This window comes from Acipenser ruthenus, chromosome 6 (assembly GCF_902713425.1).
Source record: "Acipenser ruthenus chromosome 6, fAciRut3.2 maternal haplotype, whole genome shotgun sequence".
Classification (NCBI taxonomy): domain Eukaryota; kingdom Metazoa; phylum Chordata; class Actinopteri; order Acipenseriformes; family Acipenseridae; genus Acipenser; species Acipenser ruthenus.
Window position 1 is genome coordinate 8,241,398 of NC_081194.1, and position 288,358 is coordinate 8,529,755.

The 288,358-nt window shown below is 39.5% G+C and overlaps 8 protein-coding genes across 20 annotated transcripts; 4 read left to right on the forward strand and 4 right to left on the reverse strand.

The window, feature by feature from the left end:
- The first annotated feature begins 2,028 nt into the window (after window positions 1-2,028).
- LOC117410419 (protein delta homolog 2-like) lies at window positions 2,029-28,026 on the forward strand. 4 transcript variants are annotated; one of them, XR_009328834.1, is made up of 7 exons: window positions 10,307-10,523; window positions 12,959-13,066; window positions 20,879-20,942; window positions 24,020-24,150; window positions 24,916-25,057; window positions 25,366-26,243; window positions 26,840-28,026. XR_009328834.1 is itself a non-coding variant. In XM_059024904.1 (6 exons), exons 2-6 carry the CDS (start codon window positions 12,988-12,990, stop codon window positions 26,138-26,140), a joined length of 1,191 nt encoding a protein of 396 aa, XP_058880887.1. In that variant the 5' UTR covers window positions 2,029-2,057; window positions 12,959-12,987; the 3' UTR covers window positions 26,141-26,834. The 4 variants fall into 4 exon arrangements, 3 of the variants coding, with proteins under 3 accessions (XP_058880887.1, XP_033872833.3, XP_058880886.1); XM_059024904.1 differs by lacking the exons at window positions 10,307-10,523; window positions 26,840-28,026 and adding an exon at window positions 2,029-2,057 and having other exon boundaries at window positions 25,366-26,834; XM_034016942.3 differs by lacking the exon at window positions 26,840-28,026 and having other exon boundaries at window positions 25,366-26,834.
- Window positions 28,027-29,033: 1,007 nt separating this feature from the next.
- On the reverse strand, window positions 29,034-58,824 carry abcc10 (ATP-binding cassette, sub-family C (CFTR/MRP), member 10). 3 transcript variants are annotated; one of them, XM_059024897.1, is made up of 22 exons: window positions 58,353-58,824; window positions 55,969-56,150; window positions 53,171-54,569; window positions 52,656-52,883; window positions 51,988-52,144; window positions 48,514-48,668; window positions 44,518-44,597; window positions 43,238-43,409; window positions 42,755-42,853; window positions 42,014-42,207; window positions 41,503-41,576; window positions 40,293-40,475; window positions 39,646-39,781; window positions 39,332-39,527; window positions 37,730-38,073; window positions 36,716-36,885; window positions 35,817-35,977; window positions 34,822-35,075; window positions 33,877-34,022; window positions 33,118-33,215; window positions 31,851-31,963; window positions 29,034-31,328 (listed from the first exon to the last, which is right to left on the reverse strand). In XM_059024897.1, the coding sequence occupies exons 2-22, from the start codon at window positions 56,127-56,129 to the stop codon at window positions 31,193-31,195; spliced, it is 4,656 nt and encodes a 1,551-aa protein (XP_058880880.1). In that variant the 5' UTR covers window positions 56,130-56,150; window positions 58,353-58,824; the 3' UTR covers window positions 29,034-31,192. The 3 variants fall into 3 exon arrangements, with proteins under 3 accessions (XP_058880880.1, XP_058880879.1, XP_058880881.1); XM_059024896.1 differs by lacking the exon at window positions 58,353-58,824 and adding an exon at window positions 57,190-57,391; XM_059024898.1 differs by lacking the exon at window positions 58,353-58,824 and adding an exon at window positions 56,337-56,857.
- Window positions 58,825-59,528: 704 nt separating this feature from the next.
- Window positions 59,529-106,027, forward strand: LOC117411239 (uncharacterized). 6 transcript variants are annotated; one of them, XR_009328832.1, is made up of 19 exons: window positions 59,529-59,910; window positions 64,028-64,105; window positions 64,871-64,935; window positions 65,319-65,373; window positions 65,468-65,596; window positions 66,124-66,219; window positions 66,468-66,680; window positions 67,562-67,705; window positions 69,730-69,879; window positions 70,380-70,487; window positions 70,613-70,743; window positions 76,987-77,466; window positions 78,005-78,506; window positions 82,337-83,632; window positions 84,048-84,147; window positions 102,503-102,600; window positions 103,162-103,358; window positions 104,358-104,621; window positions 105,141-105,951. XR_009328832.1 is itself a non-coding variant. In XM_059024901.1 (18 exons), the coding sequence occupies exons 1-18, from the start codon at window positions 59,839-59,841 to the stop codon at window positions 104,380-104,382; spliced, it is 3,939 nt and encodes a 1,312-aa protein (XP_058880884.1). In that variant the 5' UTR covers window positions 59,529-59,838; the 3' UTR covers window positions 104,383-106,026. The 6 variants fall into 6 exon arrangements, 4 of the variants coding, with proteins under 4 accessions (XP_058880884.1, XP_058880882.1, XP_058880883.1 ...); XR_009328833.1 differs by having other exon boundaries at window positions 102,503-102,634; window positions 104,358-106,027; XM_059024901.1 differs by having other exon boundaries at window positions 104,358-106,026.
- A 10,355-nt stretch (window positions 106,028-116,382) lies between these two features.
- znf318 (zinc finger protein 318) lies at window positions 116,383-131,696 on the forward strand. The gene is given in 11 exon segments (XM_034018020.3): window positions 116,383-116,903; window positions 118,767-118,900; window positions 119,734-120,379; window positions 120,486-122,270; window positions 122,702-122,801; window positions 122,986-123,296; window positions 125,675-125,866; window positions 126,506-126,547; window positions 126,550-126,607; window positions 127,227-127,345; window positions 127,817-131,696. Coding segments are annotated over 11 exon segments (6,057 nt in total). The 5' UTR covers window positions 116,383-116,609; the 3' UTR covers window positions 130,193-131,696.
- Window positions 131,697-138,214: 6,518 nt separating this feature from the next.
- On the forward strand, window positions 138,215-176,979 carry LOC117410921 (serine/threonine-protein phosphatase 2A 56 kDa regulatory subunit delta isoform-like). Its single transcript, XM_034017876.3, has 18 exons — window positions 138,215-138,231; window positions 138,549-138,714; window positions 140,023-140,100; window positions 154,508-154,688; window positions 162,129-162,328; window positions 163,819-163,929; window positions 164,160-164,252; window positions 167,116-167,246; window positions 167,975-168,034; window positions 168,187-168,295; window positions 168,571-168,624; window positions 170,048-170,218; window positions 171,074-171,201; window positions 171,701-171,802; window positions 172,350-172,422; window positions 172,604-172,669; window positions 172,827-172,943; window positions 173,466-176,979. Coding segments are annotated over exons 1-18 (1,980 nt in total). The 5' UTR covers window positions 138,215-138,229; the 3' UTR covers window positions 173,604-176,979.
- A 2,051-nt stretch (window positions 176,980-179,030) lies between these two features.
- mea1 (male-enhanced antigen 1) lies at window positions 179,031-183,608 on the reverse strand. Its single transcript, XM_034017877.3, has 4 exons — window positions 183,473-183,608; window positions 182,341-182,645; window positions 180,948-181,056; window positions 179,031-180,509 (listed from the first exon to the last, which is right to left on the reverse strand). The coding sequence occupies exons 2-4, from the start codon at window positions 182,623-182,625 to the stop codon at window positions 180,346-180,348; spliced, it is 558 nt and encodes a 185-aa protein (XP_033873768.3). The 5' UTR covers window positions 182,626-182,645; window positions 183,473-183,608; the 3' UTR covers window positions 179,031-180,345.
- Window positions 183,609-186,657: 3,049 nt separating this feature from the next.
- On the reverse strand, window positions 186,658-231,702 carry LOC117411117 (cullin-9-like). 2 transcript variants are annotated; one of them, XM_059024905.1, is made up of 42 exons: window positions 231,430-231,702; window positions 229,453-229,489; window positions 223,462-224,112; window positions 215,595-215,749; window positions 214,599-215,129; window positions 213,942-214,083; window positions 211,558-211,748; window positions 211,062-211,437; window positions 210,689-210,881; window positions 207,483-207,684; window positions 206,394-206,584; window positions 205,401-205,615; window positions 204,881-205,118; window positions 203,503-203,608; window positions 201,954-202,181; window positions 201,514-201,604; window positions 200,798-200,969; window positions 200,450-200,555; window positions 200,228-200,323; window positions 199,833-200,008; window positions 199,426-199,559; window positions 199,031-199,216; window positions 197,839-197,951; window positions 197,438-197,620; window positions 197,121-197,278; window positions 195,883-196,084; window positions 195,479-195,650; window positions 195,075-195,220; window positions 194,300-194,429; window positions 193,978-194,180; window positions 193,368-193,630; window positions 192,555-192,930; window positions 192,216-192,356; window positions 191,867-192,031; window positions 191,221-191,384; window positions 190,791-190,884; window positions 190,388-190,462; window positions 190,162-190,272; window positions 189,757-189,874; window positions 189,443-189,576; window positions 188,400-188,491; window positions 186,658-188,096 (listed from the first exon to the last, which is right to left on the reverse strand). In XM_059024905.1, exons 2-42 carry the CDS (start codon window positions 229,484-229,486, stop codon window positions 187,874-187,876), a joined length of 7,677 nt encoding a protein of 2,558 aa, XP_058880888.1. In that variant the 5' UTR covers window positions 229,487-229,489; window positions 231,430-231,702; the 3' UTR covers window positions 186,658-187,873. The 2 variants fall into 2 exon arrangements, with proteins under 2 accessions (XP_058880888.1, XP_033874170.1); XM_034018279.3 differs by lacking the exon at window positions 229,453-229,489 and having other exon boundaries at window positions 231,430-231,701.
- Window positions 231,703-245,192: 13,490 nt separating this feature from the next.
- srfb (serum response factor b) lies at window positions 245,193-280,205 on the reverse strand. Of its 2 annotated transcripts, none has more exons than XM_034017485.3 (8): window positions 279,258-280,205; window positions 266,024-266,290; window positions 250,872-251,121; window positions 249,879-250,028; window positions 248,587-248,700; window positions 247,841-248,032; window positions 247,168-247,269; window positions 245,193-245,434 (listed from the first exon to the last, which is right to left on the reverse strand). In XM_034017485.3, exons 1-8 carry the CDS (start codon window positions 279,912-279,914, stop codon window positions 245,409-245,411), a joined length of 1,758 nt encoding a protein of 585 aa, XP_033873376.2. In that variant the 5' UTR covers window positions 279,915-280,205; the 3' UTR covers window positions 245,193-245,408. The 2 variants fall into 2 exon arrangements, with proteins under 2 accessions (XP_033873376.2, XP_033873375.2); XM_034017484.3 differs by having other exon boundaries at window positions 247,193-247,269; window positions 279,258-280,204.
- Window positions 280,206-288,358: the final 8,153 nt, after the last annotated feature.

A 288,358-nucleotide genomic window follows, 5' to 3' on the forward strand; every position in this document is an offset into this window, starting at 1 on the left:
TACTGATAGTTCTGTCAGGTCTAGCTCTGTATTACAGTATTCTACTCTACTGATAGTTCTGTCAGGTCTAGCTCTGTATTACAGTATTCTACTCTACTGATAGTTCTGTCAGGTCTGTCACTCTGTATTACAGTATTCTACTCTACTGATAGTTCTGTCAGGTCTAGCTCTGTATTACAGTATTCTACTCTACTGATAGTTCTGTCAGGTCTGTCACTCTGTATTACAGTATTCTACTCTACTGATAGTTCTGTCAGGTCTAGCTCTGTATTACAGTATTCTACTCTACTGATAGTTCTGTCAGGTCTGTCGCTCTGTATTACAGTATTCTACTCTACTGATAGTTCTGTCAGGTCTAGCTCTGTATTACAGTATTCTACTCTACTGATAGTTCTGTCAGGTCTAGCTCTGTATTACAGTATTCTACTCTACTGATAGTTCTGTCAGGTCTAGCTCTGTATTACAGTATTCTACTCTACTGATAGTTCTGTCAGGTCTAGCTCTGTATTACAGTATTCTACTCTACTGATAGTTCTGTCAGGTCTAGCTCTGTATTACAGTATTCTACTCTACTGATAGTTATGTCAGGTCTAGCTCTGTATTACAGTATTCTACTCTACTGATAGTTCTGTCAGGTCTAGCTCTGTATTACAGTATTCTACTCTACTGATAGTTCTGTCAGGTCTAGCTCTGTATTACAGTATTCTACTCTACTGATAGTTCTGTCAGGTCTGTCGCTCTGTATTACAGTATTCTACTCTACTGATAGTTCTGTCAGGTCTAGCTCTGTATTACAGTATTCTACTCTACTGATAGTTCTGTCAGGTCTAGCTCTGTATTACAGTATTCTACTCTACTGATAGTTCTGTCAGGTCTAGCTCTGTATTACAGTATTCTACTCTACTGATAGTTATGTCAGGTCTAGCTCTGTATTACAGTATTCTACTCTACTGATAGTTCTGTCAGGTCTAGCTCTGTATTACAGTATTCTACTCTACTGATAGTTCTGTCAGGTCTAGCTCTGTATTACAGTATTCTACTCTACTGATAGTTCTGTCAGGTCTAGCTCTGTATTACAGTATTCTACTCTACTGATAGTTCTGTCAGGTCTGTCGCTCTGTATTACAGTATTCTACTCTACTGATAGTTCTGTCAGGTCTAGCTCTGTATTACAGTATTCTACTCTACTGATAGTTCTGTCAGGTCTAGCTCTGTATTACAGTATTGTACTCTACTGATAGTTCTGTCAGGTCTAGCTCTGTATTACAGTATTCTACTCTACTGATAGTTCTGTCAGGTCTAGCTCTGTATTACAGTATTCTACTCTACTGATAGTTCTGTCAGGTCTGTCACTCTGTATTACAGTATTCTACTCTACTGATAGTTCTGTCAGGTCTAGCTCTGTATTACAGTATTCTACTCTACTGATAGTTCTGTCAGGTCTGTCACTCTGTATTACAGTATTCTACTCTACTGATAGTTCTGTCAGGTCTAGCTCTGTATTACAGTATTCTACTCTACTGATAGTTCTGTCAGGTCTGTCGCTCTGTATTACAGTATTCTACTCTACTGATAGTTCTGTCAGGTCTAGCTCTGTATTACAGTATTCTACTCTACTGATAGTTCTGTCAGGTCTAGCTCTGTATTACAGTATTCTACTCTACTGATAGTTCTGTCAGGTCTAGCTCTGTATTACAGTATTCTACTCTACTGATAGTTCTGTCAGGTCTGTCGCTCTGTATTACAGTATTCTACTCTACTGATAGTTCTGTCAGGTCTAGCTCAGTATTACAGTATTCTACTCTACTGATAGTTCTGTCAGGTCTAGCTCAGTATTACAGTATTCTACTCTACTGATAGTTCCCTTTCAAGTCGAAGACGACCACCAACATTAAGTATGTGATATTCCCTGCCCTTGAGGTAGGTAATACTGAGCTCTCTATATCAAAGCTGCCGAAGGCCCCGTCCTGTGATGACGCACTCGGTCCCGCCTACCGAGGGTATAAAACCGTCACTCACCGGAAAATCTCCCTCTTTTTCCTTCTCAAGACGGTAAGGTAAAACTTCTGTGTCTAGAACTGAGCGTGTTGATAGGAAGAGCCCTCGAGTCCATTCGGGTCTGTTGTAGTTCCTAGCATTCGTGCTGAAAGCTGGCTTGCCGCTTTCCCGGAATCAACGACTCTTGAAAAAGACCGAGTTTTTTGTCTTTCTGTTTTTCAGCACTTGTGCCCACGGTACCTGGCGCAGGGTAGGCGATGTTAATGGCATTAGCTGTAGCGCTAGCAAAATTTACATTGTTAGTACCTGTGGGTCAAACGCAGTGAAAGCAGTGCTTAGTGGTATGCACAAGCCAGACGTCCTGTCTCGAATGCAGTACACAGTGCGCTTGGGACCCACGGGTTAGTAAGCACTGCTCAACCTGGCACATAGCTCATGGTTCTGCACAGTATCTGTGGAAACAGGATACTCGGTGCGCACGGGACTCAGCATACCTTGCTGTAACGCTAGTGAGTGGACACGCTACGTTAACACTTACCAGCGTTCAACGTAGTGCGAGCAGTGCCTCAGTGCTAATGCACAGCTAGCACCATATCGGGGTCCTTCCCTGTACGGCCTGCGACGCATCATACGCATCAGGACGTATGGTGCTCGGTAGGCAGGTGCTTAGTACAATAGGGCGCATAGCGCCTCGGGTGCTCGATGCACGAGGTGCCTCGTTGCCTTCTGCCTGTAGAAGTCGCTTCAGTCCGCGGTAAGCTACGCGCTGCCCCGGTCGTGTGATTGCACGTAGTCCAGGCTAGACACCCCTGTCCAGTTACTACGCTGTGTTTACTCTTTTTTCTGCTTAACTGCCTACATCGCTTTGCGATCACAGTCTGCTGAAAGCCTTACAGCGATCGCTGTTTTCTGCTTTCCTCTGATATTAAGTCGCCCAGGATAAGGGCTTCTGCTAAGGAATATAATGATAATAATGTTGCAGTTTAAAAGAAAAAAGAGGCACGTGTTCCTCCACCGGGCCCCGGCTCTGCAGTGCCCCGCTGTGGAATTGACTCTGCTGGACTGCCTCAGCCCACTCTCTCGGTGCGCTTAAAATATTCAGTTCACCCAAGTTGCCGTGGTGTCTGCTTATTACCCTCACAGCTTGCTGTTGTGGGCGTGTATGTGTGTTTTTATTTCACTGCCATGCGTTTTTAAAAATAATAAAAAACGATACAAGCGCGATTCCTCCATCGGGATCCAGCTATGCTGAGCCCCGCTGTCAAGATGCCTACGCCGGCTTGTTTCAGCCCGCCTACTCGGTGGGCTGGTAAAAACAAAACTAAATCAGTTACCCGCATTTCCGTGGTAACTATTTTTACCCGCACAGCTTGCGTGGAGGGTGTATTTTCGTTTCTTGACTGCCTTGCAGTTTAAAAAAAAAAAATAGCGTTATTTCCACCGGGACCCAGCGCTGCTGGCCCCGCTGTTGAGCGGCTTCTGCTGGCTTGTCTCAGCCCGCCTACTCAGAGCGCTGTTTAAAATCAGTCACACGCGCTGCCGTGGAGACCGCTATTTTACCCTCACAACCTTGCTGTTGTGTGTGTGTGTGTGATGTGTTTTTGCTTACTGCCTTGCAGTTTAGAAAAATAAATAAATAAAATGTAGTATGACATTAACCGGCAGCTCTGCTGCGCCCCGCTGTTGAGTTACATACGCAGGCTTGCTTCAGCACGCATACTTGGTGGGCTGGAAAAACAAAACAAAATCAGTTAACCGTGTTGCCGTGGTGACTGATATTTTTATCCACACAGCTTCTCTGGTGTGTGTGCGCATTTGTTTCTTACTAGCCGGCAGTTAGCAATAAATAATAAACTGATTCTTCCACGGGGACCCAGCTCTGCTGTGTCCCACGGTTGAGTTGAATCCACCGGCTTGTTTCAGCCCGCCTACTCGGCGCACTTGGTCACCCGCCTGGCATGGTGAATGTGTTTCTCCCATAGCTGAATGGCTGAGTTACTGCCTTTGCAGTTAGGAAATAACAGGTTGCAGCTCCTTGAGCCTGTGCTCCACCCTGGCATACGCTATGCGCTGCCACGTTATTATTATTATCCGCGTTGTGTGACTGCACGCGGTCCAGAACCAGGTTATCGCCGATCTGCACCATGGTGCAGCACCGTGCGCTCCCATGTACTGCTCTCCTGGTTGCCAACCGCAGCCACTCGAGTCTGGGTATCTACCCCGGTGTATGCTTTGCGCTACACCAGGTTGTGTTGACTTCACGCGGTTAAGGCTGGGCTCCCCCAGTCGGCGCCCTCGGTGTTTAGATGCTCCATGCCTCAGTGCTTAGCACCACAGCATGTGAATAACACCTGCACTTGGTGCCCCAATGCTTCGGTGCACCAGTACTGTATTGTACCTCACTCAGGGTCCTTGGTGCGTCTGCACCCTTGGTGCCTGAGTGCTTCAGCACATGGCTGAGCTGTACGCGGCGCTGGGCCTGGCCAGGCAGCAGGCTCAAGCCCTTGCTGTGGCCCTAGCTCAGCCAATAGCGCCGGCTCTGGAGCTGACCACACCTGCACCGGTGGTTACCCCGGATGTTACGCGCTGGCATCTGCCGTACTCGCCAGGCTGTCTGGCGGGGCGAATGGTTTATCACACTGGACTGAAAGAACGCAGATTCCACATTGCTATTCGTCTAGTGCACAGGAAGTATCTCCACTTCGCCTTACAGGGGAGCGTCCTGAGTTTCTGTGCTGTGGTTCAACCTCTCCTTAGCCCCTGCACGTTTCAAAGTGCATGGATGCCATCCTAGCTCCCTTGCGGCTGCAAGTGATCAGGGTGATGAATTAGCTGAACAACTGGTTGATCTGCCCAGTCGCAGGAAGGTGCGGTGGCCCACACAGTGCAAGCCTGCCTGTCGGACGACAGAGTGGCTGCCATTTGCAACTGTCTGGCCCTGTTCAGCAAGGGTTCACAGTATAATTGGTGTTGTGTTAAAAGCTATTGGGTTTGATGGCCTCGGCTTCATCACCCACCCAACTGGGGTTACTCCACAAGCGCCCAATCCAAGTGTGGCTCAGTGCCTTAGGCCGCACCCCAAGCGCTACAGACACCGTCAGCTGACCGTGTCTCGCCTAGGCTGGGAAGCCCTACGCTGGTGGAAGCAAGCCTCTCTTCTGAGCGAAGGCGCAAGCATAGGAATGATACACAACTGTCAATTGGTGATGACAGACGCACCCAACTCTGTTGGGGGGCCGGTCTGGGCAGGTGGAGGAGTTTGCGGACCCTGGTCGGATCGCTGGATATAATGCGTGGGAACTGAGAGCAGCCCACGAGTGGTCCAAAGCGTTTTTTTCTATGCTTTCCCGCCTATACCGCTGTTCCCGGCTTTTCTAGGAAAAGTGGGGTTAGAGAAAGCGTCAGTTCTCCAGGTGGCCAAGAGAATGTGGTTTTCGACCCTGTGCCAGCTGTTACATAGCCAACCCTGGGAGATTCCACTTCGTTGGATCTCCTCAGTCAGACGGAAGGCTCTCTTTGGCACCCGGAGCCACGCAGGTTCCAGCTATGGGTCTGGCCCCTGTAAGGGACTGCTGGCTAGCCCTAGGGCTATCAGACGCAGTTGTGGGTACCATGCAGAGCGCTAGGGCGGACTCCACTAGGTTTTTTGTATACCTATAAGTGGAAGTATTTTCAAGCTTGGCGTCTGGCTAGAAACCATGACCCCATCACTTGCCCTAGGCCAGTCATATAGCAGTTCCTGCAGGAACTGCTTGGTGTGGACGGTCAACTTCCACCTTGCAGGTGTATTTAGCGGCTATCTCTGCTTGCCATGCCTCCGTAGATTCTATGTCTCCGGGTGCGCATTTTTGGCTACCCATTTCCTTAAAGCCGCACGGTGATTACGCCCTCCTAGGAGGACTGTTCTCCCCAAATGGAGCCTTAATATTGTGCTAGAGGCTCTCATGAAGGCCCGTTTGAGCCCTTAAACTCCATTGAGCTGAAGTATCTGCCTATGAAGACAGCCTTCCTCTTAGTTATCACCTCCGTAAAGCGGATCATTGAGCTGCAGGGGCTGTCTGTTCACAGCTCCAGCATGCGTGTGTGGGAGGATGGAAGCGGAGTGTCACTGTGCACCAACCCCGCCTTCCTCCCCAAGGTGATTACAGCTTTCCACATTAATCAGTCTGTGGAACTGGAGTCTTTTCATCCACCTCCATTGCTTCAATGGAGGATGAGAGATTTAATTTTCTCTGCCCAGTATGGGCATTGAGATGTTACGTGCTAGGACAAGAGAGCTGCGTCAATCTGACCAGCTCTTTGTCTGTCATGGAACACTGACCCTAGGACAGCCCCTCTAAGCAGTGTCTGTCACACTGGATTGCAGACACGGTGTCGACTGAATATGATGGTGCTGGGTTAGCCCCACCTGGTAGAGTAGCTGCGCATTCGACTAGAGGGTTGGCTACATCGTGGGCCCTTTTAAGAGCGCTTCGATGTCTGAGATTTGTACTGTGGCTAGCTGGGCTACGTCGCATGCTTTCACCAGATTCTACCGCATTAATGTGGTAGATCCTGCTGTGCCATCTGTGGGCACAAGGGTCCTTGAGGGTGTAAGTTCACACCGCTAACCTCTAGGTTAGACAGCGCTTGTGCGTACCTCATATGCTGCCGTTCCTTCTCCCTCGCGACGGCTCTGGTAGACATTATCCCATACTTAATGTTGGTGGTCGTCTTCGACTTGAAAGGGAACGTTAGGTTACCTACCGTAACCCTGGTTCCCTGAAAGAGAAGACGACCACCAACCATTTGGTCGCTCCGGTCGCTCTCACGGGTTCGGCGGAAAAAGAGGGAGATCTTCCGGTGAGTGACGGTTTTATACCCTCGGTAGGCGGGACAGAGTGCGTCATCACAGGACGGGGCCTTCGGCAGCTCTGATATAGAGAGCTCAGTATTACCTACCTCAAGGGCAGGGAAAATCCCATACTTAATGTTGGTGGTCGTCTTCTCTTTCAGGGAACCAGGGTTACGGTAGGTAACCTAACGTTCTGTCAGGTCTAGCTCTGTATTACAGTATTCTACTCTACTGATAGTTCTGTCAGGACTAGCTCTGTATTACAGTATTCTACTCTACTGATAGTTCTGTCAGGTCTAGCTCTGTATTACAGTATTCTACTCTACTGATAGTTCTGTCAGGTCTAGCTCTGTATTATAGTATTCTACTCTACTGATAGTTCTGTCAGGTCTGTCGCTCTGTATTACAGTATTCTACTCTACTGATAGTTCTGTCAGGTCTAGCTCTGTATTATAGTATTCTACTCTACTGATAGTTCTGTCAGGTCTGTCGCTCTGTATTACAGTATTCTACTCTACTGATAGTTCTGTCAGGACTAGCTCTGTATTACAGTATTCTACTCTACTGATAGTTCTGTCAGGTCTAGCTCTGTATTACAGTATTCTACTCTACTGATAGTTCTGTCAGGACTAGCTCTGTATTACAGTATTCTACTCTACTGATAGTTCTGTCAGGTCTAGCTCTGTATTACAGTATTCTACTCTACTGATAGTTCTGTCAGGTCTGTCGCTCTGTATTACAGTATTCTACTCTACTGATAGTTCTGTCAGGTCTAGCTCTGTATTACAGTATTCTACTCTACTGATAGTTCTGTCAGGTCTGTCGCTCTGTATTATAGTATTCTACTCTACTGATAGTTCTGTCAGGTCTAGCTCTGTATTACAGTATTCTACTCTACTGATAGTTCTGTCAGGTCTGTCGCTCTGTATTACAGTATTCTACTCTACTGATAGTTCTGTCAGGTCTAGCTCTGTATTACAGTATTCTACTCTACTGATAGTTCTGTCAGGTCTAGCTCTGTATTACAGTATTCTACTCTACTGATAGTTCTGTCAGGTCTAGCTCAGTATTACAGAATTCTACTCTACTGATAGTTCTGTCAGGTCTGTCGCTCTGTATTACAGTATTCTACTCTACTGATAGTTCTGTCAGGTCTAGCTCTGTATTACAGTATTCTACTCTACTGATAGTTCTGTCAGGTCTAGCTCTGTATTACAGTATTCTACTCTACTGATAGTTCTGTCAGGTCTAGCTCTGTATTACAGTATTCTACTCTACTGATAGTTCTGTCAGGTCTGTCGCTCTGTATTACAGTATTCTACTCTACTGATAGTTCTGTCAGGTCTAGCTCTGTATTAAGATTCCATAAGCCATGTAGAATCTCAAATTGCAATGAATTGGATATAAATAAATCAATATATCCCTAGCCCTAATTTTGGATATCGCTCAGTGTTTTGGTAAATCAAAGGAGTGCTAACCATGTTTTTTTTCTTACTTTTAATTATCACTAGCAGTATTCTGAGTGTTTCTTTGCTTCTATTTTCTAATTCAGTTTGAAGTATGTATCAGGGCAGAGGCCGGCCATGAACCGTGAGAGATTTTCTTCCGTAGTGCTGTGAAAACAAAACGTTTTTACAATAACATTACAAATGCATCTGTTAAAAGAAAGACGGGGCTATCCTGAACCTGGGTGTATTTCCTTTGCCTTTCCCTGACAGAGATGAAATGTGTTGTTCCCTCGGGTTGAAGGATTTACAGCCCCGGGCTCACAGCCCACCTGTTGAACTGCGTGCTTTTTGCTGAACCACCGTTGTTGAATGATAAGAGAACTGATAGTGGAGGAAGTTAAATTATTTTCCTTGTACTGTTCAGAAATACCTTTTTGGTTGGTGTAGTTTTACAAATACCTGTCTTTAGCCACTGGAGGAGGTTTCATTGGCTCAATTAAAATATTTAGAACAAGGTTAGAACAAAGACCAGGACTGGAAGGGCCAACTTTGGCCACCCCTGGTTTAACCCTAAGTTAAAAAACAGCATTTGTAGAAGTACTTTCCTTAGATTCAGCTCTGCATCTGCTTAGCAATGTCATTTGGAACAGTGCGATTCGCCTGGCCATTCTGTTGTTGGATTTGAATGAATGTAAGATGGATGCCACAATGAGAGAAACATTCACGCAGGACCACCGAATCTGAAAACGTTATTTTGATGCTTGATAGCTCAACGTTTGTTCTATGAGCAAGATGAACAATATAATGTATATTTTTCATCTTAATTGGGAAAGTAATATTAATAATTTAATTGTATGAACATTTAATATAATTCAGTTTGAATAACAGAAGTGTTATGGTATCTATGCATACTTAGATCACAATTAATGACTTGGTGTAATAGCAAAAACTACTGCTAATCATTCCCCACCATTTCACAGCCAAAACTAGTTTAGGAATTATTATTACGTAATCCATATTGCACATAACCAAAAGCTTATAATTAAGACCAGACTACCATAACATTGCTCCACTAATACTGCATTCACATGCCCTAAAAGCATGTCCCATACGGGAATGTGAGGGAAATCAATTTTTTCTGCCTGTTTGGTCCAAGGTTTCTTTTCTGCTTTTAGTTAGTATCACATGTTAGATATGCAGAGATATTTAATGTGTTGCTGAGGAGGCCAGTAACAGTGTAGAACAGAGTCCAGAATTCTAGAATACCAAATCTTATTGTAGTCTTGAGTTCAGTCTTAAACCGTGCCTTTCTATCTTGAGCTTTCAGCCCAGTCTGGGATGGAAGCCAATCACTTTGCCATGAAATGATTAAGGGATCGTCTCAGCGACAAGTCTTATCAGGTGTAAGCTAGGTCCCGGTTTAGAACAGTTACGGAACTGAGGCCTCAGTCACCATGGTTACACACTGTAAAACATGTGACAGTTACACTGATTTTAAAATAATGTATTTATTATTTACGATTATTGGACATTCTTCAAAGACTTACTGGAAGCCCAGCCTGTTCTGGGTACCAGGGAAATATGTTTACTATGTAAACTAAACATTTCCGTTAGATGTATGTGTAACATTCCTCAGTCACTTTGGGTTTTGAAGCTTTTGTTATACAGTAGAATCTCATAGTTACAAACCGGCCTAGTCATCTGAACATGCCCTTTAACCCAGAAACGGGGCTTCTGGCTACTGGGAAAGACATGCAAACCCAATGCAGTTAAACACAGCTCTCCTGACTTACAGTTAGGGTTCTTTTCATATCACTCTTCGTGTTTGTTTAAATCACTTTTTAAATATGCTAGCTTCAAGCACCACAGAAAATCACAGTGTAGGATTTCTAAATGAAAGTCCCAAGAACCATTTCAATTAGACTGTGTTACTGAGTGGATGGTGTCTGACGGAGTGCCGTTATACTTTTGCTGCAGTCAACGATTAAATGATTACTGTCTCTTTAAGAGTAGCTCCTTGCTGTTTGGAGTCCTGGTGGAGTGGGAGGAGGATCACAATCTCCCTGTATTCTGTCACATTAGCTTCAGTAGGCTTTATATAAACAAAATCCAGGCGAAGGAAAGCCTACATCCAGCGTCTGTCTGTTGTTCCTGATATTGTCGCAATTTTATAAGATTAGTTTTCTTCTATTTTGTAGTTGGTTTGTTTTTTGCCAGCCTTCCTGGGGTCCTAGAAATTGCAGGTGGGTGTGTGTGTGTGTGGGGGGGGGGGGGGGCAGCAATATAAAACCAGGCAGGTATATTGAATATCTAGTTCTCAGGTAGTGGGCTTTAGCTTTAGATTAAATTGTCGTATGTGTTGTTTCATTCGTTTTTTGTGGTTTTCTCTACTTTAGCATAATTATTTTTCTATTGATAAGCATTATTAAATATATTTTTATTTCCAATTGTTTTATAAAAAAAAATAACTGTATTACAGTTTTTAACTTGTTTTTTTAAAATGTGTACATATTGGAACTGCAATTTAAATTCCATTCTCCAGGTATCTTTAAATCATTAATTGAACGCCTGTGAACTTCATTATTGTGATACACATTTTGAGATTTATTTGTCAGAAAATAAAAACAAAATCTATTAAAAAAAAAAAAAAAAAATCCTGTTCAGATATGAATATGCTGTCCTGCAAACTCAATTAGTGTTTTCTTTTATTGTGTTTACCAGAACAAGTCTATTTTAAAACCTACTGTTTGAGGAATGCAATGCTTTAAGTACTGTATGTTATCAGGATTAATGAAATTAAACAGCACAGCAGAGATATTTTAAAATGTAGGCCTTTTCAGAATAAAGGCACAAAGAGTTTCCCATTTATGGCTGTACAAGTAAAATACAGCGCTGTGAGTATAATTTTCTTTAATTCGAATGGATTTTGAAACAAAAAAAGCACTTGGTGTATAAAAATATTGAACTACTTTGAACTGGGCAAAAAAATGCATGCCAATAGCATAGCTTACAGGGCAAACAGGACAATTGCGCCAAAAGCTTTTAAATATGGAATTAACAACTCTCAGGTTACATGTTTAAAGCGTATTCTGACATCACTTTCATTATCAGACCTGTGTGCTCAATTAAGCTGTCGCGTGCTTGACACCTGCCTCTAACCCTTCAAGTCTGTTTCTTTAAAACCTGCACTGTAAGGAAAAGCTTTGAGAAAAATGGCCTGCAGCGAACACATTTGTTGTATCATGTCAAATAAATATAGTGGTGGGGTCTCTTGTACACACAGTATAGAAAATACACAAGAACTGCCACCAAAACAGCAGTTAATTTGTGTTGATTAAATTGTGTTCATTTCAATACATTTGAAGGTAAGTGTATAAACAACCCCAATTTGAGTTTCAGAGTGTGTTGCCAATCTAAACAGTTGCTATGGGTGCAGACACACAACAGAATGGTTATTTATTTATTTACATAAGAAAAATACTGCCAGTATATATGGGAAAGCTAAATTTACTTCAATATAGACTAGCTGTAAGTGTTGGCATAAAAAATGTATGTCTTTCTTTAATTATTAACACTGCCTCACCACCATGTTAGGTGATAGGGTTACAGTTGTTTTATTTGTTTTGAGTTGGGTTGTATAAGGGAGCGTATCCCTGGCTAGCCTGCAGCATTAGATCTTGCTTGTTGGATCTCTTAGAAGAGTAGGGTCCTCTTCTAGTGCTTCCTGCATTATTGAGGACCCAAGTAGCCTGTAAACTCACCTACAATAGGGGTTTCCTGCACCTGATTCAATAGCTAAAACCAGAGGCAGAACGTGTGCAGAGATAACATTCACTCCTTCTTTGGTGTTTCCTTAATGGCCCCTGTGTGGAGTATGTTTGGATAGGACCGGATTACTTGATTTACTTCATGGTTTTTTTTTTTTTGCTTCAGCAATTGTACACTTTTTATGTGCTTCATAAAAACCTTTTCTAATATGGGGTGGGGGTAGATTACAGTATATGTATTGCATTCCTTTATAACTTTAGAACATCTGGTGCAATGTATTTCACATATTGTCACGCAATCCACTTCTGTGTCGAGCTAGCTCTGATTGTGCCGCTGTCAGGGCCCCATGCGATTTGGAACACAGGTATCAAAACCTGGAATGCAAATTAGAATGCAGAAGCAGAATATTCACGCAATTTGAATACAAGAGGCGACTTCACTGCAGCAAGAGAATGGGCGCTAACGCATAAGCGTTTAATTGCTCTCAAGTTGCTTCATATACAGGAGGTTGACTTTAGACTTTTAGCCTTCACAATGCCAGCAGAGGGAATTGTTTTGCGTGTTTACTTCTTCTTAAGGTTTAACATCATAACAAGGCACAGGCCTTCCGTTGCTGCTTGGCTTGGCTTACATATTGTTGATTTGTCCTTGATTGTGTTAAGCAGGAATCTTCCAGAAATACTGAGGGAAAAAAATGGACCACGTCCCTCTTTTCTGATTTGCAATGACACATTTACTGTAAGAGAACACACATGCACAAGGATACCTTGGACTTCACAGCTGAGCCCTGGTGCTTTTGTAAGGGCCATGAAGAAATCTACCTGTAAGGCTGTATATCCCCATGAGACCCAGTGAAGGGTGTTCAATTCCAGTGCGTTTTATCTGATGGTGTGTTTCTGCTTTGTTTCAGCTGTTTCCTGAAGTGCTGCCTCTGCTAACATGATCATGCTCTCCAGACTCAACCTGCTCCTGCTGATCTCCAGCTGCTCATCAATGATCTCGTTTCGCTCCATCCCAGGTGAGATTATTCTTCACTGTCGGATGAGTGGTATAAATAGGGGTCTTACATATTTTTCGCGGGTAGGTTATGGAATAAAATTAGGATTTTGCAGACATTTCGTGGACCTTTTTAAACCTTAAATAAACCTAAGTAGACAGTATTTCAGAGCACTATAAAAGCCTAAAAATAGTGGTGCTTGCTTCTTTACTAAAACAGAGTGCTGTCATTTGCTAAAAGCAAACATGCAACATCCCCCAGCAGTTGACATTCTCTGTCTGGTGTGGACTTACCCATACATTGAGACTGCACATCTGCATCCACTGTATTGGTTGGAAGTGTAAGGCAAAGCTTTGCCAAGTTATACAGATGTGGAAATCGATTAGAAACAGCCCCAAAACTCAGTTACCCAAGGGCATCTGGCATACTTGCTGCCATATGGCCATATATGCAACACGTTGGTTGTCATGTTGTTTGTCCTATCCAATAATTTATTTCATTAGTACCAAGTCAAAAGAAAGAAAACGTGCCTATTTGGGTCTAAAATTCTAACTGTGTTTAAAAAGTAAGCAGCAGGTTGTTTGAAGCGAGGTGGCTGTGCTAGATCGTACCTGTATTACTGATTTAACTTGGCTACAACCGACAGGAATACTTTTTGTCTGCACTGATTTTCAAGTTTTCTGAAAGCTGTTATTTGTTTTACGTTCTGTTTAGCAACCTCTTTAATAGCCTTTAGTTTAATGTGTGATTCTAAATCTAGATAGCAACCGATCGTATTTTCTCCAAAGTCACAATACAAGATGTGCAAAACAATTTACCTCCATGTAAAACCTCCATCCTCAGCCGAAACATACTTTGCTTTTTTTGCTTTGTCGTCTATTTTTGGTATTTTAGCTCCAATGCTGAAAACTATTTAGCAACCTAAATCAAAACAACAATGCAACACTGACTTCAGTAGGGTAAAAGTAACAGATTGCATACACTACAAGTAACAGTAACGTTACCTATTATCAGTGCTTAATTTGTGCCGGGGCATAGCCCCGGAACCTCTGGTGCAGAGTCATATTCCGGGTACCTCTAGTAAAAAATCTCATAAAATGCTTTCTTTTTAAATTCACAACACAGTTGTATCAAGTCTGCTATATTATATTTAACCAAAACAAGCACTGCCTATTATAATAAATACAAATAAATAAAACCTGTGACTTCCTTGTTAGTCAGTCAGGCAGTGTACAACAGGGTACTTTCAGTTACTTTTTTCTGCTTGTTTTTCTTGTTCACACGGATGTTGGGACAAATGCTTTTATCCAGCCTCTCACAATTGATTCGCATTTGCCAGCTTTTAAATCACGAACATCATCCAGTGGTTTAGCCCCACTTTCGACTCGATCAATAGCTTTTAACTTTTCTTCTAAGACACTTTTATTTTAACTTTTTTAATGCAGTAATGGTGTACTGAGCAGTAACCATAGCGTTGAGCTCGAAAGAAAATTCAACCGCCAAATCAAATGTTTAACTTTCTAATAAGGCTAATTATATTAGTGTTATTTTATTTTTCGTCATATTTAATTTCAACTAGAAGTGAATCGTGTATTTTTTAATTGGTTGCATTTTGTCAGCTAGCCTTTGTACGTGTGGTTTTCATTGGTCGCACTTGGTCAGCTGTGTAAGTGGTTTCATTGGGTGAAAGTGCTTCTGTACAGTACATGTATACGACTGTATCATGAATTTGTAGTCGGTACTAATACAAAACATAAACACAATTGTAATCGCGTCTATTGCAGTAGTTCATTTAAATAAGGTTTCTTTTTTCTCTCTCTGTACTTCTCCGATATGCATTGGGTGAATTTCGCGGTGACCCTGCAATTTCCTAATTTCTGCGAAATACCTAATTAGATAGACCCCTAATTATGACCCTAAATCAGATGGGGTACGCGATAGACTACATTAACTACATTAACAGTAATCCCCTTGTTAGCCTGTGTACTTTACAATGTTAAACTACACTTTCGTTTTTTGCAGCAGTGTGCAGATATATGACTCTAAAGTATGTTTTATATATACTGTACCATACAGCAGAGGCGTCCAACCGCTTTGGTTAAAAGAGCCAATCTGTTAAACAGGGAGTTCTTTCAGAGCCATATAAATCAAAGCAGCCGTGCTATGAAGCTCAGTCATCCATGTATGGTTCAAAAGCCATTGGATGGATAGCCCTGCCATACAGGATACTGTATGTTTGTATGTTTTTAAGAACAAGCATAACTGAGAGTCACAGCCCCAATTGCACTTTAGGGATGGGTTTAGATGGTTTTGCCAACATTTTCTTTTTAACTTGGCAACTAACCAAATTTTTTATATATATATATATATATATATATATATATATATATATATATATATATATATAGTGACAGGGCAGAGGCTCATGAAAATATGTGTTTTCGTGGCTGCCAGCCATCTTGTCTCATGAGCGAGGGAAGAGCTTGGAGCCTGATGGCTGCTAGCCACAAAAACATACCTGTATTTTCATGTGCAGTGCCTCTGTCTTGTCACAAATAATGTATTATACTGGTTTACATATAAAATGTGAGGAGTGATGACTAATGTTTATGAGCTCTTGTAATATATATTATATATTATAAATAATAATAGATGGGCTTCAGTGAATTACAGGAAAATAATTTCATCTCGGGTTTTTGTGACATCATAAATTACGAGACTGAATGTGGCCCAACCCAATATTAGGTACAGGTCCTAATAATGTGTCCAGACAGTACATGTACTGTACCAGTGCCTCCTTCGTTTTCAAATAGAAATGCTGTAACACTGAATGACAGTGCCCATCTTTATCTTGTGAGATCCACAGTGATATATTGTACAGTAGCTGCAGACATACATGTGGGTGTTAGAATCCCATCTCAAGTGCACTTGGGTGAGCCCCTGGTCACACTTATCTACCCTAGCAGTAAAACTGGATACAGGCAACATCCTTGCTAATGGAAACAAGATGATGTACTGTGTATCAGCTGGGCCATCCTGGGTAAACATTTTGTTAAGTACCTAAGCAGCTGAGTGGATGCTGAAATTGAACGATACTTGATCTCACACTGTGATCTAATTACCACCCCACATCAGATCCAACTTCTCTCCCCCCTCCCCCCTCCCGGCACGTGCTGGGGCAGTCAGTGTACTCCTGCCAGGGATCAGCTCTTGGAAATTGAATCTACATTTGTGAACGGCACCAGCTCGCCTGGCAGGGCTAGCGGCTGGCCCGTGGAGATTGGGTTTCAACCGTCTAAGTCGAACATTGTTTTAGTGCCATGACGACAGTTGCCATGATGGGGCCCCATTTTCTGATACAAAAATCAACAGAACGCAAGTCATTAAACTTTGTGATTTGTGCTAGAGAAATCATTCTAATCCTGGTGTAATCGATACGTACCCTCGCCCTTCTCGCAGCTATATTTAACTAAAAGAATCACACAGACTCAGGAGCCGAGCAGCCTCTTTGTCGGTCTGATGCATTGGAATGCGAGGACCAGAATTTTCCAGCTTGTCTGATTGGAGAAATGGATTGTGAGGAGGCTGTCAATACTAAAGATAACAGACCACTAGCTTCTCTCTTGTTACTGTGACAAGCTGGTTGAGGTCTTTTGACAGATTTACTATATTAACAGTTTTGCTGTTGCCGATTCCTCCCAGTAGATGAATAGGATTGTGCCTGTTAAATGCACACATATAGAATATACAAATGTAATATAGTTAGCAAGAGCCTTTTACAAGTGTTGCAACCCTGTTCTTGTATTATGTCTTTGATTGGCTGGCTATTATATACCAATGTTAATATAAGTAATACTAATATAGGGCCTTAAGCAATACAGTGTAATAAACACCTTATTACTTTAAAAACGTAAAAAATAAAACTTCTCTGTTGTGTTGTGGTGTTTTGTTTCTTAAACTGTGCATTTTTATTAATTTGGATAATATGTGCCAAAGAAAAACAGGAAGTAGCTTGGAGTTGAATTTAGGATGGGAGTATGAATCACGCACATACAGCACATGCCCTCTAGGTAAGGAATTCCACCTTCGGGAACACCTGCATCCCTGTGGATTGCATCGGGAGTACGCAGCAACGAAGAGTAAGAAAATACCTTTGTGCAAGCTTGTTTTAGTTTTTTTAATCTGTGCATAACAAATAAACAGCATCTGTGTTTACATCTGAATTCCTTGGAGATGGTAAAGAGCTGACAGAAGTTACTGGCATAAGCACAGGGGTAGCTGAGGTGCTGGAAACATGACCCAGTAGATATGATCTTTGTGAAGTTAGTTAGTTTTGTTTTTATATCTGGTCTTGGACAGAACAGCACACACGTTAGTAAAATGCTGTTTAAGTTTTTTGCCCCTCTATTACAGCCTACAGTTCGGTGCCGTGTGAAAGGTGGAATATATTCTGAAGAGCAGGTACAGCACAGACAGTCCGTGGAATTAGAAGCTTTCTCGCAAGGTGCCCAATAAGCTGCTGAATGCCGTTCCACTCTTGGGTTTGTGCCTCTGAAAGTCCATGTGGATTTCTCCACAGATCAGGGATCCCTCAAGCAGGCTGTGTGGTCCAGTGGTTAAAGAAAAGGGCTTGTAACCAGGAGGTCCCCGGTTCAAAACCCAGCTCAATCACTGACTCACTGTGTGACCTTGAGCAAGTCACTTAAGCTCCTTGTGCTCCGTCTTTCGGGTGAGACGTTGTTGTAAGTGACTCTGCAGCTGATGCATAGTTCACACACCCTAGTCACCTTGGATAAAGATGCCTGCTAAACTAATAATAATAAGCAGTGGTTCATTCAATCCATTGATTCTCTTTTTGCAATGCTGCCATACTATGTCTTGATTTGTTTGACACCATCTGCCACAGCACCAGGTAGTCAAACTAATCCTAACAGTTTTTAATTACTATTTGTTTTTTTATCTTAAATAAGGAAGCAGTTGTAACTTGTACGTTTCTGAGAACAGCTTGCTTGCCAATTGCAACGAGACAAGTCACTTATTAACTATCCATGTGCAAACCCTCCAGCTATAACCACTGTAGTCTGTATCTAAGCGAGAAGAGAGGATTACATTGGAATGTGGCAGCCAGGTTTGGTATGGTTTGGTTTTCAAGGCCGGCGTATCCCATATACTTTGAGCAGCTGTGTATCTTCCCAAAACATGTAAGGGAAACTCTTCTCTAAACAAAATGTGAATTGGAGTTGTTAGGACACTTCACACATCCGTACAGCATGTGGTACATTTCCACAGAGACACTTCACACTATTGTCTGTTTAAAAGCCTAAGTGCTCTGCATTCCAACTGCAAGTGAACAAATGTAAGCTGTTCTGAGATGACAGCTGCCACACAGCACGCATTGCCAGCGCTGAGCAAAGCCACTCCCTCCACAAAAGGACAGTGCAATTGTTTTTTTTAATAGCCAGTAAAAAAAACAAATCGGAAATACTAATAATAGATCAGAACAATTTGTAGTAGAGCAGGGTGACTAACACGGGAAAGCATATAAAATCAGGGTTCAGTGTAGCTGTAAATACAAGATAATGAAATGACTTTAGTCTATAATGTTGTGCAATATATTATGTATGCATATAGATTTTATATGGGTTGTCAATCGATTACAATTTTTGATCGGTTAATTTATGGGCATTAGTTGATTAATCCGTGCACAGTTTTAATAAAGGTAACGATATTATAGCGGCTGTCCGGCATAGTAATACTAAAAAAATCAATAGAGTCTAAAACAAATAAAATCAGTCCAATGGGAAGTTGGTCTTTTTAAAATTTTAGTAAATGTAACATTTTCACAGAACAACCGTTCTTTTCGGGCCACTGTCAGTCACATACCTGAAAACACAAGACAGCTGATCTGTGTTTCCATCGTTGGTTCTTTAATCTACCGTTACAGCTTCGTACTTGGCTTCCTTCCTGTACTTCTGCATCTAGCAGAACCTGAGACACCGAAGAGATTAAGTCGTTCGGAATGTTGTTAGAGGTACCCGAGAATACTGTGGCTATTGACAAGTGATTGTTTAACATGCTGTCATAGTCAGAAATCAGAGAAAGTAATTCCACATAATTACCTCTATTTGAGGAATTGGTGCCTTCATCGTGCCCTCTGAAAGCCAGTTCTTGCTTGCTAAGGTAAACAACAGAATCAACCAGGCGTTTAAGAACCTCAGAATTTTTTCTTACTTAATCATTGTGATGTATTGTATCCCTACGCTTCTGCTCATCCAATTGACTTGAACATCAATCCGGATTTGTTCAAAAGTTTTGAGTGTAACACCAGTGGCTCACAAGTGACTTTGGGAACTTATGGTTTTGTGCTGGCTTCGTTACACAGCCTAGATTGCTGTAGCCAGTGCTGTTCCATTATGCCTTTTCTGTACTGAACAAAACACAGTTCCAGCAGTATAGTTTTTTTAATTGACAGCTATCGATAAGCCTCAGATACCTCATAATTTAAATTTTGGAAGTGGCGATTATATCCCTTCCATTGCTGTGTCAGTTCAGGTATGTCTTATGACTTTATTTTTTATTTGTAAAAAGCAAATTACTTCGAAGTTCTCAATATAATTCTCAATAACGCACAAAATTCAGCTATTCTTACACCCTTCCCTAGCATATTTATGTCCCGCCTCTGCTCACTAATGATTGGACAGCTGTAAAACCATGCAGATCTTTGACTTTCCCATTGGTTAAACTCTCAATTATGTCCCGCCTTTGCTCACTTATGATTGGACTGCTGCAGAGAAAATGCAGATCTTCTATTGGTTGATTTTATATACAAAAATAAAATAATACATGATTAAATTGTAAAATATATACACAGGCTAACTTCACTATAACGAACCCCCATGAGACCTGGAGAAATGTTCTTTATATCAAGGTGTTCACTATAATTGGGTTTGGCATGTTTCTGTATCAGAATAATGACAAAACGGCAAATTTGAATTGAACATCAATCTATAGTACATTTATGAAGATTCTTTCACATTGATCAATATTTAAATGGTATTGGACAAGGTACTTGTGTCACATGTGTGGGTAACCGCATTGCGAGACAGAGAGACATGGGAGTTGGAGTTGAAACGCAGGCACAGGCGCGCAGCATTAAACACAAAACAGAAAGTAAACAAATGGGTCATGTGACGCTACCAATGATGGTAACGCACAGAGGACTGATACAGGAGACTGTACAAAAGGCTAAATAAAACACAGTACAAAAACTACGAATAAAAGGTGCTACGAATTGAACAGCTTCATGAATATCTAGCTGTCTTCCCCGCTCCCTTCTGACAATAAACTGGCTTTGTCAGGTCCTGTTCTGACAGTGTCTTCATTTCCATATCCTCTCAATCCCAGCTTTCACTGCAGCTGTTCCTTTACAACAATGAATTAATTGTTTTCTGTTCCTCTCCCTGTTGCAGTTTGATAAGTCGTGTTTCACCGTTTAACTCCTCCAGTTTTTTTCAAAAAAGATTCATCCCTATTGGTAGGCAACTGAGTGCATTAAGTACCTGAGAGAAGCACTCTGACAGAACAGAGGAAACCTGGACCTGGGTAACCCGCCGCACACTGTGTTCAGCAATGACATCATTTCAAGGGTGCTTGCAAACACGACACAGTCAAATGCACAAGCCTTAACAGTGAACCCACTGGCCACCACGGACTCTACTAACAAGTGACGCATAGCTGGGGCCAGATTCAGAAATCAACCCTTGTACACTTCTGGTTGTTTGGGTCAAGTGGTTCACGTGGAATACTGAGAGCTATGCTTTTCTTGTCTTTCAGGAGCAGACTGCAAAGTAGGCTGTGACCTGGGCCGTGGGCACTGCGATGAGAACGGCATTTGCAGGTAAGAGTATAGTTAGGAAACTGAGCTGCTGACCTGATCCACCGATAAGATGGGTTTTATTAGAGCATTTTACAGCCCTGGATTGCATCAGCCACCAATCCTCGCTGTAGAATGCTCTAATAAATCCCAGCTGTGTCTTATCCCAGCAGGGTAGAACCTGAGTAAACCATTCCCCCGAGTCAATCAGAAAAAAAAAACAAAAAAGTGGATAGATGCTCAAGGGCTGACTCTAGTTATAATGACAGCTGTTCTTTGGAAAATGATAGCTAATGGGAAGTTATTGTCAAAAGATTCCTTTGTTTTGTTTAAAAAAAGTTCCGCTTTGTCCCTAAAATACATTTTCTAGCAATATTATGACTTGACCAGCTACTCGTTATTTAAATCCTGGTATTGTCACATTGTAAAAACAAAAAACTGGTCCGTATGGAAATGAAGTGCATTTAAAACTACGGTTATTGTGCTTTGTGAAATCAAACCCGTAGCCCTATTCAATTGAATTGGTTGCCTAATCACCAAAAACATCAATGCTTCTTAAAGGAAATGGGGGCCAATAAAATTATTCTGTAAGTCTTACCCAATATTTATTACCATAAATGCATTTTCTTCAATAACAGCTTCAAATATATTACCATTAAAAAAAACTACATTATTCACCATTACTAGGAGTCTACCTAAATCGCGATTTCTGGGAAATCGGGAAATTGAGGGGTCACCGCATACCGGACAAGTACGGAGAGAAAAAAAAGAAACCTCGTTTAAATGAACTACTGCACAACGCAAGCGACGCAAACTACGTATCTGTAGATAGTCTTTTTTACTGTTCAAATGACAACTGTGGTATATACAATTACATGCGTGTCTGTGTTAGATGAATTCTCTGCCACGGACATGCGTGTCCGTGTACAGACAAGTTGCTGACCCCCTGTTAATAACAGTGCTGCATTGTTTTGATTTAGGTTGCTAAAATCTAGTTTTCAACATTGGAGGTAAAATACCAGAAGTACCAAAACAAAAAAAAAGCAAAAGTATATTTCGCCTGATGATCGTGTCAAAATATTTCCCAAAGAAACTGTACATGCACTTGGAGGTAATTGTTTTGCACATCTTGTAATGTGTCTTTGGAGAAAATACGAACAATTGCTATTTAGCTTCAGAATCACACATTCAACTGCTGAACTGAACGTAAAATAAACAGCTTTCAGAAAACAAACTGGAATGTCACCGCAGACAAAAAGTGCTCCTGTCGGTTGTAGCTAAGTTAGGTCAGTACTACAGGTACGATCTAGCACAGCCACCTCGCTTCAAACAACCTGCTGCTTACTTTTTAAACGCAGTTAGAATTTTCGACCCGAATAGGCACGTTTTCTTTGTTTTGACTCGATACTAATAAAATAAATGATTGGATGGGACAAATAACATGAAAACGAACGTGATGCGTATATATCCTTTATTAAAGTATGCCAGATGCCCTTGAGGGTAAACGAGTTTTGGGACTGTTTCTAATTGATTTACACATCTGTATAATTTGGCAAAGGTTTGCCTTAGACTTCAACCAGTTCAGTGGAAGCAGAACGTGCAGCCTCAATGTATGGGCAAGTCCACACCAGACAGAGAATGTCGGCAGCAACTGCAGGGGGATGTTGCATGCTTGCCTTTGACAAACGATCGCACTCTGTTTTAGTCAGGAAGCAAGTACCACTAATTTTTAGGCTTTTTTATAGTGCTCTGAAATATGGTCTACTTTATTTAATGTCTAAACAGGTCCGCGAAATCCTAATTTTATTGCATAACCTACCCACGAAAAATTTGTAAATTTACCATGACTTAAGTAGACCCCTAACCATTACCATGTGTGCATGCTTCACATAAGAACATGTGAACTTTAAGAAATGAGGGCTATTCATATTAAGGAAGATTTATAGACTAAGAAATTGCACTGTCCACACACATCCGAGCTGCACATGGTGATCATTCGAAACAGCAGAGAACTGGGGAGACAGTGCTTGAAAGTGGAACCGTGTACTCCAGCTGCGTAGCTGCCTGCTAATAACCGCCATAACATTTACACCTACACAAGACAGCAATGCAGCAACAAGCTGAGCTTCCAGATCCCCTACACATAGACCTGCCTTTAGAGCTGAAAGAGAGGTATTTAGATCACCCCCAGGCTGTACTGCAGTTTGACAGTTATTCCTGCTGGCTCTCCCCAGTCCCAGTACAACCCTGTCTGTCGCCTCTAAATTGGTGTATTAGTCTAACTTTAATCATGTTAAACGTTGCCTAGGCTGCAGGTCTTCTTTAATGTGGAGCAAGTTTCGTAATCCCAAGAAGTGATCCGCTAGCCCCAGCAAGTCCTTTAAACCTTTGCTATACCCGGCAAGCATATGTTATTGTTATTCATTGATTTTTACCATGCTTTTAAACTGCTCATACTATGTATTTTAATATAGTGTACTGTGGTACACTGCAGTGATGGCAAAGTCATTTATGGCATAAAAAATAATAATAATAATAATAATAATAATAATAATAATAATAATACAAAATACATTTTTTATCCTCCACTTTGCCTCAATGACACTCAAGGGTTTAAGACTGCTTTCCTTGTCTTGCCAAACCGAATCACAGAACAGGTCACGCTATTGTTGTGTGGGCTCCCCCTGCTGTCAGTTCTGTGTCAATGCAGGAGGAAAGTAGTGACAAGACCAAATGTAACCACAAAAAGAAACCAATTGTTATTTAAATATCTCAGTATCCCTGAATTGGTAATCGTCCCCCTTCCAAAACAGGCAAAACCCTTCAATAAGCATGACGTCGCACAAATGCAGTGCTGGCCAAATTGTACCCAATTCAGAATGACTGGTGTCTTGTTATTTGTATTGGACGTTCTTGTGTTCCTTCTGATAAGGTAGTCCTCATATTAACCCTAATAAGTGCCTGTAGAAAGCAACAGTAATACATTACCTATATTAACTTATCAGTGATATACACAGGGTTATTTTTCAGCGGCAGTAAATCGATAATCTGTAAAACAGGATCTATTTTTTCACAGTGGTTGTTACTGTCTTCTGTTGCAGGTGTGACCCGGGCTGGGAGGGGGAGCGGTGTGATGACTGTGCCCGCATGCCTGGCTGTGTCCATGGAACATGTCAGCAGCCCTGGCAGTGCATCTGCGAAAGCAGCTGGACAGGGCGCTTCTGTGATAGAGGTGAGTCAGGAGAGCCCCACACTGCATTCAAATCACCTCTTCAGATTATCATGTTAAAAGGTACCCAGAAAATAACAGTAGCTTTGTAGTACATTCTGTAATAGCAGAGAGACCTCACAACGAAGAGCAAGAATACATGACACAAGTCCTAATGCACGTCAGAACATTGGAATTCTTACAGTTACCTCTGGATGTTGATTATCTGCAGCCATGCAAATAGAGACAGTCATGAAATTATGCCATCTCTAAATCGCTCCAGTACATTTCATATCTCACAAGCAAAACCATAGCGTTCACACAGGTTAGTTGAGCGATGTACAGGGATTGTGGGCAACCGCTGACCTCCAGGTCAAGGTGATGAAATTACAGGCCAAACCCATTTTCAGCGTTCTCACGACAGGAGTACAACCAGCAGCAATGATCCAATATGGATAAACGTTTGTGCCATTACAGAGGTAGGTACGAACTGGGATCTAAGTGCATTTGAATTGAAATTGGGGAGACAGAAAGCGGTCATGACAGTCATCAAAAATAAACCCACCTCCGTTGTCAACATTCTCAAAGTTGTTCATCCTAAACTATAAATAATTGAACGGTAGTATTTCCAAATATTGAGAAACTTGTCATTGAAACTATTGGTCTGAAATTTCACAAGATTTTTTAAGCCTTCAAGTATTTCAAAGTACAGCTGATGAGCCGGTAGTTATAAAGTGATCCATCTGAACTGTATTATTCAGTGGTTGTGTTGATTTACTTCTCCACCAGATATTAACGTGTGTGCCAATCAGCGCCCCTGTCAGAATGGTGCCACCTGTATTGCTAGTGATGGGGAGTATTCCTGTGTCTGTGCCAACGGTTTTCATGGCAAGTACTGTGAGCTGAAGTCAGGGCCCTGTCAGCATGCCAGGTGAGAGAGCATCCATAACTTTAAACTCCGTCAAGTAGAGAAATGTTTTATCTAACGCATTCATCGGTGTAATCATGGATTTTCAGTGATTCTCCTTGTTAAACAGGGAAGAACCACCTATTGGGGTTGGGGGGTATTTTCTTGTTGCTGGCCTGTGGAATTGAAGATTCTAATTAAACTTGCCAGTGCAAATTACTGAGTCACACGCCGTGCAAAGATAGCCTTGGGAACTTCAGAGCTGCACGACGAGTGTTGCTGGCCACTGTTTGTTACTGATCTTCTCAATGGGTGTTTGTTTTGGTCTCCAGGTCCCCCTGTAAGAACGGAGGCTCATGTGTGGATGACAACGGTTACGCTACAGAGCTGTCCTGCCGTTGCCTGGCAGGGTACATAGGCCCCCACTGTGAGGTCAACGTGGACGACTGCTTGATGCGCCCCTGTGCCAATGGCGCCACCTGTCACGACGGCATCAACCGCTTCTCCTGCGAGTGCCAGGCTGGCTTCGAGGGGCGCTTCTGCACAGTCAACATAGATGACTGCGCCAGCGGGCCCTGCCTCAACGGCGGCCGCTGCTTCGACCGTGTCAACCGATTCGACTGCGTCTGCCCTCCGGGCTACACGGGGAAAACGTGCTCTGACCCCGCTGTGAAACCCAAGCAGGAAAGAAGGTCCCAGAACTGGACCCCCAGGAGCTGGACCAGCAGCTCCTCGAGGGGCACCCTGCCCCAGCCTGACCACACTCTCCACGGCGCCAGGTGGAACGTATCGGCCCCGTCGCACAGGAACGAGTCGGGCAGCACACACCTGCTCAAGATCTCAGTGAAGGAAGTGGTGACCCAGCAGGGCTCGCTGCTGACCGAGGTCCAGCTGACACTGCTGGTGGTGTTCGGAGCGCTCACCCTAGCTCTGGTGGGCCTCACCGCGGCCATGGTGCTGAGGGGTCATTGGAGAGAGCGCTGCTCGAGGTGCCGCTGCGCCTCCCAAGCAGACAGGCAGGCGATGGCTGATGAGGAATTCAAGATCAGCATTTTACCCCAGCCTGTGCCTGACCTGAAGAAGAAACTCAACACGAAAATCATTTAACAAAAAAGAAATACTTTAAATTCAACATGCACCATCGATTTCTTGGAAAGAAAGTTGAAGATTTCAAAGACTGGCTGTGAGGAGTTAATGTACCTTTTGTATGGTAAGTTCTGCAAGGAGGAATTGTGGGGGCAACTGGATACGAACAGTGAAAATGGAATCCCCCCAAACCCCAATATGCAAGAACAGATCTTCATAGTCAAGGTTATTAGATCTAGGAACTGTAAAAGTAAACCGTTTCCCTAGTCATAACAAAGGTATGAAATACAGTGGAACTTTTCTTAGGTTCTCATGAAGATGTATATCAAGCTCAATCAGACTCTGGGGTAGACGCTGTCATAGCAGAGCCACCCTGGTCTATATGGGTGGGTTACGACTACACCAAAAGTTGTTATTATGGGTTGCAGTGTAGTGCCATCATCACATTGTCCAGTCATCATCCAAAGTCCCGACAAAAGAGCTTAAACCTGTGAATAATTATGTGGTCATGCACCTGATCACACTGAGACGATTATGCACAGTGGATAACAAGAAGCAGTTTTATTATCTGCAGAGAGAACGATATTCATTATTGTTTTATTACAACTGTAAAACGGTTTTGCTTTACTCATCAGAATGTGTTGGTGTAACCATGCACCATTTACAAAAAAAAAAAAAAGTATAAATGATTCTTTTTTTTTTTTTTTTTTTTATATATAGCTAAGCTTTGCCAAGAGAAGCTCCATTAAACAATCTTCATCTGCCTACAGCACAGGATGCTTTCTAAAAACAGATTTCCACAGAAACTCTTTCGTGAATGCAAGTCTGACACGTTTTGTACCCACCAGCAAATGAAAGCTAACTCTCAATGTTTCTTAATTTAGTTCTCAGATATGAATTTGTGATTCCAGTTGGCTGCTATTCAAGCGAAACTTTAAATCTTAAGAAAAACATTTTGTGCAGTAGACAATCTCCCTTTTCAAAAGTGCAATGGGCACAATTTGTGAATTCAAGAGAAGTCCCATTGTTAAAGTAACAGTAGAAGCAGAACATTGCGCCCTGGTAATGGGTTGGGAATGGTTATTTGAAATCATTTTTTGGGCTGTATACTGCATGTACAAGTTCGCACTGGTTTACTGGGTATGTCTGGAAATGGATCAAAAAGGACCTTTAAGTAAGAGAAATGGACAGTGAATTCAGTGATCCAGAAGCACTTATACCCTTACAGCAGATGTGGGGCTGTAGGGGTATTTAATTCCACAATGTCCGATTATTGTAGTTTATAGAACTGTCCTTAAAGCTAGAAAATCACAGATATATGAAAAGTCTCATTTTATTTGTATTTTTTGTTGTAGTGAAATGGTTTATTTATGTATAGTACAGTAGTTAAGCTTTATACCAAAAAAAACCAAAACACTGATCCATAGATGGTTTACTTTTCTAAATAATAATATTTTGTTGTCGGTTCTGAATTCAAGGGATTGCTTTAACGCCTTGCATCAATGCAATTATGTTTTTGACTTGTACATGTAATTTATTTCTATAATTTATATGTGAAACGTGGACATGACCTATTTTTGATACTTGTATTGTGTGCAATAAAAACTGTGAAACCTGTCTCTTTTTTTAGTTTTTGTGGGTGCTGTTTGGCAAGGAAATACAAAATTAATTCTCACCTTGAGGGCCCCCAAAGATTCTGTTTTTTTAATTTAGACATCTTTAATTTATACTTCTATTTGTAATGACGCTTGTTCATCATTTGATTCCGAATTACATTACATTGCTATTTGCCAAGCAGTGACTGGAGAATTGTCTGAAAATGCAAATTGTACATCCCCATCGTTAATTATTTTATTTGAAATATGTTCTAAAAATAATACCTTGGTAGATGGATCAAATAAAATGTCATCCCATGCAATAAAGACTTAAAGCAAGGTTCTTTTTTTTAGTAACATCAAACACTCTTCATTTACAAATGAGTATTCCTCACATGAATTAAAATCTGATAACAAAGTGACATTTCTTTCTGCATTACCATTATCACCTAAAAAAAAAGAACTCCAAGGAGAAACTATGGCAAAAAATGTGAACAAGGTACGTACCCAGAGGTCTTGAGGAAACACCCCCAAACTTGCAGGTTAGCTGGAGCAGTGTTAATGCAGGCAGCACTGGGGCACCTCTGCACTGTACTGTTACATATCAGTCCCCTGGCTCTCATCAGCAACCCTGTTTTAGTGTTAGCTTTTCACCTCCCGATACCCAATATAGCCGTGGGGAGCAATGCCAACACCAAGAATAACTAACAGGAATCCTTGCATTTTGCCGGAAGGTAACATTCCCATTTAATCACAAGGGAGATGGGGACACTTTGCTGGGGCTTCCAAGTTCACAAATATTTGTTGACCTGGCTGTTCTGCATATACAGAACTTTATATCGACAATGTGGTCCAAACAGCCAATCAAAGCACCAGTGTCTATCATCAATCCCATGTCAGCCACTGACTCACTGAGCATGACCCTTAGCAAGTCACTTAACCTCCTTGTATTCCAAACTTTGGATGAGCTGTAAAACCAAGGTCCTATTGCAAGTGACTCTGCAGCAGCAGTTGTGATGCATGGTTCACCCCCCAGTCTCTGTAAGTCACTTAGGATAAAATTGTCTGCTAAATGACTAATTGATAAGGTTTCAAGATCACTATTGTCTGCTTATTGCTGGATTTTTTTTGTTTCTTTAAGTGTTTTCCAACACCAGGAATCAAACCAACCTCTAAGTCAAGTAGACAAATGTTTCATCTTGACTCTATTTTATTACTTACTTTTGTTCAAAGTATAGAAACCTAAGTGTTAAGTGTTTATTTCGTTCCTAACCTGAAAACACTTATCGGTACATCACAATACTAATGAGATCTTGCACTTTCCCTGTGTAGTCTGTATTGGATCTTTAATGTTGCAGAATACAAAAAAGTTCACATTTATAAAACTTAACACTCAAACCTTTCAATTTTGATTACAAATGTACAGTACATGGAAAGGTGCACGTCTATGTTAATGGAAAAAAATGCAAACCATCGAAGTGTTTAAAAACATTAACAATAATGTTAGCAACTAACAAGCAAAACAGCCTTTAAGTAGTCTGAAATGTATTACTGGAATTACGACTATTTCGATTATTATTATTATTACTTGTTTATTTAGCGGACGCCTTTATCCAAGGCGACTTACAGAGACTAGGGTGTGTGAACTATGCATCAGCTGCAGAGTCACTTACAACTACGCCTCACCCGAAAGATGGAGCACAAGGAGGTTAAGTGACTTGCTCAGGGTCACACAATGAGTCAGTGGCTGAGGTGGGATTTGAACCGGGGACCTCCTGGTTCCAAGCCCTTTTCTTTAACCACTGGACCACACAGCCTCCTCATAGAAGAAGGGAAGGGCTTGCACTCAGCTTCATTGATTTATGTGCTACAGTGCAATTTTAATTGTTTTTATTTTACAAAATCTTATTAACAAATAAGATGATCAGAAATCCAAATGATTTTAATAATAGTTGTACTACCTTCACACAGAAAGAGTTTTTGAGGCTTGCCTTCATCATTAAATTGGTATTTCCCCACATTTCCCCACATCAGCTTCATTTACATGGAATAATGAGAGCATTATGAAAACAGATGGCTATTGCATATGGATGAAACGAGCACCATTATCATAGACATGCTCCAACAACAACTGACAGAGCAGGAATAGAAGTAAGACTCCCATTGCCTAGCAGTTGAATCAATTCCTGATTTTATTATGCGTTTAATAAGACACCTGAGTTTGTTACCTATATACTGTGGCTAATCCAGATCATAGTAAACCCTGGAATGGGTGAAACGGCTATGCAATAGGACTATTATTTCCATCTCTGCAGACACACAATCAATTGTTAGCTCTCTGCTTCAGGTCTCAGCTGCAGCAAAGATCAAATCAAAGACTGGCAGACAGAAAGAACAGAACTACAGAGTACTTGCATTTATTGATCTGTTAAATCTATTAAAATAACCAAACTGATACAACATATTCCCACTCTCCTGAGCTGCTAAAATGCTACAGCTAATACCCGTACCTTATTATATACAGATCTTATTACACGGATAATTACATTTTTGATATTATCTACAATATTACAAGAAGCAAGTAGCAGCAATTCCAAACAGAAGACATTTTCATGACATTTGTGAGAATGCAGTTTCGCTGATGTGAAGCACAAACAAGGGGCCAGACATTCAAAAGAGTGGTGGAGTAACGGGGGGGCAGTTGTGCTTGTGACTTAAGATTTTTCCTCAACACTGGAGGAGAGTTATAAATAAATTAGTCAAATCCACCTACAAGTGGCCAACCACCAGCAATTCCAGCTGCATTTGTCAACCCAGACTTAGTTTAAAAAAGTAATGTTGTTTTGCACAGTAATTCCAATGAAAACATGATTTAGACACGATTAACCAGTCCGATTATACTGTATATAATTATGAATTCAATTGGTACAGATTAAAAAACTTTAAGGAATTTTAAAACGGTAAAAAAAAAAAAATCATGATTAATGTATCTCATAATATGAATGAATTCACTCGCACAGCCCAGATCAATTTCACAGAGTGAATGCATCTCTACAAACTGAGGGTATATTCTTGGGCTTGATTAGACTGCAGATGATCCATGCTGCATACATCTGTTACTTAGGGCTCGATTTACTTCATCAACTGCATTTTATAATAATCTGTGTAAAAGCCCTTGGTTAACATGTAGTGCAAATGTGCGAGTGACAGTATTCTGTTATCCAAATGACTGAGATTATATTACAAGGGATTAAAATCCAATTAACAACAGAGTAATTAACCCAGAGGACCTCGAGTTCACAAGCTGGGTCAGCTTCCTTGGATGTGGAGCATGTCCTGCTTTATCCAATTATAACAACCTTACCACCCAGCAGTGAAGAGTACTGCCTGCCAGCACTGAACCGATCCTCCTCGGCTGGCTGGCCCACTCTTCACAGTTAGTGGGTTCTTGTGAAAGTCCCAGTCCTCTGTTGAGAGCTCACTCCACCCTGCTGTGGACCAGCTTGTAGAAGAAGGAATCCTCTCTCTGGCACAGAACCTTTGGGGTGTCAAACTCCACCACCTTCCCAGCATGCATCACCAGCACCTTGTCCGAATCCATGATAGTGTTCAATCTAGGAGGTTTTAAAAAAACACAACAGATACCAAATGAAAATTGGGACATGGAGAGAATCTGTGACATTTTTCTGTGCCCCCCAACCCCCCCCCCCCCCCTTCCTCTGCTTGTTTTTTATACTTATATTTCAAGATAGCAAGAGATTTCAAAAGACAACACTTTAGAATGTATTAAATAGCTTTAGCTTTCAGGTACCTATCCACATCCTGTGCTATCTGTCATTTTCTGGCCAGTCGGAAAACTGCAATCAGACCGTGTGACCTTTAGCACCGGAGGTGGTTAAATACCAGGAAGCAACAGTATATGCTTTGTTATATGTAAAATGTACATTTCTCCAATTATTAATAAAACAGATATTCACAAAGAAAAGAGGTCCGCTGATAAGGTTGCTCAAGCTAATAAGAACTCATTGAAGCATATCAGGGGTAAGATGAGGTACCCCATTGATCTTCTGTGTGCAGATGAAATATTCACCTCCTGTAGCCCCTGCCTGTGGAGGCTCAATCTTTGACAAGGTTACCTGTGAGCAATTGTGAGGACAGTCTTGTCTCTGAATTTCTCCCGGATGGTTTGCTGGAGGATTTTGTCCGTTTTCTGGTCCACGCTGGCTGTAGCTTCATCAATACACAAAACCTACACACAGAAAACAAAACAATAAATGAAAGGGAAGCATTTTCCAACACATTTAACGCACTTCTGATGACATGCTCAATATTATTTTGTCCTTGAGGCAATATAGTATCTACAGTACACAGTTTTAATATTACATCTAAAAATGCACTGCAATCTCAATGCCACCAGTTAATTGATGTACAGAAGAATAAGTTATACTGCAGATCTGAAGCCGAAAATGAAATAACTATAAAATTACCTGTAAAACAACTCAGTTGTAAGTCAATTCACCTTATTGTACTGCAGACCAATACAACCACCCTTATAAAAGTTTACCATGGTAAACGCATAGCAAAGTGTAATAAAGCACAGTGAAAGCATGGTAAAGCATTGTAAAGCCATTGTAAAAGAGGTATCACTATCGATATTTAAAAATCTTGATATTCTCTGTCTAGCAGAAACCTGGCACTCTGTAAATGATAAGCACTCACTACATCTATCCACCCCAAATGGCGACTCGCTCTTTGACAAGCCATGCCTCACTGGTAGAGGTGAGGGCACTACTGTACTTGCCACCTCAACTCTCTCTTTCCCAGCCTTCTCTTCGTTTGAGCATCTTGCTATCAAGCTCCCCTCTCTCATGTCCCTCACCCTTGCTGTTATCTATCGTCCACCAAAGAATAACTGCTTTTATTTTATCTCCCTAATCTGCATTTCAACTGACACATTTTACTCCTAGGTGACTTCAACATCCATGTCGATTTGCCTTCTTCCCCTCTAGTGACCGACTGGACTGTCTTGGCCTCTGTCAATCTGTCAACGTTCCCACTCATACCTGTGGACACACCCTGGATCTGCTCATTACCAGGGGTCTTGATTTCTCCAATCTCTCAGTCTCAGATATCTCTCTCTCTGACCATTTCTTAATCACTGCCAATATTAATCTTCCCGCACCTTCAGCTACTATTGATACTGTTATTTCCATCCGTCCCAAAAATCTGCTAAATCCTATAATACTCTCGGAATGTGTCTCTTCTTCCCCTCTGACTGGTACTCTCCTGTCTTTGGTTGAACAGGTAAAACAGCAAAAATACCATGAAAAATACAGTGGTAAACTTTTGGACAACAAGGAAAGTGATGCAGTATCTCTGGTGAAAATGATACAGTACAGGTACCTTGGCTTGTGTCAGCAGTGCTCTGGCCAGGCACACCAGCTGCCTCTGCCCCACAGAAAGACTCTTCCCTTTCTCCCCAACTTCCACTCCCAGCCCACCTGCAGAGGAGGTGAAGCCAGTTACAAAGCAGCACAAACGAGCAGGAGACACAGCTAATACCAGGGAAACAACAGCACTGAAATACTGTCTGACAGGGCCTCAACATAAACAGCTCAGTTCAGACTCTGAGAAAATAATTTAGGACAATCCTTATGCGGACCAATGTTTATTTTATGCGTTAGACGTGGCTTCCCTTCGGTGACACTGCAGACCTGGGGTCAATTACAATTGTAATTGTGTAATTTGTAATTGCAATGCAAATGGTAATTGAACATTGGCACACATGCGTAGTTGTAAATATACCATATAATTGACCAATTGCAGTTCAATTACACACCTTTCTAAGCTTAATCATTCGCAGTTCCACGTTGTGTTTCACATTGAACATTATTCTCATATTTTCAACCACTTCTAGTGACCCCATTTGTTTGAAAAATATAGTAATTTCTGTATTTGTAACTGTGATTACTGCTTGGTTATATAGAATAAATAGGAGTATACATGTGTGCAGCTATTTATATTTCAATTCAGTGCATTTGCATTATAATTGCAATTACTGCTGCTTATAAAAAATATCATTGTAATTGTAATTTGAACAAACAATGCAACAGTAAGTGTAATTGAGCCCAGGTGTGATTCAGAAGGGGTCTGTCCACTCACCCATGCGCGTGACGACCTCTCTCAGGTGGCACTGCTCCAGCACGTCCAGCAGCACAGCCTCCGAGTGCCGGCCCCAGGGGTCCAGGTTCTCCCGGACTGTTCCGCTGAACAGGAAGGGGTCCTGAGGGATGATCGCCAGCTTTGACCTGCAGGATCAGAAAGGAGGCACCCACAACAGACTCAACAAAACTGCATCACGCACCGCATATACCATTCAGGGCCCCTGCTCTTCTGCAAGTGCAAGGCAATGCAGTTGTAAAACAATTGCAACAGCATGAAACAGAGCTGCAGGAATCAGTCACATGATTGTTCAGAGTACTGTAATTTCCAGAACATGGCTAACCTTTGAGTGCCCAATGTTTGTCTGTCTGGTAACACCAAAATGAATGTATTCCCTTACAGAAACTAGCAGTAAAATAGATGGTAAATGAGAATGCTTGTTATGGTATTTTTTAAATGCTGGAAAGACTGAAAAGTACAAGCATAATGAAAAATATCTGAAATACATTTTTTCAGGCAATTTCTTCTAAAAAATATCCGACAGACATTTGATCACCTGAGCTCCTGCAGTCTGACCACATGGGTGACGATGCTATGGATGAGGAATCAGCCCCCCCTCACCTGAGCTCCTGCAGTCCGACCACATGGGTGACGATGCTATGGATGAGGAATCAGCACCCCTCACCTGAGCTCCTGCAGCCCGACCATGTGGGTGACGACGTTATCGATGAGGAATCAGACCCTTCTCACCTGAGCTCCTGCAGCCCGACCACGTGGGTGACGACGTTATCGATGAGGAATCAGACCCCTCTCACCTGAGCTCCTGCAGCCCGACCACTTGGGTGACGACATTATCGATGAGGAATCAGACCCTTCTCACCTGAGCTCTTGCAGCCCGACCACGTGGGTGACGACGTTATCAATGAGGAATCAGACCCTTCTCACCTGAGCTCCTGCAGCCCGACCATGTGGGTGGCGACGTTGTCGATGAGGATCTGCCCTTCGTTCAGCTCCATCATGCGGAACAGCGCCAGGAACATGGTGGACTTCCCCGAGCCTGTGCGCCCCACGATCCCCACCTTCTCCCCGGGCTGGATCAGCAGGTCCACCCCATCCAAGGCATTGGGGAGACCGGCCCGGTACACCAGCACTGCCCCCTGGAACTCAATAAGCCCCTGCTGAGGCCACGCAGGGGCCACCTAGATCACAAGCAGTGCTGCATTACTCTGTTGGCTGGGTTTCATCATTAGGCTGCATGAATTCTTTTGAATTTCCATCCAAGTTCATATAGGCTATTCTAATAGGGGCCTTTGTAGTGGTGACTGCAACTGAAGATACCTTGTGATAAGTAGCAGAAATATAACATGCTAGGAAATATATTGCTTTCAGACTGCTTGACATTATACTGCGTGAACCTCAGAATAGGCTAAACCAGGGGTGGCCAAAGTTGGCCCTTTGTTCCATCCCTGTTCTAAAATTGTTTAATTGAAACAATTAAACCTCCATCCAGACCCTGAAGTAGTTTATTAAAATCCAATACACACAGTGTGGGGCTAGTATATATCATAAGCTATAGTTGTAGATTGGTGGGGGGGGGGGGGGATCTAACAAAATATAGTCAGTGTTATACAGTCAATGTTCTAAACACGCCTCTTGGTCACTTCTGTATGGGATCAGGCAAGGTAATTACTACTGTCCTTGTTCTAGTGCAGGGGTGGCCAACCCTGGTTCTGGAGAGCCGCAGGTCTTCTGGTTTTCATTCTCAATTACTTAATTGAACCAATTATTTTCTGAATTGGTACACACTAAGAAATTGTCCAGGTCTTTAGCCATTGACGATATAAAAGATACCCAGAAAACCTGCAGGACTGTGGCTCTCCAGGACCAGGGTTGGCCACAGCACAGCGCATCACATGCAGCTCTGTCCCTTTGTGCTTTACCTGGATGAGCCCCTCCTGCGGCTCGATGGGGATGTCTGTGGAGTACTCCTCCGTCCGCTCCACACTCACCAGCTGAGTCTCGGTCTGCGTGAAGCTGAAGATGAGTCCTGAGAGCAGGGTAGTGACTGACAGGGCATACGACAGGGCCAGGCCAACCAGACCTGTCAACGAACATCAAGCAGGGAAGTCATGAAAACAAATAGCTCATGAAGAACCAGTTTAATGCTAAGTTTGAATATGCAACAAAGAGTGTGACCAGTTTTAGCGGTGATTAGCATCTTGATTATCTGGCATTGCATAATTAACACAAAAGAGAGACACTGAAGTTATAAAGCACAGACTTCACCTGTTATTTTTTTTCTTCCTGAATATTTCTCAATGTAACATAATATATAAAGGATTGGTAGGCCACTTTGCAATGATGGAGTGTAAAAACATTCACTGCAGAGCAATGGTAGGCAATTTGATTTTAGGATCACCATCACAGGTCATAAAGTTTAATAAATTTCAAGTGCATATATCAGTAGGATTAAAACATTACGACAGATAACAGCACAATGGACGCAGCATTTTCACAAGGATACACAATACACCTGGGCTGGGAGAATCATTCAAATAAGAACAGGGATGGAAAGAAGACTCCTATTGCATAGCAGTTTCACTCATTCCAGGTTTTACTACAAGCTTGATTACCCACAGTGTATCGGTAACAAGTTCAGGTGTGTCATATTAAACTGTAGTAAAACCTGGAATGGCTCAAACTGCTATGCAATGCGAGCATAACTTCCATCGCTGAAGAATCTTTATCCCGTAAAAGATGACCTTCTCATGTGTTTGTGCTTAGTGTTACAGTACCTCGTATCTAAATCTGAAAGGGTAAGTTCTGCGGTTCAGCTCACCTGGATCGACAGATTTCATCTGGTGCTGGATAACCGCAATCACAGCAATGGAGGTAACCACGGCAACTCCAATCATCTGCAGCCTCATGTCCAGCCACTGCATGGCAGAGTTGCTGGCGAACAGACATCGCTGGTTGCTCTCCAGACGATTCTCGTTCTCCAGTTCAAACCTGCAGGACGAGGTAAGAACACTGCAGCATTACAGGACCTGGGAAACCACCAGGAAAAACTGCCCCTGTTTGACTACCTGCTTGTATTGTGCACGCTCCCATCAGAGGCAGACAACCTTAACCCTTCCCCTTTGTTCCAGTCTAGCCCTTAATTATTTAATTGAACCAATTAAATAAACCCTACAGCTAAATTCCAACAGGCCCTGTCATAAAACTAGATCAACACATTACTCCCATTTAAAGCATTAATAGGTGTACAGAAGTGAATTTAAGAGGTTAAAAGTTAAGGTTTGATATTATTGCACAAATGTTCTCTGTTCTCAGTTTAGCTGTCAGCAAAATAACCTTGAGATAGCAATGCCAAGCAACCAGATCTACAGGAATGTAAGATAGCTAAAGGGGAAACCACTGTACCATAGCTCAGAAAAATGGATCACAGAAACTATCAACTAAGTTGTAAATTAAGTTGTAAGCTGAAAAATGAGTTTAGGTCATGAAGTCCTATGAAGTATTGAGAGAGTATATTAGAAGTGAGTTAGGAATAGGTTAGTGAGCAGAGGTAGAAGATCCATCGCTTCCAGTGTCCTCCACGTGGCTCCTCTCTCCCAGAGTAAAGGATCATTGATCACTGTCTTACCTCTGTACTAGATTGCTGATGCATTTATCTAATGGCATAAAATAAACTCATTGTGTTTTCTTTTAGTATACTACAGTTTGGATTAAATAAAAGTGTTTTAACTTTAGTGATTGGCTGTACTATTTTCTTCCCAGGAATTATAAGAATTACAAATTAAGGTAATTGATTTAACAAAACACAACCCCCCCCTCCCTCTGCTCCCCTGACCTGGGTGCGGCCCGGCTTGCCCGGATGGTGCTCAGCCCGGTCAGTGTCTCTGAGAACTGGGTGTAGATGGGGGAGAGCGTGAGGCTGTAGAGGCGCTTGAGTTCTCGGGAGGTGTGCCGGTAGTAGTGCTGGATGTAGTAGTAGAGGACGCCCAGTGGCACCAGGACCAGCAGGATCCAGGGCAGCCCGTAGCTCATCACCACCAGCATGCCCAGCAGCCCGAACAGGTTGGACAGCAGGATGTTGAGGATGAAGGGCAGCGTGTCGTCCACGCTGTACACGTCCGACGAGAAGCGGTTCATGATGCGGCCCAACGGTGTAGTGTCGAAGAACGTCACAGTCGCCTGGCAACGGCAAAAACGCAAGGGGCGTGAACTCCAAATCATCCGTGTGTTATGGTAACGGGCGGGGGGATAATTATACAATAACCAACAAACATTCTGAAAATCAGCCAAATATCTGAATTGCATTCCTACACCTCATCGGAACATTTGCAATTTTCCCCATGATTATACTATGCATTTACTATAGTTTGCCATATTTTTTAATATGCTTTACCATACTCATCTGGACTTTACAATAATAACCTATGCTTTACCATGCATTCGCTATGCTTTAACACACTGTACTATGCTTTTACTATGTTACACTTTTATAATGGAGACATTAAAGTATATGGATAAAAGGAAACCTTATCGGCTGGTTCCACAGATCCAGATTAGCAGTAATCTTGGATTAACTAATTTTACCGTAGGTAAAGCGGTCCAAGATTAATGATAATCTGAGTCTTAAACCAGTCATAAACATCTTTACTGGCTTAACTACGTTTCATCCTCCAAAACCGGCTAAATTCTATAAAAGTCTCTTCTCCTGTTTCTTATTGCCTATAAGAGCCCAAAGCAGTACATGACATTGACCAGTCCTCAGTTGTCCATGATCCTAGTCACATGCATGCATTCTCTGCATTTTAACTCACCTACACTTTTATCAGAAGTGACAAGCCCGTTCAAAGCAGGTCTAACTTGTTAACACAGTGGAATGGGCTACATTTTCAAAGCATTTCCTCCATTCTTTAATTATCTCCACTTTTTTGAAAGGACAAAAAAAATCATGTTCATGTTACAAAATGAATGTCAAAACACACTGAGAGTCCTTAAGAGGACCTGCATATATATAATTTAGTTGTTTGGTTCTGTGTGTAGGAAGCTGTGTGGTCCAGTGGTTAAAGAAAAGGGCTTGTAACCAGGAGGTCCCCGGCTCAAATCACTGACTCACTGTGTGAAACTGAGCAAGTCACTTAACGGAGCGTCTTTCAGGTGAGACGTTGTTGTAAGAGACTCTGCAGTTGATGCTTCACACACCCTAGTCTTTGTAAGTCACCTTGGATAAAGGTGTTTGCTAAATAAACAAATAATAATAATAATAATAATGATAATAATAATAATAATAATAATAATAATAATAATAATAATAATAATAATAATAATAGTGTTGTAAAATTAACAGGTGTTTTAAAAAGAAAAAGGAGTTAATTAAAGAATGGTGTAAACTCTTTGAAAATATGGTCCAGTGTTTGTAAAAGGTAAAGCCCTCATACAGTACCTTCAGAACTCGGTCCAACAGCCTGTTGTGAATGGCTGTTGCTGCACAGATGGCTCCGTAAGCGAAGAGAAATGCACGGACGGCTGTGAAGATGGAATTTGCCGCTGCGATGGAGCCATACACGGTGAGGTAGAATTTCAGGTCCGAGGTGCTGTTGTGTGTGAGGGTGTCTGTTTCTGACAGGGTAACGGGGTACCTTGTGCAAAAAAATAATAATAATAATACAAAAAATAATATGATTCTAAATATATTTATAAATTGCTAAGGACATGATAATCAGAATGAACCCCTCTTTAATTTCCAGAATCACTCACAATAGACCTCCGGGAGAGAAGAGCAGTAACCGGGGTGAAAGGTCAGCAGGCAAGAGGTCACTCTTGGAGGTGTTGTCCTGCTTCTTCAGATTTGATATCCAGTTGGAGAGCCACCAGTCTGAGATGTTCTTGGAGGCTGTATAATATAAACATTCACTACTATCAGTAACATTAACAATTAAATCACAATGACACACCATGTGCACAACATTTAAGTTAGAATTACAGATGGACTTTTCCAAAGATCTTGTTCAGATAAATTCCTGATCCAGCCTCAGGATATATGGAGGGTGTCTGTGTCTTTCCAACCGTCTGTCTGAATGTCAGACTTTTTACATACATATATGTGCAGAGAGAGAGAGAGAGAGAGAGAGAGAGAGAGAGAGAGAGAGAGAGAGAGATAACTGTAATTAAACATGCAAATGACATTCTTAAGTACAAGTTGTCCTTGTATCTAGGGAACTATTTTGACGAAACTTGGTTAGGACATTTTTTTAGCACAAATCACTGAGAGTATCAGTGGGTTTATGGAGGCATCTGTCAGACTGTAAATTATATTACGTTTTTGCACATGCTTTTTCATGTGAGGAGGGTGTATGTCACATCTGTGCTTGTCCTATTCCAAGCCCCTTCTAATCAATCCTTACATTGCATGAGCAATAGAGAGAAGAGGATGGAGAAAGCCAGGCAGCCGCCCACCGCCAGCCAGTATGCCTTGTAAACCCGCAGCGCCACGGCGCCTGTCTGCTTCTGCTCCTCCTCAATGAGGCTGTCCACTACGGGGGCCTGCTCTGGGGGCTGCTCCAGCTCCTGCTCACTCTGAACACTGTCTGGGGTGACAAGAAACGAGCAAGAACAAGATCAGTGCCAGACACAGGCATGCTACTCGGCATACTCAATCACCGCTGGCAAGGCAGTCTGGTGTCTGGTGTTTTCTGCCATTTTTGTCATTGGCTGCATGAAATTAACAACACAATGTGTAACGTACAGTACAATAGTCTCCGCGTATAGGAACACCTTCTAAGAGAACACTTCGGCTATAGAACGAGGGGTGTTCTCTTAGCCGGAGAGTACTGCACTTGTACAGAAGATACTACATATTTTATAGTATAATGAAAATAAAAAAACTATTATTACTCCACTATTATATAATACACCATTGTGCTGCCAGTTTTAGTTTGAAAAGAAATGGTGTTTGGTGGATATTTATATACCAATAGCCAGGGACAGACAAATTTACTGGCTATCCTTTAGGCCAGTTGTTTTCAACCTTTTCATCTCAAGTACCAGTGTTTCCAAGCAGGGACCACCAGGTGTACCAGTAACTAAGTGCAATCTTAAACGACTATTGTAAAACTGACACCTACCCCATTACAACCGGTTTTCTCACTGAAAATGTAACTGCGTCATCTAATTATTTTACAAGAGTTCACCACACTCAACAACACAGAGCTGCTTTGTTTCCCCATCAGTAACTTTGAAAGTTCACAACAAATACCTCTCATGATAATTTCTAATTTCTCTGTGATACATTACGGTGGTGTGATTGAGGGAGTATTGTGGGTGAGGAATCGTATCGTCATAAAGAACAATGCCGCTGTGTACCAGTTGCAAGCCTGTAACATCCCACTAGTGGTATGAGGCCCACAGGTTGAAAACCACAGCTTTAGGCTGCTTGGAGAGCACTCTTACAGAGCCGAAATATGAAAGACCTTTGAGTTTTGAGTTTTATTTTATATGAAACTACAAAATGGTAAAATGGAATTTACAAGAAACAAGTTTATTTAAAGAAACGGACAATGTGCCTAGTGCCCAACCAGAAGCTGGCTTTGACAAAAGGACACACACGTATGGTACCTTTTTCCTTTTTGTTCTCATTATTCTTCCTCTCTTTGGGAACTGCTTCAACCAGAGGGAGAATTTCGGCAGGGGTACCTGCAAAGTAAAAATGAATTATTTCAATAAATGTCTGATCTTGACAGCTTGGGTTAAAATCCCAGACCAGTCATCCTGGATAACACACACTCAGCGAGGTCTTTGCACAAAAGTACAATTTGCACCGTTTTTAAAAGAAAATCTAACTGTTACTGTTACTAGTAGCTAGCAGCATTTTGTTGCAAAGACCTTGATAAATCTGACCCTGTGTGTGTTTGTGCATCCGGCTTCAGTATTTAAAACCAGATGTAAACAGTAGAAAACATGCTGCAAAACTAGCAAATGCAACTGACTGGTCATGTAACAAATTTTCAGCACACTCCTAGAAATTAGATGTTGAATCTCGATTGGGAGATCTTAAGAACGTACTTTAAAAGAAATACACAGAGTGTAATGTATCTACTGTGTTTTGAAAACTTCTAAAGTTCTTAAGGTACCTGTTTTGACAATTTTCCCATCATCCATTAGAACGACGACATCTGCCTTTTCCAGGAACTCAATACGGTGGGTACAAAGGATTGTGGTCTTGTGCTTGAGGATTCCCAGAATGCACTTCTCCAGGAGGTGATTGGCTACATCGGCGTCAACAGCAGCCAGTGGATCATCTAGAAGGTAGATGTCTTTTTCCTGGAGGGACAGCTTCAGTAAACTTTTCACGTGTGGCTCTAGCAAATTCCAATAGTTGGCATCCAGTATCTGTCAATGACTGCCAAGGACTGTAAACACCCACAATTGACTTTCAGCATGATTTGTAAAAGCTGGATTTACATACATATGGTTACACCTTTCTTCATGTGATCTCCTGCAGAGCTTTCATCCATTCCTAGCAGCACAGGTTTATTACCACTGGCATGGAGTCCTGGTACTAGGAAATATTCATTACTGATAGGCGCTAGATGAGACGTGACTGCAACAGAGGCTACCTGTCAATGCCTTCACTGAATTCCACAGGTGCGCTGTTAAGGAGTGCACAATATATCATATTCCACCTTCATCCTGACTCCAGGAATACTACAGCACTCTCCCCTTCCTCAGCTTGAATTCCTGACCCAAGGAAGGATAGAGGTTTGAAGCATCAAGGCACATACTAAACGTGATGCGCTTCTATAGCTGACCATTATGGCTGAATGCATGTTCTCACTCAGTCCCAATCTCTGGGATGCAGATACACTACCATATAAACAGCTCTGGCCAGTGCCAGCCGAGCCTTCTGTCCCCCACTGAGAGTCACTCCATTTTCACCAACTTCAGTCTGGTCCCCTGATGGTAATATCTAAACAAAGAAGTGAAGTCAGGAGCATGAAAAACAGCTTATTGTCAAAACCCTTTTTTCTAAATTGCTACTATACATTTATACAGGCTTTTAGTGTATAAAGTTATGGATGAATAAGAAATAAACACATTGTACAATGCACAAGTCTTTCACTTCTGGAGAATCTGGGTTTGACTCTTGCTTCGCTCACAAATAATACAACGCAAATGGCCTCAATTCAGCCCTCTGTTGATAGTAATCTACAATTGGTAGAATGAACCTTTATAGAAGTCTTAAAAAAGGGGCAATTGAACATAATGTAATGCTCACTGGGAGATAAACATGACCACTGCTTGTGCTATCTAAGTCGGTTTGTTTATACAAGTTATGAGTATGAGTTCTCACGTTCAGGTCATCGGTGAGCGCACAGGCCTCAATGACAGCCTGGTAGAAGCGGGCGTTGTAGTCCTTGCCGAAGAGGATGTTTTCCTGGACAGTGGCGTGCTGGATCCAGGGCTCCTGCATGGCCAGGCCGAAGCCCTGGTCTCGCCCCTGTACATACACCACACCCTCACACCTGCAGCAATGGGAATGGGAGAAACAGCAGGGGAGGGGAGTCAGTCTAATTTGCTTTACTGTTTTTTTTTTCGTTTTTCTTTACCAGTTTTTACCGCTTCTTTACACTCTGCAGACTCACCGTGCAGCCGCCTCAGAGCTACAGCGTCGGAGGACAACGCAGCTCTGGGCAGCTTACAGGCAAGCCCGCAGGCGCCCGGCCAGACTACAGGGGTCGCTGGTGCGCGGTGAGCCGAGGACACCCTGGCCGACCTAACCCCCCCTCCCCCCGGACGACGCTCAGCCAATTGAGCGCCGCCCCCTGGGAGCTCCCGTCCACGGTCGGCTGTGGAATAGCCTGGACTCGAACCGGCGACATCCAGGCTATAGAGCGCATCCTGCACTCTAGCGAGTGCTTTTACTGGATGCGCCACTCGGAAGCCCCTACCAGTTAATTTTTTACTGCACCAGAAAAGACATTAACCTAAGGTTTCACTCACCCAGACAAACCATAATCCATCATTCCGTGACAAATCACCCAACAAGTTACACCCTAGCATCTCTGAATTACACCAGACTTGGTTCTTGGGGTTGTTTCAGGGAAACAAACTCGAATTTACATTTTTAGACTGATCAGGTAAAGGGGTCAAAAGTTATAGAGAGCTTAAAATGTGGATGATGAGTAACCCCTTGGTGTTGTTTTTTTGCCTGAAACAACACCAAGGACCAAGCTGGTGTAAATGGGAGATGGTGGGGTGCAACCAGTTTGGTGATTTGTCACAGAATTACCCTAATATTAACTTAAAATAGTGTTAATTAGGGGCTGTGAAATCACCCAATCTGTGATCAGCAATCACCAGTTCCCTTTAATAGTCATTTTTGTGCATTATTGGAATGCTCTAAAAAAAATAAAATAAAAGGCTATAACTTTAGACTATATCTCAAACACATTCAAGACATAAAATAATATATAAGGTTCTTCTCTGGTGAATTGGGGAAGGGGCATCTGTCTCTCAGTGTCTCCATAAATTTAAGCAACAAAGAAGTGTGTGAGATGGAAAATCCTACAGATTTTCTAATTTACTTGCTATTAGCCCTTACAAGAATATACAGCTTTTACATGGACTTACCTGTTGAGTTCTCCTGTGATTGCTGCCAGCAGGGAGCTCTTCCCACAACCCACCTTGCCAACAACAGCCACCAGCGCCCCCTGGCGGACACAAGAAACAGAACACTTCAAAAAAGATCCCCCACTTTAAAATGAATTACAAATATGTTTGCATAAGAGTAAAAAAGTATGCATGATATAGACTGAAAGTAACAGTGTATACTGTATGAAGTATACTGGAAGTGCCTTTTTACAGTAGATCAGTCCCTTTTACCCTGAGGAGACACACTGTGTGGGAGAAAGTCGCAGCTGTAAACTGAATGTACTTTATAAAATTATATTTCAAATTGTCACGAGTGACCCTAAAACCCGTCTTCCCTTGCACAAGGTGATTTAAGTTTTTTGCAGGTAGGCTTTTAAAGACTGTCACCCACACCTGTGATGGTTTTGACAGACTCACTGAGAACAGAAACTGACCCAAGACTGTCACCGCTACTGGAAGCAGGCTGATCTTTGGGATGCTAATTGAACATTTGTGAAACTGCGTGTGTGTTAAAATGTTGTAATAACTGTACTGTGTGTTAAAGAGTATAAAGCCAGCAGAAATACTAAACAAATTGTTAAAACACACTGTTCAGAAAAAAAAGTTATAATGTACTATGTATTAACCTATAGTTATGTTAGAGGATTCTATATTCCTGTTTATTCCGTTATAACAGTAAAAAAAATGTTATTGGATCTTTGTAAGTCTGAGTAAAAAGGGAGCTGGGTTGGGGTCACGCTGACCAAAAAACGCCTGTGAAATAAGCTAAGCTTGTCCTTGTCTGAGCTGCTGGTGCCAAGGTTTATAACCTTGAGGAGAAAAGCAGAAACGAGAATCTCATTTAATTAACTCAACTGTTCACAGTCAAGTCTCAAGTCTCTTATTTAGAAAAAAAAAGAAGTAAGCATGATCTGATGTCTTTAAGCTGAACATAGGTATTCTAGAATAATTCAAACAGAATATAAGTGTAAATGTTTTATTATAACAGAAGAACTGTAAGAGTTTGAAAATAAGAGAATATAGTGCAGAAAAGGGACTTAAAGTAAAAACTTCAGTCAAAGCACAACAGTACCAGTCTGTGTCAAGCATATAGTAGGTCTGCCAAACAGAATGTAATGAATTTGGTAACCTTGTCTTTACCTGAAGCGAATCAGTACCATGTAGAGGAGACTGGAAACACTCACTCTTGACAACTGAAGCTAGACTTACTGGTCAGCAGTTTAAAATCCAAGGTTTCCATGATGACTGATCTTTTTAAGAACTAACTTCTGGTACAGGAAAGGGAGTCATGGTGTCTATGGCTTCATTAAATTATAGAAATGAATAAAGAACTTGGTTAAACAAGCAAGGGGGGGGGCAATAGTGTGGGACCATGTTTAGATCTAGTAAGAATGCAGTACGTTTGGGAAAATGCTAACAGTAGAGTTTCCTATTAATAAAAACTGACCTTGACAGGAAAGCAGGTGGTCTGAAGCTTGCCTGAACAGGATTTTTGTAAAAACAAAGAGGGAGGTCACGTTTAGTTTAAAGCATTGAATAGCTATTATGGGACTGTTATATTTTGACTATGTTTTGATAGCCTGGATTTAAGAGAAAATAATTGGATCTATAACTGCAGACTTAGAAGTTTGCTATGAACCTTCCGACAGCCTTTATCCAGTATTACTTAGTTCATTTTTAAACCACATCTATACATGAAAAAAAAGCCAACCTACTGAAACAAGAGAAATATACTTTAACCTGAGTTAGAATAATTAAACCAAAGTTATATATTAAAAGACATTTCCCTATATATACCTGTATTCTATATATGCTTGTATTGTATTCACTTGTATGCTGGATTCAGGAACTCCCTGGTACCAAAAAAGAATAACATCAGTTCAAAAGTTCAAACATATTTTGGAAATGTAGGGGAGGTGGACTATGGGATGATGGCCAATTAATCTTATAGAAGGAGTTACCGGGTGTTTCTGAAAATATTATTCACTTGAAGGACAGGAGCAGGCAAGGCATATTAATGTTTAAGATTTAATTAAGACTTCTGACGTAAGAAGCGAAGCAAAAACTAGGTAAAATCCTAGTCAAGTATCGCTCGACTTGCTAAGTATAAGTTGTGTGGTCCATGCTCTGATTGCTGTTTGGGTATTCAGAAGTCTTTTGCCTTTGAAGACAATTCCTGTCTACATTATACTCTACACTTCCATATAAATTTTTTACAGCTCAGTAAAATAGTTAAGTTTTCCATAAGGAGAAAAGCTCTACACTAAAAAGATATAGGATGGAAGTTCCCTATAATACCTGCTAAACACATACCTGTAAGGAAAAAGGAAACTAATTTGAGTAAGATGACATGAGGGAACATAATTTTGAAAGCCAAGTTCATGTAATCAATTATAACCATTATAACTATAACTGCTATATTATGATACAACTGTTGGTGTTGCATATATTCAAACACCACTCTTTTTATGCACACAGTTATTGGTGCTGCATATATTTAAACACCACTCCTTTTTATAATGCACACATATTAAGTAGTGAATCAAGGTAGCAAGGATTTTGTGAACTCTGCTTCACCTAACTTTTTAGATGAAGGAGGGGGCCAAGAATGAGTGGATGAGATCATGGGCCAGTGTTGATTTGTTGGCATATGACTCCAAGTGAGTCTGAAGAGTTGGTTGAATTCTTTAGAGACTACTGTTTGCCAAAAGATAAGAACTGTCCATATAGATTAATGGGTGGATCTAATTGGGGCTTCCCATTGCTTTCAATGGGATGAAAATCCTATAAGAACCCAGGGCAGATCGCATTGAGACCACCACAATCAAGACTCAGCTCGACAGTCACGTGGTCCATCCTTTGCAGATCTCCACAAGACAAGTTCTTCTCTTTTGTTCACGCTACTCTTCCTTGTAATAGGAGGTAAGCATATTAATGATAATATTGTATCCTGCATGTATTGGTTGTTTTGCTATGAGGTTTTGAAACTATGTTTTGGTATTTGAGAGTGTTATATTGAATGTGCTAAAACATAGCAGTGGGTGCTTGTAAGCTTTGTGCTTAGCTGGCCCGAGGGCTGCACTAAATGCATATAATTGTATTATGTTATTGAAGTATTAATGCTGAGCTTGTAATAAACTTAGTTTTGCTAATTATTATTACATGTTTTGGGTTTTGGTGGTATGCGCAAACTACTAAACCAATATTAAAGGCATTTTAATAAACCGAAGGAGCGCTGATGTTGCTCCGATTCGTAAAACTTCAAATAAATGAGTCTGCGTGATTTTCTTGATTAAATAAAAGGTTTCAAGGACACACCGCTCGTCCAGTGCTCGAACATAAACTACTAGGCGTTTTAAACATCTCTGTCCTCCTCAACGTCTCCCCTGAGTTAAGAGTGTGTGCAGAGCAAATAATACAATAAAAAGAGAACATGAAACGTGAAAACGTGACAATATATATATATATATATGAACTTTTATTGTTAGTATATTGTCTTAGTTATTTGACTGGTTAACCTCTCTTGATATTGAAACTGGAAAGCGTATTTTTATAACTTGTAAATTGTAATAGAAACCCTGGAATCGAATACCTGTAAACTGTGTGTGTCTCCTTCCTTCATTTTCCACCGTACGCTACAATATTCATTTGGCTTGTAGGCATTGTAAATCATTTCAGGAACAAAAAAAAAACGGCAATAACGTTGGACTCCAACAACCGCATTATAACAGGGTAGCACTGCATTTGAAAAATCAACTAATGGAATTGTAAATAGTATTTTACAAGAAATATGACATTTGTGAAGGACTAAAACCCTAGTTTTATATTTAAATATGAATCACATAATGGAGGCGTCGTCCTGTATATTAAGAAACGAAAATGTTTGTATATTACCAACATAGTGGGGGGTGGCCTAGGATACTGAAGTACTAATGTTAAATATTATAGCTTCATAAATATGCACAACAACTGTACCTTCCTGATGCGGAGGTTCAGGCTGCAGAGCTGCAGACTCCCCTTCGCACGGCAGTCCCCTGCAAAGGTCTCCGGGGGGTCACTGGCCCCTTGAGCAGCCCAGGAGAAGGTGACTTTCTTCATCTCAATGGTTGTCTGCGGATCCTCAGGAGCCACTGGTAAAACATTTTACAAGAGAAGAAAAAGACCTGGGGTCAATTACAAGTGGAATTATGACATTTGTAATTAATTACAATTACATACTGTATTCCTTTGAATTTAAGACGCAGCCCAAATTTCCCACTCTCAATGAGGAAAAAATAAAACATCAAATAAATCTGCATTTACAAAGACACAACCTGAATTACGCATATGGAGGCAGTTTGCAGCCGTCTGCTGTCACACAGAGCATTCCAGTTATGTGCTGCTTCTCATTTCCAGTGGTGATTACTCACACCTGTTTTTCTCCCAATTTGTGAACTGATATTGCTTGGCATGTCATTCTGCCCAAGCTGGTACTGTTTGTTAGTACCAGCTTGGGCAGAATGAAATTGTAAAAGCTTCTCTTTGAATTCCTCAGGAAGCTAATGACGCTTCTTTGAAAATGGCTGCCTGTATGTCATGGATGATTCGAGATTGGGCAGTGAAGTCTTTGTCCGTCTTTTCTCGGCAGTCAGTCACATTGCTGTTTGTGTACTCGGGTAGTCACGTCTTCTGTTGGTGATTTTAATAATCTTAAATTCACCTTCCATGTTGTGTCTTACATTGAACGAACATTATTCTCATATTTTCAACCACTTTCAGTGACCCCATTTGTTTGAAAAAAATAAGTAATATGTTTCTGTATTTGTACCTGTGATGACTGCTAGGTAGAAACATGTCAATGTGTGTAGCTGTTTATGTAACTTTTTAGTATAATTGTAATTATATTGCAATTACTGCAGCATATTTGTAACTGTAATTGAACACTGTGTAGTAAGTGTTATTTCCTAATTGCTTATGCCTCAAAAGTATAGAAAATGGCTATTATTCCCCACAAACTTTGCTTTTGTGACCAGGACAGTGATATTTTGAAATTTACCTATTTTCCAGAACATTCCAGATAGATTCAGTGCTGAGTAAACTTGGAGTAACTTCTAGAACTTTCCAGTAATATAAATAGTAGTATAAATACAGGGGCCTTAAGCCCACCAGTTCAGTTTAGTTCCAAGTGGATACATATCTGCATTTTTCTGAGATGGCATCAAGAGGCTGCAAGCATCCGGCAGACGCATTTTGCTATGTCTGCGGCCAATTTATCAAGACAAGAGCGAAAAAGTACTCCGTGGAAGCATCTGCTAAGATGTGTGAGGCCTACAAGGCATATTTCGGCATGCCTGTCGGGGATCAAGACAAACCCTGGGCACCTAATTTCACCTGCGAGCACTGCAAAAAAACTCTGGAAGGTAAGTTGGACAATTGTTGCTCGGAATTTTATGTTATAAAATTTGTTAAAATTTTTAAAATTGTAAAAGTTTTTAATTTTAAAATGTTTTACAATTTTCAATGTTATTGAAAAAATATATCATATATGAAAATGTTGCGAGAATCTCTTACACATTAGTCATGGGTGAAATAAATGTATTTTTGTAGGATGGTACAGAGGGGAAAAGAGAGCCATGAAGTTCGCTATCCCAAGAATTTGGCGGGAACCCACTGACCACTCAAGCAACTGCTACTTCTGCATGGTGGACCCTTCCAAACGTCGGACTGGCAAGAATGCACCTGCTATCACGTATCCGGACCTTCCTTCATCCATCGCCCCGGTGCCACACTGCCATAAGCTCCCCGTACCCACTCCTCCGGAGAGAGAGCAGCTGTCTTTAGAATAGAGCAGCAAGTCAGAGAGCGAGGAAGACGTTGTAGATCCAGATGACAATTTCAGAGGTGGAGCTGAGGAGAGAAACCCATACTACCCCAACCAAAAAGACCTCAACGACTTGATTAGAGATCTTGGTCTCACCAAGTCCAATGCCGAGCTTTTGACGTCTAGGCTCAAGCAGTGGAACTTGTTGGATGAAAGTGTGCAAGTCGCAGATCAGAGGAAGCGTCACCAACCTTTTTCCAGCTTCTTCACCCGTCAAGATGGGCTCTGCTTCTGCCACAATGTGACCAGTCTGTTCGAGGCAATCGGAATCGCCTGTAACCAGAATGAGTGGCGCCTCTTCATTGACAGCTCATCCAGGAACCTCAAAGCCGTGCTGCTCCATAATGGTAACAAGTACCCGTCTCTTCCCCTGGCTCACACGGTGCACCTCAAAGAGGATTACAACAGCATCAAGACCTTGCTGGACGCCTTGAAGTATGATGAGTACAGCTGGGAGGTCATAGGAGACTTCAAAATGGTGGCATTCCTGATGGGTCTCCAAGGCGGTTTTACCAAGTTTCCCTGCTATCTTTGCCTTTGGGACAGCAGGGACACCAAGGCGCACTACCACAGGCGGGACTGGCCACAGCGGACCGAGTTCTCTGTGGGGAGGAACAACGTCAAGTGGGAGCCACTGGTGGACCCCCGGAAGGTGCTGATGCCACCACTGCACATCAAATTGGGCCTTATGAAACAATTTGTCAGAGCTCTAGATAAGGAGTCGGCAGCCTTCAAGTACCTTCAAGACTTCTTCCCTAAGCTGTCTGAGGCAAAGGTCAAAGCCGGTGTCTTCGTCGGACCACAGATAAAGAAGATCCTGGAGTGCAATGAATTCCCCAAGAAGCTCACTAGTAAGGAGAAAGCGGCTTGGAACAGCTTTGTCGCAGTGGTTCGGGGCTTCCTGGGCAATCACAAGGCCGAAAACTATGTGGAGCTGGTTGAGACTCTGGTGAAGAACTATGGCACAATGGGCTGTAGGATGTCCCTCAAAGTCCATATCCTTGATGCTCATCTTGATAAATTCAAGGAGAACATGGGAGCGCACTCGGAGGAGCAAGGCGAGCGCTTCCACCAGGATATACTGGACTTTGAACGCCGCTACCAAGGACAGTATAACGAGAACATGATGGGAGACTACATTTGGGGGCTGATTCGTGAAAGTGATTTACAGTATAATCGTAAATCTCGAAAAACTACTCACTTCTAAATCTTTTGTAGTCATTTTTGTATTACTTTAGTATAAATACATGTTAATTTGGATTCATATGTTGTTTTTTTCTGACTTTATGTGAACGAAAAGACACAAATTCACCCGTTTTCTCATTGGAAATAAGTAAATTTCAAAATATCACTGTCCTGGTCACAAAAGCAAAGTTTGTGGGGAATAATAGCCATTTTCTATACTTTTGAGGCATAAGCAATTAGGAAATAACACTTACTACCCAGGAACAAAAATTGTAGTGACTGTAATTGTAATTGTAAATTGTAATTGTAACTTAAGCAAACAGTGCTGCTGTAATTGTATAATTGACCGCAGGTCTGGTGCAGACTAAACAAGTGCTAAACGAGGTCAGCTATCAGCAGCATACCAAGGCTGTAATAGGAGTTTAAATCTTGGTCTGATAGCTGGAGGAAGCGCTGGATTCGATCCAGAGACACCTTGGCCTCTAATGTCCCGTTCACAACCCAGGGGAAATTATTGAGGGGCAGGATCAGCATGCCAACCAGTGCCAGGGCAGTGAAAACCTGTAAGAAATGAAAACGCACCTCAGAAACACAGGTACATGGCAGGGAAGCTCACAAGCTGGTTGGATAAAGACGGGTCTGTAATATCCCTGATGACCTCCCCGAGAACACAAGGAGAACTTATTTCTTACCAAGGATCTACTCCCTCCAGCATTAGAAAACAAAAAATAAAATGCATTCAAAATCTAAAGTAAAGCTGAAAATGCCCATTCCATAGTTTCACTGCCATATAATCGTATGTAAGAGCCTACAGCTCAGGAAGAGATTAAGAACTAGTCTAATTCAGTAGAAAAGTTGCTGCCAAAAACACAGGGAGTCCCTTCTGTGTCTGGGGTTAATTGTACAATTAAATGTAATGGAGTGGCGACTTTATGAGGAACAACAGCACTAAGGACGTCAGAACGTCTTTACTTTCTTCCCTAAGCAGTACTGCACTGATCAGGCAGTGCAGAATTAAACTGTTGTCTCCTTGTTGTGATAATTAGTTCACTAACGACACGCACACACACACCTTGGCTGCAGTCAACTCATGGCCAAGCAGTACATATGTGATGAAAGTGAGGATGGAGATGACTACAGGCAGCGCAGCCCAGGTGTACACGCAGACAGCATCCAGGTATTTCATGGTCTTCAGCCTCGCCAGCTCCTCCCTCCTGCAGGCAGAGATCTTCTCATGAAAGTGCTTCTCCCACGTGTAGAACTTTATCACACGCATGCCAAACAGGATCTCAGTCATCAGCTGAGGATTTAAAAAAAAAAAAAAAAATTACATCAAATCCATCTTCCCACCCAAAATCACTTCACTGGCCTTTATAGGATTATTAAGGGTAAAGACATTTTTGAAATCTTTCATAAAGAAACAAACTAGTATTAGAATGAATTGTTGTTCTTTGCGAAGTCGTAAAATATGAAACAGGAATCACTACAATTGGCTAATGCAAGGGGCTGTCACTTGGAGAGAGTGACAGCAGTAAAAGAGAATAGGAGGGTCATCTGAGCAGCAAGCAGGCAGGCAGGCCTGCATACCTTGGCACGGGCATCCTTGTGCCTGAGCATGTGCTTGTTGTTCTCCATGATGCGGCTGGCGATGACCTTGTTGAGAGGCACCAGTAGCAGTGCCAGGGCCAGCCCGCCCAGGAACGCCACGCCCACCTGCAGGTAGAGCAGGTACAGAGTGATGGCGAACTGGACAGGCAGGCTCCACAACTCGTGGAAGCTGGGGAAGAAGTTGATCAGGCGGTCGGTGTCCGTGCTCATGAAGTTGACCACCTCGCCCAGGCTGAAGCGTGCCAGGGTGGTGCTGCTGACCTGCAGGGCCTTGCGGTAGATGGCGGAGATGACGGCGGCACGGACCGACAGGGAGACCTTCAGAACTTCGAAGGTGAACCAGTTCCGGAGGACGGCCCCCATGAAGGTGCTGGCAAAGAGCCACAAGGCGCACCACACCCCGCGGCTAATGGGTGCGCTTCCGGACTCCATGAAACCCACGAGCTCGTTTAGCAAGAGCGGCCCGGTGAATCCCAGCATGCTCCCAGCCAGCTTCAGCAAACCCAGCAAATAGTACCTCAAACCAAACGCCTTGTGCAGGACCCACAGGAGCTGGACCTCCGGTTCTTCAATGTCTGTCCCGTGTTCTACCCACTCATCCTCCAGTTGGTCTGGCCTGCTCCACGACCCATTCTGGATGTTTCTCCCAGCAACATGCACCCTCTTGTTCAGAAGTGCTGCCTCACTCTCCGCTCTTTCCTGCCTGCACGTCTCCAAGCAGCGGTCGAAGTGGTCCCGGATGACTCTGGTACGGAGCTTCCTAGGGAGGAGGTAGACGTCGGAGGGCCTATTCAGCTCCTGCCGCTGGCCCCTTTTCATCAAGGGGTTCAACCACAAATAGAAGAGCTGAGAGACCCAACTGCTTCCATCCTCCGCGATGATCTGCCCATCCTGCCCCAAGAAGCTTGATCCCGGCAACAGCGGTGCGTTATCCGAGTCGTTGATGGAAAGAGAAAGGTCTTCTACACACCGTGGAAGTGCAAACGCAACCAGGTACATCAGCAGAAGAAACAGCTGGGCCGACAACAGAACCAGGCGCAGGAGCCGCAAAGGTTGCGTGGGATCAAGGTAGCTGCTATCCTGGCAGTACGATACTAAAGTGATGATCAGAGTAACGACAGGCAAGAGGGCTAGAACCAGCAGTGTGGACGGGCCCCTGGTCATTCCATAGACCGACCGTTGAAGGATCACCAGCGCCACCCCGTGGACGATCCACGCCAGCGCAGAAACTCCATCAGCCAACACGACCAGATAGAGGGAGGGGTCGCCAAGGAAGGGAAGCACAGCGACGTCTACAAGGAAGAGCAGCGCCAGAAGGAACGATGCAGCAGCCCTGCAGCTCCAGCCACACGATGCACAGCCCAAACGCCTGTTCCATCTTTAAAGAAATAAAGCAAAACATAACACGATTAGAACCTTTCGGGCACACAATGCAGTAAGGTACAATAAATTAAATTCTCTCTGCTCCCAATTCCTCCCTCTTTCTAGAACTGTTTAACCCATTAAGTGCCATTGTCCTGATTTGAGAACAGGCTGCTTTGTAATTTTTTAGAACATTTTTGTTACCAGTTATTTTAATTTTCTCTTTAACTATATTGTTATTACAACTTCCTCTAATTTTGTTCACTGCAAAAGTTTAAGCCTAAATAATTGTTGGAAAACATGGATCGAGAATTGATTAGCAGTTTGCTACGCATGTGGACTGGCAGAGCTATACTGGTGTTCTTTTCTGAAAAGAAACTAATATTGCAGATAGCAGACTGTTTGGTTCAAATTGCATGTACTGCTAACAATTGATAAGAGACCTTGCGTCTACAAGCTTCTTGTCCAACATTGACTGCGAGCTAACAAGATAACAGTGCTATGGACCAGAAGGGGCCAGGCTCTAAGACTTTTGGGAATACAAAGCATAAAGGAGCTAAAAGGCTCCCAGGGACTGCCGTTGGACCCAAAGGTTCACAGGGAGAATAAGAGATAATGCCACTGGACTCAAAGGGTCTCATGCAAAACGGAGAGATAGGAACAAGGAAGATGACAAAAACCAGATGTATGGACCTTTTTGGGGCACCAGGGGTCTGAAGAATGCACTGAGTTCAGAGGTCGTCACACTAGACTACACACACAGACACACACACATCACACACACACACTCACACTAAATGAAATATATGGTAACAGGATAATGTGTTGTACCTTTTCTATTGGTTAAGTGTCAGAGAAAGAGGAGGAGAGAGACACCTATGCAGAAGGGTATTTAATGTCATGCAACAATTGTAAGAACGAGTATTCTGTTTGTCCTGTACCTGGGACCAGACTCCCTGCATATTTCAATAAACCTAACAACTGATTAAAGAAAAGGACTCTGTGCAGTTTCTTGAATCTACTTACTCACCATCCTTTTTTTAAGTTACATCAATAATGTATCAAATTACATATAGAGGTTATGTTCTGATTTTTTCAAAGAAAAAGTAACTTGGTATCTAATAGGTTAATGTAGATCTTACTTACATTGGCAAAGAAAACACCAAAATACATAACATTCTGCTCCAATGCACAAGTGGATGATTCAGGGATGGAATAAGAATATTGCATAGCACTTCCCCCCCATTCCAGGTTTTGTTATGCGCTTGATTAGCCACAATGTATAGGTAATAAGACCAGTTGTGTCTTATTAAACTCATACTAAAACCAGGAATGGATCAAAATGCTATGCAATGGGAGTCTTATTTGGATCCCTGTGCTACAAACACAAGAAAGCAGCTAAAGGTTCGAACTACCTTGGGGCACTTAGGTACCACGCACTGGAGACAGCAAGCAGAGTGTGTGGCAATGCATTTAGAAACAGCTGGTTAAAGCACAGTCCAAAGGTGCCATTTTCCCAAACTGGCAAGGGGTCGAGTGGGTCTGTGTGGCAGAGGCCTGCCAGAAAATCAGCCATCTCTCAAAGCTTAACCATGATCTGCAGGGGAGAAGGGGAGAAAAGAAGCTGAAGAAAATTAACAGAACTGACAGCAACAGTGCAAACTGATTCTGAATCTGGTCTATCTAACAGGACATTACAATTAAATAATATTGTGCACTGTACAAATTGTAGTTCTCAGTAAATGCTTCAGAATCGGGTACAGCCTCACTTGTATAACTTAACTTTTTCGTAGGATAGGATAGCCTTGAGGCACCTGTCCCTGTTTTCCCTGGATCATCCCGGTTTTGAGGAAGGTGTCACGGGATTTCAATATTCTCCAGGACGCTAAAATATCCTTGTTTTTAATCTTATCCTGTGTTTAAATGTATGCTACCACGTCTGTGTAGATTATACAGCAACACCGCAATGCGAGTACCGTAAATTGAAACAATATTACTGCAATAGACGCACGCTGTCTCATTATATATGCTGTGTGTGATATTTATTTATTTATTTATTTTATTTGTTTAATAGTAGATGCTCAGTAATCGGATCCCGCTAAGCAGTGAATGGCAACATAACGCAGAATATATTTCAGTGTAGTTCTCAAATTTAACGGACCGATTAAAAAAAAAAAAAAACGTTTGCACAGTGAAATACCCAAACGGCAATGAACAGTGAGTAAGCAAGATTCGCAAGAACCGGACTTTTGATGTCCGGTCAGTGGTTCTGACCGTACACGGTACAAATTCCCTTAAAACCGGATGTCCGGTCCAAAACCTGACAGTTGTCAAGCCTATGTATGTATGTGTGTGTGTGTGTGTGTGTGTGTGTGTGTGTGTGTGTGTGTGTGTGTGTGTTTGTGTTTAGCTGGAACAAGTAAGATTAAGATCATACAGTGACTTGTCTAGAGTAGTACTAGCGCTATCTGAATAAACACAGCGTCTGTAAGAATCGAGTACCGCTGAGATGCATTTAAACGGTGTGTTTGTACTTCAAACAACACCTACAAAACCTCCAAGTAACTTATTGTTTTTTTAACAATGTGAGAGAGCCAAATTGTCAATATTGCTATTTGTATTTTAATCCGACTTACCACAGCAGTTATGGGCTACCGATTTCCATCAATAAATACGTTTTCTGAGGGATGTCAACAATGGTTTTGGTTCATCGCAGCACCTGTCTTACTGTTTTATATATTTTTTCCTAATCAGTTGACAGTTTAGGACGGGAACTGCAGCAACATTTTCATTGGGAGATCATTTCCATAGGGATTGAGAGAGCCCCACGACAATCAAGACGAGAACCAACGAATAAACGCAAAGGATATAGCGCCTCCTTAAGCGCGGAGGACTGTCAAGATACTGAACTACTGGACGTCAAAGCAACCTCGAAAAAAAATGAATTCATTACTGTATTCCGTGTTATATGTTGTGTAAGGACATTTATTTCCAGGTATATAGGCTACCTACTGCGGTAATATACAGTAAATCACATGTATTTCAAAGAAAACTACGTGCCCCGCACTCATAGTGAAAGTGATGTTGGTTTCTGAGGGGAAACTCATCTCTCACTCAGACAGTTAAAGTTATTGTTTTATCTGTGTGTTGATATGCAACCGAGGCCCCTTTCTGCGGACATACAAGAAACCAGAACAGAAGTAGTAGGAGGTTCGTTAACACCGGTTGCCAGGCTACATTCCAACTTTGTCGCTTTACATCCTGGGGTACTGACAGCTTAATTTACAGCGTCCAATTGCTGTAAGTGCTGTAGTAGCAGAAGCATACTTATATTTACCTAACAAACATATTGACAAAGTGACCAGACAGCTTCTATAGAAGAGGAAGCGTGTCCTTACCTTTGGGGAATGTAAAACAACTGGATATATTCAACAAGTATATTTTAATAAGTATAATAATCATCCTAATCGAAGTATATTTTGAGATGTAGTACAGTTCTTAACTAGACGTGTAACATGTAGACACCACGGAGTTAATTTAGTGCAGTCCGGTCCTGATTGTGGGACAGGCAGCTTTAAAGTCTTGTAGAACGATTCAGAAACAGCAGGAACGGGTCGTTATAGTTTACAAGACTATAAGACAACATTATATAGATTCATTGAACCGGTTGATTGTCCGATCTAAATCACAGTACATTAAACATTAAAAATAATAATAATGAAGTAAAACAACGTGAATCAAGCAGTATTTCTAAAATCATTAGCTGAAACCCATGATAAAAAAGGAAATGTACCACTACCTTTTATGAAAGACGATGTCTCTGCATTCCAGAACTTGAAGTGCACTTCACTTTATCAGCGGGGTTGATCTGCTGTTAGGGTACTTTGACCTTAATCTATGAATTACAATTTTTAAAGATATTGCCACACCTTTCGAACCTAAAACTTACAAATCAACAACACCGAAATTAAACCTATACTGAAATAACACCATAACGGCTCTGGACATAAAACATACTGGTATATAGTTTGTTACATTTATTAATACAGTAATACCAAAAATACTCTCTCAACCAATGTCTTTCCTGTTACTGGCAGATACTTCTCGTTTAAACGTGTCTCATTTTATTACTCGGATTCCTGTTTTACTGTTTAACTTATCATAAAGTATTTTATGGATGTGGATGACAAAGCTATATAGTTACAGTGCAAATGCTGTAGAAGCAATTGAGTTTAGTTACTTACTGACAAACTTGAAACAGCAATAATAATAATAATAATAATAATAATAATAATAATAATAATAATAGTTTGTGTATACACTGTACATCTTTTATTAATTATTTAGTAGTAATTAGCAAGAATGTCACCTGTCATGTATTGTTGTATACACTTGGTTAATCTAGTTGTGAATTTCTTTATCCATAACAGCATTAAAAAAGTAACGCCTCACGATTATACAAGTTCAATTAAAATGTGATCATTATTTGGTCCATGCAGAACTAACAATAATATTACACAGATATTATGCCTGGTAGAACGTTGGAAACTAAAACAAGCAATCTGATTCGTTACTGAAATAGTAGGTAGATGCTAGTAACTGATGACAACTGCTAAAATAAATAGTTAACTCTTGTACTAATAATAATCCTAATCGAAGTTAACAAGGGTGTTTCAAATTCCGGGTTTATTTTCTACTGGCCAGTATTTGTTTACGTCAGGTAAACCCAGTGCAGGTAACGTAAGGAAAAGTCGAAAACTGAAACTCAGTAGTTAAGATATCTTGTGAATAGTACTACTGATTCACCTTCAAAAATCACAATCAGTTTTTACATTTTGAAATTTACCGGTACCACGAAAGAAGTTTATTTTGTAATATTATCGTTAACTACTGTTTGTGTTTTAGATATTTATTTTTTTATTTTTTTCCCCATCAGTCAACATTTTAAATAAAACATCAAATTTAAAACCGCAGGTCCATGTTTTCCCTAATTGCTGGTCTCCACACTCGGTTGTCTGTAGGCGCTGGTATGGTTGCCATCTTCATATCGGTGCTTTTAAACTCCAGGTTTGGTTTAGTTGGCCAGCAGTGTTTCGCCATTTTCAATCGAGAAAAAACGAATAGCGGCGAGTTTGCATTCCCAAGCAAATGTATAAACATTATAACCAGACGAACTCCAACGCTGGACTTAAGTGACTGCTTATGAAGGGCAAAGAAAACCAGACAGCGGAAAGTAATTTGCACCATTGCTGTAGTTATTTTGCGTATTTTTCCTGCAGGCCGCAATGTTTCCCAGGGTGCCGTTTCGTAGCGGAGAGATCCATCAATTCGACGTGCCTTGTCCCGGCCAAGAACAGGTAGGCACCGGATCAAAAAGTGTTGAGGTTGGGCTTTGGAAATTACCATTTTAAAACAAAACAAAAAACAGAATATTGCATGTGTAGTAAACCGGTGAAGCGTTTCAGTCCAATAAATAAATACACGTAGACTAGGGACCAGACGTCCTGGTTTTCCAGCAAAGGTCCCGTTGTCCCGACACTTTGCTCAAATTAAAATGTCCCTGTTTTCAGCCACTTAATGTAACGCGACACACGCTAAACGGCTTTTGTTAAAATAACGTAAACCGCTTTTAGTTTATGGCAGCTGCAGTAAAAACAAAGTAAAATAAAATAAAAGGTACTAGTGTAATCAAGCACATTGTTTTTTATAAAGCGATTAACACAGGCGTACATGCTTAGTCCTTAGTGCTCCATGGGTTTTCATTTAGTTTATATTCAATATGAATCTAGAATTGTGTGTAACACGGTAATTTTGGAGCTGCTGAGTTGTGGCAGGTTTAGCCTACACGGCAGCGTTGCAATCATCCGAATCCACCAGGTTAAACCACATCAACAACGTCAATTAATAGAGTAAAAGAAAAATGCCAAAACGTTAATGTATTTTTGTGATTTAATTTATTGTTATTATTGAACTAAATATAAAAGTACGCAATACATATAACACAATATGGCTACTTAAACTAATTAAACACAAATTATATACCCGGGAGTGTACTGAAATTAGCTGCTTAAAAAAAAGATAATACTAAGAGTTAGAGGATGGCTATTTATTTTAAATAACCATTAAAATAGCCTATGTTTAACAGATTTAATCAATCGTATCAATTATTTAACAATGTTTTGAGCTTTGAAAATCTGGTCACCCTAACGTAGGCTTAAGTTACTGTATATGTAGCATTTTCACAACACGACCCTGGTGTTTTTGATCAGTGTGGCTGTTTTAGGAGGATTTTGGTTGCAGTGTCATGTAGCTTATTTTGTTAGTTTGAAGTCTACTATTACAAACGTATACCCGAAGTCCCTGACAATTCATTAGGAAGAACAAACTGTTTAAAAACTGCTTTTCATTTGACCACAATGCTGTAACATTTAGTTTTACGCTTGAAAAATGTGCAGTTTAACAAACATACAGTACATAAAATGTGTGTACATAACCTAAGCTGTTGCTATAGGCTAAATAAAACACGCCAAATAGTTACACATTTGGAAATGATTAAATATAGTGTTGCAATAATGTTTTGTATTACTAAAATATGATGCCTGCGTAACTGTAGTTTTTATTCTGCACACTTCACTTTGCCAGAGCCAGAACTCTGACTGTCCAGTTTCATTGGATTGCTAAAAGTATTTTTCAACTGCCTTGTCAGTCACTATACTTTATAACTAAACAGGAACCCTCCTGGCCATTGATGGGCACTATGATGAACGAACCTCAGATAAAAATATTTTTAAAAAGTTTGTGTATACACTGTACATCTTTTATTAGTTATTTTGTAGTAGCAAGAATGTCAAGTCCCGTCATGTATTGCTGTAAACGCTTGGTTAATCTAGTTGTGGATTCCTTTATCCATAACAGCTTTAAAAAAGAAACGCCTCACGATTATACAAGTTAAATGAAAATGTGATCATTTGGTATATTTTGAGCTGTAGTACAGTGCTTAACCAGACATGGAACACCACGGAGTTATAATTTAGTGCAGTCCGGTCCTGATTGTGGGACAGGGCAGCTTTAATACAGAAGTCTTAAACGATTCAGAAACAGCAGGAACCACTTAACAAGTGACCAGTAGAAATATTCACCAAAGTGTTTCAAATACCGGAATTTCATATGGGATATCTGATGATCAAATAAATAATTTTTGGAGCACTGTTTAACGGGCCGTTATAGTTTACAGGACTATCCCTGTCCACATACATATAACCGATCTCGAGAACCGTACTCAAAAAACGTTTTAATTAATCCAGCTCAAAGCGTCCATAAGCACCGTGTCATATTTAGTCGGGCTTAATGCGTACAAACACTATTAAAATAACCCGGTTACAGTTCCTAGCAGCAGCGCAATGGGCTGTGGGACCTAATTTGACATTATCCCACCATGCACTGTATTTTACAACCCGGCAAGTATGGAGCTCGTACCGACGGAAGACATAGCGCTTCTTAGCATGAACGTTATGTCTTTTTTTCTTAAAAGTACAAGGTGCATTTTATCATAATGGGTGCATTTCGTTTTGAGCTCGGAAGCTCTCCTCGACCGATTTGATCGCTCCAGATGTCAGTGTGCCTTGATTTCGGCATCTGATCACGTCGCTCCATGATCCACCATTTTACAACAAGCCTCACAAATTGTACAGGGTGCAGCAGTATTGATAGTCGTGCTCAGCTCCTTCAGGCACCGGTTCCGAGTACAGTACTGTATCTGTAATGTCCACGTGCCAGAACATATCAGAAATCATTTGGTTATACTGGAGGATACACAACAAAATGTAGTTCGGTATTACAGAGTCCACACTTCTGACAAACCGCATTAGCTGATGCGATCTAATCAGAACCGGACTCCAGACTGCCTCCTGAAGGGGTCTCGAGTGCTTCTCGAGAACGGTATTAAACGATGCGTAGTGTGGACGCAAACCGTATTTAGCACTTTTAAGCCGGTCTAGTAAAGGCAGAGTGTGGACAAGGTCTAATTGTAGATTCATTGAACCGGTTTATTGGCCTACCTAAATCACAGTACATTAAACATTAAAAATAATAATAATGAAGTAAAACAACGTGAATCAAGCAGTATTTCTAAAATAATGAGCTGAAACCCATGATAAAAAAGGAAATGTACCACTACCTTTTATAAAAGACGATGTTTCTGCGTTCCAGAACTTGAAGTGCACTTCACTTTATCAGCGGGGTTGATCTGCTGTTAGGGTACTTTGACCTTAATCTATGAATTACAATTTTTAAAGATATTGCCACACCTTTCGAACCTAAAACTTACAAATCAACAACACCGAAATTAAACCTATACTGAAATAACACCATAACGGCTCTGGACATAAAACATACTGGTATATAGTTTGTTACATTTATTAATACAGTAATACCAAAAATACTATCTCAACCAATGTCTTTCCTGTTATTGGCAGATACTTCTCGTTTAAACATGTGTCTCATTTTATTACTCGGATTCCTGTTTTACTGTTTAACTTATCATAAAGTATTTTATGGATGTGGATGACAAAGCTATATAGCTACAGTGCAAATGCTGTAGAAGCAATTGAGTTTAGTTACTTACTGACAAACTTGAAACAGCAATAATAATAATAATAATAATAATAATAATAATAATAATAATAATAATAATAAATAGTGTGTTGTGGTAATCTGTTAGTTAGCTGTCTGTTGCCTCACGATTATACAAGTTCAATTCAAATGTGATCATTATTTGGTCCATGCAGAACTAACACAATATTACAGATGTTATAAACCTGGTAGAACGTTGGAAACTAAAACAAGCAATCTGATTGGTTTCTGAAAAAGTAGGTAGATGCTAGTAACTGATGACAACTGCTAAAATAGTTAACTCTTTCATGTACTGCATAATCGTCAAATTCCGGGTTTAATTTCTACTGGCCAGTATTTGTTTACGTTAGGTAAATCCAGGATCAGTAACATAAGGAAGACAAGTCAAAAACTGAAACTCAGTAGAGTTGATATATCTTGTCAATAGTATTACGGATTCACCTTCAAAAATCAATAGCGGTTTTTACATTTTTAAAGTTACAGAGCTTTTTTTCCATCAGTCAACATTTTAAATAAAACATCAAATTTAAAACCGCAGGTCCATGTTTTCCCTAATTGCTGGTCTCCACACTCGGTTGTCTGTAGGCGCTGGTATGGTTGCCATCTTCATATCGGTGCTTTTAAACTCCAGGTTTGGTTTAGTTGGCCAGCAGTGTTTCGCCATTTTCAATCGAGAAAAAACGAATAGCGGCGAGTTTGCATTCCCAAGCAAATGTATAAACATTATAACCAGACGAACTCCAACGTTGGACTTAAGTGACTGCTTATGAAGGGCAAAGAAAACCAGACAGCGGAAAGTAATTTGCACCGTTGCTATAGTTATTTTGCCTATTTCTCCTGCAGGCCGCAATGTTTCCCAGGGTGCCGTTTCGTAGCGGAGAGATCCATCAATTCGACGTGCCTTGTCCCGGCCAAGAACAGGTAGGCACCGGATCAAAAAGTGTTGAGGTTGGGCTTTGGAAATTACCATTTTAAAACAAAACAAAAAACAGAATATTGCATGTGTAGTAAACCGGTGAAGCGTTTCAGTCTGATAAATAAATACACGTATGTTGTAGCATTTTCACAACACGACCCTATCCCTAGTATTTTACATCAGTGTATGGCTGTTTTAGGACGATTTTGATTGCAATGTCATGTTTGTTTTTTTTGTTTTTTTTTAAGTCTACTATTACAAACTTATACCCGATGTCCCTGTCATAATTAATTAGGTTTACGTTTGAAAAACTGGCAGTTTAACAAACGTACATACATAAAATGTGTGTACACAACCTACACAGTTGATAGGCTAAATAAAACACGCCAAATAGTTATACATTCGGAAATGATTAAATAGTGTTGCAATAATGTTTTGTATTACTAAAATATGATGCCTGCGTAACTGTAGTTTTTATTCTGCACACTTCACTTTGCCAGAGCCAGAACTCTGACTGTCCAGTTTCATTGGATTGCTAAAAGTATTTTTCAACTGCCTTGTCAGTCACTATACTTTATAACTAAACAGGCACTCTCCTGGCCATTGATGGGCACTATGATGAACGAACCTCAGATTGTTTGAACAGAATATTTAAATCTGATACAATATACAGAGAGTACAGGTTACTTTGCCTTTCTGTTATCTCCAGTTTCTTGTGCAGTGCTAGAATACACAGAAGATTATCTGCCCTTCTTTTTTTCTGCTTGCAGGGTCCCGATTATATCCCATATGACCATCCCGGGATAATGGATGTTCAAAATGAACCTCCACCCAGGTACAGCATATCAAAAATAGCTTGTAATGAGTCACAGGTAGCCTATAATTTAAAAGGGCTAACCAAGACATACTTAATGGGTGATCTTGAGAGTGGGTGTGTTTGTAGTGAATGTTTGTATTATTTACAATTGCTTTCTGCTGTGTTGTGCAGTACATATAGCAGAAATAACAGTGATGCATGACATGAGAGGGAAAAAAAAATATCATCACAGTCATTTAGATTCAAGACACGAACGGAAAGTGTTGTGTTTGTAGAAAACCCGAAGAGGTTGCATTTTTAAAGTCTGCTTTTTACAAATTGTATTACATTATTCATAATGTGCTTCCATTTCATAAAACACTTTCAAACCTTTATTGATGCACTAATGGATCTTTTCTCAGTGCTCCCAATATGGCAGGAGAAGTGTGGTATCGGGGAGTCATCTCTGGAGTCAAGGTGAGGTTCACATCAGAGTTGTGCATTTATATGGGATATGGTAGTGGCAAAAATATAACTTGGCTGGTCTTCCTGTGGATATTGTTTCCAATAGAAGTCTTTCGGGTTCATCGAAAGGGCGGATATAGCACAGGAGATCTTCTTTCACTACAATGAGTTTTGTGGGAACCCAGAGACCCTGGTGGTAGGAGAAAATGTGGAGTTCACGATCGCTGAGGTTAAAGTGAGTACTCTTTTATTGATTAGTATGAACGTAAAATAGATTTTTGTTGAGTTTTGTTTTGGGATCTGGCTTAGTTTGCTTGCATTTAAAACAACTGTAAGGTGGTACGCTTTTTTATGCTGCATGATACAGCTTTGATTTTTTACATTTAAAGTCATGGCCCGTATGGATTTGTTAAAATTCCAGTACACCTTATGTTATGACATTCATGGGAACATTAAAAAAAGAGCAACACTTTTTTTATGTTTAATAGCTATGCAATCTTTGTTTTTGTGATATTTAAAATAAGCCAGTACATTGTGTGTAGGGTCTCTTATTGTAAGAGAAGACGTATCGTGCACTTTGAGGTAATCTGTACAGTAAGACACCCTACATGCAACTTAGCACCTCTCAGCAACTCAAGAAATCAGTAGGCGCCAAATCAAATGAAAGGCTAGATTCATTTGAAAAAAACATCTTGAATAATGGAAATGGGTGTTTTCTTGTGCTGCTGCCGTTTTAGTAAATCCAGCGTTTTGTCTCTACAGGGAAGAGAGGTAGCCGTGGGTGTGCGGCTGCTGCCAATGGGAACAGTTATTTTACATGACATCAGTGTCAGATGGTTTGAAGGGACGGTCATCAGAGTGAGTCACTGAGAATTGTTCTAATGTAAAATATTTACTGAGCAGTACTTTTTGTTCTTTGTTAGAAATTGAAATCATTACAATAGCCACAGGCTGCCTAGTCAAGGTGGTCTTTTATAGAAGTAAATACAGTAGATATTTAATATAAATTAAACTGTATTTTTTGGGAGTTGCTTGTATACATTTTCTTTTTTTATTTTGCTGGAAGAGTAGTAATGTTCCCTTACTGTACCTCATTCTGCTCACAGATCAAATCTTTGCCAGGCTGTATCCGAGCGACGATTAACTGCACCAAGGAGCTGTCCTTCACAGTCAATGACATCAGGACGAAGGCAACACTGTTGGAGGGTGACCATGTGCAGTTTAACGTGTCTATTGACCGGCGTAACAAACTGGAGCGAGCTACAAACATTGAAATCCTGCCTGACACTTTCCAGCACACTAATGAAATCAGAGAAACGGTGAGTCATGCAGAGACAGCTTATATCAAATGTTCCCAATCCTCGTCTCCAGATACCTTCTAAGATTTGCTCTGCCTCGAGGGTAGAACAGGTCGGTGGTACCTCAAGATTTCCAGTTTCGATCACTTGAGAAGCCCAAACCAGACACCGATCCTCTGATCATAGTGACATCAAGTGGAAGTGCTTGATCATGCACTTTGCATGCTGTGAAAAAGTAAACCATGTAATGTTTTTCTCTCTTGTCACAAACACTGCAGGGATGGAAATAAGACTGTTATTGCAGAGTGGTTTCCCATTCCAGGTTTTAATACTTGCTTGATTAGCCACAGTGCAGAGGTAACAAGATCAGGTGTGTCTTGTTCAACTTGTAGTAAAACCAGGACAGAATCAAACTGCTTACCTTTGGGGAATGTAAACAAACTGGACTGCCAACAAGTATATTTTGAGATTTTGTACAGTGCTTCACCAGACATGGAAAAATGTAATTAAAACACCACAGAGTTATAATTTAGTGCAGTCCGGTCCTGATTGTGGGAAGACAGGGCAGCTTTAATTCAGAAGTCTTGTAAAAAACATTCAGAGACAGCAGGCACCACTTCAGTATAACTGCTGTGCAATGGGGGTCTATTTCCATCCCTCCACTGTCAAATTATGATCTTGGTGCCAGCTAATTCAGACATACTTGCTGTATGGCATGTATTGTACTTTTTGCAAAACAGAAAATATACCACACTTATAAAGTTATACAAACAATGGATGCTATTTAATGTGCCCTATCAATTTTTAAAATGCATGTGAAGTTCTCAGAATTGGAGTTGGGAAGTACTGGCCGCGTTGAGCAGGATGGTGACTGTTTGCTTTTTGTCCTCCTATCTCTCCAGGGCTTGGTAGTCGCAATGAATAGTGACTTTGGGTTCATCAAGTGTTGGGACCGCAATATTTCCAAGATGTTCTTCCCTTACAGCGAGATTCTGGGGGAGGTCCAGCTGAAACCTTCAGACATCGTGGAGTTCACAGAAATCCCTGTGAGTACAGCATAGTCTGTTTAGCAGAATATGATGTAGGCTGTTCGTAAAGTGCCTGTCGTCCATGCAATTACAACATTCTCTTAAACCAGGGCTTCTCAAAGTGGGGGGCTCTTTACAACTTCAAGATTTAGATTCATGTTTTAAAAAAAGTACTGTCAATCTCTTCATTAACTATATTTCTAAAAACCATTACATACTTTACTAACATGTACTTGGTAAGGATGGGAATTTTAAACGTATAAACTCCAAAGAAGTGGTTAAATGTTAAATAATATGCTCGACAGCTAATGTGCTAATCGGTCACGTGACAAATTTCATCAAACACATATTTTTTTAATGTATTAATTTTAGTAATTTATCATCATATACAGTCAGTCCGTTGCTTATCCTACTGCTGTGGTGCCACAGTAAGGGTGGATATTATAAAAAGGAAGGGGTTTGGCAATTGCCTCCAAGTAGCTTTTCTAATTGGTGCAACAGAAAGATTGACACAGGGGCGGGTTTTATTCTCGGTCAATCTGGCACTTCATTGGTGCACTCTGTTTGTCATGCTGTAGTACAGGGGTAAGCAACTCTGGTCCTGGAGTGCCACAATCCTGCAGGTTTTGTAGGTATCTCTTAATCATCAATTGCTAAATACCTGAAACACATGATAATTCTGACCAATTAAACCAATCATTGATAAAACAAAAACCAGAAGTGTCTGTGGCACTCCAGGACCTGGGTTGCCTACCACTGCTGTAGTAGGCATGGTATGGTATCCAGTCCACACAGGGTTAGAAAGTTAATGACAAGCATTTTTTTCTGACGTTGTATGTTTTTAATAAATTGGTATCTATAAACAAAGGAATGAGGCAAAGCTACGTTTGGAAGTATTTTGAGGAACCGGACGAGAGAGCCGTGATATGTAAATAATTATGCCAAACAAAATTGCCGTACCACAAAAACATGCTCACTGCTTCACCATTTGATGGCGACTGACATTTATTTAGCTCTTACATCCCTGTGAATACGTATAACACAATTTTAAAAATATATTTTTTTCAATATCAATTCGGGGAACGCATAAATGTAAATAAATTAATGTGTAGGCTTTAATTTACCAGTGCACTTTTACACAAATCGTTTGTTTAAAAAAAAAATTTGTCAACAGAAGGGAATATTAAAAAAAATATATACATATATATATATATATAAGTGTGGATTTCCCGTTTGTAGCATTAATATAACAATGTATTGGAATCTGTGCATTCGATAGATTTTGTAACATGTGCAGCTGTTTTTCTTTTTCTTTTATTTATTTTTATTTATTTATTATTATTATTATTATTATTATTATTATTATTATTATTATTATTATTGGTTTTGTTTTGTTCTTTGAATATAACATAATGTAAAAAAAAGTTTAGTTTATTTTATTCACTTTTGTGCCCACAGGGCCAGCACAGGTACATCTCAATAGTGCAGTACAAATACAAAGAGAAATTTACTAAGATAAAAATAATACAAATGCTTTTACAGCCGCTATAAGATCGTTACCTTTGAAAAAAAAAAAAAGTGCACGGATTAATCTACAAATTAATTTACTGCTTAATCAACTAATGCCCATAAATTAGGCTAACCAATCAAAAATGTGAATCGAGTGACAGCCCTAATTTCAATATATAGTTTGGGTACGTGTTTTATTTTATTTATTTATTTATTTATTTATTTATTTATTTATTATTTAAGCAAATATGTTAAAACATTATTTGCTTATTTAGGGTTTCTTTGCTTAGAAAATACTAACCAGAGCTGTCTGTATAAATGAGAATGTAATATAAAAAGTGTGTGAATGTAGATATGGTTTCAACGCTGACACTGTATAGCATTTAAACATTCATAAAAATGTACCAAAAGCACATCCCTAGTACTTGGACCAATATTTTTTCCTCATTTTCCTTTTTTGCATAGGTAATGTGTAGTCAGGTGAGATTTATTAAGAATTATTTATTATCCTACCTCCTGACTTCCCTTTTCAGGACAAGTTTTCAGAAAAGTGCTTTGCAGGAAGGATTAAGAAGCTGTCCACGCACCCCTCAGAAATATTGTCCATGGAGCGCTTTGTGGGTGTAGTGAAGGAGGAAGCTGTAGTGACCCCCCTTGAAGCCCACATCAAGGGCAAAGAAAAGGTTTGGAGAGTGTAATCATTCACTGCATGTCATTCTTTCAGTGTCTTGCAGCCAGCCCGTGTGCTCCTGGGGTCGGACACAGGGTTTAGTGCATTCCAGTACGGTTGTGAAAATAAAAAAGGTTTACTTTTGAATGTACAGTCTAACTTCATTACGAACCCTTCTTACAACGAACCCCCTTTAACGATCCAATCAGCAAGATCTGTTTTTTTTCAGTGGAAATTAGCCCTATTAGAACGATCACTTTTACAAAATACCCGTATGAAACGATCTCGGTAGTGACTGACACTGAACTTTCTCCAGTGTGAATGTGTTGCTTTCTCTCAGTTAAAACAAAGACCTTGGTAGGCTAATTCGAAGATAAGGCTGATTCATAGATAGCCTATTGCAGTGTACTTTTTTTTTTTTACTGTTTTCTTTTAAATATACAGTTTAAATGTTGATTGTGTTCAAGAGGGCTGCTGTAATTTTGAAAATGTGCTGTCTCCTTCTGCCCCTAGGATGTGGTGAATGGTTTTATTACATACGAAGAACAGGGCATGACATTGACTGTTCCGTACTACAAAAATGATTTAGAAGGGTCTGCCTGTCCACGGACAGGGGATAAGGTAAGAAATTCAACCACTTCAAATTCAAACATAGTGGGGCCCAGTTGCCAACAGATTATTATTAAGTGAATTTGCAGCAAACTTGAACTTGTAATTTGTTCCCCCCCCCCCCCCCCTGTTTCCAGGTTGAGTTCAATATCTGTAAGATGCTGAAAACGGACCAGCGGAAAGCGGTGCAGGTGACAATCTGTCAATGGAATGACAACGCTAGGCTCCATGGCAATGCTAGTCAAGATCAGGAGATGTTCCACTATAGGTGAGACATTATAGTAAACACAGACAGAATTTTATTTAGAGGTTTGGTATTTTGATACAGTTTTTGATGTCCTGTAGGTTTTTGGTTATACCTTAATGAAATTGAATATTCTGCTTTTCTGCATTTTAGAGGGGTTTCGGTATGCTTCAAATGGTTTCTGTATGCTAGCCCAGGGGTTTGCAAACTTTTTTTTACCCGAGGCCCACCTGTTCAGCTGCATTAGGCACTGCGGCCCACTATTAGCACTCCTTGGGAAAAACATTTTATATGTTTAAACCTGTAACATTATAAATAAACCTAATCTAAACTGTCCTTTATTCATTTGAAAAGAATATGCAAGAGTGAAAATAGAAAAAAAATTGAAACTTTAGTTTTAGTAAATAAAATAAATTGCAAAAACAAACTTAACCCTTAGCGGTCCATTTATTCAGCGCATCTCAGGCGCATCGGGTCCAATTTATTTTCACACGTGCAGTTTATTTTAGACGCACTGTTTAAGTGTTTTGTTTTTTTTTCACAGTGAAACAGGTTTAAAAGGCACTGTATATCAACAGGACACCCAGTACTGCATCTCCAGCCTCGCCCCTTGTTCGATTGTATTTTTCACGTACCTCTATATAGTAGTGCATACCGATAAATCATCTCCTGATCACTCGTTTTATCACCAAACTCCTCAATAATGCGATCCGAGTCATTATTTTATTACTATAACATCTAAAAAAAGCTCTGCAAGTATCTGTGATATTCTTTGAGCACTGGATGCAGAAGCAGCTATCTTGTTTGTTTATGTCCGTGTTATCTATGTGGTGTCATGAGATACGCCCCCCTTTTTTTTTTTTTTTCCCCGGCTCCTATTGGTCTCACTCGGCCATTGAATGGTTTTCTTGGCTTTTTCTGTAGAAAAAACGACTAGAGACCTGTTTTTTACGTCTTTTTAATGATGTCGGACAGGGTCCAACATAGGACCGCAAAGGGTTAAATTAGGCGTCTTTGTATAATTGAAAAATTTAGAAATTGCAAGTTATTTTTCTTGGTCATCAAACAAGAAGTGAATGTCTCTTATTATTCCCATTCATAAATACCTGAACAAGAATCACTTTGAGTAAAACCAGTACAATGTACACAAAAACATAACTTAAATCCTAATTTCTGAACACTGTGTAACTAAAACGTCCAGCCGTTACCTCACGCCGAACTGTCATGCACAAAAAAGACGAATGAGCACAATACAGAGGGAAACGAGAGCCTTGCACCAGTTACTTTTTTCGCCACTTTACTCTGTGCAACCAAATACAACTTGCAAAATCACATTCCGTTAGCTTGCAACTACCCCCCCCCCCCCCCCCCAAAAAAAAAAATCGGAGCGCAGCTGCGCCACTTAACCAAAAGAAAACTTATGAAAATAAATCCATCTGCAGCGAAATTAATCCGTCAGAAAATATTTATTATTATTATTATTATTATTATTATTATTATTATTATTTATTTTAAGACGACTGAACGAGCTAGTAATCAATAAAATAGCAGTATATCCAAACATTCAATTGCTGGTAGGTATGTAACAAGATTTATCAGTTAGTTTTAATAACTTGATTTAGTTAATATTGAAACATATATCAAAGTACTCAATATTTTAAATGTTAATAGCTAATTGGGCACAAAAACATATTTATCATAGGCATCAATTGAATTTTTAAATGAATGTTATCAAGTACAAAAGTTAATATGAAAACGTTTCTACAAAAGAAAAAAACCCATTCCAGCGCCTCAAAGCTGAGCCCGCGGTACAAATGCATTCAAACTCCTGTAGCTGCCTTTTTTGTTCTTTATACTTTGCAAAACGTATTCTTTGGTAGCAGATTTGACATACTGTAATTTTATAAAATACTGAACACGCTGTTTACATCTGCCAGCAGAGCGATCACATGACCTTAACACTGCCCTATTGTCAGAGCTCTCGCTCTGCATCCTGCCTACAGGTAGGCAATCTGTTAGCTCTGATTTGTGAAATTCTTCTTTGACAGTCTGCCAATACTCCCTCGCTACACTTTATTTTTCTACAGTTACAGCTGCCACCGGCGTCTGCTTTTCACTATTAATAGAAAAAAATACATAGAATGTTTTTGGTCCCACGGCCTACTTGGGACTGTGTCGCGGACCACAGTTTTGGAACCCCTGTGCTAGCCATCAGTGGCACACCCAGCATGATTTTTTTTTTTTGGGGGGGGGTGGAAAATAAATAAAATAAAATAAAATACCCCTACTCAGTTTTACAGACATGCGTGTTCTACGAAATGAACAAGGACGATGATGATGATAATAGTTGCTTTGGCTTACTTTTGCCTGTCTTGTCTTTTTCATCCATAATTAGCTTGTTTGAACAATGAATCTGAAAACGAAATTTGGGGGCGGGACTGCAATGCCTCGTTTGCTCATAAAACCGCACAGTCTTTCATTGGATTAATTGATCTTATGACAGTCACCTTAGTCAGGTGATAATAATACAGAAGTTTTTAGAGTGGTCCGCCGTCAATATTTATTTCTGATTCTTTAATTTCCCAAGATAAAGGAAAAAAAAATGACAGTTAAAACGCTACCTCCCCTTGCCTCCCGTTTTTTCTTTGTTCTGATTTTTTTTTTTGAGTCATTTTTTCATGGGCTATATTTTTCACTTTTCATGGGCTATAAACAGCAAAAGTTTGAAGGATAATTTCGCAAAAAACATTACGTTAAACAAATTATACAGCAAGACATTTTTGCATTGTACCATAATTAGGAGACACTAGTAGTGTAGTGCTAAATAGTGAGTAAACTCCCCTGTTTGATGGAGTTGAATATAATTGAATACAGAATAAAAACAAACTAAACAAACAACTACTTAGCCTATAACACTTTTTTGGTGCTGGTGATTCCACACCGATAGAGGACTTCTGGACTGCATGTCCTGCTGTGTGTCAGCAGAGTGTCTCGTGCCAACAGTCTCAAACATCCAGTGTTCCACTGCTGCATCCTCTTAGTTGCCATTTTTTTTTCATCCAATAAGAATACATCCAGTGCTTAATTTGTGCCGGGGCACAGCCCCGTTACCTCTGGGCAGGCAGAGTCATATTCCCGGTACCTCTAGTTAAAAATCTCATAAAATGATTTCTTTTAAAATTCTCAACACAGTTGTATCAAGTCTGCAAGTTCTTGCATGAGCGCTAAAGAGAGACAGTCCACTGCCACGTTTGTAGCCTACTTTAAATTACTTTACAATTTCAGCTGAGCGCCTTTAAGTAAGATGACACTGGCTGCAACTCTGTTGTCTTTTTAAATACACAAATCAGCTTACTTGATTTGAAAAACGTCATGAACGATACAAGCAACTTCTTACACTGCTTGGTTTGATTAAATGAGTAGTACACAACAAAATATCAACATGAACATTAATTTCAACAAAGAACAACAACTTTTTAATGAAAAAAATATATTGTAGCCTACTTCAATAGGAACATTAACCTGCTATATTATATTAAACCAAAACAATAAAAAATAACAATCTACTTCCCTCTTGCCTTTTTCAATTAATAAAATTTAATTACTAGAGAGAAAAAAACATACTAAGATAACAACTACCTAGTCTAAGTTTAATTAATCGTTTTTGTAATCTACCAGCGGCTTCTGTTGCATACACATCGCTGATAATAGTGCAGACTGTGGGTCAAACCAATGTTCATGTAGGGGTGCGTATTTTTTTAAATCAATGTCGTGCTTTTGGAGTCCTCCTGAATGTCTTTTCATTTGTTTGTTTTTTAAACCATTTAAATGCAAAACCATAACAAAACATATACAGGCTTTTTTAAAATGTATTTATTATTTGTCCTGTGGTTGCCTTAAATTCTTTTTTCTGCACTTAGACTACCGTATTACTTCGAATTAACACCGCGCTCGAATTAACACCTCACTCAGATATCAGCTTTTTAATAGACGCCGCCCTCGAATAAACGCCGCTCTCAATAAAGAAACGTAAAGGTATTTTTCTTCTACCCCTGCTCAAAAAATAAAGAAAGAAACGCGCAACTCTGCCTATGTACATGACACCCCCGAAGAGACTGCAACCTCAATCCAGCATGTAATACAAACTAATGTACACCCACCTTAGTAAGGAAATGTTATTTTATTGTACAGTCCCGACAGACAACCCAAGACGAACTACTTACAGCACAGCAGTCCTTCACGTCCCTTTTTTCCAGCAGAGTTCAGTGCCAACACAGGAGGGGATAAAACAAGGGCTGTCTGTTTCCTCGTCGTCAGCTTGGATGGTGAAAACTTAAACTCAGGAACTTAGAGCTTTGCCGGTCACTTTAAGCGCTATCCGAAAGCTGGAAGATATCTTCTTGTAGGGGGTTTAGTTGTTTTGTTTTGTATTCAATTGGAATTTTACTCAGTCCTGTACAATTTTATATAAAAAAAATAATAATTGCTTACTATCTATGAGAAGATTTAGTTTCGGTTTCTCTTACAGATTACAATTACAAACAAGCAGGTAAATTACAGTGAGAAAAATTTTTAGTTTTAACAGAAATCAAACCGATATTCAGAGGTAATGTTTTTCGTTAAGAAAAACAACTGCATCACACTCAACTACCGTTCTCTCTCCTCTTCTTGTCCCACCCCATAGCAACCAATACACACTCCTGATTTGCTGGTACAGTACTCTCCTGACCTCCCAACTCCCACCTAATAGGCTCTCGTTAACTGTCAGTAAATTGACTGTATTCAAGCCTCAAAAACGCACAAGAATATAGTGCTGTAGAGCCTCGGAGCCTCTCGTGCTGTTTTTAAATAAAGTATTGCAGCGTTTGTAAAGGGACACAGAGGGATGCAATACTAGAACACATGAGATGCTGGCTGGGAGTGATGTAGATTAAAAAAAAGAAAGTGATGTGGGAGCAAATATGGAAGTTTAAATCTGTAATAAAGTAATCGTTTGTTTTAGGGCATTGAAAAATTGTAGGTGCCCGACTCGGACATGTAAGCAATTTTTTTTACATGCCCCGAGCATGTCGGGCAATATAATTATCGAACACTGAACACTCATATTGTGTATCCCCCGAGATCCGCATTATAGCGAAGGAGCTCTGTATACTATATCATAAGAATGGACCTGGGTGAGGTCATTTTGACTTTCACCCATGCGTACTGTACATCCTCGTGTTGCCCTTTGCAAAGGTTAAGCAATGATGTATATTCCTTCGTTGCCAAGTTCATTACTTAGCATCCGTAAAAAAAATATATATATATATGGGGAAACGGACAGAGAGAACAAAACGGTAGTCTTTAACAACAAGGTACATTGTTATTGCCCCCGCCCAACTGTTATTTCCCCTCACAGACCCAACGATGAGCTTCACGTGAACAGTTCTGTGAGCGTTCTTTCGCAGCCTAGGATGAAGGCTACTAGCACCGTACTGCAGGTCCAGTGTGCCTAACAGAACATTAACAACCAATCACAGAACACTCACATAAACAAACAAAACACATAGTCCAGTGGCCATGCCCCCTGCTCGCAACACATGCGCTCACCATTAAAATATCTTTTGGTTATAAAATATGCATGCAGTAAGTCCTGGCTGGGTATTTATGATCCAGGTAAAACAGTGGATTTGAAGAGGGGAAAAAAAACCGTAAATCATGTTTTAAGGCCAAAAATTTAGTGTTTTTTTATTAAATATCTTTATGCCCAATAAAGTAGTCCCATGTATAACACTAACTTAAGATGAATAAATTTAATTCAATCAAAACATGTAAAAGAAAGTAAATAATTTTTGGGATAGTGTGCATATGGAAGGCCATCTGGGTCAAAAAAGCATTGTGTTGCTTTAGAGCGAGTCAGAATCTCATGGGACAAAAAACGTCATTCTGAAATGCCATGCTTAAACAGTGCCCAACTTACTGGAAATGTTGTGTAGTGATTTTTATATAGATCGTGTGTGTATGAGATTTTATATATATATATATATATATATTTCTTGTTGTTGTTATTTGTTCCAATCACGATTACGTTCTTAATACAGAATCATTTGTCAATCTATCAAAACTGATTCCCCATTTTTGTAAACCAGGCTGGAATGTGGATGAATTCTGGACGATTCAGTCCACCTTTCCATCACAGTTTTAATATTGTGTTGGGGGCTGCACAGGACACTGCCATACTAGTGTCCCATGTGAGTGTTACATGCCTTGGTTTCTTTTATAATGCAGTGAGGAAAATCAGGAGGACTATAGCAGAGGCCCGTCATCGCAAGTAGCATATCCCTCAAATGAACAGGGAGACATTGGCTACCCCTGGGGGGGGGGGCACTGCACCTCGTGGCATGAGGATGAGTCTGGCGGAAGCAGCAGGGAAAGGGACGAAGAGACCATGCAACACAGGGGCAACCTGTGGCCTGAAATGAGAGGATGCAGCTCTGAGAGGCCCCCAGAGCAGATTGAGAGGAGCAGGAGCTGCAGTCACACCCCACCCTCCCGACAGTTTAACAGTAACGCCAGCGTGGGTTTGTGGGAGCTGGAGCTGGCCCGCAAGAGGAAGCAAAAGGCAGAGCTGGAGCTGGAGATCGCTCAGCGGGAAATGGCTCTAACAGCAGAGTACGGAATTTCAAGGCAGGCTGTACAACTAACAGAGACTCCCAATCGTGAGCAGCTCCCACACAATGTAGATGCTCCGAAGGAGTCTACGGCTAGGTGAGGCAAACCGTATACAAAGCAAATACAGATTTATCTGTGTCCCAGTGGTTTAACCCTTCCAGGAGTGAAGGGTCTGCCACAACATTATTACTATTATTTTCTTAAGTTTTTTTTTTTTTTCTCATTGTAACAGTTAGGATATGTATCTATGCACTGTATCACAATAATATATGATCCCCCACTTGGTGGGAGGAGAGGGGACATGTTTAGTGTATTTACCTGTGTTTGTACCATGACAATTGTTTTCATAGTACCTGCTTATATCCTCTGAAGGGAATATGTGTGATAACTACTGTAGAGGTGCTGTCCTGCTTACATATTTGCAGTAGTCCTCCACCCAGTGCTGTTTTAAAACTACCTTTAATTTAGTATATAATTTCAGTGACCAGATCCAAAAAATTGTTCCTCCCATGTAGCTACATAGCTTATAGTAAAGTGAAAACTGCAGTCTCTTTAAAGCACATAATATGCCTAAATGTGAAGAGTTCTGAAACCCAGGAGTTTCTAACCTGGCCTGTTACCTTTTGTACACCAGGGGGAAACTTGAGGAGGACTACAGCGGAATCTCTTCATCTCAAGGCAGAAATCCTTTAAATCACAGGCGAGACATTGACTGGGGAAGCCCACGCAGGCAGTGTCAGCAAGAGGAAGGGTCCAGTGGAAGAAATCTGGAAATGGATATGGAGACCATGCACCCCACTGTCAACCAGGAACCCCAAAGCAGGGCTTATAGCTCCGAAAGCTTCCGGCAGCACGAGCCTAACAGGAGCCGCAGTCGTAGCCCGCCGTCCCGCCATTTCAACAGAACTGGCGAGGAATACCAGGAGCTGGAGCTGGCACACAAAATAAAAATGCTGGAAGAGCTGGAATGGGAGAGGGCTGGAACAACAAGGTATGACATTTCAGGTCTTCCCAGCCGGGCCACGGAAGATGTCAAATGTGGACCGGTCCGTACCGATGAAGGGCCGCCAATGCCCAAGAAGTCGATTTTGAAGAAACAGAGTGAGCCCATTATGGATACAGCCATTGGTATTGAGGTGAGAAATGCTGGTAAAGACCTTCAATGCTTTGTGCATGAAGATTGTTTCTCTATCTTTTTTTTATGATTGTTTTTATGTTTCTGTTAATTGTTGTAGTCTTGTTTTGAATGGTTTTTGTTTTGTTTTATTTTTTTCTATTGCTGCCTTTTCTTGCAGACCCCCTGGAGAAATGAGATGTATATCCAAGGCTCGAAGTTAATGTATATTTGGTAGAATTTTGTTTCCCAAAACTCTTAATTTGCTACTATTTTTTTTTTTTTCCACAATCGCATTTTTATAACTTATGCTGCAGTATATGACTGACCTGAGTGAACACATACATAATTACCGGTATTAGTTTTTTTAAGACGTACATTATTAGTATCTTTCAAAGCGGGAGACCGTTGCTAATAGAGCTATACCTATAGATGACTGAGGTTTGTACCGCCTCATGTAGATATGCGCGAGGCCCACAATGCAAGTCGTATTGGACAGTAGAGTAAAAATACCTACAATACTATAGAACAACATGGATACTAAGTTTATTCTGTGTCTATAAAATGCTAATTTAATCTGTCTCAGAGATTTATTTTGTTATAATGTTAACCCTGGTTTCACCCATGCTAAAAATGAATAATAGGTAGATAATTATTACTTCATCAAAATTCTGACTGAAAAAACAAAAACAAAACAGGAGCAAACAGCTAGCTATAACGTTACCATGATCCAAGTAACGTCTTCCTTATTTTATCAGTACGAATAATAGACTAAATACAATCTTGAGGTGCATTAATTTATCTATCTCTTCTTTTTTATAATAGATTATCACTACCTTGTGTACTTCTCCTGCTTAACTAGTGAAATGTGTGCTTTAACCCAAAATGTTATATATATATATATATATATATATATATATATATATATATATATATATATATATATATATATATATATATATAATATATAAATAAATATAATATAATATATAATTACACACATGGCTAACTAATGTCACTGTTTAATAAAACGGGCCCAGCGCATATATATACAGCTCTGGAAAAAATTAAGAGACCACTGCAAAATTATCAGTTTCTCTGGTTTTACTATTTATAGGTATGTGTTTGGGTAAAATGAACATTTTCGGTTTATTCTATAAACTACTGACAACATTTCTCCCAAATTCCAAATAAAAATATTGTAATTTAGAGCATTTATTTGCAGAAAATGACAACTGGTCAAAATAACAGAAAAGATGCAGTGTTGTCAGACCTCGAATAATGCAAAGAAAATAAGTTCATATTCATTTTTAAACAACATAATACTAATGTTTTAACTTAGGAAGAGTTCAGAAATCAATATTTGGTGGAATAACCCTGATTTTCAAGCACAGCTTTCATGCGTCTTGGCATGCTCTCCACCAGTCTTTCACATTGATGTTGGGTGACTATGCCACTCCTGGCGCAAAAATTCAAGCAGCTCGGCTTTGTTTGATGGCTTGTGACCATCCATCTTCCTCTTGATCACATTCCAGAGGTTTTCAATGGGGTTCAGGTCTGGAGATTGGGCTGGCCATGACAGGGTCTTGATCTGGTGGTCCTCCATCCACACCTTGATTGACCTGGCTGTGTGGCATGGAGCATTGTCCTGCTGGAAAAACCAATCCTCAGAGTTGGGGAACATTGTCAGAGCAGAAGGAAGCAAGTTTTCTTCCAGGACAACCTTGTATTTGGCTTGATTCATGCCAAAGCTGCCCGATTCCAGCCTTGCTGAAGCACCCCCAGATCATCACCGATCCTCCACCACATTTCACAGTGGGTGCGAGACACTGTGGCTTGTAGGCCTCTCCAGGTCTCCGTCTAACCATTAGACGACCAGGTGTTGGGCAAAGCTGAAAATTGGACTCATCTGGGGGTGCTTCAGCAAGGCTGTCCTGGAAGAAAACTTGCTTCCTTCTGCTCTGACAATGTTCCCCAACTCTGAGGATTGGTTTTTCCAGCATGCCAATGCTCCATGCCACACAGCCAGGTCAATCAAGGTGTGGATGGAGGACCACCAGATCAATACCCTGTCATGGCCAGCCCAATCTCCAGACCTGAACCCCATTGAAAACCTCTGGAATGTGATCAAGAGGAAGATGGATGGTCACAAGCCATCAAACAAAGCCGAGCTGCATGAATTTTTGCACCAGGAGTGGCATAAAGTCACTCAACATCAATGTGAAAGACTGGTGGAGAGCATGCCAAGACGCATGAAAGCTGTGCTTGAAAATCAGGGTTATTCTACCAAATATTGATTTCTGAACTCTTCCTAAGTTAAAACATTAGTATTGTGTTTAAAAATGAATATGAACTTATTTTCTTTGCATTATTCGAGGTCTTACAACACTGCATCTTTTTTGTTATTTTGACCAGTTGTCATTTTCTGCAAATAAATGCTCTAAATGACAATATTTTTATTTGGAATTTGGGAGAAATGTTGTCAGTAGTTTATAGAATAAAACAAAAATGTTCATTTTACCCAAACTCATACCTATAAATAGTAAAACCAGAGAAACTGATAATTTTGCAGTGGTCTCTTAATTTTTTCCAGAGCTGTATATACACACTTAAATATTTTTTTTAAACCTCGGTTGATATTCCTTATTCTGTTATTACTTCATAGTTAATTTCTTCAAAATTGTACAGCATTTAAAAATGCAGTGAAAAGGCAGGGTGGGAGCATACATATTTATAAACAAACCAGTTATTAGAACACATTGCATGAATCTTCTAAATATAGCAGTGCCGTGCTGGAATTAGCTTTCATTTTCAAAACAGCTTGGTTGTGGTTGTAACCTTAAATTTAAATCACTGTCTTTATAGGTGTGTATGATTTGTTAGTTACCGAAATCTCAGTCAACAACTAAAGACATAAGATAATTTCATACCACTTAATTTGCACTGATGAAACAACCTGGTTAACCGTACTGATGGCACAGCAAATGCTTAGAGGCCAGATATGGTTGCATTATTGTAGAACTTAAGGATAAAACAAAATACATTCTGACAAGGAATTGCGTTAGTTCCATTACTTAGTTGAGCACAAGGTGGTTTCAATAAATACTTTCTGATTTAAATATAGGCCTACTGTGATAGTTTTGGAAATTCAGTCTATTAAAAACAGTAGGTAGGTGTTTATTTTTTAAATTTTATTTTTATGTATAATTATTAGTTGAATAAAACTGAATAAGACAATTTTGTACCTACTTTCCGGGCAGGTAGAAAATCCTCACTCCTGCTTTAACTTCTTCTAGCCCTGATATCTCACGTGTTCCATCCTGGTTAAATAAATACATTTGAAATAAAACAATTAAACTGTTGGCAGAGGTAGCCAAATAAAGGTCTATTTTAGAGATTCCATTGGAATCTCCACTCTTCTGTACCAAGACCACTGCCCTGTTTGGTGTACACCCATTCATTGAACATTCATCTGAAAACCATGCTTTTATGATGATCTTACAATCAGTTGGAGATATATACTCTTCCACTTCACAACCACTACTTATTTTTTCACATATCCATTGAACTTCATGTTCACAACCATTCTGTCACAGTTGCCATTCCCCTTACATTATGCCTCAATGGACACTCTTTCTTTCTATGCGAAGAATATCATGGAAGGTCAGGATTATGAGTGCGCTAACAGCTCCCTAAATTCTTAAATGTCAGCAGGAGCAATTTCTTGTGAAGCTCAGGTGTTTATTTCATGGAGTTCAGTTATACTTTGAGATCTATCTTTATTTAAAATTGACTGGCTGTGTTACTAAATTATTTAACTTTTTTTTTTTTTTTTAAACCATGCATTTACAGAGCAGTGATGACTCCAGACAACCCCCGGTCTCTACACAGACTAAGCGCTTCCTCAGTGCACTCAACAGATGTCTTGGCTCTGGCCTCTTCTCCTCTCGGCTCAGAGAAGCAAGGGAAGAGACCCAGCGGCAGATCTCGGACGACTCTGTCCACTGTGAGCACCGCTCTAAAGATTCAACTGAGGCAGAAAATCCTGAGGAGAGCATTTGTGAATTCCTCCTCCCACATGAGAGGATCAGTCAGGACGACACTGGGTTTTCCAGAATTTTAGGAATAATGGGAGCTGATAACCCCATCCAACGTGAAAAGCAGTGGCATTCTCCCGATATTGAAGATGAGGAGAAATTTCTCTATGGAGAGGACAAAGAGGAGAAGTCAGTAGGTCAGGCGTCCACCCATCAACCTCAGTCTAAAGTAGTAGCCCAGCCTGAGATTGGCCATTGTTCGGTCGGTCGATCTGGAATTGCCCACCATCGGATGAGCCAGCCAGGGGTGGACCACCTGCTATGTAGAAAACCTGCAGTTGGCACGCAACAAAGAACGACTGGCATTGGTGGTCAGCGGAGCAAGATTGCACCAAGCCGCCATCAAGAAATACAGCCTGGGAATTTGAATCGGCCTCAAGAAATCAAGCCAGGGACTGGTCCACCTCAAAAGAGACAACCTGACAGTGTTGGAAGTCAACCGAGACAACCTGTGGTTGACCATAATCCACCAAAGCCTTCTGTAAAGGACCAGGATGCCCCTACTGTAGATGAGCCTCAGGATCCACAGGAGTTTGAGAGAATTCAAAATCTGCTTAAAACAATTGGTCTGGATATTGGAGAGGCTGAATTCAGCAAGATGGCAGCGCGGACTCAGGAGCGTCTGTATGGAAAGAAACCAACAGCAGGGTCTTCTCGTCGTTCCGAAAGAGAGAGAGAACTCAGGGGGGTGGCAAGGAGGAGCTGGGAGACACACAACAGTCCAACCAAGTCTCCGGTGTCAGATTACAACCGCTCCATCTCTCCATCCCCAACTAGACGGCCGTCTCATGAGTACTCCAGCAAAGAGGAGGGAAAAAAGTTGAAGCAGATTCAAAGATTGGGGGAAAACAAGCACACTCCAACACCACATTCTGAATTTCAACTTCAACAAGCTGGCTATGATCAGTATGGAAACAACATGGGCACCTCTCCATCACAGGAGCCTCATTCCAGTACTTCAGTTCACCAGTCCAACCTCCGAGTCATTGAAACAGTGTCTCTCAATGAGAACAGAGTTCAGCAGAAGTCATCCAACAGCATGAATCTAAAGGTATGTCTCTACATTCTAATCTGTTTTTTATTTAAGTAAAATTGCCATACCTTTATAATTATATGATTGCTTGTCATGCATCTAATTATAAAGGGTTATGCAATTTCACTTGAAGTCTTGAAACGTATAGTAGTTTTAAATGAGGCAATTACAGATGGACATAAATAAATACAGTATGGTAAGACAGCTTGTTTAATAGAAACAACATCTTTGAAAAAAGAAAACCCCATTGGTGGTATTCTAATTCAACTAAGGATGCTAAAAGACACTTGGTGACTGTCTGTTAGAGCTGAAGTTTTGTGTGTAGAAAACCTCAGATTGATTGAAACATGACAAGGGAATCCGTGTTCTGTTTTTTTAATGGCAATATAAAGTTTGGTTTTTAGCACTGAGGCTGACAATCTGGCACTTGTAGGTTTTTGGAGAAGCAGAGAGACTGACACAAGAAGAGGAAGCCCGTTTGAAAAAAAAGGAAAATATCATAATGGAACTGGAGAGACTGCAAAAGCTGCAAGGTACTGTTCATTTTCAGATTCACTTGGAAAACCAAGTGAAAGCCATTAATGTCAACTCTTAAAGCAGTAACCAACCTGGTAGCCAAAGGTATTGTAGTTTTGTGTATGGGCTTTAGAGAGAGAGAGAGAGAGATTCCATCCTTATATTTAAAAAAAAAAAAAAAAATGTTAGTCAGTGTTGCAGTAAAGTTATGATGTTTTTTTTTTCCATCCTGTTTATTAACACATTTCAAAATGGATTTGCCCATTGTTTTGTAATAAGCAATAATGGCACTCTAGTATCCTAGCTAGCATTTCGATAGACACGTGTTGATTTTAATAGGGGTTTGTTTTTTGTTTGCATTTTTTTTTTTTTTAACGTATTTGAGTACTCAAAAGTTTGAGTATTGTGCGTATATTGATTTAGTGTCCCGTGAGGGTAGCTTGTAGAAGTTTGCAAATCCATTGCTGCTTTATTGATTTTTGCTTGTTTTACAGTAGCCATGATAATACTTTACACAACTTCCAGCAGACTGCTCACATGTTTCCATGCATGGTAACACATAGGGTTGCCACAATATGAAAATAACCGTTTTAGATTATTGAACCATTTTAATTTTATGATTTATTGAAATAGTTATCTAAGATACGATATATAAATTGGTTTTACATCATTTTTAGCATTACAAATTGCAGTAAAAAACATTTTTATTTGATCATAACACATGTTTATTTTGTTAAGGCTCAACTGGTTAAAGATCATTTACTATAAATTGAAGTTACCAGATCAAAAACTCCCTTCGTTTTAAAGCATTTTAAATTTATTTTTTATTTAGTTAGAAACTTATTCAGCTACTGTTATTTTCTGTTGTGCAAGTGAATGATTGACAATCGTTTTTTCACAGACTATACAAATAGGTGTACCATCTTCAACTAGTTCACCATTTTCATTTTCTTTTTAAACAAAAATAATCTCAAATTTGGGATCGCCGTCTTTTTAATTTAGATGCGAGTCCAGTTACTTTATCCTGTGTGAAGTGTGTCAGTGGAAGTGCTGCCTTGGGCAGTCACTTCCCCCTTGGTTTAACCCACCTTAATTTATTTTTAATCTTTGACTCTAACGTGTTTGTTACTTCAAAGCGGATCGCTGCATCGTAATAAAACCACAAAATGGCAAATAAAATGACGTTTAACCCCGTTTTCAGCTGGAATCTTAAACATTTAAATGACCGTATTCTACGGTATTAAATATTAAAATTAATATGATAAGTAGTATCATAGCAATGCAATATCATAAATACCATAGTAAGCGCTGCAACTTTATTACTGCTGCTTGTGTAGGGTATAGTAGAGCTAGCGATGATTCACAGCCTTTCCCCTCTGTTAATTCTCCTAGCTGCAGCTAGTACAGTGGCAATGCTGGAAGATTAACAACACCCGATGGATTGTGGGATGTGTTGTATTATAGAATGCTATAGCTTAGCTAGCCTCTGCTCCAGTTCTGGTTTAAGACCCAACTACCAGGGCTGTGGCAACATTCTGGGCTCTGCTAGTGTGATAGGCAAGCTGTAAGTGAGGAATGCCAGTCCATGCAGTGCAAAGTCACTGGTCTTCATTGGGGATTCATTGGCTTGCCCCTACTGGCCATGGACCTGTTTAACTCAAAGCAGATGCCTCCAGAGTTGTCCCTTGTGCTCCAGGGGCCAGTAGCTATTTTTTAAATAAAACTTGTCTCTATGGATTGTGGGGGTGTATCCAGGAATGCTCTAGCTTTATTGGCTGTACTTGCCAGGTTACAAGTTAATGACATTTTAAAGGTATATTGGTGGCGGGTTTGATCTCTCACATTTTTTAAACATTATAAGCGGGTAATTTGTGTTTTGGCAACACAGAACTAGTTCCTGTAGTTTATTCAGTTCTTACCCACCTTGTTTTCTTGGTCTGCAGTGGGTCTATCTTATATATGATGATTGAAGATAAATACAAGAAAGTGCATTTACAAATATAGATGAAACCAATTTAGCAGCAAGGTGATTGTAGACGTGCCTATTGCTTTTTCCTTTGCCAGTATCAATGATACAGACCACAAGTTTTGAGATGGTGTCTTTTAAAGTTGGTACATGGCTTCTATTCTACTGTTCTCTCGATTTGACTTCTGTTACAGGTCTTCAACAGTGTTTGAAAACATAAATCATAAAATCATAGCAGTAAATATGCACTTATTGGAGCTATTTATTGTTTGGAGAAGAGTTTGTGGAGTGTTCAGATTGTCTGGGGGTGTGCTCATGCTCAGTGACGTTCTGTGCTGTATGAAATCCTGCGTTTTCAAGAGCAACGTTTGGAGAGGAATTATCAGATGCAATTAGGTGGCTATTAATAATAATAATAATAATAATAATAATAATAATAATAATAGTTTAGACATTTAGCAGACGCTTTTATCCAAAGCGACTTACACTAGGGGGTGAACTACGCAACACAACTGCTGCTGCTGCAGAGTCACTTACAATAGGACCTTGCATAGCCTGCGTATCTCTGCAGTTGACACTGATATCTAATGTCTATAATAATGACTGCTTTGGTAGAAATGTCAGAGAATGGGAACGAGATTTTGGGGTCAGATGCACCGTTTAACAATAAAAAAAAAAAATATATATATATATATATATATATATATATATATATATATATATATATATATATATATATATATATATATATAAATATAAATATAAATATTTATATACCATAGATTTAGATTTATTTTCATTTAACAGCAGCTTCAGGAAGCTTGGCGCAGCAGCACAGCCACACCGAATCTCCAGACCCCTCCCCAGGCAGTTGGACTCCACGTGGTGAATATTCCTCATCCTTGGTATCAGTGCATGCCAATAAACCGGAGGGAAAACAGTGGTGGGAGAAGCCTGGTCCTCCAGTGTTGTCATCTGCCCCTGTCGGCATCCCCTCACCTACTGTGTTTATAACCCCCAACCCTCCAGCTCCTCAACCTATTAACTTTGTACCCCCTCCTCAACATGTGAACTTCCTTCCTCCGTCCCATTCAGCTCCACAACATGTTGCTTTTATGCCCCATACAGTACCTCAACACCTTCCCTTCCCACCACACGCAGGTGCATACTCTCTGCCAGCGTACTCTCAGTACCCTCCTCCACCTGGCCATGGACAGTATGGAAACTACACCCCTGCCAATCCCATGCCCCAAGGCTGGCCCATGTACCCACCCCAATCGCAGGGGCCTTATCCAGGTCCCCACCACAGTCGTCCTTCGTTTTTCAAGCAGAAGAGATTTAACCCAATGGCTATGCGGAACCTCAGCGTCCTTAAAGCTGTGGCTGTCAATACAAACGAAGCAGAGACCAAGGAAAAAAACTAAAGTGGAAAATAAAACTGGCAATAAAAAAAGGTATGTTTTATGTTTGAATCTTAATTTGTCAATTAAGTCCATAAGCCTGACTATCTGTCTTTTTTATTTTTTTATTTCTACCTGTTCTAATAGATTTTGTTTATATATATATATAATATATATATAATATATATATATATATATATATATATATATATATATATATATATATATATATATATATATATATATATATATTCCGTTACTTTAAAAATGTTGTTTAATGTACCTTTCAAATTTACAGAACTTTAACCGTCTCTGGCCATAATGATATTATTTGAAGTAATTGTAGGTTATGTAATTATTTTTTTAACTTCTCTAAAATGTTACACTAACATCTACAGGAAGCACATGTGGTAGTGAAGGATGAAACCTAAAGCATTTATGTATTTTTTTGGATATAACAAAATTGTTGTTGAAAAGTCTGTATTCATCAAGACCGCTAAAGACAGTGAATTCTAAATGTCTTAATCATAGACTTCTGAGCTCAAGTTTTTCCTGATCACTTCAGTCATCATTTTGCGACTAGCCAAGACTTGAATTCCAGGACAATGTACGCCCCTGTGTACAGCAGCAAGGCCCGCCTTCTATGTAGGGTTGTTACAGCTTTGCCTGAGACTGAAGTGCTGCCATAGATTATGAATCAGATTGGGAGTCCTGGACTGGGCCATACCCCATCAGTGGCTTTCATTTCTTACTAGTAATTACAGTGTGTTTATATCGTCATCATGTGCTGGTCATTGTAATGATTCACAATGACTGCCAAGCATATTTTCTGGTCTTGCCTTCTCTTTTGTTGCTAGACCATGGGCGTCATTTACACAGGCGCTGAGGATGTCACGTGCCACCCACTTTTTTATTACTAAGGGATTGTTTTAGAATAACTCTTGCCTAAGGTATACCAGCCATCCTCTTTACCCCACACTTTTGAAACCGAATTTGCGCTCATGTGTTGGACCTTACTGTATGTTGTTGTTGACACGACCTGATGATCAGCAGGCGTATCTGAAAAGATGTAAACGAGGCACAACCTGTTGGCTACCATCTGAACTATTGTGCTGGTGGCTGACTGCGTGTGTTGTGAAATAGTGGATATGAAAATCCTTTGTTTTTATGATTTATCTGTTACACTGCTTGCAAGAAAATGTTTACATGATGGTGTATGTTGTGGCAAAACAGGACAGCCTACTGTAGAAAAAAAAAAAAAACATCTCTTAGGTTTATTCCTCTTGTTGTGTTAAGATCGATTTAGAAATTGTATAAGGAACTTCTCACAGTAAGGCATGGGGTTAGAATGTGAGAAGTTACAAAAATCGACTTGTTAAAACTCTAGAAAGAGCAGCCTATTGAGTTCAATCCTTCTCTGAAAGTAGAGTTGCTAGACTTTTGTTAACAGTGCCTAGGAAAAACAAATATTGGAAGAATATTTATGGGGGGTGTAAAGCATTTTTAATTTCATGATAATAGTAACACGTTTGACATGAATAGGACAGCTAAAAAGGGAGAGGGGGTTCTGTGCCTAGTACCATTTATGTTTTAATGTCCTCTGTAGGCTGTCCTCTTTACAGTGTGCAAACCTTGTAACGCAGTATTTATGTATTGTGCTTTACAATATTGTATTGATTTTTTTTTGTCTATAGCCTCCCATTATATAGTTTGTACGAAATATTTAGTTTTGTTATTCACAATATGTTAGTATGCTAGTTAACAAATATTGTAATTATTTTGTTTAATGTAAATGCACAGAAGGCTGTGTATAGTACCGATAGCTGAAATGGACCAACATTTGGGTGTTTAAAAAGAGAAACGTTAAGGCTACATTAAAACTGAGATGATGTCGGGTTCTTTTCAGGTGTATTCATGCACAGATTGTATTCAGGCCAGGTTTCAACTTTCATTTGGTTTAAAGTAACTAGAAATGGATTTGGTCCATGTAAAAGTCCTTAAGTCAGAGGCAAGAGAAAATGGACCCGATTAAAAACTCTTTAATTGAATATCCTGGGTTTTTTTTCTTTCTTAGTTTTGAAGAAAAAATATATATATTTTACTTTTAGAAAAACAAATGCAGGAGTTGCACAGGAGCAGAAACTTGGGATGATTCACGGCAGTGTCTTCACCTAGACACTACATACTTCCAAGCAAATTTGCCAAGTGCAGCATGTGTTTTTAATTTGGAATATTGAGTGCAACAATAAAAAATAAAGTATACTTTAATACTGTATACTGTCATATTTGGAAGACCCTGAGAATTAAAACATGTTTTGCAAATTACCTGTTTTTTTTTGTGTGGTTTTGATGAACGGTTGTGAAGAGACGCCAAAACCAGTGACTGAAATGAAAAGATGGGAATCCTGGAGGACACTTTGGATTCATTGGACTCCACTAATGACATCCACGAAATGTTTACCCAAAAACGTACTGTATTGTAAAGATCTCGCTCTGGCTTTGGCTTTTTTGTCATCATGGACAGGATCTTGAGACACCACTGTACTTCGTGAATATGAAATGTGAACTTTTAAATAAATAAGTCAGATGTATATATACAATTCAAATGAGTTTTTTTTGTTTGGTTGATTTGGTTCAGCATATATAAAATAGCTTAAACTGTAAAAACAAAGTATATATACAGCCTTACTTAGAATTGTACTTTTGTAAATGTATCCTATTGGATTTAACTTTGTTTAAAATCTGTATTGTAAGGATTACAATGCTGGAACTCTCCACTTGTATAAACCAGTTATTTGACATACTATTTTGTACTTGTTCACAATAATAACTCCTAATTGGTGAGCTGTTTAAAAGAAAGACCTGTGAAAAGGCAATTGTCATTGGATTAGATGTAGGTAAAACTGCTGTTATGTATTACTTCCACTGTGACTTGTTGGTTCTGTTTCAAGAGGAGGCTCAACAATCAAAAAATTAAAATAATAAATGACAAAATAATTGTTTATTTGCATAGAACGCAATAACCCAGTCGAATCTTTCCTGGATGTTTTTTGTAACTTGTTGTCAAAACCATCACCGTCATTTTTTAAGCAATATTTATTTTTAGCATGGTCATCATCTTGAGATTTTAAGTGTTTTGTAACATGTTGCATTGCAAACTTTTCAATATTGATCTATCGCTGGTGGAGAAAGACCACGCATGCAAGTTGTTCATATGCGGCATACTGCAAGTTCTTGTGAAGTGGCTCAATTTTGTAATTTTATTTTAAACTGCAGTTAAGGTTCCAACAACAGGAAACACAGAGTGGATCTAGAGATGACAAACCCAGAGCCGGCTGTCCCAGTCCGTGATCTGTGTACACCTCTCTGTCCCTGTTTTCGTTTAAGAACAGAAGAGAAAGATGCACCAGCAGCACCTGCTTGTCCCCACTAATACTTCAGCACACAGTCCTGCCAATTGCGTGAGGCAAAGCTAACCGCTCTGCAAGTGCAATATGATGAACCTCTTCAAAGAAGAAAATAGTTTTTGCTGTGTGTCCAGGATCACAGACCATGGAAACCTGTGTTAAGATTTGCTGAGGAGTCTGTTCTTTTGTTTTAATCTGGAGAAGGCAGTCCACACCTGTAGAAGGTGATGAACCCTTTTGGTACGGCGCCGCTAGAAATCATTCATATGTGAACTAAGATGTAATGGTGACGTTAGACACCTATTTTTAAGTCGTTTTAAACAACATTGGTTGCTTATCAAATTACTGACATCTCCAAAGGCTCAACAACCAATCAGGAATGGTTTTATATACTTTCAAAACGAAATTAAAGAAAGCTAGACGAGTGAGTTTTTTTTTTTGTTTTTTTCTGTCGTGTGATTTGGCAATCACAAGTACAAGCTTACCAGAAATCGTACAAATTGTCCAAAATGTTTATAAACCCAAACATAAATTAACAACATATTACCTGTAGTAAAATATTCATAAGATAAATATCACAGATGACTCTCCAGTCAAAATGAATTTCATTAAAGCTCCAGGCCAATAGAAATGCCTTTTATTATGAGTTGCAGCATTTCAGTATCTTAGGTTGTGATTTTGATTTACTTTTTTATACCATGATTTTAAAGCACAGTATTACTGGAGCGCATACTAAATTGCTTTACATAACCAAAAATGCTTACCGATTTCGAAATAAAAAAAATTTACAGAACATGTTGATGAGTTCACAGATCTATCTGATGACGAACTTCTTCACATTACACCCGTCAAACAATCTGGTGCAAAATGAAAACCAGACACGGTATTTATGCAATTCTTTCTGATCCTAGTTCCTGAGAGTTGAGGCTACCACTGACATTTTTACAATTTGTAGGTAGGAGAGCATTAAATTACACCTAGGTAATCAAACTAGGTAATCGTAAGGTATATTTCATCATACAGTGAAAATGTTATTCTCTTAATAATCTCCAGATTCTCAGCGGTTTAGAAAGGTATAATACGGTATACTTTTGGTGGATATTTGTACTGATACACAAGCCGAAAGTCACATTGTCAGTCAGACCTTAAACAGGTTGAATGTTCACCGGAGCAAAAGGGTTAAAGCCTAATGTTGTAGGTATGGATAAGCTACCACTGCACACATTTCATGTATGCCTAGCTGCAAGGTAAAAAGTAAAAGGATGGATAAAGTAGTCAAACGTTGTCTCTGCTTAATGAGTTCATGTTACGTGGTGGTGTTTGAAGAATGGGAGTGGAGGTCTGCCCCATCCTACAGCAAATTGCAGTGATAATTTGTTCCCATTGTTTGTGAAATGTATATATGATTGGCAGGGGGTTGTTAATTTTGCTGAAGGATTTCTGAAGGTGTGGTTTATTTAACACTAAGGGTCAAATGCACCAACGTGGATTAACCACTAATTCAGATTAAATCAAGGATTATATTTGAATCATGTTGCACAAAACTTGAAACCAGGTTTTATATGTAATCCTTGTTTAAAATTAATCCAAGGTTAAACATTTCTTAAACCTAAAAGATTAAAATATAATCGCATTGCACCGCTAATTTTAATCCATGTTAAAATGTGAAAGGTGGATTAAATGTAAATCTCCCTTGGAGGTGGTTTAAACTTGGACATGATGGCAGCATACGTCAGATGGATTGAGTTACAGGAAAGAGTTCCACAGAGAAATTAGAGAGACTAAATCCATTTGAATTTTACAGCGATGAGGAATATTGTATATTGAGTAAAGGCGAAAAGAAATTGAGACCAAAGTATATCATGTTTTACAATTGCAAGTGTAACATTTTTTTAAAACGATAAAAAATAGTATGCGGCATGTACGCAGGGTTCATTTGTGCCAGATCACAGTGGATCCTAGATCCTGTACCTTTTTGTCTGACAGATGAGAATTATACAGTTTGCAATGAACCGTTTCCTATTTCATGAATGACAAAAGAGTTCTGTAACGATATATCAATGGGTAAGAACGGTCCTATTTATTATTTATTTTTTTTACAACTCAAATGGCGAAACACCAAAAAACTAGAGTTTGTCGCTCCTGTTCATTAGTTTAGTCGGCCCGCTGCTGGTATTGTTCAAACCTGAAGGTTATAGTAAAACAGGGAAGGCAAGGTTGGCATGCAGCTGCCGACACCAGCAATACGGCATGAAAACCACAAGCCGGTGAGAACATATATGGAAGCTACTGTAAATCAAGGGCAGTGGAATATGGTAGAAGAAATGCGACCTCTCTTCCTTAATTGTACCTTTTTTGTTTACAAATGAACCCCTCTATGAACGGTTGTGGATAATGAACAAACTTTTGTGTAAATGAATGCTCATTCCAAATGTATCGTCTCCAATAAATTAATACTTTTTTTGCCTGAAACAACGTAATCAAGGATAATACAATAAATATATTATAATTTGCCACTTTAGGTAGCCTATAAACACTTCCGCACTGAAATTAAAATTTTACGCAAAGTAAAACAAAGCTATTCTTACAGTTACTTTATTCAGAATTAATGCAGGACAACCCAGTCGGCATAACAAGAGATGTGGTTCAGGGTTGTAGGAAAGCCGCAGGCTGCATGTGAAGCCTATGTTGTTGCTTTTTGATAATTTAAAACATCACCTTAGCAGAGGCATAGTATGTAATGAGTACAATTAATAAATGTAATGCTTTCACGCTTACATTTGCTAAATAGGGTGTATACAAATAATGACTGCTAATCAGAAATCTTTATCCTGCTTAAGCCAAGATTTACTAATCCTAGTTTACATTTGTGTGGTGCAAGGTAACTGTGATTAAAACATAACCCTAGATTAGCACTAAACTAAATTTTATTTAATCCACGTTGGTGCATTTGACCCAAAGATTCTTAACATGTATTATAAACTCTGTTATTTTTGTTTATTTCTGTATAGTTTATTATATTTCAAGTTTCTCTGTAATAATAAATGTAATGAAGACAGAAAAAATACCTTTTTGTCTGTATACATTTTCTGCATGACATCACTTACACTTGATTGCCAGACCTGTTCAACCTTTGGCCTAATTAGTTTCTCGTGAAACTGAAGTAGTTAACTACCGTAGGGCCTGAACGTAGGTTTAATTGGTTCAATTAAAAAGGTTTATATCAGAGTTGCAAATTAGACTTTGTCCTCCCCTGGTCTATGTGATCTTTGTGCAAAGCTGCTCACTAATCTATATACAAGGAGGTCCATCATTGTTAGGCAAGAGCAGGAGTTGTTTGCTGCTGCGCCCCTATTGCATCAGTGATGTTTCCTGTGACCTACCAGCCACGGTCCATGGATCAGAAGAAAGACGAACCTGCCTGTTCCACTAGGCATTCAAGACAGTGCAGATTGACGACACTTGTGAGAAATCGGGTTAGTTGTCAAGTTGATGATTAACTGTTCAAATGTATGTTTTTGTTTTTTTTGATTATTTATTTATTTATTTATATATATATATATATATATATATATATATATATATATATATATATATATATATATATATATATATATATATATATATATAAATAACTGATTCTGTTCAAATAAAGTGTTCTGTACAAATCTGATCTTTTCCATTGTTTTGAAGGTGCATTGCATCAAAGATAAATAAAAATCCACAAGTATTCAATTTCCCTTTTTTCATAGTACTGTATATAGTGAATGTTAACACAATACAGATGCTTACGATTTTGCTGAGTATCTTATAGGGCCAAATTAAATAAATGTTGTGTTTCTGGTAACAGGGCGAGGGGGGCGTTCTAAAAATATAATACAAAAACTGTAGCAAAAGTTTTGCTTTTGTGAATGAGGAAAAAAGTTACAAGAAATAGATTGTTTCTATTATCAAGAAGTACAAGACTTATGGTACTGTCGCAACGCTCCCTCTGTCTGGAAGAAAGGAGGTTCTTTCACCAAGAACAAGTAGAAGAATTGTGAGGAAGGTTAATAGCAATCCGAGATTGAGTGCCAAAGATATTCAAAGTGAAATGGCTGCAAGTGGGACTGGAGTTTCCATTTCAACCATAGGTCGAGTATTGCATGGTGAAGGTCTCAATGGTCGCAGGCCAAGGAAAAACCCATTCTTAGGACAAGGACAAATGCTTAGTCTGCAAAACGGCATTTGAATGATGGATATGAGTTCTGGTGAAAGGTTTTGTGGAGTGATGAAACAAAAATGGAGCTATTTGGTCACGCTGATAGTCGTTGCGTTTGGAGAAAGTCTGGTGAGGCGTACAAAGAAAAGAACACTACCTACTGTCAAGCATGGTGGTAATATCCTTCTATGGGGCTGTTTTTCCTCTAATGGCACAGGAAATTTTGTTCCAATACATGGTAAAATGGATTCCATAGCATCCATTGGCCAATCATCTGAAACCCTCCACTACAAAACGGTTTAAAGCGCAACTGGACATTCCAACATGACAGCGATCCAAAACGCACATCAAAATCTACTTCAGAATGGTTAAAAAAGAATAAAATCAAGGTTCTGGAATGGCCTAGTCAAAGTCCCAATCTAAATCCGATTGAGAATCTTTGGTAAGAGTTGAAGAAGGCTGTGGACAAGAGAAGTCTTTGGAATTTGAATGAACTGGAACAATTTTGTGTTGAAGAATGGTCAAAAATCACTAAAGAATCATGCCAAAAACACAATGACAAATAGCCTAATTGTTTAAAAGAGATTATTTCCAGGGGGCGGCGCACGATTGGCCGAGCCTAAGGCCAGCCAGGGTGTCCTTAGCTCACCGCGCACCAGCGACGCCCGTAGACTGCCTGGGCACCTGCGGGCTTTCCTGTAAGTTGCTCAGAGCTGCGTGGTCCTCCAACGCTGTTGCTCTGATGTGGCTGCATGGCGGGCCTGCAGAGTGAAAAGAAGACGGCTGACGGCACGTTTCGGAGGACGCGTGTGTCCATCTTCGTCTCTCCCAAGTCAGTGTGGGGGTGGCAGCGGTGAGCCGAGTTGAAAAAAAAAAAAAAAAAATTGGGCTTTCCAAATTGGAGAGAAAACGAAAAAAAAAAAATTCCCGATTTAAAAAAAAAAGAAGATTATTATTGCTAAAGGTGCCTCAACTAGCTATTAATTTAATTTTCCTTGTCAGGGTATGAATTAGCATTTTTGGAGTTTTGCTGAAATAAATAATTGTAGACATCTATTTCTTGTAACTTTTTTTTTTTTCTCCCTCATCCACAAAAGCAAAACTTTTGCTACAAAAGATAGATTTTTCCTATAATTTGTTTTCTAGAAATTTCCATTGGAGTAAACTTTTGATTACAGATGTGTGTGTGTGTGTATGTATATATGTGTATATATGTGTGTGTGTGTGTATATATATATATATATATATATATATATATATATATATATATATATACATACACAGTCCTGTGCAAAAGTTTTAGGCAGGTGTGAAAAAATGATGTAAAGTAAGAATGCTTTCAAAAATAGACATGTTAATAGTTTTATATTTATCAATTAACAAAATGCAAAGTTAGTGAACAGAAGAAAAATCTACATCAAATCAATATTTGGTGTGACCACCCTTTGCCTTCAAAACAGCACCAATTCTTCTAGGTACACTTGCACACAGTTTTTGAAGGAACTCGGCAGGTAGGTTGGCCCAAACATCTTGGAGAACTAACAACAGTTCTGTGGATTTAGGCAGCCTCAGTTGCTTCTCTCCCTTCATGTAATCCAAGACAGACTCGATGATGTTGAGATCATGGCTCTGTGGGGGCCATACCATCACTTCCAGGACTCCTTGTTCTTCTTTACGCTGAAGATAGTTCTAATGACTTTTGCTGTATGTTTGGGGTCGTTGTCATGCTGCAGAATAAATTTGGGGTCAATCAGATGCCTCTCTGATGGTATTCCATGATGGATAAGTATCTGCCTGTACTTCTCAGCATTGAGGAGACCATTAATTCTGACCAAATCCCCAACTCCATTTGCAGAAATGCAGCCCCAAACTTGCAAGGAATCTCCACCATGCTTCACTGTTGCCTGCAGACACTCATTCGTGTACCGCTCTCCAGCCCTTCGGCGAACAAACTGCCTTCTGCTACAGCCAAATATTTCAAATTTTGACTCATCAGTCCAGAGCACCTGCTGCCATTTTTCTGCACCCCAGTTCCTGTGTTTTCGTGCATAGTTGAGTCGCTTGGCCTTGTTTCCACGTCGGAGGTATGGCTTTTTGGCTGCAAGTCTTCCATGAAGGCCACTTCTGACCAGACTTCTCCGGACAGTAGATGGTTGTACCAGGGTCCCACTGTTTTCTGACAATTCTGAGTTTGGCTGTTCCTCACCCAGTTTTATTCCACCTACACAGCTGTTTCTGTTTCAGTTAATGATTGTGTTTCAGCCTACATATTGAATTGATAATCATTAGCACCTGTTTGGTATAATTGTTTAATCATACACCTGACTATATGCCTACAAAATCCCTGACTTTGTGCAAGTGTACCTAGAAGAATTGATGCTGTTTTGAAGGCAAAGGGTGGTCACACCAAATATGGATTTGATTTAGATTTTTCTTCTGTTCACTCACTTTGCATTTAGTTCATTGATAAATATAATCTATTAACATGTCTATTTTTGAAAGCATTCTTACTTTACAGCATTTTTTCACACCTGCCTAAAACTTTTGCACGGTACTATATATATATATATATATATATATATATATATATATATATATATATATATATATATATATATATATATAATATATTCATCTCAGTAGGATGGCGCAAGCTGACTGTTATTTGTTAACATGTAATATTTGCTGACAATAGTTGTAGAAAAATGTTCAAATATAGCTTTTAGCTCCAGTCTAACTTCCTCTTATTTTTGAGACAATTCTGTAATTAGAAGCCGCTCTTCTGGGCAGTCTCACTTGTAGTATTTGAACAGGATGCATTTATCGCAGTCTCACTTGTTGTATTTGAACAGGCTGCATTTATCACAGTCTCACTCGTAGTATTTGAACAGGCTGCATTTATCGGCATATTTTGTGGTTTTAGTGTGATGAATAGCCTCTAATCCCAAAAACTGCATTGCTTTTGGAAATGGTTTGTGAGGTGGGAGATATAAATTTGGGCTCGGTCTGAGAGCTCGTTGAGCTCATTCCGAAGTTACCTGTTGGGGTGCTGTCTTTGACATCTCGCTCCCAGATAACTTAGGTGAGAATCTTGAATTCTTACATTTATCTGTAATCTGTGCCAGCTCGAATAAACAAGACTTAACTGAACTAGTTGTCTCTGAAACCTTTCTTCATTATAAATGAATAATTGAAAATATTAAGCTGGCCTAATGGGCGATCCCTGTTATTTGTTTTATTTAGCAGACGCCTTTCTCCAAGGCGACTTACAGAGACTAGGGTGTGTGAACTATGCATCAGCTGCAGAGTCACTTGCAATTACATCTCACCCGAAAGACGGAACACAAGGAGGTTAAGTGACTTGCTCAGGGTCACACAATGAGTCAGTGGCTGAGGTGTGCTTTGAACCGGGGACCTCCTGGTTACAAGCCCTTTTCTTTAACCACTGGACCACATAGCCTCCTTATAAATGAGTAAGTGTAACTGGTACACAGTTAAGTGCAACTGGTACACAGAGGAATAAATAATTAAAATAAACTCATTTAAGCAACAGCTTCATCAAAACCAGACCAGTAGTTTGCATGAAATAGCTTTCAATCAGTTGTCAGTTATACCAGCAGTGTCAATCTCAATACAATTGAGCGTGAGGCTGCAGCTGGGGGGCGTGGGGTGGTCAAATTAAAATAATTGGGCAGTTATGATATGCGTACTGTGAAATGTTTTGGTCTGCATGGAGGTCAACATAATAATAATTAGACAGAAAAACCGGGTCATAGGACTACATGATCGACTAGTAATAGAGATTGGCTTTTATTTAAGGATACAAAAATGGTTTTGTGTTATACATTAACCAAACACGGAAGACAGCACCAATAACACCAAGTAAGCGCTATTTATTTAAAAATTGCTTGCAATAAACCACTTCAATGCTGCCAATGTGGCTGTGAATCATTTCTTTAACTGGTGGTGGGAAGGCATACACATTTTTCACTTTAATATTTGATGAACAGCAGCCTTTCACTGTGGATGTTAGAGTGCATATGATTTAAAATGATGAACAAACAATGTTATCTCTTTTTTTCTGACGGTGGTTTATTTAAAGTTTTAAACTCAGTTCCCTTTCCAAGTCCTTCAAAAGGAAATGTAATTGATTCATTAAAAGGGAATGGGAAATGTAATTGAAAAAACAAATGCGGTAACCGTTGATGTATGGTAGTGTCTCGGGTTATTATGGGATGTCATCACTGCAACATTCTTTTAGAACAGTTTAAATGTCAGTTTTGATAGAATATCAAATCAAAATATCCGTTTCCTTTTCTTAAGTTATGGTCTGCATTTGCACTCCCGATATGTGTTCAGTCCACATTTTTAAATTCAAGCAGACCACTTAATTGAAACTTTATATAATACATAAAACTGTCATAATACATAAAACTGTCTTACTACATGTGCTTTCCGAAGCCATTGCATTTGTTAAATCAATAAAAATGCTGCTCCCTTTACTTTAATGTAATTTTTTTTTTCTGTCTAGACCTTGCTGTCGTGTCCACCCCCCCATCCCCCCCCCCCCCACCCCCCCGATTCACAGTTCAGAGGGAAGGCAGGTTCTGATAAACCAGTATTTGTTTTGCTGCAATGATTGGCTGCATATTGAAAATTATTTGAACGTTGTTGGATTAAAAAATAAAAATTGTCCTTTTTGCAATAGGGGCCCATTCAGCTTAATTTTCCCCGGGTTTGCCTTTGCGGAGCAAGGTTGGAGGTGTGTTAATTAAGAAAATTAAGAAATAAATAATAAGAAGGGTAGGGTAGGGTTACCGGAAACACAAGATTGTATTTTATTTTATTTTATTTTATTTTATTTATTTATTTTTTTTTAAGTGCCCTGGGTTAAACCAAAATCTGTTTCCACGATTGTTCCAAATTGACTGCTTTTTGGAAAATACAAATAAATAAATAGGGTAGCTATAAAATCTATTGATGGTTAAACAGCTAGTGGTTGAGTGTAGTGTCATAGTAGGATCACCTGATGTGCTAAACAACTTCCACTGTGGTCCATGGGAACCATGTTTTCTCTCCTTGTTCATCATGGTAAAATAATGGCTATTCACACTGGATGCGATGCAATTTGACCTGTGATAAAAGGATACTTTCGCTGCAACACTACAGACCGCACACACCCGACATGATGCGAGGTTTCATCAGGCAACAAGATCCTTTAGCAAAGACATGACCACAGACACCTGATGCAACACAGACGCGATGCGATAGATTTTAAAACTGCCACAGCTATAAAACTCTTAGAAAACTGCTATTAACAAAACTATGATCCAGACTGGTACATATTCGTCAACACGTCTTTCTTACGGTATTTCAACACTATAAATCATACATACCAGGCATCCAATTCCTTTGAAATGGACCATATATTATCTTTCGTCGCTGTATCTTTATAACCTCTGAGTATTTTTCCACAGCAAGTATTATGTTTTCGTCCGTCATTTTGGATACTGCTTCTCCCTGGTGGGCAGTGTTGAACCTAATCTTTGACTGCTCAAGAAATCGCGTTGTCTGTGATGTGAAAGATACTTATCAAAAGTATAGGTTCTATTAATTTTTGTCCCGTCGCGTCTGGTGTGTAGTGGCCTAACCTTACACACCAGTGGCAACAGGCACGTGCAATGTGATTTTAGTCCTGTTATATAGCTAATAAAAATGTAAAATATGTAATATTTTTGCACAACACATTTCAGTAAATGTAAACTAATCATACACACTAGCTATATCCATTTCCCTGGAAATGGACTCCCAGATGTTCTCCCTTATCACAGTGTCTTTGTCATTTTTATTTCCTTTGTTATACAGCTCCAGGTATTGTGATACTGCAAAAATAAATTTTCCTTGCGCCATTGTTTCCTGAAAAAAGTTGCACAAGGAAAGCTGTTCCTCATTGGTCAGTCCCCTAGCTGCCATGCAACAAAATTGCAAAAATAGAGACCAATCCTATTTTTCTCGCATCGCGTCAATGGTTCGTATCAAAATAGTTTGTATCGTACCACACATTCGCTGGGCACATTGTGTCTGGTGTGAACAGTGTCCCCTGGCCTCTACGAGCCACAGTGGAAGTCGAAAACATTATGCAAACTTACCCATTACATTTGAGTGGTCCGTGGCGTATGAATGTTGTCCACCACAGCTGTTTAATCTCCACACAACTTTTGATCGCTCTGTAAGTAATTGCCGTCCAAATTAACGTCTGCTAATATTGCAAAATTCCTTATCTTGGTCTTTAACTTTTAAACACCAAATCATAATCGATTGGATAATTTAAAGAGTTAAAGCATGGCTAACCAAGGATTTAATGTACCATTCTTACTTTTTATTATCTGCGTTTCAGTCTGATTGATTTTATTTTTTGCTGTTATTTCGTAGAATTTGGTATATGCATATATCTCAAAGACTAGGCTATGGATTACACTAAATAATTCCTGTGTTGTAGTTTTTCACTCACTATAAGGGTCTAGTTGTAATCTTAGTTAATGTTACTAGGTCAATTAAATGGCAATTGTTTACCTTAATGGTTGTAAATTACAATACAAGAGTTTTACTGTTTTATCCTTTATCACTAAAACATAATGGGCCTATATGTTCCCCTGTGGACAAATTGCAGGCAAATTGTCTTCTCTATTATAGATGCAATAGTTAGGCAATTTTTTGTCATGTTTTTAAAAAAAATAATAAATAAAAAGTGTACTATTGTAACCTTTAAGGCACTACACATTAATAAATGGGTGTTTTGTGGCTGTTTTTACACAGCCACGTACATGTTTGTTTTATTGATTTCATTGTTTTATCAGAATCACCTGGCATTTACTCTGAAAGACAGTGTTAACTGTCTTTCAGAGTAAATGAAGCACTAAATGAAGCAAAACAGGGCAGTGCCTGTATATTTTATTTATTTATTTATTTATTTATGAACAAAACTCAAAATAAACAAAAACAAAAGCCTAACTCCATCAAGGAGTGCTTACTAAACTTTCCCAAGTTCTAAACTATGAACTGGATGGCTAAGCTGTTCACCAATATCCAAAACACTTTTTTAGCCTTAACGCAGACCACTAACAGAGACATTGACCTGCTAACTACAGTCAGGTGTACCTAATTAAATTAGTGCCAGGTGATTCTGAAAAAACAATGAATCAAGTAACCATGTGGCGGTGTAAAAACAGCCAGAAAACATCTATTTATCAGTGTGCAGGGCCTCTGTCCTGTCACACAGGATTTTGATTCTAATGCACAACACACAATTTAGAAAGAGACAGCTTTTTTTTTTGTGCTGCCTAGAAAAATCTAATTGATGGCCGCCTTGGTAAAAGCTATGGTTGTGCTTGGTTTCAGGTGTGAACCTGAGCGGGGTATGCATGATGTTGAAGGTACATTCCCTGGCAGAACAATGGCACCTGTCTGCTGGACTGCTCAGGAGAGTCGGCTCTCTTGTGAGTGAACCTCAACACTGCACACTGTATACAGGTATAAGAATAATAACTCAACACTGCACACCTGTATACAGGTATAAGAATGACAGCTCAACGCTGCACACTGTATACAGGTATAAGAATGACAGCTCAACACTGCACACTGTATCCAGGTATAAGAATGACAGCTCAACACTGCACACCTGTATCCAGGTATAAGAATGACAGCTCAACACTGTATAAAGGTATAAGAATGATAACTCAACACTGCACACCTTATATACAGGTATAAGAATGGCAGCTCAATACTGTATACAGGTATAAGAATGATAGCTCAACACTGCACACTGTATACAGGTATAAGAATGACAGCTCAACACTGTATACAGGTATAAGAATGATAACTCAACACTGTATACAGGTATAAGAATGATAACACTGCACACCTGTATACAGGTATAAGAATGTTAAAATTGCAGTCCACTAAACTAATTTTTTAAACATTTTGTAACTGTAACAAAAAACTACACGGGTTACTATTAACCCGTTCATTTTGCTTTTCTCAATTTTCTAACCATGCAGATTTGGATGATGGTGGGGCTCCTGTGTTTACTGGCTTCATCAGTTCACCCACGTCAATGGAAACTGAGAAAATCTTCCCCATGTCTTGATCCAGTGACTCGGATAAAGAGAAAAATGAGATGGCAACACCTCATGCCAGCAATGCAGGAAGCAAGGGGAAAGGATCTCATTCCTCATATTACAGTGATTCATTTGGGGTGAAGTTCTAATTACCAAAGCCTACATTCCTTCTACGCATATATATATATATATATATATATATATATATATATATATATATATATATATATATATTTTACGAATAAATAAAAAATTACAATTTTGGCGAAAATAGTTATTTACTTGTCAGGCACTTGGGATTAAAAGCAACTAGGTGGTAGCAACTACTACACTAGCCGGTATTTACAACAGTAGAAGTAAATATCTGTAGGTTAAGGATCACAAATAAATTGTGAAAATTTGCAGATCAGCTGTAGATGAAGCGTCAGAAATAAACTGCAGACTTTGATCTTGAGCTGGAAATAAAATATCAAAAGAGAGAAGCAGTTATATTTCGACTGATAACATTGTAAACAAATTAGCAACGCTTGCTGGAGCTGAAATGAAGGTCAGGGGGACACAGAGTTCAACAACCGCTGGAGCATATTGTTTTGCAGCACTCATGGGGCGCAACGGTGTTCAGTGTAAACAGGAATGAGACACAGGGCATGTAGCAGATAAGGACAGACCAGACCAGGTGTATCCAGACAGCGGGCTGAGCTGCTGCTTCCTGGGATAGGTGTGCTCATGCTGTGTCTTGTATAGGACTGCCGAACTATATCAGACTAGATATATGTGTTAATGGAACTGTGCATCTGGGGTCTCATAACCAAGCATTAAATAATGTTAAATGTAAAACCTATTAATTTGCATGCCATGAAATGTTGTGTGTGCTAATTGTGATGTGTGAATTGGTAAGGTAAGGTGTAGGAATGCAGGTTTCTTTATTTTGTTGTTGTTTTTATAGTAAGTAGTAATACAGGTTGTCACCCGGCAAAAAAATGGACAAATACTTGCTTACATTACAAATACAATTCTGACAAAATAATAATAATCTAGCACTATTTTGTGTTTCTACATGCAAAATGTTTTACTATAAAGTTATGTGTTTTTTTCACTGTTACTCATTTTTTTATTTTATTTTGTATCTGTTCCAGGACATGGTCCGTTGGCCTCTCATGAACAAAGACTTCAGGAGAAGTCTTGGGGGTCAAATCCAATTGCTTCATTCCAATTCCAGTTCCAAATCCTTCACATGAATTCCTTTGAAGGAATTGGAATTTAAATTGATAAAAAAAAACTGACCCTGAGCCTGACTGGCACCACAAAAACACATCATAGAAGATCTTCGAATCCCTGAAGAAAAAGGGTTTGATTAGGATGGAAAAAGCAACCAGCACAATAAACTAAGACATTAAGAGGTAAATATCCTGTTGTGTAGCACAGAAAGTATCCAGTCATAGTGAGTTGGCAACTATTTGGTTTTGTTTATTTTTTGTAGGAATGCAAAACTGGTAAAAGTTTGCCATGATACAACATGCAAAATGTTTTTATTTATTTATTTATTTATTTATTTATTTATTTATTTATTTATATATAATATATAGTTTTTCAAAACCACATTTTTCACAAAAAAAAAATGGTATTGTCTTTCTTCAACAATCTTCACGGGCAGGTCAGCCTAGCCTGTAACAAGCTGTAACAAGATATCCCTCCAGTGGATCCCTGTCCACTGCAAACACAAAACCTCATATGGGTACAAACCCTGAAAACAATCTTCATTATTGTACACACACTTGTTTGAGGCACACCAATGTGGTCTACAACTTTGTACACACTGCTGCTTCCCAGCTAAGTTGTAGCATGCTCCTCTCCATGGTGTGCTGTCGCTACCATTTTACTGTCATTTTACTGTGCATACTACCTCCCTGATGTATCAGGTCTGGTCCAGTGGCAGAGGAACAGTCGGTGCAGCCAAGGCAACTGCACAGGGGCCCACGCACTCAGAGGGCACTAGAGGGGTCTGAGAGTTCGGAGAGAAAAAACTTAAGTGATAATATCCTTCATGTTGTTATTATTTGCAGTATATTCATGTCATTGTAGCTACCTGTGCCAGTAATGAAGTTTGTATTCTCCCTCGTTTCATCAGGTACTGCTATTCTCTTAATTACGTTTTTAAAAAAATGGTTGAATTAAACTTCCTAACTTTGTATTTTTCTTCCCTCGTAACTGTCTTTTCATGGAGGCTGGTATGAGGCACTGTTTATGTTTCGTTGGTGTCTCTTTCAAATTCCGTGACCACTTGTAGTACAAGCTGTACTTTAGCCTCGTGGTCTCTCAATACTGCAAAACAGTTTCCTACTGTCTTCATGGAAGGTTTTGGGGTACTGTTCAGCAGTCTTTTGCAGTTATATTCTGTGTGCAGCACGATTCATCCTGTGGTTTAGGCTGTTAACGGGTGCTGCTTGTTACCAAAATAAACTAAAGCAAATTAACACGCTGCCTGTATTTCTGATTGAAAAAAAGATATAGAAATGCTATGTGAATTTCTGCGGAATCCTGGAGGGACTGGTGATTAAACTGGTTAGCTTGTGATTAAAGAGAGTGTGGTATTGGAAGAAAAGATGCGTGCAAAATGCAATTCAGGTAGGTGAGTAGAAAAGCTTCTTATTAAGTATATTCGTTTACTGTTTCATACATGCTAACATTCTGAGAATAAAATATTGTTAAACATTGAACACTTGACTTGCCATGTTTTATGTTTATAGTATTACATAAAGTTTGGGGCCCACAATAAGGTCCTGCACCGGGGCCCATCTTTCACAATGGTGCTTGCCATTGTTCTGAGTGGCTTGGGGTTCTGTCACTCCAATAATGACTTATTCTATTTTTTTTTCTCTAAATCTGCCTTTACTGGGCTTTGAGCTTGTCTGGAGAATGGAATGGCTGGTGATTAACAGCCATTCCATTCAACTCCTAACACAGTAGTCTCCGGCTAAGAGAACTCCCCTCGGGAAGCAAGCAAAGTGTTCTTATAGCCGAAGTGTTGTCTAATTCGGAGTTAGCCACCAGACACAATACGAATCAATAAATAAATATGTATAAATAAATATGTGTCATGACGCACGTGCATCAACATATGAAATGAACTGAATAAGTAAAAGCAAAACAATAGGCAAGTATATGTTAATAAACTATAATGATAAAGTAACAGACAAACTAACGTTAATAAAAATAAAGCAAAACAACACAGTCAAAAAGCTTAAATCGCTATGTACTATGAAATTAGCTGGCAGGTGTGTTTTGGGCTATCACAATGGCAGAGCCAAAAACAATGGGCGTTAGTTAAGGTTAACTTAACGTTAATAGACTAACTATCAAACTAAATTAACACAGCACCCCTACACATGTTACAAAATGCAGCAGCAATATTCAAGACATGCGCATTATTTAACAGAATGGTGATGCAACTCACCAGAACGGGAAACACCAAATTGTTCCGTGACTTGTATCTGATTCAGGTTTTTTTTCAAGAGCTTGAACCATTTTCAACATTTTCTAGCAAGAGAAACAGCAGCGCATTTTGCCGTTTGTTTACTTGCCATTTTGTAGCGATGAGGTGCACTCATGGAAATCAGAATACAAAACAATTCAATGATATGAGAGCAGTTCTGGAAAAAACTTTAATTAACCAATGAGTGTCCCTCAAGACACTCTCACGATGACTAGTCACTTTTTTACAAAACAGTACTGAATCAGTTGTGCACAAATCACTGTAGGTGGACACTATCAGGTTGATAAACATACTATAGAACTAAAATGTTATTTGGGGGTAGAGATTGATGTTCTGCAGTGCACTACCTGACTCATTGTCCACTTTGAGGAATTCTTGCAAGCCCCCCAGAATGATTCCACACTGTTGTCCATTCATTTGTGAACTAGTTTATTTTGTCATTACTCGCACAGCATATAGCATAGGGTACTGTGTGATTGAATTTGTCAGAAAAAATGCATTGTTATTGACATTGTGCTTTATTTTCTAGAGACAGTGAACACCTGTACCTTTATCAAATATATATATCTCAGTCCAAAACCACAAAAAGAATATACTATATACATTATATTTTTCCTAACATACAGTGTATATATATATATATATACACACAGTGCCTTGCAAAAGTATTCAGACCCCTGACCAATTCTCTCATATTACTGAATTACAAATGGTACATTGAAATTTCGGTCTGTTTGATATTTTATTTTAAAACACTGAAACTCAAAATCAATTATTGTAAGGTGACATTGGTTTTATGTTGGGAAATATTTTTAAGAAAAATAAAAAACTGAAATATCTTGCTTCCATAAGTATTCAACCCCTGTGCTGTGGAAGCTCCCAGTTTACACCGATGAAAGAAATTGCCCTAACGAGGACACAATTACCTTACCATTGGCCTCCACCTGTGAACCATTAAAGTTGCTGTCACATTTTCTGGATAAAAACCCCACTGTTGAAGGATCATTGGTCAGGCTGTGAATCTGAAGGAAAATGAAGACCAAAGAGCATTCTACAGAAGTTAGAGATAAAGTAATACAAATGCATAGATTAGGGAAAGGGTACAAAATAATATCCAAGTGTTTGGATATCCCAGTGAGCACAGTTGGATCAATAATCAGGAAGTGGAAGCTGCATCACACCACCCAGGCACTGCCAAGAAAAGGCCGTCCCTCAAAACTCAGCGCTCAAACAAGGAGACTTGTGAGAAGCCAACAATCACTTTGAAGGAGCTACAGAGTTCAGTGGCTGGGAGTGGAGTAATGGTGCACCAGTCAACCATATCAAGAGCTCTGCATAACACTGGCCTGTATTGGAGGGTGGCAAGAAAGAAGCCGTTACTCAAAAAGTACCATCTGAAAGCACGTCTGGAGTTTGCCAGAAAGCATGAGCGTGACCCAGGTTTTGAGAACATAAATAAATTAATACTCGCAGCGAGTAGTCTAAACCCGGTAAAAAAAACAATACAATACAGTATATTATTAATAGTGACAATACAACTGTAGTAATATCCGTATTGCAATTGTTTATGTGAAACTTGTCAAGACAGTACAGTAAAGTACAACTATACAGAATTCTATTTATTACATTTCGAGTAAACTTTTGGGCAATTCAATTTAGAAATGCATGTAACGTGTTATTGTTATTGTATCATTTTTAATAAATACTCTTAGTATATCACAGATTATTATATACATTTTCAGATATCCAAATCACTATACAGAATTCTATTTATTACATTTCAGAAACCTTTTTTTTCTTTGGTGGTTGGTCCAAATATCTCCTATCTAATTCAGGTAAGAACTGACAAGACTTGAAAGATGGGCCTGACAGATAGAAGAGAGAAGAAGCAAAGGCAAATCCAATATGGCATCACGACCTTAAATTGCACACAACGCATCCTTCTGCCTAAAAACCTGCAGGATTCTTACATGATCTTTCTAGAGAGAGTGGACAGAGCCACACAACATGAAGAATAACTGCTCCCCGGCAGTACAAATAATGTCACCAGCTCTTCAGCTTCAGGTACAGCCCTGGCTTTCCCCACCTTTCCAGCCTCAGATAGAGCAATTGCTGTCCCCACCTCTCCAACCTCAGATACAGTCCTTGCTGTCGTCATATCTGCAGCCTCTCTGGCAGCCATTGCTGTCCCGACCTCTCCAACCTCAGGTACAGCCGTTGCTGTCCCCACCTCTCCAGCCTCACGTACAGCTGTTGCTGCTTCCACCTCTTCAGCCTCCAAGGCAGCCATTACTGTCCCCACCTCTCCAGCCTCAGGTAGAGCCGTTGCTGTTGCCACATCTGCAGCCTCAGGTACAGATGTTACTGTCCCCACCTCTCCAGTCTCCAAGTCAGTCGTTGCTGTCCCCACCTCTCCATCTTCAGGTACAGCTGTTGCTGTCGCCACATCTCCAGCCTCAGGTAGAGCCGTTGCTGTTGCCACATCTGCAGCCTCAGGTACAGATGTTACTGTCCCCACCTCTCCAGCCTCCAAGGCAGCTGTTGCTGTTCCCACCTCTCCAGCCTCAGGTACAGAGCCGTTGCTTTCCCCACCTCTCCAGCCTCACGTACAGCCTTTGCTGCTTCCACCTCTTCAGCCTCCAAGGCAGCGGTTGCTGTCCCCACCACTCCAGCCTCAGGTACAGCCATTGCTTTCCCCACCTCTCCAGCCTCGGTACAACCATTGCTTCTTCCACGTCCTCAGCCTCAGGTACAGTCCTTGCTGTCCCCACCTCTGTAGCCTCCAGGGCAGCCGTTGCTGTCCCCACCTCTTCAGCCTCCAAGGCAGCCATTGCTGTCCCCACTTCTCCAGCCTCAGTTACAGCCCTTGCTATCCCCACCTCTCCAGCCACCAGGGCAGCCATTGCTGGGGACTCCAGGGACAGTCTTTGCTTTCCCCCCTCCTCTAGCCTCAGGGGCAGGGATTAACAACATTTGATTTTGCCTCAATAAACCTGGCTTTTAAAAAAAAAAATGTATATACTTCTTGTTTGTTTGATTTTCCAAGATACCTTCTGCAAAACTATGGAAATTCAATGGCAAAAACTTTGTTAAAGTAACGTTAAGGTTTGTTTGCAAATGTCCAAAAGGTTAGGAAATTGCAAGTTAAGGTAGCCACGCAACCTTAACCCTGCACCCTTATGTGTATGTTTCCTGTCACACTTGACATCACATATGACATCATCAATGACATGGGCAATGACATCACTAAGCACATGACAAATTCTCCCCGAAGACTGGCCATATGGAAGTCATTGTGATTGGTAACATGTTCAGTAACTGCATTCCCACAATCTTTGCTGTCAAGCTCGATATTTCACCAGTGTTCTAAATAAAACCAATTAACTCAGAATACAGTAAAGCTAATTAATTAGTTGGGACCTTCTACAAGCCATATTTCTCCAAACTCTAATATTGGAGTCCACAGCATTGGCTTTCTTGAATGAACTACACTGTTTCACATGGCAAAAGGAGTCACTGCATTTTCTACAGTATTATTATTCATTTTATTTTTGCACTGTTACCCATTCTTCTTTCAAACTTTACAGTTCAGTAAGAATTCTTGCTAACATAATCTTATGGCTGGAAGCCAATTATGACATTGAAATGTTTAGGTACAATTGCAGATTTCTGCAGTTCAATGAAGTATATAAAGCAGAAGTGGATTGTAATGTGTGGATTTTATGCTTCCAAGAAACATAAAACACTGCTTTGTGTCCCACATGGAGCAGCAGTATACCATACAGTACTACAGAACATTCCTTTTCTATTTCGCTGGCGTCTTCTGAGTGAAATTTAATGGAGAGTGTTATCTTACATGTAGGGTTTCACATATTGCATGTCCCATCCATTTTCAGGTACTCCTTTCCAAACATCAAATACTCATCACTACATACCTCAACATGAATTACACATTTCTGAGTACATGGAAATCTGTTGTTGGTTAAAGCACATTTCGACAGCAAAGTTAATGCAGTTACTGAACATGTTACCAATCACAATGACTTCCGTATGGCCAGTCTTCGGGGAGAATTTGTCATGTGCTTAGTGATGTCATATGTGATGTCAAGTGTGACAGGAAACATACACATAAGGGTGCAGAGTTAAGGTTGCGTGGCTACCTTAACTTGCAATTTCCTAACCTTTTGGACATTTGCAATCAAACCTTAACGTTACTTTAACGAAGTTTTTGCCATTGAATTATATATATATATATATATGTAATGTATGTGTGTTTGCATGTCTGTACATAACATAGTACATATAGCTAAGTCTCCTAATCCCATGGATATTTATCATTATTAAACAAATATATTAATGATAATAATAATTATAATATAGACCACAAATCAAACATTCAAATGTGAAACAGAACAAAAACTTAAAAATTGCATCATTTAAAATATGTAGCTGGAATATCCAGGGCCTGCATTCCTCAACTTTTGGAACAAAGAGCACAGACCCTGACTTTGTAAACAGTGTAAATAATTCATAAATAATCATTCTCCACGAAACATGGAATCGTGGAGATGTGTCTACACACTGTCCTAGCGGTTACAGGGAACTGGTAGTGCCCTCCCTGAAAAAAACCTACATTAAACATGGCAGAGATTCAGAGGGCATTATCATCTGGTACAAAGGGGAACTCGCAAACTATATCCTCCCAGTTAAGAGAGGGCAGACACACATTTGGATCCAAATAAAAAGAGAAATTATAAACACCAATCTAGACATTTATCTGTGTGCAATTTATATACCACTGTCAGACTCCTCATACCACAAAGAAGAGGGTTTTCAAAAACTTGAATCTGAAGTCATACATTTCCAGACACTGGGCTCTGTGCTGCTGTGTGGAGATCTCAACGCCAGGACTGGCAGAGAGATTGACTACATCAGCACAGAGGGGAACAGCCCCCTATTAGGAGACACCCCTTTGTACCACACACACGGCACCACACACAGGCAAAGCCACGACAGTGTGGTGAATAAGAGTGGGAAGCAAGTAGTACAACTCTGCAAAGGCCTGGGTCTGTACATCGTTAACAGCAGGACCAGAGGGGGCTCTATGGGTAGATTCACTTATAACTCAGTGTTAGGTAGTAGTGTGGTAGACTATGCCATCACAGACATGGACCCAGAATGTATAAATGCATTTATAGTCATGCCACAAACGCCCCTGTCGGACCACAGCCAAATAACACTGTACCTAAAGAACCCTCCAGCCAAACTTTTCAATCTTCAACCCACATACAAGTGGAGACAGACCAGCACTGCAGTCTACCAGGCAGTAATGAGGCGTGCTGAGATTGAAAGCATACTAAACAGCTTTCTATACACACAATACCAATACAATAAAGAAGGAATAATTCTGCCTGTACAAAATTTAAACAACATATTTGAAAAATTGGCTATAAAACCAATGGTTTGACAGCGAATGTGCATCAGCTAGAAAACACCTGAGGCAGCTGTCAAGCCGGAAACACAGGGAGCCCAGTCATAAAGCAATTCACCAAAACTCATTTTGGGAATTGTGGAAAAAAAATTAAACACCTAAAATAACAGAAAAAAATTGACAATCCAAAATGGCAATATTTGGAAAAATATTGAAGAACTCTACCAAAAAATAGAAAACAACAAACTAAATTCAAATCAGACTCAATATATAAACAATTAAAAGAATTAGAAACAACACTCAAAGATAACCAAAACCCACTGGACACCCTGATCACTCTGCTAGAGCTCAGAAAGAAACTGCAGATCCTCAAACCCAGGAGAGCCTGCACTGAGAGCCAGCCCTAAGCTGCAAGAAGCCCTCCTCAAACTCTTCATCCTAGTCCTGAGAGCTGGCTGTTTCCCTGGGATCTGGAATCAAGGCCTCATTACCCCAATATATAAAAGTGGAGACAAATTCGACACCAACAACTACCGAGGTATCTGTGTGACCAGTAACCTGGGGAAGGTGTTCTGCAGTATTATTAACGCCCGGATACTGGCCTTCCTTACAGAACACAGTGTCTTGAGTAAGAGTCAGATTGGCTTCCTACCAAACCACAGCACCTCTGACCATATGTACACCATACACACACTAATAAACAAGCACGTCCACCAAACTAATAAAGGAAAAATATTTGCCTGCTTTATAAATTTTAAAAAGGCATTTGATTTAATTTGGCACAAAGGACTATTTAATAAACTTCTTCAAAGTAGGGGGTAAAGTCTATGACATCATAAAATCGATGTACTCAGAAAGTAAATGCGGTGCTAAAATTCTTCACACAGGGGTGTGGAGTGAGACAGGGCTACAGTCTGAGCCCAACACTGTTCAACAGCTATATCAACGAGCTGGCCACAGTGCTGGAGCAGTCTTTCAGTCCCTGGCCTCACTCTCCACAACACACAAATTAAATTCATGCTTCATGCAGATGATCTGGTCCTGCTGTCGCCCACAGAGCAGGGTCTGCAGCAGAGCCTGTCACTGCTAGAGCAGTACTGTCAGACCTGGGCACTGACAGTAAATCTGGACAAAACCAGAGTTATGGTCTTTCAGAAAAAAAGCCAAGATCACAGGGAAACAGGAACCACTTCACTCTGGGAACCACCACCCTGGAACACACCACTTGCTACGTTTACCTGGGTCTGACCATCAGCACGTCAGGAAGCTACAATATGGCTAGAAACGCATTGAGGGAAAAAGCACGCAGAGCCTACTATGCCATAAAGAAAACACTTTACAAATATAACCGCCCAATAAAGATCTGGCTAAAAATCTCTGATAGTGTTATCCAACCAGCTGGAGCCGCAGATGCCTGTCGAGACAGATGCTCCAGGACCTGGGCCATAATGTCCCTGGCCTGTTTAGAACGCTTAACCCTTCTCGTCTGTGGGGATGGGGAACGACTACCGGGGCCTGTGCGCTGGGGATGTCCAGCAGGGGGTCCTGGGACAGTTCATGGAGGAGGGGCTCTGGTGCCCTTGTGGCCCTCTCCAACCTGTTCTCCTTCACTCCGGGGGTTAAAAGCTGCACAGATACTGCAGGCCGCCTCTGTCTCGAGGGCCAAGGTGGCATGCTGGATGCGCAGGCACTGCGCACAGCGGGTGTGCCTGTCCTCCTGATGGATGTTGGCCCTGCAGGACGTACAGGCGTGGAACCCGGTCTTGCTCGACATCATATTGGCATGTTCTGCACCGTCTGAACACAGCGTGCACCGAACACTGCTTGCACTTTGTACACTGCTTGTACACCGTGAGCTGTAATATACATAGCACCGTGCAATCAAGCAATGATTGCACTGTGTGCACCCAGGGCCGTATTAAGGAACCGCCCTACGGTGCCCAGGCCAAGGGCCCCCAGAAAACTAGGGGCCCCATAATTATGACCTTACATATTCAATTTTCCATGTGTTTTATTTATAGAGCCTTACCATGTGTATATCACTGTAAGAGCAGCAAATACTGTTCACAATTTAAAATTTTTATTTAAAAACACTTGACACACCCCTCCCTTGAAAATGGTTTGAGTGTTTTTGACACGAGACCTGGCTGTTTTTAGCGGAACGGCAGTGAGCTTGAACCACAGTATGTAAATGAATGTACTACCACTGTATGCTTGCGCACACTAGTGTTATTAAACTACTGCTGATATGCTAATAAGTAAATCATGGATTTGGCTTCCAACCGTCACCACTCAAGTGGGGGATGCTAAACGGAAACAAAAAAAAAAGAAATGTTTAAAAGCAGCAGCTTTAGTCCAAAAAATTACAAAGCTTAGCGTGTTTTTTTTTTTTTTAAAAAAAAAACAGACAAGTCCCTACAAGACAGCTGTGAAGTGGCTGGAATAAAATGACAAGGAGCAAGATGGCCTGTCTGGAGCTGGTAATGTTAAGAAATTGCAGGTAGAAGAAAATGTGGTAGAAATACACCAGCCTCTTCTACATCTACACTACATTCAAAGCTGCTCAACAAAAGGTGCATTGACACCACTGACCAAGTTCCTACAGATCCTGCACTGTGGAGAAAATGTAATGTTTTTTGTTGCTAAAGGTTCGGCTGTGTGTAGAAATGCGGATGTAGAAAACTTCATGGCTTCTGAGCGGATGATTGCAGAGAAGAGAAGAATGTTTTCTGAAGATCTTTTTTCATGTTGCCTGCACAACGGTGAAGTTGAAGTACTGCTTTGCGTGTAAGCTTTTCTCCTTTAGATCACATGCTTTTACAGAAGGATTTAGAGATTGGAAACATCCTGAGGGACTCTCTGAGCACAAGAAGGGTACATTTTAGCCGATTGATCATTCATTCTGTGGGGGAGGAATCGATATTGTGTGTTAACATGTATTTTATGTAACATTTGTGTTGAAATGCTTTGGCAACATTGGATCACTCCTGTCATGCTAATAAAGCAAGTTTGAATTTGAGCTTATAACGGTGGTCACGGGTAAGCCTGACATTATTGTGCCTTACAGATCCACACACGATTTAAATACAGTGTATCAATTCAGAGTTTAAGTGTGATTAAATGTATCGCGCACGTTAAGCTCACTACTTTACGTGCGCGCTAACTCCAATTTTAGCGCCCTTTCGTAAATAAGGCCCTTTGTGTGCTACGCCATAACGTGTTTTAAACTCTGTGTGTATTTCAACTGTCCAGCCACTGGCAGGGTTTTTACTGTAACTTAGTTAACATAATCAGTGTGTGTTTACTATTAAGAGCTCTTCAAATAACACACACACACAAATAAGCGGTGTGTGTGTGTGTGTGTGTATATATATGTATGTATATGTGTATATATATATATATATATATATATATATATATATATATATAAGCGCAAAGAGCCTATATATATTAGATCAAAGAGCTAGCTGCCCAACGTTGGATATGGGAGCCTGTGTTTGAATCAAAACATTGGAGGTATTTATAGGTTTTTGACGGCATGACAACTACTTGTTATTGTTTACATTCAAATCCATGATTTATTCTTACATGATGTAATGGTGTTCTATATATTCTGACATCATTTTTACTTCTATCTTAGAATCTGTATTAATTCTAATTAACATTACTTTATATAAACTTATATTTATATTATCATGCAATGCTGGCTCTGAGGATCAGTCTTGATTTGGCCTCCCCAGCGCACCAGTATGCACAGCTTTTGAATGAATTTTGTTTATTTATTGAAGTTAATTAGTTCATTCTTTTCTGTTAGCCCCGCTGGCATAATCGTGTTCAGTCTACTTATCCATTTACTTTCTTTTATTCTTCTATATGTCGCATTGTCTAATTTGAGCTGTTCTAATACTACAAACCATTCATAATTTATGTCATGTCCTTGACTGGTGAAGTGCTGTACTATTGGTTTATTCATTTTTTTTATTTCTAATTAATGAAAGGTGGTTCTGAATTATTTTATATAAAGTTGTTCAAGTCCCTCCAACATATTTGATTTCATCACATTTTTCACAGGCTATTCCATAAACAACATTGCTATTTTTACAGTCGGTATTAGTTTTTAGTGGATATGTGGTCTTATGTTTAATTATTTTTTACTTTTGTCCATGTATTTACACACTTTACTGGTGCACATGTTCGTAGAACCTATTTTGTCAATTATTATTTTATGTTTACTGTTGACCAACTCCTGGTTGGTTTTAGTTGTCCACTGTTAGTTACGCCATTTTCATTTTTTCAATGGAGTAAACAGGAGCGTGAATGAAGTGGTCGGCGTAATCAAACAGCTAACATATAATTACCAAACGTACACCAACATTTTCAACAAAACGGCAGTTTGTTAAGGATTTAAAAAAATATACAGTTTTCCAATTCAAATTATTTTGCCTCGTTTCACTGCAGGCCGCAATGTTCCGCGGACGGCCGCACCGGGGAGGCAAGGAGAGAGGAGGGGGGCATCCACGGCATTACACACCTCGGGGTCCGCCGGGCTCCTCGCCACCTCGACACTCGCCTCCGCCGGGGGGATACCGGGACGAGCGGGATGACAGGGAACGTCACCACTTCTCTGGGTACCGGGAAAAGCCTGATGGCTACCGACGCTCACCTGCAGAGAGGAGGTATCCCTCCCCGGGCAGGGGCAGTAACCGAGGACCGGTGATCGAGTACCGTGGGCCTCCACAAAGGGATCATCCAGATCGGGTAAATAGGATGTTTTTTAATTATCGATATTTGCACAGAATAAGATACGAGTTTATTATTACTGTTTAAACAGGTGATTTTATTGGGTTTTCAGAACAATATCCCCAACAACTTATTATGTACGTTCTAGAATACGAAAGAAAAGACAAACTAGAGCTAAATATTTAAAATATATAACCTAAACTTACAGTAAATGCACAGAATGCTAAAATCAACAATCATTTTAGTAAATAATCTTCCCCGTTTTTTGAGCATGATCTTCAGTTATACTGTTAATGAATGGTAGAAAGCACGCTTTCTGTAGGTTATCTGTCAATCTACGTGATTGTATTAAATATTAGATAAGGCTGACGGACGCTAATATGAAGATTTTTTCAAACACCTTAATTTACATAAATGCATTCCTATTAGTTAGGGCCTGGGCGTTTCTTAAGTTTTTTTCCCCTCATTTATTTATTTTTACTGGTGAATGTTGTCCTAGTTAAATTGAGATATTTCTCCAAGTGCAGTGCCAATGATACCTCCAATTTTAAAACTGCTTCTAAAGTCTCGCTACTGGTTCTAAAAATTCAGAGGGTGATTTGAGCTATTTCACATCCCTTTTTAAATGGTAGTCATGACTGTTTATACATACCAAATGTTATTCAAAATGTACATTAAAGAAGTGACCAAGGTTGCAAATAATCGCAAGTTTTAAATAAGAGAGGTAGGCATTTATTTTAGTATTTACCAAAAGGGGGCTATTCCACCCTGCTATAAATAAAGGCATGTATATTCCACCCAAAGAAGACTAATGCAAGACTATTCAATGTCTGACTGTTGTCCTCATGAAAACTTTTAAAATGTCATATTAAGAAATAAAAATAAGTCTGGTATACATCAGAAACCATAACAACAAATACTGTACATATTTACAACTATGCCAGTACAAGCATATTATTAGGAGACTGATTGGGCTCAAGGGTGGAATAGAGCAGGGGTTCCCAAACTTTCTCATCTCAAGGCCCCCCAAAACATTCTGAATAGTGTCTGAGACCCCCCACCCAATCAATCTGTATTATTATTATTATTATTATTATTATTATTATTTAGTCATTAGCAGACATCTTTATCATGATTATTAAGTAATTTAGCTGCAGACACCTTTATCCATTGCAACTTGCATTTGTTTTAAAACTTACATATAATGTACTACATATACATTACAAGGGTAACAACATCACTACAAAAAATACACTTAGCAACACATTGGCTCACTGCGTGAGAGAGACATGTGGTAACAGATGAATCAAATGAGACATGATGAGTGGCAGGATGCTGCTCGTGCTCGAAGATTTAAGTTCTTCATGTAAAAGTGGAAACATTTCTGTCACTCCTTCATTAAGTTTATTTTCACAGAGAGCAATTCTTTTTAGTGAATGCTTTAACTTTGTCTTGCATATTTAATACGGTAACGTAACAGCCTTAGATGCTTTGCTTCAGAGCATTTAACTGTCAAATATATCCGACAAGTACGCTAGTTTCAGAATCCATGTAGGATTTTCAAAACAACTTGCGAGTTATCTATTCTCTGTTGATAAGAACTGTTTCTGGCTCTTATCAGCCTTAAATAACCATTTGACTTATTATGCATTATACCAGCAGCCCATAAGGACCTTTATATGTATCGTGATATATAACATATTGTTACTGTTAACCCCTGTTTAAACATTAGTACTGTTACACCCCTGTTTCTCTGCAGAAATTGTTATAGTGTTATTTTTGTATATCTCCAGAAGTGATGGACAATGACTATGAAATATAGAAAACGTCGGCACACAAATTATTGCAGAGAAAATGAATTCCTGTTTATTCTACTTGCAGAGACTGTCTCCATCTCCACCGCATTCTGGCATCCCACTTGATCACAGTTTGATAATCACTGTTGGGAATGAACGGAGCCATAGTGTCTCACCAGACCACAGGAGAGTTGACCCTCCAATCAATCACAGATACAGGTAAAACAGATCAAAATGGTTTAAATTAATATCCTGTTGATACTAACAGAATTATTTACTCATTATGCAGTTATTCTTTGTCCTAAGATGCATGCATGAATAGATAATTCTAATGGTAACACACATAAGTAATGCAGTCAGCTGTACATGAGTTTTCAAACATTACCAACCAGACCTGGGGTCAATGACAATTGCAATTTGCAATTAATTGTAATTACAATGTCATTGTAGTTGAACCTTGGCATGCCTGTGGAATTGTAATTGTAATTATACCATATAATTGATCAATTGCAGTGCAAAAAAGTTATATAATCTGTTTCTGTATTTGCAACAGTGATTACTGCTTGGTTGTTCAGAATAAATAAAGTAAACATGGTAATGTGTAGCTATTTGTTACTTTTTAGTGTAATTGTAATTATAATTAATTATAATGTACCCCTGAGCAAGGTACTTTACCTAGATTTCTCCAGTAAAAACCCAACTGTATGAATGGGTAATTGTATGTAAAAAAAATAAAAAAAAATAATGTGATATCTTGTAACAATTGTAAGTCGCCCTGGATAAGGGCGTCTGCTAAGAAATAAATAATAATAATAATTGCAATTACTGCTGCTTAATTGTAACTGCAGTTGAATAAAATATTGTTGTAATTGTAATTTCAGCAAACAATGCAGCTGTAATTATAATTATACCCTGGTCTGTTCTCAACACTAGTGTATGTATAGTGAAGTAAATTCTTCCCATTTGCATGTGTGTTTTTTTTTTTTTTTTTACGGGAACTGTAAGGTTGGAATTTTCCTTGTAGTTCGGGTAGTGTCCTTTTGTTATTCCAGGGATGATCTAGAGGAAGACTACAGCAGAAATCCTCTACCCCAAAGAAAATTTTCTTCTTCGCATGACCGGGAAGAACATGACTTCCACGGGGGGAGCCCACATTACCCTCACAGGCGAGAGGAGGGACCTGGGGGAAGCAGCAGAGAAAGAGAAAAGTTCCATAAGCTCCACTACCTGCCCATGGAAGCCAAGAGACCCAAGTATGACATGGAGCCTGAGGGCAGGGGTTACAGCTCAGAGAGGTCCCGTCGGCCTGAGCGCACTGTGGAGAGGGGCCGCAGAAGCCGCAGCAGAGGCAAGAGCAGGGGCCGAAGCAGAAGTCGCAGCAGGGACAAGAGTAGGGGCCGGAGCCGCAGTGCCAGCCCACTCAAAGGCCGTTTAAAAAATGACACCAGCGAAGGTTTCCGGGAGCTGGCGCAGGCCCGCAAGAGAAAGGAGAAGGAGGAGCTGGAGAGGCTGGAGCGGGCGGTCGCTCAGCGGGAGATGGGTGGAACTAAAGGTTATGGAATCCCTGGGCTGCCTAGCCGGTCGACCGAGGCCGCTGAGTTCAGGCAGCAGCGAGTCGATGAAGTGCCACCAATGCCTAAAAAGTCTATTCTTAAGAAACGCGTTGAGCCTGAAATGGATCCTGCCGACAGCATTCAGGTGAGAAGCACTGCTTAAGAAGTTTTTTATATATAAAATATGCGTGCATAGCCTTTAGGTTTTGAAACTGTTTTTTTTTTTTGTTTTTTTTTTAATAATTTTATAGAGCAGTGACTACTCCAGCGGAGCCCCTGGAGTGCAGCGAAGCAGCAGTTTATCTGCAGAGGCTGAGCGTTTCCTCAACACTCTCAACAGAGGCATGGATTCTGAGCTATTTTCTTCTCTGCTAAGAGAAGCAAGAGAGGAGACTTATGCCAAAGAGACAAAAGGGAAGCTTACTGAAGGTTCATTCCTCTATGATGAGCATTATGAGGAATCCTTTAAGAAAGCAGAGCCAGAGAAGCCTGTGGAGAGCGCTGGTGAATTCCTCCTGCCACACGAGAGGGTCAGTCAGGATGGCAGTGGGTTTTCCAGAATTTTAGGAATGATGGGTGAGTTCCCCAGCCCACAGGAAAAGCCAAGAAGTTCTCCAGATATTGAAGATGAAGAAAAATTCCTCTATGGAGAAGAGGAAGATGAGAGGTCAGAGGCTCAGGTGCAAGCTGGACTGGCCCGGCAACAGAGCCAGCCAGGTCATTCTGGAATTGTCCACCGTCAGCAGAGCCATCCAGGGATGGACCACCAGCTACAGAACAAGTCTGTGGTCGGCAAGCAACACAGCAAGACAGCCATTAGTGAGCGTCAAGTGAGCCAGGCTGCAGCTAGCCGCCATCAAGAAAACCAGCCTGGGATTTTGCATCGCCAGAACCAATCTGGGATTGTCCAGCAGAAGGAGAACCAGTCTGAGATTAGTCACCAGCAATTGATTCATCCTAGGATTCCACGCCATCAGCTTAGCCAGCCTGGAATTGGACAGCATCAAGAAAGCAAGTCAGGGATTGGTCATCATCAACAGAGTCACACAATAACTGGCCATCCTCAAGAGAGTCAGCCACACAGTGTGCACAGTCAGCAGAGCCATCCTATGTCAGTCCATGGTCCATGTGGGACATCCCAAGAAGACCTGGATACCTCTCCAGTGGAAGCAGAAGAGATTCAGGATTCTCAAGAGTACGAAAAGATTCAAACTCTGCTAAAAACAATTGGTCTAGATATGGGGGTGGCTGAAATCGGCAAGCTGGCTGCACGGACTCAGGAGCGCTTGCATGGGAAGAAACCACCAGGAGGGTCTTCTTGTTACTCTGATGGAGAAAGAGGACGCAGGGTATCAGCAGGCAGAAACTGGGAGAACCAGCGCAGCCACAGCCATACCAAGTCTCCTGAGTCTGATTACAACCAGTCAATCTCTCCATCCCCTACTAGACGAGCCTCTCACAGTGAAAATCTTTCTTCCTTCACATCAGAGTACAGTGTTAAACAGCATGAAAAAAAGGGATGGGAAATCCCTGTTTTAGGGGAAAATGTCAAGCCGGCTCCAATATCATCTGCCTCTGTCCCCCCTACAACTGCCCAACCTAATGCCTCTTTACCTCACACACCTACTTACTCAATGCCATCATACTCTCACTACCAACCTCCACTAGCCACACCAAACTTTCCCCCGCCTGGCTATGATCAGTACGGAAATTACATGCCTTACATGTCCACGGGTTGGCCAATGTACGCTCCTCCATCACAGGAGCCTCAACCGGGACCCCAACAAGGTGTTCCGTCTGGCCACCTGCCCATCGAAGAACAGCATGTGACATCTTCGAGGCCCTATCTCAGAGTCATCGAAACGGTGTCCCTCAGTCAGACACAAGTAAAACCCAAGAAAGAAGAGTCTGCTCTTGTCCAAGTACCAATGACAGATAGACTGGAAAATAATTCATCCAACCGCATTGTGTTAACGGGACAAAAAAAACAACGGAGAGAATCTGAAGAGAAAAATAAGGCCAATGAGAAGCAAAAGGTATGCCTTCTTGAAGTACAGTGCGATAGTTTGTGTGTGAACAGAATTTTATATCCCTACATACATTATCTTTGCTAAAAGGGTGGGAAAGTGTGCCTACTACATGGCATGGTAGTATGAAGGCTTAAACTAATGTTTTACTGTGATGTGCTTTATAAACTATTGCACTTAGTTTGCCTTTAATTCAGGACACCAGTATCGGGAATTATATTAATGCATTGAATGGCTATTTTGACGAGACCACTCTGTTTAATAGAATGTCTTTTAATTCCCATTTTATATATTTTGTACCTTTTCAGTTAGACGTTTTGTTGGCTCTGAACTTCTGTGTTCAGACCAGGGAGTCCCTGTTTTTCTTTTCTTTTTTTTTTTTTTAAACTATAAATTAAAAGTTAGTTTTCTCATTGCGGCTGACAATCTGGCTCATGTAGGTTATAGAAGAAAGGGTGGCTTTGAAGAAAGAAAAAGAGGTCCGTTTGAAAAGAAAGGACCATCTCATGAAGGAACTGGAGAGATTGCGAAAGCAGCAAGGTAATGTTAATTTTTCATGAACACTTAAAGCCCAATCATTTAACAGTAGCATTTTTTTTTATCTGCTGGAAACTACATATTTCTGTTTTTTTTCGCGATATTATTTTTCTTTTCGCTAAAGTGCACAACCTTTATTTACCTGGTCCAGAGCTAACTGTCTCTCTCTTACTTAACGCGTTTCAAGGAGAGCTTCTGCGAAAGAAGCGCAGGGAGAAGGACGGTCACAAGGACCCTTTGCTGGTGGAGGTGAGCCGACTTCAGGAGGAAGTCATGCAGCAAATCTCTGTGATCCGTAAGGAGAACGAAGCAGCCGAGAAGAAGCAAGCAGAGCTGGACAAGGTGGCTCAGATCTTGGGCCTGTACATTTCTGACAAACAGAAAAAAACTCCCAAGGATATTAGAGAGACCCCTCCAGAGAAAAGAAACGAGAAACCAAAGAGCCCCGAAAAGTCCTTCCCCTCCTCCTCCTCCTCCTCCAACGCCTCCTTGTCTAAGGTATTAGTGTGGCATATGCCAGATTTGCGAGTAGGGTACTGGTAAAATTGTTTATTTTTTTTTGTTTGTACTGTTATATTTTTGTGGTAAGTTATTTTTAATACCATTTGCAGGACTATATATATATATATATATATATATATATATAATGATTTTTTTGTTTTGAATGCCAGGGTTCTATATTAGGATATGGATATTATTCATGCCTCTGCTTTATTAAAATACTTGTTCTGTTTATTTATATATAATAGTTTAAAAAATATATATTTAAAACTAAATTAGTGTTGTGTCCAGTTTTTCTATTTGAGTACCCACCTCAAACACTGCTGCGTACGAGCAATACTGATTTTTACTTGCCAACTTATTGAGCGTGTCGCTACAATAATCGGACACCATTAATCTAAGCAAACAGTCCTCCTTTTCCGTTACTATTTCAGAGTAGAACTGAAAACCAGTTTACATACAGTCACCTGACAAACCATAAGTTTTAAAATACATTGTTTTAATGATGCCTTCAAACAAGGCAGGTATAAAAAGCAGAATTTCCCAGCCCTGGCCACTGTCTGGTTCACAGTGGTATATTGTACATTACCATTAACCGCCTCTGTAAATAAATACATTTTAAAATATTAAAAGTAAAATATTAAAATGAGCAGTGACGTTTCAATACACCAGTCGAGAAAGCTTTTTTTTTGTTTGTTTTGGTTTTTGTGCAATGTGTTTATATAAGGGAGCGCACGCTTGCAGATATTGGCAGCGTGTTGTAGCTTTTAAATGCATTTTAATTAAACAAAGCAAGCTTCATAAACGCAATGCTTACCGGCTGTTTGTTTAAAATAGCAGAAGCAGTATTCAAACCAAGCTGCTTATCAGCTGTTGGCAATATCAAGAAAGAGCGCAAAGTACCGTGACACAGATGTTAAGAAAGCAGAACCAGGGAGGCAGGGACTTCTAGAGTTAAGAAAGAAGCCATCAGTTGCAGATTACTGTACATTTACCGTTTGTTTTGTATTAAAAATAAATAAATAAATAAAGCTTTGCGTGGAGATGGCTTATTTATAGCAAACAGCATAGCAACACTGTATTTGTAGTCTAATTAATCTCGTTTACGTTTGCTTACTTTTAAAGCAAAAACTGTGCCCATGTTTAAAGCAGTTTGTGTGTTTTTGTTCACTAACCTATTTATGGATGTCTACATGCTTTTTCTATAGATGTTTGCAAATCCAACTTTTTCACATATCCGCCTATACCCCAGTCCACAGGGGGTCGGATATGCGACATTGTACTGTAGAAAAATTAGAGCCCACACCACCCCTTTGCTGAAAAAAAGTGGAAAAGAATGATTTGAACTCAAAGTTTAGGCCTGCAAGAAGGGTTTATTGTGTACCCAATAGACTGTCTGTTGTCTAAAGAAGGAAATGCATTTGGTTTTATGATTTAAAAGTAAATCCGTGTCTCTCTAATTTTCTTTAACGCGTGCAGATATTTACGGCTGGTTTTACAGACCATGATTAGCACTATTCATGGACTACCTAATGTTAATTTAGGTAAGGTTGTCCAAGCTTTGTGCTAATTGAGATCTGTGAAACCATCTGGTAATTGATTAGGTGTTGACATCACCTGCTTCCAGCCACTGAAGGTTTTGGTACAACTACTGTGCTAATTGGGAGCGGTTCTGACTGTCAACTGTCTGGTTTTTATTGAATTTATGTGATTCAATATTCAATTTGATTGAATCATTAATATTTGATAATACAACTGAATCCAGAGATTTAAACTTGCTGGCCAAAATGTAAACTCGTTACTATTTTAAGTTCAGGATCTGTTGATCGTTGTTGTTTTTTGTTGTTTTTTCTCCCCCCCCCCCCCCCCCCCCCCCCCCAAAAAAAAAAAATCCATAAGAATAATAATTTTAAAAAAAAGATAGCCACAACTTAATAGCCTTTACCATGAATTGGTTAAAACTAAATTGTTTCTTTAAATATTATGCGACTGGTTACTGATATGACTGTTAGATACTGTAACTTTCAGTCAAATCTTCATGGCTCTGCTATGGGTATATTTTTCTCTTCCTGAAGCAAGAAAGGAAAAAAAAAAAAAAAAAAAAAACCTAAGTTCAAACACTGATATCACATTAAAATATCAGAAACTTCTTCAGCTGGAACAGAGACCTGCTAAAATGCAAGGTAAGACCATTTTGCAAAATATAATGATTGTGTCTGGGCTTTTTTTTTGTTTGATGAAAAACAAAAGTACATGTGAAAGTTTAACTTGAAAAGAACTTTAAGCCATGGCCCACGAAGGTATTGTTTTCTGATTACGGACGTAATATATCAAACAGATGTTTAACTCTTTGCATGTATTTATTTGTGGTTTAGGAAGGCCCCAGTTTGAAGTCGGCTCCTGGAAAACCCAAGTGTAAAAGCCCAAATCGTTCCCATCCTCCACTGAAGTCTGCAGACCAGTATGAATATTATGATGCTGGTAATCATTGGTGCAAAAACTGCAACACGCTCTGTGGGTCCATGTTTGATTTTTTCACACACATGCACAGCAAAGCGCATAGAAAGGTAGGAAACATTTGCACTTGGACTGTAAACATTAAAAAAGTCATTCAGATCGTTATGCTGTCCGTTTTGAATAATGTTCATTTTACTTTAACTAACTAGCCTTATTCCAGCTAACATTAAATTAACTCTTATTATAATAAGTAAAAGTATCCAGACACCATATTATCAGATGATTTAAATGGTTCTACATTTCAGTAGTGTTTAATACCCCCCCCACTGGTGAGCAAACAAATCCCTGATGTGTCAGCATTCATAACTTTATTTTTTTTTAAATTTATTTTTATTATTCTGCCAAAATGTAGCATTCAGTGATTTTGTTTCAGGTAACTGCTGCAGTTTTGATTGTTCCAGTACAATTTGATATATATTTGTTGTTGTTTTATACGCTGGACACAGGAAGTGGGGTATATTTTTACTTGATTACAAAAGTTAAACTTTACCTACAAACTTGGTAACTTCGGAAACAAATGCTTACATGTTTTATGCCTTTTTCTCAGGTTTACTTTTTACAATGTAGTGGGTTGTTGTGTTTTTTTTTTATTTATTTATTTATTTATTTTTTAAACCCTCTTATTTAATTGTTTTGTACCCTTAAATGTTATAATGTGAGCACATGTGGTCTTATCACTATAAACATAGACACAGGATCCTTATGACAGACCCTGGGCTTCAAAACCTCCCAAAAGGACAACAAACATCAGACTGGAAAAACTGGGGAGAAAATTGTTGTTCCTGCAAAAGGTACTTTTTTTTTTTTTTTTCTTTTGAAGTAAATCTAATATTTGAATTGTTCAAAGTAATGTTATAGGGAACAGATTAAGTTTAAAGTGTGCACATTGAAGGTGAACCTCAATGGATGCTTGTGGTCAGCTAAGCAAACCGTTTGATAGACTTTAAATAAACTTGTCAAGAGAGTGTGCAGTTTGTTATTTAGAACATATGAAAGTTTACGATGAGAGGTGGCCATTCAGCTCATCTAAGCTCATCCGGTTCCTAGTAGCTGCTTGATCTCAGAACTTTGTCAAGTTGGGTGTTATAGGGTCCAAGTGCATCTAGCTTGGCAACATTACTAGGAAGCCCGTTCCATACACTCACCACTCTCTCTGATGTTTGCTAAAATATGATTTATGGAGCTTTCCTGTGTTTCATTATGCATACAGGCGTGCATACGTAAAGTCTCTGTTTTCAATGTTTAGCTTCAGGTCAGTCATCTTGTTTCCTATTGCCTTTAATTATGCTTTGAATTAAAAGTTATTATTTATGTATTATATTGTGATTTGGTTTTATTTACCTTTTTATTTTTATTTATTTTGTTGACTAACTTTATAGATCCTCACTCCCTTTGTAAACTGTTTTACAGGTTCTGAGTTTTTGACCGCTGTCATAGGATTTTACTGCCAGCTATGTGAAGAGTTTTTTGGAGATCAGATCAGTGCTGAAGATCATGTTTCAAATTGTAGTCATAATGAAAAATATAAGGTAATCATAGGTAACGGTTTATCTTCCTTGATCAATGAATGTCGTCATAGGATTTACTTTACCAATGACAAGTTTTTCAAGCATCACGTTTTTTGGGTACAGTAGCAAAAGGAAGTGATTTAAGTTTGTATCTGTTTAATTCTTTTTTTTTTTTGTTTGATTTTATATTGCTCATTTAAAACAGCTTATTTGTACTATTTTACATTCAGTGTCTTAAAGGTGTTGAAATTGCATGTTCCATTGCTTAAAGTCTATAGCATTCCAAGGCTATCACAGACGGAAGACAGTTAGTTACCTCTTCGTTGGTTCTAATGTGAATCCCCTCCTATAATTTAAAAAAAAAAAAGTTGGCTCTGGTTGGTTTTCACAGGGTGTTTGGTAGAACTACATACAAATCAGTTTGTTTGCATTTTCTAAAAAAAAAAAAAAGAAAAAAGTGATTAAGACTTTTTAAATTTTCATCCCTTCTAGAAATACGTTAATGAAAACCCGCTGTATGAACAGAGGAGGAATCTGGACCGTCAAGCAGGTCTGGCGGTAATCATAGACAATAAAGAGCGAAGACAGACAGAGCTGAAAAGGAAAATGGAGGAGGAGCCCAAAGTTCTGAAAGAGGAAGAGAAGAAAGCAAAGTTAGCAGTTAAGAAGGAAAGTGAGGAGCCTGGGAGCCCCATGGAGCTGTGTGAAAAGGCACCCGCACCTCTGAAAGGGGACAGCAACCCAAAGCTTGCGGTGCAGCTTAGGCTGAAAAAAAAACCTGAGGAGTCAGCAAAGAATTCTGCAGACCCTGCCACTTTTGGAAAGTTCTGCTGGAAGAAATCGGACAAGGAAGAGGAGAAAGTGTCAGAACCGACAACAGAAAAGGAAGAACTTGGAGACGGGAGCAAAGATAAGGAGGATGGGAAGGCTCAGTTTGGGAAAACAAAAACCATTGCAATTAAGCTCTCGGGAAAGACGGTTATCCCCCACACCAGTGTATGGATGCCCTTTAGTACTGCCCCTGCTGTGGCAACCCAAGCAAAAATCCGTCCTAACTTGCCTGCCCCAGTTATGCAGCTCAGAAAGACTAGCGCCGCCGGAGTCAATAAACCTGCCCCTTTAAACGCCTTCCTGTCTATAAGACCCGCTGGTACCACTGCCAGCAAACCCCTACCTGTAGTCAAAAATGATCCAAAAAAGAATGTTATGTTGACACCTGATCTTATTTCCAAGGCATTTTGTGGTGAGGAAGTTGTACTTAAAACTCCTCCTGTGGTGGGAGTAAAAACTCCTGCCACCACCACAGTAACAGAAGCAAAAACTCCAGTGGGGGAAGTAAAAAGTCCCACGGAGGCAGAAGTAAAAACTCCAGTGACAAAAATCACTCCTTTAGCTGTGCCTGAAAAGAAAACCCCTTCCATTTCTCATCCAGTTATGCAGATAATGAGTTTTAAATCTGATGTGGCAGCACCTGGTGTGCCAGAAAGTGAACAAAACTTGACCGTACTCGTCCGCCCTCCTCCGCTACATAAGGATCGGGGGGAGTCAACAAAAAAAAACGAGAAACCCAAATCAAACTTGGCTGCGGCCAATGCACAAGATCTCTATGATATTTTTTATAGTAGCGGTGGGAAAGGTACCTCAGACGTCAAAAATGCAAGTAAAAATGAAATAAACGTGGGAAATACTGAGACGCGAGCAAATTGTGGGGAAAGCATTGTATCTTGTAGTACGGAATCGGAGAATAAAAGTAAAACGTCTGACATACTACTTTTTTCTGAAGTTGAAAAAAAGAATGAGAAGCAGGGTATCCAGAAAGAAGAAGATAGTAAAGTTGATCTCAGTAAAGAACTACCTGACAACAAAGCAGCTGGAATCCAAAATGATGTCTTGGCTGGTAATAAAACTGCGGAGACAGGTCTGAGTAAAGATGAAACTGGTAATGTGGATGCTGGCAAAACAAACCAAGAATCCGTGCCAGTAATCTACAGTCCTGGTCAGGATATTTCCAGTAATAACGTAACTGTGTGCAGTGGCATCCCCATTGATGATCCCATCTCTCTGATCACAGTACCCTGGAATAAGGAAATCCGTGGCCGGAAGATTTTGGACAGCCTTGAAACCAGAAATTTAATGTCCTCTAACACAGAGTCACATACCCTTAATACAGAGGAGAATCTCCCAAGTCACTCTTTTCTACACATTTCTAGCATTCCTGAATCTCTTGAGCTAAATACTCCAAGCGATGACCCAGAACCCCTAAAGTTAGAGATTACAGAGGGTGGCATTTCTGTAGATCTTGGCAGTTTTGAAACTCCTGCTTTGAATTTTGAAACCCCTGACTTAAACCTTGATACTTACGACTTTTGTTTTGAAACTGCAGATTTAAATATTCCTGAAACTGAGACGGAGACCGTGACTCAGGAGGTACAAAATGTAGTCGAAAATGCAGAGGCTTTAACTTTGGAGATGCCCAGTAAATGCAGTGATCTAAGCCCTGCAAGGCTGGAAGCCGAATTACATGTGCTGGAGTCTGTAGGTCAAAGTGAAATCAACAGAGAAGAGGAGATGCACAGTATTTCAGGTCATCTGATGTTGGAAGATATTGGCGAGGTGGTTGGGTCATTTGCCTTAGAAACGGATACCCCTGAAACTCCTGAAATAATCTCCTCTCAGGAAGCAGAGCGGCCTGAGGGAGAGATCACTCCTCATACAGCTTTGGAATCTCTTGAAGCCAGTCAGTCGGACAACGTTCTGGAGAAAGAGGCAAAGGAGCAGGTTGCAAGTCTTTCATCTCTGCCTAAAGATGAAGATCTGAAGGATCCAGGTCTCGTAGACAGCATTTCCGATACTGGAAATAATCCATAAAATGTTTTTGTTGTCACGGTTTACTGATATGACATGTATTTAACTTTCTCCACTCTTCTCCAGTTATATGTTTTGCTCAAGTTGTATTTTATCATTTTGTTATTGTTTGTTCTTAAGGCACGCATGTAGATGCATTTCTTTTTTTAAGTTTCTTATTTTCCATTACTATTACCATTCCTGACATCTGTATTTTAAAAGTGGAATTTACAAATAAATGTAAAGGTTACTTGTACTGTATGTCTGTCGGTTCTGAAAAAGTAATGTACATAAATTGCGCTTATTCATGAAAATGTGTGCTTTTTCTGTTAAAAGTAGTGATGGGCACCAATATCAATATTTTGATATATCGATAATTTCCGTATTGCAATATCATCAGATTTTAAATTTTTTTGCTGCATCAATAACTTTTTCGATTGAAAATTGAGCTTTAGGTGAAATAAACATGGTGTATCTAACTACTAAGCTAAACATCAGTTTTCTTGAAGTTTTAACAATAATATAAATTTGCTATGCTGTAATGGATTTATTTTTAAATAGAAAAACAGAATAATTTTTCACCGTAGCGAAACCGGAAATATCCGCCACACACACTCCTTAAATAGTATGGTAAGCTTTTATTGCTAATACTGCTAAAATACTTATGCAGTATAATCAAGTTTATTTTATATTGAGACACAATAAACCCTATACATACCAGTCATTGTCAGCCTCAAAGGCAAAGAAACACCACACACAAGTATTATTTAAGCATTTGATTTCATTGATTGGCATTTAGGTACAAAACGCTGTTTGCATGCTGTATTAAGTTTGGCACTATTGGTCCATCCGTAAGGTGTTAGTTACTTCACTGATATTATGAAGCAAAGGATCACCAAGTTGAATGTAACTATCTGTTAACATTTGTTTATAACATATATAGCGCGGTTGTGTTTCTGTTTCGGAAGAAGTCGATATTATCTATCAAAACATGCTCGGTGTCAATGCCAAATTTCCTATCATTGCCCACCACTAAAAAGGAGACTCAATTTGTGTCCACAAATTTATTTTATGAAAAACATGCTAAAACAGGAAGGACAACATTGGTAAGAAGTGAAAAAGAAAAGCTTGGCATGGAAGGAAGAAACAATTGGTAAGGAAGTGGACTGCGCCATGGACCAAAGGTGATTTTTAAAAAGCATTTAACATGTACATTGTCATGCTGCTGTGATTCAGTAATTGTTGTCTGTTACAGCGTACAATGAAAAGAACTGAAGATATGGGAAAGAAAAAGAAGAGTTTTGAACGACTGGACATTACAGACCAAGTCTTTGCCCATGTGACTTATACATGTGCTAGTTGGCTTGATCACTAGTGTTAAAATGTTGGTTATGCTTGTTTGAAACAACTATTTGTTGTACATTAAATCAAAGTATTAAAAAAATCCTTGATCAGTGTATTCATTATGCTTATTTTCAACGTTACTTTGCCTCTTTCAGGACTTAATATTGAGACATCTAAACTAGAGTTGGAGAACTAATTCCAAGTTGTATAATAGAAATATGTTTAACAGATTGGGTATGGTTAGAAGCATAATGCAGTAAATGAATAAAAACAATTTGCAAAAATGTTCAATTAAGAATTACATGTGTCTCTATTTAAGACCTACATAGACAATAGACCATGTGTTGCCTACACTTGATTTACGCCAGCAAGAGAGAAACAGCTGTAACTATTCAAGCATTTAGAGATGCATCTGGCCACTACTTGTATATCTTGATAATAACATAGTTGCACTTTTAGTCTAATAAATAAAAAGGGAGGGGTATTTTAAAAGAAGTAACCATTTAGATAGTGAAATATAAATAGAACTAGACAATGTCATTGCAGGGTTCAAATATATATGTAGACGTCTTGTTTGCTATATCTCGGGCATACACCCGTTTCTATATTGGAGTTACCACATAACTATAAGCCAGATCGCCCTAATAGAGGCAAATGGTTTGCGAAGAGGGAACAAGCCTCGATTGGCCAAACAGCCTCTTCTCATTCAAACCTTTCTTATATCGAAGTAGTGGCATTCTAGACAGTTTGCTCAGCATTCAAGGTAAGGGTTTTCAGAATGACGTTGGGGATTAGCTCATAGATTTCCAACCTGTGCTAATTACAACTGCATTTTGATAATACGTTTTAGACCCCATTCTCAGGCAGTAAATGTACAGACGTGCTCAAATTTGTTGGTACTCTTACAGTTCATTGAAATAATGCTTCACTTCATTCCTCCTGAAAAGTGATGAAATTAAAAGCTATTTTATCATGTATACTTGCATGCCTTTGGTATGTCATAGAATAAAGCAAAGAAGCTGTGAAAAGAGATGAATTATTGCTTATTCTACAAAGATATTCTAAAATGGCCTGGACACATTTGTTGGTACCCCTTAGAAAAGATAATAAATCATTGGATTATAGTGATATTTCAAACTAATTAGTTTCTTTAATTAGTATTACACATGTCTCCAATCTTGTAATCAGTCATTCAGCCTATTTAAAATAGAGAAAAGTAGTCACTGTGCTGTTTGGTATCATTGTGTGCACCACACTGAACATGGACCAGAGAAAGCAAAGGAGAGAGTTGTCTGAGGAGATCAGAAAGAAAATAATAGACAAGCATGGTAAAGGTAAAGGCTACAAGACCATCTCCAAGCAGCTTGATGTTCCTGTGACAACAGTTGCAAATATTATTAAGAAGTTTAAGGTCCATGGAACTAGCCAACCTCCCTGGGCGCGGCCGCAAGAGGAAAATCGACCCCAGATTGAACAGAAGCATAGTGCGAATGGTAGAAAAAGAACCAAGGATAACTGCCAAAGAGATACAAGCTGAACTTCAAGGTGAAGGTACGTCAGTTTCTGAACGCACCATCCGTCGCTTTTTGAGCGAAAGTGGGCTCCACTTTTGACAGAAAAACATAAAAAAGCCAAACTGGAATTTGCTAAAATGCATATTGACAAGCCACAATCCTTCTGGGAGAATGTCCTTTGGACAGATGAGTCAAAACTGGAGCTTTTTGGCAAGTCACATCAGCTCTATGTTCACAGACAAAAAAAATGAAGCTTTCAAAGAAAAGAACACCATACCTACAGTGAAACATGGAGGAGGCTCGGTTATGTTTTGGGGCTGCTTTGCTGCGCCTGGCACAGGGTGCCTTGAATCTGCAGGGCACAATGAAATCTCAAGACTATCAAGGCATTCTGGAGCGAAACGTACTGCCCAGTGTCAGAAAGCTCTGTCTCAGTCGCAGGTCATGGGTCCTCCAACAGGATAATGACCCAAAACACACAGCTAAAAGCACCAAAGAATGGATAAGAACAAAACATTGGACTATTCTGAAGTAGCCTTCTATGAGTCCTGATCTGAATCCTATCGAACATCTATGGAAAGAGCTGGAACTTGCAGTCTGGAGAAGGCACCCATCAAACCTGAGACAGCTGGAGCAGTTTGCTCAGGAAGAGTGGGCCAAACTACCTGTTAACAGGTGCAGAAGTCTCATTGAGAGCTACAGAAAACGTTTGATTACAGTGATTGCCTCTAAAGGTTGTGCAACAAAATATTAGGTTAGCGGTCCCATCATTTTTGTCCATGCCATTTTCATTTGTTTTTATTTACACTATTATGTTGAATAAAAAATCAAAAGCAAAGTCTGATTTCTATTAAATATGGAATAAACAATGGTGGATGCCAATTACTTTTGTCAGTTTCAGGTTATTTCAGAGAGAATTGTGCATTCTTCGTTTTTTGTGGAGGGGTACCAACAAATCTGAGCACGTCTGTATGTAGTACCTACTGTTTTAGCCAGTGCAACTTCTGCTTCCTTTTTTTTTTTGCCCAAGAAAAAATACCTCCTTACTCCATTGTAAACTACTCTGGTGGGGAAAAAAAGGAAAGTGTTGCCTTTTGTATCATCTGCTTGCTTTACGTTATGTATATTGTGAGCTATCAGTTGTAGTGCCACTTGCATTTTTATTTGTAGTAGGATTATATAGTGCATGTAAAGTACTGTGTTACGGTACAGTAAATAATTCAACAATAATGATCATTTAAAATGCCCTTTATATTTTCGTCATTTGTGTTCCTTGTCCTATTGTCATGGTTAAAGTCAAAGAAAAGCCAGTGTTTGCTGTTTAGAACCCTAGTATAATACCAAAAAATGAATTACAAAATAGTGCGCAGTATTTATAAAGCATTTCCACTCTGTCTGCAATCCATTTACTGGAATAATAAACTTTCTGAGTACAGTCTAGTGTATTAGCTGTGAAGAACAAATATCTCCCTTTTCCCCCTCCAAAAACAAGGCTTTTTTGTGGCCTATTGTGACTAGTGTGACATTTTATGTCACACATAGACTAGCTACCTACTTTACCTACCACCAAATATCCAGATTATGTAGAAACATTTTATGCACAAATTCTAGAAAATTCCCTTTGTTTTTTATAATAAAAATGATTTATTGGGAGATTTGATAGCTGGGGAATACACAAAACATTTTAAATAAAACAAGCTGGATGTAAGGTAAACCAAAGCTATACATTGCACCTAGTTTTATTTATTTTGTGACCTCTGGGTACCTTCCTATGTATTATGTGGCATGCATCCATTCCCTCCTTCCCTTTTCATTCAATTTAAATACAGTAGTTATATTTTGTTAGATTTTTATTCAGATGTTGTCATGCGCTCCCCCAAGTTGCAAAAGAGTGTGAACTTAAAATGTAAGTTTAAAATTAAGGACTCAGCCCCTCCCTTGCTTCATCTTATCTATTTTTCAAACCTAACTATCTTTGCTGATCAAATCCTTACAAGCCTGCATTCTCTATAAAATCTGCTAAAGTTTGCTGAATCTAGGTTGCCCGGAAGAAGCCTGGGAAGTGCCAGAAATACTTTGGATTTGAAGGCTCTGCAGCAATGGTGGTAAGATTTAATGTTTCTGCCTCAGCGTTAGCATTTGCTTGTGTCTGTTTTTGGAGAGGTTTTGCAACATTTCTTCATTCATGGCCTGCCAGTGCAAGTTCTAGTCCTGTACCCCAAACATGGGTTGAAGGTTGACTGGGTGCCCCAAAGACCGATGAAAGACCAATGCATTATGTTCAAATTGCAGACAATTCTACAAATACTAATTGTATTTTTATATTCTAAAATCTGTTTTATTAATGTACCAATCACTAAAACAGTAGTAAAGACATTGTCGTCTTACAGATTGTGTCACAAGACATCAAATTGTGTATGGTTTAGCTATAAATAAATCATAATAACAAAGACAAGGATACAAAGGGTTTTTTTTTTCTAAAGTGAAAGGGTTAAAATATAGTCTAATTTCATGAATATTCACATGTAATACTTCCAGTGATATGAGACCATTGTGTCCTTGACTTGTACTGTCTCCAAGGATTATTCTCAAGTGTAGCAAGCCGAGGATTCAGGTTTCTTCATGTACAACTGCCTTGTAGTGTTGGTGTATTCCTAGGTGTCCTTCCCTCAAGGATACTGTGACCGGCTGCATTTAACCAGATGGTAAAAACCACAAGAGAACAGATTACAGTTAAATGTGGACATGGTGAGTTTTAGCCAGTCGGGTGGGTTATTTTAATTCCACAGGGAGATCAGACAGGTTTTAATGTCTTATCTCAAAGAAGGATAGAAAACTTCAGGGTGAAAGACAGTCAAGGGTTGAGGTCAATTACTGTTTAAAATCAAAGGAAATTAAATTTATATTTTAGAGACATCATTGTTGTGATTGTTCAACTGCTTTCATTTAATTGTCTAACGGTGACTTCAATGTAAGCTCATTTTAACAGAATACTGCTAATTGCAATATTGATTAATTATGTGTTGAAATTGATTAAAAGGGAATTGGAATTGGAAAACAGGAATTGACCCCGACCCTGGAAACAGTTATTACAGCAACGTAGCCCTGATGTCGTGGTGCCTGAGTTGTTTCAAAAATAGGTTAGTCTGTCATCAGTGACTTTGCTATGGCCTTAAAGATATAGATTTTTCATGCTGTGTTAATCAGCTATCTGAAACAATCTGGTTAATTTCATCAAATGCATTAAGATAAACCAGAGCTGCCCAACCTTTTGGTCTAAAACAGCTTGGGCTTGCCAGTATTCAGATAGCAATGACCCATTCCATTTCGACAGAATGACCCTACAGCAAAAAAGGTCATATGACAATGTTTAGAAACCCATGGTTATTACTGGTACCCTTTTAAGGCTTAACAACTATTACATAAAATATCCAGAAGGAGAAGAGGGCTCTTTTGGAGTTTACTTAAACAACATCTTCTTTGTTCATCAGTAGATGGCCTGGAGATAACCCAGGTCATAAAACATGCTCACACACACGCTGCTCTAAAGACTGCAGGCAGCATGTGAATTCTCATTCAGCTGCTGCATATAACCCAGACTGTGCCACCAATTGTTCTTTGACAGATTTTTTTTCTACAGCAGCGATCTCATTGATCTCGAACAAGAGACCACAGGGCATCCTCGGGTCACATGAAGATACGATATCGGGGCTGTGCAATCGGATCCTTAACAGTGAATGGATGTACCAAAGTATCAAAAGAATGCAATTTAATTTAATATTAGAATGGTTTTGATGTTTTGGGGTTTTTTTGTGCAGAAATCCCATCAAAAGTTTGTAATTTGTAACATACACCTACTGGATTTGCAGATGCTATATAAAACCCCAGCACATGATTACAGCAACCAGATGCATTTAAGAATGTTCACAACACTCACTGAATTTTCAGTAAAGGAAATTTAAATATGACACATTAGCAGTGATCTGTGGCTGTGACGAAAGCCTGATGTGCAAAAAGTTTCTTATTTTTTACTAAATTGCAATATTATTAATAAAACGATGCAATAAAGTATTAGAAACAATGATCAACCTTTTTTTTAGGTAATCGCTTTTCCTTGTGTGTGTGTGTCAACTGAGCCCAGTGCACCTGCAGAATAGGCAAGAATGTCTCTCAACCAGCTAAAACCAATAGATAAACCAATTAACTGTCAACTAAAATGATTATTAATTTGAACACAACTTAGGTCGCTAGGTTTGTTAACATCCCAAATAAAGTTTTGAAAAGCAATTCTCTATGCAAGGTGCAGAAAAAAATAAAGGGTTACACAAAAAAAAAGCATTTGTAAAAATTCTTTTATAATAAAATAACCGTATTTGGCCACCAGGTGGTGCTATCCTCAATACCGTTATCAATACAACTTGATTTAGCCACAACATTTTTGTGCATCTGTATTGTTAAAGTCTGTTTTTTAAAGGTAGATTCACACATATAAATGCAAGAACAGTTTAGTAACCTTTAATAAGGTGATTCCCTGTGAAATATTTCAAGCAATTTGGCTTCTATTTATGAGACCCTTTTTTTTTTACACTGCAGTGATTAACCCTTTTTTGGTGAAAGGCAAATATTTTCAAACTAGTTATGTCAGGTCCCCCTACCCTCTGCTCGTATTGGTGTTTCTATTCCTGGAGTCTGTTTTACCTTAAAAAGGTAAAGGGTTTCATTTGCAAACCACTTGCTCTAAATTTCTATTCAGTTTGTCTCTGCACAAAAAGGTTGGCGACCCCTAGATAATAATCCACCATAATTGGAATATCAAACAGGCATTCTGATAGTGGGTTAATGGGAAGGCACATTTTTTATTTGTCATCTGTAGGGTTCAAACTACAGTTAAACACACAAGGTTCAAACTACCTACTTACCAGGTGCCCTGCTACATTACATTAACAGCCCAATACAGTGAATGTAGCCCTTTAAAATAAGGCACGTTAATTAATGTATGCACTTTATAATTGCGCAGAAATAAGCCGCAATGTTTTCATGCTGTTTGGTCCAGTGGTTAAAGAAAATGGCTTATAACCAGCAGCTCCCTGGTTCAAATCCTGGCGCTCAGCCACTGATTCACTGTGTGACCCTGAGCAAGTCACTTAACCTCCTTGTGCTCCGTCTTTCGGTGAGGTGATGCACAGTTCACACCCCCTAGGCTATGTAAGTCGCCTTGGATTAAAGGCGTCTGTTAAATAAACAAATAATAATAATTATAAGGATAAAGAGAGGGTTTTACGCTTATGGATAATTTATTTATTGATTTGTATTTTGTTTATATAAAAATCTTGTAGCCTCAGACCACACGCGCTGACCACGAATGAAACCCTCTGACACTTTTACTCTTGCAAGTTTTCAAGCCAATCATATTTTCCTGTCATATAGTTACCAGGCAGAGTTATTTCATACTGTCCTGCCTTAAAAAAAAAACGTAGAACAGCATTTGTCCTATGAAATAATTATTTAAGGCTTGTCACCAGGCAGAGTTTTTATCCACCGGCCAATCAAAATATTGTTGGCCTACAAGGGCGCAGGGAGCTGGAGGAAACCGAGGGAGAGCGACTGAGTTTCGGGGAAGCGAGTCACGGAGACACCGTGGAAAACATCAACAACAACAAAATGCCGAATAAAACTAAAAAAGAAAAGGTAATGCAGTTATACGTGGAACGAAATTATGACAAGTCAGTTACATGTTTCTAAATATCCTGGTTTGCAAAAGCAAATACCAAATTTCAATTTCAGTAGATTTTGATTTTCAACAAGGCCTATATTTAAGACCTGCAAAAAGCGCCATACCTTCCCATCTCTGTGGTGTTTAGTACTCAGAATAAAGATATTATTGAAATAAAAAAAGCGGTCTATTTTTTAAATTTGGAATAATAAATACTGTTATTGTTTTGTGATCAAAACATAGGCCACTTTTGTCATTTGTATTTTTTTTCTAAAATAAAATAACAGTTCCATGCATGTGGGAAACACAAATATATACATTTTTTTAAGGAAAAGTTTTTTTTTAAAATTTATTATTATTTTTAGTTTTTTTTATTTATTTCATGTAGTCATAGTCATTTACTATAGCCGTTGCCGTTTTACAAGTCAGTATATCGAACTGGATAGTACAGCATTGTTTAAATCAATACTGTCTTTGAATATTGGTGTAATGATAGTTGTTTGAAGATCATGATTTTTGTTTTGCCAGTTTCTTTTTTTATTTTTTATTATTGTGTGGAAAACGTCATGTTGAATTCATACGGGATCCGCTTGATAATTTTTCAGTAAGTTAGTTTGTTGCTGCAGTGCTGGTGGATGAAAGCTGCTTGTTCTTTTTCTAACAATTTTATAATTCAATTTCTTGAAATATATTAAGTTTAAATAAAACAAAAAAACTGGCAAAAGATTAAAACAGATAAGATTTTTTTTCTGTATATATATATATATATATATATATATATATATATATATATATATATATATATATATATATACTGTTAATATTACGTGACATATTTGAAATGCATAGCGTACCGGACAATACAGTAATTGCGTTTTGGCAGTTTTCTTGCGGTTTAATAATTATTAGTCATGCCAGTACTTTTTTGTATTGTCATCTATACCCACCTTCTGCAGAATCGAACAACGAGAATCTGGCGCTGTTTTTATATTCCATATTTAAAGATGGGTTTAAAATAAATGGGGGGGGGGGGGTGCAAAAGCATTACTCTCTGTGTGTGTATGTGTGTATATATATATATATATATATATATATATATATATATATATATATATATATATATATATATATATATATATATATATATACACACTTGGAACTTGACGTATGAATGAAACGTCTTTATCAAGGGGAATGAATGACAGTATGCTCCTGAGAGGACATGCTTAGTACACATTCCCGGGTAAAATGCCAGTGGATAAAATTTTACTTGTAATCTACAGGAGCCAACAAAATCTGCTAAAAGCAGCACTAAAAACAGCAGCGTAGGAAAGGATCCAGCTCCAGACAACTCGGAAGAGGTAAACCGTTTATTTATAAACATGTATTATTATTATTTTTTTTAAATACCATTTTAAAATATCTGGTTCTATAGGCAGTGCTATGTATGTTTGCTGATATATATATATATATATATATATATATATATATATATATAATTTCTCTAGAGAGACTTGATATCATTATGTTACAGAATGCAAATAATTTGATATATTGCTGTCCTTGTGATTTATACTGCATGGATTTATTTGTCTTTTTGCAAAATATACTGTCATGATTATCTTATCTGGAAATTCCTATTGTGACATCCCTATTTAGAGCTACAGTTGCTATGTGTCTCATATTAAACAGTCTCGATTATGGAATAGTTAGTTGCCTACTGGTAAACGTAGCATAGTTTTGAGTCCAGCATATGAGTATCTAATTTGATTTTGATTTAATCCACTGCAAGCTGATTTTGTAGAATTTGAGGTCCTTTAATGTAAAATTGCCTTTTGATTGTAAATTTAAATTTCTCTTTGGTTTACTTCTGTCCTGTTTCTTGTGCAGTACTTCAGCTCCCACATTATTGATGGTAGTAGTCATAGTGCCTGCAGTATTTATCTCTTTACAAAAGGGAAATATTATTGATTGAATCTATTTTAAGAATAATGACATGATGCACTTCCTATTACGCATGCTTGCCGAGGCACAATTTCTCCACCAGCTTGCAGCAGGAAAAGCTTATGCTTGTAATTGCCAAAAGTGAGTAATGAAAGACTGTCAGATTAGTCCTCAGCTCTTGGCTTTTTCTGGTATTGATCAGCACAAGAAAGGAGGGATTTCCTATTCAAGTATAAATGTGTTGAACATTTAAAATATTGGGAATACATTTATTATTATTATTATTATTATTATTATTATTTTCATTCAGTCTGTAAGTCAACAGTTAGTGCTGGTTAGGGTAGTACATTAGTTTTACTGGTGCCTAGAGATAAACTAATACAGTACCTACCTAAAATGTATTAAATGTAGGGTTGTGCAGCAGGAGTGTATTCACATTTCAATACATGTTGTGATACGAGAGTCATGAAATTAAGTGTGAAACATCAAAATTGCATTATTGTACCATTTGATAGTGCAAATGTTTGGAATAAAAACAGATTTGGGTCAAATAAGATTCACACAACCTGCCTTGCTTCTGATTAATCTTTAAAATAGTTATTTAAAAATTACAAATGCAGTAAAATAGTACAATAATAAAAAAAAAATTAATACTTTTGGTCAGTTTTAGAAAAAAAATGTTTTAGAAAAACAGTATTCTTTTTTTTTTTAATTTCGGAATCTGACAGGTTTAAAAGAAGAAAAAAAAAATCAGTTGGCTAAATAGAGATTCATTTTAAAACAAATACCGGTAAATTAATGCTACCCTCTGTGCCTTGGAAAGCTGTTTCCCGTCCTCTTGTTTTACATGCCGGTGTAATTCAGGAATAGCTGTTTCAGTGTTATAAGGATAGGTAAGAAGTGTGTAATCCAAAAGTATGTATATATTAGTTTTCCACAATACTGTAGAGGCACAGATTAAATATACCAGGGACTGTAATGCTTTTGGCACACAGATGTTTAAGATAGATTTGAACTATTTATTTCCAGTGTAGGTTGTGCATGTTGAGTAATAGGCATTATCATACCTGCATTGGCTGACAGACTGACCTTGTTGTCTTCAGTTGTGACTATAATTATTATGATCCTAAACGTGACTCTTAGCAAGAATTTGGGGTAAGTCGTTGATGCAAAAAAAAAAAAAAAAAAAAAAAAGCCACACTGTTGATTTTAAACATGCCGGCACACAGGTCGGATTTTGCCATGTTGCCTTACATCATTAAATTAACTGTCATGATCAACAGTTAACCCGCCTCCGCTTAGCTCTCTGGCTCACTTTTGGCTGGTTTGACAAACGTTCTTTACACACAGTGATTGAAAATTTGGTGTGAGGACATACTAATAAGTATTCTAACTATAAACACTCAAATTAAATCAGTGCATAAACATCACTGTTTGCAGACCACAGTGTTTTTTGCATGCAGTCTCACATTTAAGTCTACCGGTACAGTGGTCACTGTATCGATAATCGTGTCCTCAAGAAAAATATCACAGTTCACTGTGCAAATCGATGAATTGGCACACCACTAATTAAATTTATTCAAACAAAAGGTCCACTCCACTGATGCTCTGAAAGGTGTGTTTTTGTAAGGTTTCAGAATGCAGAGATTTTCTGTCCTTAAATGGAAAAGTGATATTAAGAATCCGTCGGAGGTCTCTACAGTATCTACCTCAGTCACAGTTTTCAGACAGTCCAGTTTGTTTTTATGACCTTCTGTAAGCAGCCTGTTGGAATGTTGAAAAAAATGATGCAGCAACAACTCGCTTTGATCCATCTTCTTTTGCTGTGTACTTCTTTTGTATTACAATTTCAATGAAGTGTTTTAGGCTCATGAAATTGCCGCTTCTTTGTACTATAAATATGTATCATGTGCAGTAGTTCTTTTGTCAAAACAACAGCTTTTAGACAGACTGTATTGTGCAACACTACGTTTAAGAGGCACTTAGAAATACCAGATGATTTCTATGCCTAGTTAAAGATGCCGTACGCAGATGAAAGTATCCTAAATCTTGATATTCTTACAGAATTAAGTATGCTTGTTCACCATATTAAGATAACAAACTGGTAGACCTGGGAGGAACATGAATGTTTTCCATCTGAATTGTCTTTCATTTAACTAAAATTCAAATAAATATTAGATTTGTCTTGTATTGTTAATTAGCTGAATAAGAACTTGCTTTCTATGCAGGTAATAACAGCAGGTTAACTTGTGCACAGTGATGTATATGCTGGTCAACAAGGAGGCCACTAATTCCCAGTTTGATGTTTTATAAATTTGTTTGCAACCGGTAGCATTTAACTTTTAAAGTACTCCTGAATTTCGCTTTATTAACACTATTATACCCAGCTCTACAGCCCCCGCCAAAGATACCCTGAACCAGACATGGGCCAGGTCCTTATACCTGCAGGGATTCAGTTGCATCGAGACTCAACATTATGTAATGTAATGCAGGAAAGGCTGTAGTCTGCTCTAAGCAACACTACTCAGGAGGCGGTGAGCCGGGTACTTTGTTGTTTGGACTAGTATTAGCTGGAAATAATCAAATATGTAGAGCTTAGACAAGCACGGTCCAAGCTGTCCCAATTTAGTGATTCAGCACTAAAAACCTCATTTTTTATTGGTATCCCCATTATGTGTAGACACACTAATGAGTTCTGTTTGGGTTCCATGAAAAACACATAATTTTCTTTCAGAATTTTCAGTCAAGAGTTCAATCGCTTAATACCCACATAATACATTAAGTTCCCCAAACCGGGGTGACCACTTATCATTCGAGAGAGGGGTGCGAAACCACATGAAGCCAGTTGGATTGAACGTCAATAAGTAGAGGCTCACCCAATAGCCAAATTTTGCCTACTGTAAAGGATTTGATTCCTGCAAAGCAGTAAAAATATAAAATAAACTGATTCAGGGCTTAACACCGACTGGATTCAAGAGAAATAAACTACATTAGACTAAATAAGCTTGTTTGACTTAGTCACAGGTCAAAAAACAACACAGGTGAAAATAAAGCCTCTTTGCTGGCTTTCCTAAGCAGTCTTCCTGGTTTTTATTGCACTGTAGCATTGCTTTTTTTCGTCCATCACGAGATCTCAGGGGTACCGGAATCTGTACCTGCATTACAGCAGATGCACGCAAATAGGTGCAACAAGTGCAGGCAAGCACAGATTTTACTTTCGATATGTTGTACACGCAACGATTTTTAAAACTCCCCAAAATGAGACTTCCCCTTTTAAGAATGATTAAATGTAAGCACATGCAATGAAATATTCATGGGCACAAATGTAATGTTCTGTCAGTTAACTCATTTTAATAACCAATCAATTTTATGTTTCCTGTTTTAAAACTATAAATGTTGAATACAGTTCTGCATACAGTACATTGTGTGTCTGGTCTTGTGAGAAGATTTACATAGTTTTCACAGAGATAAATTAGAAATTCACAACAGTGAGAATTTCTTATCAGCCTATGAAGGCTAAAATGTGTGTGCGGGGTGATGTCTTTTTTAATTTATTTGAATGTTTTTTGAGTTTTAGGTATGAAGCAGATTGGTCTCAGATAAGCAAATCTATGTGATACACTATATGACAACAGACACACCCTCAGTTGTATGTGTGGTTCTCTCTCTCTCTCTCCTCTCTCTCCTCTCTCTCCTCTCTCTCCTCTCTCTCCTCTCTCTCTCTCTCTCTCTCTCTCTCTCTCTCTCTCTCTCTCTCTCTCTCTCTCTCTCTCTCATATATATATATATACACACACACAGACGTGCTCAAATTTGTTGGTACCCTTACAACTCATTGAAATAATGCTTCATTCCTCCTGAAAAGTGATGAAATTAAAAGCTATTTTATCATGTACACTTGCATGCCTTTGGTATGTCATAGAATAAAGCAAAGAAGCTGTGAAAAGAGATGAATTTTTGCTTATTCTACAAAGATATTCTAAAATGGCCTGGACACATTTGTTGGTACCCCTTAGAAAAGATAATAAATAATTGGATTATAGGGATATTTCAAACGAATTAGTTTCTTTAATAAGTATCACACATGTCTCCAATCTTGTAATCAGTCATTCAGCCTATTTAAATGGAGAAAAGTAGTCACTGTGCTGTTTGGTATCATTGTGTGCACCACACTGAACATGGACCAGAGAAAGCAAAGGAGAGAGTTGTCTGAGGAGATCAGAAAGAAAATAATAGACAAGCATGGTAAAGGTAAAGGCTACAAGACCATCTCCAAGCAGCTTGATGTTCCTGTGACAACACTTGCAAATATTATTAAGGAGTTTAAGGTCCATGGAAAATCGACCCCAGATTGAACAGAAGGATAGTGCGAATGGTAGAAAAAGAACCAAGGATAACTGCCAAAGAGATACAAGCTGAACTCCAAGGTGAAGGTACGTCAGTTTCTGATCGCACCATCCATCGCTTTTTGAGAGAAAGTGTGCTCCATGGAAGAAGACCCAGGAGGACTCCACTTTTGACAGAAAAACATAAAAAAGCCAAACTGGAATTTGCTAAAATGCATATTGACAAGCCACAATCCTTCTGGGAGAATGTCCTTTGGACAGATGAGTCAAAACTGGAGCTTTTTGGCAAGTCACATCAGCTCTATGTTCACAGACGAAAAAATGAAGCTTTCAAAGAAAAGAACACCATACCTACAGTGAAACATGGAGGAGGCTCGGTTATGTTTTGGGGCTGCTTTGCTGCGCCTGGCACAGGGTGCCTTGAATCTGTGCAGGGCACAATGAAATCTCAAGACTATCAAGGCATTCTGGAGTGAAATGTACTGCCCAGTGTCAGAAAGCTCTGTCTCAGTCACAGGTCATGGGTCCTCCAACAGGATAATCACCCAAAACACACAGCTAAAAGCACCCAAGAATGGATAAGAACAAAACATTGGACTATTCTGAAGTGGCCTTCTATGAGTCCTGATCTGAATCCTATCGAACATCTATGGAAAGAGCTGGAACTTGCAGTCTGGAGAAGGCACCCATCAAACCTGAGACAGCTGGAGCAGTTTGCTCAGGAAGAGTGGGCCAAACTACCTGTTAACAGGTGCAGAAGTCTCATTGAGAGCTACAGAAAACGTTTGATTGCAGTGATTGCCTCTAAAGGTTGTGCAAAAAAATATTAGGTTAGCGGTCCCATCATTTTTGGCCATGCCATTTTCATTTGTTTTATTTACAATATTATGTTGAATAAAAAATCAAAAGCAAAGTCTGATTTCTATTAAATATGGAATAAACAATGGTGGATGCCAATTACTTTTGTCAGTTTCAAGTTATTTCAGAGAAAATTGTGCATTCTTCGTTTTTTGTGGAGGGGTACCAACAAATTTGAGCACGTCTGTATATATATATATACAAAAAATAATATATTACACTACTGTGAAAAAGTACTTGCCCCCTGTCTGATTTTCTGCATTTTTGCATATTTGACACTGAATGTTATCAGATCTTCAACCAAAACCTAATATTAGATAAGGGACCCTGAGTGAACAAATAACACAAAAATTTGATACATATTTAGTTATTAAAGAAAGTTATGCAACACCCTATGCCCCCGTGTGAAAAAGTATTCTCCCCCTTAGACTCAGTAACTGGTTCCGCCACCTTTAGCAGCAATAACTGCAACCAAACGCTTCCTGTAGTTATTGATTAGTCGCTCACAGCGCCGTGGAGGAATTTTGGCCCACTCCTCCATGCAGAACTGCTTCAACTCAGTGACATTTGTGGGTTTTCGAGCATGAACTGCTCGTTTCAGGTCCGGCCACAACATCTCAATGGGGTTTAGGTCTGGACTTTGACTAGGCCATTCCAAAACTTTAAATTTCTTGTTCTTCAACCATTCTGATGTAGACTTGCATGTGTGTTTCGGATCATTGTCTTGCTGCATGACCCAGCTGCGCTTCAGCTTCAGCTCACGGACGGATGGCCTGACATTCTCCTGTAGAATTCTGATACAGAGCAGAATTCATGGTTCCTTCAATGATGGCAAGGCATCCAGGTCCTGATGCAGCAAAGCATCCCCAAACCATGACACTACCACCACCATGCTTGACCGTTAGTATGAGGTTCTTACTGTGGAATGCAATGTTTGGTTTTCGGCAGACATAATGGGGCCCACGTCGGCCAAAAAGTTCCACTTTTGATTCATCTGTCCATAGAACATATTGTTCCAGAACTCTTGAGGATCATCCAGGTGCTTTTTGGCAAACTTGAGATGAGCATTCATGTTCTTCTTAGTGAGCAATGGTTTCTGCCTTGCTACTCTGCCATGAATCCCATTTTTGCCCAGTGTCTTTCTGATGGTGGAGTCATGAACACTGACCTTAGCAGGGGCGAGAGAGGCCTGCAGATCCCTGGAGTTAGTTTGATTTATATTGGGCAGGGCTGGCCCAAATCGGGCCTGGTTGTTAACCAAAGTACTCAAACAGCTGACCCTAATTATCCCTTTAATTGGGTTGAGTTAACTAATCAAATGAAAGAAGCACCAAACTTTGGTGTCATTTTTTCTCTTACTCCCTCTATATATATTACTACAACCCACAAAAAAATCTGACCAAATACAATGTGAAAAATGTGCAAAAATGCAGAAAATCAAACGGTGCAAATACTTTTTCACGGCACTGTATATATATATAATATACTGCTGTGCAAAAGACTTAGACACATTCAGGATTTACAATGTATATCGATGTTGTGAACATCAGCTGTTTACTCCCGACCTCCACCGGTGTTTTCTTTTGTGGTAGCTTTGACTGCTGTTGATGCAGCTTGGTTTGGGTGGGGGTGTTGGTTTGCTTTGATCAGGATCTTCAAGAACTTTTGATCACGACAACTCCGGGTGAAGTGTGCGTGGGTAGCTGGTTTGAGGTGTTGTGGTGGCTAGTCCATCACATTTAGCCAGTGGTTCTCACAAGGGTGGGGGGTGGGGGGTGGGGGGTGGGGGGTGGGGGGGGGATCATGGCAGGATCAGTTAAACAATGCATGATTGAGACGCGAAAAATGCAAAGAGTAGAAACATGCAAAAATGTCTGACTTTTGCACAGCAGTGTGTGTAATATATATATATATATATATATATATATATATATATATATATATATATATATATATATATATATATATATATATATATATATATATAATTTTACACATGTAAAATTAATCGATTCATTTAACGCTTATTTAGCTATTTTCAAGTTTTATGTAAATCGTTTTTTTTCAGTGCTTTCGCTTTTTATATACTGTTCCAAAATGCTTTGACCTTCTTTCTGTCAAAATATGTATAGTACAGTAGTAAATCGACAGTACTTGCACAATTAAGTTGTACCTTCTTTCTTTTGCTGTCTTCCACAACAAAATTCTTATGGTCACTGGCACATTCTTCTGGGGTTTTTTGTTTTGTAGGCATTTTTTTACATTTCGCCAAAATCAGTGTTGTACTGTGTGGGCTATAAAATTGTAAATTATCAGCAAGTTAAGGAAGGCTCTGTATCAGAAAAACAGATGACACTTTAATTGCAGGGATGGAAATAAGACTTCTATCGCATAGCATTTTAAGGCGTTACAGGTTTTCTTTAGAGCTTGAGTAGCCACAGCGTATAGGTAACAAGCTGAGGTGTTTCTTATTAAACTCAATAAAACCAGGACTGGATCAAAGTGCTATGCAATGATAGTCTTATTTGCATCCCTGAATTTTTCTTGGCTGAAAAGGATTGTGGAGAAAAATTATGTTTTATATAACTAGACACAGATTCCTGTATTTAGCAAAAATAACAGAGTAACAAACAATGTATCACTCGGGCAAAAAAATACTTTTTCTTTATTTATTTTTTTACATTGGCTTCCGAGCACAGTATTTAGCAGGGGTATTGTGCAACTTAGTCTGAAGGTCACAGACGGGACACCATTGTGATTTACATAAAGTTTATCCAGGTGGCCTTCTACTTGTTCACGCTATGCATATTAACAGAATAATAAAATCTTGTCTTGGTACATTGAGGCAATTGGTGAAAATGATGACAGTCTAAAATTCTGATTGCATATAGTGACTGATATTCAAATAGGAGCTGTGGTAAAATTATTTCCTCTGTCCCAGATTTTGTTGGATAACTGCTGTGCTTCGTGTTTCCTCTCCCTTACCCAGCCTGGATTATGTATTCGAAGCTGTGTAATCTGATCAGCATGATATATATAATATTTAGTTTTAAGTACAATATTACAGTTGTGTGTGTATTGCTAGATATTTTAAACATGTTAATCATGATATTTTAGATGTTCAGGACAATATACGATATTTAACAATCTGATCCAGGTTTTAAAAAAAAAAATCAATACGTATTTTGCCAAAAACACAAGTTTGTCAACAGTATTATGTTTGTCTTGTACGTGTACATGTAATCGGCGCTCTAGATAAGGTTTTGAGTCATTGAGTAATTTAGATACTATGTGAGTAAAATGCAACATTACCTTGAAGTCGTGAGTACTTTTGTAAATACTGTACATACTTTAATGCTGACTTATGGGGTATGCATTAACTACAGCCTTTTATTTTAACTGTAGTGTTTACTTTGAACTACTGTACAAAAACTTGATCTTACAATAAAAACTTTCCTTTCCTTATTATCCACCTGAAAAAAACCCAGTAATGTCTTTTTCGCAGCCATTTAGTCCTGCGTTAATAATATTTAGTGTTCCGCATTTCCAGTTTATTCCGAAAATTACAGGGTTTTTTTTAAACTGGATGTCAGTTTTTACTGATTTTATACCTGATTTTTGTGTACTATTCAATATTTTCCCAGTACTATTTTATAGGAAATACACAATATTTTGATCAAAATGCTGATTTATTTTGACTCCGACATTTGTATTTTATTATTATTATTTTTTTATATAAATTTAAGTCATCGCCAATGGTTTTTACCCCGGTTTTCTCCCCAATTTGGAATTCTCAGTTATTATTTTTATCCCGGTTCACCGCTGCAATCCCCCCGGTGTCAACTTTATGTACTGTTTGTTTCGGGAATAAACAAAACAACGTTTAACTTGAACTGTTATTTGACATCCTTATTTTTGTAGTTAATTCACTGGGGTAAAGTAAGGCCTACACAGCTTATTCGTTACTCCTGGGATATTTTTCTACTTTTAACGCGTTACACATTTAAACATCTTGCTGTAAAACAAAGGCACACACACACACACACAGGGGCCACATCGCTGCTGCTATGCTGTCTCTGCCTGTGTTCTGAGCAATGTAATGGCTTTTATTACTTATTGAAAACGAGCAAATATCCGAACATGAAAATCCCATGTTTGTCCCAGCACTAATGTATGTATGTATGTATGTATGTATATGTGTGTGTGTGATATATATATACAGACGTGCTCAAATTTGCTGGTACCCCTCCACAAAAAACGAAGAATGCACAATTTTCTCTGAAATAACTTGAAACTGACAAAAGTAATTGACATCCACCATTGTTTATTCCATATTTAATAGAAATCAGACTTTGCTTTTGATTTTTTATTCAACATAATATTGTAAATAAAACCAATGAAAATGGCATGGACAAAAATGATGGGACCGCTAACCTAATATTTTTTTGCACAACCTTTAGAGGCAATCGCTGCAATCAAACGTTTTCTGTAGCTCTCAATGAGACTTGTGCACTTTGGCCCACTCTTCCTGAGCAAACTGCTCCAGCTGTCTCAGGTTTGATGGGTGCCTTCTCCAGACTACAAGTTTCAGCTCTTTCCATAGGATTCAGATCAGGACTCGTAGAAGGCCACTTCAGAATAGTCCAATGTTTTGTTCTTATCCATTCTTGGGTGCTTTTAGCTGTGTGTTTTGGGTCATTATCCTGTTGGAGGACCCATGACCTGCGACTGAGACAGAGCTTTCTGACACTGGGCAGTACGTTTCGTTCCAGAATGCCTTGATAGTCTTGATTTCATTGTGCCCTGCACAGATTCAAGGCACCCTGTGCCAGGCGCAGCAAAGCAGCCCCAAAACATAACCGAGCCTCCTCCATGTTTCACTGTAGGTATGGTGTTCTTTTCTTTGAAAGCTTCATTTTTTTGTCTGTGAACATAGAGCTGATGTGACTTGCCAAAAAGCTCCAGTTTTGACTCATCTGTCCAAAGGACATTCTCCCAGAAGGATTGTGGCTTGTCAATATGCATTTTAGCAAATTCCAGTCTGGCTTTTTGGTTCTTTCAAAAGTGGAGTCCTCCTGGGTCATCTTCCATGGAGCCCACTTTCGCTCAAAAAGCGACGGATGGTGCAATCAGAAACTGACGTACCTTCGCCTTGGAGTTCAACTTGTATCTCTTTGGCAGTTATCCTTGGTTCTTTTTCTACCATTCGCACTATCCTTCTGTTCAATTTGGGGTCGATTTTGGCCTTGCGGCCGCGCCCAGGGTGGTTGGCTACAGTTCCATGGACCTTAAACTTCTTTATAATATTTGCAACTGTTGTCACAGGAACATCAAGCTGCTTGGAGATGGTCTTGTAGCCTTTACGTTTACCATGCTTGTCTATTATTTCCTTTCTGATCTCCTCAGACAACTCTCTCCTTTGCTTTCTCTGGTCCATGTTCAGTGTGGTGCACACAATGATACCAAACAGCACAGTGACTGCTTTTCTCCATTTAAATAGGCTGAATGACTGATTACAAGATTGGAGACATGTGTGATACTAATTAAAGAAACTAATTAGTTTGAAATATCCCTATAATCCAAGTATTTATTATCTTTTCTAAGGGGTACCAACAAATGTGTCCAGGCCATTTTAGAATATCTTTGTAGAATAAGCAATAATTCATCTCTTTTCACAGCTTCTTTGCTTTATTGTATGACATACCAAAGGCATACAAGTATACATGATAAAATAGCTTTTAATTTCATCACTTTTCAGGAGGAATGAAGCATTATTTCAATGAGCTGTAAGGGTACCAACAAATTTGAGCACGTCTGTATATAAATTATAGTCACAATACATTTTATTTGTGACAATATTTTTATCTTCATTAAATGCTGGTATATCGCCCAACCCCATGTAAACCACAAATAATACTATTCAATTTATTTCTTATTCTTAAGTTAATGTAGCCTTTTATTTAAGATGCGCTGACTGTTCTGGACTATCAGAGACCTCACTGGACCCTCTTATCCATTCTGTATTAAATCACAATATTTACAGTATATTCATATAAAATAGCAGCCCTTTTAAACATAATCCCTCCCTCCTTCCTGATTTAGAATGTTGTTGCCGTTATTATTATTATTTGTTTATTTAGCAGACGCCTTTATCCAAGGCGACTTACAGAGACTAGGGTGTGAGAACTATGCATCAGCTGCAGAGTCACTTACAATTACGTCTCACCGAAAGACGGAGCACAAGGAGGTTAAGTGACTTGCTTAGGGACACACAATGAGTCAGTGGTTGAGGTGGGATTTGAACCGGGGACCTCCTGGTTACAAGCCCTTTTCTTTAACTACTGGAACACACAGCCATTAGGGGTAGAAGATAACCAAAACACAATTACACTCTGGCTTTACAAAGTTGTACATGTAGCCTGCCTTTCAAATTGTGGTGCTGTTATGCAACTGTGAACGGATGGGGATGGGGATGGGGATGGGGATGGGGATGGGGATGGGGATGGGGGATGGGGGTTGGGAGTCAAAGAAAAGAAAGCCTTAAGACATTTTACAAAGGATGTATTTTAACACTCTTAAAACCTTGGTTGTGAGGGGGTGCCTCAATGTGTTGTGCAAAGGAACTTGTGGAGTAGTGGTTAGGTCTCTGGACTCTTGACCAGAGGGTTGTGGGTTCAATCCCTGGTGGGTGACACTGCTGCTGTACCCTTGAGCAAGGTACTTTACCTAGATTGCTCCAGTAAAAACCCAACTGTATAAATGGGTAATTGTATATAAAAAATAATGTAATTGTATGTAAAAATAATGTGATATCTTGTAACAATTGTAAGTCAACCTGGATAAGGGCGTCTGCTAAGAAATAAAAAAATGAAATTGAGGTAATTAGGGTACATGTAAGTAACAGGGATCCATGGTTATCTGTAATAAAACAATTCATTTCTCTTGGAAGGGGAGGAATATTTTTTCTGTTTCAAAACTTTGCCATATTCTCTTTTTTCCCCTAGATTTTCTTTTAATAAAATCATCTTTGTTTCAGAACAAAGGTCAAATAGATTTTTCATTATTGCAGAAAAGTGGTCTGCTCTATTGAGAGCTTTGCAACATGTAGGAGGAGAGTGATTCATCTAGAGCAGTGGTTCTCAAACTTCGCTGCACTGCGACACCCTTCTAGCATTAAAAATGACTACGCGACCCCACTGCCCTTTGTTATTGCAGAATAGTTAGTATTGATAAGTAAAACATGCAAAAATAAAAAATAAATTACATTAACTTAATGGGAGGGGTGATCTTACATGAATGAACACGGAAAAGGCATGAATGCTTTCAGAGCTGTAGATGATAGCTCTTGGTTTTCTTGTTGCACAGAAATCCAAAAGTAAGCAAGAGGTTGAGAAAATATGAGCTTCAGTGTCTTGTCACAAGAAAGGTCCATTTAATTCTTCTTCTGCTGCAAGTGACAAATTAGTGCTTGCAGTTGCTTCTGCAATAAAGGGGTTTCTAATTCGCCCCCCTGCTTTCCGATTTCTTTTCAGGGTAGATCTCTCGAAACTGAACCTGAAGGCTGTCCAGGTGGCTGGTGATAAACAGTTCTAACTCACTCTTTGACAAGGCACTCTCATCCAAAAAGATATTTAGTTTAAAAAAAAAAAAAAAAAAAAAGCCTCCAGGCTGCCACGGTTTACGCGATTGTACCACAAGGACAGTTTCTTGATCCAGCTTTTGATTTAGTCAGTGAGAAAGGACAGATGTACCTAGTCCTTGGAATGACATGTTAAGAATATTTAAGCGATCAGAAATATCTGCCAGGTAAGCTAGCAGAGCAAGCCATTTAGCATCTACAACCTTTTCGGGTTCTTATTTTTTTCTGCTGATCGTCCTTGTCGACACTTCTTTTGCTGCAGTGCCACTCAATTCCCCATTCATTACTCACGTTTCCAATACTTCAGAAAACTGTCAGTTTTTTTTTATATTTATAAAGCAACTTTTTGAACCAACTTAACAACAAAAATCAGAGGCTGGACTAAACACTACAGAAGTGCATTCTGCTGATTTGGCAGACTTGACAAGTTCAGAATGTTCAGACAGTCGGGTAGAGTGAGGGACTCATTGGGAGTAAAAAGTGCCAATGATAATAATAAATTAATGTACCTGTTTCTTAAACTAAAATCGTTTTTTTAATTAAATTGCACAGGTATTCGTGATCCCATTAAAAGGCCACAGTTTGAGAACCGCTGAGCTAGAGAATATAGGGATGGATGTACGTACTGTAGTTACTTTATATAACTGTGATACAGATGTCTGCCAGAATACTTTGAACATCTCACTTTGAAGATTTTTATTGTGGCTGCCGAGGGACTAGATGACGTGCACTTGCCCTCAGCCACTGTCTGACAACACTGTCTCACAAAGTTTTTAGCCTGTGTTGCCCCTATTGATTCTAGTTTTGTCTGGTATTGAGGATATTCTTAAATTTCTGTAGGTTGCACGATGGAGTTGCACGCTAAAGCTTCAGCTATAGGTTCAAAGTTTACTAACAGATATTAAATCTGATCGACATAATGCTTGGTCAAAAACAAGGGTTTCCCAGACTACGTTGCTGACTTTAATTCATTTTTTTTAGGCACAACTGCAGCAACAGACTGCAAGCAAACGACCCAGCAACAGCACCCCGCCTCCTACCCAGCTGAATAAAATCAAATACTCCGGGGGACCACAGATTGTAAAAAAGGAAAGGCGCCAGAGCTCGTCCCGCTTCAACCTGAGCAAAAACCGGGAACTGCAAAAACTACCTGCTCTCAAAGGTAGGCAACACTGTTTTATTTGTATGCTTATGAAAAGTGTTTTTTGTTTTGTGGACTGATGTCCACATTTCACTTACATGAGCTGTAGAGAGGAAAGCCATAAAAGCTAGTCAATAACATCCCTTTTTAAAAAAAATATATATTTTGTAACTTTTTTTCCGAGACCCTACAATCCCTATGAATTCTCTAATCTTCCAAAAGCCCTGCAGTCTTTTCCCAAACTTAAAAAATATTACTTAATATTAGAGCATGGGATCTACCTGACCCCAGTAGATGTTACAATAAAATGATGCAAACATTTAATAAAATTCATTTGTTGTGCTTGAAACCAAATCCTACTTTATTTTGAAAATCCTTCCCAAATTCTTAAATCCCTCCTATAGTCTCATCCGTATCTCATATTTCTGTCTATACTGTAAGGTTGAATCACATGCATTTTATATATTTGTTTTCGGTTACTTTTGATTTTTTTCTGTCACAATATGTATAGTAACTTGACAGTACTCGCACACTTTTTCAATTGTGCCTTATTTCCTTTGCTGTCTTCCACAACGAAAACCTTGTGGTCAAATTGCCTAGCGGCAAGGCAATTATTTTGCACTGCGCCCTATGTAAGCTTAAGAGCAATGCAAATTACTCAACACGCACAAATAATGATCCGCAATTATGATGAGGGTCTCAATGAGCGCATCGGTCTATTTAGCGGCCGCACTTGCAAAGTTAGGAGTACAGAGAGCAGTAGTCGCTGTATGACATTTGTGGAGCACGAAAATACAAACCAAAAAAAAATGTCAGAGGAAGGGCAGCAAAGTCCTCTTGGCGCACGGAAAATAAATTTTCTGAGAAGGAGCTGAGAATCCTTTTTGCTGAGGTCACTCAGCATGAAACAGAGTTCTTTGGAAAAGCCTCAGCCAACATCAGTTGTGCCAGTATCCTTAGGAAATGATATGTATTGGCCTGCCCTTTTTAGCATGAAATCCAGAAATTTGCCTAGCATTCCAACTGTGGTCTGAAAGGAACCAGAGGCTGAATAGTGCAGAGAATACAGCACTTTCACATGTGCAGGGATAGCGTTCTGAGATTGACGCAGGGGTCTAGCTCATCCCTCAATTCAGCTGTTTGGTCTAGGATGGCCTGCGGAGTGAGACTGATGCTTAAGCACCGTATCCTCCCGCATGACAAGCAAAGTGACCGTGGAATTGAATATGCAGGGTCTTCTTTGTCTTGCCCTTCTCCTCCGAACGTGTTCCTGCCTCTCCTCAACAAGAGCCAAGTTTTGCCACATCAGGAAGTATACCACAGCAGCCAATGACATGTCTCTGCAGGTGTGTGTTTTTATACAGCTCTTAGTTACTTGCTTCTACAATGGTTTGCACCTTGTATAGTGGTGTAAAGTTTTTGGAGGATCAGCAATTGCATAAGTGCAAGGCAAAATCCTTACATCACATTATAATGTTTGCGCCCGCTTAGTATCCAGATCCCACCCAATCCCATGCTTTTTTATTTATTTGAATGCATTTGAATATAATTGTATTGGATTAATGATGGCAAAGTTAGAATTTGATAGCAGAATTTGAAATTGTGCAGAACACCATTCTTTACGTACACTACATTTTTAGCGGCCAGTAAAATCAAACTTTATGGCAGCTAAACATGATTTACGGCAGCATTGTGGGGGTTTTGCACCCGCAAATCACTTTGCATGTATCCTTACATCTACCCCTAAATGCAAGTCTACCTTTGTTTTGGAGACAGTTGTATAGGATATTCACAGCCCATTTAGAAACCTTATGGTGTGTTTTTTTGTTTCGGTCAAGTTTGAGTTGATTCAGTTCTGGATCTGTTATTTCACTGTGCTGTTTTTCTTTAGATTTTTTTTTTAATTTCTGGTACTTTTTTATCCTGTTCAGAAAATTCATCTTCATACCATTCAACAGTTTTTTCATTAAAGATTATAATTTGATTCTGGGTCGGACATAAAGTTAGAGGTTACGTATAGATATTAAATTATTTAATTAGGATAGATAAGTGGTGAAGGAATTTAAATCAAAGGTTGTGTGGAATTAACGTATGGCTGATAGAACGTAGCTAACCAATCGGAGAGCAGACTTTTTCCGAGCAGGTTTATAATCTTCCTTAACCCTCATTATTAGTATTTTGTTGGTATGGTATTAATAGCTTTTGAATAGATTTCAAAGCGAGTCAAACGCAGCTACAAGTCACAACAAAGAAGATAATCCTTGGTGTAACTGACCCTGTGTCAAGCAAGCAAGGAAGGAATTATTTGGCATCTGCATGCTGGGTTCCTCTGTGTGACTGCAGACGTGATAAAAGGATCTTGCGACGTATCAAACAAGCGAGAACACTGCTTAATCAGCTGACGCCTCCCTAATCACCTCCTTCTTTAGTGCAGGAAATACCGGTATATTTACCTTCTAATAGGTTATTTGGGAAAGGGTTACAGACGAGTACACTGAAAGGACCAAACGGCTTGTGTTACCAAGCTGAATGATACTTGACTAGTCTTGCCTCGACTTTCATAGAACTTTTCCTCTGCTTTGTGCGTCAGAAGACTTAATTAAATGTAAACATTTTGGAAAATGTCTATTTTGGCAGCTCTTATCTTTAAATGAATAGTATATTTAAAAAGCCCCGGCAACTGCTTTCCTACCTTTCTAATCTCTAAAATATGTCGTAATCCTCCTTCTGATATTGATGCTGACATATTTTCTGGTACCATAAAGTTCTTATATAGAGAGACAGAGAGAGAGAGAGATTTTTAATATATAACATCAGCTTGGTTTTAATTATTCCAGCCTTGGTCTGAAATATAGTTCATTCCTAACAGTAAAAACCCACTTCTCAGTATGTTTTAATAAGCCTGTTTCTTTTCATTTACAAGTGTGTTTAACAAACTTGGCTTCTCGCTACCTAAAAATCCCCTGCATCAACAGACCTTGACAACCAATAGATAAGAATTCGAAGAGACCCACTTTCTAACTGTAGATACTTTAATTAATAAGAAACTTCGACTGTAAGCACTATATATATATATATATATATATATATATATATATATATATATATATATATATATATATATATATAATATTATTATTATTATTTTTTTTAAATCTAAAAAATATGTAAATCTGGTAAATGGCAAACTAGGTTGGCAACATTGAAACATCCCTTCAAGTACACGCTTGACCACAAAGTAGACTCGGAAGTTACACATCACGATTCTAATCCACTAGTACCTTAGCGACTATGATGGGTTTTTTTTGTAACTTCACTAGATTGCTGCATTTAAATGTCAGGTTCATGTTTTATGAAAGCAGCATGACTTATTTTCTAATTTACAAATAACTTAAATAATCCTTAATCTTAAAAGTTTAGTCTGTGCCTTGCAGGAGGCTCTCTTGGCAGCCAATCCTGGGTTTCTTTGTAACCAATAGAAGATCCTCTTTTTCCACAGCTGGCCAATCAGAAGTGATGTGGGTGGGACGTAAACACTTTTTAAAATGTTTGTGTGTAGGTGCTAGACTGCCACAATTCAGTTTTCAGAAACTTGCTTGGCTCTCTAGAAATATACCGAACATAGGAAAAAATAAATAACTATTTTGCCCAACGAGCAAAGTATGCCAGCACAACTTGTTGTTCGTCACGCAAATCTTGTTGTCCCGGGCGTCGGGCGATATGAATTGCACACCCCTGCAAGGGTTTCAAATGTCTTCTCATTCTCTTTGATAATCTTATGATAACCTGACCAACATTCAGAGACAAAGTACAGTAATAGCCTTCTCGACAAAATCCTAGTGTCAGAAGTGGCACTGATGTATTCAATCCAGTAAGTGGATCAGCTGTACAAGTGAAGTGCTTTCTCTAAGTAGGACAGCAAACGTCATTGTAGCATTCCCTGTTGATTTGGATAAGGCTTTCCTTGGTGTCAAAAACATGGGGGGATAAAAGGGAGCTAGGGTCTCTAAAATGTAGCTGCTGTAGCAAAACATTTCTTTACAAATTGGTATTTATATTCTTCAACATGAAAATCCCATACCAGTTTATACAGTATAACTTTGTACTCTTTTTCACATCTTCTCTCTCTCTTTTCTGTTCTAGTGCAGCATTTGTGTGTGAAGATTGTTTAGTGAAGTTAAAAACAATTTTCCTAAGCTTAAGCCTCGGTATCCTTCTCGCTGTTTTTAAGGTACTTTTTTAGTGTAAAACATATACATTTAGAAGGCTTTATAGGTCTTATCTAGGTCCCTAGTTGAGGATTTGTCGGGTGGTTTGTTGAAAAAAACATCATTTGAGGTATCCCGCCTGGGGGTAATACATTGCCGAGCTTTTACTGCTCTTTAGAACATAAAGTTTGTAAACGAGAGGAGGCCATTCAGCCCATCTTGCTCGTTTGGTTGTTAGTCGCTTATTGATCCCAGAATCTGAAGCAGCTTCTTGATGGATCCCAGGGTGTCCGCTTCAACAACATGAGCTCAATCAATAACACAGTCGGTAGTCTTGCAGGTGATTTTTATTTTTTTAGCATACAAATTAAGCCAATTCCCAAAAGGTGTTGGCTACACGAGTTTAATAATTGATTAAAAGTTTCCAGTTGAGAATTCATTGCTTGGGGAGCACACAACTGGAAGTGGGATGTTTTATTTTTAGACTCCAAACCTGCATCATACCACACTGCCTGTTATTAGCTGCATTGCGTTAATCTGTCGGTTACATTTTCTGCACCTCCCTCATTTAAAGCCCGGAACACACTTCCCGATGTGACCGTCGCATCTCAATGGAGGAGGTTGTGTCGCAAAAAATTTTTGTGAGCGGGCATCACATGCTGCCTGATGAAATCACAGGCAGGGACGCAAAATTAGTGAGTTTTTTTTAATGGTGTTTGACCTGCCCTGGGTGCATAATACATAACACACATACATACATACACACAACGTGTTCCATTGATTTGTACAATGTCCATGCCTATATCTTATAAAAAATAAAACCTGACAGCCCCATAAGCATTAACGATTAGATTAAATATTTACAGAATACTGCCGCTATAACCTTGATTCATAAATGATTAAGAGTTATAATTAAATTATACTGAATCGTCATGTTTTTATTTACAATGAAAACATATACTGTGTCGCCCAAATGCTTATAATGTCAGCAAAAACATGCATTATTTTTTCCCTACATTGTAAATAAAAACGTGATTTGGTATAATTTAATTATAATGCTATTAATGTAGTCATGCAGCATGGTTCTAACATGAGTTTTTAAGTTGTAAATATTTAGTCCAATAGCTAAAAAGTACTTATGGGGGTCAGGGCTTGTTTTCAGAAGATATCGGCATGGAAATGATTGTATACAATGGAATACCTTGTATGTACTAGATGTACGTGTGTGTAAGTATGTGCTTGGAAATTCTGGCCTGTGATTGGTTAAAACCTCATCATAGGAGCAAAAATAGATTTAACTATTGCCCTCACATCCTTGCACCACCGGGCAGTATTCTTCGTCTGTCACGTGATTGGTTCACATTCACTGGCTGTCCTGCCTCTCTTCAAAGGAACGCTCTCCACCTCCACTCCAAAATAACAAGATAAAATGTCTGAATGAAAAAACTGCTGAATGGCGGTTCTGTGACCTAACAGAAAATGAATTGCAAAACATACTACAAAAGAAAAAAAAAAACTTGCGGTACGAGCTTCAAAAACATTGTTATTTATTTATGTTATTTAGTTATTTTACTTCTGCTGTATCGGCTATATGTAGTATTATTTGTTTATTTAGCAGACACCTTTATCCAAGGCGACTTATAGAGATTAGGGTGTGTGAACTATGCATCAGCTGCAGAGTCACTTACAATTACGTCTCACCCGAAAGACGGAGGTAAAGTGACTTGCTCAGGGTCACACAATGAGTTAGTGGCTGAGGTGGGATTTGAACCAGGGACCTCCTGGTTACAAGCCCTTTTCTTTAACCACTGGACCACACAGCCTCCACAACTATAATAGCCACTCAAAAAGGAATCTGCAGAAGTCCTTTTTTTACCACAACTAAACCAAAATGGTAGGAAATACTATTCGAAATTGTATTACAGTGTTTTATTATCATTATTTGTCCATCTTATGATCAATATAAGTTTTTTTGTTTTTTCAGTTCATCCATTAATGTAACATCTACTTGGCTTTTTGTACAGGCGGGAACAAGGTTTTTGAGTGAAGAATAAATGTTATTAAATGGTCCCTCCAGAAAAACTCGATTCTGAGATCATGGAACCCCCCCCCCCATTCAGTGGTACCTACTGTTACTAGCATAGTGAGAAGTGTGACGGGATTCAGTTCGAGCATCAGCGTGAAGCAACTTAGTATATTTCTACATTTCTGATTGGCAGTTGAAGGGTTCCGTAGTAGTTATCCTGCAGCGTGGACGCTCTGCTCCTTGATGTAAACAAAGCAAGCTTTCGCTCAGCGCTCAGTGTCTGTGTAGCTATGCAATAGCCTTGAACTGGCACTGCTGCATTAAGAAGCAGGTGTAGGCTCCCCGGGCACGCCCCCCAGCCAATCAGGACCTACCGATCGGCTCATCTCCGGGCAGCCTTCCTGTTTACCACAGCAGCAGTGTTTCATTATTAGGACCCCTGTATTTTTCTACTGCCAACCAATACCACAGTTCACAAAAAGGGAGAAAAACGTGCGAGTAATCACAATTGAAAATGAGAAGCAGCGCATAACTGTAGTGCTCTGTGTGACAGCAGACGGCTTATTTGATTTTTGATTTTTTACCTCAAAGTGAGGGTGGGAAATTTGGGTTGCATCTTAAATATGAAGGAATAAGGTACTTGCATTTTGTAAATGTATGTGCACTGCACACTTGCTCAGCAAACTATGTTTTTAAAGCAACGTATATTTTATTTTACTGGCTGGCTAATTTCATATTCACTTCTGAATCTTAATAGCCTCTCAGGGACCCAGCAGATGGCTTGAATCCTACTGAATAGTCTGCTTACAGTTTAAGTTTTAAACATATTTTCAAACATTTGTTGTTTTTTTTGTTTTAACCGAAATGCAAGTTCTAGCCCATGGCAAAGCTTTCTTGAACAATGCTGTCTTTAGGACTGGATGTTGGTTACACCTTATAGCTAAAGAGAATTTTATCACATGATGAGCAGCACCTTCAAAGTTCTTGCTAACAATTCCCAGTATTCAAACAGCAGTTGTTGTAAAGCTTTGGGCAACTTCTTCAGAACAGTTATTTTGCCAAAACAGTGCTGTGAGTTGCATGCTGTTGAGAACTCATTTTGATAAATGTAGTCTTTCTTCTTGTCAATGTACCATTTTAGAAAAGGTAGGAAATACATTTCTAAAGACTAAACCTTGGCAATCAGTTGGTCTGTTTATTTAAAAAATGGCAATTTCTTTTTTGTAGATGCGCCTTCTCACGAGAGGGAAGATCTCTTCATCCAGAAGCTGCGGCAGTGCTGCGTGCTCTTCGACTTTGTCACAGACCCCCTCAGTGACTTGAAGTACAAGGAGGTGAAGCGAGCTGGTCTCAATGAGATGGTGGAGTACATCACACATAATCGGGATATCATCACTGAGTCTATCTACCCAGAGGGGGTCATCATGGTAAGCAAGAGACTGCATGATGTCAGCCCTGCACTGCTGACTTAATTTAAGAATAATCATATATACCAAGATGCAACTTGTGGATGCTAGCAATGTTTACTGGCTGACTAATTTCATATTCACTTCTGAATCTTAATAGCCTCTCAGGGACCCAGCAGATGGTTTGAATCCTACTGAATAGTCTGCTTACAGTTTAAGTTTTAAACATATTTTCAAACATTTGTTGTTTTTTTTGTTTTAACTGAAATGCAAGTTCTAGCCCATGGCAAAGCTTTCTTGAACAATGCTGTCTTTAGGACTGGATGTTGGTTGCACCTTATTGCTAAAGAGAATTTTATCACATGATGAGCAGCACCTTCAGAGTTCTTGCTAACAATTCCCAGTATTCAAACAGCAGTTGTTGTAAAGCTTTGGGCAACTTCTTCAGAACAGTTATTTTACCAAAACGGTGCTGTGAGTTGCATGCTGTTGAGAACTCATTTTGGTAAATGTAGTCTTTCTTCTTGTCAATGTACCATTTTAGAAAAGGTAGGAAATAAATATTCTACAAGATGTTGCTTATCATTTCATCTAACAAAACCTCATCTGACAAGATAGTGCAAGGGAGGTGGACACCACCTTCAGAAATAAGAAAGTGAAAACACTTAAGTGTAGCAAGGATTCATTTGAAAATGTCTTATTGAAACCTTAACATGTGGGCTACTTCCATGAAGTCAAATTTGCCGGTGGAATTGCAGTCCCATGCCTGGCTCACCCCAGCTGGTGTCTCTGCAGAAGTATTTAAGGAGTCTCTGTAGGAAAGGTAAGATGAGAAAAAAGTCACCTATAGCCCATAATTCCAGAATGATCATGCTTGTTATTGCCAAGGATCAGTCCGAGTGCTTGGTAAAATCTCATATCAAATCTGTCAATGTCAGCCTCAGGTTGCCATACAAATGTATTAGACCCCTCTGCTAGATTCTTAATAAAGAGGTTTGGATTTAATTAGGGATGCACCAAATCCAGGATTTGGTTTCGGATTTGGCCCGAATACCTACTTTTTGAGCAGGTAAACCGAATCCTATATTCACCCAGATGCACATCCATTTTAATACATCCCTCCAATGTGTGCAGTTCTTATTTGAGTAAAAGACACAAATCTAGTATTGAACGTAACTGTTGTGGGGGGAAGGGGGCTAACAGTAAATTGTGTACGTTTCAAACTAAAATCTTATTCAGGGATATATTTCCGTTCGGTAATAAAAATACTATTAACTAAAAGGCTCAAAACTATAGATTTTGCGCGTCCCATGCAAGTAGCTGCCAGTCAGTTTTTCATTCATCAGTTTCCTTCAGTTTTCTTGACAGATTTTGTAGATTCGGTATTCGGTTCGGTATTCGGTTCGGTATTCGGTTCGGTATTCGGTCAAATCCCCAAAACTTGGATTCGGTGCATCCCTAGATTTAATGTTCTGTTTGTAAGTTTGCCTTTACTTTACATTTTTTGACAGTTTTCAGTGAACCTATTCAGGACCCTGCCTCCTTCATCTAACCCAACGGGGGCAGAATTTGATCCAGAAGAGGATGAACCAACATTGGAAGCAGCCTGGCCTCACCTACAGGTAGGAGTAATAGTACTATGTCTATACCCCTGAAACAGCTGTATACACATATTTCAGCTTTCATTATGATAGAGTGATCATGCATATTGGTTTTCGTGTAGTATTTCTGTTAATTAATTTTATCTAGATTAGTCTTGGGGGAGGGTGGGGTGGGAAGATGTGTTCAGTAATTACTGTAAGCCTTGTGTTTGTTTTAATAAGTCCCAAACTTGTTCCTCCTTTATTTTCAGCTTGTATATGAGTTTTTCCTAAGATTCTTGGAATCTCCAGATTTTCAACCAAATATAGCCAAGAAATACATTGACCAGAAGTTTGTAATGTCCGTAAGTATTTGCAAAAAAAAAAAGTTAGATATCGATATATAATTCTACCTACACTAGTAATTGTCAAGGCTTTGAGCATTTCCTCATAGCGTTGGCAAAGCAACATTTTCTTTAGCTCCCTTATCATTCTGTACTTGGAAAAATGTTTCCTAAAACATTGGTTGTTGCCCCTTTTTAAGATCTCGTACATCATACATACATGGCACATACTAGTTGTGCTGCATGTGTGGGCTGAATGGAGTTGGTATAAAACTGGCAAGAATGTAAGGTAACACTGTTTGAAAAACTGAGCACAAAAGAAATCATGCTTCATTGCATATTCAGACTCTAGGGTGTCATGTTTTTTATATGAGGCTGAATAACTCCCGTCTAAATGGATTATACAGTAGCTGTGGCATACATAAACATAAAAGAATGTCTTGTTTTGTCTCACTTAATTTGTTCTGCATTATCATTGTGAGGGTCACAGTTTGGAAGAATTTACAAAACAATGTAAAGATAAATAAAAACTTCCTGTGCCCTTTCTCTGTAGATATTTTAAGGTGGTGTATGCCCGCTGTTTGCATTGTAAAGCTGAAATATGCATTTAGTTGCCATCTGACATATCTTGAGACACATTAACATAATCAGTATTTTATTCACTTTATCAGCATGATACTGAGGCCTGCTCCAACCCTATCTTGAGTAAGCAGAAGAAACCTGGAATACCACACAGGCCTAGCAAGTCATTTAATTAAGCATATATGTAGGTGTTCAAATAAAAATTGGCCATTTCTTAACATTCAAATAATGTTCAGTATCAGCAAACCATAGTATTGACCAGGTGTCATTCCTGAATGAATAGCTATATCACACATCAAGTAAACAAATTAGTGTGCTTATGAAAGTTAACACCGACAAATCCCAAGTTAACACATTTATTTCAACACTACCATGCCTCCATTAAACAGCTCCAGCGCTAATGTGTTCATATCATTAATTTGTTTTGTACTGTTGTTGGCAAAGCATACACAGAATTTCTCACTTGAAAAGCTTTTGATGTACCATAGCGTTTTATAAGGGAAACGGTGAGATTGTGTTTGAAAATACTAATAAACAAATAATAAGTTAACTAGGGCTGTGGTCAAAGGTTCGAAGGTTTGTTCGCTAGCCTGGAATTCGAAGGTAGTGATGAGAGTGAGCTTGTGTTTTGAAAATGCTTATAAACAAATAACCAGTTAACTAGTGTTATGACTGCCATATTGTGGTCATGTGACTGTTTGTTTTCCAAATAACATCCAGTAATTTTAGATATTGGCTTCATTTTTCGTATACCTCCTGTGTTGTATCAGTCGTACTTGATGTCAAATTGATTGTCCAATAAAAAATGACCCCTTAAAAAGCTGCCACTGCTATACTGTCAAGGCCTCATCTCATTAGACTTCCACATTGGCAAGGTTGTCACTATGTAACACAATTTTTGTTCCTGGGTAGTAAGTGTTATTTCCTAATTGCTTATGCCTCAAAAGTATAGAAAATGGCTATTATTCCCCACAAACTTTGCTTTTGTGACCAGACAGTGATATTTTGAAATTTACCTATTTCCAATGAGAAAACGGGTGAATTTGTGTCTTTTCGTTCACATAAAGTCAGAAAAAAACAACCTATGAATCCAAATTAACATGTATTTATACTAAAGTAATACAAAAATGACTACAAAAGATTTAGAAGTGAGTAGTTTTTCGAGATTTACGATTATACTGTAAATCACTTTCATGAATCAGCCCCCAAATGTAGTCTCCCATCATGTTCTCGTTATACTGTCCTTGGTAGCGGCGTTCAAAGTCCAGTATATCCTCCCATGTTCTCCTTGAATTTATCAAGATGAGCATCAAGGATATGGACTTTGAGGGACATCCTACAGCCCATTGTGCCGTAGTTCTTCACCAGAGTCTCAACCAGCTCCACATAGTTTTCGGCCTTGTGATTGCCCAGGAAGCCCCGAACCACTGCTTCAAAGCTGTTCCAAGCCGCTTTCTCCTTACTAGTGAGCTTCTTGGGGAATTCATTGCACTCCAGGATCTTCTTTATCTGTGGTCCGACGAAGACATCGGCTTTGACCTTTGCCTCAGACAGCTTAGGGAAGAAGTCTTGAAGGTACTTGAAGGCTGCCGACTCCTTATCTAGAGCTCTGACAAATTGTTTCATAAGGCCCAATTTGATGTGCAGTGGTGGCATCAGCACCTTCCAGGGGTCCACCAGTGGCTCCCACTTGACGTTGTTCCTCCCCACAGAGAACTCGGTCCGCTGTGGCCAGTCCCGCCTGTGGTAGTGCGCCTTGGTGTCCCTGCTGTCCCAAAGGCAAAGATAGCAGGGAAACTTGGTAAAACCGCCTTGGAGACCCATCAGGAATGCCACCATTGCAGCCTCTTGATGCCATCTCAGAAAAATGCAGATATGTATCCACTTAGGCAGCTGGAACTAAACTGAACTGGTGGGCTTAAGGCCCCTGTATTTATACTACTATTTATATTACTGGAAAGTTCTAGAAAGTTCTAGAAGTTACTCCAAGTTTACTCAGCACTGAAGCTATCTGGAATGTTCTGGAAAATAGGTAAATTTCAAAATATCACTGTCCTGGTCACAAAAGCAAAGTTTGTGGGGAATAATAGCCATTTTCTATACTTTTGAGGCATAAGCAATTAGGAAATAACACTTACTACCCAGGAACCAAAAAAAAAATAAAAAATTGTTACACGGTGTAATCACTGCATGGTAAAGGTATCACTTTCTCCCAGTTGAAACTAGTTAGTAGTGTTTTTACAGTGCAGACGGGAGGTTGGACCAGATATTTAAAATGTTTACAAAAACTGTTTTCTTTAAGCTGCTGGAATTATTTGATAGTGAAGACCCCAGGGAAAGGGACTTCCTAAAGACCATTCTACACAGGATCTATGGCAAGTTCCTGGGCCTGAGAGCTTATATACGACGGCAGATCAATAATATATTTTACAGGTAGGGAAGCGGCAACAGTTTTCACAACTGACAGAAGGTACACAAGTTAGTTGTTGGCAGTTTACAAAAGTGGCTTTTTTCTCCACATTGCCCCACAATGAGCATGTCTTGTAAGGGTTGAGGGAGCAGTTCGGTCTCTGTGCTCATTCAAAAGGCCTATGTATATTTAATTGTAGCCTTTTGTGTGCCAAATGACATGGCAGTCCTTGTTCTATTATGCTCCCAGCATATCTTAAGACGAGAGACCTTAGCATGCATTATATTGATAAAAGTTAAGGATGTAACAGAGTGTAATCAACAACAAAAAAATTATAATTCTGCGCCGTTTTTAATTCTACATTATATCACTATAGATTTATAGAACCCTGAGGCATGCTGGCTCTTAGTTCTTCATTGATTGTCTTGGCTGCTACTTGGTCTTCCAGCCACAAGGGCATGACTGTGAAAAACCACAGGCTTTCCTGAACCCAGCCACGTACCCAGCATACAACTATTAAGGGGTAATTCAGGCCAGAGTCCTGTGTTGTACCATCTGCTGTTGTATATTTAAAAGGAACTGAAACATTGACAACACATTTGCAATATAGAAATGCTGGTATTGATAGTATGTATTGCTTTATTATGTGTGTATGTCTAACATATTTTGGTTGTCTACTACTATCCAAAATTCAGACATGTATATGCAATACATTTATGGCTTTAGGACTAACACTTTTTTTTTTTTCCAGGTTTATATATGAAACAGAACACCATAATGGAATTGCAGAACTTTTAGAAATATTGGGAAGGTAAGAGCTATTAATAAAAATATATAGCACTATTATCTGACAATGTGGTGTATACTGGCATTAAAGTTTATTTAATTCCAATTTCATTTTATTTTTCAGTTTATTTCTTGTGCTTCTATTTTAATTGTGTTTTTCTGTCTTCTTCCCAACAGTATAATCAACGGCTTTGCATTACCACTGAAAGAAGAACATAAAATGTTTCTAATCCGAGTATTACTCCCGTTACACAAAGTGAAGTCGCTTAGTGTCTATCACCCACAGGTAAGAACTTTATTGAAGCACAGATGGGAGCCACGAAGTACATTTCTTACCAAACAAATAATGGAATGCTTTCCCCCTGATCTCATTCAGTATAATGCAAAAGTGTAAAAATAACACAATTAAATTGCGTGAATCCTCTTTGCTGTCAACCAACGTCTTTGAGCAGGGACATCATTTGATGTAGAATGGGACTATAAAGTTGTATTTCATCTGTTTTCTTTATCTTCCTTCAAAAAGTGATTTATGTCTCTGACCAATTGTTTTTTTTTCTTTAGCTGGCCTATTGTGTGGTGCAGTTCTTAGAAAAGGACAGCAGCCTTACAGAACCAGTAAGTACAGCACTACATTTGTATCTGTGTCTTTCATAAACAAAAATCTCCAAACTAGATAGCTTTTCAATATACAAACAGGATCAGCCTATTTAGTGGGTGTTGCTGATCCCATGACACTTTCCTAGAGATCACAAAGACCCCCAGATCTATAAATAGTCTCTAGAACAGTGGTGGCCAATACACCAAACACTGTGATCCATTTTGGTGGATCTCAACGGGCTCCGCGATTTTCAGCTTTGACCAACAATTATTGGCGGGATTTAATATAATAGTGTCCAATACGTAATAGCAATAATAAAACAAAACAACCACAACAACAAAAACGTAACAAACGCTCTACCCTAACTTGTTTAGGCACATGTGTGCCTAAGTTTAAAAAAAAATAAAATAATAATAATACAATTTTTGCTCAAATGTGTTGTTGAATATCTACAGATCTTTTTTTTCCTTCCTTTCTTACATAACACTTGTGCAGTTCAATACTTTTGGATCAACAAAATTAAAAAGGGACAGTTTTGAAGCACTGTGTTTAATAGATTTCCATGTTTGAACTTCTTGTGGCTCCCTGTTAAAAATGCAGTCTTGCCTGCCATCAGTTCCCCTGCATCCTGATAAAATGTGCAAAACATGGATTTTTTTTTAACATTGTCAAACTTAAGCCAGGGGAAATCTTTTAGCCACTGTTGGTTGAACTTGTGTTTTACAACTGTGGACACGCTGTAACTAACTCAAAGCTCCCTGTTCGCTTTCATCTTCTGACACACCTGCATTGCTCTTTTCTTGTAAAGACGCCGACTTATATGAATTTGTTATTTTCCATATCTTGGTTTAACAAACTGTCTGGAAACGAGTAGCCATCTCACTGATAAATCAGTGAAATTGTCAGGGTATGGGATTTGTAGTTTTTAATGTGCGATTAACAGTGGGCAGTGGATACCAATAAACTACATTCCCAGAGTACATTACGATTGAGCTATGAGTTATGAGCTATGAGATCCGACCTGTGAGGTTTTTTTTTCTTTTGTTTTTTATTTTTTTCAGCTGAAAAAATAAGTCACGTTTATTGTTTATAGTCAACCTTTAGGAATTTCTAGTCGCATACGTGCGCCTAAATTAAAATGTACATTTGCACAAGCATTTTGTTAGTATGACACAGAAGGCTCTGCCCATCAGCCGAAACAAAAACTGTTGCATGCTTATATGCTAGAGCTTGTTCTGATTTGTCCCGAGATCCACCGAAATTATTTTGCGATCCACGTATTGGCCACCGCTGCTCTAGAAAATGTCTGTACTTTTTTGTATGTTGTTATTCTTGTCAAATTGCAATAGCAGTGTTGCCTTTGTTTTAAAATAGCATTTCAATATAAAGGCTTATGCCATGCATGCTTTAAACTTAATAAGGCCCCCTTGTGATTGCCAGGTGATTATGGGTTTGTTGAAGTTCTGGCCAAAGACTCACAGTCCGAAGGAGGTGATGTTTTTGAATGAACTGGAGGAGATACTGGATGTCATCGAGCCATCAGAGTTTGTAAAAGTCATGGAGCCACTTTTCAGACAGCTGGCAAAATGTGTGTCCAGCCCGCACTTTCAGGTGAGAACTGAAGACTTCTGAAACAGCACATCTATAATAGAGCACCTGGTTGTAAATGGTCTTCTACAACAGTTTTAAATGACTGGAATTGTTAATCTCAACCTGGTGATATACTTTAGTGACTTCTTTCTTTAGAAAAATGGCTTAATGGGCTTAGGGATGTCACGGTTTCAAATTTTGATGGTAAGAGAAGCAAAGTGTTACCTAGCAATAGACAGTCATGCAGTGCCCGCCCACTGATCTCGCAGCAGAGTGCAAAACTTAATGATGAGAAGACGGACGGCGCCTGCACATTTTTTTTTTTTTTTTTTTTTTTGCACTGCATGTTAACAGCAACGAACACAAAGGAAAGAAGAAAGTTAAGGTGGATATGACACCGTTGCAAAGTTAAGCGACATCTAGGGGACTTGTTAGCGATCATTGTTTAGTAGGGCGGTTTATATTAATTATGACGTCACTTATTTAATAGCCACGCGGATAATCTCATGCGTGACATTTTTCAGAACTTGAGATGTCCGTGTTCTTTAGAACTAACTAATGGCTCACAGATGGACAAACAGTGAATAAAAAAAGGTGCCCATATCACCTTAAACCGTGTGAACTCGGTAATCATGGTATAAAAAAAGGTTGCGGTTTCAAAACCGTGGCAGTTTATACCGCGGTTTACCGTAAAATCGGTATACCGTGACATCCCTAAATGGGCTAATGGTTTTTCTTGCTAAGCTTTTTTTCTTTTCTATTTTTTTTTGCTTTGTTTGTTTTGTTACGAGTTAAGCGAAATAACTAATGTTATGTGCTCACATGTGTTATTCTTCAGGATATCCCTGTTAATTTGCTGAACACTTTTTGTTTTAGGTGGCAGAGAGAGCATTGTATTACTGGAACAATGAATATATCATGAGTTTGATCAGCGATAATGCAGCAAAAATCCTCCCCATCATGTTCCCTGCCCTATACAAGAATTCTAAAAGCCACTGGAACAAGTATGTTTTTCCACACTGTCTTGTGATGGCTCATGTGTCTCATTTGTTAAGGAGATGGTGTGTGTTTATATACGGTAGCTGTGATGAAGTGTTTTGTTAACCCAAAGTAAACATCACATGGCGTTTTGAGGTGGAAGGGAGGGATGGAAAATATTGTTAATGCAGCACATGGATTGTAGATAAAACAATCGTTACAATCTCCAAATGCTTCAGTAACCTACTTTATATATAAAAATGATATAAAGTGACAAACGTTATGTCTTGCCCCTCATTATTGCAATGAAATATGTTGGTTGTTGCATTTTTTTATTACTTAAATTACAAAATATGTGAAGCTATAGATGAAAAGATGAACTTGATGTTTCACTTTGTATTGCATAGTAAAATGCTATACACGATGACTACTTCTAAGCTTTTTATTTTGTTTTGTTTCCACCACAAAAGTAACAAGCTTGCAAATCGGGTATTAATGTTGTCTTCTGTTCCATTCCCTCTTAAGGACAATCCATGGGCTGATCTACAATGCACTGAAGCTGTTTATGGAAATGAACCAGAAGCTGTTTGATGATTGCACTCAGCAGTACAAAGCAGAAAAACAAAAGTGAGTTACCAGTACACTCTGCGAAACTGAAAATATAATATATTGTTGAGAACAGGCTCTTGAAGTGATAATCAAGGATTCAAAAACACATATTTCTTAACATTTACCATGCAACCACACTTTGGGGATGACCAGGGCTACATGACAGAAGTAGCACTCATGTCCATGAAATGCAAGACAGATACAAACTGGTTGCAGGGTACTTTTTTATTTATTTTGTAAATCACTTCTCTCCATGTGAGGAGTTCATATAACTTCACTTTTGATTTGAGGCATTTGGTAACAATTGCTTTAAAATGTTTCATTCACCAGGAATCACTTGCACTCCACAATTATCTTAACGCGCTAGAAAGTGTCCTACCCAGTTTCATCACAATGGAATATACACTTCTCGAACAAAATATGTGCAGTTTCACTCGGCACAAATTATACATTTGGTAGGAATAGGTCAGGATGTGTGTTTGTTTTTCAAATTAAAGATGCTTATATTAGCCTCACCACAGTGTCAACATTGTCTCACTTCTTACCCTCCACCTATTTATTTCAGGGAGAAATATAAACTGAAAGAGCGAGAAGAGATGTGGTACAAGATTGAAGAGCTGGCTCAACAAAATCCTCAGGTAGAAGATTGCTGCGATGCCTGTTACAAGGATTTGTTTTCTTATCTGATCTTGGGTGAATTGGTCATCTTGAGATATCTTGTGTTTCTTGTGTTTTCTGTTGCCACTTTTTTATACACTAATCCATGTATTACTTAACTATTTCATATCATACATTCAGCCTGCTCTGTATCTTTGATAGATTGCAAAGGTTTACCCGACTGTCACTCCAAGACTCCCCACTGGTGTGCTTCATCCTTCAGAAGAGGTCTGTTCTTTTTTTTTAAGGAAAAAAACATTTTTGTTTTATACAGGACACACATTGCATAGCTGTGCTTTGTTGTAGACGGTCGTCTTTTTATTTTTTTTATTATTGAAGCACCTTCTGATTCTCTCTGAAGATGTGCTGTTGCTTTGATTTTCAGTTTATGGTGTACAATGAGACCCCTGCTGTGATGCCTTTATATTCCATGGAGACAGAGACCCCGACAGCTGAGGATATTCAGTTGCTGAAGAAAACTGTTGAAACTGAGGCCACACAGGTGAGGCTGCTTTTCAATAACGGTTTCTAGCTAGACATACATTACATTGTACATGTGAAGACAGTGTTTTACTACTGTATTTAAATAAAGAACCCTACCCAAGTAATTAAAGGATTTTAAAGCTTTAGAGTAAATATTTACTGATATATCTGGATGGTTACAGAAAAGCCTCTTGTGTCTACAGCCAATGTATTACTTTACCTTGTATCCTCTCATGTGCGTACCATACTGAGCATTTCTTTTGTTGCAGAAGCGAACATTTATTCAGAAGTCAGCTTCTGCGTCTCCTGATGAAAGCTTGATATTCCTCAGCTGAGTTGACTCGGGATGTGCGATTTAAAAAAAATAAAAAAATAAAAATCCAATTAATCATGATTACTATTGAACAGTAAATCATTGCTACCCTGGAGTACTTGTTACATATATACATTTCATGTACGCTATAAGGGATGTTTTTTCCTTCTAACTTTGAAAGGAAACTCCATTTTCATTTTTGTACTTTCTCCCCCCTCCTTGTTAAAGGTGATCAAGGAAATAAAGAAGGATAAGGTGTTGATGCGTCGGAAGTCGGAGCTGCCTCAGGATGTGTACACTATAAAAGCCCTGGAGTCCCACAAGCGGGCAGAGGAGTACCTGACTGCCAACCAGGAGGCACTCTGATGTGGGACCAGCCCTGCCCTGTCCTGCCCTCTAGGGAAAGCACCCACCCTCCCACACCACCTGCTTTCCTCTCTTCAGCCGGAGAACCCTATCTGTAAACATGTTTACACAGCACCACACACACACACACACAAACACACACACACACAGAGATGCTCACACAGGCACCTGCAAGGAAATTCGTTGAGCAGTGTTTTCGTTGCCCTATCCTATTGTCTTTAACCTTGTCATTCACACTGTTTTGGTTTTAAAATGTTAGTGTCCAGTACGACAGCTATGAAAGTATCATTTAATTAGATCTTGCATCTTGTCATTTTTTAGCAAACACAAAAATCTTGAAAAAGTTGCCCCCCCCCCCCAGTTTTATTTTTGATTACAAAGTTTAAACGCTGCTTGTAAATCTCCTTTCCAAACAAGTCTTTATTTATTCTTGGAGATTTACAATAAGGCCTACTATTCCAGTGTTTTGGGTTATGTGTTGTTCAATTTGTGTTTAACACCTGATATAAAAACAATAAAAATAAATAAATAGAATATATTCTATAACTGTTAAAAAAAATCCAACAACAGGCTGTGTCATCGCCGTTAGTTCCCCACTTGTGGCTTTCATCACAAAATATTGTTTTACTGAGCCCAGTGTGATCATTTACTGGTTGGAACTGAAATTCTGGACCAGTTTGATGTCTTTCACTTGGCATGGAATAGTGTGGTACTACTGCTTTGTCATGATTCATCTAATCTTAACCAACTCGTATTTAATCGCACTTAAACACAATATATGATAACATTATTCAGTCACTCATTTCCGTAATAAAGAATTTGAGATTTGAATTAAAAAAAAAAAAAAAAAAAAAAAAAAAGATAGCTCTGCTTTTAAAAGCAATTTATCTGGAGTATTTACTAGATATTTAATTTGAATGATCTGTAATCACATATTTTAATTGATCACAGTTATTGTATGAGGACTCAAGTTCACTTTCTGTTTTCTGGATTTAGACTTTTGAAAAGTAGAATATATAAACTTTGTAATAACCTGTTCTTTTCTTTCGAGTTTGTGTGTGTCTAAAGATCAGGCTTTTCTACACATTTTAATTTTGAAGTTATGTTCACGTGAGGTCCCATATTTACTTATTGCACTTATGTTCTGTTTATTTCAAAAAGCCTTGTCATTTTTTGTAATGCTGGTATGTTGTAAATAAGCCCAGGTATTGTGTATAGTTTGATTTTAATCCTACATCTCCTGTTCTGCTGAAATGTGACGATTCGATAGGATTAGTCAGTCAGTACGTTTCAGACTGTTGAACAGTCAAACTGCAGACCACCTGCCTGGAAAAAAAAACATTTTCAATGCATGGAAGTGTTTGGGTCGGATCTAGAGGTTAGGGGTATGTTACTGGGAGCTGTGGTTTAAGGGTAATGTGCTTGAGTATGGAACGTATGGGCAAAAGCACAATGAACGTCCCCCCAATATTACTATCCCTATAGCTTGTAAATACTGTAGAACTCCCTATAGCTTGTACATTTTGTGGGGTGTACTTTCTCCCTAAGGTGTTATAGAATGTTACACAAAGCATTCAGCATTCATTGCATTTCTTAGTATTGACATAAATTACATTCAATTCTCTGGGACCTTTACTGTGATATCACCCATATGGGATTTAACTGGTTTGTAGAGATCAATGACATCTCGTCCATCAATTTAAAACCATGAACTTGCATTTCCAGCACCCATGGCATTGTACTGCATATTTTTCTATTTTGTCCTACATCTTGTTTAGCTCTATTCAGGAGTAAACTGCCTTCCATTATACTTTTTTTAATTCCTTGTGCAATGCAAAACTAGAACGTAGTGTGTGTTTTTTAGACCGCAGTCTCTTCAACGGCTGGATTTGTAATCATGTGTAGGAGAGCTTTTAAAAAAAAAAAAAAAAGAAAAAAAAAAAGAAGATATATTGCAGATAGAAAATCCTTTTTTTTCTGTATATTTGCTTGTTTTTATTTAGTCTCTGCCCTAGATTATATCGTGTATAGATAATAAACAAACTAAAAAAAGCGCCTAAGCAATGTTAAAAAAATCTAACAAAAAAACAACCACCATGCATCAGGTGTATGGGACAGTGCTCTACAATCCTTATGCGGGGACGGGGAGGGGGTAAGAAACTATGAGACTTGCTTATTATTCAGGCTGTTATAGGGGAGGGGAGGGGGTCTGCAGTAAAGTGTTGCAAATATTTGTGTATTGTATATTGTAATGTATGTTGCTTAGGGTTGCAAACCTGTCCCCGATCCTCCCTTTCTCCTGGCTTTGTCAAGACCACCTCTGCCCTGCTGCACGATTTCAGTTTTCAGTTACAAGGTGTGCTACTTGACCTTCTCTATCATTCAGTTTCTAATCATTCCAAAGGTGGGATCCACTTCTCCCAAAATGAGGCTGCTGGTTAAGTGATTCTCATAGACAAGCCAGGGCAACAGCACTGCTGCGGGTAGTGCTAGTTTAGCGTTTTAAGAGGCAAGAGCAGTTAATGCAAAGGTGTAGATGTTCACATTTAAGCTATTGCATAGACCCATTAAGTGGAGACGTATTTAGATTGTTATTGTATTCATTCCTTATGGACCAAGCCACACTAAATACTGTACTTCAGAATGTGAGAATTGCTGTTAGCTAAAATGTACTTTTATTGTACTAGTTTTTGCTTTTGTAAATCTAGTGGGCCCCTTGACTCCATGGCATAATGAAAAACACAAGCTTTTTTGTTGTCCAAATATGTCAAACTACACGAGTCAACAATTTAACAATAGTCTAGGCAGCTTATATGAAATCTAAAGCCCTCTTCTAAAACACCAAATAAATACTTTCACTAAATACTGTACTTCCATAGCTTATGCAGACAGTGTTCTTTTTAAGTTCATGTTTTTATAAATGGTAGTGTATAATGTGGCTTTCAAATTTGTTTTTATTAATAAAAGATTTTTCCTGCCTGATAGTCAGCAGATACCCTGAGTCAATAAAAATAAAATGTTTATTTGCGTGCCTTCCCATAGGGCCCTGTTTAAATAGTTTGAACATACCTGCAAGGCTGAGAAACCCTAGCTCTCAGCGTGAGGTATACAGAGCGCTGTGAGTGTACTGGGTGTTCATTTTCTCCAGCAGCTTTAGATGAATTAGAGGCTTATAGAGAAGAAATGGTCTTTTCCCCATCTCCCTCCTCACCCTTTCCCTTCAATTCTGACACTAATGTTCAGCAACTTTCCAGCTCTCATATGTACATATATTGTACTTTATTTAGGTAGAGCATTACATAGTATGAAAATGTCATTTTGTACAGATGTTCATGTATGTACAGAACAAAATAAAATGGGTCTCCTTGAAAAAGAATGATGTGAAGTTGGCTTAATATGTTATTTGTATTTTAAGTAAAAATAAGTGCTGCAGCTGGCACTTTCAACATATGCAAGTTTTAGACGCATATTCCGTTTAATTCTAATATACTGTTTGTTAAATGTTTTGATGTCTGTGTCTATATTACTCTTGATAGGCTTATAACTTATAAAAATGTGTAAAGTGCTTCATAATGGTGGGATAATGAAACGGGCACGGTTACAAGTTTTTATAATAAACTTGACATTTCCTGGCCAATTTCTCCACACAACAGAAAGAGCACAAGAAATTGAGCACAGTGGTTTCTCATTGTTACAGGATTTCAGGGTGACAACATTCTGTCTATTTGAAGCATAATTTTCTTACCAGGAAAGAAACAACTTGTAACTCCTTTCCCATAATTAATCACCATTAGATTAGCTTGAATTGATTTGCAATTTCACTGCCACAGCTACATCTGGCAGTATTTCATAACCTGTTTCAGCATGGTACTTTGTATTTTCAGTGGTAGGGAAACTCCACACACATAATGTACCTGCACCCTTAACTTTGACCTGTGACCTACTGTAAAATGGCTGCCAAATTGTGGTCATGTGACTTTGGTGTCCAGATTATGCAAGATGGGCTGAAAGGCCTCCTCTTGTTTGTAAACTTTCTTATTATAAAGAGCTAATGCTTTGAGATAGTGGCTTTACAGTTGGTACTCTGCTGCATTCTACAATCCTCTTAATAAAGTTCTGGTCCAGGTAGTGTCCACTAGAACTATTTCACTGCCACATGTTTTTAACCTCTGTCCATGTTTATTTTCGTGCTGGTCTTTGGGTAAAATATATGAAAGCAACAAAGTCTCAAATTAGATGTAGTATATTCTGCCATAAAAATTGTGTTTCGTGGTGTATACATTTGTTAAATTCTTTGACCCATTCACCATTTAAATGACTTTCAAAAAACAAGTTTGATACAGAGAGGTGCAGAATGTAGATTCCTGAGCCTGAATTTCCTGGTTTGAATTTGAAACCAAACTTTAGGTTGGTAACCAACTATTGTACAGTTATGTTCATATATAATTAGGGCTTCTGATTTTTGGGTTTTAACCGATAAAACACCCCCGATACAAAAAAAAAATGAAATCGGTGGATAGTCAATAAACACCGGAAATACTGTGGAAATGCTTAAGCAATTCACATTGACTTTACCCTTTTCCCATTAAAAAATAAAATCTACAAAAATAATAAGAAATACATTTCCCAGTGCTGTTGGGCAATGTCCCATCTTCCTGAATTGCATCCATCATTGATTCGTTCTGAATACTTTAAATATGCCCCAACTACTGAGTGACAGCACATTCCAACATTTCTATTGGAGACTCCGCTTGCAAGATTTAAAACGAGATTACAATCAGGATGGAGGCTTGTTAGCAGGATTTAAAGCTGTATTAGTTAAGATACTGAGGATTTAAAACAGAATTGTGGCAAAATGTACAAAAATGACTACACACAAAAACCCCAGAAGAATATGCCCGCGACCATTTCGTTGTGGAAGACAGCAAAGGAAAGAAGGTATAACTTAAGTGTGCAAGTACTGTCGAGTTACTACTATACATATTTTGACAGAAAAAAAAGCGCTCAAGTATTTTGGAAAGTAAACGAAAACACTAATTTCATACAGTACATCAAAAACGATTAACATAAAGCTCAGAATAATCACTGAAAAATACAATTAATAAAACCCGAAAAACAGAAGCCCTATATATAATGCACACGCTTGTCAGCCAGGGGGAACTTCTAAAAAAAATATTGAGTGGATAGCAATGAATACAGTGTGGAAATGGCCTTTTTGAGCCCCAGTCATTTGGAATTATTTATCTTAGCCAATAGTGTGACTTGTGCAGTAGAATGTCAACTAACTAGACTACTAGGGGTTGAGTGCTTTTATGATAATAGACTCACACTCTAAACATAACAAAGATGTACTGCAAGGCATTCATGGTACAGTGATGCAAGTTATGAACCCTTATAGCCTGTAAAAACCCAAATTAACATGCAACATCTGCTTAAAAAAGAACATGTTTTATGGGTATGTGTTATTGATCCGGTTAACAGACTTCCACATTTCTGTGGAGCATTTTCTATTTCCACATAAAATACATGAGTTTGATTTATATTGGTTATTCTGAATTGGTATGTACCAAGCTGATGGGGGAAAAAAAAAAAGAATTCTCTTCACAAGAGTCAGCAATTTAACTATAACCAACATGGAAATCAATATTGATTTCCACTGCCTCCCAAGAACAAACCAAGGTCAAAACGTCTATACATTGAGACTATCTGTAAAATAAAAATTGCAAAGAGAACATATTAACATTGGGAAGCTGACCGAAAATGCAATTCCTTGGCCATTAAACTTCACAACACACCGTACAAATAATCTTTAGATGTCTAAAAAAAAATCCATTACTTGAAAAATGAACCATTCAATATTGTGAGAAGTTAAAAGCTTAGAATAGGTCCATTTTTAAGCATTGAATTTGTTAGCATGGTCCAACATCAGTTACCATATATAGTTTCACTCACTTTTTTTAGAACAAGCGTGGAGATAGCCAGCATCAAAAAATGTTTTCATATTCGGCGGTCCCGAGTGAATATTTCTTACCTGACCTCATTTTAGAAATTCAGACTTAAACATACTTTCTTTTCAAACACTGTCCTTATATAAGCAGAATGCACCATGAACGTTCATTGAGTAAATAACCCACATGACCCCTCTGGGGGCCCGTCCCAGTTGTCTGGCTATCCTCATTCACAAAATAACTACAGTACTCTATGAACATTCATGATGTATGGTCCATTTGCAAGCCATTGGATGTGCAATCAACACCCGATAACAAGGCAATGAAAACAAGAAGCATGGATAATCAATCTTTTTTACAAACTTATTTTTTAGTTTGTATTCATTCAGTTATTTTAACTCTTTATGCATTAAAATAATGAATTCTAAACAAAGAAAAACATCCTGTGGCGTTATGATTAGAAGCTATAGTGTAATCTACATTCTTTTACTGGAATATGAAAAGGATGCGGCCAGAAATTAGGATTCGGCTATTACATTAATCCTAGACAAACATACATTTACATCAAAAATACATTTTACAACCACGAGGAGAGGAATACGAAAAACAAAACAGCAATGGCTTTTGTTCTGTTTCACTGTAATACACCATCACATTACAACTGTGATTCAAAACCAGAATAAGAGAGGCTGGCCCAAATCAGGAATCTGACATCAGATTCTTTCTTATTATGAACTGCAGTATGCCCCAGGACCCCTTTTGAATGGCTGTTTACTGTGCACCCACACTGGCCCTCACTTTCTCTCCAGCTTCAAGGCTGACGCAGGTTGCCGGGATTCGATTGTCTGCTGCACCATGTCCTTCCACTGGTCGTCAGAGATCTCTCTGGCCCAGGATGGGATGCCCAGCGAGGGAAGATTAATCGCAGACATTGTCCTCTTCACCAGCTCCACATGGTCTGTTTGAACAGATACCAAGCATTCTTACTTAACTGATTAGTTTGGTATATTACTGTTTACACTGTTGCTGTGTACACCAAGGGTGGGTAACTGTGGCCCAGTTCAGATCTTTGTTCCAACCATGTTCTTAAAACTACTGTAACTGAACCAACTATTACCTGTTAAACCTGGAGAATAATGGGCCTCCAGGACACAGTTGCCAATCACTGCTGTACAGTATATATTTCAAATGTTTACATCTACACTTAGCAGTGTTGTTTATGGATATTGTAGGTATGCAACTTATTTTCTTTCACTGTAGGAGGCACAAGATTAAAACTATTCTTCTATGCTCACTGTACAAAACCACCTACCATACAACTACTTTCTTGCTCCCCCATATCATGTTTGGTCACTACAGCTACAAGTGTTCCACTGTGTGCTGTGGAAATGCTCACCGGGGTCCATAGGGATGGAGCTGCGACTGCTCTTAGCGACAGCTTCCTCGGGGTCCTCCTCTTCATCGCTGTCTGGAGGAGGAGGCTGGGGGAGGTGCAACCCCATCGCCTGAGACACACCCACAGAGAGAGAGCGTTTACACCTAGCACCTTCCAAACAACAATACATACTCACATAATATCACTCAACTCCTGGAGGAAAACTCCAGTGTTTACCACGGCAAGCTTCAACCCAAAATATTTTGAAGGGCAGACAAAAACTAAAGTGGACAGTGTGAAAGAAATGCAGATTTAATATTCGTAGCTGTCTGTCCAGAACAAAGCAACAATGAAGAGCAATTAATCCTCCTGTGGCAACTGCATCCAGTTCTTAATATTGGGAGACGAATAGGTTACCCGATTCTATTCTCCATGAATATCTGTGTGACGCTGGTGAAGTAAACCTGTATAAGTACTACAGTATGTTAACCAGATAGCCTTGTATTTTACTGAAATACAGAGTTCCGCATAACAGGTAAAGAGATACAAATAGTTCACTGAGACTAGGTGATGCAGCAGGCATACCCTGCAACAAGTTCTTTCACACCTGGAGACCAGGGGCCTGTTTCACAAAGCGATTTGATGCATTTCGCAGGCTTCTAACTAGTCATGACGCTTCTTAAAATGTTTTCTCCAAAAGAAAAATGTCCCAGCGCAAGTGCAAACGACTTTTGAGAAATGTTTACTTCCCATAATTGTAACTAGTTCTCCTAAAGAAAACATTACCTTGATGTGTGACATGACAATTAAATATTTTTTTTTATAAATGTAACCTGTTTCACTGATATAAAACTCTACCGTTTCTACTTGAAAATTAATCACATTCTCAAGTCACATACCAGGAGAGACAGGTGGTAGTCTCAATCTCAACCCCCAGACCCGATTCTCAAATCTGTGCAGTCATAATCGTGAAGTGCAGCAAATTTAGCCCACAGTATGTAGTTATTTTTTATATATTTTGTTTGAATTTGCCTTGTTCGAAATTATTATTATTTATTTATTAGCAGACGCCCTTATCCAGGGCGACTTACAATTGTTATAAGTTAATCACATTATTTTTACATACAATTACCCATTTATACAGTAGGTTTTTTTTTTACTGGAGCAATCTAGGTAAAGTACCTTGCTCAAGGGTACAGCAGCAGTGTCCCCCACCTGGGATCGAATCCACAACCCTCCGGTCAAGAATCCAGAGCCCTAACCACTACTCCACACTGCTGCCCTCCACAAGTTATGTTCTTTTTTTTTTTTTTTAGAAACATGGCAAAAAAATACAGAACTATCTAAAATGTTTGTTTCCACTAAAAAGCACACATGATTACTGCCCCTTTAATCCTAATGATAAACTATATACCTGAATCCTCTCCTGTATGCCTTGCACCTGGGTCTCTGTGTCTTCGAGCTGGGCAGTCTGGCTGACAGCGTGCTGACCCGAGTCGGGGTCCTGGTTCAGGGGCTGGTAGTAGTAGCCTCCTCCTGCCGCTCCCTCTTCCTCATCCACCTCCACACCCACCTCCTCCTCCAGTTCATCTTCGCTCCACTCCCCTCCCCCCTCGGGCGGCCGTTCATGCCCCAGCTCCTCCTCTGCATTTGGGAAGATTCTCTCAGGACCCATCTCTCTGGCTCTCTCCACTTCCATCCACGAGCACTGGGCACAATCTACAGCAGTGTCGCAAACAGATGGATTCAGGGTAAAAGTGGCTTAACTACACACACTATCCTCCAACTAAAGAAACTGATGCTTGTTTGACACATGATGCAAATCCTGCATACTTCACTTGGAAAATTCCAAGTGAAGTATCCAGATTTAAGTTTATAAGAAACTACAAAAAGCAGAGCTCAAGCAAACTGCAGTATAGGTATGTGTAAAAGGACGGAAGCTGGGCGCCGCGTCAGCAGTGTATCACACACCACTGCCCATTACTACACCTGTTCAAACAAGGGTTATTGTAACCCACTGATGCATGTAATCAAACATGGGTTTTCATGCTTTAATATTATTTATTTTATATTCTGAATTAGCTGAAAAACTGAATTTACTGTACTTTATAACAGTAAATACATATCTCAGGAGTGAAACAATCCTAAACAATATGGTTAAGTTATTGTTATTCTCACGAGGGCACTAACCAAAACGTTTGTCTATATGGTGGATGATAAGCCACATATGTTTGTTTGTTTGTTTTACAGCATTTTTACAACATTGGGGAATTAACACCTCTGAATTGCTAAATTCAACAACTTGAATAATGTCACGCACCATACAGAATCAGGGTCTCGTTTATAACAACATACATACCTCATAATCAAAATTAGATATATATATATATATATATTTCTACCTTAGTCAAATCACATATCGGAAACAAATTGTTCACGCCAAATGAAATGTATGCGTTAATATCGCCTTGATAAGATATACATTTTATACTTAAAATGAATAAGGTCGTGTATTTAACCAAGTGGCTAAAATCTACTCAGCTTACCTGCTTTATTGTTGTTTTTCCAGTTACGGTTTTAAAGGTTTGCGTCCTTTATAAAAATGTATTGCCACAAAACATCTCAGCTATCTACTTCCGGCATCATCTGACCGGAAATACCCTGCAAGGCATTGTGGGCTACGGGTGGAGTGCGCGGCTGTAGTGAACACATGGATAGGGTGGTTAGGAGAAAAGTTATGTGGAAAATGTATATATATATTTTTGTATTTAGTACCTTAATCCACAAGTTATGGTTTAGCGATAAGGCAAAAATACAACACTGCAAGGTGTTTATTTTTGACTTTTTGACTTTGAAATATGTAGCGTCACTACGATTATAAGATTCTAAAATGAATTTCCTGACTGAATTAGCTCGAGCAGCCTTCGGAGGTAGAGCCCCGATAAATCCTCCAAGTTTCAGACACCATGAAGATGCAGCTTTGTAGTGTTGACGTTATACTTTAAGTGACTTAAATAAAACAGTCATTTTAAAACACAGCCTTTTTAGTGAAGTGGATTTAAAAAAAAACAACTTTTGAGTTTGCAAAGGCTGAGTTACACACAGAAGACTAAACAGTTTACGAAGAGCGAAATACGCGTTAATAAAGTGTTTGAAATCCATTCACGACAGGGATGTGGAGTGGCTGGATGAGTCTGCTGGGAGGCTGTGTGGTCCAGTGCTTAAAAGAAAAGTGTTTCAAATTCCGGCTCAGCAACTGACTCACTGTGAGTGACTCTGAGCAAGTGACTTAACCTCCTTGTTCTTTCGGGTAAGGCGTTGTAAAAGTCTCTGCAGCTGATGCATAGTTCACACACGCTAGTCGCTGTAAAGTCACCTTGGGGAAAAGCGTCTGCTAAATAAACAAATAATAATAATGAAACCTGCACATATACAGTACGTCAGAAATTGACCCACTACATTGTCATTTTTTAAATTTTATTCTATTTTATGTGTGTGTGGCTATTTTATACATTATCAAGCATTTTTTTTATTATGCGTTAGCCCCTAGTGGCCAGCTCTGGTGCACCACCTCCATCCCCTTAGCTTGCACAGGATTTCCCATTATTTATTTATTTTTAAATATGCATCTCTAAAATGTAAATCTAGTTACATGTTGAGCAGTGACAACTCACTGTAACCCCCTTAGGCCATGACTTAATGTTTAGAAACTCCAGGGGTCTTAAAGATGTGTTAAAGATAATCACTCTGTGGATTAAATATGTTCAAAAGGAAGACATTACATTTTTTTTAACATTCTTCAAAGGACAAAAGCTTCTTTGTCCAAACTAGAAGCTCCACCAGCTGGACATCGATAGTTATGTTAAACACTTCTTGTAGCAGTAAAAGACCAAGCGTCTCATCCACCAGCTGTGTTATAGTTTGAGAATCAAAAGGGCAATTAAGTTTTGTATTTATTTATTTATTTATTAATTAGCTTCCTAACCCTCGGCTCAAAAGGGAAGTCTTTTGAAATACAATAACTATTGTTAAAATCGCACTGGCCGCTGCCGATAAGGACTTTACTGAGATAGTACATTTCCAAGATCAACCATGCCTGACAAAGCATAGCCAGACACCGTCTGAATAACATGCTCATCAAGCCAATGAGTACTAAGCAGAGTGATGTACAGTATCAAGTGCTTTACTGATGCATGCGGCCTGGTGGCTTAAGCAACCACACGTCTTGCTAAAAATAGGACAATAAAAGACTGGACCCATGTGAGTTTAAAAAAAAAAAATACCACAACAAGCAGGTTATGCTGGATACAAACCGTATTGAACTTCAGTCATATGCTATGCTTCATCGCTATTTTGACATGTGACTGAATAAAATGCGCCTTTCTTTTCCTTTTTTGACAAAATCGTACAGAAATCTAAATAAAGCAGGACAGGCAATCTTATCCCTCTGCATAAAGTTCAACTGAATTTCCTGCGCAGAACAAGTTTAAGGATTGGTGCTTCAAGCATTAAGGGGAGAACACCATTCGTCTCTTGCATGGGTTCTACGATGATAGGACTACAGCACAAAAAAATATAATTAGTGTACAGCACAGCTACATTTTGACTTTCTGTCTTCAGGGATTTGTCTCTTCTCTTTATACGCCTGGTAGTGATTGTAGCAGAGGCGACGCAGCATTCATGTGGGGTTGGGTATGAGCTTGGCAGGGCTGTCGCCATGAATAAGATCCTCTGCCTTTTCCACCCTTCCTCGGGTAGAGGTAAAAACCTGACATTGTGGCTTTAATAGGTTCATTCATTCCAACAGGAATTTTTAATTTTAGTTTGTATGCGTTAGCCCCTAGTGGCCAGCTCTGGTGCACCACCTCCATCCACTTAGCTTGCACAGGATGGCCCATTATTTATTTATTTTTAAATATGCATCTCTAAAATGTAAATCTAGTTACATGTTGAGCAGTGACAACTCACTGTAACCCCCTTAGGCCATGACTTAATGTTTAGAGACTCCAGGGGTCTTAAAGATGTGTTAAAGATAATCAATCAGCTCTCTTTCTCTGCCCCCAGTTCTTTCTGCTGTCAACAGGGAAGCAGACTAGGGAGACAAGTTGCAGGTGCACAGCTACACAAGTGAAAAAGTTGAAGGCGTCAGAGGAATATTTCAGCAGCGTGGACTTTTCATCCAAGTGACTTCATGCAACAGGATGCAAAATGCTGACCTCAACAAAAGGAATGCAGTGAGAAAGAAAGGTGCCTCGTTATATACTCACAACACACATTTATAAATGCATTTTGTAAAAGAGAAAAAACACACCCAAGGACATTTCTAGTTTGTGAATGTCCAGGATTCATTCCAAATGCACAGTGATATTACAATATTTGGATAATGTGGTTAATGCAAGGAATAGTTTAGGGATTATCATTACAATAGATATTCTTTGTATCTTATACAATACCAGACTTTATTTTTGAATAAACATTTGTTCCCCACCCCAATTGTTTTCTCCTGCCACAAAATACTGAATGTACATTATCTGTCCAAGCCTTGGAAACCTGGGGGCAACACAGTAAGCTTTTTAGTTTGTGTCAACAGGACAGATATAAACAGAAAGCAAGTTGTTTTTGTCTGGAGATTCTACAGCCAGTGTAAGTCTTTTATTGGTCTAAATATAAACATTTTCACTACCCATTTAGAGATACGTCAAACCAGTACCAAAGAAATAATAAGCATCAATTAGCAGAAAAAGCTCTTTATTTAGTGAACTGAAGTCGCATAACTTCAATTTTATCTTTTATTTCTGAAAGATAGAACATTATAGGTGAACAATATAAGTATATGAATATATAAGGATATCTCAACTTCCTGCTAGAACTAACCTGAAAACTCCAAACTTAAATCAGACTGAATTCAAGATATCTGTCAACAAATATCTCCAGGTCTATATAAGCGATCATTTAACATATTCGAAAACAAATTTAAAATGTCCTTTTTATTTTTGTTGTGTGTATTTAAAAAAAAAAAAAAAAAACAACTAAAAAAGAAAAGCAAGTTACATGAAGTGCTGCTTTGCAAAGAAACAAAAAAAACGTAATTTATTATTTATTTTATTATGAGTCGTGGTATTTCGCCAAATATTACAGTGAAACCTCTGTACTTTAGAAGAGGGGACAGGTGCCTTGAGTTTTGAGGGTTAAGAATCTCAGAGACCTATCAGTTTAACTCTGGTGGGGCACTTGAGCATCTAAACATCCACTCACACCTTGGTTTACATTTTTTTTTCTTTTTTGTATCACTCTTTAGTGACTTTTTTTTTTATATACACAGGGCCAACAAGGTTTAGGCCTTTTAACAAAATGTTTAAAACATTTTCCATTGAAATGAGCACCGTCCCATTTCCTTTCACATTCGGAAGCTACAGGGTTGCAATATCATTACATCAAAAGATAAGTGTGTGTGTGTGCGCGCGCGCGCGCATGTGTGTTATATGTTTTTCTTGGTCTAGACATATACAATCAAATGATCATTAATACTTAAATCTTAAACATCCGCCACAAAAGGGTTATATTGGATTAGTCTTCCATTGAAACACACTTGTCCAATACATTTCTTAAACTAGAAATAGTCCTCCATAAACTTATATAACACTTACCTACCTCCCAAAGAGCTTTAATATTTAAAAAAAAAAAAGAAATCTTCCTTTAAACCAAATTCTTACTTGTCAGGCTATAGTGGAAACAATTTATATATATATTAAACAAAAATTCTCATCTGAAAGACGACATTCAAAAAACATTTGTTTAAAATTTTGAAGCGATTTTTTAGAGAAAAAAAAAGAACTGTAACCCATTTTGTGTGTGTTTAGTTTTAAATACATATTTGTTGTTGTTTTTGTTTAAACGTAACGCTGTATACTTGACAATGGCATGCTGGATTTTTTTCTTGTTAAGTATTAATCATAGGGGCTGAAGTCTCGCTCCAGGTTTTCCGACTCATCGCCATCTGAGAAGAACTCGTCCTCATCGATGTCGTCATCATCGTAGTCCTCGTGCCACTCTGGGACGTACTCATCATCGTACTCCTCGTCATCATCATCCTCCTCCTCCTCCTCCTCCTCCTCACCTGCGTTGTTGTTATTGTTAGAGTCAGAGTCAGATCCGCCATCAGACTTCTTCCTGCAGGAGAAGGAGGAGGAAGGAAAGAGTGAAGAAAAAAAAAGTTGATCTTCAATGTCCGAGACAGCAAGTTGTGAACCACTGCCAAAGAAAAGACCTGGATGCAACCACATGTGATACTCTAGTAAACATAGCCCAAGAATGAAAAAAAGGTTTATTTTTATTTTTTGTATGAAATATATTAAAAGTCTACTGGAAGCCATAATAGTAGCAGGTTTCATGCGACTATGAAGAAAATCATTTAATTTTGTCCATAGCTGTATACCTGGCATGCAGTCTCTGCTCCTCCACAGATATACTTACTCCTTGTTTGAGTTTGGCTGGTTCGGTATATTTGAAGACTGAGCCACCTCCTGATCTGCTCCTGTTTTTGACTGATACCCCACTCGAAAATCCTGGGATTAAAAAGACAGACAGGTTGTCTACTACTTGTTTCTCTTCACTAGATGTTAAGAGAAAGAGGATTTGTTCAATGAAAATAAAAAGCCAATGAACCTTTCAAGGCAGTATGAAGCACAGCTGGTCATGAATATTACAAATTGTGAATAAAATTAATATGAACTCAATACAGTTTTACAATCATAAAATATGTACTATTCTCCTATTGCCTAGGCATCATGGAGGAGCCACTGTAGCAACTTGTGAACTATTCAGAAATAGTATTAATTTTGTCATACGTAAAATGCATTGTGTTGAAAAACTTGGGTATATGACTCATAATTATTCTTAGAATGTAGAAGCAAAAAAGCAACATTCTAGACCACCCCTGTAGATCTGCAAGGCTAGTCTATTTCGATTTTCTACCTATTGCTTGACTTGCATTAATTTCTACTCTGGGTTAACAGTCTAAATGTATTATTGATTAGCTCTGAATATTACAGGGATTCTTTCATGTGTGGAGCACTGAATAATATTTCACAGCTAGACAGAGTGGGATTCACATGGCATTTTAATCAAGCGTTCCTAAAATTAGCACATTCCCTGAAGACTACCCATTTATAGATGCCAATGGAAACCTGGTTGTTAAGTGTTCCCAGAACACTCCAGCGCATTCCTTACTAATTCCTTTCAGTGGATTACTGTGCAAGTCTTTGTTAGTTCTAACACATTTTCAATATGCTTCAAGGATGTCAGGCTGGCAATTGATCTTACTCTTACTAAAACTAGCAGATGCTAACTGCACTGAAAATCTTGCATGGTTCACTCCTGCAGTCAGTCTGTGCAAGAGTGGCACTTTGACTAAAGTGGTTTGGATTGCATACTTACTTCCAATACTTAGTAATGCTCCCTTTTAAGGTAAATTGTAAACATGCATAAGCTTGTCTACTTGTCTGGTTACGGTTTACCTGTGTAGAATGCTGAAGGATTGCTACCAGCCTTTCCTGTATCCTGCGAATCAGCTCCAGCCCAGTGTTCAAGTGCTCTGGCTTCAATAGACGGATGCATAATGCCAGGTCTGTACACTGTAACAGTGTCTCCTCTGGAAAAATAAATTGAAGCTTATTGTTTTTTTTATTTCCAACATGCTGGATAATAGTTAACTTAAACTTGAAAGAAGCTGAATTTGTAAAAAGAAAAAAAAGCCTGGTAAAAGGTAAATAAGTAAATAAATGTTGAGCAAACATCAGCAATGTAAATAGATAGGCTTTCTTCTACTTACCCAGCAGTATCTGCAGTGCATTGGTATGAAGCTCCAAGGTTTCTGTCTGCTGCTCCATAATATCCATCTTCTCAGTGTCCTGGTTATAGTAGCTATAGACACATGAGTAAGCAAGAACCTGGAAACACAGAAAACATTTCAATAAAAATAAAAGGTGAGATTCAGACTGCACTAGCACAACGCCTTCCACAGGTGTCTCAAGCAGGTTAAAAAAGGGGTACCTTATGGAAGATGAAGCTGGGAAGACTGGATAATAAACTATATGGTCTCTATTTTTAGATTAAATCTAAAAATTACTAGTCTCTGTAAGTCGCCTTGGATAAAGGCGTCTGCTAAATAACAAATAATAATAATACTTCTACAGATAAGGCATGCTTCGCTTTACAGAATTATTTATTCTCTCACCTTCCGGGAATGTGCAAGAATCTTGCAGGCATCAATCACAAACGTTAGTGACTTCATCTGAAGGGCTTCATTGATGGCGGACACTTTGTTTTCCAAATTGATAGCAAAGTCCTGTTTAAAAAAAATTGTTATGAATACAAATCCCACAGGCAGTAGTCTTCAATTCCCAATTCATGTCCTGGATTAATCATACCAATGATTACTCGCTGAACTTATTCTCCCTTACCTTAGCCTGATTTTGGAAAGTGCATCTTTCATTGTAATCCTGAAACTTCTTTTCCTGGCGTGCTGCTTTACTCACCTATAAAAGGGTATAAAATGAGTTATCATAGTAACAAAGAATATCGACGCCCCTGTTATTATAAAAGTCCAATCCTCCCCCCACCGCCATATAGCAAAAATACATAAAATACCAAACCATGCCAACACTAGTTAATGTTTATCACCTCCACGCAAGAACAAATTACATTTTCTCTTTTTTATTTCTAAGTATATGGCCTTACGTACTGGAAAACCACATAGCGATGGCAAAAGAACCTGTGATTTTACTATGCATTTCTGATAACATCATCAGAGCCTTAAATATGCTATGAAGTTTCAACTAGGAATATGCTTACTCTATCACTCACCATAGCAGAGCAGTTGTAATAATCTTTGTGTGTTGGTTTCCAGGATTTGAGACATCGCCAGCAGAATCCATGGTTACATTTGGCACAAGTCATACTGCAGAAAAAGATTAGAGAATTATAGAATTTGTATGCCACCATAAAACAAAATTCTGCATGTTTATCAACATGTGCAGCTCATCAGTAGGGCCAGAATTTCTATAAAAATCAGGAATGTTTAGCAGCCAGTTTACAGCAGAATATTGGTTTGACTGCAGTGCTTCACAGTGAGAAACACTGTCCTAACAGGAGGAGGCACAATGTGGTAGAATGGTTAAGACACCAAGAACCATTAGATCCCGGGACTGATTCCCAGTTCAGCCATCCATTCATTCACTGAGAGACACTTACACCATGTGTCACAGGCGACAATGTTCCAGCTTTGAGTACTCACTGCAGACATCCCTCGTTTTTCTCAATTTGAGCCTGGCAGCTCGGGCACCGCTTGGAGATGAGCTTTGCCAGGTGTTTGCTCTGCGCCTCCATGCTCATTCCCTCATAATATCCACCATCGTCCATCCATTGAGACATATGGCTGCAGCTTGCGGGGTAGTGAGCCTGAAAACAAGAGTATGCAGTTTAGAAAAAGATGAACAAATCAGGGGCTCCTGAGTGGCGCATCCAGTAAAGGCGCTCTGCGTGGTGTGCAGGATGTGCCCTATAGCCTGGAGAACGCTGGTTCGAGTCCATGTTATGCCATCGCCGATCGTGGCCTGGAGTTCCCAGTCGGCGGCGGCGGCGCACAATTGGCCGAGCGCCAATTGGTGTGTCTGCCGCCGTTTCCCAAGTCGGCATGGGAGTTGCAGCAGTGAGCCAGGATAAAAATAATAATTGGGCATTCCAAACTGGGGTCAAAATCATTGGCGACGACTAAATTAAAAAAAAAAAGATGAACATTCATGAGGTTACGAAAGGCATCACTACTATTGCGTTGCAACACTCCAATAAAACCTAGAAATGTTTTACTGAAGTGCTGAATACAGAAAGAAATGGAGTGAGACAAGAGTTTGATCCCCACCGCCCAGTGTAACTCCACTTACTTCTGGGAAGTTGCAGCTGAAACATGATGACCAGCAGCACTTGGAGCACATGCCCCCACTGCCAATGCCTTCCTTACACAGGATCTGGTCGCAGCCCTGTTGGTTGGTGCACCAGGTCAAGTTGGAACAGCACTCCACAAAACCTCGCAGAAGGGTGTTCTCATACTAAAAAGGAAAGATAATTAAGACCTTCAAAATGCTAGTAGTTAAAGACAACTGTCACAAACAACCCCAGAAGCAAAACAGGACACAGCACAAAGCTTTGCATTTTATAAAATGCTAGCAACTAGAATATATGCATTACACCTTCAGTGTGTCTTTGATTAAAATATAAACGGTTGTTGCTTACCTTGGCAATAACCTCCTTGTCTGTAATAATAGAGGAAATAAACTCTGTGGTCGGCTGGGCAGGGCAGTCTGAGATGGGACAGGTGCAATTTAAAACAAGGTTCTGTTCGATCCTAGTTGTCAAGTACTCTTTCCAACAAGACTGAGAAACAAAGGGGAAAAGATGCTGTCAGTGTTGACCATCATTGTTTTACCATTCTTCAGGCATAGGGGTGTCATGTTCACACATTTCTCTAAACAAGGTAACATCACGAACAAGGGGTGACTTCAGACAGAAAAAGTCCATCAATTATTTGGGGTCTTTAGGTTAATAAAAAAAAGACATAGGAGCATAACTCACTCTACAGCAGTAGTGCATGCAGCTGAGGGTAGGCGTTACGTCGTGCTCTCCAGGCTGCTGGCTCAGACAGACTGGGCAGTTGATGACGGGGCTGGGCGGTGGTTGTAGGGCCTTGCCCTGCATGCCTGAGGCTAGCAGCAAGGAGTCTGAGTCCTCTGCATAGCGCTGGATCAGCAGGTCCACGTTCCACTTGCAATGCACCAGCAGGTGCTGGGCCTGGTCATTGGAGATGCTCAGAGTTTCGGCGACCTGCCCCACAGTCTGGTTCATCAGCTGCCGCACCTCGTCCTGAGTCATTGTCCTGCCCATTGAGAAGAACACTGCCTCCAGGACCCCGTCCTCGGAGCTCCGCAGGGCTGGGGTTAAGCCGTCCAAGCTGGCGAACAATTAGGAAACCTCTCTTTAAATTGAAAAGGCAGGCAACCTTCTAAGCTTGCTTAGAAATAAATCTGGGCTGCACTTTGTAAGATTCAGCCTCTGGTTTCAGTAAACTATTTTCACATACCCCTGTGACAAACCAGCCTTTCTAACGTAAGACTACAGCTTCGATTTTTGTGCTTTAGTTTTAGTGTAATCTAAGGTGGTTGGGCATGACAAGACCCACTTTAATAGAAACTTTGAAAAGTAGAAGACCATCAAGATTCCCCAGTAGGTCCTTCACAGCAAGAATGGAAATGGCTAGGGAACTAAACAAAATAAAAAAAAAATAAAAAAAAACACAACAGTACAAGGAGGAGCTCAGTTTAGGCATAACATTCTATACATTACGGGGACATAACAGCCTTCTTGTGTGACTACTCATTAGTTTCATACCTGAACGGGGACACATTCTCCTTATTGCGCAAGTTGGATTTCTTCATGTCGTGCTTGGTAAAGGTTAAGTGAGCCTGGCCCTTCTGTGGGGTGGTGGGATCCTCGGGCACAAACTCCAGGATGTGGGGGCTGTCCTCGTTTCTCCGGATGTAGCCCTTGTTCAGAAGGTGCATAATGCAGGACAGCACGTCTGTGTTACTGCAGCTGAAGCGCACCAACAGTGGGGACTTCCTAGACTCCTGCTTTTGGCATATATCGATCACCTGCCAGGAGACATTGCATTGGAGGGTTAAACTATGTCCCATTAAGGACTATTGTAAATAAATAGTTATTTCCTTAATTATACGATAGAAAGAGATGCAGAATTCCAAACAGCTGAAACCAAGTTTGCAAGTACTACATGCATTTAAAATGCATCTGTAGCTTTTGTTCAAAAGCAGGTGCTGTGTAAGTCGTGCCACTGGGATATCTAATTTTTAACAAAAACCCAGTAGTGCGTGTTTACAAGGCACACAAGTAAGCTTTCTATTTTCACATCAAAAAAGACCTTCAGTATGAATAATGAAAACTGGGCAGCACTTTGCAAGATTCAATCCCAGGTTCATCTTACCCTAAACACCAGGTTATCAATGTGCAGCTCCTTCTCAGCCTTCATGATCTGAATAATCAGGCAGTAGATGAAGTTCCTCTTCCTCTCCAGTGTGCTGGCAGCATCTTCATCCACATTCAGGTAAGTCTGCTTTGGCAGCAGGCAGCAGTAGCTCTGTTCCTTGTTCCCACGGATTAGAGTTTCTTCATTCAGACTTAGAACCCCTGCATTACAAAAAAAAAAAAAAAGGGAAGTATTTGGTCATTTTAGTTTCTCAAAAAAAAAAAAAAAAATAATTTGTGCCAGTAACAAAGTATCCTTTGTAGATCATCCAAGCCCTTACCCTTCATTGGGTCCTGCGTAGAGCCAACCTTGATCAGAACTCCCTTGTCTGCAGTGAGGGGTTTCAGTGCCTGGCAGAGCAGGGCTGAAGACAGGCCCGTAGACTGCAGCAGGGACTCCACCGTCACTTCCTGAACAGGGGACATAAGACAACCGTTCAAGCTAAACACCTTACTGAGCTAATGGGTGCAAAAATAAACATGTTTAAAAAGGGGCATATCAAATGGTAAGGAAACCTTACACAAAACTTTTTTTTTTTTCTTTCTTTTAAATGTCGTCGGAGGAGGACAACGCAGCTCTCGGGCAGCTTACAGGCAAGCCCGCAGGCGCCCGGCCAGATTACAGGGGTCGCTGGTGTGCGGTGAGCCGAGGACACCCTGGCAGACCTAACCCTCCCTCCTCCCGGGCGACGCTCGGCAAATTGTGCGCCGCCCCCTGGGAGCTCCTGTCCACGGTCGCCTGTGGAATAGCCTGGACTCTAACCGGCAACGTCCGGGCTATAGAGCGTATCCTGCACTCCACGCAGAGTGCCTTTACCGGATGCGCCACTTGGGAGCCCCCCTACACAAAACCTTTCTAAAGCAAAACGGAGGTGCTGACAATAATAGATAAGCAAGGTGGGGGAAAGCCAAAGAAAATTGTTACAGGCAGTTTATAAAGCATGCCACTTAATATACAAGATTTCAATAGATTTATTTGAGCGTCAATGCTTTATTAATACACTCGGGTAGAAAAAAAAAAAAGAGGAGGTATGTACAACTGTAATCAAGGCTTACATTTTGCTGGTTAAACTGCAGCAGGATGTACATCTGCAGTGTTGACACATAAAGGGTAAAGGACCCATACTTGAGCTCAGCGTGTCCCAGCCATGTCCACTGCAGGCGCCGGGGCTTGGTGTGGGTCAAACTGTACATATACTGACCTGAGAAGATGGAAAATTTTTTTTTACAAATCCATTTCCATTCAAACATATCATTAGAATTATCAGCAGTACATGTACAATGGCTGGTTTAAAGGGACAAATTGATCATATTGCCGCATTTCTCCATAACCCTTTTACACTTCTTACAAAAAATCAACCCTGGTACAACAGTTCAATTTGAATACTTTTCACGCCTGGAGTCCTGAAACATTTAAAATAGGGGTCTGCTGTTTTCGTGGAGTTATCTTTCCTACTCACTGTTTGTGTAGAACTCTGAGAATTCTCCCAGGTAGCTGCAGAGCGGTGATGGAAAGTGTTTGCTTGGATTCTCCAGGTAACAGAGGGAAGAGATGACCCAGCAGCGTGGGGACAACACCAGCACCTTCACCTCACTCTCATCTTCAGGGCATGATGACTGATCCTCCATCATCTGCAACACAGCAGTAGGTAAGGCTCAGAATACCACAACTGGGGAATGTGTTCAGTGTTATGTTTTCACCAATGTAATGCCTTGTGGGTTTTGGATGGTTCTTGCATTTCTAAATATGAACAACTTGTAACCAGTTGGGTTAAGAAAGAACATTGGATGAGTTTCCGCCCCTCCAAAAGAACACATGATGTGGTCTTAAATCAATACCTGGTCAAATTTAGGGTAAACTAACCTCTTCATCCAGGTGCTGCAAGGTCTTGTCAAGCTGCTGTAACCTATACAGGTGAAACTCCTGCTGCAAATCCTCCGACTCACTCAAGTTCTTCAGCATTTGCTGTGGGAAGCGGTTTGGGAAACACGTACCAATCTGTTCAATCACAGCTCTTTCCAACCACACCTTCCCCTGGCCCAGAAGACGATCACCAAGGTAGTACCTGACATCAGGGAGGTAGGCAATGTCAATGCAAGCTTATTAAAAACTATATACAGTATACAACTCTAGACAACACCTACTAGATGAAAAACTGGTTTACAGTGAACACTATGCTATTTGTTCAAAAAGCTACCAAGTGGTTATAATGAAGGACAGTAATTTAATCCCAGGGTGCTTGTTGTGATAGAGACACATTCTTAGTGGGCTTTTATCTATAAATTTACAACTTGATATAACAAGAGCAGAACCAAGTCAAGTATTTTTATTTGTTTTTGTTATCCGATGTTCTGTACAACAAGAACAACAAATGCATTTACTTTTAGAACAAATTCATGTCAACTTGATCAATTTAAAATCAAAGGTTTTGCCAACATGTACTATGAATAAGGTTACAATTTTGGCACGGCCATTTTTAATGACCGGCAAAAAAGGTGTACACCCATAACAGATCGTCAAACCTTTCACCTGTCATTCTAAAATCTCTCTCACTGTCACATACCTGCATCTCTCTAAATAATTTTGAATCCTCTCGTATGAGGGGTACAAACTCAGCACATCTACTTAAATGAAAATGTATCCAATTTCACGAATGCAGTCTGTATTTAAAAGAAAGCCTCTGTAAGTTGGTAAACTTCTGTTCTCCGAAGCATTTGTTCTTGTCTTTACAAAAAAGAAAAAACAGCTCACTCACAATTGTTTTTGTATTTTAGCCGTCACCCATTTACATGCTTGCTAACTCAGCTATCTCTCGCTGACCTACATAGCTACACGTAAATGCTGCGTGCAAACACAACCACACCATTTACAGATACTCGCAGATTTGTAATTTCAGTGCATGAGATGCTGCATTTTTTTTTTAAAGGAAATAAAGGAAGCGCCTAATCAAAAAAGTGTTTTTACATCCATTTCCAAGATTTCAGACTTTTTTCAAATTTACGATTCACAATTTCCGTGACAAAATCGTAGCCTTAACTATGAATATCATTAAGTTAACTGTAGAAGTTTATATGGCTTGTGTGGTAAGACCAATATGTTACCTGTAAAAGTGCTCAAAGGTGTTAGACAGCTCAAGACCAGAGAGGAACAGCATGGGCTCCATGAATTGCTGCAGCTGGTTGAGCTTCTCCATGTTCCCACAGTCTGCACCGCTCTCCTGAATCATCAGGTCGATGTGCTGAGCAAACCTTTCACTCACCTGTGCGGGTAAAGAAGAGTAAAGCACTGGACTGGGAAAATGTCTGCATTACGAAAAGCTTGCAGTAAGGGCTGCACTAGTGGCTCATCAGTTGATTCACTTGCCTAGAACTAGGGGAGTGTATTGCTAATGCCACTCAGAAGGGTGCTGGTTACTCACGTGCATGGCGGTCAGGATGGAGAGCTGCAGCAGCGCGGCTGAGAAACCGTGTCGCAGTGCCAGAACAAACGCTGTCTGCTGTCCAAAGAGCTCCTCCATGGTGGTCTTCAAACGCAGATACATGTTACGGTACCGCTCAACAAAGTCGGCCAAGCTACAGGAAGAGTCCAGGAACTTCTTAACCTGAGCAGAATGTTACGGACATGTCACTTGGTGGTTTTATATTATGGAATACATAGGGCTAACAGCCATTCTGAAACCAATTACAAATTCAAAATGCAACTGCAAGTGGATTCCTGTTAGTCAACTTTCTACTCCTTAGAAACATGAAATGCATCTTTGCTCTCAAAACAATAAAGCATAAGTACGTATTTGGACATCACAATTATTATTGGACTTACTTGCTGCTGTACCACCCATTGCCAGCACTGTGCTATTCCTGCAATGCTGCTGGCTTTCTTCACTTTGGGTCTGGCAGCAGATAATGCAGAAGTGGCCTCTTTATTCTTTCCATCTGTAACAATAAATACGATTCAAATATGTTTTTATTTTTATATATATATATATATATATATATATATATATATATATATATATATATATATATATATATATATATATATATTAAAAACAATCCTGTCTGTATTACTTGTTCAGAGAAGGAACAAAAAAATAAACTAATCTAAAAAGAGAAACAGAAAAAAAGATTTACCAAACTAAACTAGTCTTAGCAAATGAGAAAAAATTCCAAGAAAACGCAAGTATCCTGGAAGCTCCGACCAAATGTAATGTCTCAATGTATGGGTAAAACAATATTTTTACATTTGAATTCAATTTTCATTTGTATAATGTTTTAAAATGTTAGAATTTTAAGCTAACGGAATTCTTTTGATCACCAGATACACCGCCAAGATAAGCAACCGCTGGATTTTATTAGACTATTCCTGGCAAACTCCCATGGATTGAATCAACAATTCTAAGGGTAACCACAGATAGATGCTGTCAAACGCTCTTATAAAATCTATCTTTGAAGGTCATGGGTTGATCAAATCTAGCCCTAAGTGAGATATCAAACTGAAATGTTATGGTAGGAAACTGGCCTGTGAGTTACCAAGTAAAGAGAACTTACACTTAAAAACTTTGCTTCTGTTGATAACTTCTGAAAATGAGAAAGATATCTTCAATACAGAAGGCGTAAATATAGCTTACTTACTTCCAGAGAGAAGTATTACGAACTTCCAACTGCATTTTTACAATTTTAGCATGAAATAAATTAATTTGGGAAAATAGGGTTCCAAAAAAATATAATTTATTGACAAACCTTGATGAGATCTGTAGAGTAGATCAGTCTATTTTCAAGGTAAAATACTCTCAAGTATAGTGCTCACTATATATGGAACATCTGATCAATACACTATTTTAGGACCTAAATCTTTAACTTAGAAGTACAAAAACGGTCTTCTGAGAAAGTGCTGGACTGCTCACGTTCATATTGACAATAAATGCCTTTTGTTTTATAAAAAGGGGAGAAATTATAAAGGGGTATAGCTTAATAAAGAGTTAAAAGTACAATAATGACAAATTAATCCTTACTTGACTTCACAGGTGGTTTGAGCTCCTCCGTGTCCAGCAGGCTGGTGTCCACGTGGACCAGGAGGTGAGTCAGCCTCCGAACCCGAGAATTAAAGACAACTGGCCGACCCTTACAGCGCTTTGCAGTCTCAGAATTCTCCAGGTACTCATTCAGCAGCCAGGACAGCGGGCTCACCGTAATGTTATCTGTAGAAGACACAAAGTAACCCAAATACTGATCACCAAGAAATTCAAAACACCACCTACAAAATAATTTTGGTACTTAGACGGAACACCCTCAGAATTGGCTCTTTTTTTAAGCAGACTTTCTCCTATCTACCTTTTCATTAGTTTTTTCATTCAGATTATGTTTACTCAGGTTAGAATATAGAAAAGTAGGTAGACATGTAGGGTACCTGACACAGTGACGCTCTGCACTATGGGAGTAATCAAAGCCTCCCAGCACGTACGCCCCAAGGCTTCAGCTGCCTCTGGGTCTGGGAGGAAACGGTCAGCAAACATCTGTTCATGTCGAAGAGCGCTGTTGAACCTGAAAGATAAAATTACTTAATCAATACAATTGTGACAACAGTCTGTTCGGCTGACGAGGCTTGTTTTGTTAGAACACTTGCCTCTTCCATGAAATCTAATTTCTTAGGGCAGGATTGTTTAGATGTTATTACTCATTCTGGTAAACTTTTCCATCCATTTATAACTGCATAAAAATGTAAAAAACGCAGCACTAGTTCACTCACTCATACTTCCAAAAAAAAAAATTATATATAATAATAATTACAATTATGAAAGAGGAGGAACTGCTTACTTATTAAAGAGCTGCAGGAGCTGCATTTTGTCCTCCAGGATTTCCTGACACCAAGTGTGCGCCTTAGTTGTGTGGAAGAGGTATGTCCTACAGCACAACTGCTCCTTGAACACAGGCCAAAAGGTGGGCTTGGGCCCCAGGACTTCAAATCCATGGATTCGTGTGTCAATGCCACCCTGTCTCATGGAAAACAATTAAGTACTCAATATGAGACATCTGAAAAAAAGTCTTTCATTTTTCACTTTCAGTTTTATTTTTTTTAAGCATAATAACCTAGTTACAGAGGCAGTAAATCATCTGGTCAGGCACAGGCAGATTGCTTTCAGCATAAAATATAAGATGGTAAGTGGAAGTTTGAGGAACAAGTGTAACACCAACATATACTATTGTCTCACCTGCTGGCACCTTTTGATTCTGATCTGCACAATAGGCCAATTTCGCGTCATGTTCTCCACAAGGACAATGCGGTTGGCTGACGGAGGTACATTCACCTGCATTGACAAGGAAGCACAATTAAAGTGGTTTTAGCGAATGAAATAGTTCCAAAAATCTTGGTTTTGCAGCCAGTGACATGCTTAGACAAGAACAGTGAAACTGATCTGTGTTTAGTTACTTACTGTGTTAAGTTCAGTACTGATGTTTGAGGGGTCTTCACCACCCATCACTATTATCCGTGCTGGCATGTAACTGGAGTCTTCACTAGCCACCAACACGGCCAACTGTCTGCGTTAGACATGCACAATGGTTCATTAGTTTAGGCTCAGGGATCATTTGAAAACACAAATCGTGGAGAAATATTTAACTTTTGTAACTACATTTTTTATATGTATTTAACTAAATTCAATTGGGATAAGAACAAAAAAATAGAATATATAATAATAATAATAATAATAATAATAATAATAATAATAGTAAATATATTCTTAATGTTTGGAAAATAATTGACATATTCCATTATCAAATACCTGATAATCACCCCCTTGTACATGTAGATGTTGATAAAATGAGAACCTGTGCTGCCATTCGATTCCCAGTATGTTTTGGGGTTTTTATCCGTCAGCTTGTTAGCTCGATGATGATTGGAGGAAACTTCCACCTTTTCCCAGCACTTATCCTCCTTAAGCTCAACACTAGATCCTAAAAGGACAAGACAGAGGTCAGAGAAAGTAAGACTTGGTTCTTCACTATGTATTCCAGTATAGAGCCAAGATGTATGCATTTCTACAATAAAACACACATTCTGACATCTAATTGTATAGAAAAATGCAATACAAAAATTGATAAATTCCAATGATTTGCATTTAATGATGAAATAATATATCAAGAACAGAACACTTTGGAAACTAGGTAACAGTCCTGAAGTCTGTGAAACAACAGAGGCACGGGGAGATGGAATCAGAGATGAGATGAATTTAACCCAGTTGCTTCTGTACACTAATAATTATTACACAAAAAGTCATAAATCCCTCAGTTGAATTGCAGTAATTAATTATAATACTTTGACATCGCATCTACTCATGAGAAAAAACAAAGCCTGTTTTCAGCAGTGAACAGTCAGGAACAGAATTTAAAGGCTGTTTTCAAATAATGCAACTGCACTGACTACATCTCATAACTATGGGATGCAGTCTCATCTATAAGACTTCAATAGATAAACAGAGTTCACTCAGACAACACAGACCTTGGCACAGGTTTCTCAGAAATACATCAAAGAAGGGGATGTTGATTTGTTGATGGCTCCTCCGATGTTCCTCAATCTGTCCCAATACCATCTGCATAAAAGAATTGCAGGAAGAAATATATTATACAGGGACCTTAAACAAATTACATGCTCTATTCTAGTCATTACAATTGGTTACAGCCCTTGCAAAAAATAAACTCAATGCAATACCACCGCTTTGATTTTCCAAAAACTGCAAGAGGTACTTCACAGGTCTAGCCAGCAACTACTTAACTTAAAACTTGGAATCAGCAAACAAGAAAAGCTATGCAGCTATACCAGCTAATAGGCACCTCTAAACATTTAAGTAAATAAAAGTCATCCCGGCAATGTCCTAGTTAAAACAGACTCTTGCATACGCATCCCATATACAAACATCCCGAAGTGCGCTCCCTTTGTACCTGTATGCAGCCGGCCAGTATACTGGTAGTCATTTTCTTGTAAAGGCTGGCATATTTCTCACAGTCACTGATTAGGTCACGCAGCTCTGTCACCAGCAGCAAGTTGGTGTTGTGTTTGTCTAGGGCTTTGATCAGCGCTTCCTTAGTGCCCAAGCGACACATTACCACAGCGTAGTCCTTATTCGTCGTGGCTAGTTGGTGCAGGAAACGGATGAACAGCTGCACAACCTTGTGAAAGCACAGAAAATACATAAATGAGCGAGCTTTTACTGCAATTAGGATATTTAGTAATAATTCTAAACTGACTATGTGCAAACAATAAAATGTGGTCAGGCTAGGTGTCTGCAATGAACATTGGAGTGGCTCTAGAGAAACACTCAAAGATACGAAAATATGCACTGAAGTGTCAAAAGTCAATTAACTAACCATACAACTTGGAGAAAAGGACTGACGAGACAGTGGCTGCTTTGCCAGCATGAACTACATGCGTTTACATGCATGGTTTGTTGTTTCATTTCCTTTACCTCGGGGACAGTGCAAAATACATAAATACGTTTTTTTGCAGTGTGATGCCTTCCAGGTGCCTTAAGTTCTGTTCACAAAGATCTAGGGAAAGTTCTTTAACAGGTCATCTATTTCAAATAAACACATCTAAGACTAATACTCTTTGAGGGCCATGTACAATTAACAACTGAACAACTGTACAGCAAACAAAGCAAAAGCTACAATACATCAAAACTGCATTTTTACCAGCCATGTCTAATCTGAAGGTTTAGGTAAATATTTGTGTTCAAGTCAAAATGTGATCACATGGTAAGCTAAAGTTGTCCCAGTCTATGACCCAGCCATCCCAGCTAAAGGAGAGTTCTGGAATATTGAGACTAGTTTAATTTAGCAAGCGTGACTGTGCCAAAAAATGGATGTTAGTAACTTTTTACGCAGATGTCGCTTGTAACTGCGGTATTTATTTAAAAAGTGTTTTACAAAAGTGACATGAAACTTTCTAAAAAGTAATAATAAAAAGTAATGGCATCTGTACACCAATGGTTGATATATATTATATATTATATATATATATATATATATATATATATATAAACAGTGTGTGATCTGTGTCACTGATATAGCCAGAGGTTTAAATAATGTGTCAGCGAAATTGTACATTTTTGTTGGGCAAAATCAATTAGAGAAATCATAGAATACAGTGGAGTACATCTGTGTACCAATGGTGACTTCAAATGCCATCTGAAATAGAAAGTTTTGACCATGTGGCCAGTGCAAAACTATTGCCACAGAAGGGCAATATTTATTTGTACCACATCCACGATAGAACTTGACCTAAAGAATAATTAAATACAGTTATGTCACTAGTTTTATGACCACAGTATTTACAGCCATATTAGGTCACAGGTCAAATGTAGGAGATTTTGCCTAAGGTTTTTTCCCCATGAAATTTAACACACAAAAGTAGGCATCTTGGTTTACAGGATTTTAGCAGCTGAAATAGAGAAGACAGGGATGCATACTTATGACTGGTGCTTTTCCTTACCTCTCTGTCACCAATGTGGGCTGTCATGGAAGATAGGCAGGGCTCAATGCTTTCATGCCAGGGCAGCATATCTTCCTGGTGGTTATCTAAAAACTTGTTTAAAGTCCTATACAGAAGAAAAAAAAGAAAGGAAAAAAATAAAATAAACAATGTATTATCCAGGATATACAGCCAGTAGCAGTTGGAACACTACTCAGTTTTAATTTTTCTTTCAGTAATTAATTTCTATACTTCATGTGTGGCTGTCAGAACATATTTGAGCAGATTCTCAGAGGAAGGAGAGAAGGGTTAAAATTGTTCCAGTTGATAGATCATCAGATCCTAGTTATGAAGTTTGAATTGGCCAGACTGTAGTTTACTGTAGGAAGTTCGACATTGTGCCAAAATGGTTGATCCTAACATTGACACAGGTTATTGCTTGCAACTGTGGAATTAATTAAAAATGTACACATAAGCGACTGAATTTCTCTAATGTTTGCACACTACTTTAAACTGGAAATACAACACACACCATGAGAAAAAAAGTACTATACAATTATTTATTTAGCAGGTTAAGGATTCTTCCAAATGGCTACAAGGTAGACTCCTGGCTTCTGACAAATACACATTTATGCAGGGTTGCCCACATGATATACTAAATCTTAATGCCAAACTGCTGCTTGCTTAGTGGACATTTACAATATAAAGTGATTTGCCTCTGGGTCAAATAACACGTTTCCATTACAGCTTGGATCTCCCGACTGCTAGTTCTTATGTCTAATCACCACTACAAACTGCCTGACTGTTACACAGGAGAACTAGGCGACAGGTTTACAGTGTGCAAGAATGGAAGTACTTAAATCAGTAGAGCAAAATTAAATTAAAGTACACCTAAACACTATAGCTACAGACAGTGTTAGAAGATGACAAAGTGTTTAGATGCACTGCAAGTAATTTGACCAGCTTGTGATCAGGTCTTACCTCTTCATTCCTGAATCTTTGAACACCATGATGTTAATGTACTACAGAAATTCACACAGTTACTAGGAAAAATGTCACACAGGATTTCTCAGAACTTTAGTGCTGCTGATTTAGGATAATGCTCGACCCGTCAGAGAAAATAAAAGTGGTAACTTTACTGCAAGGTCCTATCCACCCTAAAAAAATGACCTCACACCCCAAAGCAGCACCCAGGTGGTCTGAGGATCATTTGAAAGCATGTGATCTGCATTCTTTACGCTTTTAAAATTAAAGTCATCCTTGTAGTTATGTATACAGAGGGAAGGGGAGTACACCATGCAAGAGTGCACATAAAAATGTGTTGTTTGTAATGCACCCATCCTGGATTTTATTTGAACAACACTTACAAGGTGATAAAGGCAAGCAGAGTGTTGCCTACCTCAGGACAGACAGCTGTACGGCCTTGTCCACCCTATGGTGATCTAGCGCCCGCACCAGTGCCTGGTAGGTGTCCTTGTCTTTCATGATATCACTCAGCTCCAGTTCCAGCCGAGGCACCTCGTCACAGATCAGTCGCTCCAGAGTCAGGATGATCTCCTTAGTCGCAGTCATCTCCTTCAGGCTCACCAGGAGCATCTTTAGTTCCATGTCCTTGAAATCCAACTCTTCCTCGGAATCTGGAATCAACAAGATTGAAGTCAAGAGCACACTGAAGGTTTAAATCAAAACGTAATTGGGCTAAGATCTAAGTTAAATACAGTGAAAACTGAAGAAGAAACATTTAAAAAAGATAAATAAATTATAAAAAACAAAAAACAGCTCAAGAATCTGTGCACCAGATGCAGAAAGTGGGAGACAGCTTGTAAAAACTGTGAATGTCATGCTTGCTGGCTCCATTTAAAAATCCAATTAAAGTGATTGGATTTTCACTATGTATATGATAAAGGTATCTTTCTTACCCAGTCCTGTCGGGAGCTTGTGGACCATTGAGATGTGGCTAAGGGCAATGATGGCCAGCTTTTGTTCTGGGCTTGCTGCAGAGCTACTCTTTTTCCCTATGCAGCGGTTCAGGACAAGACAGACATCACAAGCCACCAGCTGCTCCGCCAGACTTTTGTGGTTCGACACCATCATGATGATCACAAGTAGGCCATTGCATACTGCAAGGGAGCAACTAGGCAGAAAATACACAAATTTAAAAATACCAGAAAATGTACTTACTTTCTCTCATAGGACATGTAGGATACGTACTGACACAAATCCCAGTTGACCAGAAAGAAAAGCAATACAGGTCAAACTGTTTACTTTAGCGAGCATGGCACTGTACCAAAAAATCGTTCTTGGTAATGGACACAGAAAAGTCTTTCCTAGTCATGCACAATAGTTGGATAACTAAATATTAATTTCAAGGAAGGATGAGGGTGTCACAGTCTAAATAACAGCAAATCCCAGTAAACAAGAGTGCTGGAAAACTACTTAGACAGCAGTTTAATTTAGCAAGCCCGACACTTGTGCCAAAAAACCTTGCTGCTAACTTCTGACAGAGTGTAGCTTGCCATTATTATATTTATTTTAAACGTGTGTTTACAATACTGAATTTAATGAACTTGTTGATTTGTTCGTCTTCTTTTACTTTGAGTTAGGACAATATAAACATTTTGCTAACCTCTATATTGTAATATACAAAGAAAGTTTACTCAACTGTACAAATGATTCATTCGATTTACTATAGAGTCAGAATATTAGACCTAAACTATGTACTGATTGGAACCCTAAGCAGAACACATACAAAAAAAAAAAAAAAAAGACTTCAGTTGTTTTTCTTGGAAATTTTGTACACATGGAAATCTTGTAGAATGTAACCAGAGGCACACTCGCAAAACACATTTTAAAACAAAAGAGTGATTTGCACGAGAGTTAAATATCCGAACCACTCACTGGACCCCACCTACCCTTGAGTGTTTAACATTAGGTCGATGGCAGCTGGAATGGCATTGAGGAGACCTTTTGACCCTTCTGGGGTTGCAGAGCCAATACTTGCAAAGATCTCAAGCATCATCTGTGCTCCAGACTCAGAAAGTGGGAAGCAGCTTGTAAAACTGCGAATGTCATGCTTGCTGGCTCCAGTAACCACTTTTAAAGCCTGTGTGTGGGAAAAAAAAAAAAAAAAAAAAAAATCAGTTTTATGACGTTTTGTTATTACAAATCGGCGCCGCCTTATCGGGATACTAATAAAATCGGGATTTCTGCTTAAATGGGGATACAACTCTGGGAGACGGTTCTTCCCAATGTTATTTATGTCGTTTAATTGGGGCGTCACTTCGTTTAATTGGGACACAGTATTTTCAAACTATGAATGGAGATTGCTTTTCAGAGCAAGACAGGTTCACGTAGCGCAGTGCAGTGAGTGTGTTTACGAGGTGACTTGCGTAAATTGTGTAAACCACACTGAACTCTTGAAGGAGCTGGAGTCTCCTGTGGATTCTCAGGCTTCTGTTGCAAAGAAAGTTGGCGTGTCAACATCGCAGGTGCATCGCCTTGTGATAAGATGTGATTTCATTCTTTTTCATTTCATGTAGAAATAAACAGCGATTAAATTATGCATTTTAAATGATGTATTTAACATTTAATCATAATGTGATTTCATTCTTTTTCTGTTCACTAACGTTGTCTCAAATGCGTCTCATTTAATTGGGATAGTCGCTTATTCAGTATATTTTTACTTTCCCCCCCCCCCCGAGGCGTCCCGATAAAGCAGCGCCAAATGTATTCTTTTTTTAAAGTCTACTGCAGCTGTGATTATGATCATGGACATACTCAGAACAGTGGGATGTTATGAAAACTTGGAGTATTACAGTTACCAGTGGTTATTCCGAGATTATCCCTGGGGTTACCTGATGCTGCAAAATGCTCTTTTTAAAAAAACACATAGCTGTGGCTTATCCCGCCAGGGTATACATTTTTACCTCAACAAAAGTGTTTAATAAATAAATAAATAAATAAATAAATAAATAAGGTTGTCTTGAAGTTTCACAACTTACCGCCAGAGAAGCTTGCTGCACTTGAGCACAGCTGGAGTGCTCTTGCATGCAAGTGAGGATGGCTTTGACACCCCCCTCTGTGGCAAACATGACCCTCCATTCGTACTTGAGCATGAGGGCGTGGACCAGCCGCAGAGCGCTGACCACCTTCTCCTTCGACTCCGTGATGAGCATCTCCACCAGCATCTTCAACAGCTTTTCTCTGGGGACAGGAAACAACATTCATGTACTAAACAGTGAGGGAGGATGACAATAGAAAATTGACAGGTGTGGCAGCAAAAAGGAAACTTAATTTATTTTTCTACAGCTCATACGTTTATAGGAAACAACACTCCATAGTATACAAACCCTTGAGATGGCTACAGAGGTATAACCAGAGAAAGATCCCGGTGTCATGACAAATTATGTCCCCCCCCCCCCCCCCTTTAAAAGCACCAGATTCTGCCGAGTCAACGCCCCGGTTTGAACGGTCGTCCATCCACAAGATGTATGCAAGACAAACGATTGTTGTTTGTGTGGGCAGGCGTCATTTTTGTAAAGATTCTACCACAGTTGCTTTTTTTTATTTTAATTTTTACTGTTTTGTTTTTTTTGTATGTTATTTTCCTGTTATATTGGGTTTTTGGTTTTGCTACCTTTCTATACATGGTCCGGTGCTGGGATGTTATCCAGCAGTTATGTGGTTATATTTCAAACAGTTGTTAATTTGTATAATTTTTTCAAATTCATAGACTACTATGACTGCAAATGGTAATAATAATTCCTCTAGCCTCCCTATTCATTTCATTAGTTGGAATGTCAAGGGACTCAAGCATCCAGTCAAACAGAATAAAGTATTATCACACAGTCAACTTTGCAAGCATTGCATTCCTGCAGGAGACACATCTTCGCACATCAGACCACTTTCATAAGGGGGAGGCGGGTGGGGCAGCTCTTTCACTCAAACTTTCACTGCAAGTCCAGACGGACAGCCACTTTGATCCATAAAATCAACCCCTTTTGTTAGCTCTTGTGTGACTGCAGACCCGAACGGCCGCTATGTGATTGTAACTGGAAAACTTTAATATCCCCCTGGTCCTGGCTAATGTCTACGCTCCTAACTGGGATTATAAGGATTTTATTTCAACATTTCTGGCATCCCTGGCTGACTAAAACTCGCATCATTTGATTCTATGGGGTGACTTTAACTGTACTTTGAATCCCAGCCTGGATCGCTCCAGTACTAAACCTGTGTCTCCTTCAAAACCTGCCCTAGCTATCCAATACTCTTTCTTTTCTCCTGTCCATCACACCTTTTCTCTCTATTTCTTTATTGATAATAAATTACTCTCATACGGTCATTCCTGTTCCTATAAAATTGTAGAGTTCTTTCTGATCACTCCCCACTGGCCTTAGAAATTATTCTTCCCGGGCTCCCGAGTGGCGCTTCCAGGGGGCGGCGCTCAATTGGCCGTGCACCGTCCGGGGGGAGGGAGGGTTAGGTCGGCCAGGGTGTCCTCGGCTCACCGAGCAACAGCGACCCCTGTAGTCTGGCTGGGCGCCTGCGGGCTTGCCTGTAAGCTGAGCTGCGTTGACCAAAATTTCTACGCCACCCTTTATAGCTCAGAGCCTTCTTCTGATCCCTTATTAACCCTTTGCGGTCCTATGTCGGACCAGGTCTGACATTACTATTTTTCCTTTCCGGTCCAATGTCGGACCCTGTCCAACATCATCAAAAAGACGTCAAGCACAGGTCTCTAGTGGTTTTTTCTCCGGAAAAAGCAGAGAAAAGCTTTCAATGGCCGAGTGAGGCCGATAGAAACCGAAAAAAAAGGAGGCGGATCTGAGCAATACACGTAGTCCCTTCACCACAGACATAACACAGACATAAACAATAAACAAACAAGACTGCTGCTTCCGCATCCAGCACTAGGGCAGCAGTGTGGAGTAGTGGTTAGGGCTCTGGACTCTTGACCGGAGGGTTGTGGGTTCAATCCCCAGTGGGGGACACTGCTGTGCAAGGTACTTTACCTAGATTGCTCCAGTAAAAAAACCCAACTGTATAAATGGGTAATTGTATGTAAAATAATGTGATATCTGTATAATGTGAAATAATGTATAATGTGATATCTTGTAACAATTGTAAGTCGCCCTGGATAAGGGCGTCTGCTAAGAAATAAATAATAATAATAATAATAATACTTAAAGAATATCATGGACATTTGCCAGGCTTTTTGAGAAGTTATAGTAAATGAAAAAAAAAAAAATGACTTGGATAGCATTTGAGGAGTTTGGTGATAAAACGACTTATCAAGAGATGATTTATCAGTATGTACTACTATGAAGAGATATGTGAAAAATACAGCGCTGGAGATGTAGTACTGAGTGTCCTGTTGATATGCAGTGCCTTTTAAACCCGTTTTACTATGAATAAAATTACTTTTAAACAGCGTGTGTAAAATAAACAGCGCGTGTGAAAATAAATTGGAGGCTGTGTGGTCTGGTTGTTAAAGAAAAGGGTTTGTAACCAGAAAGTCCCCGGTTCAAATCCCGGCTCACTCACCGACTCACTGTGTGACCATGAGCAAGTCACTTAACCTCCTTGTGCTCCGACTTTCAGGTGAGACGTTATTGTAAGTGACTGCAGCTGATGCATAGTTCACACACACTAGTCTCTAAGTCGCCTTGGATAAAGGCGTCTGCTAAATAAACAAATAATAATAATAATAATAATATTATTATTATTATTATTATTATTATTATTAATAATAACAACAACATGCTAACTGTACTTCGATTATTTAGCGTGACTGTGTGCTGTGCTCCACCTTTGAATTTTAAGCATGCCTAATTGTAAAAGTAAATCTAATCTACCTAATGTTAATAATGCTCCCCCAAGCTCCCTCAACCTCCCCTCCACCCCTACCCTCCTCCCTCCACCCCTCCCCCACCACCCCTACCCTTCACTCCTACCCTCCTCCCCCACCCCTCCCCCTCCCCCCCCTCCATCCCCACCCTCCTCCCCCACCCCTCCACCCTACCCTCCTCCTCCACTATGGCTTTAAAAATGAGATGGTCTTAATCCAGTTAAAGTTAATTCATAAATAAAATAAAGACTCTGCACAAGACCTGCCAGGGCTATCTCAGCAGATGGCACTACTCAGTTGTTTCAGAGGTTAATACAGACTCACTTAATACAGAAATAGATAGAAAAGATATGGCCTTACCGGATGGTTTGCGCAGAGTCGGTCCTCAACATGATTTTTTCCTGGGTTCCATCCTCCTCCAGGATCTTGGTAATAAATTTGAGACCAGCCAGCTGCTGCCCCAAATCAGAACTGTTCTTCTTCATTATGTCAATCACCTCACCAAACTTATCCAGGTAGTTCTTTTTCCCCTGAATCTTTGGGTTACTGAACACTGTTTGAAAGAAAGAAAAATATGGATACATTTCTTGTCCTGGGTAGGTTATGAAGTGAACTGAAGGCAGAGCTGGGATTTAAATCCAGGATCTGGTCAGACTGCATGAAATAAAAAAAATAAAAAAAACACAACATGGCCATATTATTGTGGTTCTTCCGAAATACAAAAGCAGCTCACCTTTCATTTTTTCTTCAAGATCTTCGGGGAACTTGAGTTCATCGTCTTTAGGGAGCTCGCTCTCGGGCTTAGCTGAAGCAGAGCTTGCAGAGTCTGACACAATCTCCTCCTTCTTGGGTTTCTTGGAGACAGAGACCGGGCTCCCCAGGAAGGAGGAGCTGCCCTCATCCCCATACTCCATGGAGCTCAGGATCCCAGTGTGTCTCTCCTGCTCGAGGCACCCATTGCGCATGTAGTGATTGATGTAGACGTGGGAGCTCTGCAGGTCGCTCAGGCTGGCTGCCTGCGAGTGCTGGGTCAGGTACTTCAGCAACTTCTGGGCAACTTCCACCGGCACCGACAACTGGATTAAGGTAGCATCATCGATCTCAGACATCTGCCATACACAAACAGGGACAATTGTTTAATATTTTCCTACTCTCTTTTTTTTTTATACACACCCCAGATATTTGTGTCCTCTTTTTCTAAAAAAAGAGAGGATCTTACTCAGTCTCACCTGATCATCCAGGTTCTGTCGGATGATGTTGTTCACCTCCTGCTGCTGCTTTGGTTCAAGTTTCTTGATGAAGAAGAGCACCTCCCACCACTCTGCCCGGCTCAGAGTGCCTGTGTCCTCCCTCACACTCTCAGCCAGGTAAGGCAATGAATACAATCCACCAGGGGGCTTGTAGAAAAACATCTGGCTTACTGCCGATCGAAGACAAACAGGGTGTTCAATAGAAACTGGGGGCTTTTATAGTAATGCAATATATGGGGGGCTTTTATAGTAATGCAGTATGGAGTAGTGGTTAGGGCTCTGGACTCTTGACCGGAGGGTCGTGGGTTCAATCCCAGGTGGGGGACAATGCTGCTGTACCCTTGAGCAAGGTACTTTACCTAGAATCCTCCAGTAAAAACCCAACTGTATTAATGGGTAATTGTATGTAAAAATAATGTGATATCTTGTAACAATTGCAAGTCGCCCTGGATAAGGACATCTGCTAAGAAATAAATAATAATAATATATTTGTAGCACCGGCATCTGCATTTTCTACAGTAATATATAGTATATATATATTATAATATATATATATATATATATATATATATATATATATATATATATATATATATATAAATAAAATACTGTCCAGCTTTCTATAATGTTTCGCAATAGAATAATCTTGGTTATTATTTCCAATTGCCGCTTTATGTTCAGCAATACGTAACTTTAAAGCCCTTTTTGTTTGGCCCACATATACCTGTCCACACAGGCATGTCAGCATGTAAATTACGCCAGTGGTATTGCAATTAATAAAACTAAAAATAAAAATTACAGGTTTTATTAATTGCAATACCACTGGCGTAATTTACATGCGGACATGCCCTTCTCCACCTTCACTAAGATTTGTGGGTGTGGAGAGGGTCACTGTCCCTACTCGGGGTGGCAATCTATTTGACCTCCTTCTGCGACGAGAAGCACATTGGATACTTGCATTACAAGCGCAAGAACCATTTGGACTTAATGAGGAGCTGAATCTGTGTCCCCTAATTTAAATCGCAATGACTATATTTTATGTTATGTGATATTTGATGGATCATTCTAACAAAGACATCGGAAAGTAACAATTCTACTGTGTGTCATCTGGGGAATGTGCTAAATGATTGCTGTTCCTTATTAAGAAATGCGTACTAGGCGTTTGAACTATAAATAGTAGAACTACAACAATTTAACGTGCAATTGACTTTTATATTTCTGAATTTGAATTGTGAAAATTGTATCTAATAATTGTTGTACATTTTTAAAATGAATAACTTGATTGCAGTAATAGATTACTTGATTGCTTTCTTTTAAGAGGCGCACTGGACATCTATATTCCAAATGTTAGAGTCATTTTGGATGGAATGAGGAATGCAATTTAATGTCCTTGAACTCTAATTGCAAGAATAACCGAATTCTAGGATAGCTGTAAAATGTTTTATGTTCATTGATTGCTATCCCCGACAAATGTTAGTGCTGATTTGTAATGTGTGTCAGTGAATGACCACCTGAAACTTATAATGACTGTTATTGATGCTATTTAGAGGGAGGTGGCTCTTTCCTTGTTCAAAATCTCTACTGTGCTCTGAGGAAGACCTACGGGTCGAAACGCGCAAGCCATTATTATGTTTAACGTGGTTTTAAATATGTTAAAATAAAGACTATTTATTTTATTGAGAATTCCCTGGGGCTTTGGACTTAATTGAAACAGGAGTTGCTGTCTTAATTTCTCCTTTGATGGGATTTCTCAACTGGAGGAGACTAATTTTATATATATATAATAGTAAATCTATTTTGTGTTGTGTTTTCACACTGTACACTCCAATTTTTTAATTACTGAGATTATGTAAAGCCATTTATTTTAGTGGACCGAAAATTGCATGTGTTTACATACTTTTTAAATGTAGTGACGACATAGCTTTTTTCATGATGTGCTTTTGCACTGCACACTGTAGCTTGAAAGTTTAATGTTTGTTTTGTGAAAATATTTGAAATGACAAAAACAGTGGACATACTGCAGCAACTTTGAATTGTATTTCGCCACTCAATAAACTTTTTTTACTGCATTTCTTGATTCTTTAGCGTGACTGATCTTTGGATTTTAAGCATGCCTAATTGTAATCGTAATCAACCTAATGTTAATAATCCCTGTAATTTCTCCCTTACCCAAGGCATGATACTTCATCTTGTCAGTATCAGATTATAGCAATAAAACATAAAATACAGAAAACAGGGGTCATTTAAAAAAAAAAACAAAAAAAAAAAAAAAACCCAACTACATCTTATCACACAATGACTTGAACAATGTACAACATGGACCATTTCATAACAAAACTAGTGTGTTCCTGCATCTTACTCACCTGTGTTTAGCTTCAGAGTCTCTGTGAGTGACGAGGCCTTCTCCTGAGCTTCCTCCTCAGCGTGCCCGCTTGAGCCACTGGCAATGATATCAATCATGTGCCAGTGGACCCAGTACGTCCTGCTCAGGGAGTTCCAGTACACCTGCAGGATATGGAGAGGGAATACACATGAACACTTGGGGGACTCCAGTACATTTAACTTTTTCAACACAGTTAAAACAAGGTAACATATGTACAGTATACACTCCCCCCCTCCCTCCCCGTTTTGCCTAAGTCCGCTGCAGTTCTTTTAATTGGCCGCAATAAGGTGCTGCTGCAATGCAAGCTTATTGGATATATCACAAGCAGCATCAATTAAATGTACATAAACAAAGTGTATTTTTAGTTAAATTATAAAAACATGACTCTATAGAACATATTTTAAACTACATGTGAATGTTTTATTCCACTTATATGGATTACCTGTAAAATAATAGGATTTTCAATCAAATATAAACAAGTAGCTATGGTGACGTCACCAGTAAATTAGTACCATCAAAGGTTCGAACCTTCCTTCAGTACTGTGTTCCGAACCTTCGAAAGTCAAAATGTACCTTTCGTTGCAGCCCTACCGATTACCGACAAACCTAGTTATAACATAGACACATAAAGGCTTACCTGTACAGGAGGTGTACCATCGTTGCTGTATCGAAACTCTCCCTCATCCCCGGAGCAGACTTCTTCATAGTCCTCCAGCATGCGCACCATCATCCCGCTTTTTAGATTTTCCTGTATGTACTCCACGTAGGCGGTGCGGCTGGCAAAGTCTGTGCGTGTTTTGAAGCTGTTGGCCGTCTTCTTCTTGGGGACGGCAGCAGCTAGGACGGTTTGACAGGGAGTGTTGCGGGGCTGGAATATTGAGCGGATGACCTTCTGCTGCTCTTCCTCATTGGAATTGAGCACGGATGCATATTCCGCCTGCCTGTTCCGATCCCAGCCCATCACCCGCACCAGCTCAGAGATGAGGTTAGCCATGGCCACGGTGAACTCAAACTCGCGCTGCACCCGTGACTGCTCCGTCTGGTGCGAAGAGGAAGCGCAGTCTGATCGCTCAGCATTCTGATCAGTCCCACTGGTATTCAGTTTGTCCATCAGTGACGTCACACAGAGGTAGCGCTTTACCAAGGAGAAGAGCAGCTTCCCAGGTATCTGCAGATCATTTATATAGATATATTTATACAGACATAAGAAAGTGAAGCTCTTTTGTTTTACAGCATCCTATGACTCAACATTTCATACCAGTAAAAGACTTACTTGAAGATAGGCAAACAAGTATATTCCTTCATGTGACTGCTTTGCAAACCCAGTCATTCTGTCTTAATTTTGACTTTAATCATTCTACTTCCGATCCATCCATCCCAATTTCTTTTTTAACAACATATACACAAACCACAATAAAGCATCATATAAAGATATCATGACCATAAACTGTATCTGGACAAACTATGATCTATTACCCAACAACAGAAAATGTTAATTAAAGAGAGTTTGGAACTAGACCAGTGAAGGTTGTCTACCCACTACTGGAGAAGTTATCACATTGGTCTATTTAGTGTTCCATGAATACAACTTACAAATGGACTTTGCCAAGAACTTATCCGAGCTGTATAGTACCTGTGGGAGGTGTATCCCTTCAAAAGAGATACCATGTTCCTCAGAAGAGGTAGTTTCAGCAAACAGCTCCAGGAGGGTGTAGCGATTGTCAAAATCCATGTGCTGTTCAATCCCATCCTGCTGGCTGAGAGATAGGAGGACATAAGCACGACTCCCTGAGACAAGTAAAATAAAAACAAGTTAAAAGCGATAAGGATATTGCACCATCTACCCAACTACAGTAACAATAACCACAAAATAAAAGGTTCAATCTATTTCACAAAGGCTGTGTGTGTGTTCGTGAATGAAAGCAAAGCATACCACACCATTAAACACATTGTAATCTATTATTTTGCAACATAGCTGGTAATTCTCTGTGACTTAACAGTCAGTGAGACTGGGGGTGGAAGCTTGTATATCCTGCTATCTCCCATTGACTTGTTTTCCAGAGTTTTGTGTTACTGTAAGTTTATGCAGTGCCTTATGCTTCAGTGCATTCCTTTTAATAATATATATATATATATATATATTTTACTAAAAGTATTTTATAGATTTCTGTCTATATTCTAAGCAAGTTGAAGCCTCTGGTGTTGAACTGGATGAAATCAGTAATTAGAAAAAAAAAAGAAAAAAAAAAAGGATTTACCAAACTTTAAATTTAGTTGCAACAGTGATTACGTAATTGGCAACATAACTTACAGTTCTGCTTGTTGTCATCAAGTGAAAATAAAGCCTTTCAAGCCTATACACTGTTATAACTTCTTGGCAGGAAACTAGCCCTCCCACTACTTTTAACAAAGTTGTATGGAACCATGTTTAGTGAATCCCCAAACAGACCTAACTACAGTAGAAGTTGCATACTGACACAGTATGTTTGTTACATACATTCCCACCCAGGGCTTGAATTTCATTTTTGTGTGCTGGGGGGATTTCCCCCCCTATGCTGCAGCCAATGGGGGGGGGGGGGGGGGTTCTGAAATTTTAGGGGGGGATGGCAAAAGAAAAGGCACTTTTGCATATATATATATATATATATATATATATATATATATATATATATATATATATATATATATTTTACTGCATCATCATTCACACTGGCTTTAAAATAAGCTGCTTTCAGGAGACCTAACAGCTGTTCATCACTATGAGACAGAGCACTCTCCATTGCTTTTGCCATTGCCTGATGTGAAGTTTTTGCATGCAGCAGTAGTAAAAGGTGCTTTTCTTTTTAACCAGTGCTCCATTTCTTTTTTTTAACTCTTACACTCAGCCCTATTTCTGCCTGTTTTTCACTGTTTTCATTTATGTATGTTTAACTACTGGATAGTTTGTACTGCATGCATGTAACATTTCAAATGAAAGGCCACACCATTTTTTTTCATATTATGTAAGTTGCAACAGGATTAGGCATACTATATGTGGTAGAGATGAGAATATATGTGTAAAACAAAAAAAAACAAAAAAAAATCCAAAATAATGATGTTTGGTCACTAAGCTAAGCTTTCCAACGATACCGCCCTTTCTGTCTAGCTGCTACAGAGCAATAGACTCAAAAGGAAACCTAAGCTGTGAACTCTGTCACATGATGAGAAGCTTAACTTCAGGCGATCATAGTTCCAGCTAGGAGTACCGCATACACACACTGGCTGTGTCCCAAACCGCAACCTTGCTCACTCGTTACCTTCCCTTGAGGGGCAGAAGTACTATATTCGCCATTTTAAGGGCTGCCCCAATTCCTTAGGGAACGAGTGAAGGGTGCTTTATGTGCCCTTCACTGCACCCTTCGACTGAGTGTACAAAACAGTTGACTTCTGTGGAAGTGTTTTTGTGCTGAAGTCCCATAACTCTTTGTGTCAAAAGCAGAGCCAAGAGGGAACAAATTGCAAATATGGCAGACGCGGCTGCACATAAATGTAACGCAACTGTAGTTAGCTAGGAAATTGTAGATATTGTTAAGTTATTTAACAAGCAAATTATTTGTGAAATGTATGTAGTATTGAGTCGCTTAGCTAATAAAATTATTCTTTTTCAATCTATGTTCACGATTTAAATATCTGATTAGAAAGTACAGTGAAATCTTTTAGCTCCACCCTACACTCTACTCCCTCGCTCACCCAAGTGCACACTCTGTGACGTCAGTAAAACGTCATGCGAAGTGTACACTTGTCGAAGGGTGTACGGTGCAAGGGAATGGTTTGGGACGCAGCCACGGAATACGTCTGGAAAGCCCAGAGTCTGTACTTTTAAACAAGCCATGAACCAGGTAGGTGGCTTTTACGATGCCCGAGTAATATGTGCGTAACCAAAATGAATGGGGCTGAGTTTTAAGAGTTAAAGCGAAAGTCACCGCTTGCAAAACAACACCTAGATGGACTTAATACCGTATTTTTTTTCAAAACTGTTTACTTACTGCAGTGTACCGAGTTTCTAGAATCCATAAAGACAGCGGCCGAGAATCACGTACGAGAGAATAAAGTCTCGCGGCACTTAAAATATCCAGCACTACTTTCATTTATTTATTTATTTTAACCAGAACTACTCAAAGTGCAGCTCATAGTGCTTTCGTCACTGACACCCACTTCCTTATAGATTGTTGTAGCGTTTCAGGCATTCTAAATTGGGTGAAAAATACAGTAGCTTGGTGTCTTAAAATATCTCTGCGGGATTTTCCCGCACTGAAAGTTGCAGATATGCGGGAGCAACTTGGAAAATGCGCAATTCCCGCAATCCCGCGCTGAAATTCAAGCCCTGCCACCACATCCCGATACCAATATAATAACTTGTGATAAAAAAATGGTTTTCACCAAATTTCATTACAATTGGATAAGCAGTTCTCCAACATATGCAAAAAGTGTGATGTACACACCTCAACTATATGTATTCCTAGCTGTGGATAAAACCTGCTGGTTAACAATTATAAAATGGCAACTTAAGTCCTGCTTGCTTAAATTGGGAACTTGACATCACCACAATTGCACACATTAACACAATAGATAAAAACAACATGATTTAACTTTCAAAAATAAAATCTTGGGAGAGACTTCAGGAGGCCCTTATATTGCACAAGTATACAGTCAGCACTCACATATCCGACCCAATAAAATTTTGACTCCAGTGACATTTAAACGAGTGTGACGCATATCTGATTATTTCATCTGATTTGACGTGTATGTAGGTGAGCACGCTGTAACCTGCCCCCTCCCACCCAAACAACCCCCTGCCCTGCACACATTTCACGTGAGGAACTGTACAGGGAGACGTCGATTCTTTCATTGAAATGTGTTAGCGCACAAGTTGTGGGAATAACACAGCAGTAAGACAAAAACGTGTCCGTTTTTTCAGGGAACACAAAAATGATATAATGTCAAAAATACATCGCTGAAGGGACTGTGTTTTAAAATAAGTAGGCTTCCATGTAGATGTACTGTAGTTGGTTTTGTTGGTACAGTACCATATTTTCAACAGAATTTTAATTCAGAATGATATGATTCTGAAAATGTCACTTGCCAAGACACATGGACTGTAATACAGTACATACTTTTAAATCCGGTACGTATTGTAGCAGTATGTAAAATTCCCCGTCACCGACCCAACAGCAAAATGAAATCAAAAGGTTACCCATCCACAGAGCTGTTTAAAAACGTAAAATGCAATTTAGCAAGATTTAAAAAAAAAAAGGTTTCCAGAATTAAAACCGTATCCAGTCAGTATTTTTCAAAATTGCAGAATATAGTGCTCGATAATGTCACAGTTCACTTGCAAATGAAACTGCACAAAAGCAACTAAAGACCACAGCTTAAAAAAAAAAAAAAAATGCATCACGGTATCTAAAACTGTTTAATGATTAACTTTTCCATTATCGTGCCTTGTCCCGTTCGCTTTGTTTTTGGAGGAAGCATGGTGTAACTGCAGTGCACAAAATGCAGGCTGTGATGGTTAAACAAGTCAACTGTAACAATGAAGAGATGGGCTTTGTACCAGAAAACTGGCCGCGAGTTGTAAATCTCATGCGACAGGTAAGTGCATTAATTTCTTACATAAATATAATGGGGAAAACGCGACAGACGTGTATCTGGGAAACGGATATCCGAGTGCTGACGGATTAGTGTTCCGCGGTATATCGGCACCTACGGTTTATTGTGATACCAAAATCCTACGATACCTAATATCTCAGTAAAAGAAAAATTCGATAGGGTTTTTTTTTTTAGCTTTAAAAACAACATGAACTAAGCTAACTCATTTCCGCTTCGGGGAAAATTAAATTACTGCAGCTGTAATGGTGAATGCCGGAGAAAGAAGCTTGATTGTGTGGAACTATTTTAGATTTCAATGGCAATCTGGTTGAAGGCGGACAGTCAACATGTTGAAAGTGTTTTAAAGAAGTGAAACACAAAAGGAGGAAATGCCACCAATTTACTGAAACATCTTTCAGATCGCCACCCCGACTTCTTTGCCGAAGTTTACTTTTACTGCAATTTTTTCCGTTCTTTTAGTTTAATTAAGTGAACCCCACTGCATGTTACTTATTAAAAAAAAAAAAAACACAGCAAAGAATGCGCTAGAAGCTGATCAAAAGGGAGTTCATTGATGCTTGTTTATTTCATTACAGTGCATTTGCAAGAAGCTGCAAAAATATAACTTGAAAAATGTTAGCAATGTTTTTATATTTTCTTTATTTTGTTTTAATCTATATTTTATGTGCATGTAATGTAATTTGAATTGCTGTGTTTTGAATTGCATGCATGAGCATTGGAAAGTTCAGAATGAATACAGTCTTCATTGCCATCATATCGGTTTCCCTGATAACAGGATCAATGTGACGCTTCATCTGCAGAGGAAAGCACAGGACCTATAAAGCTTCAAAGTCACACTGCAAAAGTCTGCCAATGCAGATGGCTACAGGTTCAGCATGAAAGCATTAAAAAGTACTTACAGTTTATTATAGTAGCCAGACTGGTTGTCTTTTGTCTAATTTACTTTCTTTCAAGATTTTTAACTACCAAAATGAGCAAGATGGGCCGCACTGAAATTTAGCAGCACACACACACAAAATAATACAATTTTTGCTCAAATGTATTGTTGAATATCTACAGATTTTTTTTTTCACCTTTCTTACATAACAGTTGTGAAGTTCAATACTTTTGCATCAACAAAACTATAAAGGGATGGGACCTGCACTGCTCATTTCTTGTAAAGACGCAGACATATATGAATTTGTTATTTTCCTCATCTTGGTTTGACAAACTGTCTGGAAACGAGCAGCCATCGCACTGATAAATCAGTGAAATTGGCGGCGTATGGGATTTGTAGTTAATGTGCGATTAACAGTGGGCAGTGGATACCAATAAACTACATTCCCAGAGTACATTACGACTGAGCGACGAGTTTAGATCTGACTGTGAGGTGTTTTTTTTTTTTTCTTTTGTTTTATACTTTTCAGCTAAAAAAAATAAATCACGTTTATTGTTTAGTCAACCTTTAGGAATTTCTAGTCGCATACCTGCGCCTAAATTAAAATGTACATTCACACAAGCATTATTTAGTCTCATATGCAGAAACTATTGGGATATTTTCATCTGTGCTACTGGACGACACAGAAGGCTCTGCCCATCAGCCAAAACAAAAACATAGATGCTAGTGCTTGTTCTCATTTGTCCCCGAGATACACCGAAAATCTTTTGCGATCCACGTATTGGCCACCGCTGGTCTATACTGTTTAAATTCAATTAAAAAATGATGCTGGTCAAAAGTACAGTGTCCTAATTTCAAGGCTTTCCCAAAACCGTACTGGAAACTAGTCTAGTTCTGCACCAGTTCTGAATTGAAGAACTGCAGTACCTTCAATTAAGCAGCCTTTAGCACAAGTTATCAAGTGTATCCTAATCTGGGGGTGGGGCACCGGACGAGACAGGTTGCCAGTAAATCAGACTTTCATTTTTACATATCTAGAGTCACTGTTACGATCACAAGGGAAGACCTGCATCTGACTATTCATTTGCCCTCGTGTCACACAAAGTTTCTAGATAGACCTAGAGAAGCATTTTTTTCCTACTGTGATGAAATTGGCCTGGACATTGTTTGTACTGGAATCTGGGGGTATCTGAAGGCACCTGTCTATGTCAAGCTAAAACTTTTACATCATGGACATATCCCATGGCAACCTACTGATGTTTATCATTTTGAATTTATAACTGTGGCTGGGGATAAATGTCACCAACATGCTTGTTTGTAAAGGCTAAAGTATTCAAAAGACAAAAACAAACACCAAGTTTCAAAGGAGGAAAAATGGACCCTCCGCTTCTCTGGCCTGAGCTATAACATTTGTAAACCTACACTGCTGGTGAAAATGCAGAGAGGAAGCAAGAGTTGTAAATGAAGTATAAATAACTATGCAGAGCTGTGGTGCTGGCACTTGGCTGCCTCCATTCCACCTCATCCCCCTCCTAGTGACTCATCGCAACATGACTTTCTCAAACAAAGAGGAGTGTGGAGTCAAGGCCCTCCCCCCACTTCCTCATATTTCAACAGTAAAATGTAAAAGGGCCCTTCGTTTTCAGTCAGCCCAATTTAACAGCTGGGTGGGGCAGAAGAATGCAGACGTCAACGTGTCAATGGCTGAGCTGAGGGTAGCAGAATGCCCCAAATCTTCAGGGCACAGATTGCAAACCTTCTGGACACTAGGGGGGGTGATGGGGAGGAAGCCTGTGTGAGCATTGTTGTGGGTTGTAAACATGATACTTAGACACAGCACTGTTTTAAAAGAAACATTTATTTGTTTATTGGAATAATGTAAAATATTAAATATTTGTAGTAATTTAGGGAAAAGTGCATTATTTTAATTTATTTTAAATCTTAGTTAGCATTAGTAATGTAATTTACCAAAAATGACGTGTAGAATACACACACATGGTCGAATTGGGTACTGTAGCACACGCAAGTGTGTGCTGGGAGGGAGTTCCTGTAACTTAAATGTGCTGCGTAAATAATGACACCTGAAAATAGATTTCGGATGGGACTATAATAATTGCCATTATGCAGCAAATAAACTAGCTGATCATGGGAATTATACATTTAAAATACTGTATTTATAATTAAGAACTTTTGATGGAACGAATATATAGAAAGGTATAACGCATTTAACCAAATACTCACCATCCCGATAATAGAAAATATGGCCCTAAGTCTCTCTCAATGCAGTGTTTTGTAAAGAAAAAAGCTGGGAGCGTTTGCTTAACATTTGCGTGATGAGCAAGATCAGTTTGTCTCATTTCTGTTTTTTACAACAATCACATTTCACCCTCTGATGACTTAGAGGTGGCATTTTAATATTAAAAATTGAAATTACCAAAATATGAATAAAAAGCAATGTAAGAAAATAGCAAAAGCTTGCATTACCACCGATACCGTATTACTGCAGTCACATGTTTGCGAGCACACGACATGCAGGGTAAAAAAAATACATCATGCTTTATCTTGTTTATGTAAATACACTGCAAACAGAGCAGAGCATGCTAATTAAAGTGAAAGTGTGCATTTGTTTTTGAGTGATGTGATGTGTCCAGACTCAAACAATAGGAGCAGGACAACAACGGTTCCAGGGGGTGAGGGGGATAATGTCTCCTTCCAATGCTGACGAAATCCTTGTGTGCAAACATTCTGCAGCCCTGGTTGAGCTTTAATGCAAATCTAACATTTCCTGGCACACTAAACCAGGGATATCCCCTAAGTTGCCAACCTGCTTTAAAAAGATAAAGAGTAACGAACAATGTTCCCCTTTCTCAAAAAGTGTTTGAAAGGAAAACATTTGCCTATAACCGACAACCAATTTGGTTAACAGTACATTCATTCATCTGAGTGAAAATATGAACATACTGTTCCAGCTTACCTGCATCGTGCGAAGCCAGGGCTCTCAGCATCTTGCCAGCGCTCCTCCTGGTCTGCCTCTCCTTGTTACACAGCAGCTCCATGAGCAGGTCGAGAGCGCCAGTCTCCTTGAAGACGCTCACCAGAGAGCCGATGCTGGCGTAGGCACTGAGCACGTGGATGGTGTGGGAGATGCTGACGGCAATGTCCACTTCGTTGCTCCTGGCCATCTGCCTGCGCGCCCGCCGCACAAGCTGCTTCACGTCTTCCTTCATGTCGGAGATCTCTGCCTCGTCAAAGGTGACGCCGGAGGGGAAGTCGCTGCTGGGCTGCTCCTCCTTCACGGCCCGCTGTGCGTCACTCTTGCGGTTGCCCAGCAGCGTGGGGCAGTTGGCGTACACATCCTCCCTCGTCATCCACATCAAGATGTTCTCGCTCTTGTTGTCACTGGAGGTACTGCCACCTCCACTTCCCCCTGTCCCCTCCGCTCCCCCGCTCCCAGTTCCACCCCCCTCGTCCACAGCCAGCACGCTCCAGCGAATAAGGTACTCCGTCTGGCCATCGTGGGTACGTCGCTGCCGGATCAGCTCCTCCGGGTAAGCCTGGAGATTGGGGCCCAGCTGCACCACCAGGTTCCCGTTCCTACGCTCGCCCACCATCTTGACAGCAGAACCTGCATGCAAACAGAAAGAACAAGTCAACAGGATTACAGGCCAGGGCAAGACGGCTAGATTCTCAAGGAAGTTTAGGAATGTCAGGTTCCCACTGCTAACAGTTAAAATACCTTTTTGTTTGTTTCATTCCTCACTTTTCACAAACAAGTTGAAGAGGTTACATTTTTTTTTGTTTTTTCATCAATCAAAAGCATAAAATTGCCACTGCACTTGGTCCTTACAAAGCTTTCCAGAATCTCATCTATGAAAGTGCTTTTGTGAATGGAAGCCTGTGGCTTAGCTCTGCATATGGAAAATGCACTGTCTGTGAAGAAGAGGATTTTAAACTACATTGTGATTTCTGTCATCAATCCTCAACTTGATCCCCAGTTTCCAAATTTATCTAACACATTTTTGTACGCACACAGACTCTAATCCTGCTGGTTTGCTAGCACATGGATCACATTCTGTACAAGTACAGCCTACTACTACTACTACTACGAAGTCCTCCAATTGCTAACAAAGACCAAAGAGACAACTTTCTGGGACCCCCAGGGGCTAATTCAGCAAAGTCACACCATCAGGAGCTCTCCGGTTTTGGCTGGTGGCCCACAGGGAACACTGCATGGTGCTTTCACATTCAGACTAACATGTTTATATGTGAGTGCATGCAACTGGTGGTCAGTTTTCTATAAAGCTTGCAATTCATACTTGACTGTGTGCAGGATTATAATAGAAATAAAGGGCAGGAAGATGGCATGTCTGGACATTTTTATACATTATCAAGATGCTTTAAAATCTGCCTAGCTTTAGATGGTTTTGTTTTTTTTTTTTCAACACTAATGTCAGACACTGGCTTGATTTCAGAACTAAACAGGCTGCACTACAATGGCACACCTAAGAACATAAGAAAGTTTACAAACGAGAGGAGGCCATTCAGCCCATCTTGCTCGTTTGGTTGTTAGTAGCTTATTGATCTCAGAATCTCATCAAGCAGCTTCTTGAAGGATCCCAGGGTTTCAGCTTCAACAACACTACTGGGGACTTGGTTCCAGACACTCACAATTCTCTGTGTAAAAAAGTGCCTCCTATTTTCTGTTCTGAATGCCCCTTTATCTAATCTCCATTTGTGACCCCTGGTCCTTGTTTCTTTTTTCAGGTCAAAGAAGTCCCCTGGGTCGACACTGTCTATACCATTGTTTACAACAAATTAAAATAGATTTTTAGTTTTTAATTAGTAATGCATTACAATATTAAACAAATAATACAAATCTCAAAGATTGATTTTGAGTTGTGTGGTAAGCAGATGCAGGGAGTTGGACAGGTTTTGCTCACTCTCTGTGTTCACTGAAATGAAGAAATAGTAGGCTACCATGTTTAAAAAAATAAATAAAATAGTCTAATAAGAAAGTTGACCTTAAAATACCCAGAGAGACAGAGAATATGTATTGCAATAGTAAACAAGAATAAAATATATATCCCTGACATGACACTGCTGTATAAGCGCATTCTGTACCAGCTATTTAATTCCATCATGTTTCACAAAAAATCTACAAACATTTGAAATGCAAATGAAATATTTCTTAATGTATCGGAAGAGAGGTTCAGGTCTCAAGGTCATGTTGAAGCTTGGGCACTGCAGTGTGCCCATTGCACTGACTTTCTGCCCCCTATTCTATGAAGGAAATCATTAAACTAGCAATCCAATGATAGAGAAATAATTATCATGAATGGTAAACACCAGGACCCTGTGATTAAAGCAACAGTAGTTAGTTTATTGTTTCTGGAAAGAGGTAGCCATTTTAGAGTCTGAAATAAACTTACAGTATGTCTGATAATGTTCCACTCTACCAGTGCCTGAATTCCGCTGGCAAGGTAAAGTTCAGTTAAATTTCACTGGAAGAGTCAAATGATTCAGACATGCCTTTCTGTTTGTGTGTAATAATAGTGGGCAAAGTGTCAAATAATAATAGTGGGCAAAGTGTCAAACTCAACTTTCTGCACACAATACAAAGTCCATATAATTTGCATTGAATAATTTCTAGTTACTGTACACAGTATATTGTTTGCTTAAGCAACAGATTTCTCTTTATAATATTCACAATCATCCATACTAAATAGTACCAAACTATTTATTTTGTTGCAAAACCCAGCAAGACTTGTAGGGTAACAAACTTTTAAAAAGATGTAATGGAGACTTATTTTCATATTGCATTTCCTTCAACAAACTTCAATAAAACAGCCATCACAAAAATAAAAAAGAAAATCTTTTTGCCTGAATTGCCCTAACGTATTCACTGCATGACCTACCAAGAAGGGCTTTCAAGTAGTTCTGTAATACTTGGGGTTGCCAAATCTAACAGCAAGCTTAACAACTTACTAAAGAGATAGCTGCCAGCAAAGGACCTTTTACTTTCAATGGCTAGAAAATATCAAGAGCTAGTTCTTGCAAAAAAATAATTAACTACATTTGACCACAACATGTCTTTCTTTTAAAGATTAAATAATTTTTAATTACTACAAGTATGGTTCAATAACTAAGACTTTTTCTTTTGGAATAAAAAAAATAAGGAATAGGCTTCCATTCCTTACCAACAGCAATATTCTCACAAGTCCCTGCTGTCAATATTAGGCCCTGTCCACACTACATAACTGATCAACAACCATACGCGAAACCGTTCTAATTAATCCAGCTCTAAGCATCCACACTAAAGTACCATTTCATGTTTAGTCAGGCTTAATGAGTACAAACATTATTAAAATAGTTTGGTTACAGTTCCTAGCAGTGCAATGAACAGTGAAAATTAATACGATAGTATCCCACCATGCACTGTATTTTACTTTAAAATAATGTATTATGCCCCATATTAATATATGTTCAGATTGCTAAAAAGAAATGAAACTAGTATTTTTGAAAAAGTAAATTCGAACACACACGTTGGGCTTGAAGTTTTGGGGTTTTATTTTTTAATCAGAGGACGTCCCTTTAACCAAATTGTGCTGATTTTGTTTCATAATTAAACTCAGAAAAGGCTGTTCATTACAAATGAATCTCTGTTTTTCTTCATATCTTGCCTGAGTCTAATTCTGGTCTAAATTTCAAAGTGGATTGTTGTTCCCCGATCCTACTTTTAACTTGCATTTCATTTTTGCAGTCGTCTACTTTAACGTTGCGCTTTTGTTATTTTCCCCACTAGTTTAACAGAGATATGTTAAGCGCTTTGGGATTGGAAAGGCGCTTTATAAATAAAATGTATTATTTACTATTATATCCTGACTTTTTTTTAAGCATAAATATTAATACCTAGTGCAGAGTGTACACTGACAGCAAGTCCTTCAGACGCCTGCTCTGAGTATTTTGGCAAACATATCAAAGCATTTTGGGATATTGGTGGACGCACAAAAAAATGTAGTTTTGTATTACAGCGTCCACACTTCTGATAAACCGCACTACCTGACGCGATATAATTTAGAACCGGAATCAAGACTACCCCCGAGGTAGAGTACGGTATTAAACGCTGCGTAGTGTGGACGCAAACCATATTTATCACTTTTAAGCTGGTTTAAAGGCAGTGTGGACAGGACCTTAGTTTTTTTTCACTTTCTGGGCCATTTTGGGTGAGTGAATAAGTGAGTGAGTGAGTGAGTGAACCTATTGTATGTGGCAAGTTTTGATGGATGTTACCACAGACTTGCCTTTTCACAACAGGCGCAGACATCAAACGTTCTGTTTTTATTACATTTAGCAACATGGCATTGTCTTTTATAACGTGTGCCAGTGGGCGCAGCGCTGGCTGAAGGTTGAGGGGCATTTGCCAGTCGGCTTTCGTGTCTCTTATCAAAATGTTTCTGCCGTAGCTCCAGGGCTAGCTGCAAAATGAAGTCCCCTCCGAGTGATTGTGTTGCCAGTGCACTCCTTGTACAAAACCAAAGCGTTGATGACTGCCATGTCCAAAACATTATAAAAAACAGACACAGGCCACCTGCGAGTAACAACTTTGACATAATACAGCCGTGCCATCTGATCCAGTATATCCACACCATACTTCATTGCATTGTAAAATGCAACAGTCTCTGGCTTTCATTTAGCATCAGTCCCGATGGTCACTGATCTGTGCAGAAATTAGAATACGCACATTTTTTTTTTTTTTTGCACACTCAGGGTGGCGCAGTCATTCTGCCTGAGAAATGTAGTGTAAATAATAATAATAATATATGATGTGTAGAATGACTTTCATCAGTGTGTCAAGCTCTCAACAGGATTGCAATACGTTACTTCACAAGGACGTTGATTTTATTACACAGCCCAGACTAAATTGTCGGCTATATTGTATTGTTTTTAATATGCTGCATAAACTGCTGGTCTGGTGGTTGAAGAAGCAAGTGCTTATAACTTATTCATTTTTACGATTCTGCAGCTGAAACACCGTATGGGTATTTAATTCAAATATTTAGTAACACTTAAGAACAGACATGCATGAGATATTCACATATGCAGAGATATTTAAATTTGAATTGCAAAAGCCGTTCAAAAAACAGCTATGGCGGTGCTATTGTTAGTCAAGGAAAATAAAAATATCTACCTAACTCACTGTTTTGGGTAAAGAGGCAATTTTTATAATGGCCTCACTACAGAAATTCCTTCATTCTTAGGCTTGCTCAAGCTTTATTAAACATCCCAAATACCCATGAGTGTTGAAACAGTATATAATGGGAGAATAATTAATAAATATGCAAATATACAAAAAGATTATATTTCTGCACATATTCCTTCCTCAATTATATCAATAGTCTCATGCTCATGGTCTTTTCACAAACCCTAAAGAGTAATCACTTGGAGACTTTGTTACAGACAGAACAGTAATAAACTAAATGTGCATTTCCCCTCTCCTCCCCTCCCCTCCCACCCACTGTACAGGATTGCACAAGAGCATCTCAATAGTCTACAGATCTCCACACACAGGATGCGATGCGATTTGTCCGGCAATAAAATGGTACTTTCACTGTGACACTACCTTTCACGCCAGTGGCGGTGTCATGGCAAATTTCGCCCACCCCCCTATAAAAATATATTAACAAACATTATTAACACGCGCCAATACAACTAGCACTATTGGTGTGTCTGTACGAGACAAAATTAGTTAAAATGTATTCAAATTAGGTTCGGGTTTTTCAGTATAATATTACAAATAACACATAAATACGTAAACATACACAGACGCATATCTATGGAAAGGTTATGTATTTAATCACACGCAGATCAATGTAATATAAAGCATCCAGAGATGACAAACAAGAAAAGTATCAACAAAATAAACGCACAAATATATTTTTGTTTTTACTGTTTAACAGGCACGCACAATGTGATAGGCGACTCTCCTCCGATTGTTTCATCAGCTGGAAAAAAATAAATCACATGTATGTTAGTCCAGTTAGACAGCTCATAAAAACGTAGAACACATAATAGCTTTACAGAATACTTATTTCAGTAAAGGTAATCAAAGCATACACACCAGCTTTATCCAGTTCCCTGGAAATTGACTCACAGATGTTCTCCCTCATTGCCGTGTCTATAATTTTTGTGTCCTTTATTATACAGCTCTGGTTATCTGGTTAGCTTCACGGTTTACTGAAGCTGTTCCTCATTGGTCAGTTCCCTAGCTGCCGCGTGACAAAATCGCAAACTTTTGACACCAATCCTAATTTTTTCGCATTGCTTCAGTGTCGTCCATCGCACCGCAGGCAGTGTGGTGTGTCATTAGTCTGCACACAGTTGAGTCACTCTACAGCTAAAGGCTGACTACAAGTTAAAAAGGCAAGTGACCTTAACCTCTGGTAGACTGTATTTCCATCAACACATTAATAAAGATGCAAAAACTACAATAATGAAATCAGGTCTTGACATTGACAATGTATTCATAGGTCAGGACTATCAGCTAATTCAGCTAATTCAAAATGAAAGAATATTTTGTATATGCATGTTTAAAGAATATAAACTGCAACATATATTTCTGTGCTGTCTGACCTAGCTTGTCTGCAGTGGGCAGTGCCTAGTAATGTCGAGCCTTGTCAAAGACTGAGGCAATGCACAAATAGCAGTCAAAGAAAATGTACCTTCCAAGCAAGAACCACGCTGCTTGGTAAGAGAGAAGTCAATTTTCTCTACTGACCTCTCAGACTGCTAAACAAAACAAACAAAAAAAAAATTGCCAGATACATTGAAATCACTTTTTGTGACTGGCTACAGAAATGTACAATGGTAGGAAATTAACCAATGACTCAGATTAAATTAAATGAATCATTATCCTCTTCATTGTCTGTTATTTCACATCTTGTATGTAGTATATGTAGGTGCCTAACTAGTCACCCAATAACAAAAAAAAATAAATATATATATATTTATTCAGTAGGTTTTACAGATTAAAACTCAGTTATTCTTTAGTTTACTGCACAATATACAGTTATACTTCCAAACCTTTTTCATACCTATGTGCAAGTTATTTTCAGGTATAAACCCTTGTCTTATCCAACAGCCTGGGCAAAAAAAAAAAAGAATCTTAAATAATGGTTTCAGAAAGTAGAAAGTGATTTTTAAAAAAAGAAGAAAAAAAAAGACTCAATAACCAGAAAAACTGCAGAAAAAAAGCATTTCCTGCGTTCTATTTTTTTTTTTCATTGATTATTTTGATATACGGTATGACTAAAACTCACAGATAAAATACACAAGACCTGTCACTTTCCGTCGGGCTGATATTTTAATGCCAGCCTCCAGTGAGCTCGCCAAAATAAGAAAAATACACGCATGTATGAATTCAACTTTCCAGCTGGTGTTTTACAGTACCCCAAATCATATATTTTCTTAAGTTACGTTAAACGTGTTAAACAATCGTTTCCTAGTTTGACAGCTATTCAGTTTGCGGAACCATATTCACAAACAAATGTGTAAAGGACATTATATATATATATAATTTCTGAGACCATATTTACTAACAACAAGAATTTACTGTACATAGCTCTCTAAATCATCTGGGTCCTGAAAGGATATATATATATATATATATATATATATATATATATATATATATATATATAATCTCACACACACACACAAAAGGTGGCTAAATACAGAAACGAACTACTACAGCTTCCATCTCTGGTTAACTGTATGTCACGGAGTGACTATTACACCCTGCGCCTCTATTTCCCCTCTCCGCTTTCTACTTTATTCCCGCGCCCAGACTCTCCAGACGGTACACCCCTTAACTAGAGCCCACAGCTCCAGCGCGGCCTTCCGCCACCTCCACCCTTACAGAAAGCATGAGCCCTGCCTCACGTACCTCTAACGGTGTTTTCTCTTATGACACCCTCGCTCGGCGAAGCTGTGCTCTTCACTGTTTCGACTCTGTTCCTGGCCTTGTTATATCGCCTCGTTTCTCTGGTTCCTCCCGCTACTCCAATCCTCCGTGGCTCGGCCAGTTTATCCAGCGCGCAGACAGTTCCGGGTGTTGATTCCCGGATATGCTATATGGATCGCCGCGTGGGCCTCGCTATCTGCTGGTTGATTCACAAAAATACGTAACAAGATACAGGACAGAACGTTAGGGGGCGATGTGGACTACCAGCAAAACCACGAAGAGACAGTTACAGTCCCGTAAGATAGTGTATGTATGTTCTTGTTTCTTAAAACACGAATACATTAGTTGCTGTGTGTGTGCGTTTGATTATGTTACAAAACCATTTTAATAGACTTGTTTATGGTAAGCATCGCCCTGTTCCATAATTGCTATAACTAGATGACACGATTGTTTGTGCAGACAACCATGCCCCTCCTCTCAACGATGTTATCCACTCAGAAGTCCTGAGTGGATAACATCGTTGCTTAATTGTATACACTGTGCATTTTTATGTCATATAAATACAGCCTCCAGGTGTCACTGTGTGCTATGCAAACGCCTCAGTAAAGGTAAATTAACCATTTAATTCATGGCGACCTCAGATGGGGACAGATACCAAAAAAATAAAAAAAATACTCTTCAAGTCTTTATATGGGGACATATGGAAGATGCAAATGCATGACAGCCTCATGTGAAAATGCAATTTTTTCCCCATATAAAGCAATGGGGGAAACAAATCAAATGAAAAATATATTTATTATGTGTCTAAAACTACTTTTTTTCAGCTATTTTAAAATATATATTTCATGCATGAAATAGTTAAAATAATAATAATAATAATAATAATAATAATAATAATAATAATAATAATAATAATAATAATAATAATTCCATTTCAGGCATAATCTTGTAAAATTCTCACAGTTGAAAAAAATAATTTAACTCAAAAGGTTACCCATTACATGAGCATGTAGTGTAATTGTGGTGTGGCAGGTGGCAAAATCATGATTCTGATAGACATCTGCTAATGTTTAAAGATTTACAAGGTACTTATTGCAGCCCCATATTTGTTGTAGTTTAGTTTTTCTTCAGAGCAGAAGGCACACTAAAGCTGGAGTTGACTCTGCAGTACACTTCTTAGTGCTGTGCATGAGTAAAGCACATCTTTACGTTGTCATCTTTCCCTGTTTTCATTGGATCCTCCCGGATTTCAATATCCCTTACCAGGACACTAAATGCCAGTAGGCCTTCCTTAAATGAAGCACAAGTTACATAAATCAAGATACAATAGTACTGCAATAGACACACAATATGAATTAGTTGTCAACCCTATGGTAATAGCATTATCAATGTTTCCTACTGGATGAATATAGGGTTTCTAAAGAGAGCTAGAACTTTTAACAACCCCAGACTCTAAGGCCCTGTCCACACTAAATAACCAATCTCAAGAACCATACTCAAAACTTTTTTAATTAATCCAGCTCAAAACGTCCACACTAAAGCCCTATCCACACTACAAAGAGGGCAAAGAGGTCCAGCCTTGCATCGTTAACATTTGTAGCTGTACCGGACCTGTCATATATTATGACCACAAATTTCTCCAAGATCTGTAGGTCATCATCATCAACCGATGGTGGACGCTGACTGAGTTTTATGAAGATGCTAGATGCTTCATCACACACGTTCCAGGTTTGCCATACAGATTTCGTCCCTTTGCCACGGAAGGCAGACACAACATCACAACCACTGAAGGCATGGAAGAATGGGATTCCACTTGCTTTCACGGAACCTATTGTAGAATCCTTTCCTTGACCAAAGGCAAGCCACATTTTCTCAAGGCCAAGCTCCTTGAGAGATGGCAGAATAGATATAGCTATGACTATGACACCTGTGTCATTGGCATCAATCATGAGTATATTGTTGCCTTCCATTGTTGAATGTTTGCCTCTTCATGGGTACAAGGCCAGGGGTCTCCAACCCTACTCCTGGAGAGCTACTGGGGCTTCTGGTTTTCATTTCAACCAATCTCTGTTACTTTATTGAACCAATTATTGGCTTAATTAGTCAAGATTAACAGGTGTTCCAGATCTTTAGCCATTGATGATGTAAAGACACCTATAAAACCTGCTGGATAGGGGCTCTCCAGGACCAGGGCTGGAGACCCCTGCTCTAGGCAGATAATTTGGTTGCTAATGACATTTTCTCCCTTTGTCACGTTGATTGTGTTTGTTGTACTCATTTCAGTTATTTTATCTGTAAGAAAAAAAAACAGCTCTGCTGTGTTGTTATCATCTCGTATCAGACTTAAGACTGGACTGCCGGTAGACATCAAACACAATGCCAATTCACTTATACTTGGTGCAGTATGATTCTTATTTGGGAAGGATGTCTTCTCTGGTGTAGTCATCAAATGTCTTAGATGTACGTGATGACGGGATATTCACCAGTTCTGAACCACCTATGAAGACAGCATCTGCCTCTGGTTCGGCATCTGTCATCATCACTTCAGTTTCAAGTATTTCCATCACTTGAGATGTTTGACATGTATGGAGCTTCCCATTGTCACTGAGAGAGGCAGGGACTGGCTGGTTCTCATACTGGAAGAATTTGTGCAAGTCACATTGTCTGCTCTTGCATGAGATGAAAAGTCGAGGGAATAGGTGACGGTCTTCTTTCAATACCTTCACCTTGGAATTGCTGGCAACTGGTGCATGTTTGAAGGTGATCTTATTCTTCCTAATTGACTGATAGAATGAACATCTGTCTTCACTTTTTAGCCCCTCCATGAATGATTGGAACTAGTCCCTGCCTCTTTGTAGTATGTACCAATCATTTCAGCAACACTAGAGTCAGCAATGTTCTTTGTGTGTAACAGGAGCAGATCCTTTGATTCTTCTTAGAAAGTATTACCCATATCCTGTATTACTGTGGTGAGTTTTCTCACATTAAAGAAAGGTCCTTTGAGTAGCCTCTGTCTGTTCATAAGGACTGCTGTTCTTCATTGCATCCTTAGCTCCTGATACTGCCTCATACTCAATAACCAGACGGCTCACTTCAGGCCAAGCCTCCATCCACCTTCTAAGTGCTGATGTCCTCAGTCAAGCCCATCTCTCCTCCATCATTTTTAATGACTGTGTTGTTCTGTTTTTGTGAGCTTGATCAATGGCCAGTGTGGAGAATTCCCTACCAGATTTGTATACAACAAACTCCTAGCCAGTTCTGGATGCTGTGGACATCACATCTCTGAGGTGAATGGGAAGCCATTGTGCATAGTGAATATCATCATTGGCAAAGAAGTGGGGTTTCAGTTCAGATAGCGCCTCACGATACAGTGTAAAGTTTGATTCTCTGAATGATCGGATCATTGTGAGAATGGCCAGCTCCATGTTCAGGATGGTACCAAAAGTGAAATTGTGAGCTCTCAAGTTTCTGTCTCACACACCAGTCCTCAAAATGTATAACTTTGTCTGGCTTGCAAGATACCTCACTGCTGTAATCATTGTAAGCTGCCTTTATGAGCTTGTGTAGACTGCATGCTATGATTTGATGCGCCTGGCATGTTTTGGCTGGGCTTATAAGCCAAATAACACAATGCAACACATTAAAATGACCATTATAGATCAAGGAGTATTATTATGATTGGCGCTAGATTCCCTTGGTTTGAGTTAATAATGTGCACGTTTACGTTATTTTAGTTAGTGTACCGATCTGCATGCTGAAAGCTGTGCTTTTGTTGAAGCAGAGCGAGTCTACCCATCGCCGTGCCTCTCTACTGCTGCTGCCGCTGTAGCTGTGCCCCTGCCTGAACGTAGGTACGGGGGTTACAGAAGCATTACCTATTCACACAGCCCAAGCACTCACACATGCCAGTGTTACAAACTTTTTTTTTTTTTTAATTTCCTTCAATACACAAGTCAAGATCCGTTATTCCCAGAAAGCCATTTAAAAAGTTTTAAATGCATGAAGCAAAACATAAATGCACAAAACAAAGACACATACATACATAAATGATTAAACCTGCTCCCGACTGCAGCCGCTAGTCAACCCTGTGACTGCTTTCCCTTAACTAGTCACAACAAATTAAACAATAACAGCTTTATTATATTTAAATCTAAACAATTAATTGTAAGTCGCCCTAGATAAGGCTGTCTGCTAATAAATAAATAATAAAAATAATCCTACCTATGTAAAATTTAAATTCAAAAGGAAACTTAACTATATAGTATTTACAAAATGGTCAGTGGTGCCGGAGCTGGCCTACCTGTAATATACAAGTGTAGGTCTGAGGGGGTTTTCGCGCACTTTATATTTGTAGTTTACATATCCCCAATGGAAATAACAAAGAATTTTAGGAAAAATGTTTTGTAGCAAAAATTTTGCTTTCGTTAATGAGGAAAAAAAAAGTTACAAGAAATAGATGTCTACAATTATTTATTTCAGCAATTTTTTTTCAGAACCAATTTTTTTCATATCCTTTGATGCTATGATAGTATTGTCTACAAGGTGCTAGAAATTTCAATATGATAATGCAGAACCTAATTCTAGAAAATGCTGGATTGTAGGTGAACATTCTTAGAGAGTATAAAAGGGTTAGGCATAGGATGATTGCTGTCATCACCAATAAGCCGGTATGGGAAAAAGTAAAGAGCTATCTGAAAACCACAGGCAGAACATTATTTATTGTCATAAAGCTGGAGAAGGATACAAGAAGATTTCCAAGCATTTGAGTATCCCAATTTCAACTATTGTTTCTACTATCAAGAAGTACAAGACTCATGGTACTGTCACAACGTCTGGAAGAAAGAAGGTTCTTTCACCAAGAACAAGTAGAAGAATTATGAGGAAGGTTAACAATCCTAAGTGAATTGCCTGCAAGTGGGACTGGGGTTTCCATTTCAACCATAGGTCAAGTATTGCATGGTGAAGGTCTCAATGGTCACAGGCCAAGGAAAAAGCCAATCTTAGGAAAACGTCACAAGGACAAACGTTTAAAGTTTGCAAAACGGCATTTGAAGGATGGATATGAGTTCTGGTGAAAGGTTTTGTGGAGTGATGAAACAAAAATTGAGCTATTTGGTCATGCTGACAGTCGTTGGAGAAAGTCTGGTGAGACTTACAAAGAAAAGAACACCATACCTACTGTCAAGCATGGAGGTAATATCCTTCTATGGGACTGTTCTTCCTCTAATGGCACAGGAAATTTAGTTCCAATGCATGGTAAAATGGATTCCATAGCATACCAGAAGATATTAGCCAATCATCTGAAACCCTCCACTACAAAACTTGGTTTAAAACACAACAACGATCTAAAGCACACATCAAAATCTACTTCTGAATGGTTAAAGAAGAATAAAATCAAGGTTCTAGAATGGCCTAGCTAAAGTCACAATCTAAATCCGATTGAGAATCTTTGGTATTAGTTGAAGAAGGCTGTGCACAAGAGAAGTCCTCAGAATTTGAATGAACTGGAACAATTTTGCATTGAAGAATGGTCAAAAAATCACTAAAGAATCATGCCAAAAGCTCATTGACAAATATCCTAATTGTTTAAAAGAGGTTATTATTGCTAAAGGCGCCTCAACTAGCTATTAATTTCATTTTCCTTGTCAGGGTATAAATACCTTTGAATTAGCATTTTTGGAGTTTTGCAAAAACCATTGCTGAAATAAATAATGCAGACATCTATTTCTTGTAGCTTTTTTTGTCATCCACAAAAGCAAAACTTTTGCTACAAAAGATTTTTCCTAAAATTCTTTGTTTTTGAGAAATTATAAACTTCCTTTGGGATATGTAAACTTTTGATTACAACTGTATATCGTCTGGAGGTCCCCTTTCACCCTTAGAAGGGGAGGGACTCCAGATGGTAATCTTGAAACAAACAGGAGAATGGGCGCCCCATCAGCGGCGATCTCGGTGCTCTGGCAACACTTGCAGGTGATAGAAATGATTCTGCAGTACCAGATGAGGCTACCCCTGCTTCAATAGGGGCACTGGTCTATCCACGGTCTTGAAGTATGGTACCTATCGTTCTCAGTGCAGCCATCTCAATGTGACATTTGATCTTCTTGGCTAGCACAAAATGTGGCTGGTCCCTGATTTTTCCATGGCATGCTTTTCCATGACATGCTTTATAGTGGCAACAGAATGTGATGTGATACTGACATCAAACTGTTGACTTTTCTGTGACGCATGGTGGGCTGACCATGTTATGCAGACAGAATCATCCAGTTCTTCAGTAAGCATCACCTATTCCAGCCAATCATACTCCAGCTTTAGGTTTCTGGTACTAGTGCCATGTAAAGATGTGTTAGCTGTGGTTACAGTTGGGTTGTGGTCAATGTTGTCCATTGCAGATGTTGTGAGCAACTCTTCTCAAGACGTGGGCACACAGCCCCTTCCACATACTGAGTAACCACTGCTTCTCGTCGTGATGAGCTTTCTAAAACTCTGTCATATGAAATGCTGATCCCATTCACATAGAGCATATCTATTAGTTGTCTTTTCCTGGTCTTTGCAAATACGGTGTGTTTATATACATATATATATATATATATATATATATATATATATATATATATATATACACACACACACACACACACACACACACACTACCTATTTTTTGTACATCTTAATAAAGAGAAACAAGGACAAACAGGAGGTTAAAACCCTTACTGCCATGAGGCTGTGTGGCCCAGTGGTTTTAACCAGGAGGTCCCTGGTTCAAATCCCCGCTCAGCCACTGACTGATTGTGTGAACCTGAGCAAGTCACTTAACCTCCTTGTGCTCCGTCTTTCGGGTGAGACGTAGTTGTAAGTGACTCTGCAGCTGATGCATAGTTCACACACCCTAGTCTCTGTAAGTCGCCTTGGATAAATAAACAAATAACATAATAATAATAATGATAATAATAATAATAAATAAAACGATTTGATAGCTTTTTCGAAACAGCTTATACCTGGACTTCCAGTTTAGAAGAACTAGTGTTGTTTTTCATTTGTAGTACATAAATACTGTATAGTACCAGTGTAACGTCAGAAAGTGGTACATCCTCAGAATGTTGTATGTATATGTGGCAATGTGCCCCGCCCCTGTGTGCAATTGTGTGTTATGTGTTGTATGTTGTATGTTGCGTGCGTGTGTTAATGTTGGTGTATATTCATTGGTACACGGGATATAAACGGGTCTGTGTTTCACGTGTATTTAAAAATGTAGATTTGTATTTAGGCACGAGGAGGGCACAAATCACTTCACGTGCTGGTTAAATGTAAGATGTGAGCACGGGGTTGCACAGAATTAATTCACGTGCTGGGATTCAAGTGAATAATTAATTAGTAATTGAATCCCAGCACAACAGTATATATAGATGCACATTTCTGTCACTCAGGGTTGGGTGTTCGGTGAGTGGAGAACGGGTGAGAGAGAAGGAGTAAAGTAAATATAAAAGAACGTAAATATTATCTGCTCACCGTGTTTGTTTGTCTGTCTAGTCCGTTTTGTTCGTCTATTTATTTTGGCCTCAAGTGCCGTGTGCTGTGTTTTGTTGTTTCAAACCTTTTATTTTCTGTTCTGTTATTAAATGCTGAGCGAAAGCATTCGCTCAGCTTCACCAAACCCCAAATCTCTGTCTGTTTATTTCCTGCATCTGGTCTGACACCACCCACTCCGGCCGTCTTTGTGACAGTATACCACAACGTGACTTGTGTAATGTCAGAACATGGTATGCTGTCAGAGTGAAAGATTTGTAGGAAAAATTTAAGCAAAGTTCATTATACATTATTGTTTTGCAAACTTAAACTGAAGACACAATTTCTCTTTTAATAGTAAGATTTACGAACAAGACAAAATGAGAAGTCACCGCAAAGTTGCACAAGTAGAAAAATGTACAAGACCCAACGTATTGCATCTGATAAATATGTGCATACTATTTACTTAAAAATATCAATCACTTTAAATACGATGGAAAAGACCAGAAAAATGTGATAAATGAAATTTAAAACTATGTTGTTTATGCATGCGTGAGCAAGCACAGTGTGATGCATACCACTTTTTAACACGCACCAAAAAATAACACTACACCGGTAGCTGCTGCTTCTTATTTAGTGCTTTCGTCACAAACAAAGCAGTGATGGTTGTCTAAGCATGATTATTGTTGATGGTACAATAGACAAACTGAACCCCACCAGATAACATGCAAGAAATATCTTCTGCAGTTAGGACAACACATTACAAGCCTAAATCAGATACACAGTGAGCTATTTTAATGCTCTAAATAGCGCCAGCTCTAAAACACAACAGTAGCCATTTAACTCAACTAAAGTAAATAACAATGCCTCAGATGTTAAAGGAGTTGTAGAAAAGGAACTTGGTAGCAATTTTAGACAGACATGTTGATGGGAATTGATAGTTTTTATAATCTTTTGATTCGAAAGTTATGGGCGAGATACCATCGATCAGCATGAAAAAAATCCAAACCATTCACTGGGAAAGTCATTTTCCCTTTTTTAATGCTGTATTTGTATTGTATGTTGTAATTTACCATGGGAGAAGGGGGTGTATAATTGTATTGCTAAGATTATGTTCATTCCTTTTTCTTTTTTTTTTTAATACTTCTGAACCTCATTGTGATTGTTTATGACAGTTAATTGAATTCCCATTTCATTCTTAACAGGAAATGTGCAAAACAGACCTTTTGTTTTTTTCTACACTAACCCATCGTTCTGCCATAAATGAATCATATTTTTCTATACGGCTGTATAATTTGATTTAGAACCATTCTGCCTGATTCACTTGACAACCAAAGGGAAGGGCATGTTATTTTATTAGCACAATAACACACTCCAGGGTGTTCAAATATGGTTCAAAATCTACAGACCAAGACTGCTTAGCAACACACCTAGGCATGTGGACATTGGACCCTATTTGAACAACCTGGCATGTCATATTGCTTTCTTATACAAGGACTGTAAAAGTCTACTTTTCTAGGGTTATTTATTTTTTATTATTATTATTACTATTATTTAGCAGACGCCTTTATCCAAGGCGACTTACAGAGACTAAGGTGTGAACTACGCATCAGCTGCAGAGTCACTTACAATTACGTCTCACCCGAAAGACGGAGCACAAGGAGGTTAAGTGACTTGCTCAGGGTCGCACAATGAGTCAGTGGCTGAGGTGGGATTTGAACCAGGGACCTCCTGGTTACAAGCCCTTTTCTTTAACCACTGGACCACACAGCCTCCTTGTGTGTTATCCGGTCCTGGAAAACGAGCACCGATGCAACTTCTATATTGCTGTGGTTTACATACCTATGTCACTTATGGCTGGTTTCACAGACCCAGATTAGCGCTAATCTTGGGACTACACATTGTTAATTTAGGTAGACTGGTGCTAATCGGGGTCTGTGAAACCAGCTGTTATAGTTCAAGGAATGGTGCAAAAAAGAACGCAAGTTTCAGTAAAATGCGGCGTTTTCTTTAGCACGAGTGAAGGAAAATGAAGAGCCAGTTACATTTTGGTGTAAAGACCATGATAAAAGCGGCACCAAGTATTGTGTTTTGTCATTTCACTGCCATAGGTTTAAAATGCACTTCAATATTTACATGCTATCGAAAGCAATACTGGAGGTTGATGGACTTGTTCACTGCACTGGAGGAAAGCAAGATGATAAAAATAGAGGGAATTGCATAAGGAAAGCTTGATGCGATGTACGGTTCAGTGGAAAAACTGATCAATGACTCATTTATGTAATAGCCTACAAATCTATACTGTAGCTAGTGGCTGATTTACAGCTTTGCCCCAGGCTTCTAATTAACAGGGTGTTCATTAAAAGAGTAAGTAGGGGTTTCCGAAACATATAGGTGTTATACGTCCCCACGTGTTGCTACAACTGTTTAAATAAAGTTTTTCCAATATTATAACAGCAAAAGAACATTCAAAAACAGGAGGTAAAATGTCTAAGATACAAATGGCAAAATCAGACAAAAGAGAAAAAAAATAGCAAAATATATTAAATGATTACTTTTCACAAGTTTTTACAAAGGAGGATATGGACAACATGCCCCTCATGCCGACCTGTTCCTATCCAGTTTTAAATAACTTTAGCATAACAGAGGCAGGGACTAGGCGCTCTTAACTAACCTGCTTGATTTTTTTGATGATGCAACATAGACAATGGATAATTGCAAAGCATATGACATGGTTTATTTAGATTTCCAGAAAGCTTTTGACAAAGTCCAGCATAAAAGATTAATTCTCAAACTGAACGCAGTAGGGATTCAAGGAAATGCATGCACATGGATTAGGGAGTGGTTAACTTGTAGAAAAACAGAAAGTACTGATTAGAGGAGAAACCTCAAAATGGAGCGAGGTAACCAGTGGAGTACCACTTGTTAAATTTGCAGATGACAAAAATAGGAGTGGCAAACACCGTTGCAGCAGCAAAGGACATTCAAAATGATCTAGACAGCATTCAGAACTGGGCAGACACATGGCAAATGACATTAAATAGAGAAATGTGTAAGGTACTGCACGCAGGCAAAAAATGTGCATTACAAATACCGTGTGGGAGATACTAAAATTGAAGAAGGAATCTATGAAGACGACCTAGGAGTTTATGTTGACTCAGAAATGTCTTCATCTAGACAAATGTGGGGAAGCTATAAAAAAGGCCAACAAAATGCTCAGATATATAGTGAAAAGTGTTGAATTCAAATCAAGGGAAGTAATGTTAAAACTTTACAATGCATTAGTAAAACCTCATCTAGAATATTGTGTTCCGTTCTGGTCACCTTGCTACGAAAAGGATATTGCTGCTCTAAAGAGTGCAAAGAACAGCGACCAGAATTATCCCAGGTTTAAAAGGCATGTCATATGCAGACAGGCTAAAAGAAATGAATCTATTAAGTCTTGAACAAAGAAGACTACGCGGCGATCTGATTCAAGCATTCAAAATTCTAAAAGGTATTGACAATGTCGACCCAAAGGACTTTTTCTACCTGAAAAAAGAAACAAGGACCAGGGGTCACAAATGGAGACTAGATGAAAGGGGCATTCAGAACAGAAAACTGGAGGCTATTTTTTTTTTTTTTTTTTTTTTTTTTACAGAGAATTGTGGGAGTCTGGAACTCCCCAGAAGCTGCCCGATGAGACTCTGGGATCAATAAGCTACTAACAACCAAACAAGCAAGATGGTCCGAATGGCCTCCTCTCATTTGTAAATGTTCTTATGTTCTAACTGTTTACACGTAACTTTACAGTCGGTTTCAAAGCTCTTTTTAAAATGTCCACTCCAGTGCGCTGATAGTGTAAGGATTATTGCCCACATTCTCAAACAGGTAACACAGCAATAACAATCCATGATGTGGTATGGATCAGAGCAGCCAGAGTGCTTATAGGTGTTTTTTTTTTTTTTTCTTCTTTAAAATCGCTCTTCCTGCAGTGATTTCGAGGACAGATCTCAAACCCCAGTGCCCTGGAGCGGACATTTTTAAAGGAGCTTTGAAAACTGACTTTAAAGTTATAAGTGTAAAAAGTTGTCAGGGTGTTAATGAAAATAAATTACAGGTACGCTATTTAAAGTTGTAGCAATACGTGGGGATGTATAACGCTCTGTTTTTCTAGTTGCCTGTCACAGACAGATGTAATGTAGGTTATTAGTAAGCGCCAGCACCATCTAGTGCACTGCAGTATATTGGAAACAAATGGAAATTTCATATGAAGTGGCAGATCACTGGATGGCTCTGGTTTTTCTTGAAAGACCCTTTTGCTAATCCCTAGCCTTTGCTACATATATCAATGGCCGGCAAGTAGAACTGAAAAGCAGCTCATGAACTGAGGTGAAAGCACATTTACACAGACAGTATTTGTATTATTGCAAGTAACAACAACTCTGAATAACTGGAATCATCATAAAAAAAGTTGATCCTTTTAGTTCTGTCAGGACCTCAAGGTGCCATCTTATCATAGCGGCGCATGTTCGCATATGTCATCAGAAATCACGTTGGAACCTCACAGGACACCCAGGTCTTAGTCTGAGGTAGTTCTCATGTATACTTAATAAAGGAGTTCTTTCTTCTGCGCAACAAAAATAGTTCAGGACTGAAGCAGTAAAAGGGACAGTTTAAAAAAATAATAATAATAATAATAATAATAATCCTTCCCTAAATGTTCTGTAGCAACATCAGCAAAAGACTCAATAGACTCTAAGAATCCAGTTTCTTGTATATAAAGGGATTCATCACATACACCCGAGCACCTGGGGAAGAATATACAAACACATACATACATGCTTATATTTCTTTTTTTTTTTTTTTTTATTAAAATAGAATTCCTGATACTTTTCTTCCATAGCTAGCCATCTGGTTTCTATTCAATAACATGTGCCCATGATAAAGAGTTTGACAGTGCTTATTATCGTTATATCTTTGCAATCCAAGTATGTTTGATTGCCATAACACACACACACACGTAAACTATTATACATTTACTGGCAGTAAACTTCTTACCACAACTTTGCAAACATTATTTCACACATGGTAAAGGTTTTTTTTTTTTAATTCATACATTACATATACACATGTACTGTACTGTACAGGCCAATTCCAAAAGAGGATATATAAAATCACGATGGCAGTCTGAACAACAAAAATAAGTCTTTTCATACTCATAAGTGGCTATTGGTATATCCAATATATAATAGTAATTAAATCGCAGGCACACACACACGTGCACAGGGATTTTATCCTGGAAAGATCAAAAAAAGATTCATTTTTTCCACCCCCATTGTACAAATCTATATCACTGCTGCTTTTTGTGCAATAAAAAAAAGCCAACAATAAATTTCAGGCACAAGCTTATTTTTTTCTTTTTCTTTACAAACTAGTGATCCAAGGCCCCGGGCTTGCTTGAGGTCAGTGATTAGAAGGTGGTGGGTGCTTACAAAGTCTCAGTAAGGCTAGGGGGACAGTTTTAGTGAAATGTCAAATAGGCTGTATCATCTACTGAGTGAATGAACGGTCCACAAAAGGACTTGCAAGCCAATGTCAAGTCTGATCAGACATTGTGTTTTAAAGCTGCTTTGTAGAGTGATGTATATACTGAATGGTATGGCCCTGTGCTGTAACAGTAACACAACCTTCCTGCTTCAAATGCAGTTTGAACAGCCAATGATATTCCCTGCTACATGCAGAACCACCCTTTTTTTTTTTTTTTGAGGGGGTGAGTACTACTCTCCCCAAGGCAGTGTGTAAACGTCTTGTGCCCTTGACCGAGGCTCATGCCGTTTTTTGGCACTAGAATGTCCCGTCACAATTCTAAATACTTCAGGGCTTCAGTCCCTGTACCATCTAGATAAAAAACCAAACAAAAAAAAAACAAAAACAAAAAAAAACAAAAACTTCCTGCATCCAGAAACAGCCACACGCCATTGCACAAACAGGCAAAAAAAAAAAAAAAAAGTTGCTTCTCTCTTCCAAAAAAAATAAAAAGGAACAGAGGGCATTATGTACATTGAGGTTTACCTCACCACCCCCACCTTCATATACTACACACAGACACAAGAATGAATGTTCTCTTTGGCTGAAGTAAAAACCCACAGCGCCTATGCGTCGCAGTAACGGTAACAAAAAAACCCACAAAAAAATAAGCTATTTCAAGGATTCGTAAGTTACAAATTCTCCCTTCCTATACTTTGTCTTTTTTGAAGAAAAAAAAAAAAAAAACCAACAACATTAATTAAAATGAACAGTGATGAGAACAGGCATCAATAAATAATTGTTCTTAAATAAATGCTGTTCTCTTGGGCTCCTCTGTCTATATCTGTGTCGGTGTGGGGCGAGGTGGTGGCGGCGATGGTCACTCGCTCTTGGAGTTGTGTGTAGCGTCCAGGTTCACGACCTGCAGCTCCGTCAGGTGACTGCTGTTACTCGACTGCTGCCCAATGACCATCTGAAACAGAGCAGAGGAGAGCAGGGATGAGAAGGGCAGTTCTGGATTAATGGCACTCACACTTCTGGGATCGTCGGCACCGTGTGTTCTGAAACACACATTTAACATTACAGGACAGGCAGCTTCATTGTTTTCCCCCCCTCCCCAAGCGTATACCCCAAATTCAACCATGGTGCCTGAGCACGAGTCAGAGGGGAGGTTTGAATTTTTTCCTCCATGCAAAGATATCTGACCTACGTGCAGAAGTATTACAGAACACATCTGAATTGGTGCTAAACCCTAATCAAACCCTCCCTGCTCTTCATTGAGTCTTTAGTGTTAGAATTGGGTAAAAGTGCGATGCGAAGACATGTTTGCAACCAGTTTCTGCAATTAAACTTCCCACAGAACACGAACCTTCTCTCCTGTGTATTTGGATTTTTGGAGGGGGGGGGGGGCATGTGAGTAGTCCAGACGCAATGAACATATCTATGGTTGCTAAGGAATACAAAATAAAAAAAATTAAACATGTCTACTGGCGTCAGAATGTAATGTTGCCGATGCTATACGAGGTACATAGCGCCAAATTTGCACCCCTGATTTAAGTTACTGTATTAGGATATTATTGAAATGTAGGACTTGGAAGTTTAAGTAATTGCTTTATCATTAAAAAAAAACAGGGCTACCGAGTTGTGCATCTGGTAAAGGCACTCTGTGTGGAGTGCAGGATGCGCTCTATAGCCTGGATGTCGCCAGTTCGAGTCCAGGCTATTCCACAGCCAACCTTGAACCGGAGCTCCCAGGGGGCGGCGCACAATTGGCTGAGCGTCGCCCGGGGGGAGGGAGGGTTAGGTTGGCCAGGGTGTTCTCAGCTCACCGCGCACCAGCGACCCCTGTAGTCTGGCTGGGCGCCTGCGGGCTTGCCTGTAAGCTGCCCGAGAGCTGTGTTGTCCTCCGACGCTGTAGCTCTTGGGTGGCTGCATGGTGAGTCCGCAGTGTGAAAAACAGCGGTCGGCTGACGGCACACACTTCGGAGGACAGCGTGTGTTCGTCTTCGCCCTCCCGAGTCAGCGCAGGGGTGGTAGCGGTGAGCTGAGCTTAAATAAATTGGCCATTCCAAATTGGGAGAAAATAATAAAAAAATAATTGGCAACGACTAAATTAATTAATTAATTAATTAAATAAATAAATAAAAGGGAGCCCTTTATTCAGTTATTTTGACGAAACAGTTAAAAAGTCATTGGTTTTATCACAGATATCATTAGTCACATATGACAGGGCTCAGCTGTGCACAACAGCTGCATCACTGTGCAGTGCATGTGTCAGGATCCTGCGTTTACTTTCTCTTTTCTCTGCACCTCCTGCGTACGAATCTGAACTCTTAACTGCACGGCCTGTTGTCTGGAGCCGCTGCACAAAACTACCCAAACTGAGCTAAAGACCATAAAAGTTGGATTGACGGGAAAAGTACACGTTAATTTTGTACAAAACACTGTTGCACAGCAAAATATATTACCTGTGTCTGGACCACAGGGGTAGACAACCTTGAACTTCCCATTCCATTCCATTGCAAGACTTTGTTTCAGCAAGGTCCTTAAATTATTTCATTGCTCTTCAGTAGGTCAATGAAATAACTGAGGAAGTGGTTGGAAAAGCCCTGCAGAGGAGTGGACTGGAACAGACACAGTTGTCCATCTCTGGCCCAGACCGCTGGGTGACAGTTGTTATTTGTTTAGGAAGGAGTAAAGTTTCACTTGTAAAATGAAGATCTTTCCGTACTGGATGTAACTGCACAGCTGAGACGGGTATCTGTACCGTTCCTGGAGGGCCTGTGAGGAACACCTGAGGGACTCCACCTGAACAGCACAGAGACAACAGTTAGTTTCTAATTATTATTTTTATTAAAATAAAAAAAATTTCAAGTAAAAGTATTCAGTTAATGGACAAATGTAGGAGTAACAGATTAAGTACAAAGTTAAGTTAGAGTCACATTATACAGATATATTACACACAAACACAATTCATTATAACCCAGCTTTGTTTGTTTCTGCCTTTATTAGCATCCCTTAATAAAGAGATGCAACACATGGCACCTTTGAAGCAGTCCCCCCCCATATATAGTAGAGGTGGCCAACCCTGGTTCAGGAGAGCCACAATCCTGCAGGTTTTATGGGTATCTTTAAATCATCAATGGTTAAAGACCTGGAAAAAATGTTAGTGTTGACCAATTAAGAAAATATTTGGTTCACCAAGTAATTCAAACCCTGCAGCTCTCCAGGACCAGGGCTGGCCACCTCTATTATGGAAACCATGCACTAGTAGTGTTGGTTTTGTTCTATTTTTTTTTATGCTGTACAGCTCTCTAAAACCAAGTACCCCCTTCCCTTAGCTCTCCGAACGCCTGCTCCTCTTTCCCCTGGTTCTCACCTTGCTCCTGCACCTGCCCGTGAGAGACCTGCATGGCAGAGGGGGCCTGGGAGAATGCATTGAGCACGGCCAGGCTGCCGTCAGACAGAGCGGGCGTGGAGGCATACATCAGTGTGTGGGGGCTGGGGTACATCATGTGACCCGCCATCGTTGTGGGAACGGATGAAGTCACGATCGTGGCTGGGAGACTGACTGAAAACAGAACAAAACAGGCAAACATCAAACACTGCAAAAACAAGAACACTACTCCTTTAAATAATAACAACAATAAAACAAACCTCAGAGACTGTCCTCTTTATTTAATAATAATTATTATTTCAAGTAAAAATGCTTAAATAGCCTCGCAAATATAACCCTTTCTTCCTCACATTTGTGTTTGCAATAGGTATAGATTTAACACTGCTGAGGGAACTGTTGTCAGTTCTATTAGACAAGTCTTTATGTTGCCTACTGAAGATGCCAAAAAAAAGTATTTAACTTGTGGGGTTGGAGGCAGGTCCGGAGTCAAGTTTATGGTGTGTAGGACTTTGTACCGGCAGTGTGTGTGTGTGTGTACAGTTCTGTGTAGGTGTAGGTCTGTGTACACAGTTCTGTGTAGGTGTAAGTGTGTGTAGGTGTGTGAGCACACAGTTCTGTGTAGGTATAAGTGTGCGTGTACAGGTCTGTGTAGGTGTAAGTGTGTGTATATAGGTGTAAGTGTATGTGTGTGTGTGTGTGTGTGTGTGTGTGTAGGTGTGACTCTGTACCTGCAGAGCTGGGGGAGGCCTGCGAGTTCTCAGGCCCGCTGTCAGTGGTGCCGGTGCTGTGCTGTGTCGAGGAGTGGACCTGGATCGCTTGCAGCTGCTGAGTCACTGTGCCCCCTGAAACCCAGAAACAGAAACATGTTTGTTTGACAAAAGAAGAATACAATTAGGGAGAAGGAGGTGATTGATAGTGTGAAAAACCCCCAAAATAAATAACACACACGCCCAAAAGCGCCAAGCAGCTTTCTTTGCTGGTACTACACCTATGGCCAAAAGCTTAGCATCTCCTGGAATTCTAGGGTTGAGACATAACTTAAAATGTAGATCTTTTATTTAATTGTTTGCAGTCCTTTGTCAGACGAGGTCCGACATTGCAATTTTCCCTTTCCGGTCAGATGTCAGATCATCAAAAACACAGGTCTCTAGTTTGGTTTTCTCGTCTTTTTCCGGAGAAAAAACTTCAATGGCCGAGTGAGACCGATAGGAGCCGGAAAAAAAAAGGGGCGGATCTGAGCAATACACATAGCCCCGGCACCACAGAGATAACACGGCCATAAACAAACAAGATAGCTACTTCTGCATCCAGCGCTCAAAGAATATCACGGACATTTGCAGAGCTTTTTGAGATGTTATAGTAATAAAATAATGACTTGGATCACATTATTGAGGAGTTTGGTGATAAAACAAGTGATCAGGAGATGATTTATCAGTATGCACGACTATGAAGAGGTATGTGAAAAATACAGCGAACAAGGGGTGGGGCGGGGCTGAAGATGCAGTACTGAGTGTCCTGTTGATATGCAGTGCCTTTTAAACTGGTTTTACTGTGAAAAATAAAAAAACACTTTTAAAACAGCACGTCTAAAATGTGAAATTAAATTGGACCCGACGCGCCCGAGACGTGCTGAATAAATGGACCGCAAAGGGTTAAAATTATGTAATCAAAGAAATTACAAAATGATATCGCAAGTGTCTACCGGAAGCCATAATAGTAGTACAGTATTTCATGATAGATTTAAAAATGTCACATTTTTTAAATGTCAGTTTTTCGTTCAGTAAATGGAAAACTACAAAGCGGTATGTAATTCAATTTGTTAACGTAACATTATTCAGCAGGTTTCATTCGACTATGAACTTTTGGCCATAGCTGTCTGCCCTTGGTACGGTCTCATTACTTTTTAAAAATATTTCTGCAGCTAAATTTTTGTTTTTTACATTTCTTTCACTCTATTAAGATCTTCTATTTCCAATTTTTCACAAGGGGGCATGTGAAGGGTTTTACACTGTGCACCGACCTGCTAGCGAGACGGACGCTGGGAAGCGGAAGACTGTCTGCTGCCCTTGAGGCCCTGCGATGCCCTGGCCCGGCTGACCCTGGATGGCCAGCGAGTGCGACTGTAGCTGACTGATCGGAATGGTGGGGGTGCCAGGGGGGAGCGGAGTGCCTGTTGGAACAATGACAACAATGAAGAATCTTTTTTTTTTTTTACTCTGTACTTGTACTGTAGACGTTGCTAGCATTTCAACTAAGCCTACGAATCGTTAACCAACACAGACAATGGGGGCCAGAGGATAACTTGATATTTTGTGTGTGTGTGTGTCCTATTTTAAGTAGAGCCTACATAACCCAGTTTAGCTCCTCTTGGATCCAAAATGATAAAAAAGCAAGGAATTCCAACCATCCAGAGACAGAATGTTAATTCCTGGGCTGTTTCTGGCTTGACGGATTCCAGAAGACATAGAACTGGAATGATATCCTTTCAACATCAAGATCCCATCCTATCAGGCTTATGATGTCAGTGCCTCCCATGCAAACCTGGCATCCCGGGGCCAGGACAGCAAAGCAAAGCCACACAAGCCAGCTTGTCAAGTCTGTTTATAGCGTAGTAGTGTTTATTCACCTGCCTCCTACTGAAACCAGAAATTCAGCCACATACTGTATACAAAATAAATGTTTTTACTTTGAAGAACATAGTAAAAAACAACAGTCATGCTCCATCTTGACAGGACTTTATTTAAAAAAAAAAAAAAAAAAAAAAAAAAAATCAGTTTGATTTTTTTTTTGGTTTACTACCCAGATTCTAACCTACACCTCAAGAGGTAAAACCTTTACTTGTTTGTTTAACAGCAGAGCGAACAGTATTGAAAGCTAAAAGCAGCGTTGTCTCAACAATACCTTAATAGGAAGTCAAATCCCCCAAAACTTAACTCTATGTGGGTGTGCTGCCCCCTCTAAAACCACACAAGGGTCTGGGGATGTACCAGTGTACGTGGGGCGCTGTGCCTACCTGACATGAAGGTGAAGCCGCTGGGGAGCTGCATGACCCCCCCGGAGGTGGCCGCCGTTTTGAGCACCGTCCCGTTGGCACTGGTGATGCTGTTGGTGTTGCTGCTGGCAGAGATGGGTGCCAGGTAGTTGGTGATGGGGAAGGAGGCTCCGCTGCTTACCTGCATGGTGGTGGAGGTGGTGGCTGCCGTGGGGTTACAGGTGGAGGTGCCAGGCAAGCTGGTCACCGTGAAGGCAGGCTTTAGGGTGTCCTGTGGGAAAAGGAAGGAGGAGGAGTTATAAAAGGGCAAATAAAACCAGTGCACACACACAGGGTCCTTATGATCTATTTGTAATATCTGTATTTAAAAATAGACTCCTATTGCATAGCAGTTGATCCATTCCTGGTTTTACTACAAGTTTAGTTAGACACACCTGCGCTTGTTACCTATACACTGTGGCTAATCAACCTCGTAGTAAAACCTCAAATGGGTGAAACTGCTATATTCTTATTTCCATCCCTGCAGTGTGTACCCCAGTGCAATCTAAAAAGTCTATCAGTTAGGAGGCTGGGAAAACATATTGGATAAAGAATCAAGGCAGTTAACTTGTTCGCCATCCACCATGAGAAAGAAAGCCAGGCGGACTGACATGATCACAGGTCCACTATTTGAATGAGAACCCAAAACAAAATACTAAAAACAGCGATCAAAACGAATAGGTTTAAATTGCAATATATTTTAAAACAGTTTAAAATCGGTACACAGGAGAATATAAATTCCCATTAGACAGAAGTTGACGAGCAGTGTCCTTTTTTGCAAAACGGAAACAATAAGAAATTTCACCAGCATTTGCCTAACTTTAGATTCTACAGGTTTTAATGTCAATGATGTGTGTTTGAAGTTATAATCAACTAAAAGGGTTCGTCAGCCTGCAGTTCCAGGGTACATACATGAGTGCTTCATTTCAGTTGTTACGGAGAGGAACAGGTGGTCCTGGAGGTAAAAGGTTATTCTATTTGGAGTTAACGTCTCATGACAGCTGCATAAGAACGTACAATGAAGAGGCAAAGGGGGTGGGCTGGGGTACAGGGTGAAAAAATAAGAACCTGAAAGCCCCGAAGGGGATAATAAACACATGACTGAACACCTATTGCAATTGCAAACAACATTGGGGATTACTGATGTGTCAATATTTTTGATGCACCGACACTGTGGATTAGTGATGCACATTCTCATCATAGAGCATGTGAATAATCTCTACAGCATTTAGCACAGTCACAGATGAAACCACACAATTACCCAAGACACAATATACACACACACACAGCACAAGGTGAATAATGTAAAATTAAAAGAGGTCAGACCAAGTTACTGGGGAATAAATGAGCTAAGGCCATGACAACAAAATTACTTTTTTTTTTTTTTTTTTTTTTAAATGTGTATGTATATATGGCTGTCAAACACTGAAAACAAATGAATAACTGATTAAATTACAAATGATTAATCTCGCGATTATTTTTATCTTGGTTTTAACCGCATATATAATCTGCGAGGGAGATTAGGAGGGTCTGGAACCAACTCCCCAGTAATGTTGTTGAAGCTGACACCCTGGGATCCTTCAAGAAGCTGCTTGGTGAGATTCTGGGATCAATAAGCTACTAACAACCAAACAAGCAAGATGGGCTAAATGGCCTCCTCTCGTTTGTAAACTTTCTTATGTTCTTATGTTTTTAGTGTCAACTTACTGAAGAGAAATGTGACTCACAGACACCTCCACTCAAATACATTACCTTTGAGTCCACATGGCTTGGGATGCCAGTCAAGTTCATCCCATAGGGATTCAACTGGACCGAGACAGTGACAGAGGAGCAAAGGAAGGTGTGTTAAACACTGCTTTTCAAACCGGTGCCTGACCCATCTGTGCTAATGGAAAGTACATTATTGATGGTACTACAGGAACCAGCACTGTGCATACTTCACTTTTGGTAAACTACCCCTGCTAAATTAGCATTACTCGAGCATTAGCCCTGGATAGTGAAGAAGGTTGCCCTTGCATTCACAAGGCTAACACCTACGGTCACACAACAAGTGTTGAAACAAATAACACGTAACAAATTATTAGAGAACAGGCTTGGGTAACCGAACCACTGATTTGTTTAGGCAGCCTCTGAGGGTTGAGACATTAAACATATTTTAGCTTTTATGTGTAGGTTTATGCAGGTTTAAAGATTAGTCACACCTGAGCTTAATGGATACAGGTAATAGTAGAACCTAAAAAATGCTTAAACTGCTATTCAAAGTCTTATCTGTATAATGGACACTTTACAATTACCTAAATATTTATGTTGCCTGAATAGGGTAAAAGTCTGAGAATGCTGTACTTCCAGGTCATAAGCTCAATTTACCTGTGTATGACCTACTCTGTTGAATATTGTTTTTAGTACAGTAGACAAGGCAACATGAAGTGTGTCCAGATGTCTGGTACCTTTGAAACTATACAGAGCACGGTTTAGCCGCTGCCCCTTCTGAAAGTTCTCAGCAATACGAGACGCACACTGACAGCACAGACCTGTCCCTCTTTCCCACTGGCTTTCAAACAGCAAGCACAGTATTCTAGAGTTATGCATTCCGATGTACAGTGTACTGCAGAGAGATGATAACAGAATTTATTTATTTTTTTGTTCTGGAACACAGCCATGTTCTTGGGCCACGCAAGGGATCAATAAGCACTTCTAGGATGAGATGCACAAGTCTGTTCCGACTCAGGCCCAGAGACGACAGGACCAGCTCTGCCCAGCCCCAGCGATGCTAAACATCCTCCTAAAAGATCAGGTTAAGCTTGGTTCTAGTAGAAAAAAAGGAAAATTAAGTAGCGCTACACAAACAGTGATACTCAATTACAATCATGTTAAATTATTTACATTCACCAATGATATATGTACTGTACATGCAATACACCTGGTGATTGCCCATTGTACTCGGACGGACAAATATTATTATAATTTAAAATCCTACTGTAGTTTTGTGCACTCCACATAAAAAAAAGCCTTTCATCTATATTTCCATCTTAGGCAAATGAATCGTGTTCAGAGAGGTACTTATGCGATTGACACAACTCTTACAGCTCACGGCTATGCGGTGAGAGGGAGTGGGAGTGAAGCAACAAAAGGAGGGCAAGGATATTCATGCACAGAGTCTTCAACACTCGCATCCCAGCTTAAGCTAAATTAGTACCAGCTCCAAAAGCAGGAGAGGACTGTGCACCAAACAGGCTGTGGCATCACAAAGGCTTTGTCCTGTTTGGACCCAAACCGACACCAAGATTCAGATTTAGTGTCTTTGTCTGTCCAAACTGATACTGCAGTTGCCAGATTACAAGACTTACTGCAATATCCGTTTTAAAGTCAGCAGTTAGTGCATAATTTAGCAGCCCAAGTATTAACCAGTTCTGTCCTTTTTGTGCTTCACACAATTTATTACAGTAGGGTTCATTTTGAATGGGGTAACTATTCATTAAAATCACCTAAAAGTAGTAATTAAATTTCAGCTGGTTTCAGTTTATTTTACCTGAAGATGAAAGCTTGGAAATAAACCATATTAAAAGTCAAGTTTTGAAAGCAAGACATTAATAAACTGTGTGCGGCTGATTTTAAAGTAAGCGTGTTTTGTTTAACATGCTTTGTCTGACGATTTTTGATCACAGACTTTCTGTGGGCAAAAGGTAATAGGTGTGTAAAAGGAAGGTTTGTGAAACCAGCCAGAACTGACTAGAACACTTATTTTATGTTGAAAGGTCCAAATAACAAATAAATCAATTATAATAAATGCTGTTTAGGATTTGTATTTCCTTTCACCGTTTTAACATACAGCCTTCTACATGAGGCAGGCATCTGTTACATAGACGAGGACTGGGAGCTACCACATCCTGTGTCTGAAATCACACATTCAGCCACCTGCCTCGCTTTGTGACCGAGGGCAAATGGTTCAGCTTCCCTACAGTGCGCTTCAGTCCCACCCAGCTGGGAAAAGGGAGCAAGCCATACAGGATATACAGTTATGGGAAGGCTGTGATGGATGTACTGCAATACACAGTAGTTTACTATTATAGTAAATTAAGCTGGGGATGATTTCAATAAGAGTTTCCTGTCTGGCAATGGCTGCTGTCTATGGTAATATTGCTTGACAGGAACAATGTGTTTTTGAATGCTGTCCTGTTCTGATTGCAACTGACTACTACAACATCGGTTTCTGGAAATGTCTGATAGACTACTCTTCAGTACTGTATTTTGCACGTTTCCACAGTGTGCTGGTTTATTAGAATACACTATGTTATACTTCTGACTCTGTTATACTTCTTCTGGCTCTGGACTCTTGACTGGAGGGTTGTGGGTTCAATCCCCAGTGGGGGACACTGCTGTTGTACCCTTGAGCAAGGTACTTTACCTAGATTGCTCCAGTAAAAACCCAACTGTATAAATGGGTAATTGTATGTAAAAATAATGTGAAATAATGTATAATGTGATATCTGTATAATGTGATATCTTGTAACAATTGTAAGTCGCCCTGGATAAGGGCGTCTGCAAATAAATAAATAAATAAATAAATAAATAATAATAATAATAATAATAATAATAATAATAATAATAATAATAATAATAATAATAATAATAATAGATCCCCCTTAGCCCATGAAATCAGTGGACCAGTTTGATGCTAGTGGTTGGATTTGAATCTTTATACAAAAGCAATGATTTGTTAAATTGGTAAGGGTGGGGGTGATACATTTGTTTCATTAATGCATCCCTTTCATTTAACAATTCAGCACCCATTAATACTTTATCAATCAACATGCCTGTCAATGGAAATAGCATAAACTGCATTAAATATGCATTACCATGGTGGGTCCATCCATTCTGTGACAGCACGGGTATTAAATGAAGATTGCTCAGTGCACCAAAAAAAAAAAAAAAAAAAGCCTTGCTGCAGTACTGCCTTGTTTAATACAGCAGCACAAGGTGGCAATGCACACCTAAAACCTTTAAAAGGTGTTAATTAGATCAATTAGAAAAAGGGTGTGACTTACAGGTGACTGACAGGACAGAGCGGATTGTGTGGGTTCTGTGCCAGTCTGTACAAATGCTTTTAACAGCTGAGGGCTCCAGAGTCGGGAAACCCGATAGCTCCAGGGCAGCTGTTAACCTCCTCTATGCCAGCTGGGGAGTTATCAAGGGCCAGGAGGGGGTGGGAGGGGTCATCCAGTGTTCAGAACTCACTGATAAGGTGACCTTATCTCCGTCTCCTTTCTTATTGACTTGACAGTAAAAATATACAAATCAGGGCACAGACTCCTGTTGCTTTGTACTGCGTTAGCATGGTCTGGTCTAGAAGACAGTTCCAAAAAAAAAAAAAAAAAAAAAAAAAAAAAAAAAGTACAGATTTAAATCAAACTTTGATTACAATTTCAGCTTTCAGCATTTTCAGTATAAAGACAATTCTATCTCTCTCATTTCTGTGATGCAATGTGTTGGTGAGGCCCTTGCTTCAATAGAAACACTTCTCGCACACCCACAAGAAGTGGAACAGCAATACAATAAAAGATCTCCTGGTTAGTCGCGATAGTCAACACCAGCTTTCTAACAGGAAATCAAACCCAGAGTCCCATAGCTTTAAAGGGAGTGTTCAGATGCAATGTTCAACTTGATCCAGAAAACAAAAGGCTGAAGATGCAACGGCCTCAGACTCCTTGCTCAGGACTGGGCTGCTGAAAAGAACAGGACGGATGTGAAACTGGCTAACCCACCCCAACTGCACACTGAATACACTCTCCTGACCACAAGAGGGGCAAGCTGTAAGGCACTATATCATGGGTGGCCAAACTTGCTGACCCTACGAGCCACATACCAAAATTTCCGTATGGTCAAGAGCCGCAAGACATGTCCTGTAAAAAAAAAAAAAAACATGAAATGTTTGCGAGCAAGACATTTTAAATACTAGCATTGTTGTGCAGTTCAGTAGTTAGGCTATCTATCTCTTGATGGCAGCAAAATACACAAGACAAGGGATAGAACATTGCCTACACAGGTTCTGTGGAATTTGTATTGTACTGTAGATCTACAGTGTATTAACTTTAAAATGTAACATACTGGTGTTTTCCATTTGAAAGGGATTACAGTACCTGCTCATGACAAGACACAAGATATGTAAATATAATATTAATTTTAGACCTGCAATATGACATTTAAAACATGCATTCTCTAATCTAGCGCCAACACTCCAATTTTATAAAAAGTTCATAGTTTGCCACAAGTGATATTCCATGCTTGCTAAAAAGTTGTTAAATCAGATTCTTTTACTGTACGCCGAAAGCAGCATCTGCCTTGAGTCTGATCCAGGAGGATATTCAGATGAAAATGTGTTGATTTATGTTTCACAATGACGTTTGTTGCTTGCCTTGTATAGGCTACTGTGTAAGCAATTTGCTAGACAAGACACAGGTTTACCATTGTTTTCAGTGAAAACAAACTCTTTTTCCCCCCCATCTGGTTTAAAGCCCCATACGTTAGTTTATTATTTGTGAAGGGTTTGCTCAATGCCATTGTCCCCACAAAATGAACAAACACTTAATTCATAATTATGAAATTTATTTTCAACTGCACATCCGGCTTCGAAATACGCATGCGCCAGTGAGCGGTGTTGAAGGTCAACAAGTGACAAAATATCATTGCAGTGAACATGCAGGCTCAAAGAAAAAGGAGAAAAGAAAGAATAATGAACACAAAGGAATAGAGAACACAACTAAACTTCTTGTGTATATTTTTACTTTCCCTCTCTTCGTTTGTTTATTATTCTTTCTTCAGTTCATTCGAGCTGCAAAGTGTGCGTCCCCCAGCGTTTCACCAGGAGCCACACATGAACTGCATAAGAGCCGCATGTGACTCGTGAGCCACGGTTTGGCCACCTCTGCACTATATTAAAAACGTAACAGAAAAACAAGTATTTCTGAATGAGGTCAATAAAAATGTCCAATATTAAAACACACATTGTTACTGTATGATTTTTGTTTAAAGGCATACATTTATATTGTATGGAAACATTTCTTATTTTTTTATAAAATAGACTACTGTAAGTGGGTAAAACAATGAGTTTTCCCCTGGCGTTTACAGTAGGGTTTGTCTCAGTATTTCTTGCAGATGATAAAGTTTAGTCAGTCAATTAGCATGCTTGTTTTCTTTATTGTCTCCGTCGCTGCTACCCTGATGAAGGTGCAGTGACAGCCCTGGAACAATAGCTTTATGAATTTATAGAACGTTTTGGAACTGAATCAAAAGTTTTGCAAAGCTTCTAAATGTTAACCTTCACAAGCCATTGGAACAATTAAAACACAACACAAATAACAAAAAAATGCCAATTACAACTTGTTCTAGTGGCAATTAAATGAAACTAAATTCAGTTTGTGTTAAACAAAATCTCTTTTTGGGGTTGTGAAAGCTGGAGAATGCACAAGAGAGAAACATCCTTCCTGGGTTACATTAAATCCAAGTCCATGCCTCAGAATCTCAATTAACCAGACAAAGATTTGACCCCCACAAAACCAAGGTTCAGATTCAGCAGGTGCCGCATTGCCCAATTTCTTGCGACTTACTGTAACCATTTAAAATAATACATTTCAAAAAGAGTTACATAGACAAAGAGAACGAGAGGGGATCCCTTTTATTGGACTAACGAATCAAAATTAATCACAAGCTTTCAAGACCTCAAAAGGTCTACTCTTCAGGTGAAAGTAGGAAAGAGATATTAATGTTTCATCTATCAATGAAAAAGGACTGGGTGCAGGGCAGTGCCAATGCTAACTACTTCTTGACTTTTCAATCACATGTAGCAATCCCAACTACAAACATACCGACGCACACAGACACAACAGGTACAGACAATCCTACAGCTGGACCTCCCTTCCCCTCCTCTGTCCATGCCTTAATCTCCCACTTGCTGGCTCCCATCTCCCTGTCTGTCAGCTTGCCAACCATAAGGAATTCACAGCTCTGTTTGCGACGACTAAAAAAGGCAAGGCAGCCCAATATGGAGAGTGGCAGCCAATGGCTGGTTGCTCTTGGAAAAAGGGGACTGCCGTACCCACAATCCCTTGCCTCCCTGGCACTACGATAGCTCTGCTCGCTCTCTCCGGACAGCCAATTTTGGAGTAGCCTTGTGATAAGGGGGCATATGTGAGGAAATTAACTTTCCATTATCTCAGAGGTACTTGCTTGTCAATCCCCAACTACCAGTTACTTAAAATGAGTTCACTTTCCAGTCTGTGTCAACCGTTTGCGCTACAGTGAGCTCAGCAGGTGGACACCTGCAGGGCTGGCCTTTGTTCTCCAGAGGTCAGAAGCTCGCTGACATCCGCTCAAGTTCCCGGGTGAAAAAGAGAAAGCTGGCTTGGTTGTGGGATCGGAGGACGCCCACTGAACCTTCGGGTCTCCTGAGCCATGTGGGGAATTGCAGCAGTGAGGGGAAAAGTGATTGGGCATTCCAAATTGGGTGAAAAATTGGGGGTAAAAAATTATATTTGGACACACAAAAAAAAATTAGCATGTTTGTTTTTTTTAAGCGACTATCAGTTCTTGGAAACTACAGTACATGCTAAAAACACGCACTACATTCAATTATGTTTATAGGTTTCCGTTTCTTCCTCCACTAAATCATGGAGACAGTTGATAAGACAGCTCTAATTTGTTGGATATGAATGGCTTGTCACTATTTACTGTTATGCATCACAGCAAAGTATCAAAAGAGCTTGACAAGCTCAAACGGCTTCCCCTTACAAGGTTAACACATTTATTAAACAAAGTCAGGCTTGAATTGTTTTTTTAAATGGTCGCTTTCTCTCTTGGGTCATGCATGTACTGACATTTCATATTATACTGTACTGTGTCCCCTAATATAAACTATCGACAGTAGGTATGGTGTTCTTTTCTTTGTATGCCTCACCAGATTTTCTCCAAACGTAACGACTGTCAGCATGACCAAATAGCTCGATTTTTATCTCATCATTCCACAAAACCTTTGACCAGAACTCATATCCATCATTCAAATGCCGTTTTGCAAACTATAAGCAATTGTCCTTGTGACGTTTTCCTAAGAGTGGCTTTTTCCTTGGCCTGCGACCATTGAGACCTTCACCATGCAATACTCGACCTATGGTTGAAATGGAAACCCCAGTCCCACTTGCAGCCAATTCACTTTGAATATCTTTGGCAGTCAATCTCAGATTGTTATTAACCTTCCTCACAATTCTTCCACTTGTTCTTCGTGAAAGAACCTTCTTTCTTCCAGACCAAGGGAGCATTGTGACAGTACCATGAGTCTTGTACTTCTTGATAATAGAAACAATAGTTAAAAATTGGGATACTCAATACAGTTTTTATTTTTAAATAGAAAAAAAAATGTATTCAACTACTGTGCAAATTGCAATTGAACAATTATTCATTGTTTTACAAATGTTTATTTTATTTTTTTATTGGCTACTTGCCTAGCAAGCTACAATTATTCTGTTATTCAGCTGCTACTATAGTCATGTTCACAGTACCCCTGCAAGCAGTACTTTTGAAGAAAGCAGACATGAACTATGTTGAATGTTAATACAAGTAGGCACCCACAGACCCCTCTCTCATGAAGCCTGAGTAAATGGTTTAATAGCCTAAACAGGATCTTTTCCACAGTGTGGAGTGTTCTGCCCACTATGACATCAACACCCTCAGGTTAGGATCTGAGGTGCCGCCATCAGAGCCACGGGCGGATTCTGTAGTAACCGCGGAAACGGATTATAAATCTGTGCACTGGAGCACAAACAGGAAAACCCCTGCCTCCCTGGGGTAGAGGGATAAGCGGAAAGTGATCAGGGATGGAGCAAGCTGGTGCTCAGACCTTGAAATAGGAAGAAGTACCATACAGACTTTAAAGGTTGCCATTACACAATACAAGTATATTGGAGTAGCATATTCTGCCATGCTGTAATAAAATACTGAATTACAGCCATCAGAATCATGACAAAGTAAATCACCACCGACATACAACCACTGTATGTACACCTTTAAAAATGAGGGGCATACGTAAAGACTGACAGACGGGGAATATTTATTACTGTACATTGTGATACTCACAAAAGCCACGAATTTCCTTTGCAAGTTTCATTACAAATGGAGACCCGTCGACATGCTTACAGAGGGCTCTTTTCACAATGATGCATCCCCAGTGGTAAAGGAAATCACAACACCATTGCCTTCTTGTTGTGTTCAAGCCATGTAGAGTCTGTAGTTTATTTTTCTGTTTTTCTCAGTGAATGAATTTGCCTGGCAGCAACTACTTTCCCCAGGAGTCACCTCAGACAAAACTACATTCCCCAGGAATCACCTTGCTACCCAGACCAAACTACATTCCCCAGGAGTCACCTTGCTACCCAGACCAAACTACATTCCCAGGAGTCACCTTGCTACCCAGACCGAACTACATTCCCCATGACTCTTTGGCTTCTACAACATGTACCAGGCAGGTTCATGAACTCAGCTTTATGTCCCAATTCACTTTTGGAGTAGCAGGAAGCACATCATCTTGCTTAGCTCGCTGCTAAAGGAAGGCTAGCTTTCTCAGTTTATAGCCCACTGCAATGTACACTGGGGAACTAAAACTAACCAAAATTGGTAATAAAAAATTAAACTGAAAGCAAACAATCAGGGTCGGGGTCAAGTCCTGTTTTTCAATTCCAATTTATCCATTCCAAATCCATTTCCAATTCCTTTTTAAAATCAATTTTCAATTCCAATTCCCTTTAATCCATTCCAATTTCGATTTCATGTCCTTCAAAGGAATTGGAATTGATTAGAATTGGAAATGATTTTAAAAAAGGACGAATTAAAAAAAAAGTTAGACACCGCAGCTAGGTGAAACCATCATTCTTTTTTTATTTTCCAGATTTACACCGACTGAGTATTTTGTTATGCTAATAAAATCTAAGAAAACAGTTTTTAAAAAGGCACATTTCATCTTTAAGCTTTTTTTTTTTTTTTACAAACAAAAGAAAAACAGAAATCAGTCCTTATTATATGTTAACTACTTCATTCTCAGAGCAAAACAAAACAAGAACCCACAAAGTTCACCGGTGAGAATGCAAATTAATAAGTATCCATCCCCTTTGTGTTTATCTATGCTGTCCATTTAAAATAGTGCTCTCTTTTTAGCACCAGCACATTTGCACAGCTCCCCCCACCCCCTTTTCTTGAGTTGAAAATCTTGGTCTTGTACTTCGATTTGGGATCTGCAGGTAATTAAATGACCACATAAGATAAAGTTGCTTCTGCTTCCTGGTAGCTGCTAATCACTTCATGTGTTGTACTGTAATTCAAACTCACTCCAGTGGTCTAGCGGAAACCTTACAGGTGTGACCAACACCACAGCTACCAGTATTTAATAGCTTTGTGTTTGAAATACTTGCATACCTATCCTGAATAAAAAATAAATAAATAAAAAAAAAAAACCCACACACATTTGAGGAACTTTTCATCCCACTAAAAAAAAAAAAAAGGCTATGTTGTGAATAAAGTTAGTAAGAGGCAAAACAAAGTAGTTTTACAGCATGGGTCGTGACTCTTAAAGCAGAAACCAACAGAAAAAATGAATTTTTAACCACCCCACCCTCCCACTGCAAGACATAACTTTGCAACTTTGATCCTGTGTAGTCAACATTAAAAAAGATTACAGGACATCCAGCGAATGACTTCTGCCAAATGTTTCCATTACATTGGTCCACTTTAACAACACCCCCCCTACCCCCCCATTACCCTCCCAAAAAAAATCAGAAGGCTCCAAAGCCAGAGACAGCTGCAGCTTATAAGGAATGTGAGAGGCTTGTGCCAAGAGTACAGCGAGGGAAACCTTACCATATACGGGCATGGAGGCAGAATCTAATTTTTATCAATGAGACAGAAGGGTGCAATGTGTGTGTGCATATGTGTGTACAGTATATGTGTGTACAGTACATGTGTGTATATATGTGTACAGTACATGTTAGAAAAAAGGCACCTGTGTATTACAGTACACCACTTCCCAGTGCTGGTGAGCTGCACCAGATAATTCAGTCTCCGCTAAGAACGGTCAGGCTGTACTATTAAATTAACCACTTCAAAAATCGACGGATCCCTATTCAAGAATGAATGTGGATTTAACTAATGCAGGATGATAGATAGATACATTGAGCCAGAAGCACAAAGCATTCATTTCATACTGCAGCACCAGTTTTTATCCGAAGGGAATGTTCTGCACATTTTTTGAATAGAATAAACCGTTTTTACCACTATAAAACTTGCTCGGATCCATAATTTGCCTTTCTGGCTGCAAAAGTTCTTTATTAGGCAGTTTAATACCTATTCAAATGGTTTTATTCATTTTGGGAAATTCTCTTTTGCCCTTGCACTACTTTCTGAAAAAAAATGGTGCAAAACACAGCATTGAAGTAAATGCAAAGTGAATTCGGCCCCCAATTAAACATTTTTAAATGCTGTACAATTCTGCTTTGTTGATCTTGTAAATGAACACAAATTTGTAAAACCTCCTTTTTCTAAAGGATATTGGCAAAACATTGTAAAGAAAAGGCAGGTTTGTTTAAAAGGCCGAGCAGTTTAAATAGCACTTTTTACAGGACAAGCATAACATGGTAATAACTGATACCAAAGATTCGTTAACCTTAACCCACATCATATAAACCATTTTAATTCTAATTGTACAACATGTTTGTTTTTTTTTTGTTGGCAACACCAACCTCTGCTTCACGCATGGACAACCTACCAAAATGCTTTCATTTTGGTTGTCATAGTAACACAGCAACAATAACTACCCGATATGGCTAGTTACGAGATAGTTATGCTCTTAACATGGTTAAGCTAATCGGCCCAGTGCTGGAGCAAAATCAGGCTCAATTCACTATTAAATCTAGTTACATAAATGAAGTAGCTTTTCTCATTTCAAAAAATGCTTGGGCATTACAGGGTTAAGTAGAGGTATTGTTGTGCACATTATACCCGTTTCACAGTGGGCTTCCATATGGCAGCAAGACCATCCTTGGGATATAGTAAAAAGCATGGCAATGTGCAGTCAGCAGCAAAAGCATAGGTAAGCATTGTAAACCCCAGAGAGGTATGGTAAAGCATAAGCATAAGCATAAGCATGGCAAACCACAGTAAACTGTGTTAAATGCACAGTAAGGGGAAAGCATGGGAAAACTGCTACATTACCATGCAAATTTAATATTGTAAACTTCTATTCTAAGGGTCTGTTTAATCTTCATAAAACATTTCAATTTTAGGATTCAACACTTTAAAATATTGGGAATGTTTGTAACCCTCATAGGAAGCCCTCCAACAATGTTTATAAGCTGCTGCAACATGCATTTGAAAAGGAACATGTACAGCATTTCATTGTACTGCTTATGAAAAAGACCATATGAAGAAATATGAAATACATGGGGCTGCACTGTACTGCACATAAAAGGTTAAAACCTATATTTGGCCTGCATATTTTTGACACTTTAAATACGTGTTGCTTACATCCTAAATGAACATGCGCACCTTGGTTCTTCTTGTGGTGTTTATCCTTCAGCCATGGTTGATGTGTGTGAAAATAGTATCAGTGCACTACCAAAATGTTCCTTGGTTGTCTGCCTGGGAGGCCAGTTAAATCTCATTAAGGAGGCGTGGGAAGTGAACTCCATTAAAGGTCATCATCTGTTTGATCATCTAGCCAATCCTTTGCCAACTGTGCAGGCATGCACTCCAAAGGGAAAGCTCTCAGGTTCAGCCTGCTAGTGACTTCATCTGCTTAACGTGAAGCTTCTTCCAGTCTGTGATGCATTCCACACCACGCCACACCAAACAAACATAGAACCATTAATGCCAGTTGTCTGGTCTTCTTCCACCTCTCTAGTGCACTGTGTCACGGCAGAGTTAAAGAACACCCACTGGACTTGCACTGAAGAGAGCCACTCAAGTGTTTTGTGTGGTGGGATGAGTCTGGAGCCTGAAGTCTAAAGCATCTGTATCAGTACTGGGGATGCTTTCTGCAAAGACTACACAATAGCAGTGCCTGTGTTCTGGTTATTGGCAGGCTCAAGGGCTAGGATGAATAAGGGAATGATATTGATGATACTGCCATCTATGTTAGATACGCTCTGTACGTGTGCATATATCTTAGTACCATCCCTGGGTTGAAACGCATGACATACAGGCCATGAATATTTTTTAAATTAGACAAATACATCAATTTTTAATGAGGCAAAATCAAAATCCGCATTACGACTATTTAACCAGACAATGCCCATTTAACTGGATTTCAGCTAGGAAATCTCCTCTGTACAGTACTGGTTGTCATTGCAGATGTATACTGAATATAAGCCCTGCAACAACCAAGCAAGTAAGCAATCCATTCTCACCTCACGGGTGAGCCTTCTAGGCCAGGCCATTATTGAAAATGGACTCGAACTTGGATAAATATTTCAGGAAATGACTAATTGTTTCTCCCAACTAGGCAGGTTTACAGCTGTAGGCGGTGGAGCATTTTATTATCACTAAGGCTGAGTCGATTCATCGATGTATCTATGCATTCTACCATTTGACAGCTATCGATAGTCAAGCCTGTGCATCGTTTTTGTGTAGGGTTTAACAAAGGAAAGTTTTTATTTTGTATTAAATTTGGAATTGGCAATTATTTTTTGCATTAAGCGCAGAGTTTCTCTGCTCCCCTCAGGCCTGACTCGCTAAATCTGCATGCGATTGAGCTCACCGTCTCCCCCTTGCCCTCCCCTTGCATAAACAGATACAATCAATTTAATATACATAACAGTATTTAAAGCGTTATTGGCAATGTTACACAGTAATCCACAGCTCCACATGTATTACTTAGTTTATTTTATTTTCCCCTTTCATAATGCCGATAAAATCGATGCATCTGCTTTTTTAGAGAACGATGTATCGATCGTGAAAATGAAGCATCGCCCCAGCCTTAGTTATCGCAATCCAAAGCCAAGGAATTTCTCTCAGCAAACGTCGAGACTGGATGAAACGCTAGGTGCATTTCTGTGACATAAAGAGCCATCCGGAACGAGCAGTAAGAGGTTGTGCTGGCCTACCTTGGTTTCTCCAATGCTCTCCGACTCAGACACCTGGTAGGTGAGGTCTGTCTCCTCGAAGCCGGTGGCACTCATTCGCTGGTCCGTGCTGGGGTCGGAGCGGGGAGGCGAGTCGGGGGAGTTAAGGCACGTCTGGATCAGCGCCTTGCCCGTCTCGCTGGTGATCATGGGCTGCAGCTTGCGCGTGGCGAATGTGTACACGTGGCCCGTCTCACTTGCCACCAGCAGCAGCACCTGTGTGCCTGTCAGCGTTGAGAGCTCGTACGCCTGTGAAGGACAAAGACATCAATCCATCAGCCTCCAACCCTGGTCCTGGAGAGGTTTATAGGTGTCTTTACATCATCTGTGGCTAAAGATCTGGAACACCTGTTAATCTTGACTAATTAAGCCAAGAATTTGTTCAATTAAGTAAAAGATTGGTTGAAACGAAAGCCAGCAGCCACAGTAGCTCTCCAGGACCAGGGTTGGAGACCCATGCGCTACAGAGTAACAGAGTTATAGGACTGTTAGACAGGGTTATTTTTACTCTTTAAGGGAGAGTGGGTGTAAATCAGAATCTATTTGAATAAAAATCAAAAGCAATCTTGAAACTTGAAGTCTCACACACAGCAGGTGACAATGTTGTATACAATTGTATGTCAGGAAGGCAAGAACTCATGCTTTTCATTCAGAAATCTCTCTATACTGTCTATAGTACCGTTACATTCAGTTTACATGCATGTGCATGTCAAACAAAGGCATTTCTGAACAAACATTTTGACATAAATAAAAGTAGTGCTGCGACGAACACAGAATTTTCATGTTTGGATATTCGCTCATAATTTAAATATGCGTTCGGATATTCATTAGTTTTCAAAAAGTAATAAAAGCCATTATATTGCTCAAAATGCAGACAGAGACAGCATAACAGCAGGGGTGAGTGACTGCTGTGTGTGTGTGCCTTTATTTTACAGCAAGACAATATGTAACATGTTAAAGTAGAAAAATATCCCAGGAGTAAAGAATAAGCTATGTAGGCCTTACTTTACCCCAGTGAATTAAATACAAAACAAAGGATGCCAAACAGCAGTTCAGGTTAAACGTTGTTTTGTTTATTCCCGAAATAAATAGTACATAAAAGTTAACACCGCATTTTATTTATTTTTCCTTTTTTTTTTTTTTTTTTTTTTTTTCATTTTTCATTCCTTGCCATCGCCGTTTCTTCACAGTAAAACAGTGGCCAGTGACTTTTTGTAGCTGAACAAGCAAACAAAAACTGAAATTTAACTTAAAAAAAAAAAAAAAACGTGGAAATAGCGTTGTAAAATGAAGGGGAAAAAAACTGTTAGGTTCTCGTTTACTACATTCCACATAACAAAGTCACAACAAAAACTATATAATACAGTATATACAATCTATATAAAAATCACTACACAACATTTCCAGCAAGTTGGTCACTGTTTAAGCAAGGCATTTCAGTCTGACTCGCTCTAAAGCAGCACAACACTTCTTTGACCCAGAATGCTTTCCATAGAGATCACTAGGATTGCGCACACACAATCTGGTTTGTTTACTTTTTGCCGTCTAGAACTTTTAAATAGAGGCTCAAGAGCTGCTGTGTTGAGCCTGTGCTTTTTTATATATTAAATCTCACATATCACACGGAGCTCTTTCATTTGCCGTTTTTAAACCGTCATGCAACTTCTGGTGAGGCGGTAAATAAGTGAAGGTATTTTTGTAACTTCTAGCGAAGACGAACATCTGATTTCTGAATCCGAATACATGTCAAAAAATATTCGTTCGAATATTCAGATATTTGTCACAAAATTAAGTAACACTTTGTGCACCCCCTGTCTTTCAGTACAAATTGCACTTGGTTTACTGTTAAAATGAACAATGTTATGATTGGGGGTTAATGCAGGAATGCGACATACATGGCAAATTTAAAATAAACATTTTTAAAAATACACTACATGTGTACTTTATTATTGTAGAATTGTATCCATAACAAATATGTTATTGTAATAGTGGACATTAACTTATCCACATACACACTGTATTGCAGCTCTATAGAATATAATTGGATGAAATGCAGGAATCAGAATGCATCACATACACTGTCTGTGACGTTACAGTCGAGCCTTATCGTCATGCGACTATAAGATTTGATTGGCTGGTATTGTAAATGTTGCCCTCGTGTTGCCTGAAAAACAGAACATCATCCTAAGTGGGAGTCACGTCCCCAGCGTGTTGCCGGGGTGTCGCCAGGGTGGTCACACGAACATGTGTCACCTCGACAAAAGTCACCCGTGTGACCAGGCCTTTACAGTGACTGCATAATACTGTACACGATCAGGCTTTACTGAGTTAACACAAGTGTTTTGTCGATGGAGCACACAGTGAAAACGAGTGAAGATGAGAATCCGTACACATTCAGGCTGCAATACAAAATTAGGACCTAGTTGAAACAAAATCCTGATGGCTTGCTGACAAATTAACATTGAAAGCGCTGATTTGTTATGTATCAGTGATGGAAATAAGACTCCCATTGCATAGGCATTCCAGGTTTTTTTTTTTTTTTCTCTCTACACATCTGAGCTTTTACAGTCACCTCTGAACCAGCTAGCTAATGAATCTCTTAAAATGAAACAGGCTAAAAGTGTTCTACAGTGGACATGATTTAACAGAACAGAATTCAAGGCCAAAAACAGAAAAGTCCTTTTTTTTTTTTTTCTTATTTTATAAGTCCATTTATGGTCATGAAAAAAGGGGCAACTTGAGCTTACTAAAAACTGCAGCGTTACATCATAATAAAACAGTTATTAAAACATACGCTCCACAGTCTACAGAAACAAAGAATGCAAACGAGAGAGAGAGAGAGAGAGAGAGAGAGAGAGAGAGAGAGAGAGAGAGAGAGAGCTGAAAACAAAGACATTATTATTTGTATTGCTGCACACAGGAGTTCTCTTCTGTCATCCCTGCAGCCTGAGGGTGTAACCCTGGAAATCCCGGTCACTGTTCGCCAGTGGCCAGCAGCTCCTATACACATGCATGACCTAAATCCCACTGATTTGGCGTCAAAACAACATGACCGTAGCAGATACTGTACTGTGGACTGCCCTGAAATCCACATGCGTTAACCCTGCACTAGAATGCGTGTGGGTCATCTTGACAGGCAACAAAATCTATTCCTTTAAAAATCTATCGTTTATTTATTCAGATGCGAAGCAGTTCACCAAATGGTTCAAGTATCTTTGTAGCGCTTTTGGTCATGAATACAATACAAAGCGACACACAATGAATCTCCTCAGCCCTACTTGCACCGTGAAGACCAGGCTTTTGAATATTACAGAATACACATCAGGGATTTGCACAACAAATCAGATGGCCTAGTGAGCGGCTGCTCATTAGTCTGGTTCCAGCCATGCATACCACACATGCTGTTTGTTACACAGGTAAATGCATTATTTTTAAAAATCAAGAAAAATCCTGGGTGCATAATGTAAACATCTGAAATGCATTGTTCTTCATGCGTTTTACCCAGGTGTACAGTATGTCAATGTCAAGATTCGCCCAGCTTCATCACATTCAATAAGTTATGTTAAAAAGTCCCAGAAATTGGAATTAGCCCTATATAAGTGTTTACAACGATATTTTTACCACGCTTTTCCCCGTAGTTATAGTATGCATTTACCACAGTTTACCCTGGTTTGCCATGTTCATTAGTATGCTTTACTGTAACATGTGTCGCTATTCTTAACGACCTATGCTTTCACTATGGTAAACATTTATAAAAAGGTGGTTTCTGCAGTTGTTGCGTTAAACGCAATATAATAAATCCATTGGATGGAAAAATATTGTCTTGCGTTCATGGGACGCAGACATGCTTATTCGTGGCAATCTATTACACTGCAGCAAAATGACTGTAAAATACTTGCTTGTTAAAAAAACATTTCTGGAATACAGTAGAACAGCCTTGATTAAGGTACACTCCAGTCCTGTAGGTGGCAGCAATAAGCCTCATATTAGGCTTACGCAGCAATATTAAGAAGAATATTTACCTTTAGACGTTTCTGGCGCCAAACCAGTATCTGTGACAATATGGTGAAGCAGTTGTCAATCGGAAGTTTGTTTTGCTAAGCAGTCAGTGTCTTCTGGGGATTCTCATGAAGATCACCCATCTGCATCTACTTCTGACTGTACGAGTACTACAGAGACCGAAGCAGCAGTAAAAAATACATTCTTATAATCTGAATGGGAGATGAAGTACCTGTGGCTTGTTTATCGAGATGGCAAGATGTACTGTAGTGTGTGTGAAAAAGCTGCTGGGCAAAAAAAAAAAAAAAAAAAAAAAACACACAGCTGTACAGATGTTCAAGAATCTTCGCTTAAGACACAGCGATGCTGTTGCTGTTATTGGATGCAGAAAAAGATGAACACACATGTAGATGAAGGCAACAAACAGTGCTTAGAATCCCGTCTCGTTGTCATGAGAATGGTCTACTGTTAGTATATACTAGCATAAAGAAAAAAAAAAGCATGGAGTTTATTAGCTTTTGTGTCAACTGATTGTTTAGTATCTGATGGATGGGACGCAAAATTTTGTGCATGTGCGTTTCAGGAACGCATGAACAGAAAACCTGTGGGTCTGCTTATAAAAAGTAGGATACAAAATACTGAGGTACTGCGCCCTACATACTGTCAAAGGAAAGGTCCCTTTCTCAGATTTCATTTTGCTTCTGAACTCGCATCAGTATTTGGCAGAATGACACATGACAAGTACTGGCTTTCCAGCAGAACTGTGCCGCAGGCACTGCAGATACGTTTTCAATTAGGAGGGCAATTACCTTGCAGGTCATGTGGCAATGACATCAAGCCATAGCTCCAAGACAGGCATTCTGATCATCTTAAAAGGGTACACAAGGACCTTTTTATTTTATTGTGTTAGATGTTCCCACGTGTTGCTAGAACTGTTTACGTAAGGTGTGTGTATTGTTTTAATTTGTTTCTTTACACTGACCACTTTTTTTAAATTGCATTCCCTGCCTAAAGATGGCTTCACATGTACCTGGATGGACATCCTCCTGCTCACTGGTAAATCCATCTCAGTTATATATGTGAGCAGAAGGATGCTGGGAAATGTAGTTCTGAGAGGTCCATGCGGGTAAATGTGAAGCCATCTTGAGGCAGGGAATGCAATTTTTTTAAAAAGTGGTCAATATAAAATAAAATAAATAAATAAATAAATAAATAAATTACAATACACACCTTACATAAACAGTGGTAGCAACACATGGGAACATGCAACACAATAAAATAAAAAGGTTTATGTACCCTTTAATGCATCATCTTTGTGAAAAATCGAAATTAGACACATGCAATACGCGAACCTCATCGTTCGTACAGCAGATTTATTAAAGCACAACGGATGCGATTAAAAAAAATAAAATAAAAAAGGGTCACAGATTCAGACATTTTAGTGGAAACCCATCTAAGCTTTTAGTGAAAACCCATTAAGCATTTTAGTGGAAATTGATAAATTAAAACCTCAATCACCCAACATAGCCAAGTTAGAATGAACATATTTGGGATGTTTCGGTTTGAATTGGTTTGCCTCTTTTTTTAACTTCTCCCTCAGTAGTAGCGTTCTTGCTATTGCAGTCAGTGATTCTTGGTTTTCATTGAATGCTTGGGCAGTTTGACCTTGGTAGCCATCAGTCTCTCAGAACCACCTATATATACATACATACATACATACATACATACATACAACGTGTGTGTACGTGAGCGTGTGTGTGTGTGTGTGTGTGTGTGTGTATGGGGCGAGTTTAAACCAGCAACCCTGTGGTTAACCAAACCAACCAACCAACCAAACAACCAACCACTGAGCAGCTCCAATAGCTCAGTGATGTGAGCTGTAAGAATGTGATCCCAGAGGCTCTCCCAACAGCATGAATTGGCATTGAGATGCTTTGCTATTTTTATTTTTATTTATTTCTTAGCAGACGCCCTTATCCAAGGCGACTTACAATATGCTATCACAGTGGCCTGGCTGGCATGGTGGGTGTTAAGGCATATACAGGCAAAGAATACCTTACGTAAAGTCCCAACTTTACCATAGTAAAATGAAATTTACACAGATACACAAACAAAAATGTAAGATTAGATTTGACACCGACAGCTCAGAGCCTTCCCATAGAAATGCGCTCAATGCTGCATAACCCACTGACCACAGCTCCCAAGAGATAGAAAAGGAAGAGGTTTGCTGGAAACGTGACACTCTAGCAGAGGCACAGGAGAGTGAAGTCTCCTCCCCTCTCCACTCCCTGGGTCCCCCCTTCAACCTTTGTTTACAACAAAACCGGAAGCCCTGCTTTCACTCAATCCAAATAAACATGCTCACAACAGAGCCCCACCCAGCACAACCTCGCCCGCTCTCTCTTTCCCATGTTTCATTTACACTGCGGGTCCTATTTTAATTAAAGGCAATAAAAAAATACAAATGAGAAACAACTTTACAGGAGCCGAATTTAATGGGAGTCCGAAAAACTGAGAAAGGGTTATATTATAAAAACAACACTGTACAATAGTCTAGTTACAGTATACAAATGTTTTACAACAAAGATATTGAAAAACAGTCACTAAAAAGTTTAATGTTTATGGATGGTGTGAAAATGAGTTAAAGGAATAAAATCCACACTGGCCAAGAACTTCTCCAGGCACAACGCACTTGTGGTTAAAAAATGTTGTCGTTGTGACTATTAGACTTAACTCAGTCCCACAGCTCCACAGCTGTAATAGGGCAGACACAGACAGCAGTAGAGAAACCACCAACAAGCAGAACACAGTAAATGGCTCCTAAAAGGAAAGGGGCCAAGCGGTAGATTTGATCAACCCATACCCTGTCCGGATAAGCCACAGCATTTATTCGGACTCTGGAAATTACCCTAAAGTATATTGCATGAACCACCCTGAAATAGTTTGAAAAAGGTGGTTGATGGCAGGGTGTGCAAAGCGAATGCTGTCACAATTGTTGGAAGTGGCATATGCTGAGCCCAGGACAAACTGGCTGAGCAGTGAGGTCAAAGGGATAAGCAATTGCACATTGCATATCAGTTGTAATATCTTGGGTGCACAATTAAGCAATGCCCAACACAGTGGACATGACTGGAGTGTAATGCTAACAGCAGCACAGTTATAACTTGGCATGCGTGAATATCCAAACCCTTAATGGCCGTTTACGAATGCAAGTTTAATATACTGCCTAACAACTGTGCCATAATTTAAGGGAGGAGTTATTTATTTATTTATTAATATACATTCAAATGTATTTTCAACATTTCAGGGGGTCAATTACCCTTTTAGCAATGAAGGCCATAAAGTCTAGTACATTAAAAAAGTAGTCATGCAAATCTCACTTTGATATGAGTGTGTAAAGTACAGCAGATTGAGCCAACCCTATAAAAAAGGTTTATCACACTATTATACACTATTTTACAGTTTTCCCATGCTTTCCCCCCCATAGTTATACTATGCATTTACCAGTTTATCCTGGTTTGCCATGTTTATTATTTACCATGCCTGGCTATTCTTTTCAATACTTACCTATGCTTTACTACACTTTGCTATGGTAGACATTTATGAGGGCACCAATTACTGAAAATAAAATACGGCTTTTCCCTCCATTTAAAAAAACGAAAACTCTACAGTCTGCATTATCAGCCAGGCTGGTATGCTTTCAGAACACCCGTGAGGACAGCACAGAAATATTTAACTTGATTTCAACCCCTCCCCAAACACACACCCTGGGATGTCATTTACATTTTCCTCACAAAAGGACCGCTACAGCTTTTGAGCCGTTACCTTAGGGAAAGGAAAAACCGAGCCAAACCACCACACAGAATATGTTATGGTGTGTGCCTTTCACTGCTACTACAATGAACCATCAAGTAAATAGACATTCGCTTCAAGGCTGTTCAAATTAACAAAAATAAGAGCAAACTTGAGTTGAAACAATGAAAAGCAAAATCATAGAAAACAGAAAACATTAAAATGGAAACAAAAGCATTTCCTTTTGAATGATACAGTCCCACACGTTGTCGAATACTTTTGAGAAAGTTAAAAAGAACCCCCCCCCCCCCAAAAAAGTTTTCAGAATCTTGGCCGTTTTTTTGCTGAAATGACTCAATAAAACAAAACTGCATTAAACTACAGTATACAGTATGAACCAAGAACATGGCAGAAAACAATGAGCGACAGATTTATGGATTAGGAGTATGTAGTAATTATTACAGATCGAGGACATATTTCTTCATTTAGACACCCTCCTTAATTCCATTCACCATTTATAAACCCCTGCTTTGGCTAGATTCCAGTACCAGGTGGAGGGCCATACATGTGTATACATATATCTTAATCCACACATCTGCTTAAAACGTGTACCTCTGCATACCTGGAACAGAAAAGCTATGAAGTGTTCAAGAGATGCAATAATGAATTCATGTGTGGCAGTGGTACAGTAAGTAAGGGGGCCTGCCAAGCTGGTATTTTACAACTACATGTATTGAATTGTTATCAATCACTGTTAAACTGAAATGCAGCTTTAAGCAACTAATACAGCAGGGATGGAAATAAGATTCCTATTGCATAGCAGTTTCACCCATTCCAGGTTTTAATACAAGCTTGATTAGCCACAGTGTATAAGTAACAAGCTCAGGTGCATCTCACAGTAAAACCAGGAATGGATCAAACCGTTACGCAATGGGAGTCTTACTTCCATCCCTGTACTGTACACATTTTCAGCATGGGTTATGCTTGTAGGACAGTTTCACAGATGGGAAGACTGAAGCGACAGGAGTTGTAAAGGCATCACAGAGCCAAGCTGGGATTGTAACCCAGGACCTGCCAGCACTCGACCCTGACTTTATCAACGGCATACTGTACCACTGAAATGGGCCGATTACATCAGCTCATGGAATAAAAAAAAAAGTGTTATCTTAGTATCTTTGACATTTCAATTTGGTTTAGTGATAAAAAGATATATACAATACGAATCCTGAAGTATTACAGGCAAGGCCACTTACTCCAGTGTTCAATTAGTCATGATCACAGCACTCGCCTGTAATTTCACAAAACTGACAGGCTCTATATTTCAGGAATGGAAAGGCGGCTCCCACTGCATAGCAGTTTGATCCATTCCTGGTTTTACTAGGAGTTTAATAAGACACCCCTGAGCGTGTTACCGTAGTAAAACCTGAAATGGGTTTAACTGCTGTGCACCAGGAGTCTTATTTCCATCTCTGGTATTGTTATTGCAAGTTTCATTCTTCATTATTAAAAATAAATCAAACCGAGCACTACACTATTAACAAGCCAACAAATAAAAATAGTGCCAAGCTTGTTCAGGGGCTGTTTTTGGGTAGCTAACTTGTGCAGAAAACAGGCACCAACATTTACAGGTGAAGAAGACTGGGCATGATTAATGAGGACCTGCAGCTTTAAATGATCATTCACATGAAAATAAAAAGTCAAATAAACCATCCAGGCCTGTGAAACACCGGCTGCTTTCTCTCCAGACAGCAGAACGCGTGCTTAATGTTTACCCGACTATTTCTACAACATAACAGAGGATATGAACCTGACTCCTTCAGGCTGTTTCAACCCAGACGCTCTGATGCATTCACTGTGAACCGCCAGTGACAGAAACACAGAACCTGTATCTCATTTCACAAGCTGTCCTTCTTTGTAAACATAATAAAAAGAAACCTTTCAAAAGTACCAACTAAACACGTATGGGTGATTGGTGCTGACTGTTCATTTAAAAATAATAAATTTCAAAAAAGTTTGGAACAGACAAGGTTTGCAAGACATGTTTACAAGGTAACTGGCAACAAGCAAATTACACATCAAGGTAGTACTGCAACAGACTGATCCTGTAGATCAAGGTAGTACTGCAACAGACTGATCCTGTAGATCAAGGTAGTACTGCAACAGACTGATCCTGTAGATCAAGGTAGTACTGCAACAGACTGATCCTGTAGATCAAGGTAGTACTGCAACAGACTGATCCTGTAGATCAAGGTAGTACTGCAACAGACTGATCCTGTAGATCAAGGTAGTACTGCAACAGACTGATCCTGTGCTAATCGTTCCTTTTGCCAAACTCAACTTCAAAACATTATACAAAGCAATTTAAATCAACCCATATCCTTCAATATCATCTTCAATGACCTTTGGGTAGAAGTCTGATTTAGCCCCATATATTCTTTCAAAAACCACTAACAGTAGAGTCACCATTCATTGTCCTTTTAAAAGGGGAATTACCAGGGCTGTAAGGCTGAAAAAAATCCCTACCTATTTCTCATTGTTCTTCTGTATATTTGTTTAGATTTCTATTTTAACTTTGACTGCAGTAAAGTCCATTCAACCTGCAACTTCACTGTAGACCCTGTGAAACAGGTATTTGGACAGAAAATTAAACTTGTGCTGCACAAGTGTCCTTATACCTGCTGCACAGGGAGTGAAGCCATAGTTTTAAGAAATAAATAAACATCACTCAATCCTAACTGAAAATGAAGGACAACAGGAGATGGAAATAAGACTGCTTAGCAGTTTCACCCATTCCAGGTTTTACTACGAGCTTCCTTAGTCACAGTGTATCAGTAAGCTCAGGTTTGTCTTATTAGACCCATAGTAAAACCAGGAATTGATCAAAGTGTAATGCAATGGGAGTCATATTTCCATCCCTGGTCAATTAAACAAAAAATGTTGACTTTGAAAGAAGTGCAAATGAGAGGTGAGAAAATGTCTTTCCTAGAGCCTGGATTATTATTAGCGACTTGGAAAAAGCTCTATTTTTTCTTAAGCAGTCTACTAAGGGATATAGATTTGTAATGATTTTAAAAAAGTGAGACAGGTCCTTGGGATAAAGCAGTTTTTCTCCCCAATTTTTGTATGCCTAATTATTATCTGTACCCTCCTCCGAAACGTGCTCCTGCCAATCCATCATTTTTCACACTGCGGATCCACAGCGAGGCCACCAGACCTATAGTGCCGGAGGACAACACAGATCTGGCGACTCCACTGCAGAACCGCAGGGGCCCTGTTGGCCACAGGGGTCGCTGATGCATGGTGAACTGTGGATTCCCCTGCCGACCTAAGCCCTCCCTAACCAGGTGGTGCTCGGCTAGTTGTGCGCTGCCCCCTAGGAACCCCCGCTCACGGTCAGCTGTGACATAGCCTGGATTCGAACCTACAACCTCCAGGCTATAGGGCTCATCCTGCACTCCACGCGGAGCGCCTTTACTGGATGCGCTACTGGGAGCCCCCCCATAACAGTCCATTCTTTGGTGAGAACACAGTCAGTTCCTCAAAGCACAGCAGGTAGGAAGTCTTCTAAACTTGGGGCCAAAATACTTTAGGAGGAGATGTGATTCTACAAATATTATGTTTTTAAGGAGGCACACAGTCCACAACCAGGCAGTAGGAGGGATTTTGGCTGAATTCTCAGCTGGGAAAAGGTAGATTAGATTTCTATCAGCCTCAACAGGAAGCAGAAACAGAGGCAGTTATGTTTAAAAGCAGTCAACATTAAACCAAAGTTCAAGGCAAGAACACTTAAGCATAAGAGGTGCATCATGTAGGAAGTTATCCAAATAAACTAGGTGTGCTAATGGAACTCTAGAAATCACTTTCTAGTGAAAACTTTTTTGTGAACTTCTTGTAACTGGGAAACAGTAGGCCCAGACAGAATGCATCTGGAAGGGAAGGATAATCTCAGAAGATCATAACAGATACAGGTACAAGCTACAAAGAATCTCAAGTCAAAGAGACAATTGTTTTGACACCCTCCATCAGTGCAGAATTTAAACTAAAATGCTTGCCAGCCTGACTTAAATTCATGGTTTACACAATAGTAGTGGCAGTAATGTACTGATACTACTAAACCGTGCCTTTTAAAATCTCTCAGGTTTGTAGTATTGTACTGGGCTACGGTTTCCAGATAAAAACTGACATATACAGCGATGGACAAAAGTTTTGCATCACCAACAATTTTAGGACTGAAACATAACATTATATATATATATATATATATATATATATATATATATATATATATATATAGTGGTTTGCAGAAGTATACACCCCCTTGAAATTCAACAAAATGTGAAAAGGAGGGTGAATACTTCTGCAAACCACTGTGATTAATATATATATATATATATATATATATATATATATATATATATATATATATATATATATATAAACATAACAATTGAGATTTTATTTACACCAAAGAAACTAAAATGATATCGCAAAAAGTTTACAGGAAACCATAATAGTAGTACAGTATTTCATGTTAGATTTCAAAATGTCAAATTTTTCAATTGGTCACTTCATTAAGAACATGGAAAACTACAAAGCGGTAAGTAATTCAATGTTAAAGTACCATTATTTAGCAGGTTTCATTCGACTTTATGAAGGAAAATTCGTTAATTTTATAGGGTGATGCAAAACTGTTGACTGTAGCTGTACGTCTGAAAGCATATACTAAACATTACTACAAGCACTGTCCCTTATGCTTTGTGTGCAGGACATCGTGTCCTTTTCAAGACACATTTAACTTAGTCAGTCAGTGTGCACTGGAGTTCTAACTGCAAAGGGACCCTCTTTCTGTCTCTGTCCAGGTTATGAACGCTTGGGGGGACAAGCAGGCAGATCTAGTGTTGTACATTCAGAAACTTTAGGAAGTGAAAAAAAAATATATATATATATATATATATATATATATATATATATATATATATATATATATATATATATATATATAATCTTAGGTACTAATAGCTGAACAAAATAAATAGACAAACATGTAGCCCATGTCACAATGGTTTTATATGAGAGACTGAAAAATGGTAAACATCACGCACGTTAGTTGCATTCTATAATACCACTGAAGCAACGTAAATATATTTGGAAACGTTTTTTTTTTTTTTTTTGCTTTTCTGTATGTGTAGTTATTTTTCAACAGTTCCCAAAAACTTAAAGTGCACTAACATAACTAAACTGTATACACGGGACTTACTTTAAACGTGCATTTTAAGAAAGTGTATTACTAGCTTTCCCTGTTGCTGTGTGCTGTTAAGTTACTGTATTTTCAAAACTTAGGTCCGTCTAAGGCCCAAGAAGGGGACACTGCATCGACTTTCAACTCCACTCTCGGAACTTCAGGTAGTATGAACTCTGTGCTTACCTTTTTCATGATGCCAGTCTTCCTTTTGCTGAAAGTCGTGTATCGCCTCAGTTTGTTGTCGATAAACTCCATTTTAATCTTGACTCTGCCTCGCGTCTTTTTGCCAGGTTTTGCCCCAGCCACCCCACCTGACACCCCGCCGTAGCCTCCAGTTGGCGTCCCGGCTACTTGCCCCATTACGCCAGTTTCCATCTCCGCTCTCTCCCGCTTTACCCCTCTGCTGATGGATCCCTGACCCAACACAGCCAGCTCATCGTCATCAACAGAGTCTGAATCGGCGTCCGAGCCGCTGAACACCATGGCTGAGGTTTCCCGGTCTGGGTCAAACCTGCTTACCCCTTGCCCCCCGACTACTGACCCCATACTCCCGAGCACCCCCGCTCCTGCTCCTTGCAATCCTGCCAGTCCTGCCCCGTTCCCGGGCCGTTGCCCCCCGCGAGAACCCCCTGCTGCCCCGTTACCCCCCAACATCACTGCCCCGTTGCCTGATCGCACAACCCCGCCGCTAATGCTAGTAGTACTAACTCCGACTAACCCTGCTCTTGCCAAGCTGGTAGCAACCCCGCTCCCAATCACCCCTACCCCGTGCCCCGCGTTACCCTTGCCCGATCCTGACCTGTTCGCTGTTGGTGCCGACCCAGCCTGGCTAGGTAGCATTATGTGTTGTTATAAAGCTGTACTATCTGTCTTCAAAAACACAACTCTAATGGTGTGTGCTAAATTACAACAAAGCGCACACGCCAACCAACAAGGAGGTAAACAAACAGACAAGACACGGAGAATGGAAAAAAAAAAATATTCAGAGCCCCTTATAAGTGGTGTGAGTAAGTTTCAGAAGTGATGCTGCATCATTAGACCCTTTAACCCGGCTCAAAGACTCGCTTTCCCAAGCTCAACCTCCTCTATTTCCAAAACTCGGAGCATTTTCTCTAAAAGGAAAACGCGAATCACGCCCCAAATCCTTCCGCTGCGCAGTGTAGTCCCGCCTTGAAACATTGCAAACGCCCGGAATTTTCGCGTAAAGTTCAACATGACCACCCTAAATCTTTTTTTAGAAAATGTATCTAAATTACAGTGGCTTTAACATCGGTCCAAACTCATATTTTGCTTCTTTTAACTACCTCTGAGCGGATGGACACGCAAGATTGGGAACTACTTTCCTCCATATAAAGAGATACAATTTTTCCTTTTATGGTGTTGGATCTCCTAATTTGGTGAGTCCACCGCGCCGCACAATGACTGGTCAGACAGTGCTAGACGTGGGTTCTGATTGGACGGGAATGCTGTCATTAGAATAAATACCAAGATGGTTTCGCTCATCAAACGTCATTCAGTGGAAGAGTTTGCTGGTCGTGCTTAAAGACATAGTTACTGAAAATGTTAGAGGTCGCAGTATGTGTTGTGCAGTATACTAGTCGCTGACGAGACTTACCAAAAGACGTTCTATGCATAATAATTTTAAAATAAGAGTTAAACAACTTACAATTAACTTGAATTACATCTTTAAAGATGAATGTTCGTTAGGTCATGTCAGTTCATAATTTGTGCCGGTGCTTGCCGGGGCGCAGACCCAGAACCCCCTGGCGTGCAGAGTCATATTCCCGGTACCTCTAGTAAAAAATCTCATAAAATGCTTTCTTTTTAAATTCTCAACACAGTTGTATCAAGTCTGCAAGTTCTTTCATGAGCGCTAAAGAGAGACAGTCCACTGCCACGTTTGTAGCCTACTTTAAATTACTTTACAATTTCAGCTTGAGTGCCTTTAAGTAAGATGACACTGGCTGCAACTCTGTTGTCTTTTTAAATACACAAATCAGCTTACTTGATTTGAAAAACGTCATGAACGATACAAGCAACTTCTTACACTACTTGGTTTGATTAAATGAGTAGTACACAACAAAATATGAAAGCTGAACATTAATTTCAACAAAGAAAAAAATTGAAATGAAAAAAATTATTGTAGCCTACTTCAATAGGAACATTAGCCTGCTATATTATATTAAACCAAAACAATAAAAATAATAATGATCTGGTTCTCTCTTGCCTTTTTCAATGAATATAATTTAATTAATAGAGAATAAAAACATACTAAGATAACAACTACCTAGCCTAAGTTTAATTAATCGTTTTTGTAATCTACCAGCGGCTTGTTGCATACACATCGCTGATAATGCAGACTGTGGGTCAAACCAATGTTCGTGTTGGGGTGCGTATTATTTATTTATTTATTTATTTATTTTAATCAATTTTGTCCTTTTGGAGTCCTCTGAATGCCTTTTAATTTGTTTGTTTTTTAAAAATTTAAATGCAAAACCATAACACATGTATACAGACTTTTTTTTTACTTGTCCTGCGATAGCCTTTAATTTCTCTGCACGCAGTACTACTTTGTATATGATGTAGAATACGTGAATGTAAAGATCTAACACTAGTACCTACAATACTCTTTCAAATAAACTTGTTATGATTTTGAACGTGCGGTTCTTAAGGACGGTATTATTGTCATTGCTTGCGCCCCGGCACCTCTTTCTTTACAAATTAAGCACTGGGTCATTTATATAAACACTCTCACCGATTTATAACAAGTGTCTGGCTCAATGACAATAATCAGAAAAAATTGAAGAGGGAAGACATGAGGTTAAAAAAACAAAACCAGAAAAACCCATCATTATCTCTGGTGAACTGTAAGCGTGGTCATCTTTTATCAAGCCAGGTGGGTATATAATATTACAGCTGATAAGCTCACATATAAAAGGTATTGTGCATTTTATGATAATAGCATGACATTTTCCACAGTGTTTGTCAATGACCTCGAACAATGATAATTTGTTATTTTAACAACATGCTCAAAACTCCCTAAATTACATAGATTTATGTGCATTTCTGTGTCCTGGAAAACTATTTTCATATGTGAAATCACCAGAGGTTTGCCCTCTGTTAACCTTGAGAGGTCAGTGACCTCACCCTCTTCAGAACAGGAGCCTTGACACATTTGCATTGCCCAGTGCATCTCTTCCTACACCCACAGTGAATGAGTTCATAGCACGACTTGATGAGTATGTTTGATCAAAACATCATTAATGTTGTTGCTTAATCATCTTTGCATAATGTTGTGTGTTTAATCATAGGACTTACCTTCAAGATGGCCCTCTTGATGTATAGCCCGCCGAACATCATCACACAGTGGTCCTCTCCAAGGGTGGTTGGCCATGTCCACTGGATTTGCTTTGCAACTGCGTACTGTGGTTGGTCAGCAGCAAGAACAGGGACTTGACAAGCTGAACAGCTGCTTGGACAATGGCCATGGAATCAGGGCCGGATTAACACAGGGGCTTTAGGGGCTGCAGCCCAGGGCCTCAGATTTTGAGGGGCGCTAATTCAAACATCGAATCAAGTAAAATATGGCTCAGCTCAGACTGAATAATTTGACATTAATGTTATTCGAGCATGGTGGTAGTAAAACAGTAACGGCAAGCAAATTAATATGCAAAGAGGGGCCCCCAAAACGATAACAGCCCCAGGCCCCCATTAAACCTAATCTGGCCCTGCATGGAATGTTTGATCATATCCACTGAGTGTGCACTGTCCAGGATCAATGGCAACAGTGCATTGATTGCTGCAGGCAGGATCACTGCTTTCTGGATGTCGGCATGGTAGGCAGACCAGGATACCCAATCCATCCTGTCTAACTAGGACTCAGACTCTGCCTCTGCAGCCCGTGCAGCAGTCTGCAGGTTGGGGGGTCTCACAGGACCATGGACAGCAGGTACAGTGAACTGCTTGGTCTTCAAGGCAGCTGGTGGCACATTTGTGTGCTCTGGCAGCAGAGGAGCAACTGACCTAGTGGAGGAAGTGGTTTGATTGATGACCAACACACCACTGTCAAGTCCTGCAAACTGATGGGATGGATGCTGCATAAGCGAAATGCCAGTGGCATGAAATGAATCCTTTGCTGTTGCAGAACTAGGATTGTAGTCAATATTGTTAACTGCTGCTGTCGTGAAGAGTCCTTGATGCATTTTTGGTGGACACACAACGTCATCCATCCTAAAACGTTTGCAGACCCCATTGGCTATGTCAGATGTCAATTGCAGGAGACGGTCATATGAAACACACATCGCCAGGCTGAAGAGTGTGTCAGTGAGGTTTCTCTTGCATGTGACAGCATGGACCTTCAGTGCAATGTACAGTGGAAGTGGTGTTTTGCAGTCTCGGTTGTGACGAACTGTACAAGAAGAATTCGCTGCTCGTGTATGTTTCACACTGTTGAACATCAGGAGCTGAGATATGGAGAGAGCTGCCTTTGTGCTGGATGTAGTGACAGCCTGAGTTTGTGCTGCTCATACCAAATGCATTGCATCACTATCATGGTCACAGGCCTTCCTAAGAGCACCACCAATGTCGTCATCAAATGTGAGAAGTACACCTCTGTGAATGTGCCCTTAGATCAGGAAGCACAGATTGTAATTTGATTTTCAGTCTCGTGTGAATTCGGCCCTCAACCACAGCACCCAGCTGTTCAAGACGTGCCTTGTACAAGTGTGTCAGGTCAGCTAGCTGGAAGACTGGGGAAACTGATTCTTCCATACGGAAGTCTTCCATGTAGGCCACTATCTCTGCGAATGCAATGCCATGGAGATGACCATCAGGATCCTCATCACCTGTGCTGTCAGCTGCTCTTGTTCTATTGTAGAGTTTCACAAGGCATTTCAGGTGGTACTTAGCCTCAAGGGCAATCATGTCCCCAGGTGCAGGCTTGGCCAGCAGAGCAGTGTCTTGTAGTTCCATTGCACATCTCCAAACCCTCGAATCAATGTCATAGGTGGAAGCTTGGTGGAGGCCTGCAGAGCCAGCTGGCTTAGGAAGCATATGGGCTCTGTGAGGTCAGTGTTGCCATGGCTTGAACATGTGTGCACAGCTGATGAAGTACCAGCCTTCCGTTCTTCTCTGGATTTCCTCTGTAGTCGTTCAAGCTTTGGTTAAATTTCAAACGGCACGTTTTATGCCAGCCAGCGAGGTGTGTAATCATTGTGGCCTCCATGCCATCCCCATCATTAAGTCTTTCAGTGTCACCGTGGCATGTGCCCAAGCTCCTGAAACTGACCAAGGTAACCTGCTAATGATTTGTAGCCACTGACAATGGGTGCCTTGGTTGATTTAGCTGGACACTGCAAAGCTTCCCCAGCATCCTTCTGACAAAGCACACACAGCTCCCAATTAGTTGTGCCAGGGTTTGGGTTTAGGTGTCGTAGGGTCTACCAGGATGTGGCGTTTTACCATGGTGATAGAGGAGGAGAGGGAAGCAACACCAGAGATAAACAAGTTAGTGTGCTAATAGTTTCTACAGTGTTTGCAGGAGTGCTGAGGAGCTGAACATGCAAAAGAGATTCACCTGCAGCGTACAAGCATACAGCATACAAGCATATAATAACGGTGTTAGTATAGTACTGCACTATGGTGGCCCAGAAGTGCAAAACACAATTGGAACAAATATATAAAATAAATATTTTGAGAACAAAAATTTTATTTATGTTTAAAAAAAAAAAAGTCTTTTAAAAATATTTTGTGTGTTATCAAAATATTTTTTTGAGTTTTTAAAAATATTTTTTTGTGTTCTCAAAATATTTGAATTCCGTTTTGCACATCTAGGCCACCTTACTGCACAGTGTCGCGAGCTGAAAATACTGATTGACCTCTCGTGGCCATTATTATGATAAAAATATGATCATTATGACACATGGTTCTAAAATAAATTATCACGGTCGTCACAGGTCAAATAAACCTTAGGGTATGTAGAAACACTGTAGAACATGTCACGCTTTTATCAGAAATACACAATACTTTTGCTTATCTACTTTGCTATAATCCTCTTGAATTTTTTCAGTCATTTTTTCATCATCATCATCATATTGAACATGTATTTTTCACTAACGATGCCTTTGTTTGAGCTCTGAAAATGAATACATTAAATCTGAATGCCTTTGTTGGGTTTTTGACTATATATTGCTATTTTTTGCTGTGTTGCTCTTACACCATGCAACACTGATAATCACATACCGGTTCCAATGCAGCTTCAGCTGCCTACAAACTAATGGATAAATGATTGCTGTGCTTTGTATTTCTAACACCAAGAACACCTATAATAAAGCTGTCAGTTATGCTGCTGCCCTCCACTTTACACAGTGCAATGCCAGACTGGCTTGGTTGCTATGGAAACTGGTTAACTTGATGTTGTATGAAATTAGATTAGGCCTTCCTCAAATATGCAAGCAGGCCATTATAGTAATTATCATGTTTTGAGGAGGATCTGTTGATAACCTAACTGGGGCAAGATGTTGGAATTGAGAATGCAGTCGTGGAGGGGGGTTTGGAATATAGTTTTTAAAATTAATTTCCAGCTCTGGCAGGGTCTGGTATTTTTGGGAGGGTTGGTAGACTGAAGAAAAAGCACTAGATTGGGTGAAACAACCCTATCAAAAAAAGATAAGAGATCTAGCCTGTTTTACTGGCCAGTCTTCCATTACTATCACCAAGCGCTCAGAGGGAGAAACTGTTAAGATAAAGACAAGAGGACAAAGATCACAATTAATTATCCAGCTTTTTAAAATCAGCATAGCAAGACATTAATTCAGCATCATGAATAGATATAGTAGAGTTGCTTTGGGTTAAAAAAAACAAAAAAAAAACAGAGGAATTAGTATTGGTTGCCAACAGTTACGATATACATAAACTATACGGATAAACTAGTAATAATGGGGTGTTTGTGTTATGTTGGTGGAAACATTGGCCCTAATCAAGTTCACTATACAGCCTAACCCAGCTGCTGCAGTATAGCCTTTTCAGTTATTATTATTTTTTTTTATCTTTGTAATGTATCTATTTTATAATGTATAATGGTTTTTTTTTCTTCAAAGTTTTGGCAGGTCAGTGTCTCGAACCGAACTTCATGAAGTTCACACAAACTGTTTCATGATTTCCATTACATGAGAGTATATGTTAAAACTTCATGCTGATTTGAACTCGGCTCTCGCCAAGATAAGCATCAATTAAGACATAGCTTTACGGTAAACTAATGTGATCCATCTGCGTCTCCATCCATTTGCGTTTTCTTCCATCTGATGATGTAGATATCCTTCTTCCTGGTGTTGATGGCTGAAGTGTAATGCTGGCTCCAGGGGTCAGCTTATTTTGCCTCCACAGCGCATCAGCACACACAATGGCTGCGATACTGGCTCTGGGGATCAACCACAGTGCGGTCTCCCCAGTGCATCAGCATGACAACCGTCTGGACTGAGCTAAGTAGGGTACATCTGTGAGGTCTTCAAGTGGGCACCTTCCATCCTCAGTGTTTCGTCGACTGGCCCACGACACCTCAAGAGGGCTCGACAGTGATTCTGGCGTCCCAGCATCACCCCCCTCCATCCCCCACTCAACTCAGCCCAGCTTACTTACCTGTACATCAGCGTTTCTTTCTTTCTATTGTGCTTGAGATCCCCAGCCAAAATCTTTCCGTCTCAACCACAGCCAGTTGCAGCGCCTCTCTACTGCTTCAGATAAGTTCTTCACTGTGCGACGCAACTCTTGGTCACTGAATCCGACGTCTCTGAGAAACCGGGTTGTAGATTGTGCCACAAATCCTCGACAAAACCCGGACTCTCCATCCTCGCTGTTCCACTTCAGCGGCTAATTGAGCATACCACAGTTTCTTCCTCTCATGCACCTCATCTACAGCATCCTCCCATGGCACTGTTAACTCTACCAGGTGAACAAGGCGTGCTGATCCAGACCACAAGACAATATCTGGTCGAGGGTTAGTGGTGGCAATCTCAGGTGGAAAAATAAGCCGTTGACCAACATCTGCCAGCATTTTCCAGTCTCTAGCAACTTCCAGTTGTCCTGGGTGAGGCTTGGTTTTAACACTTTTTCTTGGCGGTTGCTCTCCTGGGCAGAGGAATGTTGTCTTTTGGGTGTAATGTTTTGATGGAACTGGTGGCAGCTTGTTGGTCATGTTATGCTTGTCTTCAAATGCTAAGGCCAAACATCGCAGCACCTGGTCATGGCGCCAAGTAAACCGTCCTTGGCTAAGAGCCACCTTACATCTTGTCAAAATGTGCCTTAATGTTGCTGGTGATGAACACAAAGGACATGACGGAGCCTCTCCTACCCAGAGGTTTATGTTCTGTGGTAATGGGAGAACATCATATGTTGACCTGATAAGGAAACTGATCCTGCTCTGTTCCATTATCCATAGGTCTCGCCAGCCGATCTTGCGTTGTTCCACACTCTCCAAACTCATCCATTCTCCCTGCTTGGCCTGGGAAACGGCCTTTATGCACCTCATCCTAATTTTGCACCTCGTTGACTACCAGCTTCCTCCGTTGAGCTGGGGCTGCCATGTAGGAGGAGCTCAACTGAGACCAAGACCCCCTCTTCCATGCTGAACTTGCCCCATGATTTCACCCAGCCTTTCTTTGCCGCCCACTTTCTTCCAGTTTTCAACACAGGTGCTGCCTCCCTTACGCATTTGTTGCGTGAGTCTACTAATGTAATTTCCAGTCGGACCTTGGCACACTTAAACTCCTCGGTTAGAGCGGAGACTGGTAGCTGCAGTATTCCTTTACCATAAAGTCCCACTCTGCTGATGCAGCGTGGAACTCCCAACCATTTCCTGACGTATGAACTGATTAAAGCTTCCAGCTTCTCTACTGTTGTCAAAGAAACCTCGTACACAGTCAGTGGCCACAGCTGCCTCGGCAATAGACCAAACTGAAAGCACCAGAGTTTTAGTTTGCCAGCTGCTGTCTATGTTCTTCAACCCTTCCACTGCTTGTTGTCTAACTTCTCCCACACAAACTGTGTCCTTTAGATCCCTGTCGTACCATCTCCCAAGACTTTCAAATAAAATAAAATAAAAATTCAAAACAATCGTGACCGAAGGGGATATATAGGCACCATTCCTTAAAGATGATTGACACAGTGCTCCTGGATTTCTGCCTGTTCACGGTGTAACAATAACTTACAGATGATTGCTCTCACAGCTGATTACACAATACGTCTCATAGACCAGCTCCTACTGGAGTGTCCTCCAGGACAGACGAGAT

Excerpts from the sequence above, each read along its gene's own strand:
- LOC117410419 (XM_059024904.1), top strand. The coding sequence starts at position 12,988 with ATGATCATGCTCTCCAGACTCAACCTGCTCCTGCTGATCTCCAGCTGC. Across the intron at positions 20,943-24,019 it reads GATGAGAACGGCATTTGCAG|GTGTGACCCGGGCTGGGAGG; the intron begins GTAAGAGTATAG and ends CTTCTGTTGCAG. Across the intron at positions 24,151-24,915 it reads AGGGCGCTTCTGTGATAGAG|ATATTAACGTGTGTGCCAAT; the intron begins GTGAGTCAGGAG and ends CTTCTCCACCAG.
- abcc10 (XM_059024897.1), bottom strand. The coding sequence starts at position 56,129 with ATGGCTGATTTTCTGGCAGGCCTCTGCCACACAGACCCACTCGACCCC. Across the intron at positions 52,884-53,170 it reads ACAAGGATGCCCGTGCCAAG|CTGATGACTGAGATCCTGTT; the intron begins GTATGCAGGCCT and ends TTAAATCCTCAG. Across the intron at positions 44,598-48,513 it reads TGAACCTCCGCATCAGGAAG|GGGGCGCTGGTGGCTGTTGT; the intron begins GTACAGTTGTTG and ends TGTGTCCGCCAG.
- LOC117411239 (XM_059024899.1), top strand. The coding sequence starts at position 59,839 with ATGTTTCCCAGGGTGCCGTTTCGTAGCGGAGAGATCCATCAATTCGAC. Across the intron at positions 65,597-66,123 it reads TCACGATCGCTGAGGTTAAA|GGAAGAGAGGTAGCCGTGGG; the intron begins GTGAGTACTCTT and ends TTGTCTCTACAG. Across the intron at positions 70,744-76,986 it reads CAGGAGATGTTCCACTATAG|TGAGGAAAATCAGGAGGACT; the intron begins GTGAGACATTAT and ends TTTATAATGCAG.
- LOC117410921 (XM_034017876.3), top strand. Across the intron at positions 154,689-162,128 it reads AAAACTACCTGCTCTCAAAG|ATGCGCCTTCTCACGAGAGG; the intron begins GTAGGCAACACT and ends TCTTTTTTGTAG. Across the intron at positions 168,296-168,570 it reads TTAGTGTCTATCACCCACAG|CTGGCCTATTGTGTGGTGCA; the intron begins GTAAGAACTTTA and ends TTTTTTCTTTAG.
- mea1 (XM_034017877.3), bottom strand. The coding sequence starts at position 182,625 with ATGGAAGTGGAGAGAGCCAGAGAGATGGGTCCTGAGAGAATCTTCCCA. Across the intron at positions 181,057-182,340 it reads GCATACAGGAGAGGATTCAG|GCGATGGGGTTGCACCTCCC; the intron begins GTATATAGTTTA and ends GGTGTGTCTCAG. Across the intron at positions 180,510-180,947 it reads CTCCATCCCTATGGACCCCG|ACCATGTGGAGCTGGTGAAG; the intron begins GTGAGCATTTCC and ends CTGTTCAAACAG.
- LOC117411117 (XM_059024905.1), bottom strand. The coding sequence starts at position 229,486 with ATGAAACAATCGGAGGAGAGTCGCCTATCACATT. Across the intron at positions 211,749-213,941 it reads GACTCTGAAGCTAAACACAG|TAAGCCAGATGTTTTTCTAC; the intron begins GTGAGTAAGATG and ends TTCGATCGGCAG. Across the intron at positions 200,556-200,797 it reads TACAAGGGGGTGATTATCAG|ACAGTTGGCCGTGTTGGTGG; the intron begins GTATTTGATAAT and ends TGTCTAACGCAG.
- srfb (XM_034017484.3), bottom strand. The coding sequence starts at position 279,914 with ATGCTACCTAGCCAGGCTGGGTCGGCACCAACAGCGAACAGGTCAGGA. Across the intron at positions 248,701-249,878 it reads AGCGTCCGTCTCGCTAGCAG|GGGGCACAGTGACTCAGCAG; the intron begins GTCGGTGCACAG and ends TCTGGGTTTCAG. Across the intron at positions 247,270-247,840 it reads CGGGCAGGTGCAGGAGCAAG|GTGGAGTCCCTCAGGTGTTC; the intron begins GTGAGAACCAGG and ends TGTGCTGTTCAG.